This window comes from Rhinatrema bivittatum, chromosome 3 (genome assembly GCF_901001135.1).
Source record: "Rhinatrema bivittatum chromosome 3, aRhiBiv1.1, whole genome shotgun sequence".
Lineage (NCBI taxonomy): Eukaryota > Metazoa > Chordata > Amphibia > Gymnophiona > Rhinatrematidae > Rhinatrema > Rhinatrema bivittatum.
Genome location: NC_042617.1, coordinates 276546159 through 276800097, shown reverse-complemented (window position 1 = coordinate 276800097; position 253939 = coordinate 276546159). Strand labels below are relative to the sequence as shown.

Below are 253939 nucleotides of genomic sequence, written 5' to 3'. Positions count from 1 at the left end.
TAAACCGGGATTTTGGCCTCTGCCTGGGAGGTGAATGGCTTTCCTTTTTGCTTAATCTCCTCTAGGCTACGGGTCCCCAAACTTCCCAAGAGAAATGGGAAATGTCAGATCATCACCTGGAGTGGATGGCCCTCTTGCATGAACTAAATGCCGAGAAGGGGGAAAAAAAAATCGGGTTCCAGGAATGTGGAAAATATGCCAGTAATTTGTAGAATGCCCCAAAATCAATTCTTTAACCCCCCCTCCCCCAGGTGTGTGGTATGCCTCCTTCACTCTTACCCCCCCCCCTTATCATTCATCCTTTCCCTCTCAATAGCACCCTACTCACTCACCCCTGTCCTCATCTCATTTGCCTTAATCTCTTACCCTCCTCTCATGCTGGCCCTCCCTCCCCTCTTTCTCACCCCCATTCTTTTCTTGCCCTACCCCCTCATTTGCTCCTTCCTTTTTTTTTTTTTTTTTCCCCTTCCTACATCCCCCTTCTCTTTTACTCACCCACTGTCCTTCCCATTGGTGGGGCCTGGCCTTCCTGCCAGTTGTCGCTTAATGGTTTGGGCCTGGTGCCTCTTCTCTCTCTGCCAGCTGTGGGTTAAAATAATTCCTCTGCAAGCCTTATGTGGCTGTGTGAAGGAAACATCTTGTGGGCCAGCCAAATGAGCACTGTGGGTTGTAGTTTGGAGACATCTGCTCTAGATCTTTGATAGAGGAATCCCAGTTGGAAGCTCCTGTCTGTCCTGCCTCTGGGTCTCTGTGGTGTTTATCCACGGGTAGCTGACCAGACACCCTGGGGTGCTGAATCTGAACAGCAGTGGCCCTGTGTGAACAATGAAATTGGTGCTCAGCACTGGTGAAAGATAATCATCTTCACTCCTCTGCCTGCAGCCTCGCTCTTACCTTCCATTCCTTCCATTCATCTCCCATCTTTTCCTCCTCTTAGCTTCCATTCCCTATACATACCAGGATCAGTCCAGACTGCTGGGTTATGCCTCTCCTAGCAGCAGGAGACAGAGAAAAGCTGAAAACACCCCCTAGAACCTGGTGTGCCACCTGCGATCCCGCAGTATACTCTGGTTCCAGCAGATGAGGATGGAATAACCTGTGGTCCTGATCCTTATAGATAACTGTTGCTTAATCAGATTTAGTAAGGTTTTTTCCTTATTCCTCTGACTAAATCAACATACTGTAAGTTTAAAAAAAAAAAAAAATTAAACTCCAAGACAGCACCCATTTTCTTCCCAGTTTATGTTCCTGCTACACAAGGCATATTTGGAAGCTGAGTCTGACTGGGAAATGCAGTCTCCTCCTCCGGCTAAGACTTTTTTTTAAGCCAGCGGAGGAACAGGGAAGTGTTGGAATACAGCTTCCTTGTCCAGTTCCTAACCAGGAGTTCCCAACTCCCACCACGCCTCCGGATTCTGCAATCCCGGACCCCTCCTCAGTGGATTTGAGCGATGACGTAGATAGCGCCGCTCCGGTAGAGGGGGATGATCCGCCAGTGCTTCGCTTGTTCCGCAAAGAGGAACTGGATCCATTAATTCTGCGTGTCCTGCAAGAACTAGATATTCCAGCTCCTGAACCAGTGACGGATTCTTCCTCTGGGGATCCCGTTTTTATCTGGCTTGTGATCTCCTCCGCAAACCTTCCCTTTTCATCTGAAACTTTTTCAGATTCTGTCCCGGAAGCCTCTTTACGAGTTAGCAGGGCTATGGAAAAGCTTTATCCGCTGCCAGGTGAGTCCTTGTATCTTCTTAAGATTCCTATGGTGGACTCAGCCATCACGGCCATAGCTAAGCACACAACGATTCCGGTAATGGGAGGGGCAGCTCTCAAGGATCTTCAGGATAGGAAACTGGAAGTTTTACTCAAGCGCTGAAACCTCAAATATTCACTTGGAGTGCGGGCGGCCATCTGTAGCAGCCTGATGCAGAGGGCTACCCTACACTGGGTTCAGCAATTGCTCACATCTCAGGAGCTTCCTCCGGGGGAGGCTGAACAAGCGAACCGCATGGAATCTGCAGTAGCCTATACGGCTGATGCTTTGTACGATCTTCTTCGTACCTTGGCTCGTACTATGTCTTCGGCAGTTTCAGCAAGACGGCTTCTGTGGCTCCGTAATTGGTCGGCTGATGTTTCGTCAAAGTCTCAGCCGGGGTCCTTTCCTTTCAAAGGGAAGCTGTTTGGGGGGCGAGCTGGAACAGTTGGTTAAAAACTTGGGAGAGAACAAGGTTTACAAGCCCAGACAGTCTCGTCCTTTTGGCACGTTCCACAGTCGTAACCTATAGTCCTGATCCTTATAGATAACTGTTGCTTAATCAGTTGTAGTAAAGTTTTTTTTTTTTTGTATACCTCTGACTAGATCAACATACTGTAAGTTTAAAAAAATAAAAATTAAACTCCAAGACTGCAAAAGGGCAGGCACGGCTAGGCAGTGGCCTATGGCCGTTATACCCAGAGATTGGCTCCTTCCTGGTGAGTTGGGGAGATTTACCGGTGGGCCAGTCCCTCTCCCCCCTCCTGTACAGACCCAGAGAAGTTGTAATTCCTCTGGGCTATGGTGGGTACGTATGTCTGTGCACTGAAGGCAGGGAAGCTAATCCCCCCTGCTTGCGTTTTTTGTGTTTGTTTTTTTTGTCAAGCACGGTGCTTTTAAAATTGAATTGGGCATATTTTACCTTTGTTACTCAGCCCTAGCCTGTCGATTTTTCTCCCGGGCCTCCGGAAGGGGTGGATTTCTCCACCCTCCTGCACTGCCATGTTTTCATGCCACGCGGGTCCCGTTGTGATGCTTGTGGAGAGCCTCTGCTCCCGATGTTTCCCGTGGCTTACATAAAAATCAAGGGGGGTACAAAGAGTCAGCCGGTAGCCACAGAGTCCGACAGATTGATGGTATGAGCAGAACACAATCTGGCCCGTCTGGCGGCGTCTCATATAGCCAGGGTGGACCACGTCCAAGCAGATTTTCTCAGTCGACAAAGGCTAGAACCCGGGTGAATGGGAACTGTCGGAGGATGCGATGGGACTCGTGACACACCGGTGGGGTGTCCCACGACTGGACTTGATGGTGGCTCGGTTCTTCAGTCACAGACGAGAACACGGGTCGGAAGGAGTGGCCGCCCTCGTCCTTCTGTGGTCTCCAGACATTCTCCTTTACGTGTTTCTTCCTTGGCCACTGGTGGGAAAGATTCTATGATGAATAGAGTTCCACCCGGGGAACGGTTATTCTAGTGGCTCCAGAGTGACCGCGACGACCGTGGTTCGCAGACCTGATCAACTTGGCGGTGGACGGTCCCTTGTGCCTGGGTCATCTGCCAAATCTACTCCGGCAGGGTCCAGTATTTTTCGATCAGGCAGCTCGCTTCTCTCTAGCGGCTTGGCTTATGAGAGGAGACAGTTAAGGAAGAAGAGCTACCCGGAGGCTGTCATTACCACTCTTCTACGCGCCCGAAAGACATCTACTTCGCTCACCTACATTCGGGTGTGGAAGTTTTTGGTTGTTTTTTTTTTTGAAATTTTTTATTTATTCTTTTCAAAAACAGAAAACGCAACAGACTTTCAGATGAGTAATAGTCAGCAACACACACAGGATTTACACAGCCCTGTATACAATAGTAGAGTGAAAGATCCTCCATTCGATCATAATTGGCTGGTGCACTTGTCATGTAACAAACCGTTTATATAATATCACGTGTTCTGTCATTCTTGGAACATATCAAACATCTTGGTATTAGGCTTCTCAGGTGTGGTGTTGAGAGGCTGGCAGGGGCAGTGCTAAGTCCCTTACGCCATTTACCCAAGCAGTCTTACAGCACTGGATGAGATGGAGGGGACGTCTGGTGGGGGAACAAGAGTATTTACCACCTGACTACCTTTTTAATGCATCCACGATTCCCCCCCCGGGGCAGGATTTCGCTTTTGTCAGGCGATGGCGGCAATTGGGGATCACCACAGCAGGACAATTTTATCAGGGGACCCAGCTGATCTCAGCCATAGACTTGCAAGATACCTATATGTTGTCCCCCATGGATCTGTATTCATACAGGCAAATTATACATTTTTTTATGATCAGAAGGAACGCCTGGTGAATTGTTCAAGGGCAAGTCCTTTGAATCGTTTTGTGAACAGGCTGGGCCCTTATCCAAGCCTCTCTCCTGGCTATATATGCTTATCAATAGTGGCCCCAAACTTAAGATGTGCTATCAGACCCGGTGGGAAGGAGACCTTGGGCAGGCCCTCTCGGACTCAGACTGGGACCAATGTCACATGATTATGGGACGGGGCTCTATCTCTGCCAACATTAGAGAATGGATATAAATTACTGTACAGGTGGTATATGGCACCGGAGAGATTACATTGTATACAACCCCAGCTGAGTGACCGCTGCTGGCGCCAGTGTGGGAGAAGGGTACATTTTTTCATATGTGGTGGAGGGTGTAAAACTGTACAGGGCCTGTGGGCTGAAGTGACCCGGTTTGCCTCCAAGATATTTGGGGTAGTTGTTCCGCTAGACCCCAAGGGTTGCCTACTAGGTCTGGTTGGGGGGACGGGTAGCGACAAACAAAGAAGGTTGACATTGCACATTTTTGTAGCCACACGGTGTGAAATTGCGTTCAGATGGAAGGCTGATAAAGCGCCCACCTTCGCACATGTCCTTTCTAGATTGGATAGAGTCTACCAGTTGGAATATCTTACTGCTGTTCAGCATGATCGAGTTAATAATTTCTTTGCCATATGGGAACCTTACCAAGAGTGGAAAACTAAACAGCATTGATTCTTGCTTGCACATAGTTGGGTTAGTACAGTAAGGGGGGGGAAGGATGGGGGGCAGGACTGGGGGGGGGGAGGGTATGATCAGGGGGGGCTACAGCCTAATACCAAGATGTTTGATATATTCCAAGAATGACAGAACACGTGATATTATATAAACGGTTTATTTGTTACATGACAAGTGCACCAGACAATTATGATCGAATGGGGGATCTTTCACTCTACTATTGTATACAGGGCTGTGTAAATCCTGTGTGTTGCTGACTATTACTCATCTGAAGGTCTGTTGCGTTTTCTGTTTTTGAAAAGAATAAATAAAAAAAATTTCAAAAAAAAATATATTTAATGCATTTTCTCAAGTGAAGTCCATAGGAGCAGTGCCATTGAAAGTCATTCCCTGCCACCAGCAGAACCTCTGTAAGTCTATCTTGGTGTCTGTGGTTGCTGAGATGGGTTGGGAAAAGAGCAGAGACCACGGAGTCTGTGCTCACCTGAGAGAGGTGGCCTGAGGTAGATGCCTGTGAAACGTCGATGGCTTCCAGTCTCCTGCCGTGTCGTACGTGATGGAGCCTTGACTAGGGAGGCAGGTGTGACACTCGATCCTGAAGTGAAGCATTCCCTGAAAGATTTGCTTTTAGCATTTTGACAGGCTGCTAATGGTGGCTATCCAACTTCCCCCAGAGACAAACATGCATGTGCCTGTGCTAAGGATGAGATTAGCAAACTTGAAGTGTCCCCCCCTCCCTCTTTTTAAGAGGTAAATACTTCCACTGCAGGTTTTAAAATCAGCATGTGTTCTAACTACTTGATGCATTCTGGATTGGCTCTAACATTGTGTTGTGCTGCCGTGACCCAGGCGTTGTAAAGAACGCTGAATCTCTGGCCTGCTCACGAGTGTGTGGTGCCTGCTATGAGCACGCTGCCTGTCCTGCTTTTTGATTTGACCTTTCTCCTCTCCTCAGAATTCAGGGAGGCTTTCCAACTCTTTGACAAGACCGGAGATGGCAAAATCCAGCTGAGCCAGTGCGGTGATGTGATGAGGGCCCTGGGTCAGAACCCGACCAACGCTGAAGTTATAAAAGTTCTTGGCAATCCCAAGCCGGAGGGTGAGTGAGCCCTTGCTTGGAGGCTTTTTTTTTTGCGGTGCTGGGCTGTGCCTTTCAATTGAGGAGAAATGCAGAATAAACTCAAAACCCTAACCTCCTTCCCTGCCTCATACTCTTATCACCAACTTTTCCATTGTTTCTGATCTACTTAAAAACAAGTATTGCCCTCAGCAAGGTTTTATACTGATAGAGGACTCTGGAAATCTCACTTGGAGAATGACAGTTGTTAGCATCTTGAGACCTAAAATGTTTTAAAAGAGAAATGTATGACTATTTCATTATGCCTGTGTTCTCCTTTGGTTCAGAGGTTTTGATGCCGTTGGAGGGGCTGGAAATATTCTGGGTGCTGGTTCGGCTGAAAAAAAGATGCCAATGATCGGGAAGAGGGGTGGGTTTAGAGCAGGGAGGAAGAGGTTGGGACAAGAAGGGCCTGAGTAATATCCATGACAAAGGCGACATTCCACAAGAAGAAAAAAAACTTGCATGGAAAATAACAGATGCAAGTTAGCCAAAAATGAAAAGTGACTTTACTTGGCTCCTAAACTTTATTTGCCTGTCTTTCTCAGTTACTAACTTTTTTTTTTTTTTATATTAGACTAAAGAAATATATTTAAGCTCTGTAAAGATCACCTATTTTGGCGTTTGCCAGCTCAATCTTAGTAGCCATAAATATTTTCCCACCCCTTAGAGAAGAGACGGCTGAGGGGGGGATATGATAGAGGTCTTTAAGATCATGAGAGGTCTTGAATGAGTAGATGTGAATCTGTTATTTACACTTTTAGATAATAGACTAGGGGGCATTCCATGAAGTTAGCAGATAGCACATTTAAGACTAATTGGAGAAAATTCTTTTTCACTCAACGCACAATAAAGCTCTGCAATTTGTTGCCAGAGGATGTGGTTAGTGCAGTTGGTGTAGCTGGGTTCAAAAAAGGTTTGGATAAGTTCTTGGAGGAGAGGTCCATTAATGGCTATTAATCAAGTTTACTTGGGGAATAGCCACTGCTATTAATTGCATCAGTAGCATGGGATCTTCTTAGTGTTTGGGTAATTGCCAGGTTCTTGTGGCCTGGTTTTGGCCTCTGTTGGAAACAGGATGCTGGGCTTGATGGACCCTTGGTCTGACCCAGCATGGCAGTTTCTTATGTTCTTGAATTTCTGCATCAGTCACCAGGTAAATATTAGATTTAGAGCTTGTTCTTCACCCTCCCACTCTCCTTCCCCTACCAGGAAGGTACTCAGTCAGCTGGGGACCACAGGCATTAACCAATTGCGGGGCATCTTTCAAAATGCTCCATGATGTCACAAGGTGACGTGACCTCACCGAGTAATTGAGCTGGCTGTTTTCCCTATGGGAAAGAGAACCACCACCACCTCCCTGAGGTTCTAAGTGCTAAGGGTACACGAAAAGTAGAAGCCAAGGGTCACTGGGCACTGACAGATTTGAATGAAAAAGGATGAATGGCTCTGAAGTTAATAGATGCATGAGACCAGTGTTATAGAAAACTAGGCTGAAACTTTTTTTCTTAACTCTCCTACACTTGCCAGAATTAGAACAAATGTCTTTTAATCTAAAAAGAAACAAAACTGTGTGCAAGATATTTTAGCCACCTCAGCAGTTAGTAACAACTACAATGCCTGTATGTATCTCGTCCATAGAGACGTTCATTTTTCATTTAACCAGAATTTTCATTTGTAAATTCCTGGATTTTTTTGCAAAGGTAAAAATTTTGGTTTGAACAGATTTTTCACCCTAATGTGCTTCTTCAGCAGTTGCAGAGGCAGCGTTTCTTGTAGCGCCCCCAAGTCTGTGCAGGCTGAAGAACCTGCTAGAAGTACAGCAGTGAAAAAGGTGCCTCAGCCATGCTCGCCTGCAGGAGCAGGAGAGCTGCCTTGCAGGCTCAGTTCTGTTGGATCTCCTCGCCGGGTGCTGGAAGCCACCTGCTTAGGTGAGAGCTTTTCCGGCACATGGGAGAGGAGGTCAGCAGAACTGAGCCTGCAAGGCGCCTCTTGGATCCTGTAGGAGTGTGGCTGCCATCGGGTCGGGCAGTGCCCGGCTGTGATTCAGTCACCTGCCAGAGCTTCCTGGCAGGATCTCTGCCTTCTGATGTGCAGTGTAGGGAAACGAGCGTGATGCCGAAAACAAGACAGAGGAGGAGCTTGGAGCCACCGGAGCTGGTAAGGATGAATTTATGGTTTTGGGGAGAAGGGGATTCTTGGGTGGGAGGAGAGCGGGGGCAGTTCTTTGAAGGGGGAGAGAGATGGGGGGGGGGGGGGGATGGATTCTTGGGAGAGCAAAAGATTTTGAGGAGAAGGGATTCTGGTGGTGGGAGGTTTTTTGGGAGAACTTCTGGAGGGGGGGGATTTTTGGAAAGGGAGACTGAAAGTGGCAGAAAAGGGGGGAAATGCTGGGGAGGGGAGTAGTAAAGGGGATCAGGATCATTTGAGGGGAGGTTATTTAGGTGGGTGGGAAGGAGACTGAGACGGTGGGCAGCTTCTGTCCACCAAAATTCAGATATTCTCCTGAAAATGCATTTTTTTCCCCTACTGACTCTTCTCATGTTCTTGTCAAAATAAACCCTGATAAAATTTCTGGGAAAAAAATGAAGGTCCCTTCCCTACTTGTGCACACAAGATTTGCCAAGCTGTGTCAGAGCCAGGTCCATTGAGCCCCAGCATCTTGCCTCCAACAATGGTTCGTTTTGGGTTGCGAGTACCTGGTAGATCTCAAGGATATGCTGGCCAGGCTTTCTGTAAACCACTTCTTCAATTTCACCTTACTTTGTACCTCGTCCTGAGTACCCACAGGTGTATTTTTTTCTGGCTTTTTTTTTTTTTTATCCATTGGATACGATGTAGTGGGAAATCTTATGGGATTTCCAGAGTGTGTTTTTGTGCCGCTCGTTTTCATTGGCATCTGCTTTAGTGCAGTTTGTTTGCAGAGGAGAGGGGGCTGCTTTTAGGCTTTAAGTTGCAGATTTGTGACATTGAGAGGAGAAGGCGTGTGCAGGCCCCACTGCAGACCGTTCCTACTCTTTATGTGATGAGGTAAGGGGCTATCTTCGTTCATGGAGGGGCACTGCCTGCAGCAGTGCTTTCCCCCAGGCCCATACGTAGGCTTCTTGGGGCAAGTGTCTCCAAATGGGTTAGCCTTTGCACATACTATGACCGGAATGAACCTCCCTCATTAAGTCAAAGTATGTGGATGTGATCTTTTTAATATTTAGTCTACTACCAATGCCATTAATGCTTGCGTTGTACCAGAGATATACTTTCTGCCATTCATAATATGTAAAGGTGCACCAGGGAAGATACTTAATCAGGCCAGTGGTGCCCAATACAGTTGGGATTTTCTGTACCTTTCTGCTTTGTTTTCTTAATCTGATTGCAGTTCCTTACCAGGTCCAATTCAAAGCCTTATGCATTGCCTTCAAATCGCAAAAGGCCTGTGCCTTTAGAAATCCGCCCATAAGCTGGGATCGGAAACTCTCCAGATTCCCTGCTCCCAAAGACTCTAGGCTGATCTGAACCTGCCTTTAGGCAAGAGCAAGAACTGGCTCTCTGAAACAGCTTTTTTTCCATCTGCCAATGACACTGTGCAGAGTTTTTTGATAATCTTAAACCTGCCCACCAGGATGTGGCTGAGTTGACTTATATCCTTTCTCTGTAATCCCTGTACATAGCTCCTGAATACTGTACATAGAATCTATATTGCTGATAGAGGTAGGGACTCTTAAGGACTTAAACCTCTGAAGAAAGCTGCTAACTACTTCATATGCATATCAATAGGCCTCTGATAGTCCCCCTCACCTTACTTGATACTTTTATAACCTAAGTAACTCTACAAACTTCTGTTTCTAGCATATATTTAAATATTCTTGTATATAACTAAATGACACAAAGCATGTGGCTCCTCTTTTAGATTGACTAATATGCCTCAAATTGGCTAAGTTTATAAGGTGCCACTCACTTGACTTTTTTTGCTACATCAGACCAACACTGTTATCCCTCTGAATATCTATAACTAGGTAAGCTAATGCGGTCTGTTTTAACCATGAATTGCTTCCTTGAACTTCCTGGCTGGAAAGGCACGATATGAATTGATATGTACCTTCTTCCCATGCTTTGGATTTCTCTCAAGAGGCCAGACGTGCCACCAACATTTTAACACTGCATTGTGTGGTAAAACCAGAATCTTCCACACAACCTACCTGCCCGACCCCTGTTGGCAGCACTGCCTCTAGTGTGTTGCATATCTACACCGTAGCTGTGCTCTCTACCTCCATCTTCTGGAACAATTGACTTGTCTGGATTGGTTTAACTGGATTCAAGAGAAGAGAATTAACGGGTAACAATCTCTCTAGATACATTACTAGCACACTGTCAGCCATGCCCTGTGTGTAATTTTTTTTCATCTTTTTAGGTTTTTTGTGGGTTTGCAAATACTGTTGCTATTTCATCAATGATTGTCTTAAGTTTTATAGGATGGAGACAGATTCACTCTCATATTTCAGCACTTTTGAGTATTGGGATCTGTTGAAGCCTATAATATCTCTAAATGTATAATCTTTGGATAAAGCCCATTCAGTTCTTGAAATGTACAATCTTGGCCTTCATGGATTCTTATAGACTGTTTGGGCATGGAGGTCATGTGGGATAGGGCTGGTGTGTGCGGCCCCCAGGTCAGAAAATCCCTGGCCTACTCGGGGTGTCCTTGGGTTCTAATCATGCCCTCTTTTTTTTGTATTGCAGAGTTGAGCACAAAGATGTTGGACTTTGAACGCTTCCTGCCCATGTTAATGGCTGTTAGCAAGAACAGAGAGCAGGGCACTCATGAGGACTATGTGGAGGGGCTGCGGGTCTTTGATAAGGAAGGGAATGGAACGGTGAATGCAGCTGAGCTGCGCCATGTCCTTGTTAGCCTCGGTAAGCTGCATATCAGACTTTCTAAGGTAGGGGTAGGCAGCCTTTTTTTTTTTTTTTTTAAATGGTGTGCTAAAATTTAAATCGGGGGAGGGGTAGATAAGGCCGGCTGGCACTCTGAACCACCAGATTCCTTTCACACAACTCTTGAATATTAATTTAACTTTCAGTTTAAATTAGCTATGTAAAAATCATGTTTTTCTTATGAAAAAAAATTATATAAAAAAAAATCATCTGTCCCTTTTCTCTCCAATACACACCCCCTATTAGGAAAACAGGCCAGGCTGCTATATAGATCCCTATACAAACTACATGCTAGCTAGCTGAATATATAATCTGTCACACATGCAGAACCTCACCAAATCCAGAATAAAGTGACACAAAGTAATATAAATTAGAAACACAAGCAAACTGGAAACTGCAAAACAAAACAAAAAAAAAAAACTCTATGTGCAACAATGGGAAAACATTATTCCCTGTACGTACCCGGATCAGCCCAGACAGTGGGTTGAGCCTCCTGTCCAGCAGAGGGAGACAGAGAAACTGAAAAGGTATCCTATATCAGGACAGTACTCACCCTGCGTCCCTTCAGTATTTCTCTGTCTCCCAGCAGAGGCAGGCAGTTGACCCTGCGGTTCCCTAGCTTTCTCTGTTTTCCACAATGTGGTGGGTTTTTTTTTTTTTTCTTTTTCCTCCTGATTGAGTCATTTTTAAAACAGTAATATGCCTCATAAAACATCAAACACAATTAAGATAAAACAATCCAAATACTAAAATATAAGAATAAATATTTCAAACAGCTGGCAAATGGAATAGCATCCAGTAATTAAACTCGTACACAAATTTTAAAACATTTTTCCAAATACCAATAACATTTCTAAACTGCAGACAAATCAAAACACGCAATAATTTAAAACTTTTAAGGATGATAAAACTGCTCTCTATACCTGGGAGCTTCTGATTTCCAGTCACCCTGAGATGGTCATAAATTATTGGGGTGGGGGAGGGTACACACAGACTTCCTTCTCTAGTCTCCAATCCACACACACTGTCTCCCTTTCCCTGTTTGCAATCTCACGCTTTCTCCCATGGCATTCTCTCCACATGTAAACACCCACTCATTCCAGCTTGCAAAACATACTTGTCTGTGCCTCTTCTCTGCTATCATAGGGTCTCCTGGCAGCCGATGGGTCCTGTGTCTCTTTGGCTGTCACAGGATGTACTCTGCAGTGGCCTATAGGCTCTGAAGTCTTCAGCCACCAGGTCCCTTTTTTGCTGCAGGCTGGCCTCCTATGGCAGCTTGCCTGATCATGGCACGCGCAGCAGTTGCATTTAATCAAACGTCTCCTGCTGCCATTGGGCTGGTCTCGCGATAAGAGCTGTGAGACTGGCTCCGTGGCAGCAGGAGGTGTTTGAACATGACTCCTGCTGCCAAGGGAATGTGAGGGATGTATCTCCATGCTATTGTGATACCTATGCTACACTGGTCTTTTTCTTTATCAGCAGTGACCACTCGGCTGCTATTCAGTGCTGGGCTGCTGCCTCCCTACCAGTGTTTAAAAAAAAAAAAAAAAAAAAAAAAAAAAAAAGCCTCACATTCCATTGATTGCCGACCCCTGTTCTAAGGGTAGGGAAAGTTCTGGTTTCTCCTAGAACAAGCAGGATGATGGTCATCACGCATGGGTGACATCGGATGGAGCCTGGCACAGAAGACATATGTCAGTTTGACTAGGCACACTGAGCATGCCCTAATCCACGCGTCCAGGGTCCCGCTTCAGGTTTGTTTTTATTTTCCACAGGGTTTTGCCTCACTGTTACTGAGCTCACTTTCTTTTTCTCTGAAAGTGTTTGGGGAAAACTTTCCACTTTTCGTTTTCATGCCGTGTACGGGTCCCTCTCAGTTCCCCTGTATCTTAAATCAGGTGATTCTGTAAGCTTTCTGCTTCCATACCCTGTGGGGGCAGTGCCTCTGTGCTTGCCGGCGTCGGTTGCCCCACTGCCTCTGTCGTGTTTCACCCCTTCGTTTCATGTTGTCTTGGCCTAGTTGGTACCCGAGGGCTTGTCTGTCCATGGACCCGCACAATGTGCGCATCCTCTGCCTAGGGGCATCGCACAACTTCTGGGGTTCTGTCTATCGTCCGCCAAGGGTACAGACAACCTATTGGGTGTCCTGCCAAATTCTCCTCAGTACCCGTTTTGGGGGCTGATAGTACATCAGCTCTTAGCCCTCTTAACGGCCAGAGCAGTTGAGCCTGCCCCACGAGGGCAAGGATTCTACTTTCTGATTCAAAAGAACATGGGGATTCTGTCTCACCTTAGACCTTGAGGGCCTTGATCAGATTTCTAAAATAAGAGTTCAGGATGGTTTCCTTGGGCACATTGATTCCCCTCCTGCAAGAAGAGGACTGGCTATGCTCCCTCGATTTAAGACACCTACACTCACATAGATCTTTCCAGGTCACAGGAAGTATCTCAGACTTGAGGTGGGAAAACAGCATGTCTAGTAGTGTTGCCGTTCAGGCTAGCTTCGGAAACCCCCCCCCCCCCCCCCCACCATGTCTTTGAGGTGTCTAGCCGTGGTGTGGGTGCACCTCCGCAGGCTGGGAGTGAGTATTTTCCCTTTATTTGGATGATTGGCTGGTCAAGAGTGCTGCTCAGGCAGGGGAGATTGATCCAGGTGCTGGAGTCACTAGGGTTCATCAATTACCCAAAGTCTCACCTCAGTTGGTAAGTCAACAAGCAGGGAGGCACAGGGTCATACCTCCTCTGTCAGGAAGCAGTCCAGATCTGGTCCTGGGCTTGACCCATGGAATGGTGCTCTGGAGCAGAAAACGTAATAGCGGACAGATTGAGTTGGGCCTTCAGACCCCACAAGTGGTCGCTCGACTAAGGGTAGCAAATCGGATCTTCTGCCTCTGGGGAACCCTAGACATGGACTTGTTCGCATCCCTCTGCAATGGGAAGGTGACTCAGTTCTGTTCCCTTTACAGGTCAGATGGCAAATCAGCCTCCTGATGCCTTTGCTTGTCATTAGGGCAAGGGTCTTCCATATGCATACCCTCCTGAAGCTTTGTGAGGACAGAGGGACTAAAATTCTCATAGCCCCTCATTGGCAGACGGGTCTGGTTTTCCTTCCGGAAACTGATCAGTCTGGGGACTTCCCCCAAATCTAATCATGCAGGATCAGGGCAGGCTGCAGCATCCCAACCTCCAGGCCCATCACTCACAGCCTGGATGTTGAAAGGTTGATGCTGCAGGTCCTGGTAGCTTCTAGAAAGCTTGCTACTAGAAGTCCTACAGGTTGAAGTGAAGGAGGCTTTTCCTTGTGGTGTGAGCAAAAGGCACTAGATCCTTTCTCCTGCCCCACACAAACTTCTTGACTACCTCTTGCACCTATCCGAGGCTGGCCTAAAAACCAACTCCAACTCCATTCAGGTTCATCTAAGTGCAATTGGAACATACCACCAAGGTGTAGATGGTACACCCTCTTTACAGCCCATAGTTGTTCATTTCATGTGGGACATGCTTCAGTTGAAGCCTCCCCTAAAGCCTCTTGAGGTCCCAAGACACAACATGATGCTAGCTCAGTTGATGAAAGCTCCTTTTAAGCCGCTGCACACCTGTGACCTGAAGTACCTGACCTGAAAGGTCATATTTTTGGTGGCAGTCACTTCGGCACACAGCGTCAGCAAGTTTCAGGCCTTAGTGACTTATCCACCTTATACCAAGCTTTATTGTGACAGGGTGGTCTTGTGTACACACCCTAAGTTCCTGCCTAAGGTGGTGACTGACTTCCTTCTTAACCAGTCAGTCATCCTGCCAACATTCTTTCCTAGGCCCCATTCTCGCACCAAGGTGAATGAGCATTGCATAGTTTGGATTGCAAGAGAGCCTTGGCTTTCTACCCGGAGCAGACAGAAGCCCATAGACAGTTTACCCAACTTTCTATTTCTTTTGACAGGAATAGATTGGGAGTTGCTGCTGCCAAACACTATCCAGTTGGCTAGCAGATTGCATCTCCTGTTATACTGAGGCAGGACTGCATCTTGGGGGTCATATCTAGGCTGATTCTGTCAGAGCCATGGCAACATTGGTGGCCACTTGTAAGCAGTTCCCATGGAGATCTGTAAGGCTGCAACATGGAGTTCTCTCCACATATTTGCATCTCGCTACTATCTGCAAAGGGTGATAGTAGGTTCAGCCAGTCTGACCTCTGGAATCTGTTTGAGGTTTAGAACCTCATTCTCTCTGCCTAGAACCCCTCTGTTACCAAAAGCACTGTGGTGGCTGTGCCTGTTGGCACCTTGTTGGTCCCCTCTTGTATGAGGACTACCATCCTGCTTGTCCTATGAGAGAGTTGTTACTGGTGTTCTCCTAGGACAGCCGGATGGTAGTCCTCACAAAACCCACTCACCCACCACCTCATGGAGTTGGGTTTCTCCTATGGTTTATTTTATTTTTATCATAATTCTGTTACAAGACTGAAGGACCCCACATGGATTAGGGCATGCTCAGTGTGCCTAGTCAAAGTTCCAGAAATGTTCAGTAGTTTTTCTGTGCCGGGCTCCACCCGATGTCACCAATGTGTGAGGACTAACATCCTGCTGTCCTAGGAGAACACCTGTTAAGGTAAGCAATTCTGCTTTTTTTGGGACTGCTGTTGGTCTGAAGATAGAAGCTGAATGCAAATCAAATGAAGGGAATATTCTGTAGGTAATGTGGAAGGGGTGAGGATGTATGGATAAGGTATCTCTTTTGTAACTGGGGAAAATACTGAACTTGGGTGACTTTAAGTGGCCTTGATATGCAGACTTGGTGGCCTTGGCCCATAGCTGCTTATGGGACAGTTTTGTGACTCTTGTGATCCTTCCCTTGCAGGTGAAAAGATGTCAGAGGAGGAGGTGGAAGCACTTGTGGCTGGACAGGAGGATTCCAATGGCTGCATAAACTATGAAGGTAAGGTTTGCACCTGTGAGCTAGTTTGTAGTGGGGAAGAGAATGGCAAGGTTTCTTTTGTAACTGAAGTTCTGTAAGGGTCAGGTAACTGCTATTTGGTTTCTAGTTTTCTGTGTTTGGCAGTTGAGGGCGGGAGGGGTCTCTAAATCTTTTGACCAAATCATACTGGTTTAAGGCAGGGATGGTAATCTTCAATCCTCAAGAACCTACAAACGGGCCAGGATTTCTGGATACCCACCATGAATATGCATATACTGCCTCAAACACATCTCGTGCATATTCACTGTGGATATCCAGAAAGCCAAGGCCTGGTTGTGGTTCTTGACGTCTTGAGTTGGTGTGGCGTGTCAGTTTCTGATAGTTGTGTCCATTTCTTCCTTCCTGCAGCGTTTGTCAGGCACATCATGTCTGCGTGAGAGGCTCTCTGGGGTAGGCCTCAGCAACCCTGCTGCTGTTTAAGTTTGGGTCTTAAGTTTTTTCCTTTTTTCTTTTTTTCCTTTAAGTCTCTTTTTTTTTTTTCTTAGCATGCTTCTGCATGGAGCTGACCTAAAGGAAATCCTATGTATCATATTTTTCCATAGCTATAATATGTATTAACAGATTCTGGGCTGAATGAGGCGGCTCTGACATGTGTCTAATTCCTAACCAAAGGAAGAACTTTGCTATGGCAACTTAGTCAAATTGGTCACCCATGTAACGGTTGGGGCCTAAGCAGCTGCGCCTCCTTTTCAAGACTGTTGCCATTTTTATGAAAGCTGGATTTGCTTTTGAGCATGAGAGTAAAGCAAGCTTTAGCCAGTAACCCCTTGTGCATCCCTTTACCAGAAATGAAAAGGTAGGAAACCTCTACCCCCTCTCTCATTTCCTGTTGAAGTGATCAGGGTGGCTGCTGCCTGATGCTGTCCCTTCTTCCTCCTTTTTTTTTTGTTTTTTTTTTTCATTCTGTATTTTATACAGCAATGCTTTGACTGTGCTCCAGTGCGGGGCCCCCATCCATAGGGGGAGGAGGTGGTTGTATCCCTCAGTGTGGGGAGAGGGGCTCTTACTGCAGGGTAAGAAGCATGCTGAACCTCGGCAAAGCACCAAGGGGCCTCATGCGACTTAAGAGTAGCTGTAGGCATAAAGGAGCAGGCCCTGCTCTCCTGTATGAGGGGGGAAACTGTACTTATGGTGGGTCCCAGAGTCTCTTTGTATGTTTGTATTAAAGGACAGCCTCACAGTGGAAGAGTCTGTTATAAGACTTGACATACACCTGTAATATGAGCCCTTCTCTTCTGCTTGTGCTGGCAGTACATGCACCAGATCCTAACGTTCCTCTATTCTCTCCCCAGAGCTGGTCCGAATAGTGATGAGCGGCTGATGCTTCAGAGGATGACCATTTCCGACTTCATTATCATTTTATGTTGAAGTACCTATTTTCTGTGTAACTTCTTAAATTCACTGTAAGACCTACTTAAGCTGCAGCTGTATGTGCACATCCCCCCCCCCCCCCCCCCCCCCCCCCCCCCACTGCACACTTCCTCTGACAGATGGGAAAGGAGCTCCTTGTCCGTGCCTCTGTCAGCATCCAGACCTAAAAGTGTCGAGCAGATGCCCCCTCCATCTGTTTCTGTAGGGAGGAAGGCAAGATCCATGTTCTAATCAAGGATACGGAAAAAAATAAATTATTCTTATGCTGTACTGCAATAAAGAAATCATTTTTAAGATGCTGTGCTGTTGGTTTATTGCAGTCTCCAGGTGTGATTATGGTTTCCCCTTTTTTTTGAGAAGTCTTGCCACTTCATAAACATTTTAATGTGAGCTGCAAGTATCCTTCACGGGGGAGGCTTGTGATGCTCTTCGACAGATGTTTGGTTGCAAAAGCTTCAAGAGGCAAACAGGAGCTGCTTACTAAACGCAGCCCTGGATTTGTCAGTAGGCACCCACTATGTCTCTGCCTAGGGTGGCAAACATTTAGGGGCAGCAGACCGACTAAGAATTGCTGCTTTCCAGCTCTGCAGAGTCTCATTCAGCAAAGAACAGCCCCCTGCTAACCTTAACATATCTGTACGTGGAGGGGGTTTAAAGATATCAAAAGTGCAACGGGGGGTGGCAGAATCCTAAATCTTTCCCTGACTGTACAGACTCTTGACTTTATTTTTTTTTTTTTTTTTTGTTTGTTTGCTGCACACTTAAAAAAAAGCTAAGACAAACTTTTTTTCCTTACTAGGACTAAAACTGTCTTAAAAAAATAATATAGGATGGGTTGGTCTACTCTACCTGCCTCTTGTGCTAGGTGTTGCTCTAGCAGTGCCTGGCGGCTGCAGCCTCTTGCCATGAGGATCCCTTTATATCTGTCACAGGCACGCTTAAATTCTGCCAGTCTTTGGCTGTTACCAATCTTAACCTGTCTTTAAGCAGGTCTGAAATCAGTCACATTGAATTTCAACAGTGGGCAATTGTATCAAGGAGGTGAAGGGGGGGGATGCTTAGCCAGAGGAGCTGCTGTAACTGCTCAGAGGAGGTCACTGCAAATAGACAAAGAAAAAGTGGAAAAATACTGCAGGGAAAAGGAGAGCAATGGGCTGGAAGAATCTAGAGAGACCCTGTAAACTAAGACTCTTTTTTTTTTTTTTTTTTTTTTTCCCTGAAACCTAAATATTTTGGTTGGTGCTCTTCTTTTCTGAAAGATTCTACTTTTTAAGCTTGTCCTCTCTTCCACTTCATATGTGTATAGTGGTGGCAGGCCTCTGCAATAATAGAAATAAACCATCCCTGCTCCTTGGACCTTACATTCTACAATGACCCCTTGACCTTGTCATTCTACAGACAAATATCCTGCTGCTATCTTACATGCTACTTGCTATGTGAATATCATGTTCCTCCCCCCCCCCCTTTTTTTTTTTTTTGAACTAATTTTACTGATCCAACACCACACTTTCACAACAAAAGGATAACCTGTCTCAAAATATATAGCCCCTGTATTATTATCCATAGTAGATTAGGTGGTTGGTACAATCTTTCATGGTTTTTCTCCCCACCCATCCCTCTTGGAAGACAGGCTGTCAAATTTTACTCTCTGGCATAACTCTGAACAGTAGATCAGTTCAATTCAGTTTCCCATCAGTCTGAGTGTTCTCTCACATTTACTTCTGTTGGTGCCAGTGCTCATATGCTTTCCAGATTTCTTCAAAGGACTCTTGCCTTCCCCTCTTGAGGCTGTCGGCTAACTCATAAACTATATACCTCCTTCCAAATGCTTATAGAATCTTCCTACTGGTGGCATTATGGGTTTTCCTCCAGCAATGTGCTAATTCACATCTGCCTGCTCTGGCAATTTGCTGTAATAAGGCTGTCACTGAAGTATCTGGGCCTGAGACTGGCATGTTCAATAACCAACATATCCCTTGATGTCTGCTTCCCTACAATGCTGTACATCAAATTCAATCTTATCTCAATATCTGACCTTAAAAAGGTGCCCTTCACTCTGTCTCCAACAATTTTCCTCCACTTCAGGGTATAAATTGTGGAAGCGCTCTGGGGTCAAATAACCAAAAATACCTTACTTGAGAGCCATTTTCTACTTTGAGTAGATATGGCACGTCCTGCTGAACTAACAGAGGTCCTGCATCTTATTTAAAATCTGCCCTAAATCATGTTCCCATGCCACTGTGTGTCTGGATTTTCTTTTAAATCTCCATTTGGGATACTATAAAAATTCTAAATAAATAAATAACTATATATTCTGGATATTCCTTGTGTCATCTGGTCAGTGTGGTCACAATAACCTTCAAAAATATCTTCCCTTTTAAGAATGCACTATTTCCTAGCACCCAGACATTCAGAACCAGTGGGTTATATGTCTCTACCAGCAGATGGAGTCAGAGCAAAGTTGATATTACAGTATATATACCCCTACAGTGACATCAGCCTGCCAGGATTCTCCATCTCCAGCAGATGGTGGACGTGCATCTCCCTACTGGGGATTGCTTCAAATTTTAGGAGGAGAAATAAAAGGTTTAATTCGCCCTGCTGTCCTGTGGTGATACAAAATGGTCCTGCCTCCACTTGAGAATTCCTGAGGTGATGTCCATGGTCCCTCAGATGAGTGCCTTGGTCTAGTAGCTGGTTTTCTCAGTGGCCGTGGACTTAAGTGTTAAAACAGCGGAAAGGCAGTGGGTGCAGGAAGCTGAGCGCGGCAGTAACGGTGTGTGCCCTCTCCCCCACAGCTGGAGACAGTCTCAGTACTCGGCCAGATAAGGCTGAGCTCAGGTAAGGTTTAAAAAAAAAAAAAAGACACAAGTAGAAGGGTTATTTGTAAGGCTTCCTCCGGGCTCAGCGTGCCTTTCCGACATTTGTTCCTGCTCCCGAGAGATTTGTGCATCAAAAGTCTCTGGCAGATAATATTATCCTGTGCCGCAATATTATTAGAAAAACCAACGTACTCCAAAGGATTTGGTGCGCTGAAAATATTTAATCTCGTAGCGGCATCAACCTCTGTCTATTTCTCTGTCTCCAGCAGATAGTAGAGGTGCATACCAGCAGCTCCTCACTATTTCTCTGTCTCCAGCAGATAGTGATGCATACCTGCAGCTCCTCAGTATTTCTCTGTCTCCAGCAGATAGTAGTGATGCATACCAGCAGCTCCTCAGTATTTCTCTGTCTCCAGCAGATAGTGATGCATACCTGCAGCTCCTCAGTATTTCTCTGTCTCCAGCAGATAGTAGTGATGCATACCTGCAGCTCCTCAGTATTTCTCTGTCTCCAGCAGATAGTAGTGATGCATACCAGCAGCTCCTCAGTATTTCTCTGTCTCCAGCAGATAGTGATGCATACCTGCAGCTCCTCAGTATTTCTCTATCTCCAGCAGATAGTAGTGGTGCATACCTGCAGCTCTTGGCTATGCTATCTGGAGTTACGTTTGCTCCCTGAGATGCCAGGTTCCATTTTTTTGGGCCATCCCTCAGGTGGAACTGGGCGAAAGGGGGGGTTGGATACCCCTGGCAGTGATAGCCTGAGCATCTGGGGACCCCCAATAGCCAGGGGACTGGCTCCCTCGGAAGCCCCGAAGCCTCCCTCTGGCTTCCCTGTTGGATAATCTTTGTTTTTCTATCTTTGATTTCATTAAGTTAAAAAAAAAAAAAAAAGGAGGCTATCCCTTTTATTTATTTTTTTCTGAGCTCAGCGGCACGGCCGGTTATCGGTCTGCTCAGCAATGCTGAGCCCGACAGACCAATAGGTACTGGGGAGTTCCTGGAGGGGGGAGCAGGCTGCGTTTGTGCAGGGCCGTGGGAATTCCCTTCCCCAGCAGGGAGAGGTGTTTCCTTCCCGTGTTCGCTCGGTGGTGCTGAGCTAATTTTAGTGTGAGGGCCATTTTTGTTTCTGCTGCCAGCTTTCCCGCGCATCTGCTCAGAGGCCCAAGTTATTTTTGTTGCGTGCGCAATTTTGGGGAACTGGCTGTTTTTCTCGCACGATCACCGCACCAGCGCTGTTTCTCGGCCCGGAGGTCACTTGGAATTGCACTGTAACTGTTTTAATGGCAGACAAGCCACTTGTGGAGGCCTGCAAGGCCTGTGTCATTTGGTCAGCATATTTGGATTCCCTCTCCTGTGCTCTTCCTATGCTTCAGGGGAAAGGGCTCTTCTGGTAAGGGGTCTAAGCCCAAAAAGGCCATGCATTTGCCCTGCTTCGAGGGCTGGAATCAGGGTCAGAGCTCCTGCTGCCTCCTCTGTGACTTCCAGGAAGGAGTTTCAAGGATGATCCCTCTCCGCTTTCTCCCGCGGTCTGGGAGCCTGTTCAGGGAGACACATGGGACACAGATCTGATTCCAGCTGTGAGGAGACAGGCCCAGGTGGTTTCTCGCCCGAGTTCATACTCCTGATGCATGAGGCCTTTTTGGCTAGGAAGTCAGCAAAACGTAAACTCCTGGATGGGGGTTGGGGCACCCTGAAACGGCCCAGGCTTCGTGATGAATCTTGGGGCTCACGTGCATCCGTGGCCCGTGAAGATTTGGGCGTCTCAGGGGACCTGCAAGGGGAGGAGGTTCCCTCCCCACAGGGCGACACCGTCGCTGACCTGAATGAGACCCTGGTGCTGGATTTGGATACCGGCGGGGATGATCAACTTCTGATGGAGACTGGGTCAGAAGGGGATGACACGTGGTTCTTTTGTTTAAAAAGGATGAGTTGTGGCTGCTTATCCTCCAGGTGTTGGAGGAGTTGGGGGTGAAGCTCACCCAGGAGGAGTCGGATAGAGAGGGTGTTAACCCAGTCTGGACGGTCTCCGGGGCCCTCCCAGCACCTTTCCTATCTCGAAGAAAATCCAGAAGCTTATTAATCGGGAATGGGACTCTCCAGAGGTGGGCCGGGCTATGACAAAGCTGTATCCGGTGCTTTGAAGAACATTTGGAACACCTTAAGACACCTAAGGTGGATGCCGCGGTATCAGCGGTCACTAAGAAGAATACCATCCTGGTGGCAGGGGCCGCTGCTCTGAGGGATGTGCAGGACCTCAAGTTGAACCTTCATTTCAAGCACCTGTGTGAGGTTTCATCTTGGAGTCTTCGAGTGGTGGTCTGTGCGAACATGAAACAACGCGCCTGTTTGTGTTGGATTTAAAAACTTCAGGATCCGTGTTCCTCCGGAGTCATGATCCCTTCCCTAAGCGGCCCGAATGGAGGCGGAATCGCTTATGTAGCAGATGCTTTGTACGATCTGGTACGTACTGCAGCCCAGAGCATGGTTCATCGGTAGCGGGTAGGCAGCTGCTGTGGCTTCGGAATTGGGCGGCGGACATGTCCTCCAAATCTCAGTTATGTAACCTTCCCTTTTGGGGGAAGCTTCTATTTGGAGAGGATCTAGACCAGCTTATGAAGTATCTCGGGGAAACCAAGGGTAACAAGCTGCCCGAAGATGATAAGCCTTTCAGAAAGTCCTTCGCTCTGTGTGCCTGTTTTCGGGATTCTTGAAGATTCAGGTCTGGGAGGAGTGTCCCCTCCTCCAGTTCCTGACAGTCCACAGCTTGACAGCAGTCCTTTCGGGGCTCCAACAGGTCTGCAAGAGGTGGTTCTGGCCAGGGAGCTGGGACCGGTAAGTCTACCCAATGAAATCAGTCCCACCCACTCCTCGTTCATAGTGGTCGGGGGCAGGTTGCCCCATTTTTACGAGGAGAGGGTCAAAATCACCTCCAATCAGTGGTCTTGGAGGTGATAAAGGACAGCTATGCCTTAGAATTTTCTCGCCATCTCAAGGACGCCTTCCTGAAATCGCGCTGCATTTCCAGCAACAAGCGGGCGCGGTGGAGGACACCCTGTAAAGGTTGCTAGATCTGGAGGTGATTGTCCCAGTCCCGCTGGACGAGCAGGGAAGAGGAAGGAACTCCATTTACTTTGTGGTCCCAAAGAAAGAGGGTACACACTCCGTCCCATCCTGGACCTAAAACAGATGAACTCGAGCTTGAGGATTCCGCGTTTTCGAATGGAGACTCTAAGAACGGTCATCAAGGCCGTCCACAAAGGAGAATTCCTCACCTCCTTGGATCTCACCAAGGCCTACCTCCACATAGGAAGAGGAAGAGCCCGGATGTTGGTGGTCGACCGGGTGATGCTGACCCCCATCAGATGGGCAAGGTGTTCCTCACAATGGACAGGATGCGCAAATTACAGCAGCAAGTGCTTCACCTCCTACATCCTCAGAGTTTGGGACTATCTGCAGATTTTGGGCTCCATGGCATCGACGTTGGAGTTAAAATGTGGGTCTTTGCTCACATGCGACTGTTACAGAGAACGTTACTATTCCGATGGAACCCAGGTCCAGCCTGGAGTGGTGGTTGTCGGAGACCAAATTTCAGAAGGGCATGCCCCTTGGTCCTGGATTGGGTGGTCATGTCGACGGATGCAAGCCTCCAGGTCCTGGTCCTGGTCCATCAATCGCCTTGAGACAAGAGCGGTCTGCAGGGCATTGGTGGAATTTCAACCTCAGGCTCGTGGGAGAATGGTTCGCGTCTTCTCGGACACCACCACCACAGTGGCATACCTCAACCGACAGGGAGGAACCAATCTTGGGTATTAATCAATACTGAGAAGCTGCAGCTGGCACACTTGGTATATAGCAATGCCTCAATGTTTTGTTCTCTGCCTCCATCTGCTAGTGGGAGTGCATAACCCAACTGGTCTGGACTGATCTGTGGTATTTCAGGAACGAAAATGAGCAGGTAAGATTCAGTTTTCCTATGGTGGTGGTACAAGTGGATCATCTAAGAGGGAATGTCCCCCAAATCACCAGACTGGTTAGTACTCACGATGGATGCAAGCCTCCAGAGTTGGGGAGCTCACTGTCAGGAACAGAGAGTGCAAAGGCACTGGTCTGCAGAAGAGTCTCTCTGGACATTAATCGACTGGAAGCCTAGGCAGTCTGGTTGGTGTGCTTGCAGTTCAGCAGCAGGTTGCAATCTCAAGTGGTTCAGATAAGGTCAGACAATGCAACGAGAGTGGCTTACATCAATCAGCAGGGAGGAACCAAGAGCGGGCAAGTGTCGACTGGGTGAAGTGCATCTTCAGAAGATCGTGACCTCGCACGTTGCAAGAAAAGACAATCTAAGAGCAGACTTTCTCAACAGGGAGAATCTGGACCCAGGAGAATGGGTATTGTGAGACAAAGCGTTTCAGCTGATAGTGGATCACTGGGGCCTTCCATTTCTAGACTTGTTGGCGACTTCTCACAATGCAGTTTCCTCGATTCTTCATTCACAGAAGAAATCCGCAGTCCTTGGGTATCAATGCTCTCATGCAAGTATGACCAGAAGACGAGCTGCTGTATGCGTTTGCCCCATGGCCCATTTGGGCAAAATGGTTCAGAGGGTCGAGGGTCACAGAGGGATGGTGCTTTTGGTGGCACCGGATTGGCCCAGGAGACCATGGTATGTGGATCTGTGACAGCTCCTGGTAGACTTCCCCCCTCCGGTTTCCAGCGCACAGGATTCTTTATGGCAGGGACCTGTTTTTCACAAAGATCTGACTCTATTTTGTCTTACAGTATGGCCCTTGAAAAGGCTCGGTTACTGAAGCAAGAATATTCTACCGTGGTGATTGCCAACTTGCTAACAGCGAGAAAGTTCTCCACTTCCTTAGCCTATGTGCGGATTTGGCAAGTGTTTGAGACTTGGTGTGAAGATTGAAATGTTCTTCCTTGTTCAGTTAAGATTCCGCTCATTTTGGAATTTTTGCAGGATGGATTGAATAAAGGGTTGGCCCTTAATTCCTTAAAGATGCAAGTAGCGGCTCTTGCCTGTTTCAGGGGTCAGATGAATGGTAAATCCTTATTGGCTCATCCAGATGTGGCCCATTTCTTGAAAGAGGTGAAACATCTTCGTCCTCCCTTGCAGTTACTGGTACCCTTGTGGAGTCTTAATCTGGTGTTGGATTTCTTAGCGGGCCATACATTTAGCCTTTGCTTGGGGTTACTGACCTTGAAAATGGTGTTTCTTGTGGTGATTTGTTCTGCGCATCGAATATCCAAGCTGCAGGCCTTGTTTTGCCACGAGCCATTCCTTCGGGTGACTCCAGAGGTGAACAGCTGCGTACTGTTCCTTCCTTTTTGCCAAAAGTGGTCTCATATTTTCACTTGAATTAGTCCCTTTCCCTGCCACCTCTGGATAGGGAGAGAGAGATGCAGGGGAATATTGCCTGTTACGACCCTTGCATGTCAAGAGACATATCGTGAGGTATCTGGAGGTTTCTAAACCTTTCCGGTAAATAGGGCAAGCCAGCTTTGCGGGCTACAATAGCTCGCTGGATTAAGGAAGTAGTCATGGCCATGTATGTTGATGCTGAAAAGCCGTTACCTAGTCAGGTTAGGGCTCATTCCACCAGGGCTCAGGCGGTTGTTTTGGGCGGAAGTTACATTGTTGTCTCCCTTTGACATTTGCTGAGCTGCGATGTGGTCCTCCTTGGACACCTTTTCCCAGGTATTATCGTTTGGATGTGCAAGCCCGGGAGGATGTAGTCTTTGCACGTGTGGTTTTGACAGGGCCGCAGGCAGCCTCCCGCCTTATTCGGGAGTAGCTTAGGTACATCTCACTGGTTCTGAATTCATCTGTCTGGGCACTAGGAAATGAGAAACTACTACTTGCCTGATAATTTCCTTTTTCTTAGACCAGATAGATGAATTCAGCTTCCCACCCTTGGCTGCCGAATGATTGTATTATGGCCTTCCTGCGTGGCTACGTGTTTCAGAGGTTACTGGTAAGTGTTAGACCAATCTCTAGACCAGTGTTAATTTATTTAATTTTTATTTATTTAAACACGATATTCATTGAAACATCATATCGGTTTACATAGAACTAAACAGTGAAAGTACGTTGAACAGGGAGTTAAGAACTGGGGGGGGGGGGTTATAACTTGTACAGAATTAGCGAAATAAGGTGGGGAGAATATATACATGGGTACAGTATTAATGTATGTGGAACAGGGAGTTAATAACGTGGGGGGGTTTAACTTGTACAGTATTAAAGAGGTAAAGGTGGAGAGAAAAGATACAAGGGTACAGTATTAATATAATTGAGGTGGAGAAAATTTCCGGAAGTATCTACAAAGGTACAGGGATGTTGCAAATAAGGAGGGGAGAATTTACTGAACAATATTATTACAAGTACGGGGGAGATAAATTACTGGAATACATGGGTACAGTATAATGCATTCTTTGTCTGAGCTCAGTGCTTCCTGTTGGCTGAGTACTGAAATGGTTCTCTGTTATTAATCAAGTTTTTTGCTGGTCTGTCCACAGTTGGCTTTTGAAGAGAATACAGGCAGGCTGATGTCACTGTAGGGATATATATACTGTGACATCAGATTTGCTCCGTCTCCATATGCTGGTAAAGGTGCATAACACACTGGTGCTGAATTCATCTGTCTGGTCTAAGGAAAAGGAAATTATCAGGCAAGTAGTAATTTCTCAAACACCTCTCTGTTTCATATAGTGATAAGAACATAAGAAATTGCCATACTGGATCAGACCAAGGATCCATCAAGCCCAGCATCCTGTTTCCAACAGTGGCCAATCCAGGTTATAAGTACCTGGCAAGTACCCAAAAACTAAGGGGTAGATTTTAAAAGGGTGCGCGTGCTACCCGGCGCTCACACATGTACGCCCGATTTTATAACTTGTGCGTGCAAGTTATAAAATCAGGGCGTACATGTGTCCCTTCCCCTATCACCCCCACCCTTTCCCCCCTACCTTTTTCTATTTTTTGATTGCATTTCAAAACTTACTTCAGCCCTGGGGCTGAAGTAAGTTGCGCGCACCGGCGAACTGCCAGTGCGCGATCCCAAGAAGAGCGCAAATGGCCACTGTGCCTGGAGCCTCTGACCCGCCCCTGCCCAGCTCCGGACCGCCCCGCCTTGCCCCCGCCCCACCCCCCTTCCCGCCCCTTTAGTAAAGCCCCAGGACTTACATACGCGTCGCCAGGCCTTTGAAAATCCACCCCTAAGTATATCCCATTCTACAGTTGCTAGTAAAAGCAGTGGCTATTTTCTAAGTCAACTTGCTATTAGGTAATGGACTTCTCCTCCAAGAACTCATCCAAACCTTTTTTAAACCCATCTACACTAAGTACATTAACCACATCTCCTGGCAACAAATTCCAGAGTTTAATTGTGTGTTGAGTGAAAAAGAATTTTCTGCATTTAGTTGTAAATGTGCTACTTGCTAACTTCATGGAGTGCCCCCTAGTCTTTCTACTATCCAAAAGAGTAAATAACCGATTCACATCTACCCGTTCTAGACCTCTCATGATTTTAAACACCTCTATCATGTCCCCCCTCAGCAGTCTCTTCTCCCAGCTGAAAAGTCCTAACCTCTTTAGTCTTTCCTCATAGGGGAGCTGTTTCATTCCCTTTATCATTTTGGTTGCCCTTCTCGTACCTTCTCCATCATAATTATATCTTTTTTGAGATGCGGTGACCAGAATTGTACACAGTATTCAAGGTGCGGTTTCACCAAGGAACGATACAGAGGAATTATGACATTTTCCGTTTTATTCACCATTCCCTTCCTAATAATTCCCAACATTCTGTTTGCTTTTTTGACTGCCGCAGCTCACTGTACCGACGATTTCAATGTGTTATCCACTATGACGCCTAGATCTCTTTCCTGGGTGGTAGCTCCTAATATATGGAACCTAACATCGTGTAACTACAGCATGGGATATACCTGAAGATAAAAAAAATCTTCATCTGGTAGTGCAGATGTTTGCTGTACTTTAGCAAACAGCTGTATACCCTTGCCCTCCCACATTTCTTTTAGTTTTGTGCATCCCTTTTCTTTCCATCTAGCAAAAGCAACCATCATAGTACTCTGCTCAAATTCCCTATTATGATGGCAGGATGTTCTGAAATTATATTTCCTATCACCTACTATAGAAGACCTCCATTTATCCCTTACTTTCATACAGGTCGATACAGTAAAGTGTGCTCCGTCGGAGCGCACTGTCAGCCTGCTCTGGACGCGTGTTTTCCCTTACCCCTTATTCAGTAAAGGGAGGAAAACACGCGGCCCACCCGCGGCACCTAATAGCGCCCTCAACATGCAAATGCATGTTGATGGCCCTATTAGGTATGCGCGCGCGATTCAGTAAGTAAAATGTGCAGCCAAGCCGCACATTTTACTCTAAGAAATTAGCGCCGACCCAAAGGTCGGCGCTAATTTCTTCCAGCGCCAGGAAAGTGCACAGAAAAGCAGTAAAAACTGCTTTTCTGTGCACCCTCCGACTTAATATCATAGTGATATTAAGTCGGAGGTCCCCAAAAGTAAAAAAAAGTAAAAAAAAAAAATAATAATTTTGAATTCGGCCCGCAGCTGTCGGGCCGAAAACCGGACGCTCAATTTTGCCGGCGTCCGGTTTCCGAGCCCGTGGCTGTCAGCGGGCTCGAGAACTGACGCCGGCAAAATTGAGCGTCGGCTGTCAAACCCGCTGACAGCCGCCACTCCAGGCCAAAAGGAGGCGCTAGGGATGCGCTAGTGTCCCTAGCGCCTCCTTTCCCTCGTTTGCACCGCGTCGCCTCATTTAAATACTGAATCGCCCGCACCGGCGAAGGGCCGGTGCGCGCGCCGGGAGAGCGGGCGTTCGTCCGCTCTCCCGCGGTCTTACAGTATCGACCTGATAGTCATTCCTGGAATAGGGGGCATCATAGCTGGTAAGAACCTTGCCTTTTTGGGTAGCCAAGTTAGCACTTCCAGTAGTGATCCACCCATCATAGCCCGATCTGTACAAACCCACTTTTTAATTTCTGTTTTTATGTCAGTCGTAACTGCTTTAAGCTGTAGGCAAAGAACTGCCAATCCCCCCTCTCCTTCGTTTGATACATCACTCTCCCCGCTGCCCTGGTAGGTTTTCTTTTCCCTATGAATCTAAGCAGTTTTCTCTGCCATATTCTAAATGATTCCTCCAGGATGCTTATTGGGAGCGTCTGAAAGAAATAATCTTGGTAATATATTCGTTTTTATAGCTTCAGACCTTCCAAGTGATGGGAGCTTTCCCCTATCCCAGTGTAGTAGATCTTGTGTAATTTCTCTTCATTAGCCCCTCATAATTCAGCTTATATACAGGCCGATACAGTACAGTGCGCTTCGACGGAGCACACTGTTAACCTGCCCTTGGACGCGTGTTTTCCCTTACCCCTTATTCAGTAAGGGGCGGAAAACGCGCGTCCAACCCGTGGCACCTAATAGCGCCCTCAACATGCAAATGCATGTTGATGGCGCTATTAGGTATGCCCGCACAATACAGAAAGTAAAATGTGCAGCCAAGCCGCACATTTTACTTTAAGAAATTAGCGCCTACCCAAAGGTAGGAACTAGTTTCTGCCGGCACCGGGAAAGTGCACAGAAAAGCAGTAAAAACTGCTTTTCTGTGCTCCCTCTGACTTAAAATCATGGCGATATTAAGTCAGAGGTCCCAAAGGGTAAAAAAAAGTTAAACAAAAAAAATTTTTAAATGGGCCGGCGGCTGTCGGGCCGAAAACCGGATGCTCAATTTTGCCGGCGTCTGGTTTCCGAGCCCGTGGCTGTCAGCGGGCTCGAGAACCTACGCCGGCAAAATTGAGCGTCGGCTGTCAAACCCGCTGACAGCCGCCGCTCCTGTCAAAAAGGAGGCGCTAGGGATGCGCTAGTGTCCCCAGCGCCTCCTTTTGCCCATTTCTACTGCACCACCTAATTTAAATACAGAATCGCGGGCATAGGCAAGTGGCCTGTGCGCGCGCCAGGAGAGCGGGCGTTCGTCCGCTCTCCCGTGGACTTTACTGAATCGGCCCGATAATTGGCCTAAATGGGTGCCAGTTCTCACTTCAAGATATTTCAGACCTATTCTTACCACCTTAATTGGGAATCTAGTTTTTATAAATGCTATTTGGTTATCTGAAAATTAAATATTTAGCAGTTCTGACTTCTCTTTGTTGATTTTGTATTCCAAGACCCCGCCAAATCTCACTAGTTCTTTTATTAGAGGTGGAAGCTCTGATTGTGCTATTGTGAATAAAACATCAGCAAATAATGATAATTTATACTCTTCATCTTCTACTCAAAGACCAGGGTGCTGAATTTAAAAAATATGGACTTTGTCGAAATGGGGAAGTAACTGGAGCTACAAATAAAGGACTGGGAGGAAAAGGAGGGGGTAGAACAGCAGTGGGCCAACCTAAAAGGAATAATCAAAAAGGCAACAAATAGATTGGTTAAACAAGTAAGAAAGAGCAAAAGAAAAAAAAACAATCTGATACACTAAGAAAGTGGCTGAGATTATAAGAGCAAAAAAAAACAGCATTCAGAAAATACAAAAGATCCCAAAACGTGGAACACAGGGAAGAATACTGGAGGAAACTGAGAGAAACAAAAATAGTAATCAGGAAAGCAAAAAGTCAGGCAGAGATAAACATTGCCAAAGAGGTTAAAAGAGGTAACAAAACATTTTTCAGATACATCAATGAAAAGAGAAGTCCAAAGAGGTATTCTGAAAGTAAAAGTTGACACAGATCATTGTATGGAGAAAGACAAAGAGATGGCAGAAATATTAAACAAATACTTCAGCTCAGTGTTCACCACAAAAGACCCAGGAGAAGGATCTCTGTTGGTTAAAATATTGTAGAGGGGGGTGAAATAAAAGATATGCCTTTCATGCAAGAAAATGTATGGGAAGAGCTAGGTAAAATGAGACAAAGCCATGGGGGCCGGACGAGATTCACCCTAGGATACTCAAAGAACTCAGGGATGTGCTGGCAGGTCCTCTGTGCATCCTGTTCAATAGATCACTAGATGCGGGGGTTGAGCCTAGAGATTGGAGACGTGCGAGGGTGGTATCGCTACACACGAGTAGGAGTAGGAAAAAGGCTGGAAATTACAGGCCTGTTAGCCTCACCTCGGTGGTTTGCAAATTAATGGAGACACTGTTGAAAGAAAGGATAGCTATTTACAATCTGGAGGGTTGTTTGATCCGAGACAGCATGGATTCACCAAGGGAAGGCCATGTTAGATGAATCTGATAGACTTCTTTGATTGGGTGACTAAGGAACTGGATCAGGGAAATGCACTAGATGTGATCTACTTGGAATTTAGTAAAGCTTTTGATATGGTCCCGCACAGAAGACTCATGAACAAAATGAGAAGTTTAGGGCTGAGTGACAAGATGGTGTTGTGGATTACAAACTGGTTGTCTGATAGAAGACAGCGTGTGATGGTCTATGGAAGCTACTCAGAACAGTGTTGAGTGGTATGATGCAGGGTTTGGTGCTAGGACCGGTCTTGTTTAATATCTTGTGAGGGACAGTGCTGAGGGAATAGAGGACAAAATCTACCTATTCGTGGATGACACAAAGACCTGCAACAGAGTGGACACTCTGGAAGGTGTGGACAGAATGAATAGAGATTTAAAGAAACTAGAGAAGTGGTCTGAAACATGGCAGCTGAAGTTTAATGCCAAGAAGTGCAGAGTCATGCATCTGAGGAGGGGTAACCCAAAAGAGTTATACAAGCTGGGGGGAGAAGGACTGATGTGCACGGAGCAAGAGAGGGACATTGGGCTGATAGTGTCTAGCGATCTGAATATGAAAAAATGTGACAAGGCGATAGCCAAGGCCAGAAGAATGCTGGGCTGCATAGAAAGAGAAGTATCCAGTAAAAAAAAAAAAAAAAGGAAGTGATAATTCCCTTGTACAGGTCCCTGGTGAGACCCCACCTGGAGTACTGTGTACAGTTCTGGAGACCGTACCTCAAAGGGGACAGAGATAGGATGGAGATGGACCAGAGAAAAGCAACCAGAATGGTGGGGGGTCTCCACCAAAAGTCTTATGAGGCGAGGTTGAAGGTCCTCAATATGTACACCCTGGAGGAGAGGAGGAGCAGAGGAGACATGATACAGACCTTCAGATACTTAAAAAGCATAAATGATGCAACTTTAATAACAAACCTCTTTTGTTGGAAAGAAATAAGGAGAACTAGAGGTCATGGAATGAAGCTCCAGGGAGGATGTGTCAGATTGAATGTCAGGAAATATTTCTTCTCAGAGAGGGTGGTGGATGCATGGAACGCCCTACCGGAGGATGTGGTGAGGACTGGGACAGTGAGGGAATTCAAAAGGACATGAGATAAACACTGTAAATCCCTAGAGGCGAGGGAAGTGAAATGAGGAAAGAGGCACAGTCCTTCATACAGTTAAAAATAAATCTGACAGCAAAAGGCGGCAGTCTGGGAAACCAGCAGGCACAGGGGTCATATGCCAGTGCATAATGTAAATCCTATGAGACATGCCAGTGCAAAATGTAAATCAAATAGCACAAGAGGAAGTCTAGGTAGACTAATAACCAAGGGGGGTGACTTATAGATGAGACTCATATTACCCTTAAAGAATTAACCATAACACAGCTGGGGTAATCCCAGCAGTGCTCTCTACCACAATGGCAGAGGACAACAGGAAATTGATTTCAAACAAGTAACCTACAAGGCCCAGACCATCAGTCTGTGAACCAAATAGGATGTGAGCTTGCTGGGCAGACGAGATGGACAATTATGTCCTTTTCTGCTGTTCTTTTCTATGTTTTTATGTTGCTGTAAAATAACATAGTATGGATGGCAGATAAAGACCAATCTGCCCATGGTAGCAACTACCACTTGGTGCAAGTTACCCCCCATATGTTCTGTTAATGGTAGTAATCACTGCTCCATGCAGGTTACCTCCATCTGTTCTATTAAAGGTAGTAGTACCTCCTTGATTCTCAGCTGAACTTCTAATTCTCTCAGTCAAAACTCCCAAATAAAGAGCAAAAAGCAGTGGTGACAAAGGAGAGCCCTGCCTGGTGCCCCTACATACAGGAAATGGGGAATATCTCCCATTATCTTTATGCAAGTAGTTGGCCCTGCATAGAACTTTCTCAGCCAGGTTATGAAATTTCCTTCCCAACCCCATTTTTTCCATAAGCATGAATAAGTATCCCAGTGCACCATATTAAACCTTTTACCGCATCAATTGTTAGAAAGACAGAGGGGATGAATTTAGTATGGTGGACACAACATTGAGACAATGCCCTATGATCATTGACTGAAGCTAGTTTCCCTGGGACAAAACTCTATTTGTAATGTATCAATGAAGAAGCTAGAGCTCCAAATCTCCAGGCCAACACTTTTGCCGAAATCTTTAGATCTACATTAATGAACAAAATGGGCCTATACAACCCACATAATATCTTCTGGTTTTTGCTAGTACCGTAATTCCTGCCATATTTTAATCCACTGCTATGTAATTGTTCATCAATAAATAACTAAACATAGAGACCAGCAGTTTGGTAATAATGGGGCCCATATTTTTATAGAATTTCATGGAGAAGCCATCTGCACCTGGTGCTTTACTCTGTTTAAGGTCCTTGATTGCCTGATCAACTTTGAAAACTATTTCCTTGTTTAGTCCTCCCTTCCCTTTTCACTGTTGACAACTTAACCTACTCTAAGTCTTTGTCTATATCTGCCTTGATATTCTGGTCAGCAGAGTACAAGTCTATAAAATTGGAAGAAGTGGCTACAAATTCCTTCTGTATCATGAATCATTTTTCCCGCTCTTTCTTTGATTTTTTAAATCTGATTTTGTCATTTTCTCCTTTAATTTCTCAGCTAATATTCTGCTAGCTTTGTTGCCCCCTTTGGAGTATTCCTATTTTGGCTTTATTCAATTGAAAGGCAATCTCTCTTAGATCTAAATTCTTCAGCTCTTTCCTAAGGTGTGAAGAAGCATTCCTCTTATGTATACCTTCCAGTTTCTCTATTTTCTGCAAAATGGATAACCTGCTGTTTTCCCTTTCCATCTGCTGTTTTACATATGATGCTCTTGCAATGATTTTCCCCTTAGCCACCACTTTCAGGCAGTCTTATAAGGTAACTGGGGAAACTTCACCATTATTATTATCCAGTAAATATTCCTGCAGATCTGAACTTAGTTTTATCACAAAATTCTTGGTCTAGCAGGCTTTTGTTAAGTTTCCAAAAACATTTTCCTGTGTTCCCACCTGATTATGATAAACATAACTATATGGCTGAAAGGACAGACTTGAGTTATTGGCCCTATCTCTGACTATTATAATTCTTGAATAGACCTTCAAATAGAATGTGTAATTACACTAGGGTGAAACAGTCTCCAGATATCAATTAATCCCCAGTCAGACATCAGTGATTTCAAACTCTTCCTATGAAACCATGAGGATAAACACCCACCTACAGTTATCCAAGAATGTATGCCTTGTCAAATTAAAATCCCTGCCAATTATAACATGTCCCTCAGCCCAGCTTTCAAGGACCTTAGAATGGAATCAAAAAACACTCCTTGAGCTGTATTAGGTGCATAAATACTTACTAAGGTATACATCTCTTTATTCATTCTTATCTTGGCGATAATAGATCGTCCCTCTACATCCCTAATGACTGACTACACATCCACGACCATGTTTTTTGCAAAAAGAATCTCCACTCCACTATATTTGTTTTGCAGAGTAGCCAAAGCAAACTATTGCTGAGGATAGCAATTCAAAGCAACAGATTCTCATTCCTTTTCCTCAAATTAGTTTCTGCAAAATAAATATTAATATTCATCTGCATCACATCTTTTAATAGTCATTTCCTTTTAAATTAAGTATTTAAACCCTTTACATTTAGGGATGCAATTTTCATTCTTGCCATTCATGCACCATCAATGTTAGAATATCCCTGCTATATATCCCTTAATTCCTCTAACAAAGACCTTCTCTTTCTCCACCATCTCTGACACTAGTCTGCACCCATAAGTATTGTTCTCCTTTCGATTTGCATTATCACAGAATAACTTTCCAATGGTACCATTATTGAATCCCCCCTCCCTCCCTCTTTCTCCTTCCCTAATCCACCCTTCCCAATCTTCTCCTCCATTCCTCCTCTTTGCGGAATGATGCCTCCACCACCAGATTCCACCCACAGATATCCCCAGAACCAAACCCGCTCCAGAAAATCTTTGAACAATATTAATATCCTCAACTGTTATTGCAAAATGAACAATCCAAACCAGTGATCCAGTTAAACTGCACACTGTCGCTCCTTACCCCAAAATTATCCACAGACTTGTCCTCTAGGCATGTCTCTAGGAAGCAGGCACAACCAAATGAAAATCAGAGGTTCCTTCTTATCCCATGTCAGGCTCTTTCAAGAAGATGATTCTCTGGACTGTCTCCGCAGCCTCCTGCCACAATGTTGTATCCACTGCCATTTGATGGGACCTTCCTTGCTAGTGGATGGAAGCCCCCTTACTAGCTGGTAATTTCTGTATCAACCCTGCTGCATGCAGAATTTCAGCTGCCTCTTCCACTGTTTTGACCCAAGAGGCCATTCCATTAATTGTAAAGTGTAGGCCGAACAGGAACAATAAGAACATGCCATACTGGGTCAGACCAAGGGTCCATCAAGCCCAGCATCCTGTTTCCAACAGTGGCCAATCCAGGCCATAAGAACCTGGCAAGTACCCAAAAACTAAGTCTATTCCATGTTACCGTTGCTAGTAATAGCAGTGGCTATTTTCTAAGTCAACTTAATTAATAGCAGGTAATGGACTTCTCCTCGAAGAACTTATCCAATCCTTTTTTAAACACAGCTATACTAACTGCACTAACCACCTCCTCTGGTAACAAATTCCAGAGTTTAATTGTGCGTTGAGTAAAAAAGAACTTTCTCCGATTAGTTTTAAATGTGCCACATGCTAACTTGCTAACTTCATGGAGTGCCCCCTAGTCTTTCTATTATCCGAAAGAGTAAATAACCGATTCACATCTACCCATTCTAGAACTCTCATGATTTTAAACACCTCTATCATAACCCCCCTCAGCCGTATCTTCTCCAAGCTGAAAATCCTAACCTCTTTAGTCTTTCCTCATAGGGGAGCTGTTCCATTCCCCTTATCATTTTGGTAGCCCTTCTCTGTACCTTCTCCATCGCAATTATATCTTTTTTGAGATGCGGCGACCAGAATTGAACACAGTATCTTGCGAGTCCCTGCTGTGTGCTGTTCCTGTAGTACCAAGGATCAGTCCAGACCGCTGGGTTAAGCCTCCCTTCCAGCAGATGGAGTGAGAGAAAAGCTGAAAAGCACCCCCCCATATAACCTGGTGTGCCACCTGCGACCCCTTCAGTATAATCAATTATCAAAGCAGAATGAAGTAAATTTAAACAACCAATGACTAGATCAAGAGAATTTAGCTGAACAATAACCTGTGAAAACTATGTATAGGACAAGAGTATGGACTGAAATGCTTCCATGGATAAACTTGCTTAAAAATCTTCAGATTCATCTAAAAACTGCAGAGAAAAAAAAACCAAAACCAACCGAGCGGACTCTCCTTAACACTACATCAACACAATCATTTGTATCTGTAGTTTTCTTTGCAGAGAATATCTCCACCTTATCTCCAGATAATCCATTGTATTTCTCTAATTTTTCTCGCTTGGCTGAGGACTTTTGCCTTAATAGTGGTCTGTTTTGATAAATTTACTATGTCTCTCGCCAGATCTTCCCCTGGGCTGAGCCCTTTCCTGATCTATCTTGGGCATATCTTCTGCCTCCTCGTCATGTCTCAGGATCACCATGCAGATACTCATGGCAACTTGCACACAATCTAAAAAGTGTCTCCCTCCAGGATTCTTCTTATGCAGAGCTTCCCCCTCCGTGACCTATTTTCTAGATCTTTGATGCGATCCTTCAAAATCCTTATTTTTCACTGTCAGTAGATTTACCACCCTGTGATTTTTCTGCCATGCTGCATTATGCTCATCCAAGTGGCCCTCCACTTCCTGCACACACACCCCAGGTCAGTGAAATCTTCCTTGAGATCAGCCACTGTATCAAAGATCTAATTTTTTTTAAAAATAATTTATTCTTTATTGAGATTTTTCAAAATCATTACAACAAAATTTTGCATTATTCATGCATAAATCAGGTAAATTAAATATAACAGCAATATTTCCAAATATCTAAGGGAAACTTTCACTATACAATAACTAAATCACTGCTATATTTAAACTTATAATGTGGGGGCCACATAATGAAAGGCGACTTTCAATCCAAATAATATTTTATCAAAGAGGTAGGAGCAATGACAATTATTTTATTCTGTTTGGCTTAACATAGGTGATACTTTGTTCTCTAGCTTTGCATGAGTTTTATCTCTCAAAAAATTCTCCAAATGTGAAGGTTGAGAAAAAATAATTTTTTTTCCCTGATAATTAATGCAGCATTTGCTGGAGTACTTAAAAAAAAAAGTTGCCCCAGCTCTAATGTTGCATTTTTTAGGGCTAAAAACTGCCTTCTCCTAACCTGTGTTGGTTTAGAGACATCAGGAAAAATGAAAACCTTCTGCCCACAAAACAATATATCTTTATTCTTAAAGAATTTTTCCATAATATTCTCCTTATCTCTTTCTAGAGCAAAGGAAACAAACAAGGTTGTTCTCTTACTTATCAAATCTATTGATTCCTCCAAAAAGGTAGATATACCTGGGGTTTTCTCCTTCTCTCCCAGGTGTATTACCTAATTGGCATGGGAAATAGTACATTTTCGAGATAGCTGGAACCTCTTCACATACTAAGATTTCTCTTACATATTTCGAGAACATCTCTAATGGTGAAAGCAATCTGGTAATTGGAAAATTCACAATACGCAGATTTCTTATACGCATAAAATTTTCCAAATTTTCCACATTTGCATGTAAAATAACATTATCTGCTGTATGTAAATCTTCCATTTTCTTAACATTATCTATTCTATAGATAAGTTAGACACAGTTGTTTCATCCCATTTAACTTTTTCCCCTGTTCCTGTATTAAAATCTTGTTACGATTTACAATTGCTCCAAGAGATAGATTCATAGTTTGCATGTTAGAGTCCAATTTGATCATCATCCTCCATATATCCCCCAATGTCACATTGTTTGTGTCAACAGTATCCAACCTTGCACTCTCAATGTTAAGTATTGGAGAATCCTCAACTATCCCCTGTCTGTCTAATTCAGACTGGGAAGTCCCTGCAACATTTGGTGATTGAGGAACAGTATCCAAATCACTTACTCTTGCTTGCTCTTCCATATTGGATTCTACTCCTGATTTTCCGGGTGGGGGTTGTAGAGGCGTTGGGCCAGTGCCGGGACTCAACGAGACCTCAAGAGAATCTCTAGTGCAGTCCCTTTGCGGCGAAATCCTGCAGACATGAGCGTCCATCGGGCCAGATCTTTGTGCGGTTGGGGAGGAGGTGACAAATTTCGCCTTCCTTATACGCCCCATATACAGCCCAATAATTTCCAAAAGCGATCTAAGTCGATCAAAGTCGATCTAAGTCCCGCACGCCCCTTGGACGTGTGCGGCTTAGACGATGCGCCGGCAGCTACGATGCGCCGCAGTCCCGCGGGCTTTTCAGCTCATGGTCTCTGGCAGATGACTTCAGGGGCAGGAGTCCCACAGCTGCAGGCGATCACAATTCCTCACCACTCCTCTGTACCAGGCAGGTCTGGTCGGCTCCTTCCCTCCACACAGGTCAGGACCCCCAAAGATCTAATTTTTAATAGTTCTTATATTGTGGTGCAGTTCATTAAACCAGCTTTGGAAGTTGGCATGAGTTAGAAGTTCTGAACAGTTTAAATGAGTTGCATCAGGCTTAGCTGCACCATTGTTCTGGTCTACCTCGTCTGCTCCATTTTCCATGCATTTGTCACCTGATGGGCCTTCTTCCATCAGTGCCGCACTGGCGACATATGTGAAATGCTTCAAATTAATCGATTTTTTTGCACGTTGACATCATGCCTGTTTTTGCTACTTAATCTCTATTAAGCAATTGTTGCGGATCGCTGCAATAGCAGACACAGGCGGGAGTTCCAATTTCAGGCACCCATTTGGGTGCATGACCTCACTTCCTTCCCCTTCCTTTCCTTTTTAAGGGGGCCATCTTTAAGTCTTCCGGCCTCTTCGTGTAAGCCATGCACTATTTTGGTGCCTCTTAAGTTTCCTCCACCTAGTCTGTGTCCTTTTGTAGATGTGGTTTTCAGAGCTGGACACAGTACGCAACTGGGGTTCTCATCAGAGACCCATAGAGAGGGAATTTTTCCTCTTTCGACTGGTTATGAGCCTAAACTTACTATTAGCTTTCTCAACTGCTGTAGCTATCTTTGTGGTAATTTGTTATGGTGAACCCCCTCCATTCTCCTCGCTCTCCATGGGTTGCTTTCCTGGTTTTTCCTCTTCCACGATAATAACGGACATCCAGATTTTTACATACTGCATGTACAGTTTCCCATTTTTACGGGATTAAAGTGTAGTCAGCAAACCCTTAACCCATGTTTCCTTTTTTTTTTTTTTTTTTAAATCTTTTATCTTATTTATTCACTCCTCCCCCCAGCTTGGTTGCAGCTAATATGGAAATTTAAGAGTAAACAGGCATGCTTTACTGTCTAACCCTTCCACATATTAGAAAAACATTAGGCTGGATCTTGCTTTCATGCCTTTTGACAGCCACTCGCTCCCACTACTTCAGTCACTTTCCTGTCACAGGTAGACACTGTTTACCAGCAGTGAGTCTGGTTATTTATTTATTTACTTATTTATTTACAATATTTATATTCTGTGCATTCCATAAGATTATGACAGATCACAATAGTACATATATAATCATGATAAAAACATCTAAAAAATAAAACAAAGCATCATAAAACAATTCAAAACTAAAAATGTAACAGCTGAGAACAACAGACACAAATGAAAAGGCATGGTTGCATTAAAATTATCACACAGTTTCAAACCCTATATGACAGCCTGAGATGCATTAGCAAATATTTCAAACCTGTTTTTGCCAAATGTGTTCTTAAATACATTTTTAAACATTGCTGGGTCAGTTGTCATGTGCAATTGTTCTGGAAAGGTGTCCCAGTATGCTGGGCCAGCTACTGAAAAGGCATGCTCATAGAAAGCCACTAAATGTACAGCTCTAGAGGACGGAACTTCAAGAAAAGTTTTCAGCAGAGCACAATGGGAACATAGGTCCATAGAATGGCACCAATGCAAGAGCAATCTCATTATTTATCAGTTTGTAAATCTTGTATTTTATACGCCATTCCACTGGAAGCCAATGAAGGTCACTCGGAACAAAAGTAATATATTGAAAGCACAAGGTGCCTGTGCGTAAATGTGCTGCGAAATTTTGTAAAATTTGTAGGGCTTTAAATGACACTGGCAAAACCAATAAAAGTGAATTAGAATAATCAATGCTATTTAATACTAGCGCCTGTAAAACTGAACAATAATCATTAGCATGCAGCAAAGGCTTGAGCTTCTGCAACATTCTGATTTTGAAAAAGAAATATTTAATAGCTTTAATCTGAGGCTGCATGGAAAGCTCACTATCAAAAATCATACTAAGGTTTCTAACTTCAGATGAGATAGGAATCAAAGTGCTGTAAATAATAGAGGAGAGTCAACTAGAGGTACATGGTTCAAAAGAATTATCTCAGTCTTGCTGTTATTTAATACTAGTCTGTGATGAGACAGCCATTATATAATAGAGGTAATGCAGAGAGTTAGTAGGTTTTGAGTGGCTTGCCATGATGCTTGCTTCGGGAGCATGAACTATAGGTCATCCGCATGCAGCTGATTACTCAACCAACTTCTAATGCAAGGTGATCCGTGATATGACCTCTGCCCTTTCCAAGGAAAAGAGGTGTCCCTTTAAGTGAGAAAGCAGCTTTTGATTTTCTGCTTATTGTGCAATTAATGTAAGAATATGCTATTACTGTCAGACCAGTATGCACCAAATTACTACCACTCTCTGCCTGTATGATCATGCTACAAAACTACCCCACAGATGTTTTGGAGCCTTCACATCGGATATTATGCTCTTATTAGACATATCTGATGTTTCTGTAAACCGCTTAGAATTTTGGATAATGTAGGATATAAATAAACTTTATGGAATGTATTTACTGATACAGGCATTCTGTACATGACCTGCTACTAATTCACATGTATTTGCAGGATCTATTGTGATCGTCCCTTACCTTGTTTGAGGGCTGTTATCACAGTTTCTAAACAATGGAGAGTGAAGTAGCTTAATAGCTAGGGCAGCAGGCTAGGAAGCCAGGGTTCAAGTCCTGCTGATGCTCCTTGTGATGTTGGGTAACTCGCTTCACCCTCCATTGCTTCAGGTACATTCTTTGAAATTATGAGCCCTCTGGAGTAAGGGAAATACCTGAAGTGCCTGAATGTAATCTACTTTGAAGAGGCTGACCAGCTGTGAAATACAAATTTTAAAAAGCACTACAGTACCTAAGGAGAGGTCTAACCAGTAGAAAAGGAAGTGATAATGTTTCAGGGCTAATGTATCCAATTACTAGGTGAAATTCCCCAGAGGCCCTTATCTACTGTCCTTCTCCCCAGGACTCCACCAGCCCTCTCTGACCTGCTCCTCCCCTCCCCTCCCCGAGCCCAGCACACTGACCTCAGTCCTCCCTGGCATGCTCTGACCCCTTTCCCCAGCCCAACCTCAGAGTACTATGACACCCTAGACTAACCCAATGTCAGCCTTTATTCCCCCTTCTCCAGCCTGACCTTGACATCTTCCTCCAGCTGGACCCCCCAACAGTTACTTCCCCCTTCCTCCCCATTCAGACTCCAGCATCAACTGTACCGCCTCCCCCAAGAGCCCAATTCTAGTATCCTCCAACCCCTGCACACTCCCTGTTCCCTCAAAGCCAGCGAAAGTGCTGGATTAGAGAGCAGAATGCTACCTGCTAACTCTTTCATCTGTCACAGCTTCAGTCTTACCCCCATTTTCTGCAGGCTGTTTATGAGGGGAGGAGCTAGAGCAGGAGCAGAGAGATGGGATTGAGGGCAAGCACCCTGTAGTTTTCTTCAAAAGATTGAATTAAGAGGTTGGAAAGCTTCAAGTATGTTGATTCTGTGGCAGGTTGTCAGTTGTGTGACAAGCTGATTAAGCAGGTTCACCCACACCCATACAATTGTAAAAGGGTAGTGGCACTGGCTTTAAGCATCACATCCTTTACAGATGCTCCCCTGATCAGTTCAGAGGGCTTACACAAGGCTCACAGAACCAAATTGAGAATCCAGGCAGAGATAGACTTTCAATTAAAAAGCACAAAACATCTGGGTGAGCTGATAAGAACATCCCCGGAGAGATCCAAGATGGCGTCTGAACAGTAGGCTGTGTGAGAGAAGTGCTCCTGAATTTGATTGAATTTCCCAGAAAGAAATGCCGCACACCAAGAGGAAGGGGAGAATCAGAGTGGAGACCCTGACTACAATGGCTTCTACTTCCTCACAGTTATCAATTGGGAGTTTCTTCTCACCGAGTAACGCTAGAACCCCAGGAGAAGTGCCCAATGTCAGAGTCGATGTGGAGCAAACATTGAACCCGCTGGACTTAAACATCTTGTTAAGCCCCGGGGCTCCCGTGATGCCTCTGCTGCCTTGTCTCGCACAAACCCCAGATTTGGGTTTGAAAGGCTGTCCAGAGTTGTCGGAACTTCCTGACCCCATCGAGGGAAATCTGAGGGAAAAAGGAGCGAGACCTAAGGACAAGGGAGACGGTGGAGATCCTCTGACTTCGACACCGGAGAAGCAGAATGGCTGGGCGGCGGCCCCTATTATGAGGCAGGAACGCCGTCTGAAGGAACAGTGAGTTCAAACACTATCTTGAGCGAATCACAGACACCTATAATAACTCTGGAAAATGTATGGTCTGTTTTAATGGATTTAAAAGTATCCATAGAGAGTATAAATACTTCTCTGTTAGACACACAAAATCGGGTGCTACAGATAGACCCAATTGTGACCGTACATAAAGAGAAATTACAGGGCCTTGAAAATCGGGTCGGCCAGGTGGAAAAAGTTCAGGTTGGACTGATCCAAGGTGAACTAGCGAATAGCAGGAAAATTGAGACTATGGAGAACCAAGCAAGATATAATAACTTAAGAATTCTCAATTTCCCAAGTGTGAAGCTTATATCTCCCTATGAGCAATACAAGAAATATCTGATGGAAATCTTAATGTTAACATTGGAAGATATACCCCCAATTGCAAAGATTTTCTTTGTCTCTTTGGGTAGAACAGAGAATAAGGAGCCTCCTACCACACCCCGGCCACGCCTCTGGCAAACCGCCAAGCCCCCGGCCATGCCCCAGACCGCCCCTTTTTGCGAGCCCCGGGAATCTGAAGTGGATTTAGTTAATGTGAATCAGTTGTGTGTCCCCCCCGTCCCCCACACACACACACAATTCCAGCTATTTTCACTTACCAAGAACTGAGAAAAAAAGGGGGTAGTGTAGTACTGATTTATAAGAACTCCCTTTAGGCTATGCAAAAAAATTTGGTAATCTCTGTTGTGAAGGTTTAGCTGTTATATTTGAAAACTGCACTTTAGGTCTGGTCCACTTTCTTCTTGGATCTAATTATATTATTTACTCTGAATTGTTTGAGGTTATCTCTGAATTATGTTGTTTTTATTTTCCAGCTGTTTGTTTAAACAAGGCACAAGTCAGATACAAATTCACTACCAACATATTGCATACAATCAAATACAGTGCAAGAAGCAATATCCAACTTTTTATCATTACAATGCAGCAAAGATGAATAGTAAAGACTTCAGGAAAAGAAAATGCTGTATTACTAACAAGCATTGACCTCCCCCTCCAGGACAATAGGGAGCTCACACATCCTGGTACATCTGCTTGGTCTCAAATAGTATAGAGGTCAACTTCTCTAACACATATGTATAATGGTCAGTCTAGCAGCATGAAAAAGTTGGTATGACAGTTTCCTTCTTCCCTTCATGAAGAATCTATTATCCCATTATTCCCACACGGAACAGAGCAAGATCAGTGTCCAATTGTTGTCCACATATAATGAAGATGAGATCTATCACCCCAGACCGAAAGATTTGGACCTCCCTGTATTCTCACCACATGTAAATATGAACCCACCTGCCCACATCCCACATCCCCTCCAACAATGCTTACGAGCATTACTACATTTAGCAAAGAGTCCAATACATACAATGTAATCATTTAAACAACAGTTCTTGTCTTTTGCAACAGATCAAAAAACCTCAAGCCTCGCATTTCCTACACCTCACCATTGGGGGAAAAGTACACTGGGACAGTGAAGGGTTTTTAACAAGAGAAGTTATATATGTCCTGATGCCACCCAAGACTCTGATGTTACATTTAACTTGTCTCCAAATTTTCAAAGTGTGTGCTATTACCAAATGGTCATGATCACCATTGTGATCTAGTGATTCTCACCTGGAATGACAGTATATAAAAATCATAAATAAATAAATAAATAAATAAATAAATAAATAAATAAATAAATAAAATCAATCCTAAGTAAGAATCTTCCTGAACACACTAGAAGTGAAAGCTTTTGCAATAAGGATGCCAAACTGTAACCTTTCGTTACCCTCTCTCCAAAGGAAGCCAAGGCTATGAAGGATCAGTCCTAACCATGTATGAAGCCAAACCAAGTATCAGGCCCAGTAATACCATTGAAAGTTGAACAATCCTCCCATCTTTAAGCTTTACCATTGCAACATTTATTTATTTATTTATTTAACAATTTTTATATACCGGCATTCGTAGGACACATCATGTCGGTTCACAATTAACTGAGAAAGGAAATTACAATGAACGAGGATAGAGAGAGTCAACGATATTACAATGAACTAGGAACCAGGATAGAGAGCGTCAACGAGCAGGGATACAACTTTGAAAAACGAACTGGATGATGATTATCCATGTTAAGAGTAGGTATGCATCAGGATGTTAAGGATGCATTTACACTTAAGAAATTAACATATGAACTTATTTACAAAATTAAAATTAAATGCAGGGGCAGGGAGAAGGGGAGAGGGGGAGCGAGGGGGGGAAAGGAGAGGAGGGGGTAGGGGTATAGGAGAACGTTAAGGCAGTGGCACTTTCAAGGAAAGGCTGTTTGTAGGAAAAGAGGGGAGGGGTAGGGGAGAGGCAGCAAGGTGCTGGGGAAGGGTGGGGGGAGGGAGCAGGGGGGGAGGGAGCTGGGGAGGGTGAGGGAGCTAGAATGGTGAGGGAGAAGGGGGGAGCTGGGAAGGTAAGGGAGCGGGGGGAGTTGGGATGGCGAAAGGGAGGTTGAGGAGGGGGTGTGTAGGCTGAGCGGGAGCTGAGTAAGATCGAGACATGACAATGCCTAGGATTGGGAGGAGTTGGGGTATGCCTGTTTAAAGAGCCATGTCTTGATTCCTTTTTTGAAATGGCTCAGGGACGGTTCTAGGCGGAGTTTAGCAGGAAGGGAGTTCCAGAGGGTGGGACCCGCAATGGAGAAGGCTCTGTCCCGGGTAGTGGTAAGGTGCCCAATTTTGAGTGAAGGGGTTTGAAGTGTGCCAGCGAGGGTGTTTCTGGTGGGGCGATTAGTTTGACGGAAATGTGGCATGTCCTCAAGCCAGGGGGAGTTGTTTTTGTATAATGTGTTATGGAGGATAGTAAGTGTTTTGTATTGGGAACGGTAGGAAATAGGGAGCCAGTGGAGATCCTGTAGTATGGGAGTGATGTGGTCAGTTTTCCTGGTGTTTATTAAGATTCTAGCCATAGCATTTTGGAGGATTTGGAGGGGTTTAATAGTGGAGGCAGGGAGACCTATGAGAAGGGAGTTGCAATAGTCGATTTTAGATAGTATGGTGGTTTGCATAACAGTACGGAAGTCGTGGGCGTGGAGGAGGGGCTTCAGTTTTTTGAGGGTTTGAAGTTTAAAGAAGCCCCCTTTTAGCAGTGATTTAATGTGGGATTTGAAGCTTAGCTGATTGTCTAGGGAAACTCCTAAATCTCTGACACAGGGCGGTAGTGTGTGAGCTTGTGAGGTGTTTTGATTCATTTGGTGGATCGAGTCGATTGATTGATTTGTTAGGATAAGGATTTCTGTTTTAGAGGCATTGAGTGCAAGGTGGATATTGGAGAGGAGAGAGTTGATGGATGTCAGGCAAGTTTCCCAATATTGCAGGGTTTCAGTGAGAGATTTCCGAATGGGAATGAGTATTTGTACGTCGTCTGCATATAAGAAAAATTTTAGTCCTAGTTTAGAGAGTAGGTGGCAGAGTGGGAGTAGATATATATTGAAGAGGGTGGACGATAAAGAGGAGCCTTGTGGTACGCCTTGTGTGAGGGGAATGTGAGCGGATTCAAAGTTATCAAGTTTGACTAGGTACTTTCTGTGGTCAAGGTATGAGGAGAACCAGGATAGGGCTGTATTTGAAATGCCTATCTCCGCTAACCGTGATAATAGGATTTGATGGTTCACGGTATCGAAAGCGGCAGAGATATCAAGGAGGGCAAGTATATATGAGTGACCGTGGTCCATACCTTTGAGGACGGTGTCAGTTATTGCAAGCAGGAGTTTTTCGGTGCTTCGGTCTTGACGAAAGCCATATTGAGCGGGATGTAAGATATTGTTTTCTTCTAGGAAATCAGTGAGTTGCATGTTAACCACCTTCTCCATGATTTTGGATATAAAAGGCAGATTGGAGATGGGCCTGTAGTTTGCTGGGTCATTGTGGTCGAGGGTGGGTTTTTTCAGTAGAGGCTTCACGATGGCAAGTTTCAGTGGTTCGGGGACTTTCCCGGTGGTGATGGAGCAGTTTATAATATCTGCTATTGGCTTTGCAATGGCGGAAGGAATGGTGAGGAGAATTTTTGATGGGATGGCATCTGCGATATGTGTGGCTGGTCGCATCTTCTTTAGTATGGATTCAACTTCCTTCGAGGAGGTGAGGTCAAGGGAGCTGAGATTAATTTTATTGTCAATAGGTAGTGGGTCTGTGGGGGCAGGATTGGAGGGGAGCCGAGTAAGAATTTGGGAGATTTTATTTTTAAAGTAATCTGCTAGTTTCTCACATTTCTCTATACTATTTTCTTCTTGGGAGGATGGACAGGGCGATTTTGTGAGATCTGCAACGAAGGAGAATAAAGCGTTAGGATTGAATTTGTAACTGTGGATCTTTGCTGCGTAGAAGTCACGTTTGGCGTGCAGAGTTGCTTGTCGGTATGTATGTAATGTATGTTTGTAGGCCATTTTGTGTGTGGGTGTAGGTTGTTTGCGCCAGGTACGTTCCTTGGCTCTGAGGTCTTGCTTCAGTTTTCTTAATTCATTGGTGTACCATGGCTTTCTCTCGGTACGTGTAGGGGTTATTGTTTTGTGGATGGTGGGGCAAAGGTCATTGCCTATGTTGGAGATGGACTTGTCCCAAGATAGTAGAGCGGTATCTGGGTTAGTTAGGTCGAGGTTTTCGGTTACTTTGTTGAAGGCTAGGGAGAGTTGCTCTGAAGGACATGGTTTACGGAATGATATCTTTTTATTATGTGAGCTTGAGATCGGTGTTTTGGTATTGATGGTGAGATGGGCATTGATGAGAAAGTGGTCGGACCAGGGGATGGGGGTGGAGATGGGTGCATGGGGTGCTGTAATGCTTGTGTTAACAAAAAGGAGGTCAAGTGTGTGACCAGCTTTATGTGTGGGCTCTGAGATTAGTTGACTGAAGCCCAGAGCTTTAAGGGTGACGAGTAGAGTTTCGCAAGCAGGCGTAGTGGGATGGGTGTCTACATGGAGATTGAAATCTCCGAGTATCACTGCGGGTGTATCCGGTTTTATGTTGTCGGTGATGTATTCAATGAGGGGGGAAGGGTCCTGTTCAAGAATGCCGGGGGGGGGGGCATAGACAAGGCAGACCTGCAGGGATTTGGATTTAAAAAGACCAATTTCAAGTCTTGGGGGGGGAGAGATGGTTTGTAGTTTGAGGTTAAGGTGTTTCTTGGTAGCTAGGAGTATACCTCCTCCTCTTTTTTTAGGCCTTGGGATAGAGAAAATGTCGTATGTCTGCGTTGGGAGTTGATTGATGAAAACATGGTCTGAGTTCTTTAGCCAGGATTCTGTGATAGCACAGATATCTGGGTTGGTGTCAGTGAGCAAATCTTGGAGTATGGGGGCTTTCTTTAGGATGGATTGTGCATTAAAAAGGGAAATGGCAAGCGTGGCCAGGCCAAGCAGTTGTGTGATGGGTGAAATCATGATGGGGACTAGGGATTTATGCTGGAAGGAGGGGTGGGGGTGTGCTGGGCGGAGGATCCGCCGGTGGGGGTGGTGTATGATAGATATAGTAGGGAAGCACATTTTGGGAGGAGAGAGACGGGTAATGGGGGTGGGTGGATGTTGGTTGTCCGGTTAGGAGATAGAGTAGGATGTACAGTGAAGGTAGTACAATATGGATTATTTTGCTGGATATACAGTGCAGATTAGACAGAGCATATTTGTACAGATTATACAGAGCAGGTTTCACAGTATCGAGCTGGGAGCAATGCAGGTTAAATAGAGCAAATTTAAAATTGATTATACTGGGAGCAATGCAGGTTATGCAGGTTATGCAGGTTAACGGTGCAGGTAAACAGTGCAGGTAAAACAGAGCAGGTAAAACAGAGCAGGTAAAACAGAGCAATGCAGGTTATGCAGGTTAACAGTGCAGGTAAAACAGATCAGGTTAAACTGGGAGCAATGCAGATTAACCAAAGCGGGTTTAGGGGGAATGTACAGAGCAGGATTCAGAGTGCTGAACTGGGAGCAATAGTGCTGTCGGGCTAGGAGCAATAGTGCAGGGTCATGAATATAGTGCAATACAATGAACAGCTCCAGTAAAGTTAACTGAGAGGATAGAGTACATTGAGGTAAGGGTACTTACAGATGAGTGTAGGAGGGTGACGCGGATGATAAGTGGGATGTTAGGGGTGGGAGAAGGTTGCAGCCCGCTTCCAAGGAGGTATCACTAATATAAATTATGTACGTTAGTTTACTCTTCTTGTAAACCGGTGCGATATGTATTCAGTGTTCTGATGACGTCGTTGATGCTGGGTGGGCCTCAGGAGATGGCGCTTGGTTGGTTTTGGTGTCAGCTGCGGTGGCGTCGCACGGTCGGGTCTCTGCTACAGAGTAAGGCTGAAGGGATGCTGGTGGCGGTAATGGTGAAGAGATCCGGCTTGTTCAAGTTGTGGGTCGGCGACGGTCTCCTGTGCTGGGTTCGTGCTGTTGTTTGTACTTAGTGGCTGCTGTGAGGCAGATGCTGGGGAGTGTTGTAGAGGTTGCAGTAATGTGAAGGGGATCTCTGGCGGCACTTCGGGGCTGCACATTAATGTAATTGGCCTGCCCTTCCATAAAAAAAAAAACTAGATACCAAACCTCTAAGGACCTAGAAAACTGGTGTGGGTTTGTCGCATGGTAAATGTAGAAACAGGTACATAAGCCAAGGAAGAATGAACATCTTGATCAAATTTACATGGATTAGCAAGGAGATGGGAAGAGAAATCCATTTAATCAAGGCTTCTACTTCCTCACAGTTATCAATTGGGAGTTTCTTCTCACCGAGTAACGCTAGAACCCCAGGAGAAGTGCCCAATGTCAGAGTCGATGTGGAGCAAACATTGAACCCGCTGGACTTAAACATCTTGTTAAGCCCCGGGGCTCCCGTGATGCCTCTGCTGCCTTGTCTCGCACAAACCCCAGATTTGGGTTTGAAAGGCTGTCCAGAGTTGTCAGAACTTCCTGACCCCATCGAGGGAAATCTGAGGGAAAAAGGAGCGAGACCTAAGGACAAGGGAGACGGTGGAGATCCTCTGACTTCGACACCGGAGAAGCAGAATGGCTGGGCGGCGGCCCCTATTATGAGGCAGGAACGCCGTCTGAAGGAACAGTGAGTTCAAACACTATCTTGAGCGAATCACAGACACCTATAATAACTCTGGAAAATGTATGGTCTGTTTTAATGGATTTAAAAGTATCCATAGAGAGTATAAATACTTCTCTGTTAGACACACAAAATCGGGTGCTACAGATAGACCCAATTGTGACCGTACATAAAGAGAAATTACAGGGCCTTGAAAATCGGGTCGGCCAGGTGGAAAAAGTTCAGGTTGGACTGATCCAAGGTGAACTAGCGAATAGCAGGAAAATTGAGACTATGGAGAACCAAGCAAGATATAATAACTTAAGAATTCTCAATTTCCCAAGTGTGAAGCTTATATCTCCCTATGAGCAATACAAGAAATATCTGATGGAAATCTTAATGTTAACATTGGAAGATATACCCCCAATTGCAAAGATTTTCTTTGTCTCTTTGGGTAGAACAGAGAATAAGGAGCCTCCTACCACACCCCGGCCTCGCCTCTGGAAAACCGCCAAGCCCCCGGCCATGCCCCAGACCGCCCCTTTTTGCGAGCCCCGGGAATCTGAAGTGGATTTAGTTAATGTGAATCAGTTGTGTGTCCCCCCCGTCCCCCACACACACACACAATTCCAGCTATTTTCACTTACCAAGAACTGAGAAAAAAAGGGGGTAGTGTAGTACTGATTTATAAGAACTCCCTTTAGGCTATGCAAAAACATTTGGTAATCTCTGTTGTGAAGGTTTAGCTGTTATATTTGAAAACTGCACTTTAGGTCTGGTCCACTTTCTTCTTGGATCTAATTATATTATTTACTCTGAATTGTTTGAGGTTATCTCTGAATTATGTTGTTTTTATTTTCCAGCTGTTTGTTTAAACAAGGCACAAGTCAGATACAAATTCACTACCAACATATTGCATACAATCAAATACAGTGCAAGAAGCAATATCCAACTTTTTATCATTACAATGCAGCAAAGATGAATAGTAAAGACTTCAGGAAAAGAAAATGCTGTATTACTAACAAGCATTGATCTCCCCCTCCAGGACAATAGGGAGCTCACACATCCTGGTACATCTGCTTGGTCTCAAATAGTATAGAGGTCAACTTCTCTAACACATATGTATAATGGTCAGTCTAGCAGCATGAAAAAGTTGGTATGACAGTTTCCTTCTTCCCTTCATGAAGAATCTATTATCCCATTATTCCCACACGGAACAGAGCAAGATCAGTGTCCAATTGTTGTCCACATATAATGAAGATGAGATCTATCACCCCAGACCAAAAGATTTGGACCTCCCTGTATTCTCACCACATGTAAATATGAACCCACCTGCCCACATCCCACATCCCCTCCAACAATGCTTACGAGCATTACTACATTTAGCAAAGAGTCCAATACATACAATGTAATCATTTAAACAACAGTTCTTGTCTTTTGCAACAGATCAAAAAACCTCAAGCCTCGCATTTCCTACACCTCACCATTGGGGGAAAAGTACACTGGGACAGTGAAGGGTTTTTAACAAGAGAAGTTATATATGTCCTGATGCCACCCAAGACTCTGATGTTACATTTAACTTGTCTCCAAATTTTCAAAGTGTGTGCTATTACCAAATGGTCATGATCACCATTGTGATCTAGTGATTCTCACCTGGAATGACAGTATATAAAAATCATAAATAAATAAATAAATAAATAAATAAATAAATAAATAAAATCAATCCTAAGTAAGAATCTTCCTGAACACACTAGAAGTGAAAGCTTTTGCAATAAGGATGCCAAACTGTAACCTTTCGTTACCCTCTCTCCAAAGGAAGCCAAGGCTATGAAGGATCAGTCCTAACCATGTATGAAGCCAAACCAAGTATCAGGCCCAGTAATACCATTGAAAGTTGAACAATCCTCCCATCTTTAAGCTTTACCATTGCAACATTTATTTATTTATTTATTTAACAATTTTTATATACCGGCATTCGTAGGACACATCATGTCGGTTCACAATTAACTGAGAAAGGAAATTACAATGAACGAGGATAGAGAGAGTCAACGATATTACAATGAACTAGGAACCAGGATAGAGAGCGTCAACGAGCAGGGATACAACTTTGAAAAACGAACTGGATGATGATTATCCATGTTAAGAGTAGGTATGCATCAGGATGTTAAGGATGCATTTACACTTAAGAAATTAACATATGAACTTATTTACAAAATTAAAATTAAATGCAGGGGCAGGGAGAAGGGGAGAGGGGGAGCGAGGGGGGGAAAGGAGAGGAGGGGGTAGGGGTATAGGAGAACGTTAAGGCAGTGGCACTTTCAAGGAAAGGCTGTTTGTAGGAAAAGAGGGGAGGGGTAGGGGAGAGGCAGCAAGGTGCTGGGGAAGGGTGGGGGGAGGGAGCAGGGGGGGAGGGAGCTGGGGAGGGTGAGGGAGCTAGAATGGTGAGGGAGAAGGGGGGAGCTGGGAAGGTAAGGGAGCGGGGGGAGTTGGGATGGCGAAAGGGAGGTTGAGGAGGGGGTGTGTAGGCTGAGCGGGAGCTGAGTAAGATCGAGACATGACAATGCCTAGGATTGGGAGGAGTTGGGGTATGCCTGTTTAAAGAGCCATGTCTTGATTCCTTTTTTGAAATGGCTCAGGGACGGTTCTAGGCGGAGTTTAGCAGGAAGGGAGTTCCAGAGGGTGGGACCCGCAATGGAGAAGGCTCTGTCCCGGGTAGTGGTAAGGTGCCCAATTTTGAGTGAAGGGGTTTGAAGTGTGCCAGCGAGGGTGTTTCTGGTGGGGCGATTAGTTTGACGGAAATGTGGCATGTCCTCAAGCCAGGGGGAGTTGTTTTTGTATAATGTGTTATGGAGGATAGTAAGTGTTTTGTATTGGGAACGGTAGGAAATAGGGAGCCAGTGGAGATCCTGTAGTATGGGAGTGATGTGGTCAGTTTTCCTGGTGTTTGTTAAGATTCTAGCCATAGCATTTTGGAGGATTTGGAGGGGTTTAATAGTGGAGGCAGGGAGACCTATGAGAAGGGAGTTGCAATAGTCGATTTTAGATAGTATGGTGGTTTGCATAACAGTACGGAAGTCGTGGGCGTGGAGGAGGGGCTTCAGTTTTTTGAGGGTTTGAAGTTTAAAGAAGCCCCCTTTTAGCAGTGATTTAATGTGGGATTTGAAGCTTAGCTGATTGTCTAGGGAAACTCCTAAATCTCTGACACAGGGCGGTAGTAGTGTGTGAGCTTGTGAGGTGTTTTGATTCATTTGGTGGATCGAGTCGATTGATTGATTTGTTAGGATAAGGATTTCTGTTTTAGAGGCATTGAGTGCAAGGTGGATATTGGAGAGGAGAGAGTTGATGGATGTCAGGCAAGTTTCCCAATATTGCAGGGTTTCAGTGAGAGATTTCCGAATGGGAATGAGTATTTGTACGTCGTCTGCATATAAGAAAAATTTTAGTCCTAGTTTAGAGAGTAGGTGGCAGAGTGGGAGTAGATATATATTGAAGAGGGTGGACGATAAAGAGGAGCCTTGTGGTACGCCTTGTGTGAGGGGAATGTGAGCGGATTCAAAGTTATCAAGTTTGACTAGGTACTTTCTGTGGTCAAGGTATGAGGAGAACCAGGATAGGGCTGTATTTGAAATGCCTATCTCCGCTAACCGTGATAATAGGATTTGATGGTTCACGGTATCGAAAGCGGCAGAGATATCAAGGAGGGCAAGTATATATGAGTGACCGTGGTCCATGCCTTTGAGGACGGTGTCAGTTATTGCAAGCAGGAGTTTTTCGGTGCTTCGGTCTTGACGAAAGCCATATTGAGCGGGATGTAAGATATTGTTTTCTTCTAGGAAATCAGTGAGTTGCATGTTAACCACCTTCTCCATGATTTTGGATATAAAAGGCAGATTGGAGATGGGCCTGTAGTTTGCTGGGTCATTGTGGTCGAGGGTGGGTTTTTTCAGTAGAGGCTTCACGATGGCAAGTTTCAGTGGTTCGGGGACTTTCCCGGTGGTGATGGAGCAGTTTATAATATCTGCTATTGGCTTTGCAATGGCGGAAGGAATGGTGAGGAGAATTTTTGATGGGATGGCATCTGCGATATGTGTGGCTGGTCGCATCTTCTTTAGTATGGATTCAACTTCCTTCGAGGAGGTGAGGTCAAGGGAGCTGAGATTAATTTTATTGTCAATAGGTAGTGGGTCTGTGGGGGCAGGATTGGAGGGGAGCCGAGTAAGAATTTGGGAGATTTTATTTTTAAAGTAATCTGCTAGTTTCTCACATTTCTCTATACTATTTTCTTCTTGGGAGGATGGACAGGGCGATTTTGTGAGATCTGCAACGAAGGAGAATAAAGCGTTAGGATTGAATTTGTAACTGTGGATCTTTGCTGCGTAGAAGTCACGTTTGGCGTGCAGAGTTGCTTGTCGGTATGTATGTAATGTATGTTTGTAGGCCATTTTGTGTGTGGGTGTAGGTTGTTTGCGCCAGGTACGTTCCTTGGCTCTGAGGTCTTGCTTCAGTTTTCTTAATTCATTGGTGTACCATGGCTTTCTCTCGGTACGTGTAGGGGTTATTGTTTTGTGGATGGTGGGGCAAAGGTCATTGCCTATGTTGGAGATGGACTTGTCCCAAGATAGTAGAGCGGTATCTGGGTTAGTTAGGTCGAGGTTTTCGGTTACTTTGTTGAAGGCTAGGGAGAGTTGCTCTGAAGGACATGGTTTACGGAATGATATCTTTTTATTATGTGAGCTTGAGATCGGTGTTTTGGTATTGATGGTGAGATGGGCATTGATGAGAAAGTGGTCGGACCAGGGGATGGGGGTGGAGATGGGTGCATGGGGTGCTGTAATGCTTGTGTTAACAAAAAGGAGGTCAAGTGTGTGACCAGCTTTATGTGTGGGCTCTGAGATTAGTTGACTGAAGCCCAGAGCTTTAAGGGTGACGAGTAGAGTTTCGCAAGCAGGCGTAGTGGGATGGGTGTCTACATGGAGATTGAAATCTCCGAGTATCACTGCGGGTGTATCCGGTTTTATGTTGTCGGTGATGTATTCAATGAGGGGGGAAGGGTCCTGTTCAAGAATGCCGGGGGGGGGGCATAGACAAGGCAGACCTGCAGGGATTTGGATTTAAAAAGACCAATTTCAAGTCTTGGGGGGGAGAGATGGTTTGTAGTTTGAGGTTAAGGTGTTTCTTGGTAGCTAGGAGTATACCTCCTCCTCTTTTTTTAGGCCTTGGGATAGAGAAAATGTCGTATGTCTGCGTTGGGAGTTGATTGATGAAAACATGGTCTGAGTTCTTTAGCCAGGATTCTGTGATAGCACAGATATCTGGGTTGGTGTCAGTGAGCAAATCTTGGAGTATGGGGGCTTTCTTTAGGATGGATTGTGCATTAAAAAGGGAAATGGCAAGCGTGGCCAGGCCAAGCAGTTGTGTGATGGGTGAAATCATGATGGGGACTAGGGATTTATGCTGGAAGGAGGGGTGGGGGTGTGCTGGGCGGAGGATCCGCCGGTGGGGGTGGTGTATGATAGATATAGTAGGGAAGCACATTTTGGGAGGAGAGAGACGGGTAATGGGGGTGGGTGGATGTTGGTTGTCCGGTTAGGAGATAGAGTAGGATGTACAGTGAAGGTAGTACAATATGGATTATTTTGCTGGATATACAGTGCAGATTAGACAGAGCATATTTGTACAGATTATACAGAGCAGGTTTCACAGTATCGAGCTGGGAGCAATGCAGGTTAAATTGAGCAAATTTAAAATTGATTATACTGGGAGCAATGCAGGTTATGCAGGTTATGCAGGTTAACGGTGCAGGTAAACAGTGCAGGTAAAACAGAGCAGGTAAAACAGAGCAGGTAAAACAGAGCAATGCAGGTTATGCAGGTTATGCAGGTTAACAGTGCAGGTAAAACAGATCAGGTTAAACTGGGAGCAATGCAGATTAACCAAAGCGGGTTTAGGGGGAATGTACAGAGCAGGATTCAGAGTGCTGAACTGGGAGCAATAGTGCTGTCGGGCTAGGAGCAATAGTGCAGGGTCATGAATATAGTGCAATACAATGAACAGCTCCAGTAAAGTTAACTGAGAGGATAGAGTACATTGAGGTAAGGGTACTTACAGATGAGTGTAGGAGGGTGACGCGGATGATAAGTGGGATGTTAGGGGTGGGAGAAGGTTGCAGCCCGCTTCCAAGGAGGTATCACTAATATAAATTATGTATGTTAGTTTACTCTTCTTGTAAACCGGTGCGATATGTATTCAGTGTTCTGATGACGTCGTCGATGCTGGGTGGGCCTCAGGAGATGGCGCTTGGTTGGTTTTGGTGTCAGCTGCGGTGGCGTCGCACGGTCGGGTCTCTGCTACAGAGTAAGGCTGAAGGGATGCTGGTGGCGGTAATGGTGAAGAGATCCGGCTTGTTCAAGTTGTGGGTCGGCGACGGTCTCCTGTGCTGGGTTCGTGCTGTTGTTTGTACTTAGTGGCTGCTGTGAGGCAGATGCTGGGGAGTGTTGTAGAGGTTGCAGTAATGTGAAGGGGATCTCTGGCGGCACTTCGGGGCTGCACATTAATGTAATTGGCCTGCCCTTCCATAAAAAAAAAAACTAGATACCAAACCTCTAAGGACCTAGAAAACTGGTGTGGGTTTGTCGCATGGTAAATGTAGAAACAGGTACATAAGCCAAGGAAGAATGAACATCTTGATCAAATTTACATGGATTAGCAAGGAGATGGGAAGAGAAATCCATTTAATCAAGGCTATCTTTATTTTGTTAAATATGGGAATGTAATTATCCCTTTGGAGCCTTTGACAGGTCTTTAGGGATCCAGATGCCAAGATATTTAAACCCATTGTTAGCTCTCTCGAACACGTTCATTTCCCGAGGAATACCTCCAGCAGGGCCAACTAACTTAATTTCTGATTTAGAAAAATTGACGTATCCAAATAATGTACTATAACTATCTAAAAGTCCCATTAAAGAAGGAAAAGACCTAGACAAATTGCTAACATCTAAAAAGGGTATTTTTTCTATTAGTATCAATGAAACTGAAACTGTTTATGTTCCGAGAACACCGACTTGCTTGGGCTAGTGGCTCAATTGCAAGATTGAATAATGTTGGGGAAAGAGGACACCCCTGCCTCGTTCCTCTACCAATAGAGAAGGGAATCAGATACCACTCCACTGGACAGTAACCTAGCAATGGAGTTGATGTATAAGGCATGAATCCAAGAAATGAAAGCCACAGTGTTTCAGAGTAGTAAACAGAAGCGGCCAGGATACTTGATCGAATGCCTTATCTGCATTCATTGATAATACTACGTCAGAAAACTCTTTGTTGGTAGCAAGATGTAAAATATTAAATAGTCTAGTATTATTAGTGGAAGAGTGACCCTTAATAAACCTGGTTTGGCCTGGATGGATCAATGTCAGAATGAGATCTTCTATCCAAAATTGCAGGATCTTCACCAAGAGTTTAATGTCATCTTGCAGAGGTAAACTGGGAACACTAAGGGTTCTAAAAAAAGTGACTACTGCCCCTTTGTCAGGCATAGGCAGGGCAATGTATAGCCCCAAGAAGTGGGAAGCAAACAAGCTATTAATGTCAAACAATTAAGTGCCTTGTGCAACCCTGTCCATTTCTGAACTATCAAGTCGTTCTTTAACTGCTCTGGCCAGCAAAGGCCCAACCTCCCCCCCCCCCCCGTGTTCATATTTCTGTTTCCATTTTTCAATATTAGAAATTTGTAACTTCTTTAACTCATTTCTCACCAGATTCAGTCTTTTAACTGCACTAACAGAGCCATCTGTTTCTGTTTTGTGTTTACCCTCCAGCATTCAAATTTGGGCCTCAAACTCTGCCTGTCTAGATGTCCTCTGTTTATTAAGGTGACTGGCATATGAAATAATATCCCCTCTAACCACTGCTTTTAAAGTTTCTCATCTCAAGATCGATTTATAGTCAGTAGCTGGATTATGAATATCAAAGTTCTGAATAGCCTCCTGCTCCTTTTCCTTAAATTCTTTCTTACCAAGTAAAGACACATTCAGCCTCCAGAGTCCTAAAGATCTTGTGAGCAGATAAGATCTAAAAGATATAGTAATTGTGTGATGATCTAATATTGTACTGGATAGAATATCAGCGTTGGTTACCTTTGCAGCCATAAGACATAGAAACATGGCGGCAGAAAAAGATCACAGCCAGACTAGACCTAACCAGAAAACATGCCTTCTTCGTTGCAGGCCCCATATTTTGTGTTACGTGTGCCATCCTCGGCACACGTAACACAAAATACGTGGAGCAGCTCCTGCTGCTCCACGTTGGGCCTCTCTGCATGGCCCGTGGAGAGACGCTGCTACTCGGCGCTGTGCCCTTCCCTAGGCACGCGCACACATCACTGTGACTTAAGTAGGGCCCGCAGCGGGAATCAAGCCGCGGCCCCGGATGATGACGTCAGCGGAGCACTGGTATATAAGGCCAGGCTCCGCTTCCTAGCTTTGCCTTTGCAACAGGTCTCCTCGCTGGTCAAGTACTCATTGCCTCCTGAGAGATTCGCCTCGTTCCAGTGTTCCTAATCCTTGCTGACTCCTGTTCCTGGTTTCCTCGTTCCTGTGTTCCTGTTCTCCAACCTACCCTCAGATTGCCTTCTTGGATCTCGACCTCTGCTTTGCCTGATCACGCTGTTGACTCTCTCCAAGCTCAGACCTCTGCATCGCCTGACTACTCCGTTGCCTCTCTCCAGACCCAGACCTCTACATCGCCTGACTACTCCGTTGCCTCTCTCCAGACCCATAAATTCGCTTATGTACGTTATACTTGTAAACCGCTTAGACCTACAAAAATGTGTATAGGCGGTATAGAAAAGTTTTTAAATAAATAAATCTAGTCTGCCCATCTATCCAATCTCTATAGCCCTTACAATTCCCATCACTCCTTCAGAGTTCTCCTGTATTTAACCCATGCTTTTTTTTAACTTTTTATTTATACATTTAAATCAAATATAAAATATTTGACAAAAAAAGAGGCATTATACATAGTAAGCAAAACATAACAATAAGCAAATAATTAAAAAAAAGAAAAACAAATTGTCCATGATATAAGCCCACCTTAGACCACAATTATAATTCTGGGGGAGAACAGCAAATAGCCATGGGGAAAGGCTAATACAGAAATAAGAAAATTACAAAGAAAGGATGGATACTTCAGAGCAGAACACTACCCAAATCATTAATTATCCACACTAACAGAGGAAGACTGAGATGAAATACCATGCTTAGCATCTATGAACTTTCTCAATTGTGCTGGATCAAAGAAAAGAAAATATGAAGCATCCAAAGTTATCACATATTTGCAGGGATGACAAACAATACAAGTAACTCCTAATGCTAGCATTTCAGACTTCATAGCCCAAAACTTTCTTCTACGCTCCTGCATGACCCTAGCCAAATCTGGAAACATTCAAATTTTCTGGCCCTTGAACAACACATCTTTATGGTGAAAATACAATCTGAAAATATTATTACGATCCTGCATAAAGACAAATGTCACCAGCAGAGTAGCACGACCCACTATGTTATTTTTTTCCACAGTTCTCCTGGAAATTTGAGAGATTAGCAGGAACCTCTGACAAAGCAGCATCAGGAACCCTTTTGGAACCAGGTAAAAGAAAATCTCTATGGGAGGTAATACAGTCTCGGGAATTAGCAAAATGTCCTTCAAGTAGAAGAAAAAAGCTCAATTGGAGAAATCAAAGGAATTTGAGGAAAATGTAGTATTCTCAAATTCAAAAGACCTGAGGGAATTCTCAATATTTGCAATTCTTTGTGAAGATGAAGATAAATCTTTAATTATGTTGGTCTGTATCTCTCGAGTTTCCACTAAGGAAGACTCTACCTCAAATATCTTCTTTTCCATGCTAGATAATCATTGTTCGTGGGTTTGAAATTTGGAGTGCAAGTCTTTAGTTAAAGTATCAAGAGATGAAACAAACTTATTAATAGCCATAATTATTATCCATAAACTTTCCAATGTAATCACAGTAGGTTTTTCAAAGGAAGTTCCCAGTCCAGGATCCAAAGAAGTCAAAGACTGAAGTATCAAGTCTGAAGAACTTACATCTAAAGGCTCAGTCAGCATAGGTAATCGAACATACATTCCCTCTATGCCTCCAAGTGTTTTTCAGCGTTCTTGCAAATCTCTCACCAAGCCCGATCGTGAAATTAGCGTTGGCAAGGCAGGGAAAACGCAGCCAGATGGCAAAGCAGGAACCTCAGCTATTCCAACACCCTCCAAGAAATCATCTGCGAAGGAGGCAGCACTGCTGAGAGGCCATGGTGTAGAACGGCAGTCAGGATTGAGTGAGACTTTAGCCATCGACAAGCTATTATTCTGGTCAAGCTGGCCTCCTCTGCCGTCGTGCGGGTAAGTGCATGTTCCAGCATGGTAGATTGATGAAGAATAGCATTCATTGCAGGTGGTCTTCCCTTCTTTACTGCTCCCTTCCTTTTCTCCATAAGAAAAGTTTTCAGGGAATTTGAAATAAGGAAAAAAGAAAAGTTATGGGAGCGGCTGGAAACATGTCTGCTCAGGAATGGCCATCTTGGGTTCTCCCTCCCATGCATTTTTTTTAATTCAATGTTTTTGTCTCCACCACCTCCACTGGAAGGCTGTTCCATGCATCCACTATCCTCTCTGTAAAGAAATATTTCCTAAGATTACTCCTGAGTCTACCCCCATTCACCCTCCTCCCATGTGATTCCTTGTTCTAGATCCTCCTTTCTGTTGAAAAAGGCTAATCTTCTGTGTATGGAAACCTTTGAGTTATTTAAATATCACAATCACATCTCCCCTATCTTGCCTTTCTTCTAGGGTATACATATTTAGATCTTTAGGTCTATCTCCATGTGTTTTAGAATGAAGACCACTGGTTATTTTAGTAACCATTCTCTGGACAGACTCTAGCTGGACTTATGTCCTTTTGAAGGTGTGGTCTCCAGAATTGTAAACAGTATTCCAAATGAGGTCTCATAAGGGACCTATAGAAGGGCAATATCACCTCCCTTTTTCTGCTGACCATTCCTCTCCCTATTCAGCAAAGCATCTTTCTGGCTTTTGCTGCCACTTTATCCATGTGTTTGGCCACCTTAAGATCATAAGATACAATCACACCTAGGATCCTGCTTTCTTTTGTGCTTAGAAGAATTTCACCTCCAATATCATACCTCTTTCTTGGGTTTTTGCAGCCTAATGCATTACTCTGCATTTTTAAACTGCCAGTCTCTTCTAGACTATTCCTTAAGCTTCACTATATCCCTCTTTATGTTTTCCACATCTTCCTGGCTGTCTACCCTATTGCAGATTTTGGTATTGTCGGCAAAAAGACAAACCTTTCCTGACAATCCTTTCCGCTATGTCGCTCACAAAAATGTTGAAAAGAATTAGTCCCAGGACTGATACTTCTAGCACACCACTAGTAATGCCCCCCTCCTCAGAGTAAAGTCCATTTACCACTACCCTTTTTCATCTCCCACTCGGCCAATTTCTAACGCAGTCAGTCACTCTAAATTCCATACCAAGGATTTATGTCTCCTCTCAAAGGCCTAACTGAAATCGGATTGCATATAAAATATATAAAAATACATTCCACTATGTCAGCTCTCTCCCTGGGGGGTCAGCTGCAGCTGCGTCGCGAACCACAGAAGGAGACACTTGAGAGTGGTCAGTAGCCATGTTTCTTTGCAGTCATGACTTGGATATAAGTACTGTGGCTAATCTGTGCCCGGCTGGTTTAGGTGGCCCTGCGGGGGTACGTGCTAATTACCCTCAAGTTGACAGTTCCAGTTCCCTGAACAGACTCCTGGTTATTGCATTTTGATTACATAGCATTTGGGATGATCTACAATCAGTGCATAAGGTGGTGGACTTTAATAATCCTGGATGGGACTTTATTGCAATTCATTAGTTTTTGTTTTTTTTTTCTTTCTCCCTCCCTCCCTGTGGTGGAAGGGGGATATTAATGCCTAGTCCTGTGCGGATTTATGTTTGCAGACCCTGGGTCCCCCCTTTAGGAGGATCTGGAGAGAGTTGGGGGACAGGGGGGAGGGTGGTTTGGGTCGTGTTGAGGTGATCTCCATCCGCTAACATAGCGGGTATCGTGGGTACAGCTTTTGGAGTGGGATTTTGGGGGGGGGGAGGGGCCGAATAGGAGGGTGGGGTGGGGAAGGTAGGGGACAGGGGGGAGGAGAAGGGGAAGGGGTTAGGTCTGACGGGCAAGGTGTTTTCAGGAGGAGGGGGAGGGGGTTGGGTGGGGGTATTCCTTCAGAGATCTTCTGTGGCTGCGAGGCAGGCCTCTTGTATTCATATCTCACTGCTCAGAGGGGGAGTCCAGCTGGGAGACTTGCCCCTTTTCACACGAATTCTCATTGTTGTTACATGGTAATATGTGATGTGATTGGCGCTGCCAGATGAGCAAGCCCGTCTGACTCACACCAACAGTTGGCAGTCATACCCTGAATGGGACAGGCAGGAACTTCACCTACACAAACCATCTCCCTCGCAGGTTGAGCCCTTGGGTTCTGATGGCCAGGAATTCTTAGGCGGGTCCCTGGGGTAGTAGCCAGGTGAGATTCCAAGTCCAACAAAGATCCAGGAGACAGGAAAAAGGTTGGGGCAGGCAGCAGACAAGCGAATATCTAGGTCAAAGTAGAGGGTCAAGTCCAGAAGGCAATGAAGAGAGTCAGAGAGTAAGCCAAAATCAAACCAGGAAGTCAGGCCAGGGGAAATCAGCAAGACAAGGGGCTGGGACAGACCACAAGACAGAAGAGGACTGGGCAACGAAGAAGGATCAGAACACAGAAGTACAACAGGAGGGAGGACAGAGGAACACAGGCAGTTGGGATAAAGTCAGTCAAGGCAAGGAAAAGCAACGTGCACTGAGAAGATCTGTCAGGAGACCTGTTGCCGAGGCACTAGATGCTCTTCAGAAGGAGCCTTTTATGGAGGAGTCCTGGTGATGTCATCAGGGGGTGCCATGGCTGAGTTCCCACTGTGGACTCTTTAAGAAGCTTACCATTGGGCACACGAGTTCACTTAGAGGAGGATGAGGGAAGTAGTATCCAGCGGTGTTCCATGCTTCGAGCAGCTTTTGTTGGAGGAATAAACATCCTGGTTGCAGGGCCAATTCAGTGGTTTTGGGGGTGGCTTGCAGGATGGTCCTGCGAGCTGCCCATCCTAATAGAGTGCTTCTTCAAAATGCAAAAGAAGAGAAACTTTTGATTGTTTTCCCACAAGGGAATATGGAAGCAAGCTTTCAAGAGATCAAGATAGCAGACAAGGAACCACTGCTTGCAGGAGCTAAAGTTTTTTGATGGTAGCCTGAACTACTACATTTTTGATAGGCAACATGCACGGAGAAACTACAAAGGCATCGGAAACTGGAGTAGCGAATTCTAAGTTGGAGCCATTTTGAATTATATCCAGAATCCACTGATTGGAAGTTATGTGGGTCCACGCTTGGTTAAAAAAAAAAAAAAATGAAAAAAGCTGAAGGTGACCACCCACAGGTATTTGCAAGGAGAGGGCCTGTTGACTTTCATTGCAAAGAATGAGAGTTCCTTGTGGTATCAAATTATCCTTCTCTGATTTTTCTGGCTCACCAATAGGACATATTTCTTCCTTTATATCTGAACAAGTGGGAAGATGACTATTTCCTTGATCTATACTTTCTGGAGTATAAATTGACCACAGCCTCTGTTAGCCTTATAATAAGGTTGAACTGTTTCCTCTCGAAGCCTTTGTGGTTTAACTTCACCAAACTCCTCAATCAGCTTGTCTAGATCATCACTACAACAATTTTCTTTTAAATGGAAGTTTATTCATACAGGCTTTGGATGATGCATCATCCAAGCAATGCTAAAGATACATCAGACCTTGAAGAAATTCTAATCAGATCATATAGTGTATCAGCTAGGAAAGTGGCCTGCAACTCCAAAAATGGGAAACCTCTTGCTTGTCAATGAGCTTCTGCATCCAGTGCAAAAGCACCTGAGCAACATAACCTCCACAGATTGCAATCTGTACTGTAAATGCTGTGGGAGCAAAGGCATGCTTTAAAAAAACTTCAATTGAATGATCTTGAGGATCTTGGAGTGCAGCAGCTCCCTCTATTGAAATAGTTGTGTTTTAGGATACTGCAGAAATCAATGCATGGACTTGTGGCATTTGAAAACTTTTCTGGATTGCATCTGGTGATAGAAGGAATAGTTTATTAAAAGCTTTAATACCTTTGAGACCAGACTCTGGGGATTTCGATTCTGAAAGGATCCCACTGAGGAACTTCCTCCACTTCAGAGTCTGACATCTTAAATCAAGTGACCACCTGATAAATAAGGAAGATGATTTCATGCTTTTAAAACAGACAGATAACTGTATCATCAGTATACTTATAATTCACCATCCTATAGGGAAATAAAGTATCATTTTCAACACTATCTTCTATGTTAGAAAAAGGAGGGACTGCAATATTAGAGATGTTAGGTTCCATATTAGGAGCTACCACCCAGGAAAAAGATCTAGGTATCATAGTGGATAACACATTGAAATCGTCGGTTCAGTGTGCTGCAGCAGTCAAAAAAGCAAACAGAATGTTAGGAATTATTAGGAAGGGAATGGTTAATAGAACGGAAAATGTCATAATGCCTCTGTATCGCTCCATGGTGAGACCACACCTTGAATACTGTGTACAATTCTGGTCGCTGCATCTCAAAAAAGATATAATTGTGATGGAGAAGGTACAGAGAAGGGCTACCAAAATGATAAGGGGAATGGAACAGCTCCCCTATGAGGAAAGACTAAAGAGGTTAGGGCTGTTCAGCTTGGAGAAGAGACGGCTGAGGGGGGATATGATAGAGGTGTTTAAAATCATGAGAGGTCTTGAACGAGTAGATGTGACTCGGTTATTTACACTTTCGAATAATAGAAGGACTAGGGGGCATTCCATGAAGTTAGCAAGTAGTACATTTAAGACTAATCGGAGAAAATTCTTTCACTCAATGCACAATAAAGCTCTGGAATTTGTTGCCAGAGGATGTGGTTAGTGCAGTTAGTGTAGCTGAGTTCAAAAAAGGTTTGGATAAATTCTTGGAGAAGTCCATTAACTGATATTAAGCTGACTTAGGGAATAGCCACTGCTATTAATTGCATCAGTAGCATAGGATCTTCTTAGTGTTTGGGTAATTGCCAGGTTCTTATGGCCTGGATTGGCCACTGTTGGAAACAGGATGCTGGGCTTGATGGACCCTTGGTCTGACCCAGCATGGCAATTTCTTATGTTCTTATGTTATCCAGAACTAAAACAATGCAAAGAAAACCTAGGCTGCTTTGTTGCCACAGGTGCCACCATTGAAACATCTCAGACCAGACACTGACACGCAGGGAAGAGTGACCTCTCCCCTTTCACCAAGTATCCATAAAGCGCAGGAGGACTGGTGTAAACATTTTAAAAAATATAGGAGAAAAATCATGAAAAAGAGGTGATGCCCGAAGGAGTTATCACGTTATTTTGACCCACAGGAGTCAGAAATAGAGGCTCCTTAGTGTGCAGAGTAGGAGAAGAATACAGTAGACAAGAAACGCTGGATTTTAAAATGGCAGCCATTCTCACTGAAATGGCGGCCTGAACAAAAGTAAATTCAGAAAAATTGTCCCGGCGCTCAAGGGCTAAAAATGAGGACTCATCATTGTCATTGCCAGCCAAAACATTTTTGGTTGGCAAGATTTAGCCTTCTCACAAATTAAACAGGAGAGGCTGGAAGCACTGCTGCTAGAGGCACAAGCTGAACAGCACTGATCACAGACAATCCCCCGCGGTGTTTAAAAAAGGCACAGAATAACAAAGCTTGGAGAGGATGTCAAACAGCTCAAAATTGACCCCCGAAAAAAAAAAAATTCTTTCCAGTAGGTTGTCAGCAGTTGCCAATGAATTTGCTCAGCACACTGTTACATTCTCATTTTTGTCTCCCTCCTAAAATTAAAAAAAAAAAAAAAAATAGGCTTGGGGGGGCGAGGAAGAAAAAGGAGGAAAAGCAAGTTTGCTTAATGTAAACGGTGTTTCAGTAGATAGCAGGATGAATTAGCCCTGCTGTCATGGGAACTATCCTTCAGGGCCCAGGAGGCGGAGCTTCCCAAGTAGAGGTTAGAGCTTTGATCTTTGCAGCTGCGCGGGTGTTCCCGCACAGGAAAACAGAATCTCCTCAGTCTGTAATTAAGCATTGTGTGAACCAGTGTAGAAGGTCGACAAACTATTTATTTTATTTAAAAACTTATACTTAAGTGTGATAAAATAAAAATAAAAACACACATATGTTCTCAGGTGACTTTTGCCTGTGTGTATAAGTCCTTTTCTTGTTTCTTAGTACCACCTATTTCCCATTCTCACTTTTAAAAGCCTTTTTGAAAAGCCATGTTTTTAAGCTTTTTTTGAAAAGTTTTTGATCCCTCATTAGTCTTATTTCGGGTGGCATTGAGTTCCATAATATAGGGCCGGCTAATGACAGTGCTCTCTCCCTTACTTGTGTCAGTTTAGCTGTCTTTACAGAGGGTATGGTTAGTAAGGCTTTATTTGCTGATCTGAGATTTCTTTGGGGAACATGTAGTCTTAATGCAGTGTTTAACCAATCAGTATGTTCTTCATTAATTAACTTGTGGATTGTGCAAAGTGTTTTAAATTGTACTCTTTGTTCGATTGGCAGCCAGTGTAATTCGGCAAGAGTTTGAGTGATGTGGTCCCTTCTGCTTTTTCCAGTTAGAATTCTGGCTGCAGAGTTCTGTAATATTTGGAGTGGTCTTAGTGTTGAATGTGGTAATCCAAGGAAGAGTGTGTTACAATAGTCTGTGCTAGCGAAAATAAGTGCTTGAAGAACAGTTCGAAAGTGCGCTTGGGTTAGTAGTGGTTTTAGCCTTCTAAGGACCATTAGTTTCGCGTACCCCTCTCTGACTTTCAATGATATATGTTGTTTGAGGTTGATTTCATTGTCAATTATTACTCCTAGGTTTCGAGTTTTTTCGGTTATTTATTTATTTATTGAATTTTTTTTTATATACCGCGGCACGTTAAAAAACATCACCTTGGTTTACAATGAACAATAAATCAGCAACAGGCTTTACAATTAAATGAAATTAAGAGGAAACATTATAAATACCACATAAAACAAAACTATTAAACCAATGATAATCATATTCTACAGTTGAGGCATGGCTAATAAGGAAGGGAGATCAGAAACAGGTAAAATAAAACTTAGCAACGAGCAATTCATTAATATGGAGTGTGGATATGGATCCGAAAAACAGACTTTACAAAGGGTGGGTGTAGAGTGGACATTTAGATACAATAGATGAGCTGGAGTTATAGCAAGATATTTATTTGAAGGCAGATAAAGTATTTTGAGTGGAACAAGCGATCAGTATTTCTGAAGAGGAGATGATTATTGAGTGTAAGCTTGTTTGAACAGCCAGGTTTTAAGGTTCTGTTTAAATTTCCTATGGCAGGGCTCTAGGCGCAGGTCTGTAGGCATTTTGTTCCAGATGTTGGTTCCGGCGATCGTGAATGAGCGGTCTCTCGTAGCAGCGTGTTTGATGTGTTTAAGTGATGAAGAAACGAGTTTGGCTTGGTGCATTTTTCTTATTGGTCTCTTTGATGTGCGGAATGTAAACTGATCAGAGAACCATTGCATATCTTGGCTATAGATAGACTTATGAATGAGGGTGAGTACTTTGAATAATATCCTAGATGCTACAGGAAGCCAGTGAAGGAATTGGAGAGCTGTGTAATGTGTTCATGGCGGTATTGGTGAGTAAGCGTGCAGCGGCATTTTGTAGCATCTGTAATGGTTGTAGTGAATTTTTAGGGAGACCTAGTAGGATGGAATTGCAGTAGTCCAGTTTGACAATATTGTAGCTTGTAAGACTGTCCGGAAGTCATGTGGATGTAGGAGAGGTTTTATTCTTTTTAGAGTATGTAGCTTAAAGAATCCATTTTTGATGGTGGACTTGGTTAGTTCCACTATCTGATTGTTTCTGAGTTTGATGGGATTCTGGATTAATTCAGTTGTTTTTCGTTCAAGGTGTATGAATTCTGTTTTTTCAATATTAATTACTAGTTCCATTTGGCACAGCAGTTGTTTAATTATGCCTAGGCATAGCATTGCTAGGTTCAACGTTTTTTCAATTGTTTTGTCTACTGGTAAAATTAGCTGGATGTCGTCCGCATATATGTAATATATGATACCTAGACCGGCTAAGCGGTGGCATAGGGGCAGCATGTAAATGTTAAATAGAGTCGCCGAAAGTGCTGATCCCTGGGGGACTCCGGTTTTTAGCTGGATTTTGTCTGAGATAGTGTTTTTTATCTGTACCTGAAAGAATCTATTGTTTAGGTAGGACCTGAACCATTCAATTGTTTTGTTTTGAAGTCCTATTTCTTCAAGCCTAATTAGTAGTATGTTATGATTTACTGTGTCAAATGCTGCTGATAGGTCTAATAATATCATGATGTAGTGTTTTCCACTGTCAAACCCACGTAATACATTGTCTGTTAGAGAGATAAGTAATGTTTCAGTACTATAGTGTTTTCTAAAGCCGTGTTGTGAGGGGTAAAGTATGCTGTTGTTGTCTAGATGTTCGGCTAGTTGTTTTTGTATCGTTTTTTCTATTAATTTAGCGAGCATGGGTAGGTTTGATACAGGTCTATAGTTACTCAAGATGTTTGGGTCGCTGTTTTTTTTCTTCATTATTGGTTTAATTATAGCCCCTTTAAGAGAGTCTGGCATAAGGCCTTCATTAAGCGATAGGTTAATTATTTTAGCTATAGTAGGGGAGGTTATGTCAGCTAGTTTTTTTATATCCATGGTGGGAATGGTGTCAATTTTATGAGGGGCGGGGTTCAAATTTTTTTATCATGGATCCCACTTCAATTTGGGATACTTCGTCAAATTTGGACCATGGTGTCACGTCTCTTTTTTGCATCTTAATTTCTTGCTTTGTTGATATCGGTATCTTAGCTTTGAGGTCAGTTATTTTGTCAGAGAAATACTGTGCGATTTCATTGCATTTAATCTCTTGTGGGGTATGGGGTTCCTCTGTTTTATCCGTAGTCAAATTTTTTACTATGTTAAATAGAGCTCTGGGGTTATTTGTAAATTTTTCAATTTTTGAGCTAAAGAATTGTTTTTTTGCGTCAAGAATTACTTTTTTGTAATAGGTTAGTTGTTTCCTGAATTTGGTTAAACTTTCCTCTGATTTGGTTTTTTTCCACTTTTTTTCTCAGATTTTGTTTGACTTCCTTTATTTTCTCGTTGAACCATGGGTTTTTTTCCCTTAGGCTCCTGTATTTTTATTGTTTTTATGGGGTTAATGTCATCAGCCAATTTACTTATGCTCGTCAGCCATTCTGTAGTTGCGGTTACACAGTCTTTGTGGTCAGAGTGTATTAGTGTTTCTTCTAATTTAATCTTTAAAGTTTCGGTGTTAAATGGTGGACGGTATTAAACTCTAGCGGTTCCTTTTTTATTATTTCCTTTGGCTTTATACACTTAATACTGGACTGAATTAGGAAGTGATCTGACCAAGGAATTTGATTATATTTAGTGCTTAACTGTTCAAAGAAGCTGTGGTTGATGTATTTATTTATTTATTTATTTTTAATTTTTATATACCGATGTTCCTGTAAAGAATACATATCGCACCGGTTTATGTGAGGTCAAGTGAGTGTCCTGCTTTGTGTGTGGGTTTAACTGTGATTAATGTGAATCCTATTGCTGTCATCAAATCGTTTAGGGTCTGGCATGAATTGGATAGTGGATGTGTGTCCATGTGAAGGTTGAAATCTCCAAGAACGATGGTTGGTTTGGAGGGGTTTAGGTTTACTGTTAAATATTCAATTAGCCGGGATATATTTAGCTCAAGTATGCTGGGGGGGGGGCAATAGATAAGGCATATTTGAGTATGTTCGGTGTCAAACATTACAATTTCATGGTTTCGAGGGGGTGTAGTTTGAATTAGTTTACATTTGAATTTTTTTTTCAATAATTAGTACTAAGCCACCACCGCGTTTATTAATCCTGGGGATCGAGAAAAGTCATAAGTTTGATGAGCTATTTGGTTTTTTAGGATGATGTCAGATTTTTTTTAACCAAGATTCAGTGATAGCTATGAAATTTGGTTTGATATCATACAATAGGTCAGTTACTATTGGGAATTTTTTTGTTATTGATTGAGCATTCACTAGGAGAAATGTTAAGGTTAATAGTTTGTCCAGATTTAGCGTGTTATGATTATTAGTCTTTTTTACTTGGATGATGTTAGTGAGGTTTGGGTTCCTATTTACTACTGACTTGTATTGGTTATTTGATTTCTTTGAATATTTGTAGCTGTATTTACCTTTGTTGATGCAGATTTCAATGGGTTGTGTTGCTACTTCATTCCTCTTTTCTACCTCTTCCATCATGCTTTGATTTGGTGCGAGGTGTGGTGTGAGGTTCTCAGATCCTGGTCTTTAGTTGTCCTCTGGGCGTACGAAGGGGCATACAAAGGGCATGCCCCTTTGTCGCGCTCCTTCGGCGTGCGACGCCTCCGGTCTCGGGCTCGTTCCTTTAAACCCCCTCCTGGTGTGTTTCCTCGACATCAGCACGTCGAGGGCGTCAGCCAGGGGGGGGGGCGGGGTCTCCTTCGCTGCTTCCGGGTCCGGGGGTGCTCGGGTACCTGGTGAGACAGAACAAGAGAGAAAGAGAGAAGGGAGCAAGGCACTGCAAAAAAACAAAAAAAAAAAGGTTAGTACAAGTGATTTTAAAGCCTCAGGGTTTTTGTTTGAGGCAGCAGGAAGTCACCCACTAGGGAGGAGGGAGGGTCAGCATGGCTAATTCATCCTGCTATCTATGGAAAAACCATTTACGGTAAGCAAACTTGCTTTTTCCTGTTGAGTCCCAAGCTCCCGATCACGCTACGTCATTTGTACATTTATGTCCACGCGTGATCCGTTCATGGTGGTAGTCGATATGGTTATGAAGATAGAGATTGCATAACTGCTCGCCCTAGTTTGGTGTTGTCAGCTGTCTGCTGATCTAGGCAGTAGTGGGATGTGAATGTGTGAAGGGAGGACCATGTAGCCGCTTTGCAAATGTCCACGGGTTTTATCTGCTTTAGATGTGCTATTGAGGCGGCTACTGCTCTGACTTGATGAGCATTTGGCTGAGAAGTTAGAGGTAATTTTTGTTTTTCATAGCAGAATTGAATACATTGTGCAATCCAGCTTGAGATCGTTCACTTGGCCATCTGAAGGCCCAGTGTGTTTGGGTTGAAAGATACGAACAATTGAGATGAACGGGAATCGGATTGTGTCCTTTCCTTATAGTAGGCTAAAGCTCACTTGCAGTCCAATGTGTGTAATAAGCATTCTCTATCATTGTGATGTGGTTTAGGGAAGAATGTTGGTAGGTCTATTGATTGGTTCAAGTGGAACTGTGAAACTACATTTGGTAGAAAGGCCGGATGAGTCTGGAGAACTGCTTTGTGATGATAAAACTGTAGATATGGACTATAATGGACTAAGGCCTGTAGTTCGCTAACTCTGCGAGTAGAAGTTACTGCTACGAGAGACTACTTTCCACGTGAGGTACTTTATGTGAGCTGAGTCCATTGGTTCAAATGGAACTAGCATGAGTTGTTCCAAGACAAGGTTCAGGTTCCACGGTACCAGTGGCTTGGCGGTTGGAGGTCGAAGGTGGGATAGACCTCTGAGAAACTGAGATATCAAAGGGTGAGTGGAGATCGGTTGACCGCTGTGTGGCCTATGATATGCTGCTATAGCGCTAAGGTGAACCCTGATTGAGGAAATTGCTAAGCCAGACATATATAACGTATGGAGGTAGTCAAGAAGTGACTCAGGTGAACAGTCTAATGGTTGAACTCCTTTTGACATGCACCAGGTGGAGTAACATTTCCATTTAAAATTGTAATTCCTTCGAGTTGATGGTTTTCTGGATTCCAATATGACGTCTTGTGCTTCGATGGAGATGCCCTGTTCCCTCAGGAGAAACCGTTCAATCTCCATGCTGTCAAATGGAGGGATGAGTGCAGGGGGTGAAGAAGGGTTCCCCCTTCCTGCACTAATAGATCTGGTCAATCTGGTAACCGAATTGGATCTTTGATGGAGAGTTGTAACAGGTAGGTGTACCAAGGCTGTCTGGGCCAAGCCAGAGCTATTAGTATCAGTTGAGCTGCATCTGCTATGCACTGCTGTATCGTCCTTGTAATGAGAGGTATGGGTAGAAAAGCATACATTAGGCTCTCTGTCCAAGGAACGAGAAAGGCATCCTGCGCTGTCCATCTCTGACTGGGCCAGACTGAACAGAAACTAGGAACTTGTGCATTTGTCTCCGTAGCAAAGAGGTCCATCGTTGGAACTCCCCACTTGACGAATATTCTTGAGTTACTTGCTGGTTGAGTGACCATTCGAGGGGGTGGAATATTCAGCTTAATCTGTCTGCCCGGGTATTGACAACTCCTGGAAGGTATGTCGCTTGCAGGTGGATCGAATGCCGATGTGCCTAATCGAAGATGAGAAGCGCCTCCCTGCATAGGGACCATGAACCGGACCCGCCTTGTTTGTTTATGTAGAACACTGCTACTTGATTGTCCATGTATACCATGACTCTGCGGCCCTGCAGATGAAGTAGGAGTACTTGTAAGGCGTTTCGTATTGCTCTGAGTTCCAATAAATTGATCTGTAGGTTCTGCTCTTGGCGAGACCACAGTCCTTGTGTTTGCAAGAGGTTCAGATGTGCCCCCAAGCCCTTGCGAGAGGCATCAGTGGTAAGCACTGCGTTGTGCAGGGGGAGACTGAACAATGCCCCTTTGGAAAGTGTCGATTTGCTGAGCCACCAGTCTATATCCCTCGTCATTTCTGAAGTGAGTACTAGATGTGTCGTTAACGGCTTTGAGTGTTGTTTCCATTGCCGTTTCAAACCCCACTGCAGACGACTCATATGCAACCTGGTGTTGGGTACCGTAAAAATGGCTGCTGCCACGTGACCCAATGCTGTTAGGATTTGACGTGCTGAAGGTCTGTGCGTAATTTTGAGGGAGAGCAGTAGTCGATGCATTTCCCATTTCCTGTCCTCCGGTAGGAATGCTCTGCTCTGTGTGGTGTCTAATCGAGCTCCTATGAATTGTAGAACTTGTTTTGGGGTCAAGGTCATCTTCTGGTAGTTGATCACAAGTCCCAAATTGTCCAAACATTCGATCACCTGTTGAAGATGCTCGATGAGTGTTGTGGGAGACGAGGCTACTAGAAGCCAACCATCTAGGTATGGAAAGATTCTCATGCCTCGTTGCCGGAGGTATGCCACCAGCACCCACCATGCACTTGGTGAAAACTCTGGGGGCTGCCGATAGGTCAAATGGAAGAACTTTGTATCGGAAGCACAGGTAGCATCACGACAATGGGTTGATAGGAATGTGGGTGTAGGCATCCTTCAGATCTATTGCACACATCAAGTCGTTGGGTTGAAGGAGTGGTAGAATGGATTTGAGGGATACCATTTTGAATTTCTCCTTGATGAGACACTTGTTCAACTCGTGGAGATCCAGAATTGGACGAAGGCTACTGGATTTCTTGGGAATTAGGAAATATGGTGAGTAGAAGCCTTTGTCCCGGGCAGCAGATGGGATGACTCGAATTGCCCGTTGTTGTCGGAGGGATGATATCTCTTCTCCGAATTGGGGATGTAACACCCTGGTTTTCTTAACTGTGAGGTGAGGAAGTGAGAGCTTGTTCGTAAACTGGAGCTGATAGTCCTTCTGTATAATGTCTAGAACCCAACGATCGGTTGTTACTGCTTCCCATACCGGAAAGTGAGATGTAATCCTTCCCGGGGGCGCTGGTTGTAGTGGTGGCAGCAGTATTTCTAAAAAGACTGGGTTGGTTTGGTGGAGGCTGCCGGTTGTTGGCTCTGCAGCCGTTGGTTTCTCGGTTTGCCTTTCCTGTTCTGTAGTGGTTGCTGTTGTTGTGGCTGCTGATATGGCTGGTATGTTTGAAGTCTATAGGGTTGATAAGATCTAAAGGGTCGGCAGGAAAATTGTTGCCAGCAAGAGGACATGAAGTAGCATCGAGAGTTCGAGTAAGTGGATGGAGCCGTTAGAGATTACACTGCACCGCTTGATCTTCTAATTTGGTAACGGTCTCTTGAAAACGATCTCCAAATAAATTATCACCAGTGCATGGAGATTAGCCAACTTATCGTGCAGGTCTTCCCTTATCACGCTTGCTCGGAGCCACGCCATTCGTCGAGCTGCAATGGCCGCTGCTGAAGCCCTGGAAGAGGTTTCAAAGCCCTCATAGATAGTGCAAAGCAGGTGCCTGGTGCCCTCTTCCATGTCTTGGAGTGACTGTGGAACCGGGTCTGCCGTGGAGGTGAGCATTCCCTTTGTTGCTTGTATACACTTAAGAACATAAGAAAATGCCATACTGGGTCAGACCAAGGGTCCATCAAGCCCAGCATCCTGTTTCCAACAGGGGCCAGTCCAGGCCATAAGAACCTGGCAAGTACCCAAAAACTAAGTTTATTCCATGCTACCATTGCTAATGGCAGTGGCTATATCTAAGTGAACTTAATAGCAGGTAATGGACTTCTCCTCCAAGAACTTATCCAATCCTTTTTTAAACACAGCTATACTAACTGCACTAACCACATCCTCTGGCAACAAATTCCAGAGTTTAATTGTGCGTTGAGTAAAAAAGAACTTTCTCCGATTAGTTTTAAATGTGCCCCATGCTAACTTCATGGAGTGCCCCCTAGTCTTTCTACTATCTGAAAGAGTAAATAACCGATTCACATCTACCCGTTCTTGACCTCTCATAATTTTAAACATCTCTATCATATCCCCCCTCAGCGGTCTCTTCTCCAAGCTGAAAAGTCCTAACCTCTTTAGTCTTTCCTCATAGGGGAGCTGTTCCATTCCCCTTATCATTTTGGTAGCCCTTCTCTGTACCTTCTCCATCACAATTATATCTTTTTTGAGATGCGGCGACCAGAATTGTACACAGTATTCAAGGTGTGGGCTCACCATGGAGCGATACAGAAGCATTATGACATTTTCCGTTTTATTCACCATTCCCTTTCTAATAATTCCCAACATTCTGTTTGCTTTTTTGACTGCTGCAGCACACTGAACCGACGATTTCAATATGTTATCCACTATGACGCCTAGATCTCTTTCTTGGGTTGTAGCCCCTAATATGGAACCCAACATTGTATAATTATAGCATGGGTTATTTTTCCCTATATGCATCACCTTGCACTTATCCACATTAAATTTCATCTGCTATTTGGATGCTCAATTTTCCACTCATACAGGTATTGCACCATGTAAAATTGATGATGCTGTATGTGAGCGGCAAGCATAGCATTTTGGTATGTTTGTTTTGCAAACTCATCCAAATAGCGATTGTCTCATCCAGGTGGGGTAGAGGCATGCAGTTTTGCTTTTTTAGCACGTTCATTAGCAGATTCTACCACTATCGACACGTGCGGTAACTGTGGCAGGGAGTAGTAAGATGATTTGCACATTCTGAACTTCAAATCAGTCTTTCTAGAGACAGGTGGAAGTGCGAAAGGAGTTTCCCAGGATTTCTCTAGTACTTTGTTCAGTACTTCCTGAGGAGGTAGGGAGGTGGGTTCACCGGGAACATCAAAAATTTTTAATAACCCTAATGACTCTGCTCTTGGATCAGGTAGTTTCTGAATATTCAAGTGCAGTATGGATCCCATTTTGTCCAAGAATCTTGGATAGGACAAATCCTCAGGTGGTGAGTATGGTTCCAGTGACTCTTCTGGTGTATCCAACGGATACCCTGTCGAAGAACGCGGTGAGGATTGAGATGAGTCTGGATCCTGGGGTGAAGGAGGCTGGGAGCCGGTGATGTAGTCAGGAGCAGCTGAGGTGATCCTGCAAGTTCTGGTGATAGTTTTCTTGTGGGTTGTGGCGTTCCCAGAGAACTAGAAGAAGATGCGTGAGGTAAAGTAAATGTGGATTGAAGGGTTTCGAAAAACCTTGACAGTGCTTCGGACAAGTGAGAGAACACCGCTGGGTCTGTGGTGGCATCTGAGGGCGACTCGGTCTCAGTGGTGGCACTGCTGCCAATAATATGTCAGAGTCCGGGGTGACAGACTGTTTTTCCTTCCCCGTGACTTTCCTCCTCTTCGGTAAGGATTCTGGTGGAACACAGCCAACGGCACAAGGTTTGGGTACCGACGACATGTCAGAAAATCCTGTGAGGAGGTTGAGGAAGAGGAAAAGGTTACATGCACCCACTCTTCTTCGGAACAAGAAGTGGCCCTCAGAGTCCGTTTCCCATATGAAGAACTGGACTGATGAGAGAGATGAGGGCTTGACATTGATTGGGCTTTGTCACCAGATTCATCTCTATGCCTTTTGTGGCCTGTATGTCGGTGTTGTCCTTCCACAGCGATAGTACTGTGCTTCGTAGGTAGGCTGGTCCCAGCCTCCAGTGACAGTCGTCGACGTCTATGAGTTCTTTCAGCACCCTGTGACGATATGGGTGCTGGCGGCTGAGAATGCACCGGCGTTAACCCCTCCGGCATCGAATGCGCCGAGGCCTTCGTTTGTGACGTCTTCTGCGCCGAGTGCTCCATCTTCTGCACCGAGTGCGCCGTCTGTGCCGATTGTGTCACTTTTGGCGCCGGCTGCATCGTCTTCGGTGCTGAATGCGTCGACATCGGTGTGGTCTGTCTACTATGTCGGTGCTTCGACAGCGACGTGGGTTTATGGTCTCTGCTGTGCGCCATATCTCTCAGGTGCGATACCCGCCCCGCTGTTGATTTTTCCCGATGAGTCTTTTTAGACCTGTGAGGGTCTCAGCCCTTACGGGTACCTGAGGATCCTGCGTTGTCTCCAGGCCTGGAGAACTTCAGATCCAGTGAGGACTCTCTTTTAACTTTTGGGGCCTGCTGTTTGGATGGGCCCAGTGAAGAATGCGACTCAGATGGAGGGGCATACGAACCTCCAACGACGGTTTTGAGGCCTTCAATTTTCTGGGCGCGTTGTCTCTGGGCCCTTGGCGACATGCGGCCGCAGTGCTCACATGCGCCCTGATCGTGGTCAGGTCCCAGGCAGCGGTAACACATATCATGTCCATCAGTAATAGACATGATTTTACTGCAACGGCAGGGTTTGAACCCCGATGGTTGTACAGTTTTTTTAGACATTTTCTCGTCAAAGACAAAAAAACGAGCTGAGGAGACTGAAGCTCCATGTGCGTTCCTGTGTGCGGAAAAAACAGATTGAGGAAATTCTGTTTTCCAGAGAGCAAAACTCTAACCTCTACTTGGGAAGCTCCGCCTCCTGGGCCCTGAATGACAGTTCCCATGACAGCATGGCTAATTCAGCCCTGCTATCAATGGGAAACATTTTTTTCTTCACAGAGGATCCTTTAAAAGGTATAAAGAGATACTTCATCCTCTCAACTCTACCAATTCCCCTCTGGCAATCTCCTGGAGGTGCTTGATGAACTAACAAATGTCATCAGTCTGGGCTACACAACAGTATAAAAAAAAAGGCTCTAAATAACTCAGCCAGAAAAGAATAAACCCAAACCTGGGAGACAAATATCCTGCTGCACCAAAACAATATGTGTTGCCATCTGCTGGAAACAGAGAATACTGGCTTTTGCTGGAGCTGCATGATGACAACAAGCAGTGATGATGTCTCAGAAAATGGTGTGTCCTGTGTTTCCATCTGGTAGTAGTAGCAGTAAACCCACTTGTATAGCAGGATGATAAGGAAAATAGAAGTTTATATGGTTATTTACCCTTTCAAATAGTACTAGGCAGGTAGCACGGAGAAAGTATTTTCATTCAATGCACAATTAAGCTGTGAAATTTGTTGCTGGCTGATGTGGTAAGGCATCTAGCATAGCTGGGCTTAAAAAGAGGTTTGGACAAGTTCCTAGAGGAAAAGTCCATAAACAATTACCAGCTAAGTGGGCTTGGGGAAATTTGCCATCTATCCCTACAAATAAACAAGAAATTGGATTTGCTCGCTAATGATTTGGACTGTGCAATGTCCGAGACAGGATGCTGGGCTTGATGAACTTGGGCTGACCCAGCATGGCACATCTCAAGTTCTTATTCAGCAACTCCTTTCTGTGCTCTGGTGACTTTTGTTGGAATTGAACCCCTCTGCTGCTTTACTAAAACGCTTCAGTGCCTCAGCACTCCCCTCCTCCTGCCCTGTACAACAGTACTTCAGTAAAACCCAATGCCCATGTGTGGTATGAGGAGCTGAAGGCACAGATCTTGTCAGGAATTTACACACCAGGGTTGGAGTTCCAGCCTAATAAGGGCAGCTGAGCTAGTCCATAGCATAGCAGCATCAAACAAATTCTCTGTAGGCTGGGGCCCAGCCTACGGTATACAACATAAGTAGACCGTAGAAGAGTTTGTTGAGAAAAGCCTTGAAAGATGTACTTCTAAGCTCTGGCTGTAGCTGCTCTGCCATGTCAAGCTTATACAGTGGATAAAAGTACTTTAAAATGCACTAAACAGTTTAAAAAAAACCCAACAATACAAAAACATCTTAGAATAAGCGCTTTCTGGACCTTGCAGACAACAGATCAGCTGGAGATGATAGACACACATAGAGTTCATTCTGGTCATGCAGCATTTTCATGGATTAAGAAGTGATTCTGTTCAGTGGCTGCGTGACACGGCAGGTGTGGGACTAGGGATCCTCTCTCCAGGGACAGAGAGACAATGCTGGCAAAACTTTAAAAAACCCCACTTTTGCAATTATTTTTGTGGGCTTAATCTAATACACCCACAGAAATTGTCTTCAGCACGTTACTGAAATCTGAAAACCTTGCAATGCTGAATATTTATTTAAAAGGAAGAAAAGACCTTGGAACCTGGCATGCGCTGTTTTGCATTTGAAAGAACAGTGCATGTATATAGATCTTGTTTTCTTTCTCAGCACCGTTATTGTTATTGTGTTATTGTATTATATGCTATATGGTTGTAGGGTTTGTTTTGTAAAGTTATATTTAAGTACTTCAATATATTATTTATATGTTAAATACTAATAGATAGTCCACGGTCTGTACAGCCTGTTTTCCGTCAATCCTGTTAATTGTAATTTTTTTCTAATTAATAACTGCTAAGAATGTCAATTGTAAAGCCTGTTGCTAAGTTACTGTTAAATGTAAACCGCGGTGATGTATATCTTTACGTACTGCGGTATATAAAAAAAAAATCCTTAAATAAATAAATAAATAAATGCTCAAGGCATGTTACAGTTCATGTACAGTGAGTATTTTCATGCGCCAGAGGGTTTACAATAAGCTTGCATCTGAAGCAATGGAGGGTGAAGTGACCTGGGAGAAGGCGTAAGGAGTGTCACAGTGGGAGAAGCAGGATTTGAATCTTGGCTTCCCTGGTCCTCAGCCCACTGTTCTAAACCACAAGTCCACTCCTCCACATACCTGCCTGCACAGCCTTAAGTTTGCAGAACAAAAAGCAGACACCAGGAAGATAAGAGACTCTGTGGTCCCAGAAAAGGGAGTTAATCCGAACCAGGGCAAGCATCAATCGGGTTCCTCTCACTAATGTGAATCAAATCCTCTTACATCTGTAACAATGCCTCACTGCAAATCCTATCATTACATCCCCTGCAAACAGAAACAGCCAATTCCTTCCCTTTCTAACAGACATATAGGAGGGACTCCTGCATGCAATTCCTAGCATCAGACTGCATTCCAGGTAGGAGGCACACAAAGATTGTCTCCCCCTCCCGCCCAGCTTCAGAACTCTTCTATGGCTAAGTTTCATTTAAGATTGGAAAGAGAAGCTCCAAGACCTTTTACAGCTCCCCTCAAGCTGTGCTCAGAACCTCCCTCACAGAATCCTGTCACACAATGCAGGAAGAGTGCAAAATGCCTTTGTGGCTGCCAGACAGGGCTGGTGGGAAAGCATTCTTTCCCTTTTAAGGTCTTTAAATTTTATCACACATGGGCCCCTCCCTCTCCCTGTGTGTGTGATCTCAGCACAGGCCACCTCCCTCTCTAAATTTAACTCCTAATGTCCTTGGCACGGGGTAGAACCAACCAAATTTCAGTCCTGCAACAGCTTTTGAAAGTTTGTCATAATAAAGCAACCAACAGCAGAATTACAAGTAAGAGAATCCCCTCCCTGAGTATTTCCAACACCCTCAGGCAAACAGAAAATACATTCACTGAACGGTCAGGGAGCATCCTAGTGTCCCAGGGCTGAACACAAGCCATCCCAAGTACCAGAGAACAAAATGTCAGAATATTATAACTATATATTTTCTGAACCAAATATACCAGTGCTGAAGCTCTCTGGTCCCAGCCCCAAAGTGAATCTAAATTTTACGGCATGCTGTAAACAAAACTTCACAGAGGAAAAAAGGAATAGCAGAGTTGCTTACCTGTAACAGGTGTTCTCACAGGACAGCAGGATGTTAGTCCTCACATATGGGTGACATCATCAGGATGGAGCCCAATCACGGAAAACTTCTGTCAAAGTTTCCAGAACTTTGACTGGCACCTACTGGGCATGCCCAGCATAGCACCAACCCTGCATCCAGCAGGGGTCCCCCTTCAGTCTCGTAATATAGCAAAAGCAAGAGCAAAAATAAATTAAGAAAACGTAAACGAACCCAACTCCGTGGGGCGGCGGGCGGGTTTCGTGAGGACTAACAGCCTGCTGTCCTGTGAGAACACCTGTTACAGGTAAACAACTCTGCTTTCTCACAGGATAAGCAGGATGGCAGTCCTCACATATGGGTGAGTAGCGAGCTGAGGATGCCCGAGCAATGCACCAAATGCACCCAAAGACATGTAACAGGCACAACAACAGGGATGGAATTTGGTTAGGAGGGCATCCTGAACCCTAACGGGTCAGTGGAAGGATGTTGGTAAGTCAAACTGAAAATAAGTTGCGTAGAACAGACTGGCCGAAGATGGAATCTTGTCTGCCAGCCTTATCTAAGCAATAATAGGCTGTGAATGTATGGATAGAACTCCAGGTAGCAGCCTTGCATATGTCAGGAAGCGGCACCGAAGGAAGGTGCGCTACTGATGTCGCCATGGCCCTTATAGGGTGTGCTTTCACATGGTGTTGGAGTGGAATGCCTGCTTGCTGGTAGCAAAAAGAGATACAGTCCGCCAGCCAGGAGGAGAGGGTCCGCTTTCCCACAGGATTTCCAAGTTTGATGGTGTCAAACGAAACAAACAATTGAGTGGATTTTCTGTGGGCTGACGTGCGATCCAGATAGAAGGCTAGAGCACGCTTGCAGTCTAAGGAATGCAGAGCCTGTTCTCCTCGATTGGAATGGGGCCTGGGAAAAAAGGTAGGTAGGATAATGGATTGATTAATGTAAAAGTCCGATACTACCTTTGGTAAAAATTTAGGGTGGGTGCGGAGTACCACCCTGTCATGCAGAATTTTAGTGTAAGGCGGATAAGGTAACTAATAGGGATGTGAATCGTTTTTTGACGATTTAAAATATCGTCCGATATATTTTAAATCGTCAAAAAATCGTTAGGGCCACGATACAATACCAATTCCCCCGATTTATCGTTAAAAAATCGTAAATCGGGGGAAGGGGGAGGGCAGGAAAACCGGCACACTAAAACCCCCTAAAACCCACCCCCGACCCTTTAAATTAAATCCCCCACCCTCCCGAACCCCCCCCAATGCTTTAAATTACCTGGGGATCCGGCGGTGGTCCAGAACGGCGGCGGTCTGGAATGGCCCCCTCAATAGAATCGTGTTGTCTTCAGCCGGCGCCATTTTTCAAAATGGCCGCCGCAAAATGGCGGCGGCCATAGACAAAAACGATTCGACGGAGGAGGTCGTTCCGGACCCCCGCTGGACTTTTGGCAAGTCTTGTGGGGGTCAGAAGGCCCCCCAAGCTGGCCAAAAGTTTCCTGGGAGTCCAGCGGGGTTCCGGGAGCGATTTCTTGCCGCGAATCGTATGGGAAATGGCGCCGGCAGGAGATCGAGTGTAGGAGGTCGTTCAGCGGCGGTCCGGAACCCCCGCTGAACGACCTCCTGCAGTCGATCTCCTGCCGGCGCCATTTTCCGTACGAAAACGATTCGTGGCAAGAAATCGCTCCCGGAACCCCGCTGGACTCCCAGGAAACTTTTGGCCAGCTTGGGGGGGCCTCCTGACCCCCACAAGACTTGCCAAAAGTCCAGCGGGGGTCCGGAACGACCTCCTCCGTCGAATCGTTTTTGTCTATGGCCGCCGCCATTTTGCGGTGGCCATTTTGAAAAATGGCGCCGGCTGAAGACAACACGATTCTATTGAGGGGACCGTTCCGGACCGCCGCCGTTCTGGACCACTGCCGGATCCCCAGGTAATTTAAAGCATTTGGGGGGGGTTCGGGAGGGTGGGGGATTTAATTTAAAGGGTCGGGGTGGGTTTTAGGGGGGTTTAGTGTGCCGGCTCACGATTTTAACGATTTTTCACGATAGTTTACACACCCAAACGGCAACAATACGATTCCCTCCCCTCCCAGCCGAAATCGATCGTTAAGACGATCGAGGACACGATTCACATCTCTAGTAACTAATGCCTGTAATTCACTAACTCTGCGAGCGGATGTGTTCGCGAGAAGAAAAACTACGTTCCAGGTGAGATAACGGAGATCACAGGAGTGGAGAGGCTCAGACAGAGGTTGCATAAGCCGTCCCAATACTACGTTAAGGTCCCAAGCAGGGGCCGGAGGGCGCAGTGGAGGTTTTAAATGGAGCAAGCCTCTCATGAAGCGTGATACTAAGGGTTGTGTCGAAATGGAGACATTTCCTATACCCTTATGGTATGCAGACACTGCACTGACATGAACCCTGATAGAGGAAGTTTTCAGGCCTAACTCTGGCAGGTGCCAGAGATAGTCCAGGAACCTCGCAGTGGAACAAGTGAATGGGTCTATGGACATGGAAGTGCACCAGACCGAAAACTCTTCCATTTAGAGCGATAAGACCTTCTCGTTGAAGGCTTTCGTGAAGCCACCAGGACTCGGCATACAGACTCTGAAAGGTTAAGAGGTTGGAGTATTAACCTTTCAACATCCAGGCCGTCAGAGACAGAGCCTGGAGATTGGGGTGGCGCAGGTATCCGTCATTCTGAGTTATCAGAAGGGGATTCTTCCCTAGGGGAATGTGCCGGCGTATTGATAGATCCTGGAGGATTGGAAACCACACCTGGCTTGGCCAGTGGGGAGCTATCAGAATCATTAAGCCCTTGTCCTGCCTGAGCTTCATGAGAGTCTTTGAAAAGAGAGGAAATGGAGGGTACGCATAAAGGAGACCGCTGGTCCAGGAGAGGGCGAAAGCATCTCTTGGTTGCGAGTGGTGACTGCGAATGAGAGAGCAGAAGTTATCTACTTTGTGCTTGTGGACTGAAGCAAAAAGGTCTATGCGAGGGTAGCCCAACGTTGGAATATCGAGTCCGCTACCGTGGGATTGAGAGACCACTCGTGCAGATGGAAAGTTCAACTCAGCTTGTCCGCCAAGAGATTGTCCACTCCTAGCACGTAGGTTGCTTTGAGGCACATCGAGCGGGAAAGGGCCCATGCCCATATCTGTGCAGCTTCCTGACAGAGGAGGAAGGAGCCCATTCTCCCTTGTTTGTTGATGTACCACATCGCAACCTGATTGTCAGTTTGAATTAGGATGGCTTTGTTTGACAGGCAGTCCTAAAAGGCCTTGAGGGCATATCTGATCGCCCGTAGCTCCAGGAAATTTATCTGGTGTCTGACTTCCTCTGGTGACCAGGTTCCTTGAGTCTGCAGGTCGTCCACATGTGCACCCCACCCTAGGTTGGATGTGTCTGTTGTTAAGATAATTTGAGGTTCTGGAGCTTGAAATGGAAGGCCTTGAATGAGATTGGAGTGGTGCATCCACCAAGCTAGAGACAGACAGAGCTGTTTGGTAATCTGGACAATGCTGGACATTGGCTGACAAGCTTGAATCCACTGTGATTTTAGGGTCCACTGCATGACCCTCATGGCAAGGCGAGCCATTGGAGTGACATGCACAGAGGAGGCCATATGACCCAGCATTATGAGGAAATGACGAGCAGTTGAAGATGCTCGAGTTTGCATGTGATGCACCAGAGAGGTTATGATGAAAGCGCGATCCTGGGGAAGGAAGGCTTTCACCTGTAGTGTGTTTAGGTCGACCCTATAAAGGAAAGGATTTGGGATGGAACTATCTTGGATTTGGGATAGTTGATTAGAAACCCTAAGGAGATCAGGGTATGGATAGTGAGTCGCAGGGAGGCTAATGCATCCTGCTGAGTCAGAGCCTTTATCAACCAATCCTCGAGATAAGGGTAGACATGCACTCCCTGATTCCTGAGAAAGGCTGCAACCACCACCAGGCACTTGGTGAATACTCGTGGAGCAGACGCTAGGCTGAATGGTAGTACACGGTACTGGAAGTGATGAGGACCGACCAGGAATCGCAGGAATTTGCGATGAGAAGGAGTTATGGAAATGTGTGTGTAAGCGTCTTGGAGATCTAGAGAGCATAGCCAATCTCCTCTTTGTAGAAGAGGAAGTAGAGAGCCCATGGTTACCATTTTAAATTTTTCTTTCTGTAAAAATTTGTTTAGGGCGCGGAGGTCCAGTATCGGACGTACACCACCTGACTTTTTTGGTATCAGAAAATACTGGGAGTAGAACCCTTGCCCCTGTTGGGAGAGGGGCACTGGTTCTATTGCTCGGATTCTGAGGAGGATTGAGACCTCCTGTTCGAGCAAGAGAGAGTGGTCGGAAATCCCCCATATGTCAGCCGAGGTGGGGAGTCCGATGGAACAGTCAGGAAATTTAGAGGGTAACCCTGAGTGACTACCGCAAGCACTCACTGGTCTGTGGTGACTGTTTGCCAAATGTTGTTGAAGTGGCAGAGCCGACCGCCGACCGGTATGGATGGAAGAGGAATTTGGCTTACACTCTCTAGGAAGAAGTCTCACAAGGTCTTCCTGCAATTTATCATAATCTGCTTGTGATTTAACTACTCTGAAGAATTTTGTGTCCTCTGCAAATTTGATTATCTCACTCGTATTTCTTTCCAGATCATTTATAAATATATTGAAAAGTAAGGGTCCCAATACAGATCCCTGAGGCACTCCACTGTCCACTCCCTTCCACTGAGAAAATTGTCCATTTAATCCTACTCTCTGTTTCCTGTCTTTTAGCCAGTTTGCAATCAATGAAAGGACATCGCCACCTATCCCATGACTTTTTACTTTTCCTAGAAGCCTTTCATGAGGAACTTTGTCAAACGCCTTCTGAAAATCCAAGTATACTACATCTACCGGTTCACCTTTATCCACATGTTTATTAACGCCTTCAAAAAAGTGAAGCAGATTTGTGAGGCAAGACTTGCCATGGGTAAAGCCATGCTGACTTTGTTCCATTAAACCATGTCTTTCTATATGTTCTGTGATTTTGATGTTTAGAACACTTTACACTATTTTTCCTGGCACTGAAGTCAGGCTAACCGGTCTGTAGTTTCCTGGATCGCCCCTGGAGCCCTTTTTAAATATTGTGGTTACATTTGCTATCCTCCAGTCTTCAGGTACAATGGATGATTTTAATGATAGGTTACAAATTTTTACTAATAGGTCTGAAATTTCATTTTTTAGTTCCTTCAGAACTCTGGGGTGTATACCATCCGGTCCAGGTGATTTACTACTCTTCAGTTTGTCAATCAGGTCTACCACATCTTCTAGGTTCACCGTGACTTGATTTAGTCCATCTGAATCATTACCCATGAAAACCTTCTCCATTATGGGTACCTCCCCAACATCCTCTTCAGTAAACACCGAAGCAAAGAAATCATTTAATCTTTCTGCGATGGCCTTATCTTCTCTAAGTGCCCCTTTAACTCCTCGATCATCTAATGGTCCAACTGACTCCCTCAAGGCTTTCTGCTTCGGATATATTTTAAAAAGTTTTTACTGTGAGTTTTTGCCTCTACAGCCAACTTCTTTTCAAATTCTCTCTTAGCCTGTCTTATCAATGTCTTACATTTAACTTGCCAACGTTTATGCTTTATCCTATTTTCTTCTGTTGGATCCTTCTTCCAATTTTTGAATGAAGATCTTTGGCTAAAATAGTTTCTTTCACCTCCCCTCTTAACCATGCCGGTAATCGCTTTGCCTTCTTTCCACCTTTCTTAATGTGTGGAATACATCTGGACTGTGCTTCAGCGAACGGTTAGTGCGTTCCATCTGTCCATTGCTTTGTGGATGGAAGGCAGTGGTGAGATCTAACTGAATTCCAAACATTTTACACAAAGCTCTCCAATATTGTGCAGTAAACTATGGACCTCTATCCAACACGATATATGACGGCAGGCCATGTGCTCGGAAGACGTGTTGTACGAAGAGCTGTGCCAGTTCTGCAGCTGATGGCAATTTGGGCAAAGCGACAAAGTGGGCCATCTTAGAGAATCGGTCCACCGTCACCCAGATCACAGTCTTCCCCTCGGACAGAGGAAGATCCACTACGAAGTCCATGGCAATGTGTGTCCAGGGTTCCACAGGAATAGGCAGCGGTTGAAGCAAACCCCACGGACGACCCATTAGTGGTTTCTGCCTGGCACAGGTGGGACAGGAACCGACATAAAGATTGACATCTTGTCTCATGCAGGGCCACCAGTAGTATCATGTTAAGAGATTCAAAGTTCGAGCTCTACCGGCATGCCCGGCCGTGAGTGAATCATGAACCCATGCTAATACTTTTCTTCTAAGACGATGAGGTACCACTGTCCTGTCTCCTGGTAAGACCATGGTGCTGGTTATACTGACCCTTGCAGGGTCAAGAATGTATTTGCCTAAAAGCATTTATGTTAAATAGAACCTCCCTCTACTTGGGCAAAAAATTTGGATATATCCAGATGTGGCCAAAGAAACACAAGCAAGACGGAAAAGATTTATAACCTTAGCTAATATAGCAAGAACATATGGTATTCAAATAGTGATAAGATTTCCTTGCAAATGTGTTATGCGTATCGATGGATTGAGGTATGTGTACTATGATCCAGATCAGCTAGAAAAGTTCTTGGAAGAATGTAGGAACCGAAGGGAGGAGAGTGGTACTTAATCCATATATAATTGGGAATAAAATTTATATCTGCTGACTTCTGTATATATAGTATATTTTTTCTTTATAGTTTAATTTGCTCAGAGTGCTCCCACCCTAGTTTGGTATCAGGGAAACAGGTAATTCACATGTGGTAAATGTTATTTTTTGGGTTATCTTGAAATATTATAAAACCTGTTTTCCTAAAGAATATTCAATGAAAATTGGATAATGTAACATTGAGTTATTTACTTGATTGTAAATTAAAAATTCATAAATAATTAAAAAAAAAAAAAAAGAATGTATTTGGGAGAATTGTCCTGCTCTTTCAGTTCGGTGATGCGAGATAGCGCATCCGCTCGTACATTCTTAGTAGCTGGCCGGTACTGCAGGGAGAAATTAAAGCGACTGAAAAACAGAGACCATCGGGCTTGTCCAGGGTTCAGGTGCTGGGTTTTACACAAGAACTCCAGATTCTTGTGATCTGTGTAAACTGTTATTGGATGTTGAGCGCCCTTCAACCACTGCCTCCATTCCTCGAAGGCCAATTTGATGGCCAACAGTTCCTTGTCGCCAATTCCATAGTTCCTCTCCGCGTCAGAGAATTTATGAGAGAAGTACAAACACGGAATCAACCCTCCGTTCCTAGAGGTTTGGCTGAGAACTGCTCCCACGGCAATATCAGAAGCATCCACCTCTACGATGAACAGCCTTAGAGGATCTGGGTGATGTAAGCAAACATCCTCCAAGAACGTCTCCTTTAACTCCATAAAGGCTTGACATGCTTCTAGGGGCCAATTCTTTGCATCCATTTTCCTTTCCTTGTAAGCCACTTTACGAGAATAGTGAGGGATGAACAGTCTATAGAAGCCACTTTATGAGAATAGTGAGGGATGAACTGTCTATAGAAATTTGCGAATCCCAAGAATCTTTGGAGTGCCTTCACTCCTACCAGTCGAAGCCAATCTCGGATGGAGGAAACCTTTTCTGGGTTCATCCTGAACCCCGTGGCTGAAACAATGTAACCCAAGAAAGGGAGTGATTCTTGCTCAAAGAGACATTTCTCGAACTTCACGAACAGCTTATTCTCCCTCAGAATCTGTAAAACTTGTCGCACGTGTTGACGATGCGTTGTCAGATCCTTGGAATATATCAGTACATCATCCAGGTAGACAATGACAGATAAATGAAGCATCTCTCTCAGTACTTTGTTCATGAGGTGTTGGAATACTGCAGGAGCGTTACAAAGACCGAACCGCATTACCAAGTACTCGTAGTATCCGTCCCGGGTGTTGAAAGCCGTCTTCCATTCATCCCCAGGACGGATGGGCACCAGGTTATATGCTCCGTGAAGATCGAGTTTGATAAACACCTTTGCTCCTTGCAGGCGGTCCAGAAGCTCAGGGATCAGCGGTAGTGGGTACCGGTTGCGTCTGGTAATGGCGTTTAGCCCTCTGTAGTCGATGCATGGGCGCAGGGACCCATCCTTTTTCCCTACAAAGAAGCCTGCTCCAGCCAGGGACTTAGAAGGGCGAATGAACCCCCGAGCCAAGTTCTCCGAAATGTATTTAGACATGGCCTGTGTCTCTGGAAGAGAGCGGATACAGCCTTCCACGAGGTGGTGTGGTACCAGGCAGTAAGTTAATGGCGCAGTCAAACGGATGATGTTGGGGTAACAACTCTGCCTGTTCCTTAGAAAAGACATCCGCAAAGTCCTCATACTGGGAGGGTATGGCTAGGGATGCTGCCATTAGAGGGAGGCTGGGTTGCGGGCAAGCAGACAGGCAAGTGTTAAAGCAGTCCTGGCCCCAAGCTGCCACTTGAAGCATGTCCCAATGAATGAGTGGAGAGTGCCTCTGGAGCCACGGCAGCCCTAGCACTATGGGGTGAACCGACCTCTCCAATACCAAGAAGGATATTTGTTCCATGTGCATAACACCCGTTCAAAGTGTCAGCGGCTCGGTGGTAGACGCGATGCATCCAGGAATTACCGTACCTCAGATAGATGTAATCCGGAGCCGAGGGTCTCGATTACATACAGGAAGCTGGAGCTGTTGTACCAAATCCCAGTGGATAAAGTTCCCTCCTGCCCCCGAATCAATGAAGGCAGTAGTGGCAAAGGTTCCTCCGGGATATTCCAGGGTTACCGGAACCGTAAATTGAGAAGCAGAAGCTACACAACCTAGAGACAGCTCCCCTGTGGCGCCTAGGCTTTGGCGTTTTCCAACCGTTCTTTGTACTGGGCCAAGAACTGTCCCTTCCTCCACAGTACAGAGTCCCATAGTTCTGCGTCTCCTTCTCTCCTCTGGGGTTAGAGTGCTGCATCCCAGCTGCATTGGCTCCTCCCCAGACGACTCCACCTGCGGTTTTGCCACTGCGGCTGAAGATACTAGAGGTTTCGAGAATGCGGGAGCCAGCGAGACCTGCCTCTTAGCCGGATGGAACTCCCGGAAGCGTTGCTGTACCCGATGGTCGATTCTTCCTGCTAGATCAATCAAGTTATTCAAGTCCTCAGGGAGGTCCCTAGCAGCTAGTTCGTCTTTTATCCTAGAAGCCAGGCCCTCCAAAAACAAACCTCTTAAGCTGTCCTCCTGCCAGCCTACTTCAGAAGCCAGTGTTTGAAACTCAATGGCATAGTCTGTCAGAGAGCGGGACCCTTGGCGCAACTGTAATAGCTCCGAAGTTGTAGTGGAGTGGCATGCTGGTTCATTAAAGATTTGTTTGAAGTTGAGGATGAACTGTTGGAAGCTACCCAACATGGAATCGTTGCGCTCCCACAACGGCGATGCCCAGGCTAGGGCCTTCCCCTCCAGCAAGGAGAGAATGTATGCAACCTTCACTGAGTCCGTAGGAAACTGTTTGGGTAGTAATGCAAACCTTATGTAGCATTGGTTCCAGAATCCACGACAGAATTTGGCCTCGCCAGCGTAGCGTGGCGGTACTGGCAGGTGTGGAGGAACTACAGAGTCTGTAGGGAGCCACTGGAAGAATGGGTGGGGTCTCGGCAGGCTGGGAATCCAGGCAGTTAGCAAGTCGTTCCACAGTTGCTGCCAGGACATCTAGGCAATGGTGCTGTTGTGGCAAACGTTGTGCAATTCCTGGAATGGCCCATAGACCCGAAATGTCCTCCGGGTCCATGGCCTTGCAAACTGTTATGACTGAGATAGTGGACCCTTGGGCCGGCCATGCGGAGTGACGTCAGCACATGAGAATTACTCCGCAGAGGTGGAAAGGCCGGGAGGCGGTACCAAGCTGGGAGACCAGGCGGTAGCTTCACCCTGGAAGCCCGAGTTCCCACGGGAGGAGCCCGTGAGGACCCGGACCGCTGGGACTTAGGAGGTTTCCCCAGAGGGCAATCTCAGTAGCCAAAAGGCAGACACAGTTCAGGGTTGGCGGCAGACAGGAAAGTAGCAGGTACGAACCAGGGTCAAAAGCCAGGCAGACAATCCGAAGGCAAATTGGAAAGCGTAGGAGCGGAGCTGGAACAAGGTCAGAGGCTGGATCAGGAGCAGAACCTGCAGCAAGAACAAGCTGGCACAGGAACTGAAGCAGGAACAGGCTGGAACGTGAACTAAAGCAGGAACAAGAACTGAAGCAGGAATAAGCTGGAATGTGAACTGAAGCAGGAACAGGCTAGAACGTGAACTGAAGCAGGAACAAGCTGGAACGAGAACTGAAGCTGGAACAAGCTGGAACAAGTACGAGACGGCAACTAGATACTCACAAGAGTGACCTCGTTGCAAGGCGATTCTCTGGAGCAGGAACCGGGTTTAAATCCCCTGCCAGCGTCTGACGTCATTCCGGGGGCCAGCCGAGATCTCCCGCCCCTGCAGCTTCAAGAGCTGCCTCCTTGCGCGCGTGCGTATACTGAGGGCGGGGCCAAGCAGGAAAGCTCGACAGCGTCTCCCTCGTGGAGGCGCCGCGGCGAGGAAAGGCCTGTACAGGCCTTGCGCTGGATCGGAGAGACCTGTCCGTGCCCGGGGACAGCCATGGAGGTAAGAGTCCGGTTGTGGGTGTCGCGACCGGGATCGCAACATTGGTAGTGCAGTAAATAATGGGAGATTTGAATTACACCAATATTGACTGGGTAAATGTATCATCGGGACATGCTAGAGAGATAAAGTTCCTGGATGGAATAAATGACAACTTTATGGAGCAATTGGTTCAGGAACAATTTTAGATCTAATTCTCAGTGGAGCACAGGATTTGATGAGAGAGGTAACGGTGGTGGGGCTGCTTGGCAATAGTGATCATAATTTGATCAAATTTGAATTAATGACTGGAAGGGAGACAGTAAGCAAATCCACGGCTCTCGTGCTAAACTTTCAAAAGGGAAACTTTGAGAAAATGAGAAAAATAGTTAGAAAAAAACTGAAAGGAGCAGCTACAAAAGTAAAAAGTGTGCAAGAGGTGTGGTCATTGTTAAAAAATACCATCCTAGAAGCACAGTCCAGATGTATTCCACACATTACGAAAGGTGGAAAGAAGGCAAAAAGATCACCGGCATGGTTAAAAGGGGAGGTGAAAGAAGCTATTTTAGCCAAAAGATCTTCATTCAAAAATTAGAAGGATCCAACAGAAGAAAATAGGATAATGCATAAGTGTTGGCAAGTTAAATGTAAGACATTGATAAGACAGGCTAAGAGAGAATTTGAAAAGAAGTTGGCTGTAGAGGCAAAAACTCACAGTAAAAACTTTAAAAAATATATCTGAAGCAGAAAGCCTGTGAGGGAGTCAGTTGGACCATTAGATGATCGAGGGGTTAAAGGGGCAATTAGAGAAGATAAGGCCTTCGCAGAAAGATTAAATTATTTTTTGTTTCAGTGTTTACTGAAGAGGATGTTGGGGAGATACCCGTATCAGAGAAGGTTTCCATGGGTAATGATTCAGATGGACTGAACCAAATCACAGTGAACCTAGAAGATGTGGAAGGTCTGATTGACAAACTGAAGAGTAGTAAATCACCTGGACCAGATGGTATACCCCCAAGGTTCTGAAGCAGGGGTGGGCAAGTCCTGTCCTCGAGGGCTGCAAACCAGTCGGGTTTTCAGGATACCCCTAATGAATATGCATGAAATAGATTTGCATACAACTGAGGCAGTGTGTATGCAGGTCTCTCTCATGCATATTCATTAAGGATATCCTGAAAACCCGACTGGTTTGCAGCCCTCGAGGACCGGAATTGCCCACCCCTGTTCTGAAGGAACTAAAAAATGAAATTTCAGACCTATTAGTAAAAATTTGTAACCTATCATTAAAATCATCCATTGTACCTGAAGAATGGAGGGGTGGCTAAGGAAATCCCAATACTTAAAAAGGGCTCCAGGGGCGATCCGGGAAACTACAGACCGGTTAGCCTAACTTCAGTGCCAGGAAAAATATTGGAAAGTGTTCTAAATATCAAAATCACAGAACATACAGAAAGATATGGTTTAATGGAACAAAGTCAGCATGGCTTTACCCAAAGCAAGTCTTGCCTCACAAATCTGCTTCACATTTTTGAAGGAGTTAATAAACATGTAGATAAAGGTGAACCAGTAGATGTAGTATATTTGGAATTTCAGAAGGCGATTGACAAGGTTCCTCATGAGAGGCTTCTAGGAAAAGTAAATAGTTATGGGATAGGTGGCAATGTCCTTTCGTGGATTACAAACTGGCTAAATGACAGGAAACAGAGAGTAGGATTAAATGGACAATTTTCTCAGTGGAAGGGAGTGGGTAGTGGAGTGCCTCAGGGATCTGTATTGGGACCTGTGTTTTTCAATATATTTATAAATGATCTGGAAAGAAATACGACAAGTGAGGTAATCAAATTTGCAGATGATACAAAATTGTTCAGAGTAGTTAAATCACAAGCAGATTGTGATAAATTGCAGGAAGACCTTCTGAGACTGGAAAATTGGGCATTCAAATGGCAGATGAAATTTAATGTGGATAAGTGCAAGGTGATGCATATAGGGAAAAATAACCCATGCTATAGTTACACAATGTTAGGTTCAATATTAGGAGTTACCACCCAAGAAAGAGATCTAGGTGCAATAGTGGATAACACATTGAAATCATTGGTTCATTGTGCTGCAGAAGTAAAAAAAGCAAACAGAATGTTGGGAATTATTAGAGAGGGAATGGTGAATAAAATGGAAAATGTCATAATGCCTCTGTATCGCTCCATAGTGAGACCACACCTTGAATACTGTGTAGAATTCTGGTTGCCGCATCTCGAAAAAGATATAGTTGCGATGGAGAAGGTACAGAGAAGGGCTACCAAAATGATAAGGGGAATGGAACAGATCCCCTATGAGGAAAGATTAAAGAGGTTAGCACTTTTCAGCTTGGAGAAGAGATGGCTGAGGGGGGATATGACAGAGGTGTTTAAAATCATGAGAGGTCTAAAACGGGTTAATGTAAATCAGTTATTTATTCTTTCGGATAATAGAAAGACTAGGGGGCACGCCATGAAGTTAGCATGGGGCACATTTAAAACTAATCGGAGAAAGTTCTTTTTTACTCAATGCACAATTAAACTCTGGAATTTGTTGCCAGAGGATGTGGTTAGTGCAGTTAGTATAGCTGTGTTTAAAAAAGGATTGGATAAGTTCTTGGAGGAGAAATCCATTACCTGCTATTAATTAAGTTGACTTAGGGGTAGATTTTATAAATTTATGCGCGCGCGAACAAAAGTACGCTGGATTTTATAAGATACGCGCGTTGCCACGCGTATCTTATAAAATCCGGGGTCGGCGTGCGCAAGGGGGAAATCGGAGCGGCCTCGGAGGGAACTTTCTTTCTACCCCCCCGCACCTTCCCTTCCCTTGCCTAACCCACCCCCCCGGCCCTATCTAGACCCCCCCCCCCCCACCTTTATCGGAAAAGTTACTACTGCCTCCAGGCAGTAGTAACTTACGCGCGCCGGCGCGGCAGGCCCCGACACAGGCCGCTGTGTCAGGGCACTCGGCCATGTCCCCGGACCGCCCACACGCCCCCGATCCCAAACCACGCCCCTGGCCACGCCCCCGACCACCCCTTTTTGCAAGCACCGGGACTTGCGCGCGCCACCGAGCCTATGCAAAATAGGCTCAGCGCGCGCGCGCGGGGGGGGGGGGGGGGTTTGGGGTAGGCTTTCAGGGGGTATGCGAGTATCCCTTTGAAAATCTACCCCTTAGAAAATAGCCACTGCTATTATTAGCAACAGTAGCATGGAATAGATTTAGTTTTTGGGTACTTGCCAGGTTCTTATGGCCTGGATTGGCCACTGTTGGAAACAGGATGCTGGGCTTGATGGACCCTTGGTCTGACCCAGTATGGCATGTTCTTATGTTCTTATAGTTGTCTTCTTAGTGATGGCGGACACAGCTGTGTCCACCTTCGGTATCTTGAGAAGATCCAGCGCCTCATCCGGAAGCAGGTATAACTTGTCCATGGCCCTGCTCACCTTCAAACCGGCATCTGGAGTGTCCCACTCTCTGAAGAGCAGGGCACGACTGACATATGAAAGGGGAAAGCCGCGATGGGACCCCTAAGCCTCAACATTACTGGATCTATGGCCCCTGGTATCGTGCTCTCTTGCAGGGCCTCAATACCTTGCTCCTCAAGTATGGCAGGAATTAGGGGGCCTAGTTCTTCTGTGCGAAACGAACACATCACCCTGTGGTCATCTTCTGCAAGCCCTGGTGCATCCGGGTGAGATGGGTCTGGGTCCTGGTCTCCCCCATCGGGAGACCCCCCCTGGGGGATCCAATGCCTGAGCGGTAGCGGGGGAGGAATCCTCAGCTGGGAGAAGGCTCCTGATTGTACTGGCCGAGCCCCCTCCGAGGCCCCGGCCTTGTGTGAGCCACTGGGGCCACTTCTTCCTGCCGCGGGTGCTTGGTCCTCTGGCCCCGGGAAATCCCTTTATGGCTGCGGCGCCTGGATGAGCACCCTGCTTTAAACACTCTGCTTAGAAAGCGCACAAATTTGGCAGAAACAGAGGAGTTAGAGCCCTCCTCTTCACCTTCCTCCAAGGAGAAATCTCCGGCTGCCTAGACGTGGCTTCCTCCAGAGCCCTGAGGCTGTGGCGATGAGGGGGGGGGGGGGAATCCCCCTCCCCCTCCATGGGCCACGCGAACGCAGCCAAAATGGACTCCGTTCCCGCACTAAGCGGGAACGGGTCTCCCGAGGGATTTCGTGCCGTGAGCCTACCAGGCTCCCGGCACAAAGAAGGCATTCCCCCTAACAGCTGCTCCAGAGGTTCCTTCCCCACTGGGGAGGCACTCCAAGCAAAGGCTGTCGCGCAAAAGTCACGCATACGCGGCCCTGCAAGCACATCATCGCACCATGCGGCAGGGTCAGCAAACCCAGACTGAAAAAGGCAGCACCGAACAAACGGCAGACAGCAGGGGAGCCGCAGGAAGCAAGAGCCGGGATGCACTGAACCTACCTGCAAACCGGCGAAAACAAAATCTTTTTTTTTTTTTTCAAAACACTTTATCGAGTGCCCAGCTGCAGGTTCCTACTGTCCCCTGACAGGGTGAGTGAACCTGGCTTCCCGGTGTCAACCCTGGCAGCTGCTTTAATGGGGGCGAGCGATAAGGTCTCCGACCCTCTGCCCGGATGCCTCAACTACCAGGGGGGATGGTACCCCTGGGACCTAGCAACCCCCGAGAGGCTGAAGAGACTTCAAAGTCCAAGATCTTCCTACTACTTTTTTTTTTTTTTTTTTGGAAACTCAGACTGCTGGGATTTTTCACCTCCACCATCTGCTGGAGACAGAGAAATAGTGGCAGGCTGCAGGTGGCACCTCAACTTAACTGGTAGGGTCAGTCAAAAACTTCTCTGTCTCCATCTGCTGGACTGATCCGGGTACGTTCAGGGAACTCGTCTTTGACCTTAGAAGCTGTCCTCTTAACAATTCCTCTTCAACCAACCTAACCAGGACTTAACTCACAACACAGAATGCTCGCCAACCATCTGCTGGAGACACAGAATACTGGCAGGCTGACTTCAGCATAGATGCCTATATAAAGGAGTGGTGTCAGCGAACCTGTTGATTTCTGTTTCCATCTGTCGGTCCGTTGGCAAAACCCCATTCGTCTGGATGGTTCTGACTGAATGAAGAGGAATTTTTTTTTTTTGTAGTGCCTGTAATAAAGAAACCGTGTGCTGAATTTCAATGAACAGTCTTGATGCAAGGCTTATTACATTGGCCGCAAAGGGAATCTGTCCTGCCCTCTGTCTCAATGGAAGAAAAAAAAAAACCAACACAGGCTCTGAAAGAGGGCTTTAGGATTTTATTTCTCTCAGCGCCTCACTGGGGCTGAGGCAGAGCTGCAGGATACATGAACACAGATCTACAAGCATGTAATCAACACACAGGTGGGAGTCTCTCCCCAGCAGTACAAAAAGCAAACAGATCTTAGACGGGGCTCAGGAGGGACAGGCCTAGAAGCACACCCTCTCTCCTCCTCCTCCCAGATGTAGTCCTGACTGTGGCTCTGGATCCACTCACCAAATCCCCACCACTGGGCTTGGGTCCATGATAGAGTTTTGCACAAGCATATCATAAGAGAAAATCTCAGCTAGTTTAGGTCTCATACACTCATGGCTGTTTGCTGAAAATCCTTCGCTTTTTAAAGTGCAAGAAACTTTTACTCCCTCCATTCTCCCTCTTCTAAACAGATATAACAGTCTTTAAAAGTTTGGCTTTTCAGCACATTAAACTGCTCTGTTTGCAAACCCCATGGAGAGGCCGAGACCTGGAGGGGGTGGAAGCACAGCCTGCCACAGACTCATCTTACACTCCCTGAGGGCAAATCCTTTATCGCGGGAGTCCTTGGAGGCGAGGAAGGCAGCAAGTAGGGGGTCAGATGTGCTCTCGCTCTTGATCAAAGTCCCCCATGGAAAACTGAGAGCAGATATGTTCCGGGGAGGATAGACCCAAAAGAAAAGAAGCCAGCAGAGCAAGCATCAGAGGAAGACCATGGAAAATCACTTGTCTTGCTTCTGAGCAATGCCCCCAACACCCCCAGGGGTTTATCTTACCAGAGGTCACACACACCCCCCCCCCCCCCAAGCCTGATCACAGCAAAACCACCACACAGAGCACTCAACAAGCCATTCATTTAAAAAAAAAAAAATTCATTTATAAAAGAGCAAAATGTACAGTAACTTTAGACATAACACCTCTTGTAAGCCCTATTCCAGGTGTAGCACCTCTGAAGCCACGCGTGAGCCTTGGTACTCTGCAACACTGCAGTCACTGCAGGCCTGCGCAGAAACATACAGGGAGGGCTCTAGGCCCCATTCCCCAGTGACACAAGCACAGAACACACGAGGGGGCTCAGAGCCCAGCAGCACGCAGTAGTCTTTCTAATATACACGTTACACAATTTCTAACAGCAGGAATACTGAAGATGACCAGGCTCCGAGGGCCCCATGAAGCTACAGGAGCACAAGGCAGCTACAGCCTGGAGCTGTGTGCCAGTGAATTGTGGCACAGTGTCCTGCTTCCACATCAGTATGGTGGGCTGCTTCTGAGACATTCCAGCTTCGTGCACTCTCATACCCGCAGTCCCATAGCCGAATAAGGCAGGACTACAAGTCCCAGAATGCCCTGGGAGATGGAAGAACAACATTCACTGGACGTTCCTTTATTTACATAGAGACTCCTACGTTAACAGACTGCTTAATGTGCTTCTTACCAGCTGCAACAGAAAACTGAAGGTCCCATAGACATAAGAAACTTATACCCACCCCCTAAAAGAAGTGCTATACTTAGCGCTAGCCTGTGAGGAGAAGATCAGAAGGATTCCACCCATGGGAGACTTAACTAAGGCTTGCCAACTCTCTACAGCTCCATGGGGCTTGCAATGAAGTGACCTGTTACATGATTCTCTCATATAAGGGTGCCCTAGGTTGACACAGTAACTAATTCCACATTAATCTATGATATTGCATCCTGGCACGGGCTCCTCTGCACTGGAAGAGTTAAACCAGCATGAGGTGCACGGAGTCAGAAAGCACAGAAAGGAGTGTGATTCCAAGTACTGAGTGTGCAACCACACCAGAGCTGCAGGAGGGAGCTTCCAGCAGCTGCCCCAGAAGTCACAGTGTGGCCAAGAATGCACAACTTCCCGAGAAATGCAAAGAGTTCTCCAAGAGGAAGGGGGCAGTGCAGGTCCAGCACAGAGATACCCCCTCCCCCACCAGCTTCAGTACTGGTCTGGCGACTGAACAATCACTGGGGCAATGTGTCACAGAATGCTCAGACCTTGACAGCCTGCGATGAACAGAACATACACATTCTCTTCTCTCTTTCCATAAATAATGGTGCAGTGTCTCTTCTTCAGGCCACGGGAGAACTTGAAAAGCCCCCCCCCCCCATCCCTTCACCATGGAAACAAAACACCTGTAACAGTGACAGTCTCAGTGTTTCAGCATGTTACATGTGCTATGCAGAGAGTTAAGGACCTCAGCACTGCAATCCCAGCTGCAGCAATTATTTCACACAATTTTTCTTCAGCAGTGAAATGTGTTTTTTTTTTTTTTTAAACTTTCAGTTGTCAGCCCCTTTTCTCTTTGCTTGGAGGCATGTGGAATGCAAAGGTGGGAGTCACCGGGGGCTCTCTTCCTGGCTCTGTCCTCACTGTGGGGGCGGCACTGGCATTGCCACACTGGCAGCGGGTGGGAAAGAGTCTGGTGGAAGCGGAGGTCCTGAGTCTGAGAAAAGCAAATCAGATATTAGTGGCGCCAAAATGAAAGTCAGCTAACCTGCTTCATCCCATCTATTCATTGATGATTGACACACATCCTACACCCTCTTGTTAGGCTTAGAGTAACACCACCAGTACCAGCAGCCTAATCAGAGTGGGAGTTATCTCACATGCATGCAACCATCTCTGGGAGTGAGGAGACCTGGCATCCAGGCTGCACAAAACAGTTCGAGGAGGAGACAGAAAGAATAATGTAGGCCTTTCATATCGCCTGAGATAAGCCAGGATTCCTCCTTGACCGCTCTCTGAATAATGCAGATCAGTAGATATGTTACTGCTGCAAAAGCGTAAAATTATTTCTTGCTCCCAAGGTCACTGTGATCTCACTCGGGATCTGCCACTTCACAAAGCCCAGAACAATTTTCTAGAGTTGTGCTAAGAGAACTCTCTTTCCATTAAAACTCTTAACACATTATACTTCAAACTCAAGGAAAAGCCCCCTTTCACCATACTGGTCTGCAAATCTAACCTGGTGGCTGTCTGGATAATTCTATAAATTCATGTGCAGTGGCAGTAAAGCAGAGATGCTTACCTGTAACAGGTGTTCTCCTTGGACAGTAGGATGTTAGTCTCAAACATGGGTGATATCATCAGATGTAGCCCAGTACAGAAAACTTATGTCAAAGTTTCTAGAAACTTTGACTGGCACACTGAGCATGTCCAGCATGCCACTGTCCACGAGAGGTCCCTCTCCAGTCTTGTAACATAGAATTATGAAAAAATAAATAAATAAATAAACATGAAGAAATCCAATTCCACAGGGTGGCAGGTGGTTTTCGAGAGGACTAACATTCTGCTATCCTAGGAGAACACCTGTTACAGGTAAGCAATTCTGCTTTCTCCAAAGTCAAGCAGGATGGTAGTCCTACGCATGGGTGAATCCCTATCTACAGGCTGCTCCCTAGCACAAAAGGGGACCAACAGACACTCAACCAGGTGCCAACAGGCACAACAACCGAGGTGCTGTTGGAAACAGAGAGAAGCAGTCTGAACCCAAAAAAAGGGGCGTAGGTAGGAAGAGTTGAGTTTTACAGCTGAAAGAAATTCCGGAGAGCAGACTAGGTGAAGCTGCTATCGTGTTGGCCATCCCTGTCCAAACAGTAGTGGGTGGAAAAAGAGTGGAGAGAACTCCATGTTGCAGCCTTGCAGATTTCAGCCACAGGGACTGCTCTCAAGTGGGCCACCAAAGCTGCCACGGCTCTGACAGAGTGCGCCTTGACATGGCCCTCAAGCTGCAGTCCCACTTGCACATAGCAGAAGGAACTGCAATCTGCCAGCCAGTTAGACAAGGTCTGCTTTGCAACTGCAAATCCTAATCTATTTTTATCAAACAAGATGAAGCGTTGCATAGACTGCCTGTGGCCTGCTGTCTACTCCAAGTAGAAGGCCAAAGCTCTCTTGAAATCTAGACTGTGCAGAACCTGGTGCGAATGAGGTTTGGGAAAAAAGGTGGGTAGGACGATGGACTGGTTAAGATAAAATTCTGTCACCACTTTAGGCAGGCATTTAGGGTGCATACGCAGAACCACCCTATCATGAAAGAACTTTGTGTATGGAGGATACGTCACCTAAGCCTGAAGCTCACTGACTTTGCGTGCTGAAGTTACCACGACCAAAAACATGACCTTCCATGTCAGATATTTCAGGTCACAGGTCACAGGTACACAGGGGCTAGAAAGGAGCAGTCATGAACTGAACCAACACCACATTGAAGTCACAGGACATAGCAGGAGGCCGCAGAGGAAGCTTCAAATGAAGTAGACCCCACATAAAACGCACCACTATGGGATGCAGAGATAGGTGAACCATCCACACCCTGGTGGTAGGCACCGATGGCACTCAGGTGTACTTGGATGGAGCTGGTCTTCAAGCCAAAATTCGAAAGGTGTAGTAGGTGGAGCAGGAGAACCTCCTGCACTTCAGGCCATAAGACTTCCTGGTGGAAGGCTTCCTCGAAGCCACAAGGACCTGAGACACATTGTCCGACAGGTGAAAAGGCTGCAGAATTAGCCTCTCAACATCCAGGCAGTCACCCTGAGTTTGGGATGGAGCAGTCTTATCTGATCCTGCAAGATGAGGTCGGGGGAAGTCCCCAGACTGATCGGTTCTCAGACAGAGAGATCCCACAGGAGCGGGAACCAGATCTGCCTCGGCCAATAAGAGGCTATGAGGATCATGGTCCTCCTGCCGGAGCTTCAGGAGAGTCTTTATCACCAGAGAAAGCGGAGGATATGCATACAGAAGGCCCTTGCCCCAATGGCAGGCAAAGGTGTCCGAGGCTCATTTGTATAGGAAGCAGAACTGTTTCACCTTGCTGTTGCAAGGAGAGGTGAAGAGATCCACATCCGAGGTTCCCCAGAGGCAGAAGTTCCGATCTGCTACTTCTTGATTCAGGGACCACTTGTGGGGCCGGAAAGCTCAACTCAGCCAGTCTGCCACCACATTGTCCGTCCCGGCAAGAATCATGGCTCGGAGAAGCATGAACAAATCTGAACTGCCTCCTGGCACAAGAGGAACGATCTTGTAACTCCCTGCTCGTTGATCTGGATAAGGACTGCTTTGTTGGATAGGCGATCCCTGAACACCTAAAGGAAAAATGGTTCTTACCTGCTAATTTTCATTCCTGTAGTACCACGGATCAGTCCAGACTCCTGGTTTTGCCTCCCCTCCAGCAGATGGAGACAGAGAGGTTTTGAATGACACTGTACTATACCATGAGGTGCCACCTGCAGTCGGTCAATATTGAACTGTACCCAAGCCAGATGAACAAAATATCTAGCAAACACTAAGTATAACTAATTAAGATGGACTGAACCAAATCACGGTGAACCTAGAAGATGTGGTAGACCTGACTGACAAACTGAAGAGTAGTAAATCACCTGGACTGGATAGTATACACCCCAGGGTTATGAAGGAACTCAAAAATGAAATTTCAGACCTATTAGTAAAAATTTGTAACCTATCATTAAAATCATCCATTGTACCTGAATACTGGAGGGTGGCTAATGTAACCCCAATATTTAAAAAGGGCTCCAGGGGCGATCCGGGAAACTACAGACCAGTTAGCCTGACTTCAGTGCCAGGAAAAATAGTGGAAAGTGTTCTAAATATCAAAATCACAGAACATATAGAAAGACATGGTTTAATGGAACAAAGTCAGCATGGCTTTACCAAAGGCAAGCCTTGACTCACAAATTTGCTTCAACGTTTTTGAAGGAGTTAATAAACATGTAGATAAAGGTGAACCGGTAGATGTAGTGTATTTGGATTTTCAGAAGGTGTTTGACAAAGTTCCTCATGAGAAGCTTCTAGGAAAAGTAGAAAGTCATGGGATAGGTAGCGATGTCCTTTCATGGATTACAAACTGGCTAAAAGACAGGAAACAGAGAGTAGGATTAAATGGACAATTTTCTCATTGGAAGGGAGTGGGCAGTGGAGTGCCTCAGGGATCTGTATTGGGACCCTCATTTCTCAATATATTTATAAATGATCTGGAAAGAAATACGACGAGTGAGGTAATCAAATTTGCAGATGATACAAAATTATTCAGAGTAGTTAAATCACAAGCAGATTGTGATAAATTGGAGGAAGACCTTGTGAGACTGGAAAATTGGGCATCGAAATGGCAGATGAAATTTAACGTGGATAAGTGCAAGGTGATGAATATAGGGAAAAATAACCTATGCTATAGTTACTCAATGTTAGGTTCCATATTAGGAGCTACCACCCAAGCAAGAGATCTAGGTGTCATAGTGGATAACACATTGAAATTGTTGGTTTAGTGTGCTGTGGCAGTCAAAAAAGCAAACAGAATGTTGGGATTTATTAGAAAGGGAATGGTGAATAAAACGGAAAATGTCATAATGCCTCTATATCGCTCCATGGTGAGACCGCACCTTGAATATTGTGTACAATTCTGGTCGCAGCATCTCGAAAAAGATATAGTTGCGATGGAGAAGGTATAGAGAAGGGTGACCAAAATGATAAAGGGGATGGAACAGCTCCCCTATGAGGAAAGACTAAAGAAGTTAGGACTTTTCAGCTTGGAGAAGAGACGGCTGAGGGGGGATATGATAGAAGTGTTTAAAATCATGAGGTCTAGAATGGATAAATGTGAATCGGTTATTTACTCTTTCAGATAATAGAAGGACTAGAGGGCAGTCCATGAAGTTAGCGTGTGGCACATTTAAAACTAATCGGAGAAAGTTCTTATTCACTCAACGCACAATTAAACTCTGGAATTTGTTGCCAGTGGATGTGGTTAGTGCAATTAGTGTAGCTAGGTTTAACAAAGGATTGGATAAGTTCTTGGAGGAGAAGTCCATTACCTGCTATTAATTAAGTTGACTTTGAAAATAGCCACTGCTATTACTAGCAAAAGTAACATGGGATAGACTTAGTTTTAGGGAACTTGCCAGGTTCTTATGGCCTGGATTGTTGGAGACAGGATGCTGGGCTTGATGGACCCTTAGTCTGACCCAGCATGGCATGTTCTTATGTTCTTAATTTTGTCACCCAGACAAGAAGAGGGATGTAGAAACAATGCAAACTTAAAGTCCTGTCCACCCTAGGTGGGACCGGAAAACAGAGCTTTTCCTCAGAGCAAACCTAATAACTGATCGAGCGGACTCTCTCCTTTCCTCTTTCCTGAACTGGGCGGGACTCTGGTCTGATCCATGGTACTACAGGAACGAAAATTAGCAGGTAAGAACCAATTTTCCTTTCCCTGTATGTACCCGGATCAGTCCAGACTCCTGGGATGTACCAAAGCTTCCCTATCCAGGGTGGGACCTCGAGAGTCCCACTCGAAGCACACTTTCTCCAAAACCCCCAGAACCTGGGCCTGGACATCCAAACGATAGTGACTGGCTAAAGTGTGTAAGTCTTCCAAGTAGCCGCTCTACAAATCTCCTGTGGCGAAATTTGCTGACACTCAGCCCACAAGACCGCTGAATGCGCCACCGACCGGAATCAGATGACCCTGAGCAACGTATGCCGAGCCAATCGCCTCCTTCAACCAATGTGCGATAGTGGCCCTAGAGGCCGTGTGCCCACTTCTGGGGCCACTCCACAACACGAAAAGATGATCCAAAAGGCGGAAACTGTTCGTAACTTCCAGGTAACGCAACAGAGCCCATCTCATGTTCAATCTCCGTAAGTCTTTAGCCTGATGAGAGGAGGAATCCAAAGCCAGAAAGGATGGGAATTCCAACGACTAATTCAAAGGAAAAGAGGATACCACTTTTGGAAGAAAGGAAGGAACCATTCTGAAGGACACACCTGTAACCGTGATCCATAAGAAGGGCTCCCTACATGACAAGGCCTGAAATTCTGACACCCATTGAGCAGAAGATATAGCCACCAGGAAGATCATCTTTAAGGTAAGGTCCTTAAGCGTCGCCCACTTCAAGGGCTCACACAGGGGCGCACACGTAGCCCTCAGGATCACATTAAGGCTCCATGAAGGGCAGGGATTCCGAAACCGCACTACGTCCGAATTAGCTGCCAAGGCAACTCCTCGCACCTTACTGAAAACAACCTAGAGCCGCTACCTGAACTCAAAGGGAATTAAAGGATCAACCTTTAACGAGACCATCCTGCAAAAAGGCCAAAACATCCTCCACGGAGGCATGAGTAGGCTCCACCTTGGGCACCAAACACCAAGGCTCGAAAACTCAGCCTACACCAGGGAAGTAGAGGTTTTTCTGGACTGCAGGAGAGTAGTGACTACCGCATCCGAATAAGCCTTATTCTTTAAAACACTCCCTCTCAAAAGCCAGGCTGCTAGACAAAAGTGATCTGCCCCTTCCAAACAAACAGAGCCTTGACACAGCAGATTTGGCAATAGATGAACCACTCCGGAGGGAGCAGATTTGGCAGTAGATGAACCACTCCGGAGGGCTGCTGCTACCACTACCATCACCTTGGAAAAGGTTCTGGGCGCTGACACTAGGCCGAAAAGGCAGGGCGCAAAACTGAAAATGTTCTCCCAGAATCATGAACCTCAGGAACCATGGTGGTTGGGACGAATTCCTATGTGCAAGTAATCCTCTGACAAGTCCTTGTGAACCGCTGCAATTACTGACCGCAAGGTCTCCATGTGGAAATGCGGTACCTGGAGAGCGCCTTCTTCACCTCTTCCAAATCGAGAATGGGCCGGAAGGAGCCTTTCTTTTCTGGCACTACAAAGTAGATGGGATATCGGTCTGCCTTTCGCTCTGCAGGAGGCATCGGCTCGATGGCCCCCAACTCGCTGAGGCAATGGACGGTGTCTCACACTGCCAACTTCTTTTGTTCGCACGGGGAGATGAGAAAAACGATCCCTGAGGGACCAAGCAAATTCTGAAGCATAGCCTTGCCTTGTTATGTTTGAGACCCACTGGTCGGATGTGATTTTGGCCCACTCCTTGTAAAAAAGAGCCAGCCGGCCCCCTATCAATGGAACAGAGGAGTGGGCCAGCCTTGCCTCATTGGGAAGATTTTGCTCCTCCCGTTGCTTGGGACGATTTGTCTCTGCTAGGCCGACAGCCGCGAAAGGGCTGCCACCATGACTAATGACTGCCCAAAATTTACCTTGAGGAAAAACCCGATGCACCTTATTCTCGCCAAGGGATTTATTCATTTCCTCCAAATCCTTGCCAACTAGCAACTTTCCCTTAAAGGGCAAAGACCCCAGCAGCGCTTTGGAGGAGGCATCCGCCGACCAATTCCTCAACTAGAGGAGCCTGCAAGGGGAAACAACCAACATAATGGTCCTAGCTGAGGTTCGAAGTAGATTGTACAATGCATCTGCACTGTTGCCTGCCACGGCTTCCAGCCGATTCGCCTGAAGGGAGTCCGAAGCCGCCAAGGACTTATCCCCTTGCAATTTCTCCACCCAGCGAAGGCCTGCTCTTATCATAAAGCTGCTACACATAGCCGCCCTAGCTCCTAGAACAGAAACCTCAAATATCTTCTTGAGATGGCGCTCAAGCTTTCTATCCAGAAGGTCCTTAAGTGCTGCAGCGTCAGACACTGGGATGGTAGTCTTCCTAGTAAGCGCTGAGACCACAGCATCCAGCTTAGGGACCCTGAGAAGGTCAAGCACCTCTTCTGGGAGAGGGTATAACTTGTCCATCCCCGATGAACCTTGAGCACTGTGTCTGGAGTATCCCACTCTCTATGGAGCAATGGGCCCCAACTGAGCGCCCTCCTGGGGAGCCTCGATACCCAGTTCCTCCAGAACTTCAGGAATAAGAGGGACCAAGTCCTCCTTGTGGAACAAGGAGATCACTCTGGGGACATCCTCTTCAGCATCTCCGCCAACACCCATTCAGGGTCCTGGTCTGCATCCGGGTCTACTCCTTGAGGATCCTTGGCGAGCGGGTCATCCTGGGCTGAAGCTGCAGAAGAGGAATCTGCTGTGGGCTGGGCTACTGAGGCTCAATGGAGATCTTTCAATCTCGTGGCCCCCCCCCTGCTTTGAGGCACTAAGTTTCTTGGCAGCTGAGGCCCCTGTCTTCTTAGGGGCTTTGGGCTTCTTAACCGCCCTGAAGGGAGCCCCCTTTTTCCCCATGTCTCTTAGTAGATCTTCTGGCCTTAAAGGCCTTTTGCAGCAGGAGAATAAAAATAGAGGAGGAGGAAGAATCCAAACCCTCCCCGAGATGTCAATCGAAAAAAAAATCCTGCTCCCCCGCGATTCGGCCCCCTCTGGAGGCACCAGCCTGCGGAGATAAGGGAGGAGGGAAAGCCCCCTCCCCTCCTGTGATCTGCATGGGAGAAGCAAAAGAAGCCAAAATGGCCTCCATTCCCGCACTAAACGGGAACGGGCCCACCGGGGGCTGCTGCATTGAGGAAAGGCTCCCGGTGCGATGATTGTTTCCCCCCCCTCCCCCTGAACGGCTTCCCGATGTGCCCTCCCCACCGGGGAGGCACCTGGAACAGACGCTGCCATGCGAAAGCCTTGCGTGCACATTCCCAGAAGTGGAGCAGGCCGAACCACTAAGAAATTGCCATGCTGGGTCAGACCAAGGGTCCATCAAGCCCAGCATCCTGTTTACAACAGAGGCCAAACCAGGCCACAAGAACCTGGCAATTACCCAAACACCAAGAAGATCCCATGCTACTGATTCAATTAATAGCAGTGGCTATTCCCTAAGTAAACTTGATTAATAGCAGTTAATGAACTTCTCCTCCAAGAACTTATCCAAACCTTTTTTGAACCCAGCTACAGTAACTGCACTAAAGACATCCTCTGGCAACAAATTCCAGAGCTTAATTGTGCGTGAGTGAAAAAGAATTTTCTCCGATTAGTCTTAAATGTGGTACTTCATGGAATGCCCCCTAGTCATTCTACTATCTGAAAGTGTAAATAACCGATTCACATCTACTCGTTCAAGACCTCTATCATATCCCCCCTCAGCACTCTCTTCTCCAAGCTGAACAGCCCTAACCTCTTCAGCTTTTCCTCATAGGGGAGTAGTTCCATCCCCTTTATCATTTTGGTTGCCCTTCTCTGTACCTTCTCCATCGCAACTATATCTTTTTTGACATGCGGCGACCAGAATTGTACACAGTATTCAAGGTGCGGTCTCATCATGGAGCAATACAGAGGCATTATGACATTTTCCTGCTGCAGCAGTCAAAAAAGCAACATTCTGTTTGCTTTTTTGACTGCTGCAGCTCACTGAGCCGATGATTTTAAAGTATTATCCACTATGATGCTAGATCTTTTTCCTGGGTGGTAGTTCCTAATATGGAACCTAACATCATGTAACTACAGCAAGGGTTATTTTTCCCTATGTGTAACACCTTGCACTTATCCACATTAAATTTCATCTGCCATTTGGATGCCCAATCTTCCAGTCTTGCAAGGTCCAATCCGCTTGTGATTTAACTACACTGAATAATTTTGTATCGTCCGCAAATTTGATAACCTCACTCGTCGTATTCCTTTCCAGATCATGTATATATATATTGAAAAGCACCGGTCCAAGTACAGATCCCTGAGGCACTCCACTGTTTACCCTTTTCCACTGAGAAAATTGACCATTTAAACCTACTCTCTGTTTCCTGTCTTTTAACCAATGCAGCCATCACTCCCGCAAGGACGCCAGTGCAAGCGCCTGATTGTGAGGCTCTGGGCTGAGATTTGTCCAGTCGGGCGCCGATAAAGCTCAGCTAAGGCGACGGAGTAAGATGGGACTTTGAGTAGTTGATGACAAATCCAAGGGACTCCAACACCTGGTCAAGAACAGGGACCAAAGCGCTCCTTCCTGGGTAGCACTCTTGACCAGCCAATCGTCAAAGTAGGGGAACACCTACATCCTCAGATGGCGGAGGTATGTACCCACTACCGTCAGACACTTGGTGAAGACACGGGGGGGCCAAGGCGAGGCCTTGGCCCCCCCGTGTAAGTGGCTTTTGCCCACAATGAACTGAAGATATTTCCTGTGATCGGGGAAGATCTCGATATGGGTGTATAAATCTTTCAGATTGAGGGAGCAAAGCCAGTCCCCTCTTTGCAGGAGGGGAGTCAGGGTGCTCAGAGAGACCATTTTGAACTTTTCTTAAAAATTTGTTTAAGGCTCTCAGGTCTAAAATTGGACGCAGTCCCCCTGTTCTCTTTGGAATCAGGAAATAGCGAGAGTAGAATCTCCACCCTTGCTGCTGCAGCAGAACAGTTTTGACTGCTCTGGCTGTTACAAAGACAGACAGCTCCATCAAAAGTATTTCCTGATGCGAGGACGGACCCCAAGAGGGGCATGGATGAGAGTTCGAGGGGACACCCAGGAAATTCAGCCAATACCCTCGACGAACGATGGACAGGACGCACCGGTCTGAGGTGACACTGGGCCAGAGGTCCACAAAGAACTGTAGCCGGCCTCCGACTGAAAGGCCAGGCATTGAGGGTATGGGTGATTGGCTTATGCTCCCCCTCAGCCAGTCAAAACGAGGCTAGGCTGGGGCACCGGCTGAGGCCTGGGGGTCCGCTGCTCTCTGGGGTGGTCCCTAGAGCCTGCACGCTGGGAACGGGCTTGAGAGGCAGGAGGATAATACTTCCTCTGGTATTAAAAGAACCTCCTTGGGCCCTGCCACAAAGAATTCCTGGCAGAGGACAGCGGGTACGATGTACTGGCAGAGATGTTGAAGGGTCTCATGGTGATCCTTCAACTGAGCCACAGCATCCCTCACCTTATCACCAAAGAGATTCTCACCAGTACACGGCAGGTCCGCAAGCTTCTCATGGATCTCCGGCCGGAGATCGGAGGCTCGGAGCCAAGCCATCCTGCAGGCACCAATACCCGCTGCTGCTACCTTAGCTGCTGTTTCAAACATTTCATAGGTGGACCGCACCTCGTGTTTGCCACATTACAGGCCCTGCTGGACGACTGCCATCAAAGCATCCTGCTGCTATTGGGGCAGGCGCTCGTAGAACTCCTGTACCTGCTTCCAAAGGTTCCTAGAGTACTGCGTCATATACAGCTGGTAGGATGCAATCGGGGCGATTAACATGGCGCCCTGAAACATCTTCCTATCCAGTGCCCTGTGCTCCCGACTCGGAGGGTCGAAGGCATGGGTATGGGAACACTTGGTCTTTTTTAGCGCAGACTCCACTATGACTGACTGATGAGGGAGGTGACGCCTCTCAAACCCCAAGGTATGCTGTACTAAATAAACAGCAACCACCTTCCGATTCACCAGAGGAATGGAGATGGGATGTTCCCAGATCCTGAGAAGTAACTCCCTGAAAATCTCATGGACGGGAACAGCTACCATGTCCTTTGGGGCATCGACAAACTGGAGAACCTCCAACATCTTATGCCTGGCATCTTCTTCTGTCAGAAGCTGATATTGGAATGGTTTCTGCCATGGCCCGGACAAATCACGCAAAGGTCAGGTCCTCTGGTAGAGACTGACACCGCTCCTCCAGCAGAGATGGGATCGAGGGAAGATCCCCTGAGTTACCAGATGAAGACTCAGAGGTATCGTCCCCCCCACGGGACATAGGGAGTGTCTTCTTCACTGAGATCACCCGGAGACACCAGTGGAAGACCCCTCAGCTTAGGCACCGAGGGCATCGAGGCCCCCTAAGGACCCAGGACTAGACCGGGCAACGCCAGCCCTGGCACCAACAGCCTCGGTGCTGTGGGCAGCAATGGGCCTTCCTCCTCCTCGGAACTCACAACGGGGATCGCATCAGACAGAGGAGGCAATGGTGGCCGTCGGGGTATTGATGGACCCCCGGGCACCGACAGCAGCTGCATGGGGAGGATGCCAAAAAGGACATCAAGGTGCTCCAGCAGTGGTGCCCTCATTGAGGGTGTAGGCTCGGAAACCAGTGGAAGCATCGGTGGGGCCAGTGGCTCGTTGCCCTGCAGGGCTCAGATCACCACCGGTTGCACCCTGCGATCCAACTCCTCCTAGAAATCCGCCAAAGACAGGATGGATGGAGAAGGGGGAGGCATCACCAGATCTCCCTCGGAGCCCTGAGGGGACTCAGTGCCCAGCACCGATGGGGAATGCTTGGGACTCCTGGGTTCAATAGAGGGTGATGCCTCCTCTCCACAGGGTCGCTTCGGGGGCATCACAACAGGCACCGGTGCCGACCTGAGACCAGTACCGTGCACAGACGGAGACCAGTGGTGATATTTCCTGGATTTCCCATGGTGCTTGGCCCAGTCTTTACCCAGTGCCGAGGAGGAAGGAGACGATCCTGACGTCCTGGAACGTGAAGACACCGAAGACGGCCGATCTCTGGCAACTCTCTCCATCGAGGACCCCTGTGGAGGGGTGGACAGCGAAGGCTCGGTGTCCATCAGTTCCCCTTGGCCTTTTGGCCTCGATGCCCCTGATGCCAGAGTCGAAGGTTCTGACTTCTTCAAACCGAAGAGCTTCTCCATTTTATCCAGATGGGAGCGCCGGCCTTTGGGGGGTCATCTGGTTGCAAAAACGACATCCCCGAACATCGTGCAATGCCCCTAGGCACAGGATACATACTTCATGCGAATCCGTGAGGGACATGGTCTAAGGGCACTGACGAAAACCTGACAATGCCATAACAAAAAAGCCTGGCAAGCGGTCGATGAACCTTGGGTACCGAAGGCAATACCACCAGGAATTGACCGCACAGGAGAAAAACTTACTGTGTCGCCCAACTAGCTAAGCCGGGAGAATGGAGGGACCAGGCGCAGGCAAATTGACAAATCGACCGGTGAAAAAGCTTTCCAAACCAAAAAAGAGCATGAGCTACACTACTGCCAGACGACAGCTCTGCGGAAAAGAAGAGACTGGAGAGGGACCCTACATGGACAGTGGCATGCTGGGCATGCTCACAGTCTAGAAACTTTGACATGTTTTCCATGCCGTGCTCCATCTGATGTCATCCTACTTGTCCTAGAATGTGTACATCCTGTCTTATGGTCCTTTTTCTGGGGCCACAGAGTAAACAAAACCACCCAGCCTCACTGTGTCTGCCGGTTAACAGCACTATCCGCTAAATGAAACAAAGAAAACCCCCAAACATGCATTATCAAAAAAATCCCAGAAAGAAAACCCAGAAGCCCCATCACCCTCACCATAGATATCTTTCCATTCCCTAAATCAGCTGACTGGTTAGGTGTGCCTCCAGGAGAAGATTGGGAAACCCTGGCCCAACTACATCCCAGGAAATTCCCACTTACAATAATTTCTTTATAATTACTATTTTTGTATCCTTCATCTTTGATGCCAGCCTTCTGGAGGCTCATCCAACCTAATTTCCTTCTTTTTCCAAAACCTAGAGGAAAATTAGTTCTTACCTGATAATTTTTGTTCCTGTAGTACCATGGATCAGTCCAGACAGTGGGTTGAGCCTCCTGTCCAGCAGATGGAGCCAGAGAAAAACTGAAACGGTATCCTATATCAGGACAGTGCTCACCCAGCGTCCCTTCAGTATAAGCGTTAACAAAGCGGAGAAAACATAACCAGAATAAGATCAAGCAAGTAAGAACGGTAACCTTGAAATTGGAATTTTTAACATTCGAAAATCGAACCATTCAGGAACTGCTCTCATAGGAACTGCTCTTATATACATATATCTGAAGTAGATACTTCCGGTGCCATAAGGCGTGGATGGTCTCCAACCTGTGAATGAAAAAACTTTGAGCGGAAATATAAGATATAGATACAGACAGGGCGGGAGTCTGGACTGATCCGTGGTACTACAGGAATGAAAATTATCAGGTAAGAACTAATTTTCCTTTCCCTGTACATACCCGAATCAGTCCAGACAGTGGGATGTACCAAAGCTTCCCTAAGTAGGGTGGGACTGAGATAGTCCCGCTTGAAACATCTGTCTGCTGAAGGAACCAAAAACTGGCGCCTGTACATCGAGGTGGTAATGACGAGCAAAGGTATGCAGAGATTTCCAAGTAGCTGCTCTGCAAATTTCTTACGGAGAAACCGACTGGCTCTCCGCCCAAGAGGCAGCCTGAGAACGCAAAGAATGGGCCTTTAATTCCTCGGGAACCGAGGAACCCAATAGATATATGCCGACACAATTGCATCTTTGAGCCAGCGAGCAATGGTAGTTTTAGAAGCCCGTTTCCCTTTGTTTGGCCCGCTCCATAAAACAAAGAGATGATCAGAGACCCGAAACTCATTAGTAACCTGTAAGTACTGGAGGAGAACCCAACATCCAGCCGCCGAAGGTCTCCGCCAGGTGTGCTCGCAATGTCCTCTGGAGAAAAAGCAGGAAGCTCCACTGACAATTACGTAGAAGGACGACACAACCTTTGATAGGAAAGATGGAACCGTCTTGTATGTGTATGAAAAATATGGTTTTAAGATTCCTGTGATATATTCAGTGACCATGTACTTCAGAGAGCCTAGTTCTGGCTAAGTCAACCCACTGCTGGCAACGTACGAAAGGAGCAGACACCCTAGAAGCTGGATCTGATTGGACTAACAAGTGACGAATCATATTGATAACCGGAAGAAGAAAGCACGCCCAGGAAGCTTGTCAATGCATTGTTATTGGACATTATGAAAAGTTTAAAAACGCTGTACACAGAGCGAGGGGCTGAGTAGCTCAGAGCGGACACTGTTGCTGTACTGTCTGCTACTCCAGGGAACAAATTACTTCCTCATTTCTTTGTTCCTCTTTTTCCTTTTCTGTCCTTTCATTAATAAAACTTGCTTTTAGATTGCCAACTGACTGAGACTGCATTACTGAAATCTACATTTGGTAGCAGAGGATGGTTCTGGTTCCATGACTCAGACCCCAGCACCGCATCGGAAGTACCTCCTGGCTGAACAAACTGATCGGACGACATACCACATCGGAGCTCGGACGCGAGTGGAAATCCGTGTGGATCCCCAGAAAGAGAACTCAGATGAGAGGTCATCGCGAGAATAAGTATTAAACCCTTGGATACGATTGCCCAAGGGGCGTCATCGCGAAGGGTAAGCTGCCAGGGGTAGCTACACTGTTTTTTTATTTTGAGCAGATAACCGTCGGAGGCAAGGAGACCACGAGGCATCCCTCCAACCCCATAGTTGCCATCTTCTACGGAAGGGCACTGCGCGCCGGAAACGCAGTTCGGTGAGAAACACGTCCAGGTAAGACTACGCTCTCTTTCTCATAAGGGAGAGCTGCCAAATTTTATTATTATTATGTCGAAGTTTTGGTTGCGATGTTAAGAGGTTCTAAGACAGCGGTTGAGGTTAGTCAGTCATGCCCTTTGAATTGTGTCATCTCTCTGCATAAGCCCAATGAGAAGTTAATTTGCTCATGTCAAGCCAAGTAGGTAGCATGGGCAGCGAAGGACGCGTTTCTTGCATGGCCAGCAGGAGGCTCCTTTGACCCGCCTATGCGTATGCAGCTCATAACCTTCCTGGAAAACAGATATAGCAAGTCCAATGCAAAAGACATGAAGAAGTTAGCTAACCACGTCCAAGTTCATACTTGGTTCATTATGACACGGAGGTTTTTAGATAAGGAGGTGAATGGCAAACAGATACCGCCCCCATATTGTGCAACGGACAGTTCACAAACTGCCCGGAGATGCTTAGTCCAGAGTACCACACCGTTGCCCCTGGAGGAGGTAGTAACCGCAGTGGGTTATTCACATTTGATTCCCACCGCACCTCCTCCCGAAAAGGGACCCCGAAAGGACCCCATGATACCCGCGGGCACGCCCCTCTCTGGGACTGTTAAGGTTGAAGGAACCTTACATTGTGTCCCCGTAGGTGAGGACGTTGTCCCCCCATCGGGGGTGGCTTGCCCTGACACCAGTGCTCGCCCCATGTCTAGCACAGATCAGAGGGTTCCACCCACTGTGCTGAGATGTACCCAGACCTAAGCCCACACCACTCACACCGAAGCCCAGTTTCACCACACCACTTGCACAAGTGACAGAGCCCATATACATAACAGCCCTGACACCCCTGTTTTTAATACCGAACTAATTGAACATGTGAAGCGAAGGCGTCAACGCCTCGCTCCTGATGTTGAGGGCGAGGAAACAGTAGGAGCGTTAACAGTCTCCGCTGCTACCCTCACACCAGCACAATATGTTGCAAAAATGGAACAGTCAGACTTTTATGTCACCATTTGGGTGGACATTTTACATGTGTGGACCCTCGCCTTAAGCCCACAAATGAGAGTTTATCCCCTGACAACAGAAGATCTGAACATAGCCCGTTAAGGACAACCTCGACTGCTGTTGGTCCACAAAGGAGTTAGGATATATGACCAAAGGCTTGTTAGTGTGGGAGAAGTATGAGGGACAGTATGTGCCCCCCCCCCCCCCCTTATTGCACCTGCCACAGCAAAGAACACAGTACACGCCTTGCCTATAGTCACCAAAACCACCACAGATGGTATCCCACGCCCAGTGTATGTCCCTTGGACGTTCACTGATCTGCATACGATACTTTCTAAATTGCCACCTCTTTCCCGAGAAGCAGGTGGCTGGATCCAGGCTCTAGAAAAACACATTATGGGAATGAAATTGGCCATTGGGGATATGAAAGCACTATTTGCTCAGACCCCTGGGTTAGAACAGTCTGCTGTGTGGCTCCGAGCTAACCAACAGCAGGTTATGCAGTCACAGGTTTATGACGGGGATGCCTTTAACCCACACCCGGAAGAAGAAAGCACGCCCAGGAAGCTCGTCAATGCATTGTTATTGGACATTATGAAAAGTTTAAAAATGCTGTACACAGTGCGAGGAGCTGAGTAGCTCAGAGCGGATACTGTTGCTATACTGTCTGCTACTCTGGGGAACAAATTACTTCCTCATTTCTTTGTTCCTCTTTTTCCTTTTCTGTCCTTTCATTAATAAAACTTGCTTTTAGATTGCCAACTGACTGAGACTGCATTACTGAAATCTACAGTCTTTAGGGAAACCCCTGAATCAGAAAAATGAAGAAAGGGCTCCCTACAAGATAAGGCCTGAAGCTTGGAGACTCTCCTGGCCGAGCAAATAGAGACTAGAAATACTGTTTAAAGAATCAGATCCTTAAGTGTGGCCCGCTGGAGGGGTTTGAAAGGTGCCCTACAAAGGACACAAAGTACCAGATTAAGACTCCACGACGGACAAGTAGCCCGGATGAGCGGGTTCAAATGTTTAGCCCCTTTAAGGAATCGAACGACATCCAGATGGGTCGCCACAGTGTAACCATCCACCCGTCCTATGAGGGAACTGAGAGCCGAAACCTGCACTCGCAAGGAATTGAAAGACAAACCTTTGGAGAGGCCATTCTGTAGGAAGGAGAGAACCTGGGACACCGGGGTCTTGCGTGCTGGTACGCCGTACTTGGTACACATATTCTCAAATACTCTCCATACTCGAATGTATGTGAGAGAGGAAGAAGTCTTATGGGCCCGCAACAGCGTGGATATAAATTCCTTCTTGTAACCTTTCTTCCTCAGTCGCCAGCGCTCAAAAACCAGGCCGCTAGACAAAAGCGATCCGCCTGATCGAAAAATACGGGACCCTGACGAAGCAAGTTTGGAAGGTGACCGAGACGAAGGGGACCATCTGTCGCGAGGTTCACCAGGTCTGCAAACCATGGCCTCCAGGGCCACAAGGATGACCGGCCCCTTGTGAAGTTCTATTCTTCTGAGTACTTTTCCCACCAGGGGCCATGGTGGGAACTCGTAGAGGAGGATGTCGTGTGGCCAGGGTAGAACTAGGGCATCCACTCCTTTTGAACAGTGCTCCTGCCTTTGACTGAAGAATCTGGGAGCCTTCATGTTTCTCATGGTAGCCATCAGATTTAAGTGGGGAACTCTCCACCTGCGCACGACAAGATCCATTGCCTCTTTGGACAACTCCCACTCTCTGGGGTCTAGATGTTGCCGACTTAGGAAGTCGGCTTCAGTATTCTCGTTCCCCGCAATGTGGGAGGCAGCCAGTCGATTCAGATGAAGCTCCGCCCAAGAGAACAGCTTGCTGGCTTCCAGGGCCACCAGATGACTCCTGGTGCCTCCCTGGAGATTGATGTAAGCTACTGTGGTGGCGTTGTCAGAGAGGACTCGCACAGCTTTGCAACGAGCAAGGGCAGGAAAGTCTTGAGGGCCAGATGTACCACTCGAGCCTCCAGGCGATTGATGTGCCACCGGGCCTGGATTGGGGACCATTGTCCCTGGGTAGACTGATTCTGACATACCGCTCCCCTGCCTGAAAGACTGGCCTCCGACGTAACAATGATCCACTGGGGCGTCTCCAGTGGCATCCCCTTTGACAGGTGAGCGAGAGAGAGCCATCACTGCATGCTGGCGATGGTAGAGTTGGAGAGCGGTAGAGGAGTGTGAAATTTCTCTGAGACTGGCTTCCAGTGACAGCAACGCTTTCTGCAAAGGACGCATATGCGCATAAATCCAAGGAACCAAATCTATAGTGGAAGCCATAGATCCCAGAACCTGGAGGTAATCCCAGGCCATGGGCATCAAAAGAGATAACAGGAGTTGAACTTGATTCATAAGCTTGAGCGCCCGGGCCTCGGGGAGCAAACCTTGCCCACGCTGGTGTCGAAGCATGCTCTAAGAATCCCAGGACCTGCGAGGGTTTGAGGTTGCTCTTGGGGAAATTGATGATCCACCCAAGGGAAGTGAGGACCGACAAGACTCTGTTGACCGCCAGCTTGCAGTTTCTCCGATTTCGCCCAAATGAGCCAGTCGTCTAGGTAAGGATGGACAAGGACTCCCTCCCGATGGAGGAATGCCACCACTACCACCATGACCTTGGTAAATGTGCGGGGAGCGGTGGCAAGACTGAACGGGAGTGCTTGAAACTGGAATTGGCGTCTCAGGATGTTGAAGCGAAGATACTTCTGATGTTCCAGGTGGATTGGTATATGAAAGTAGGCCTCCGTCAAATCAAGAGAGGCCAGGAATTTGCCCGAGCGAACCGCAGGGTCTCCATTCGAAAATGGGGAACTTTGAGCGCCTTGTTGACTCTCTTGAGGTCCAGGATCGGTCGAAAGGAGCTGTCCTTTTTGGGAACGACGAAGTAGATGGAATATTGGCCGGACTCTTGTTCCTCCAGGGGGACCGGAACTATGGCCCTGAGCTCCTGTAACCTGTCGAGAGTTTGGCACACTGCTGGACACTTCCGACTCCCGCAAGGAGAGATTAAATAGCGGTCTGGGAGATCCTGAGCAAATTCTAAAGCGTAGCCTTTTTCGATCACCTCGAGGACCCACTGATCTGACATAATTTTGACCCATTCCTCGAGAAAGAGGGACAGACGTCCACCTAAGTTGGGAACGGAGGAATGGGCTGGCTGCATCTCATTGGGCGGACTTTGTGGAGGATCCTGGAGGGTGACCATCTCGGAATGGACGTCGGCCACAAAAGGAATGAGACCATGCTTGAGATCTAGTGGAGGGTAGTTCTTTGGGCAGGCCCCCTTGGCCTGTTGTACCTGCACTGCCCTCTGAAATGAGAGCGCGAAGGAAAGAAGGACGTAGACTGTCTAGGGCGGTCCTCAGGCAGCTTGTGAATCTTATTTTCCCCTAAGGATTTAATAAGCTGTTCCAGGTCCTCACCGAAAAGCAACACCCTTGAACGGGAGAGTGCCCAATTGTGATTTAGAAGAGGAATCCACAGCCCAATTTCGAAGCCAGAGGAGACATCTGGCTGACACCACTGAAACCATGGCTCTGGAGTGCACCTGCAGAAGATCATAGAGGGCATCAGCCCCATATGCGACCGCAGGTTCAAGCCGTTCTGCCTGTTCCGCCTCTGTGGTGCTGAGTAGTTGTTGAACCCACCTAAGGCTTGCCCGCTGCATGAGACTGCCACAGACTGTCGCCTGGACCCCGAGCACCAACACTTCAAATATTCGTTTAAGATAAACCTCCAACTTGCAGTCCTGAAGGTCCTTCAAGGCGGTCGCTCCCACTACCGGAATAAGAACATAAGAACATAAGAAAATGCCATACTGGGTCAGACCAAGGGTCCATCAAGCCCAGCATCCTGTTTCCAACAGTGGCCAATCCAGGCCATAAGAACCTGGCAAGTACCCAAAAACTAAGTCTATTCCATGTTACCATTGCTAATGGCAGTGGCTATTCTCTAAGGGGCGGATTTTCAGAGCCCTGCTCGCCTAAATCCGCCCAAAACCGGGCGGATTTAGGCGAGCAGGGCCCTGCGCGCCGGTGAGCCTATTTTACATAGGCCTACTGGCGCGCGCAGAGCCCCGGGACTCGCGTAAGTCCCGGGGTTCTCCGAGGGGGGCGTGTCGGGGGCGGGCCCGGTCGTCGCGGCGTTTCGGGGGCGTGTCGGCAGCGTTTTGGGGGCGGGTACGGGGGCGTGGCTACGGCCCAGGGCGGTCCAGGGGCGTGGCCGCGCCCTCCGTACCCGCGGCCTGGCGCGCAGGAGGCCCGCTCGCGCGCGGGGATTTACTTCTCCCTCCGGGAGGGGTAAATCCCCGGAGAAAGGTAAGGGGGGGGTGTAGACAGGGCCGGGCGGGTGGGTTAGGTAGAGGAAGGGAGGGGAAGGTGAGGGGAGGGCGTTGGAGGGAACGGGGGTAGGCTGCGCGGCTCGGCGCACGCCGGCTATACAAAATCGATAGCCTTGCGCGCGCCGATCCAGGTTTTTAGCAGATACGTGCGGCTCCGCGCGTATCTACTAAAATCCAGCGTACTTTTGTTTGCGCCTGGAGCGCAAACAAAAGTAGGCCTATTCGCGGAGTCTGAAAATCCGCCCCTAAGTGAACTTAATAGCAGGTAATGGACTTCTCCTCCAAGAACTTATCCAATCCTTTTTTAAGCACAGCTATACTAACTGCACTAACCACATCCTCTGGCAACAAATTCCAGAGTTTAATTGTGCATTGAGTAAAAAAGAACTTTCTCCGATTAGTTTTAAATGTGCCCCATGCTAACTTCATGGAGTGCCCCCTAGTCTTTCTACTATCCGAAAGAGTAAATAACCGATTCACATCTACCCGTTCTAGACCTCTCATGATTTTAAACACCTCTATCATATCCCCCCTCAGTCGTCTCTTCTCCAAGCTGAAAAGTCCTAACCTCTTTAGTCTTTCCTCATAGGGGAGTTGTTCCATTCCCCTTATCATTTTGGTAGCCCTTCTCTGTACCTTCTCCATCGCAATTATATCTTTTTTGAGATGCGGCGACCAGAAGAATGGTAGTCCTCTTCGTAACAGCGGAAACGGAGGCATCAACTTTAGGGATCTTAAGCATATCTAGACACAGATCGGGGATGGGGCAGAGCTTATCCACAGCCCTGCCCACGTGAAAGCCGGCTTCCGGCGCTTCCCATTCCCATAGCAGGAGCTGCATGAGCATCGGATGAAAAGGAAAGGTGTGTGGAGGCGCTCTCAGTCCAGCCAGGACGGGGTCTACGTTACTAGAAGTCGAGGCACTCGTGCTGTCCTTCTGAGGGGCCTCGAGGCCCAGCTCGGCCAAAACAAAGGGTATAAGAGGATCCAGTTCCTCCCACCTGGAAGAGGCGCAGCACTCGAGGATCGTCACCGTCCACTGGCGGGTGCAGGGTGCCTTGAGAGTGACTATCCAAAATGTCCACATCTGGATCCAGGTCCGGTCACTGAGGTGGCAGAGGAAGAGGATCCGGAACTCCCGGTACAATCCGGACCTGATTTGCTCCTTGAGGAACAGGGATTTTGGGTCCCTGATCCGCCGATGCCTTAGGGACCTTCGCTGGAGGAAGGCCTATAGGCACCCTTGCAGGAGAGGGGTCTAAAGGGGGATCATCCTCCTGTAAGAAGCTGGCAACATATGCTTTGTGCATCAGCAGAACAAACCCCACTGAAAAATGCCCAGGAGCTTTCCCTGGGATCAGAGGAGGGGGTTCATCAGGCTGAGGGTCAGAGCTGACGTCCGGGAGGTGCACTGGGTTTAAATCAGGCGGGGTTCGCGGGAAAATCGGGTCCCCTCCCCCATCCGGCACAGATTCAGCATCGCGGTGTGAGGACAAAAAGGCCACCGTTCCCGCAGTCTGCAGGAATGGGGCCGGCCGTGCAGCGTGCTTGCCGAGCCGAGGACGATCAGCTGACTTCTCCGGCACGGAGGAACCTTCCCTGCCGGGTAAACAGCGAGAGTAGACTCCCTCGCAGGAGAGCCTAGAGGCCGGCTCCCCGCACGCAATGCACAGCATCGAACGAAGCATTGGGGGGGGGGGGGGCAGTACTGCCAACTGAGAACGTGCCTGTACCTGGCTGCGAGGGGTGAGGAGAAAATCAGATACCTGCTCCTTCCTACGAAGCTGTCAGCTGTCCTGCTGCTTGCAGGTTGACCTCTTTTTTTTTTTTTTAATTGAAAGAAGACAGAGGAATTAGCCTTCTCTGTCAGCAGACCCGAGGCATGCAACTTCTCAGAGGTCTGAATGCGGGAGGGATTTGGCCACCAGTGTCACCCCAAGCCAGGCAGGTCACCGGGAAGGGTCCTAGACTGATAAAATCGAGGGGCAAAGCCCCTCTAGGCCCAGATAAGAGCAAGGAGCAGCAAGCTGCCCCTTAAGAGCAATACAGGAATGAAGCTGCCAAGACATCTCTTTCTTTCTTTTTTTTTTTTTTTTTTTTTTTTAAACTTTATAGATGAGAAATACTTGCTTGATCCTCTAAAGACAGAAGGAAGGAAAAGAACTTTCCCAAAGTGGAAAACTATCTAGAGAAGGGGAACCGCAGGTTCTGCTATCCGCATCTGCTGGAGACAGAGAAATACTGAAGGGATGCAGGGTGAGCACTGTCCTGATGTAGGATACCCTTTCAGTTTTTCTCTGTCTCCATCTGCTGGACAGGAGGCTCAACCCACTGTCTGGACTGATCCGGGTACGTAGAGGGAATGGCTGTGATGTACTCTTTTTACTCTTAAGAAGCCTGAGGTAGGGGATCCTTTGCGCGCCTCACGCCACTCACACTGCACCTTTAACATACTCTTAACCAAGCAGCGCTAGCTCTCACTAACCCCCACCCCTTTCACAACACACATCCTCGTTAAGTTTCGTACCATCTCTGCGGGACTCTCACCTGGTAATGGGCTGCTGTTTGGCATCAGATTTCCCTGCATTGCGGCAACAATGGCAGGGTTGTGGGCGGCTGCAGACCCCTGCCCTGACAGTAGAGGCATGGTAGGTGAGATGGCAGTTGTTGGTATGGTAGGATATGGAGAAGACACATTGACAGGCAGGTTAGGAGGCATGAGAATACCCCCGGGCATGCTGCAGGGGGGGTTACCATGCACTGGCAGGGCGGGGAGGTTAGCAGGCAGGTTAATATTCATGGAGTCCGTTACATTGCTAGCCAAACTAAACGGGATGGATGAAGGCATTCCGCAGGGCATACCATTACCGGGCGCAGCAGAGGGCATGCTGGCAGGCATGGGCGCAGACTTCAGCGGGGCAGCAGGCTGCTGGCTGGGGAACAGGGATGGGCCTGTTGGCAAAGGAGGGAGAATTAGCATGTCACATCTGCAGGATGGTACAAACACTAAAGCAGGGCACTTGGTGCAGTCAAGCTGGTCGACACCAGGCTATGCTGCAGTAATTATAATCCTCTCACCATGTGGTGCCGAAGCCTGCGCCTGGCTCAGCTGCGTTGCTACTGGCGGCTGAGGACTGCTCTGCGGTGGGGGTGGGGGTGGTGGCTGCTGATTCACCGCTGGCAGGGGCTGTCCGGTTTGCTCCCCTGCAGTCTGGCCTGCAGAACTGACGCAGGCTGGTGTGCCAGGAGGCTGTGAGGCTACCGTGGCATGGGTTGTGGGTGGTATGGTTTGGGAGACAGGCTGCTGCTGTTGCATTTGCTGGAAGTGCTGCTGCCGGGCTCTCATCTCGGCATACTTGAGCTGTTCCATGTGGAAGGCCTGTCTGTCTGCCAACAGCTGCTGCCTCTGGTACTCCAGCTGCAAAGAAGGATGAGAAATTTAGTGACCGCTCACAACAGTCTCATCCACCATAAGCTCTTTAGGGAATCTTTTCAGGAGCATTGAAGATAAATTTGTGCCACATAACAAGGCGCACACTGACTCCGGTAAACACAGCTTCCATTCCCAGGTTGCCTCTCTCTATGCCCAAAGGATGCCCGACAATACTTTCAGTTCTTGAATGTAACCTGCTCTGAAGTGGCTAAAAGGTGGAATATAAATCAAATCAAATCAATAAATAAATATTGTCTCACCGCCTCCCTTTCACGGTCCATGATGGTCTCCAATTCCTCAAAGTGTCTCAGTTTAATCTCCAATTTCTTCATCTGAGTTTCCACCAGTAGTGCCACCAAAGACTTAATTTTCCGCTCCTCCACTGCAGCTAGGTGCTATGTAAGCATTAGAAACAGGCAAGAGCGCAAAGAAGGCATCAAAGACACTATAACAAGAACTGAAACAAATACAGGGCTGCATGACTCTCTGCAACTTACTCAAGACCTGCACCTAACCCCCTCCCCCCTTCAAGTAATCCTCGACCTGCGCAACCTGTTGACACCTAACCCCTGATCTGTACAACCCTCTGGCACATCACTCGCAACCTGCATGACCCCTTCACCTTAACCACAAACTGCATGATCCTCTGCATCTAACCCTTGACCTGCAAGACTTTCTGGCACCCAACCGCCAACCTGAATATTCTGTTATCTAATCCCTGGCCTACATGAGTCCCTGCAACTTATCCATGGACCCAAAGCATCCCAAGCATCTAACCCACAATATGTATGACCTTCTGCGCATTATCTGTATTTTGCAGTAACCCCCTGCCCTGCAAAACCCTCTAACCCACAGCAGTCTCTGCCCCATAGTACCCCCCCCCCCACCCAGCATTCCCCTGCCATGCCAACTGGGGCTTTCGATACCAGAGCGGCTAGGGAACCGCAGGTTCAACTGCCTGCCTCTGCTGGGAGACAGAGAAATACTGAAGGGACGCAGGGTGAGCACTATCCTGATATAGGATACCCTTTCAGTTTTTCTCTGTCTCCCTCTGCTGGACAGGAGGCTCAAGCCACTGTCTGGACTGATCCGGGTACGTACAGGGAACGGGCGATTATCTTGTGAGCTGGTGGCTGAGTTGCACCCGCCTGCATCTTGCACTCTTGCAGCAGTAGCTGACATGCACTTCTTACCTTGGCCTTCACAGCAGCTGCAGCAAGGGCAGCGGCTGCAGCAGTGGAAAGGTTTCCTTCCCCGATTTCTCTCTCCACTTTGGTTTTCCTCTCTCCTTCTGAGTCTCCACCCTCCTTCCCCTCATCCTCCTGACCTTCTCTCTGGTCTCTGTCCTTCTCCATGTCAGCTGCATAAGGAAACAAACAAACGGGGGAAAAAAAAAAAAAACCCAGCAGATGTCAATCTTGTGCCCTGAGTCTTGGTTCACTCCTGGACAGAGGCTCCTAAGGGCCAAAGAGACACCTGAAAGCACTCTCTAGGAGCACCGAAATGTCAGGAAGGGCTCCCAGCACATCCATCTCTTTTTTTTCGCTTGAGGATTACTCCCAGCTGGCAGATGAGGGATGGCTCCAGGTCTAGAAAATGTTTCTGTACCCATGTCTGCGTCGCTCTTCTCCATCTCCCGCTCTGGGTCCCCTTCTTTCCCTTTATCCTCTTCTTTCTTGGTGGTTTCACTCAGTTTCTCCTTTCCGTCCTCCTCAGCATCTCCATCCCTCAGAATCTCCTGCACAAGATAGGGAAAAACAAACAAACCAGAAGCTGTTAGTGCGAGACCAGGAAAGAGTTCTCCAATGCATGGAATAAACAGGCAGAGCCCCCTGGAGAGGACAACTGTGCACCTCAACTGCAGCAGGCAGGAGGGTGGGGGCTACATGTTACCTTGGCCTCTCTTTTCTCTTCCAGGGGCTGTGTCTCCACCCGACCCTCATCACTACTGCCATCTTCTGGGAAAAGAAAGCAAAGAATCAACATAGGAAAAAAAAATAAATGGCAGCTCTGCTCCCTCTCTTCTTTCCCTGCTTTCATCCCTGCTAACCACTCCATCAACCCCCCCGCCCCCCTTCTCTTCTTCGCTCCCCCATTCTCCCTGTCCTTACCTATCCTCTCCACTGGCTCGTCCAGCGCGGTCCCAGCGATTCCACTGCTCTCCAGTCCAAAGCTAGGATCGGCTTTTCCAGTCACCTTGGCAGCCTCTTCCACTTTTCTGACGTGGGCTTCCACTAGCGCCGTGGGAACCTCCTCCTTCATCTTTGAAAACTCATCTGCAGAGAATTCAAGTTGGGGGGGGGGGGAAATCCGGTGATTGCCCTGATGGTGATGCCCTTCAGCCATGGAATGCGTCTCACGCACCATGGCCAATATAGGCACATCAAGGATTACACGACACCAACACCTAAACATCCCAGTGAGGACCAGCACAGCCTCCCCCAACCCAGAGGTCTCCCTAAAAAAAAAATTCAGTTGCTAACATGTCTTCAGACCACACTGCTTCCTCTGTCTCGCAACACATGGAAGGACACGGTGTATACAGCAAGTCCAGAATCTCGTACTGCAAGCCCCCCGGCGTGTCTGACTGGGACACTGGCCGCTGAAACGTGGAAGATTCCTGCATATTCCGCTTTATCTGCTATGCTCCCCGGTGTAGTTTATACACATGAATCTTTGCTACCATGCACGCCACACTTGCACCATGCACTACACATCACAGTATGCCAGAACCTGCCCCGTTCCCCGTAGCGCGTCACACATTTGCCTTGATACCTAGAGCTGATTTGGCTGCTGCAGACGCCACCCTGGGGTCTACAACAGATGCCAGGAAGGCCACGGTGCTCATGACAGGATTGCCGGATTGGCTGAAAGGGATGGGCTGGTAAGCCAGTGGCCCTAGCGAGGCCTCCGAGTCCTCCAGGTAGGGATCCTCGATGGGCAGGCGCAAGAAGTGGAGGATGCACTCATCCTGGGTCCGACTGCCCACGTGCTCTGACACTTTGTTCCAGTCATCTTTGTACATCTCCAGCGCCTGCAGGGATGGACAGAGCACGGCTCCATGTTTAGGGGTTACCTGCTATTACCTTTGTTTCTCCAATTCTACAAAAGCCACTGGACTGGGACAGGCAGGATTCATGTGAGTGTCAGCACAGCTTTTCAGAGCCTCTATAAAGGTTCTGTAAAAGTCCTCCATCTCCAGGACCTGTATCCCATTAGTACACTTATCAAACCCTTTCTGGCTCTAGTCATTCTCCAGAAGTCAGATATTTCCTGTGTCTACTCGTCCTTTTCACTAAAGCTACAAGTTTTCCCATGGCAGGGAATGCCTTTACTATTCACAGTGAATCCCTTGTACAATACCTGCTTTATCACTGCTGCGTATCTCAGTGTTCCCTAGCTTGCATGAAAATCCTTGCTGTGCTCCATCCCCATCTCTCCCACACTGCTTTCTGCCCCACACCATTTCCCCTTCCTTCTCATCATGTCCTTCCCCTCCTGTGTTTTTGAGCATTTCTCACCTCCAGCAACAGCAAGGTCTCCTGTTCCGTCCATTCCCGGGTGGCACTAGCTGCAGCTTTGCTCTAAGGGGGGAAAGAACACAGCATTAGTGAGAGATGCACGCATGATAGTGGCTGTGACTCCAGCTCCCCGTGAGAGCCGTTACTGTACCTTGGAGGGGGCGTTCTTTTTGGTGTACATGTCTGTTCGAAGGCCAAAGTTTTGCAGATCGTTTGGCTTTTCTTTGCCTTTATCTGGGAAGTTTAGCATCTGTTGGGAAGCCGGTGTTTGCTGCAAGAAATCAGAAGCACAGTGTCTACTCCAAGCATGAAATCCTCATGACCCCTCTAAGCATCTATCATAGTAACATACAGTAATATAGTAGATGAGAGCAAAAAAGACCAACCAAGCCCATTCAGTCTGCCCAGTTATACCTGCCCACACTGCTAAGCCATACACAGTGTAACTGACATTCAAATACCTGAAAGGGATTACTACTAAACAAGAAGTAACATAGTGTTGTCAGCAGAAAAAGACCAAATGGTCCATCCAGTCCGCCCAGCAAGATTCTAATGGCAGCAATTGCCGCTCCATGCAGGTTACCACCATGCCTTATGTAAAGAACAGTAATACATACAAGCAAGACCAAGCAATTATCAAAGCCCTAACAAAATTACTGCAACATTTTTACATGGTGAGCAGCTTTCCTGACAATTCAGACAATGCTGCTTTAATGTTCTTTGCTTTTGGGCTTGGCCACAGCTCTAAGCCCAATGTCAGCATATCAGATTGTAAAAATCGGGGCCCAGTGTTGGCTGTCTTCAGAATCCAAAACTTTTTTCCCTTTCTTCAGTGGGAGAGGAAACTGTAGAACTATTCTATTTTTGTGCTTATATATTGCCTTTCCTCCCCCCCAAAAAATGACCCAAAGTGGTTTATTGTCAACTAGGAGTCATGATATGAAGCACCAAGGGGACAGACTCTGGAATGTCAGGAGGTGTTTTTTCACAAAAAGGGTGGTGGATAACTGGAAATGCCCTCCCAGAATGGATGGAAGAAGTGTCATCTGAGTAAAATGGTAACAGACTTCAAAATATTTTGGGATAAACTGAGAGGATCCTTATCTGTAAAAAGCTAAACAATAGCAGAAGCACGATCTAGTGGCACCACAAGCCGCAGGGGCCACCTACAGATAACCTGCACAAAGTGGTGGTTATGAGTGGTACAACTGCATCAGGTTTCCAAGAAGGCAATGGGGTAACCTGCAAGGATCGGCAGTTACCACCCTAACGGCAGTGGTACAGCTGCATCAGGCTTCCAGGAGGGCACTGAAGTAACTTGCATGGAATGACCATGATTAAAACCCCAAATTTAATGAACATGGGGAGGTCGGATGTTTAGGACAGGTGTTTCGCTAGTTTTAATAGCTCTATGTTTTATTAGAAAACTTAGTAACAAGACATTGAAGGGAATCAAACAGTGGTTTGTTTTTTTTTGGGTTTTTTTTTTAACAAATAATTATTTTTATAACTGAAGTGCTGACAATTTTGAAAAAAAATTTTGTTATTTCATTGCTTTTCAGTTTTTATTTTTGAAAAAAAGTATTTTTTTTTATACATTGATTTTCTGTTTGCTAGTTTAGTATTGCTGCTTAATTTATAGAGAGGAACTTTACAAGGGAAGAGACTGCTTTGGTGGTTTGACATTGCTTTTTTTTCTACCTTTAGGTCTCCCTCTCCCAACCACTCCACTTTCTATTCTTACTATCTAGACTAACCTATTAGTTAGGGGGCTGGATTATAGAGAGTAACTTGATATTGGCTGACAGAGAAACATAAGGAACTAATTTAGTCACGTGCGAAAATAAAGCACTTAAGTAAAGTTTGAGGGAGCTTAGTAAGTAATATCATAGTAGATCCTTCAGATAATTCATTTTAGTTGGTTTGACCTTTTTACCTAAAGTAACACGATTCTTTATAGACTGCACAGCAGATAGATATACAGTAGTAGTTTGTAAAAATACATTTTACAAACTAAAAGATAAGATATATTACTCCTTTTCTAGTGTGTAGCAGATGGACTCAGGACCAATGGGTATAGTGTACTCCTGTTAGCAGTTGGAGACAGATCAGATTTCAATCTGATGTCAGCCCCTAGTACATATACCCCTGCAGGAAGTGCAGCTCTTCAGTATTTTCCGTCTCCATAGCAGTTAGGGACTACCTGCACGCTCTCGCAGCGTTTGAACCAAATCCAAAGAAGAAAACCAAAATTAAAGGGGAAAGCCTACCTGAAGACGAGCCCCGCTCTCCTGCGGTGATACCCTCGGGTCCCTCCCCCAGTTGAGATTCCCGAGGTGATTTCCGTGGTCCCTCGGAGGTGAGCCTCGGTCCGGCGGCCGAATCGCAGCGAGGACCTAGCCCCCGATCCTCGGGCGCGGCTGAGAGGCAGCGGGTGCACCCCTCGAGCGCGGCGGTGAAGGTATTTGCCCTCTCCCCCCGCAGCCGGAGACCGCCTGGGACGAAACCGGGAAGCGCCGAAGACAAGGTAAGGTAGAAATCTTCTGCTTGAATCCGGTCTCAGAGGATCGAGGAGGAGCACAGGTCACCGGCGGGGACCAGTGCCACCGGGTTGATCCGCTCTAGCAGGGCCAGACCCCGGCTATTTCCAAGGGTCTGAACACGTGGAGACCCTCTGAGGAGATTGCCATATTACCCGCATGCTCGCCGTCGCCATCTTGGCCCTATTCGCCAAGCGGCCCGCCGTTCAATCCGAGTGCACAAATCGAGCTAAGCGCACAAAAATCCTTGTGCGCATAAACTTACGCGCACATAAAACCTTGCGCGCATAAGTTGCACGCACAGAGCCGGGCGCATATCTACGGCTAGGCGCATATCTGCGTGCACATCTCAGGCGCACTGGAGCGCACAAGAGCTTACGTGTCCACAGATATGGCACCTCCAGAAACAGGAATAAAAGCTCAAGGCCTCTGCCCTGCATGCCACATCAGAGCCGCACACTGTGAGGAGGCCCTGGGAGATCCAGGTCAGGGCCAGTCCCACCCAGGGCCCGGTGCTAGCTCCTCAGGGGGTACCTCGGACCTAGCAGACCCCAGTGGGTCCACCCCACAGACGGGGACCCCCAGAGAACCTACTTCACAATTATATGAGAGAAAGTAGACATCCTCAGGATACCCTTTAAGAACATAAGAACATAAGAAATTGCTATGCTAGGTCAGACCAAGGGACCATCAAGCCCAGCATCCTGTTTCCAACAGAGGCCAAAACCAGGCCACAAGAACCTGGCAATTACCCAAACACTAAGAAGATCCTATGCTAGATCTTTTTCCTGGGTGGTAGCTCCTAATATGGAACCTAACATCTTGTAACTACAGCAAGGGTTATTTTTCCCTGTATGCAACACCTTGCACTTGTCTACATTAAATTTCATCTGCCATTTGGATGCCCAAGCTTCCAGTCTTGCAAGGTCCTCCTGTAATGTATCAAAATCCGCTTGTGATTTAACTACTCTGAATAATTTTGTATCATCTGCAAATTTGATAACCTCACTCGTCGTATTCCTTTCCAGATCATTTATATATATTGAAAAGCACCGGTCCAAGTACAGATCCCTGAGGTACTCCACTGTTTACCCTTTTCCACTGAGAAAATTGGCCATTTAATTCTACTCTCTGTTTCCTATCTTTTAACCAGTTTGTAATCCACAAAAGGACATCGCCTCCTATCCCATGACTTTTTAGTTTTCTTAGAAGCCTCTCATGAGGGACTTTGTCAAACGCCTTCTGAAAAACCAAATACACTACATCTACCGGTTCACCTTTAGCCACATGTTTATTAACCCCTTCAAAAAAATGAAGCAGATTTGTTAGACAAGACTTCCCTTGGGTAAATCCATGTTGACTGTGTTCCACTAAAGCATGTCTTTCTATATGCTCTTTGATTTTGATCTTGAGAGTAGTTTCCACTATTTTTCCCGGCAATGAAGTCAGGCTCACTGGTCTATAGTTACCCGGATCACCCCTGGAGCCTTTTTTAAATAGTGGGGTTACATTGGCCACCCTCCAGTCTTCAGGTACAATGGATGATTTTAATGATAGGTTACAAATTTTAACTTTCTTCCTCAATTGCCTCCTCTCATAAGCCAGGCCACTAGACAAAAGCGATCTGCCTGATCTAAAAATACCAGACCCTGACGCAGCAGGTTTGGAAGATGACTTAGGCATAGAGGATCGTCTACAGCCAGGTTGACTAGGTCCACAAACCATGGTCTCCGGGGCCACTCCGGAGCTATGAGAATAACCGTCCCTGGGTGATTTTCTATTCTTCTCAGAATCTTGCCTAAGAGGGGCCACGGAGGAAACACTAAGAGACGGATTTTTAAAGGGTTATGAGCATAAGGTACGTGCGTAACCCTTTTAAAACCCCCCTGCGCGCGCCGAGCCTATTTTGCATAGGCTCAGCGGCGCGTGCAAGCCCCGGGACGCGCGTAAGTCCCGGGGCTTGCAAAAAGGGGCGGTCAGGAGCGTGGCTAGGGGGCGTGGCATCGGTTCGGGGGTGTGTGGTGGTCCGGAGGCGTGGCTGAGTGCCCCGACACAGCAGCCTGTGTCGGGGCCTGCCGCGCCAGAAGACAGCCGGCGCGCGTAAGTTACTACAGGCCAGAGGGTCCAACCGGCGAAGGGTCTGACTTACTATTTGTTTCTTCACCGGCGATCCACAAGGAGATATCAGAAACAGGTCTCGAAGAGGCCGAGCAAATTCTAAAGCATAACAGTGTTCTATGATGTTTAGAACCATTGGTCCGACGTTACTTTGACCCATTCCTCATAATACAGGGAGAGCCATCCCCCTATGAATGGAATGGAGGAATGGGTCGGCGTTTTCTCATTGTGAGGACTTGGATCCTGAAGACCCCTGATTGACTCCATCGCGGTTAGGCCTGCGCCCATGAAAGGAGTGAGCCCAAGCTTGAGATCTCCCCTTTGGTTGTCTTTGTCCAAAGGAAGGTGCTCTGCTCTGACGAAATCTTCTCTGACCCTGAAAACAAGAGCGGGGAGGAAAGAAAGTCCTGGGGCCCCTAGGCTTGTCTTCAGGGAGCTTAAGCATCTTATTCTCTCCCAAGGATTTTATCAGCTGTTCCAAATCCTCTCCAAACAGGACTTGAAAGGGAGTGCCCCCAACTGAGACTTTGAGGAGACATCGGCTGACCAGTTACGAAGCCACAAGAGCCTCCTGGCCAAGACCGCTGACACCATGGTCCGGGAAGAGGTAAGGAGGAGATCATATAAAGCATCCGCACCATACGTCCCTGCCGTTCTGCCTGCTCAGCTTCATGAGGAAAGAGATCCCTAGTGCTGAGGAGCTGTTGAACCCACCTCAGGCTCGCTCGTTGCTTAAGTCTTCTGCAGACAGCCGCCGTGACACCGAATGCTGACACCTCGAAGATTCGTTTTAGATGGACTTCGAGCTTCTGGTCCTGGAGATCTTTAAGAGCCATGCTCCTGCCACCGGAATAGTCGTCCTTTTGGTGACAGCCAACACCAAAGCATCGACCTTCGGAACCTTGAGGAGTTCCAAGGAGTCTTCAGGCAGCGGATAGAGCTTGTCCATCGCTCGCCCTACTTGCAAGTTCACATCAGGAGTATCCCACTCCTGGATCATAAGTTGCAGAACATAAGAACATGCCATACTGGGTCAGACCAAGGATCCATCAAGCCCAGCATCCTATCTCCAACAGTGGCCAATCCAGGCCATAAGGAGCATTGGATAAAAAGGAAAAGTCCTGGATGGACCATGCAAGCCTGCCAGGACAGGGTCCACTGTGTCATGGCCCGGAATCTCCTGAGAAAGCGCTATTCCCAGCTCAGTTAGGACATGCGGAATCAGCAGATCCAATTCAACCTTTTGGAACAAACGAACCACCCACGGGTCATCACCTTCCACCGGAACGGGGCTCTCTGATTCTTTGTCCAGATCCATCCCAATGAAGGGAGAAGGAACCGGGGGAAGGTCTAAAGCTGGGGATCCCAGCTGGTCCGAGTCCCCCAAGGGAGGACCCTCCTGATCCCTCCGAGGCGAGAGACTCCAGATTTTCCAAATTCTAACAGCCCCCTGTGGGTCCAACTGCCTAGGGACTTTCTGAGGTGGTGGCTCCTCAGATACTGTATGCATCCCTGTCTCGCCTTGCTGGGACATGCTAGCCATATAGGCTTTGTGCATTAGAAGCACAAAGTCTGTAGTAAAAGTATGTGGACCTTTAAAATCCCCCCCCCCCCCCGGGGGAACCACAAAATGCTCAGGGGAATCTGACAATGAGCCCTGAGGATGCCCAGGCTCAAATCAGGCGAAAGCGGGGGCGGGAGGTCGCCTCCCCCTGCTGCTCCAGTTGTTGTGGCAGAAAAGGATTCCAAAATGGTCGCCATTCCTGCGCTCCGCGGGAAAGGGTTAGCCAGATTCCCCTGATCTGCCAGCTGCTTTCCTGCACCGCGGGACCTGACTAGAGCTCTTCCCGACACACTCGATGTACTCTCCCCACCGGGGAGGCATCGAGAGCAGAGTCCTTTGCGGGAGAATCACGTCGCTAGCTCTCCACAGGCCGTGCATCGGGACGCACGCGGCATGGCCGGCGAGGGGAGAGGAGCATGGATGACAGAAAACAAGCAGTAAATGTCGCTAGAGCTGGGAGAATTGACGCGGCGGGAAAGCGACTGCCACGGAACTTGCAGGCCAACCTCTTTTTTTTAACAAGTAACGCGCGCTGCCAGAGGAATGAAGCCTCCCTGGAGACAGAAGCCACAAGGGGGAGGGACCGGACCACCGGTACTCACCCCAGGAATCTCACCGGGACATGGAGCTAATCGGGCCTTCAACCCTAGCTCTGGTCTGCCTGCAACCAGGGGGGATAGTCCCACCAGGACCTGCCTAACCCCGGGAGGAAAAGCACTCCTTTTGCCTTCTTCTTCTATTTCTTTTCTTTTTTTTTCTGTTGTCCTGCTTGATCAAACATTAGATAAAATAGTTAAAATAGCTACACTGACAACTTTTTTTTTTTGCTTTAGCAAAGTTGGAACAGGACCGCAGGTTCTGCCACCTCCCTGGAGACAGAAATACTGAAGGGGCGCAGGTAGCACACCGTACTATTTATTTATTATTTTATTTTATTTAAGAACTTTTAATATACTGACGTTCGTGGAACACATCACGCCGGTTTACAATTAACTCAAAGCAGGAGGAATTACATTGAACGAGGTGCAGAGAGTGGGAACAGGCAAGAAAAGGGGGGAGGGGGACGAGGAAAGAGAGAAGGGGGAAGAAGGTAGAAATAAAAACGTAGCGAGAGGAGCAACCATGACAACTAAAATCAGTTCGATTGAAAATGACTTCAACAGGGGAGGAGTAAATAGGAAGAGGTATAAAGACATGTGCGGCTGCTGGAAACTACATAAGCATAAATAATAAAAACATGTTAATTCCTTGGGTGCCACCTGTGCTGCGATCCCAGGGATGTACTAAGAGGGAGTGCCCTTCAAGTTCCCTGTACGTACCCGGATCAGTCCAGACCGCTGGGTTAAGCCTCCCTTCCAGCAGATGGAGACAGAGAAAAACTTCTGAGGTACCCCCCCTCTTAACCTGGTGTGCCACCTGCGATCCTTCGGTATTTCTCTGTCTCCAGCAGATGAAGGTGGCTGAACCTGCGGTCCTGATCCTTTAAAAAAAACCAAAAAAACCCAAATATAGTAGACAAAAGGATGTTGTGCCTTTACTTTGTTGCCTCTGGCTGCATCAAGCTAGTTGTAAAAAAAAAAAAAAAAAAAAGTAACCAGGGAGTTAGAGTTTTTTTTCTGGAGGTGAGCAGTTTAAGTCCTCCCAGACTATTTCCTTTGGTTGAGGCACGGCTGGAGTTGGAAACCACACAAGCTGACTTACCCAGAGCTGATTCTCTTGACCGGTGAGTAGGGATTTACCGTTGGGCCGATCCCTCCCCCTAGCACCCAGAGACATGTTAATTCCTTGGGTGCCACCTGTGCTGCGGTCCCAGGGATGTCTTTCTCCTGGTTGAGTGAGACTTTTTATTTTTTTTAAATGTATTTATTTATTTAAAAACTTTTCTATGCCATCGTTAAGATATATATACCATCACAACGGTTTACATATAGGCACATAAAATAAGGTAAGTGAATGTGTACTATAGTACATTCTAACAGGTGCTAAACTGACTACTGCAATGCACTTTTACTAGGACTCCCGAATTCAACATTAAGACCACTTTAAATATTACAAAACACAGCAGCTAGAATACTGACCGGAAAAAGAAAAAGGGACCACATAACTGAAACATTGGCAAAATTACATTGGATACCCATTGAATACAGAATTAAATACAAAGCCCTATGTACCATACATAAACTAATACATGATAAAGAAGCAGACTGGCTAAACACAGCATTACGAGTACACGTCCCACAAAGAAACCTTCGCTCAGCAAATAAAGCACTTCTAACCATTCCCTCAGTAAGGACAGCAAAATGATCACAAGTAAGAGAAAGGGCCTTATCATTAGCAGGCCCCATATTATGGAACACAATGCCTCCTGAGATCAGACAACAAAGCGATCTCAAAACCTTTAAGAAAAACTTAAAAACATGGCTCTTTAAACAAGCTTTTCTACAGAGACCGGAGAATAGAGAACATACAGGAACATGCAAAAAAAAAACACAAGCACACAGCAATAATTTCACAACATACATGACATTACTTTATTAACGCTCATAACAAACATAAATATTACCGATGTACAGTACCGATGGTACACCTAGACAAAACTTACACTATCCAACTATTGTGCCCGTTTTATGATATACTGTAACCGAACCGTTTGGCACCTGTTAGAATGTACTATAGTACACATTCACTTACCTTATTTTATGTGCCTATATGTAAACTGTTGTGATGGTATATATCTTAGCGACGGTATAGAAAAGTTTTTAAATAAATAAATAAATAGACTAAAAAAAAAAAAGAAAAGAAAAAGAAAGTGGCCAGGTTTCCTGGGACTCCGGAGGGATGTTTTCGATGCGTTTTTGAAATTTTTCTATCGCAGCACCGTGAGAGAATGCCGCGGGGGATCATCGTGTTCGGCATGCAGGGAGCCGGCGGTACGGCTCTCCCGCAATGGCCTTTGCTCAAGATGCCTTCTGGACAATGAAGGCCCGTTGAGAAGCAGCATCGGAATGTCTGTCTCGAAGTCCCGAGATGCAGGAAAGAATCTGCACACTCAGAGGCCCCGGGCTGCCCAGTCCCCAGCCAGCGCGGGAATGGCGAACATTTTGGCTCCACCACGCACTGAGCCAGGAGGGGGAGGGGACTTTTCTCCTCCGCTTTCCCCACCGAATCTGAGCCCTGTCAGGCCTCCGCACTCGGGCCCTGATTCCTCCCCTAATTCGGACTGCCCCTCGGGGGGGGGGCCTTAAAGAGACAGCATCCATTTTCTTCACAATTTGTGCTGTTAATGCACAAGGCATATTTGGAAGCTGAGGCTGATTTACAGGTGTCGGAGCCTCCACCAGCAAAGGTGGCCAAGCCTTCTGAGGGTCAAGATTCCTCCCGGGGGCGGACGACCTGTGCAGCTGCGGACCCTCTCATTGGGGATACGGATGGGAATGTTGATGGATCCACCCCAGTGGAGGGAGACGATCCGCGGGTCCTCAGATTGTTTAGGAGAGAAGAGCTTGATCCCTTGATTGCTAACGGAGCTCGGGATTGAGGCTCCGCAGCCGAGTTCAGAGCATTCCACTGTGGATCCAGTCCTCTTTGGCCTGCGGGCACCTCCTAAGACTTTTCCTTTTCACCCGATGCTACTGCAGCTTATGACCCGGGAGTGGGAGCCGGAGGCCGGTCTTCAGGTAGGGCGCGCTATGAAAAACTCTACCCGCTGCCGGAGGAGTCTTTAGACATCCTCAAGGTTCCTAAGGTGGACGCAGCCGTTTCAGTCATCACTAAGAGGACGGCTATTCCGGTGGCAGGGGCTGCCACGCTTAAGGACCTTCAGGATCGGAAGCTGGAGGTCCTTCTTAAATGGATTTTTGAGGTTTTGGTGCTTTGTGTCCAGGTGACAGTCTGCAGCAGTCTCATGCAAATGGCGACCCTCAGATGGGTACAACAGTTGCTCACTGCGCAGGAGCTTCCTCCTGCGGAGGTGGAGCAGGCGGATCGGGTGGAGGCTGCCATCGCGTACACTGCAGATGCCTTATATGACCTTCTTCGGGCTTCTTCGCACACGATGGCTTCGGCAATTTCGGCTAGGAGACTCCTGTGGCTCCGCAACTGGTCCACTGATGTTTCCTCCAAGTCCCAGTTGGGCAATCTCCCCTTTAAAGGAAAATCCTTGTTCGGGGATGATCTGGAGGCTCTTATTAAATCCCTAAGAGACAACAAGGTGTACAAGTTACCAGAGGATAAGCCTAGACCCTCCAGGGCCTTCAGTTCGACTCGTCCTCGGTTTCAGGGACAGTGCCATTTTCGGTAGGACAGGGTCACTTCCTTTACTCCACGTCAGCTGTCGGCAAGGTCCCAGGCTTGGGCTCATTCCTTTCGCGGTCGCAGGCCTTCCCGGGACAGAGATCCTCAGGGATCTTCCGGAATCAAGTCTTCCCAATGAAGGTGTGCTGACCCACTCCTCTGTTCCGGTGATCGGCGGTCGCCTTTCTCTGTTCTTCGAGGAATGGGTCAAGATATATCCGACCGGTGGGTTCTAAACATCATCGAACACGGCTACGCTTTGGATTTTGCTCGTCCTCTCTGAGACCTGTTCATGGGGTCTCCCTGCAGGTCCTGCGCAAAACAGACGGTGGTGATCCAAACACTGTCATGGTTGAAAGCCCTGGGAGTCATTGTCCCGGTTCCTCCGACGGAGCACAGGACAGGCAGATACTCCATATATTTCGTGGTTCCCAAGAAGGAAGGCTCCTTCCGTCCAAAACTGGATCTAAAGAAGAGGAACAGGACACTTCATGTGCCATATTTTCGAATGGAAACTCTGCGATCAGTCATTGTGGCTGTCCACTCCGGTGAATATTTGGCTTCGTTAGATCTGATGGAGGCATATCTTCACATAGGGATCCACGAGCGGCATCAGCGGTTTCTAAGGTTTATGATCCTGGGCGAACATTATCAGTTCCAAGCACTGCCGTTCGGATTAGCGACGGTGCCCGCATCTTCACCAAGGTGAAGGTGGTCGTAGCAGCAGCTCTCGGGCGGGAGGGGATTTTGGTTCATCCTTACTTGGACGATTGGCTCATCTGAGCGAAGTCGGAGGAGCTTTGCAAGCTAGCGGTTCGGTCGGTTTTGAACCGTCTTCACTCTCTCAGATGGATCGTCAATTTTGCCAAGAGCCAGTTAGTCCCGTCCCAGGTCCTTAATTTTTTGGGGGCTCGGTTTGACACCTCAGCCGGCAAGGTCTTTCTCATGCAGGAATGGGTTGACAAGCTAACAGCGCAGATTCGGCGTCTGTTGTCCCTGCCATTGCCCCGAGTTTGGGATTACTTACAGGTGCTTGGTTCTATGGCATCTACTCTGGAGTTAGTCCCCTGGGCCTTCGTTCATATGAGACCTTTGCAGATGGCATTGCTTTCTTGCTGGTATCCCAAGTCACAAGAATTCCAGGTTCCATTACTGCTCCTGGAACCCGCCAGGTCCAGTCTCAGCTGGTGGCTGGTCACAGCCCACCTGCGGTGCAGGATGGACCTGGAGGAGCCTCAGTGGGCGATTGTAATGAGGGATGCCAGCCTCTCCGGTTGGGGGACGATTTGCCAATCGCAGTCAGCACAAGGACAATGGACAGCTCAGGAGGCGAAATGGTCCATAAATTGCTTGGAGACCAGAGCAGGACACCTGGCGGTACTCAATTTTCTCCCTCTTGTGCGTCATCGCTCGGTGCAAATTTTGTCCAACAATGCGACGACAGTGGCTTACATCAATCGTCAAGGGGGAACAAGAAGTCGTCCAGTGGCCGTGGAGGCAGTCAAGCTCATGGTCTGGGCAGAACGCCATCTCGTCCGCCTGGCGGCCTCTCACATAGCTGGCGTCGACAACATTCAGGCAGATTTCCTCAGTCGCCAGCAGATAGATCCCGGGGAGTGGAAGCTCTCTCGAGGAGGCGATGCATCTCTTGACTCGGTGGGATGGTGTCTCATCTGGACTTGATGGTGACTCAGCATAATGCAAAGGTGGCTTGGTTCTTCAGTCGCAGACGGGAGCACGGGGCGGAAGGAGTAGATGCTCTGGTTCTTCTGTGGCCCTGTGACATTCTGCTTTATGTCTTTCCTCCCTGGCCGTTGGTGGGCAAGGTCTTGAGAAGAATAGAGTCTCACTCAGGGTCAGTCATTCTTGTTGCTCCAGAGTGGCCACGAAGGCCATGGTTTGCAGATCTGATCAACTTAGTGGTGGGCGGCCCTCTCCAGCTCAGTCATCTTCCGAATCTTCTTCGACAAGGTCCAGTATTTTTCGATCAAGCGGCTCGCTTTTGTCTAGCGGCCTGGCTTATGAGAGGAGGCAGTTGAGGAAGAATAGGTATCCTGATTCGGTCATTTCCACCCTCCTACAGGCCCGGAAGACCTCTAATTCGCTCACATATGTTCGCGTCTGGAAGGTTTTCTATTCCTGGTGTAGCGAGGTGAAGGTGTCCCCACGTCGCGCCTCCATTGTTCATATTCTGGTGTTCTTGCAGGAAGGTTTGAAGAAAGTCTTGGCATGTAGTTCTCTCAAGATTCAGGTGGCGGCCTTAGGATGTTTAAGGGGGGGGTAAGATTGATGGGATATTTCTTGCAGCTCATCCTGATGTGGCGCGTTTCTTGAAAGGTGCTAAGCATTTGAACCCCCCAGTTCGGCCAGTGTGTCCTTCTTGGAATCTGAATCTGGTTCTCAGTGGTTTGTGCAGCCTTCCTTTCGAGCCTATCAAATGGGCCACTTTGAAAGATCTCTCGCTCAAGGCAGTTTTCCTGGTTGCTATCACTTCGGCAAGACGTATATCTGAGCTTCAGGCGTTGTCCTGTAGGGAACCTTTTCTGCGGATTTTGGATTCAGGGGAGTCCCTTAGGACGGTGCCCTCCTTTCTACCGAAGGTCATTTCGGGGTTTCGCCTCAATCAGACCGTGGAGTTGCCGGCTTTCACGGACTTGGATTGGGATTCCCCTTAGGCTCGTGATTTGTGAAGATTGGTTGACTGGAGGTTATCAATGGTTTTAGGTTGTCTAACCACCTTTTTGTCTTATGGAGTGGTCCTAAGAAAGGTAATAAGGCATCTAAAGCTACTATTGCCCAATGGTTGAAGGACACCATAGCTTCGGCATATATATGTCACGGACGCGCAGTACCGGAGGGTTTAAAGGCGCATTCAATCAGATCTCAGGTGGCATCTTGGGCTGAGAGTCAGTTTATTTCACCAAAGGAGATTTGTAGAGCGGTTACCTGGAAATCTCTACACACTTTTGCTAAACATTACTGTTTAGACGTCCGGGCTCTGGATGTCGACTGTTTTGGCAGTAGTGTTCTTCGAGCAGGACTCTCCAGATCCCACCCCATTTAGGGCAGCTTGGGTACATCCCAGTGGTCTGGACTGATCCGGGTTTATACAGGGAAAGGAAAATTGGTTCTTACCTGCTAATTTTTGTTCCTGTAGTACCACGGATCAGTCCACACACCCGCCCTGGGTATTCTGTTCTGGAGAGTCCGTTCGGTATTTGTCCTTTTATTCTGCAGAACCTTTTGAAGAGGAGGACAGGATTATAGTTTGATTATAAAAGTACTCCCTCCTTGACAATAGTTTACACATTGTTCGTTAAGCTACTGTTTGATATAGCCATTGGTTATTAAGATTGGTTTTCTAATTTCATTCATTCTGCTATGGTATGGATTATACAGAAGGATCGCAGTGGCACACCAGGTTAAGAGGGGGAGCCTCAGAAGTTTTTCTCTGTCTCCATCTGCTGGAAGGGAGGCATAACCCAGCGGTCTGGACTGATCCGTGGTACTACAGGAATGAAAATTAGCAGGTAAGAACCAATTTTCCTTTTTTCTCTGTCTCCATCTGCTGGAAGGGAGGCAAAACCCAGCTGTCTGGACTGATCCGGGTACGTACAGGAAAAGGAAGGAGTTGGCACATTATATATAAAAAAATATATTAACAAGAACTGCAAGGTTTATGAGGTAAGGAGGTGGCATTATAGGTTGGACAGAGAGGGTGGAACATCCATTTCTATTGGTGTGATTATACAGGCATCCCTCAGAAGCAGAAGAAACAAATTTAAAGGAGGATATTCACAAAATGGCTATGAAGAAAGATGCTAGGTGACTGGCACATCCTGTCTGCAGTGTCTTCTAGAAGCAAAAAAATCCTGGATTCTTTTCAGGGAGAACTATTCCGTTGACTGGTGGAAGCCACATGGGAAAGGGCGATACTGAACATGGGGAGAGTGTTTCTGATGTTGTACTGGATGACACCTGGGATTCCGCAATCACCCAATGGTTCAGTATTAGAGCGCAGGCAGTTATGGTTCATTCTATGGTGAGGGTTCTAGACTTCAGGAAAATTAATTTTGTTAAAATAGAAGAGTACCTCAAGGAGTCGTTAGCTGGATGAGAAAATCTGGGGGAAATAGAAGAGCAGTGAGCAAAACTAAAACTAAATGGAGAAATCATATGGGCAACTAATCTTTTTGTTAGGAAAGTAAATAAAGGTAAAAGGAAAAAGAGGCTTCTACGGTTTTCTAAAGTAGCTGAAAAAGTAAGGCAAAAAGGTTGCAAGAGATCACAGAGAGGAAGACATGCAACAATAACTGGAAAAGCTAAGAGAGGCTGGGAAAGTGGACAGGAATGGAAAGATGAAAATGGAAGAAAAATTAGAAAATGAGAGGGCAAGACCTTTTGGTTTTTTTTTTGTTTTTTAGATATGTTAGTGATAGGGGAAAGTGCAAAAGTGTCATTGTGAGACTCAGAAGTGAAGGGGATGAATAAGTAGAGGCTGACGAAAAAAATTGCTTAACACATTTTTCTGTTCAGTGTTAACTGAGGAAGGGCCACAAACAGAATTAGAAGTGAGGTGAAACTAATTTTCAGAGGTCCTTGGCTGGTTCCTTTCAAAATTTTCATAAATGATATATTTTTGCAGATAATACCAAAATCTGCAACAGGGTAGACATACAGAAAGATGTGGAAATTATGAAGTTGGATCTAGCGAAGCTTGAAGATTAGAATGGTCTAGAGTCTGGCAGCTAATATTTAAGTCTAAAAAAAATGCAGTCATGCATTTGGCCTGCAAGGGAGTGAGTGATGCAGTACAGAGATGAAATTCTTCTAGGCACAAAAGCAGAATCTGGGGGTGATCAAAGTTGATGATCTCAAGATGGTCAAACACTTGGATAAGGTGATGGCAAAAGCCAGGAAGACTGCATTGTACAAATCTACTCCTTTAGTTGGTACCTTTCATTGATTCAAATGATAGAAATTAGTCATATCAAATTTGCAGTTAATTACTGTGACTGTGTATATAAACCCCACCGGCGCAGAGTTGAAAGTGTCCCCTCTTACAGAGGTACATATATAGCATGTCATATTGATTCTATACATAGTCTCTCTCTCTATCTCTCTCTCCCTCCCCCTCCCATGCAATAAAAACATTTTCCCCAGCAAGGCTAATGCGGGTAGAACACACAGAAAAAAGGTGTAGTTATTTCTGATGTTAAATCCCGCATTAGTGTGCGTTACTAAGAACATAAGGACATGCCATACTGGGTCAGACCAAAGGTCCATCAAGCCCAGCATCCTGTTTCCAACAGTGGCTAATACAGGCCATAAGAACCTGGCAATTCTGTGCTAGCAGATCCTCATTTCCAATAACTCCTCCCACTTGCATACTAAATGTAAAATTTGCATACTAACGTGCGTTACGATATTTATAAGAAAATTATTCCTTATCTGCTAATTTTCGTTCCTGTAGTACCATGGAATAGTCCAGACAGTGGGTTGTGTCCCCTTTCCAGCAGATGGAGTCAGAGAAAAACTCGAAGGGCACCTCTCATAAGCTGGTGCACCCTCTGCGTCCCTTCAGTATTAAGAATATCAAAGCATGAAGAAAACCCGCTGGATCAAGGAAACCAAACTTCAAACTGTAACCATGTACTTGATGTACGAACACTTTTTTTTTTTTAAAAGAAAAAACTTGCACAATGAACCATTAGACAGCCACAGAGGGTCCTGAAGCACTCAATCATGTGAGCTGAAAGTCAATCCCAATCTCATAAATCTTTAGGGAGGGCGTCTGGACTGATCCGTGGTACTACAAGGAACGAAAATTAGCAGGTAAGGAATAATTTTCTTTTTCCTGTACGTACCTGGATCAGTCCAGACAGTGGGATGTACCAAAGCTTCCCTACGTAGGGTGGGCCCCGGATAGTCCTGCTCGAATGACCTGATCGCCAAAGGAGCCAAAAACCGGAGGTTGAAGATTTAAACGATAGTGCCATGCAAAGGTGTGCAACGATTTCCAGGTAGCTGCTCGACATATCTCCTGCAGCGAGGAAGCTGCTTGAGCTCGGAGCAAATGAGCCTTAATGCCCTCTGGAGGTTGTCGACCGGCACCGATATACGCTGAAGAGATTGCTTCCTTTAACCAGCGAGCAATTGTGGTTTTTGAAGACTTGGTCCCCTTCTTGGGACCGCTCCACAGGACAAAAAGATGGTCCAACAAGCGGAAGTCATTAGTCACTTCCAAATATCGAATGAAGATGCGCTTGACATCGAGCCGGCAAAGGTCTCTGGAATCCTCCTTAGGGAAGGACGGGAGTTCCACCGTTTGATTCACAAGAAAAGCCGAGACCACCTTTGGCAGGAAAGATGGTACTGTACGCAAGGACACTCCCGAATCCGTGAAACGGAGATAGGGCTCTCTGCACGATAGAGCTTGGAGTTCCGAAATCCTGCGGGCGGAACAAATAGCACCAGGAAGACTGTCTTGAGAGTGAGGTCCTTGAGGGTAGCCTTCCACAGCATCTCAAAAGGTGGGCTGCCCAGAATCCGAAGAACTAAATTTAGCTTCCAAGAGGGGCACAGGGTGTGGACCGGTGGCTTCACGTGCTTGATGCCTCTCAAAAACCGGACAATATCAGGATGAGACGAAAGAGGAGCACCATCCAGGTGACGGATAAGGGAGCCAAGGGCTGCCACCTGCACCTTCAGGGAATTGTAGGCCATTCCCTTCTCCAGACCCGCTGTAAGAAGGATAGTATTTGGGCTACTGAAGCATGATGTGGAGAGACACCTATGGATGCACACCAGACATCAAAAACTTTCCAGACCTGGACATAAGAGATGGATGTGGAAGTCTTTCTAGCCTTGAGGAGGGTCGAAATAACATCATCCGGGTAACCTCGTCTTCTCAGCCTGCGCCTCTCAAAAGCCAGGTCGCAAGACAGAAGTGATCTGCCTGGTCGAAAAATGCTGGATCCTGATGCAGCAGGTTCGGCAGATGTCCCAGGCAAAGAGGGCCGTCCACCGCGAGGTTGACCAAGTCCGCAAACCACGGTCTTTGTGGCCATTCCGGCGCCACTAGGATTACTGGCCCTTGGCGGATTTCTACTCTCCAAAGTACCTTTCCCACCAGAGGCCATGGTGGGAACACGATGAGAAGGAGATTTTGCGGCCATGGAAGGATTAGCGCATCCACTCCTTCCGCACCAAGTTCCCTTCTGCGACTGAAGAAGCGCGGAGCCTTTGCGTTCCTTTGAGTGGCCATGAGGTCCAGATGGGGGGTCTCCCACTGATTGAAGAGGAGTGCCACTGCTTCTTCTGAGAGTTCCCACTCCCCAGGATCTATGTGTTGACGGCTTAAGAAATCTGCTTGAACGTTGTCCACCCCTCCTATGTGGGATGCCGCTAGACGGGAGAGGTGGAATTCCGCCCATGTCATCAACTTGTCCATCTTCCGAGACACATGTCGGCTCTTCGTTCCCCCTTGATGATTGATATACGCTACCATAGTTGCGTTGTTGGAGAGTATCCTCACGGCTTGACGATGCACCAGGGGGAGGAAACACTTCAACGCAAGACAAACCGCTCTGGTTTCCAGCCGATTGATCGGCCAGGTTGCTTGCACTGACATCCATCGCCCCTGAGCTGATTTCGTTTGACACACCGCTCCCCAGCCGGAGAGACTGGCATCCGTGGTGATGATCACCTACTGTGGGATCTCCAATACACTCTCTGCAGCAAGTGATCCAGACTGAGCCACCAGTCCAAGCTGTCCTTGGCCACATCCAACAGCGGAAGGAGGGCTTGAAACTCCCAAGACACTGGCTTCCAACGGGAGAGTAAGGCTCTCTGCAAAGGACGCATATGCGCAAAGGCCCAAGGAATTAACCACTAACATAAGAGAAATTATACAGTTCTAAGAGAACTATACATGTAAAGAAAACTGATACATGTATAAAAGGACAAGATTTATTGCATTCAAGTAGCCTTTATTATGATATTATGTAACCAGACCTTAATGGCACTTTATAAACGTATTACCAAATACAATTCCTGACATTACTATTTGTGCCTTTCTGTAAACCATTGTGATGGTATAGAAAAGATTTTAAATAAATAAATAAAATAGTTGAAGCCATAGAGCCCAGATCCTGGAGATAGTCCCATGCCGTGGAGGCAACGGAAGCGCTGTACTTGAGATATAAAAGCCTGAGCCCAGTCCGGACGAAGGAAGACTTTGCCCACAGTGGTATCGAAGCGTGCTCCCAAGAAGTCTAGCGACTGAGAGGGAGTAAGGCTGCTCTTGGCGAAATTGACGACCCATCTGAGAGATTGGAGAAGCTGCAAGACTCTGTCGACCGCCCACTGACAAAGGTCCAGGGACTTCGCCTGAATGAGCCAGTCTTCCAGGTAGGGATGGACTAGAATCCCCTCCCTCCATAGAGCTGCTGTGACCACTACCATTACCTTGGTGAAGGTGCGGGGAGTGGTCGCCAGGCTGAAAGACAGGGCCTGAAATTGAAAGTGCTGACCGAGAATCTTGAAGTGAATAAAGTGTTGTTGTGCCTAGAGGATGGGAATGTGAAGATAAGCCTCCGTCAAGTCCAAGGAGGCTAGAAATTCTCCGCGGTGTACCGCCGCTATTACGGAGCATAATGTTTCCATCCTGAAGTGTGGAATCTTGAGAGCCCTGTTGATCATCTTGAGATCTAGGATCGGACGGAAGGAGTCTTCCTTCTTGGGAACCACGAAGTAGATGGAATAATGGCCTGACCCTTGTTCCGTCGGGGGCACCGGGAGAATGGCCCCTAAGTCCAAGAGTCGGTCGAGCGTCTGACGCACTATGCGTTGCTTCTTCACTGGGCCTCAGGGAGAGAAGAGAAACCTGTCTTTTAGGGGTCGAGCAAATTCTAAAGCGTAGTCGTACTATAGAATATCTAGAACTCATTGATCCAAGGTAATTTTGACCCACTCCTTGTAGAAGAGGGAGAGATGTCCCCCTATCCTGGGGGTCGAAGAGTGGGCTGGCAAGCCTTCATTGGGAAGATTTGGAAGGTGCCACCTGAGATAGGCTATCTCAAGCTGGCCTCTGGTCCAGAAAGGAATGAGACCAGGACTGGGAACAAGAAGAAGGCGGTCTCTGAGAGGCCGGTCTTGACTGGCGAAAATGCCGAAGACGCCTGAAACGGCTTCTGGTAGAGCTGAACATCCTGGAACTCCGTGGACGATCCTCCGGCAACTTATGCACCTTATTCTCTCCAAGGGATTTAATGATCTGCTCTAGATCTTCTCGAAAAAGCAATTTTCCCTTGAAGGGCAGATACCTCAACTGAGTCTTGGAAGAAGAATCAGCCGACCAGTTACAAAGCCAGAGAAGGCGTCCAGCAGATACTGCTGAAACCACTGATCTGGCCAGCACCCGGAGGTGGTCATATAGAGCATCTGCTCCAAAAGCTATCACGGCTTCCAGACGTTCTGCCTGTTGCGCTTCCTCCGGAGGCAGCTCTTGAGTACTGAGCAGTTGTTGAACCCACTGGAGACCTGTCCATTGTGTGAGGGAGCTACAGACAGCAGCTTTGACCCCCAAAGCAGATACCTCGAAGACTCTTTTGAGGTATACTTCTAGCTTTCGGTCCTGTAGGTTTCGCAAATTGGCTCCACCAGTTACTGGAATAGTAGTCCTTTTTGTAACTGCCAACACGGACGCGTCCACCTTAGGGACCTTGAGGAGATCTAGGAATTCGTCCGGAAGAGGGTACAGTTTGTCCATAGCTCTGCTATCCTCAGAGATGCCTCAGGGGAATTCCATTCTCTGGACAACAATTGAAGAAGCATAGGATGAAAAGGAAAAGTTTTCGCTGGTGGCCATAGGCTGGCCAGGACAGGGTCCCCCCTTCTTTGTCGCCATACTAGGCCCTGGGGGATCCTGTGGAGCCTCAATATCCAACTCCGTCAGGACATGGGTGATGAGAGGGTCTAACTCATCTCTCTGAGATAGGTGTAAAACTCTAGGGTCATCTCCTTCCATTTGTACATATGGAGAGGGATCATCCAGGTCTGGATCAGGAAGAGGACCCTGAGGAAGAGAATCAGGGGTAACTGGATGAGGGACCACCCGTATCCTGGAAGATCCTTGAGGAACCCCTGCTCCTTGAGGGACCCCTGTAGTACCTAGGGGATCTGTCATCCTGCTCACCTTAGGGGGAGGGTGCCCTGATGCTGGATCCTGTTGCTGGCCTAATCTGGCTAAATAGGCATTATGAAGTAAAAGTACAAAGTCCGTAGAAAAGAGCCCCGGAGGAGGTCCCGAGGAAGGAACAGCAGGGAGTCCCCCGAAGGTGGCTCTGGGTCTGGAGGGTTAACGGGAGTGAGAATTGGCGGCGAAGGAGAAATTCCGGGGTCTGAATCGCCATCTGGCTGCGTTGGAGTCGACCTCTTAACAGTGAGTCGCGCTTGTGAGCGCAAAGCAGGACACCCAGCCGACCTCCTCGAGGGACTCTCCCCACCAGGGAGGCACCTCACACAGATGCCTTAACGAGAGAGCCGCGATCCAGGCTCTCCACAGGCACTGCACCTCATGGAACACGGAATGGGGGCGGGAGTCAAACAGCGAACAGAAAACAGGCTCGGAGGCTGCCAGAAGCGGGTAAGAGAAACAAACCTCCGCTCAGCCACAGCACGACTCTCTTTTTTTTTTCTTTCTTTCTACACAGAGGAATGCCGCGTCTCTGTGAGCGCTGCCCCAAGGAAATCGGCCTCTCAGGGCAGCAGGTCGATGTAGTGGGGGAGAGGTTGGACCACCAACATTTACCCCTGAGAGTCAGCAAACCTAAAGCTGCGAAAAAAGAAAGATACAAAAACTTACCCCAAAACGTGCACAGGATAAAGTAACACTATTAACAGTCCTGCCTGCAAGTTTCAGAATGCCTGAAGCTAGAGTAAAATTAAACACTGTACCCTTCCTTTTTTTTTTTTTCTGTTTAAACTCGATCCATCCAAATACTGGGGAACTGGAGGTTCTATCACCTTCATCTGCTGGAGTCAGAGAAATTCTGAAGGGACGCAGAGGGTGCCCTTCGAGTTTTTCTCTGACTCTATCTGCTGGAAGGGGGACACAACCCACTGTCTGGACTCATCCGGGTACGTACAGGGAACGCATGTGTTAGGGCCTTATTGCATGCATTAGGGCCCTAACACAAATTGAAAAATGACTCTGCATGTTTTTAACCTGGGTGTTACATTTAGTATTGGTCTTGTATGAATCATAGAAGATGACAAAACCTGAAATGGCCTATGTTTGGATATGGCAGAGCCAGTACTTTTTGTTTAAATATTTTGATTACATATGCAACAATGCAGCATGGTACTTATCTTTCATACATTCCATATTGATACAATGGTGCACACAGTTTACATTTATTACCCCCCCCCCCCCTATCCTCACCCTCCCCAAACCAGCCCTAGTCTTTGACAGAGCCACTCCCCCAACCAGAATATAACATTAATTATTTAATTGATTTATAGCCCGCTCAATTCAAAGTACTTGGTGGGTTACAATAAACATACACAATAAACAAACAACTGTATAAAAACACAAATAATAACTAATACAATCTAAAACGCTAAATAAAAACAAATTACGTACGTAAAAAAAAAAATTAAAAACTAAGCAAATCCAAAGAGTATGTCATAACAACTGTGATCCAGATAATAAACATCTGAGAGGCCATAATCACTGTGAGCTCTATTATATGTGCAAATGCCTGCGTAATATAAAATCCCTTCACCTGTTTTCTGAATGTGGAGTAACACTGGATCATATGAATTTCGTCAGACAAATTATTCCAGAGTGTGGGACCTACTGCATAGAATATCCTTTCCCTAGTTTCATTAAGCGTGCAAGACGGAAAGATGGAACATTCAACAGATTATATCTGCCAATCTTAATGCCAGTTATGTCTTGTAAATTTTGAGAAGAGTGCTAACACACAATGGCAGATCATTGCTAAGGGTGCGATGAACTAATGAAACAATCTTGAAATGCCTTCTACGTTGTATAGGGAGCACAATGAGCACAAAAAGGGAGTAATATGATCTGATAATTTGGCACCTACAATAAGTCTAGCTGCTGAACTGTGACAGCTTGTAAACATTTTAACATATATGCTAGAAGCCCCACATGGAGCGCATTGCAAAAATCAAGTTTAGATATGGCAAATGATTGAATTATGGTCAAAAATCCTTGGCAGTTAAAAAAAGGCTTATGAGCAAGCAGTGCACAAAGTTTATTAAATACACTAGATGCAACACTTTTTATCTGCTCTCTTAATGACAAGTTAGATTCTAACTGTATTATTAAGTTACTTACTGAAGATTAATTTTTTAATGGTCAACCTCAAATTGAAATGATATTGGAAAATCTTCAGATGAAAAACTACTTAGAATTATTAAGTTGGTTTTACCAATATTAAGAGCTAATTTGTTGGTGTACATGCATTCACTAAAGGAACTTAAAAAAAACCACCTACAAAATTTAGAAGGCTGGATAGAGACATTTTAACAGGTACAAAAAAATTGTATGCCATCTGTGCAAAGTCTGTAGCCCACTCCCAAATTGGCAAGTAGGTTACAGACTGGGAAGAGATGAATGTTAAATAAAAGGGCAGAAAGTTGCATCCCTTGAGGGACTCTCGTGGTCATCTTGTACCATTCTGAATTTTGGGTACTTTCACTGGACAGAAACACTTAGCAAGAAATGATTCAAGCCATCTTAATATACAACCTGAAATCCTTTAAATGAGAGAGTAATAACTGGTTTAAAGTGTCAAACACAGTCAAGATGTCCAATAAGACAAGAATCTAGTTTCTGGTTATTTCCTGTCCACAAGGGCTCCAAATTCCAAGCTAAGTTTCTCTATCAAATCAAATGAGCAAAATGAAGACTATCCAATGGAGCCTTTATCTTGAGGCAAATCATCTGGAAACTTAGGGCGTGCCCCATTTGTTCAGAACTCTCTTCCATGAAAAAGGAGTTGGCTCACCTTAAAGCTAAATTAGCTGCAATAAAGAAAGTATCAGCAACCACCAAGAAATCCTCACTCACTTTACAGTATTCAGGAATCATTCTCCCGTTACCATAGAAAATTCAAAAGACCAGAAAAAAGTGGTTTACAGTGGGCTCAGGTAGGATAAGACCTGTGATGCAGACACACACACTCGCTCAAGTGACACGAGTACAAAATGCCTTCTTTGTATTAGATAATGATGAAGCTCTAGCGCCAAGATGAAGATGTGAACAAGTGTTTTAAAGGAATTTCAATCTGCCTATCCCGAGGATCCTCGAGAGAAGTGCTACCCTCCACCAGGATAGTAGTACGCCTGGTTACAGCTGAAGCCACACATCTAGTCGAAGAGTCTGAAGCAAATGCTGAACCACATCTGAAGGAAGCAGATACAAAACTCTTCACCCCCTTGAGACCACACTTCGGGGCTTGCCATTCCTCTAGCACCATATCCTCCAACCTCAGAACGGAGAAAGAAAGCTATGGTGGATTTGTGGACTCCCTTGACAACAGACTCTCAAATCGGAGTTTCCTTAACCTTGGAATCCACTATCCTGAGGCAAGACACCACTTGATCAATCAGGTCCACAATTTCATCTCTATAAAATAAGAGGATAACAGAATTGTAACATGCTGCCTACTGCAGGGTGCTGCACAGTGGTCGGCATCCTATACCTCAAGGTCCTGAATTCAACAATGTCCCCAGCAATCTGATCCTCTGATGTATCCTGCAATTCTGTCTAGAGCTCTCAACAACGCTACTTTTATAGACTCAGTGCACAGAATCGCCTGTGGGCATGCCCTGATGACATCATCACTACACTCCTATAAAAGGAAGTTCAGTCCTCGGAGCCAATGCCTGAGGAATAAGTTTTGGTTCCGTATGTTCCGGTGTGTTGCTATTCCTTTGCTGTTTTTCTCCTGTGACTAAACATGATTCCTGATTCTGCCTTGTCTGCTGCCTGCCCCGACCTGTTGCTTGCCTTTTGACCATGCTTACCTGCCCTGACCTTGGCCTACCTCCTGATGTTGCACAAACTCTGACTGTCTTGACCTTGCCTGTCTAACTATGCTTCTGCCTCCTGATTCTGCTCTGGTGCCTTGGTCCTGACTGTCAGCTGCAGTGAGTCCACCTTCTAGTCTGTGACAGTTAATCTCTCTATCTGATGATACCTCCTCTTCTTCTATGGATGCATAGCTGGCTGAGTTCAGTTGATCCTCAGGTTCCTCCGGCACCACTGCCAAATCTGGGGAAGGAGGATACGCTGTCTTCTTCAGCTACTTATAAGGAACCGGGTCCTCAAGGAAGGATCTACTAGTCCTAGTAAAGAACTTAAGCTTCCCCTTAGGCTTCCGTATGGCACAGAAAGCCTGATACAGGAAACAAAAAAATATCTGGGGAAAAATCCCCCAAATCCCTAGGTGAACCCAGTTTTGAAGACCCTTCATGGATGCAATATCAGGGGATTGCCAACTCCAGTGAAGAGTCTATGCTGCTGAACGCAAAAGGCCCTTGCGGGAGCTTGACCCAAAATGGCAGATGCTTCCGTCAAAACCACCACTCTAGAGACCTCAGCCAGCATGAGTTCTGACTGCAGATTTTCCAGAGGATTCTTCTCCTATGAAAGGGAAACTATAGTTGAACCATTAGAGGCATTAGAGCACTCCCCCATAATTTCTCTGGCGCGCACGCAGAGAGATCCCATGGTTGACACAACTCTTCTACAGCGATATGCACCATGTTCTAATTTTTCCATGCTGTCCCCCTAAATCCCCCAGTGCAGCTCCAAATTGAAACAGAGGCGCCTAGCCTCTACTCTGGTCACTTATCCCACTGGACCAGGGAAGAAGTAGGTCAGCTTCTCAGCCTGATACGTCTCTGGCCTGGTTCTAGGCCTTCTGTGACTTTTTTTTTTTTTTTTAATGGGCTGACTGAAGAGGGAAGGGAGGGGATGAGCAGAGAGGAAGATTCTCTCAACGCCACTGCAGCCAAATTGCACAGGTTCTCTCTTTTGTTTTTGTTAATACAAGAACACACCCTCCTCCTCCCTCGCTCTATCAAGCCCCCTTTCAGATCGGAAAACCCTACTAAACAGGCTTGCTCTCCTGGAAGCACCAAGGGCCTGTCCCTATGCAGCTTCAGTGCCTTCTAAGAAATTCTGCTACATCAACAGGAAGTCCTACCATCTGCTGGAGGCAAAATATATTGGGTTGTGAAGCTAGAGGCTTAGACTTAACATAGCAGTATGAAAACAGATATTCAAGTGGAAAGAATTTGTTTCTTAGCTGCTAGACCTTGATTCACCAGCTTAAAGGAAATGAATAGATGAAGTGATTTTTTGTATGATTTATATCTCTCCTGCAGACCACCTCTGTTGGTATAGTTTTTTGGAAAGAACATTGGTAGAACTATGGATTGATTTAAATAAAATTGGGAAATCACTTTAGCCAAAAACTTTGGATGATTCCTTAATACCATCCTATTCTTAAAATCTTAAGTATAGGGAGCATGTACTACAAAAGTTTGGAGCTCACTCACCCTACATGTCAAGGTTATTGCTATTAAAAATAATATGCTCCAGGAAAGAAATTTTAGAACCGCTGATGCTAACGGTTCAAATGAAGGATTCATTAGTTGAAAAAGTATAATGTTCAAATCTCACTCTATAGGAGGACGTAGATGACAAAGGCCTTTAATGATTCTTGCCACTATAAGATGTTGAGAAATAGGAAGGCCTTCCAAATTGTGATAATACGCTACAATATGCATATTATATAATTATATAATATTATATAATTATATAATTATATATTATATAATTATTATATAATTGTAGCGTATTATATAATACGCTACAATATGCATTGACCCTTAGTTTACCGTCCTCTTCCTTCCCTTACCTCCCTTTACCACCCTCCCACATACTGCCCGTATTTCCAGCATTTCAAAGCACGCCCATGTAAGTATGCTATTATCATGTATAAAGTTCCTGATCTAAACATCTGTTCAAGATTTTCCTGTTAAAATGTAACCAGTTTTTACCCTGTTTGATGTAAACTGTTGTTATCACTGTAAACCGTTGTGAAGGCTTGCTCCAAACAACGGTATATAAAAACCAACAAATAAATAAAATACAATGGTTCTGAGGTAGATTCTGACCAAATTAGTTTTCAAACCAGATTTAGAGGGACTAAGCAGACAATGAAGCAAAGTTGATGTTGAACAAATGAACAGATCCTTTTTATGAGATTTACACCAAATGGAGATCTTCTCCATTTCAACTGGTAAGAATGACTGGTGGAAGGCTTTACTGCTGCTAGAATGGCTTTTTCAACTTCGAAACTGAAGAGACCTAGCATGCACTAATCTGCTTTCAATATCCATGCCATGAGTGCTAAAGACTAAAGGTTGGGATGAAGAAGAGTTCTGATGCAGTGCGTTAGGAGATTTGGGAATATTTGTAATTGTACTGGTTAAGCAACAACTAGGCATTGAAGCCATGAAAACCACATCCAACGTGGCTAAAAAGGTGCAATTCATATCATTCCCCCTTTGCCCTTTGTTGAGAAGCATTTTGGATATGAGCAGTATTGGTAGAAAAACAGACATTATTTCTTGATTCCGTTTGATGGAGATTGCATCTGATACCAGAGAACCTGGTGCCAGTCTCTTTGAACACTAAAGAGGGAACTTGTGATTGAAAGAGCTGCAAAGAGGTATGCTCATGGAATGCCCCAGAAACAAAAAAGAAAATGAGTTGTGCTGATTTCCAGAGACGATTTGTGAGGGTGAAGGCAATTACTCAAGGAGTTTACTAAGATATTGCCCTTGCCTGGGAGATAAATAACATTGAGACTGTCCAAATCCATATCCTATGTGCTTCTTTGTATAGCTTTGAGGACCCTATTCCCCCTTTTTTGTTGATGTAGTATATTGCTACTTGACTGTCCATCAGGACTTGTACTACGGATCCCCTGAATCATGGTTCGAAAACTTGAACAGTCTTGCAGATTGCTCTCAGCTCCATAAGGTTTACGTGAAGCTTTTGTTCTTGGGAAGTCCAAGTCCTTTGAGAACAAATAATGATGAGAAGCACTCCCCATCCTTGAATGAGGGTATCCGTGGTTAATATCTGTTGAATTTATGGAGGATGAAAGATTTGTCCACACAAGAGATTTGCAGGTTGGATCTACTACCTCAAGGAGCACGTGCAGAGCTTGGAGAGATGTCTCTTGTGCAAGGGTTGGTTCCATGCAGCTTTAATTGCATTTAAACGTGTCTTATATGAAGTTGCGTAAGAGTCTGATGTGATGTTGCCATATGGCCCAACATCTCCATGAAAATTCTGACTGATACCGAAGTTTGGCTTGACAGCAGATATACAATCCAGATTAAGGTATTTATTCTCTGATTCTTCTTCAGTAGTGTCAAGATATGTTCCTATGAAGTTAAGTTGGTGTCAGAGTGCACTTTTTGAAGTTGACAATGAAACTGAGCAAGTGAAGGTTTTGGTGCAAGAAGGAAGTGGACATTTTTGCTTCCTGCATTGACCTACTTGATATTAGCCAATCATCTAAATAGGCAAGAACCTAAAATTGCTGTGGTAAAACAGGAGACTGACTGTTAAAATTATTACTTGTTTGACCCATGAAACTCCTTTTATTTGAGAGCATTTTTCTTTTCCTGGAAAACTTGAACTGAACAGCACATGGCAGTGTTCCAAGTCACCAGCAAGCTGAAATTGATGGGGTTAACCTCAGACAGAACCAGTTGATGATGCTACTCTTTTGCCAAGACTCAAGAGAGAGACAGTTTAAAAAAAAAACTATTTTGTGAAAGTGACAGTTGGAAGCAGCTGAGACACACACATAGACCTGTTGCAGCTGGGACATGCAGCTGAGGTTGGACTGCCAAACATCAATCAGGATTGTCACTGTTGACAAAGACAGGGGCAGTGTTCAATGCTACAATTAGATTCTGTAATTAGTTTTACTGCGTAATCCCTTTTATTTTTCCTCCACGTGCTATAGTACAATTTTATGTTGAATCTTTCACATTCATTGTTTAGATTATGTAATAATAAACATTTTAGTTTATTAGCACTGTGTTTACGACTTGTTGTATTCCAGGTAAGTGAAAAGCTGAGTGATTCCAGTGTTTTGGATTGTGGTCTGTGAGCACTTTTCTAAGAAACCTTAGCTTTGTGGAGTCACAATGTACCCAGAAAACCCCTATGGGCAGAGTACTTGCTCAAAGGCAATATAATAGAAGTTATCTGTGTACTGATAACTGAGACTAGTTTGAAGGCCACAAGCCAAATTCTCAGTGAACTCATATTTACTGCTTTGCACTGTGAAATGCAAAAAAAAAAAAAATGCTTATGAAAGTCTCAGAAAAGAAACTGGGAACTGTAGTTTGTGCCAGCAGGTCCAAGGTGGGAAAGTAAGCAATTACGTGGCACCAGAGTCTGAGAGAGGGAGAATTTACAGGAGGACACAGATGTGTTTTGAACTAATAACAACACTGAGAAGGAGGGGACATTGCTACTATTCCAAGCAATTACCAGTGTTTAGTATATAAAAGTGAAAAAGCTAGAGGGAGGGAGACTGATTCCTTGGAAACGTAAGCTTTACTATACATATTTAGGTATTCTTTATAGTAGTAGTAATTATTTGCAATTAACTTTTCTGTATTATTTGATTTTATTTATTCTCAGTTCTATCCTATTATTGCTTATATAAACTAAACTACAATATATCAAATCAGAGTGTGTGTGTATGTGTGTTTACACTGGGCAAACTCCTGAGGTAATCCTATTTGCAGGTGAGCCCCTCAGGTAGTTCCATCTCTGACCAGGTCAATGTTTTTACATTGTCTGAGACCACTGGTGTTGAAGTTCTCCAGGTAAAAGTCCAGTGTTTGTGGTCTGAATCCAGAACAGGCAAGGAAAACCCTGGCTGGTGGGTAGAAGATTGCCAAGAGAGAGGCACATGTGCGGTTGCAGTTGAGACCTATGTAGTACCTGCTGGGATAATCAAGCAACCATTGGTTCAACCTCTGATGGGTGTTAGAGGTAGTGTGAAGACATTTTGTGACAACTACTTTTCCTCATATAGGCAGTCACAACCACCACACACTTAGTAAATATTCTTGGAGCTTCCAACCTGACCAAACAGGAAGTCCTTGAAGAAGTCAATTAGAGTGTTATATGATTGAGGGGTTAAAGGGGCACTCAGGGAAGATAAGGCTATAGCAGAAAGACTAAATTAATTCTTTGCTTCGGTGTTTACTGAAGAGGATGTTGGGGAGATACCTGTGCTGGAAACGTAATTGATGGCGATGATTTGGAAGAACTGAAACAAATCATGGTGAACCTGGATGATGTAATAGAGCATACTGACAAACTAAAGAGTAGCAAATTTCCTGGACCAGATGGTTTAACACCTTAGAGTTCTGAAAGAACTAAAAAATGAAACTGCAGATCTATTAATTTGTAGCCTATCATTGAAATTGTCTATTTTACCTGAAGATTTGAGGGTAGCCAATATGATGCCAATCTTTAAAAAGGGCTCCAGAATTAGGTAGTGAGTGAATTTGGCCCTCTTTTACTATTATCAGTTTAGATATGAATACAAGGAGGGATGAGGTTTGGAGTAGGGATACAGTAGTTGGGAAATTGCAGGATACAGAAGTTTAGATGTACAAGAACAAGACATCTGAACCATTTGCATTTGATTGTTGCTATAGGTTGAGTTGGTAGTGGGAAGAGGGGAGAAAAATTTAACTAAAGAAGAATCTGATCGTTTACTCTGTATTGGAAGTTGAATTAATGACCATGCAGGTTGTTTTTCATATACTATGTCTAATGTTATTTGATTACAATAATAAAGATGTTTAAACATAAAAAAGGCTCCAGGGGTGAATAAATAAATTATAGACTACAGAGCCTGAAATCAATGCTGGGAAAAATTATTGAAACTAGTCTAAAGAATAAAATTACAGAACATATCAAAGGCATGGTTTAATGGGACACAACCAATATAGATTTATACAAGGGAAACCTTGCCTCACCAATCTGCAATATTTTTTAAAGGGATTAATAAACACGTGGATAATGGTGAGCCAGTGGATATAGTGTATTTGGATTTTCAAAAGGCATTTGACAAAGACCCACATGAGAGACTCCTGAGAAAAATAAAAAGATATGGGATAGGAGGCAATGCCCTATTGTGGCTTGCAAACTAGTTAAAAGTTAGGAAACAGAGAGAACGAAGCAATGGTCAGTTTCTCAGTGGAGAAAGGTAAATAGTGGTGTGCCTCAGGGATCTGTACTAGGATTGGTAATTTTTATTGTTCAAATTATTTTTAAGAATTGTAAAGCAAACAGTGGCAAATCTTTATGGATGACTGGTGCATAACTAACATATGGAGAGATAGACACCCTACGTCTCGCTCATACACCTTTTTTTCTAACTCACATAGCACTTACACTAGAATCGACCATTTCTTTATATCCACATCCCTGCAAAATTTGGTCCAAAAAGCAGACACTGATAGTATAACGTGGTCAGATCACGCCCCGATCTGGGTGGAATGCTACTTTAAGGATACAAAAATGGGATATCGCCCATCGAGTCTTAATGACAGTTTGCATAAAGATCCTACCTTTGTTAACCAAGACTCTCTTAAAGGAATATTTTAAAGAAAACCAAACAGAAGGTATGACCCCTTTAACAATTTGGGAGTGCTCCAAAGTGGTTGCAAGGGGTGAATGTATTGCCCGGGCTGCCCACTACAATAAAGAACGGGAGACCCGGCGCAAAGAAACATAGAAGTGACGGCAGAAGAAGACCAACAGCCCATCCAGTCTGCCCAGCAAGCTACGCAGTTTATCCATTTTTTTTCCCCCTTTTTTCTCCCTCCCACCCGTCTCTATTGGCTTCCAGCACCCTCCGGCCCCAATTCCCTTCCACCCCTCCACTAATGCAGAGAGCAGCGCCATCCTAGTGAACATCCATCTCAATCAGGGGTAGCAACCGCCGCAACCAGCAGGCCACACCCCTGCCCCTTACCCACCCCTGTTTTGTTTGCTTGGTTTTTTTTTGTTTTTTTTTTTGAGATGGCAGCCCTCCATCCTTCTGCTCCGTGAAGGTGGAACACCAACCACTGGCCACTGGCATCCCGCTCCGTGAATGCCTCAGTGGCTACTGCTGCTCCGTGCAGTGTTTGCTGCCTCCTCTCTATTTATGCCCACTAGACTTGATGGATCCACAGTGTTTATCCCACGCCCCTTTGAAGTCCTTCACAGTTTTAGACTTCATCACTTCCTCTGGAAGGGCATTCCAGGCATCCACCACCCTTTCCGTGAAGAAATACTTCCTGACATTGGTTCTTAGTCTTCCTCCCCGGAGCCTCAGCTCGTGACCTCTGGTTCTGCTGATTTTTTTCCTATGGAAAAGGTTTGTCGTTGTCTTTGGATCATTAAAGTTTTTCAAGTATCTGAAAGTCTGAATCATATCACCCCTGCTCCTCCTTTCCTCCAGGGTGTACATATTTAGATTCTTCAATCTCTCCTCGTACGTCATCCGATGAAGATCCTCCACCTTCCTGGTCGCCCTTCTCTGTACCGCTTCCATCTTGTCTTTGTCTCTTTGTAGATACGGTCTCCAGAACTGAACACAGTACTCCAGGTGAGGCCTCACCAAGGACCTGTACAAGGGGATAATCACTTCCCTTTTCTTACTCAATATTCCTCTCTCTATGCAGCCCAGCATTCTTCTGGCTTTTGCTATCGCCTTGTCGCATTGTTTCGCAGACTTCATATCATTAGACACTATCACCCCAAGGTCCCTCTCCTGCTCCGTGCACATCAGCCTTTCCCCCCCCATCAAATACAGTTCATTCGGATTTCCACTCCCCATATGCATGACTTTGCACTTCTTGGCATTGAATCTCAGCTGCCATATCTTCGACCACTCTTCCAGTTTCCTTAAATCCCGTCTCATTCTCTCCACTCCTTCCGGCGTGTCCACTCTGTTGCAGATCTTAGTGTCATGTCGCTCACAAAGATATTGAACAGGACCGGTCCCAACACCGATCCTTGCGGTACACCACTTAAAACCGCAATCTCTTCAGAGAAAGTACCATTTACCATCACACATTGTCTTCTGTCCGTCAACCAATTTGCAATCCAGGTCACCACCTCGGCACTCACTCCTAAGCTTCTCGTTTTATTCACCAGTCTCCTGTGCAGAACCGTATCAAAAGCTTTGCTGAAATCCAAGTAGATGACATCGAGTGCCCTTCCTTGATCCAATTCCTTGGTTACCCAGTCAAAAAAGTCAATCAGATTTGTCTGACAGGATCTTCCCCTGGTGAATCCATGTTGCCTCTGGTCCATCAATTCTCCGGACTGTAGATATTTCACTATTCTCTCTTTCAGCAGTGACTCCATTACTTTTCCCACCACTGAAGTGAGGCTAACCGGTTTATAGTTACCAGCCTCCTCTCTGTTCCCACTCTTGTGAAGCGGGACCACCACCGCTCTTCTCCAATCTCTTGGTACCACTCCCGTTTCTAGGGATCTATTGAACAGGTCACACAGCGGACCCACCAGAACATCTCTTGAGCTCCCTCAGTATCCTTGGATGAATCCCATCAGGCCCCATGGCTTTGTCCACTTTCAGATTCTTTAGCTCTTCCCATACATTTTCTACTGTAAAAGGATTTTCATCTATTCCACTTCCCTCCAGTTTTTTGTTGTGTAGAGATGGTCCTTCTCCAGGGTCTTCTTTAGTGAACACAGAACTGAAGTATTCATTTAATATTTCTGCCATATCTTCGTCTCTCTCCACACATTGATCATTACCACCTTTTAATTTCACAATACCACTATGGACTTTTCTCTTTTCGCTGATGTATCTGAAAAATGTTTTGTCACCATTTTTTATCTCCTTGGCAATCCTCTCTTCTGCTTGACTTTTTGCCAACTTGATTAATTTCTTTGTCTCCCTCAGTTGGTTATTAGAACTGTCGGCATTAACGCAATCACATAGCCGTACCAACTCGGGGGCAACATACCAAAATATTTTAAGGGTTAAGGATCAACTACGGTCCCTAGATGATGCTGCTATTAGTCACCATTTCATGTTATTGAAGCAACAATTCTTTGAGGAGGGTAATAAGGCGGGAAAATACTTAGCCAGACAACTTAGAGCAGCCCAAGCCCAAACGGTGGTAGCTAAAATTAAAGACACTCAGGGGCAGATAATTACTACATTGGAGGGAATTTGAAACTCTTTCAGACTTTTAATCACAGCTGTATTCCATGGATTCATTTATTAAAGAAGGGGAAATTGATAACTACTTCCAGTCGGTACACTTATTAACACTAAATGCAGCACAGAAAGAATTTTTGGACAAGCCTATAGAACCAGATGAAGTGCTAGCTGCCATTAAAAAATTAAAAACGGGGAAAGCTCCCGGTCTGGACGGGTATACCGGTACTTACTACCGTAAGTTTGCATTAGCATTGGTGAGTCCTTTGACTGCAGCATTTAACTCCTTATTGGGGGGGCGCCTCCTTCACTAAAGAGTCCGACACAGCGGGTATCACAATCTTGGCCAAGCCTGGCCAAGACCCCACTAAATGCAGGTCCTACCCCGATTTCATTAATAAACTTGGACTTGAAAATATTGGCTAGAATCTTAGCAGCTAGGCTGAATGGGGTCCTTCCAGGCTTGATACACTGCGATCAGATAGGCTTTGTACCTGGACGTCTAGCAGCGGATAATGTCCGTAGAATAGTAGACATTATCGATTTAGTCCACCAGGATAAAATACCGGCAGTGTTACTTGCATTGGATGTTGAAAAAGCGTTCGATTTAGTTCATTGGGAATTTCTCTTTAAGACATTACAGACCATGGGTTTTGGAGAGCCCTTTCTAGCTTGGATTCGGAAGCTTTATGAACGACCCTTTGCCAGAGTAAAAGCCAACAGTAGTTATGGGTCTCCTTTTGCAATTCAAAGGGGGACTAGGCAGGGTTGCCCACTGTCCCTGCTATTATTCGCTTTATTTTTAGAACCCTTTTCCTCTAGAATTAGGGGGGCTGCAGACATTAGAGGTATATCTGGAGGATCGACCCAATCCAAAATTTCCCTTTTCACCTACGATGTTATGCTTACCCTCACGGAACCAAAGTTATCCCTGCAGGGGGTGATGGAGGAGTTGAGAAGATTCTCTGCTGTTTCTGGCATGAAGGTTAATTTTGACAAGTCGGAATTACTTAGCCTCACATTACCACCCATGGAGGTACAGGCATCACGATATCTCTTCCCATTCAAGTGGGCCACCTCCTCTCTTAAGTACTTGGGGTTCAGCTAGGGTCTCATACAAATCAATTGTTTGACTTAAATTACAGACCATTACTGGCATCCATTCAAGAAAATTTAGGAAAGTGGTTGAGACACACTTATTCATGGCTAGGGAGGTTGGCTATAATTAAAATGAATGTTCTCCCCCGATTTCTATACTTTTTTACTACCATCCCCATTAGCATTCCCACTACTATACTTAAAAAATGGCAGCAAATTATATGTGGCTTCATTTGGCGCAAAAGGCTACCTAGAGTTGCAAGGACCATTCTATTCCAACCTAAAATCAGGGGTGGTCTACAACTACCTAATTTAACGTGGTACTATTGTGCAGCTCAACTTCGGGCACTGATAGCCCTTCATCGCACGCATGATATCCCTCAATGGATACGATTAGAACAAGATTTACTGGGCACATTCCCAATTTTAGCTATGCCATGGCAACCCCGTTTATCATGGGGGGGCTATCAAACACTTTCCATATGCATTGCGCACCACACTTTAGGTTTGGCACAGGTGGAAATCGATTTTGGTGGGGTCTACGTATTATTCCTTGATGTCTCATTTATTTACTAATACGGTAACGCCTATGACTGACAGTTCTATTGCAACCAAACGATGGCTTGCAGCTGGAATTCAGCGAATGAGACAGTAATACAGCAGGGAGCTATGTTATCTAGGACACAGCTTAGTGACTTGTACTCATGTGGTGATATAGATTTTTTACTGTATGCTAAGGTATATCATTTTCTTCATAAGGGCACTCGGATGAAGTCAGTGCGGACAAATAACACTTTGTTTGAAACCTTTTGCCAGCATGCTTCCTCCATTAAGGGTGTAATATCCAAAATCTATGCTATACTCAATGGTAAAAAGGATGGCATGAATAAATACAGGACACTTTGGGAACTAAACTTCCAGACGAAACTGGAAGATCATGATTGGGATATTGTTTATTCCCTGGCACATAAATGTTCTGTCTCTGCTGGGTTGCAAGAAAATTACTATAAGTTAATTTACCGATGGCACTATACACCTGTAGCACTTCATAAATGTTTCCCAACCATATCAGACCATTGTTGGAGGGACTGTGGAGCCCTGGGCACCTATTATCATATCTGGTGGACTTGCCCTAAAATTCAAAATTTCTGGCAAGGAGTTTTTCAGTGGCTTTCACAATTACTTCACGTGCCTATAACCGCAAAACCTTGGCATGTGCTTTTGGGTCTTCCCCCACCAGAATATAAGACGGTCACGCAAAGGCTGGTTTTGCAAGTTTTTATTGCCGCCAGAGCAGAGATAGCATCACATTGGAAACAAGTGAGCACGCCAACCATGGCTAATATCCAACACCACATATACTCTTATTATCAACTGAGTAGGCTAACTGCTATCCATCAGGATCGCCTGGTGACGTTTCAGAGCACATGGGAACCCTATAAGCCTTGGCTAGCTACACAAACTCAGCAATGATGGTTATGACCATTCCATTTGATATCCTCTCATTTGCTGTAAGTCCAGCATATCTTTTTATCTTCTATTACCGAAATAACTACGTTTTCCTAGTATTGCTTATAACACTGCTAGCAAGTACTCAATAGTGCACTCACATATACACCATTTTCTTTCTTTAATTAATTACTTGTTTATCCGCTTGCTTGTTTACCTGGTCTTATGCTTATTTGTTTTACCTGTGTACCAGATTTTTACTCAACAGATTGTTGTCTCAACTGTTCCATGAGGATCTGTTATGCTTATTAGTCTCCTATAATTCGCTTACACCACGTGTTAATCCAGATGTGTTGGGAGGGAAGTGGGGGGGGAGTAGGATGCTAGATTGTCATGTTGCTATGCCTTTGATTTTGTACCATTGTCTTGATACCATTGGTCAGCCACTATGTCTTTGCGCTAACATCTATACTGACGCATAGAATTTGATTGGAATGTGTACTGTTTTCTTCACTGTACTTTTGGTTTAACAATAAAAAAAAATTACACACAAAAAAACCCCCAAAAACCTCTTGCTGGATCTGCTTCGATGCCTCAGCAACAGATCCACCTACTCCAGAGTAGAGCGTGTTGCTCCAGTGTCCTAACTTCAGTTCCAGCCTTGTCTTCAGTCTTCATCCTGCCTCGGCCCAAGGGTCCACAGATACAACAGGTTGCTGAGGCCATGGATACGGCAGACTTGACTTCCTTGCAGGCCATTCCAAGTCTAGTCCACAGGTTGCATTGATCAGCAGAGAACCCTGGAATTTCTGGCCGCCTCAATGGATCAGCTATCCACTCACCTGGATGCCTTGACAACTTCTAAGGTCCCACCTACACTTGCACCAGCACTACTACCTTCCATGGCTTCCAGCTGTCCCATATCACAATTCCCAGCTCCACCCCAGTATGCAGGGGACTTCAAGCAATGTTGTGGATTTTTTAACCAGTGCCCCATGCATTTTCAATTACAGGCACCACTATTCCCTAACGACCAGATGAAAACTACATACATTCTATCTCTGTTGGATGGAACAGCCCTAGCTTTGACCTCTCTTCTCTGGGAATGAGGAAATTCCCTCTTGCTCAACTTGCAATGTTCACTGAATAGTTTCAATTGTCTTCGAAACACACTCCTCCTGAGTCTTGCCCTGGATGAGCCAATCGTCGAGGTATGGGTGCACCAGCACCCTTCCTTAAGGCTGCCGCTACCACTACCATCACTTTGGTGAAGGTTCACGGAGCTGTGGCGAGTCCGAATGGAAGCGCCTGGAACTGGAAGTGCTGCCCAAGCTCCTTGAACCGCAGAAACCTCTGTTGACCCTACCATATGGGGATGTGCAAGTAGGCCTCAGTGAGATCCGATGCCAGAAATTCCCCCTTGCGGACTGCCGCAATCACCGTGCTCAGTGTCTCCATCCGGAAATGGGGGACCTTCAAGCTCCTGTTCACCTTCTGGAGATCCAAGATGGGACAGAAGGTTCCCTTCTTCTTCGGAACCACGAAGTAGACAAGTACTGTCCTTGACCTTGCTCATTCTTTGGCACTGGGAGAATAGCCTCCAGGCTTAACAATCTCTGCAGGGTTCATTCCACTGTCTCTTGCATGCTGAGGGAAACACAGCACAATTCCAGAAAAGCATCGTTGAGCGGTCAAGAAAACTCTAAGGCGCAGCCGTCCCTGATCATCTCGAGAACCCACTGATCGGATGTAATCTTCACCCACTCCTCATAAAAACAGGACAAGCAGCCCCAACCACTACTGGAGAGGAGTGGGTGAGCCGGATCTCATTGGATTGGTTTACTACCTCTGACCCCCTGGCCGGAGCCGCCCCTAGAGGGTTGTCCGGAAGATCGAAAGGACTGCTGGCGGCCGGCCAGCTGCATAGATCCCAAGGAAGCCGCTCCTCTTCCGGAACAAAAACGCCTCAACTCCCGAAAACGAGAGCGGCCAGAGAAAGATTTCTTAACATTCTTCCTGTCTTCCGGCAATTTATTGCCCTTTGTTTCTCCTAAGGACTTCATAAGCTGATCCAGATCCTCCCCGAAGAGAAGCTTCCCCTTAAAAGGAAGGTGACATAACTGGGACTTGGACCACAAAAGGCACCTTGCTGCCACCGCTGAAACCATACTGCAAGCACTTTGCGCACCAAATCATACAAAGCATCTGCCACATAGGCCACCCCTGCCTCCAGACGGGCTGCCTGAACAGGGAAGAGTACTCCTGAAGCTGCTGGTTCCTGAGGCTTCTGAAACAAACATAGGCAGGCGCACTGCATCATACTAGCGCAAACAGCAGCGCAGAGACCCAACGCAGAGACCTCGAACATCCGCTTGAGTTGAATCTCCAGCTTGCGATCCTGCGCATCCTTCAGAGCGGCAGCCCCTGCTACTGGAATCGTGGTTTTCTTGGTCACTGCCGAAACAGCGGCATCCACCTTTGGAGTCTTAAGGCGGTCCAAATGCTCCTTCAACAGTGGGTAGAGCTTCATCATCACCCTCCCCACTTTCAATCCCGCCTCCGGGGTATCCCACTCCCGGCTAATCAGCTTTTGAATCTTTTTTGGAATAGGGAAAGCGCTCGGAGGGCCTCTTAGACCATCCAGGACCGGATTAACTCCTTCGCTATCTGACTCTTCCTGAGCCAGCTTTACTCCCAATTCCTCCAAAACCTGGGGGATAAAAGGTCTCAGCTCCTCCCTCTTAAATAGGCAGACCACCTGGGGGTCGCCCCATCAGGCCCGGCACCTTCAAGGAGGGTCTGATAGTCTTTATTGGCATCCGGACTGGGGGCAAGATCTCTGTCTGGCTCATCCGGGTCCACTACCAGAGAGGAGTCCCCCTCTCCCTTCTGAGTCCAACCCGTCCTCCCTGTTCACTTCCGGACGTCCAGGACGAAGCTCCTGCATCTTTGGAGAGACCACCGAGGAGCAAGAGGCCTCTTAGAGGAACCTAAGCCTGTCTCCCTGGGTCTACGCTTGGCTGCCTTCTTAGCCAAGAAGGCCTCATGTAGAAGGACGATGAATTCGGGCAAAAACCCCCAGGGCCCAGAGGCATGTCCCAGAATCACTGGAGGGTCGAGCTAGGGCCTACATCATCCCCCAGCTTGACACCCTGGAATGCAGGAGAGAGTGGGGGAGGGCCATCGGCCGAAGCCCCGTCGGTGTGGTTCACAGCCCCTTCGGAGGTCTCAGACACAGAGACCCTCACCTTGGGCTCTGCCACAGTCCCTGAGGACCGAGAAGCATTCCTGGGCTTCTGAGGCTTAGAGGAGGATCCCTCTTCCCCCAAAGCACAAGAAATAGAAATAGAACAAAATATAATTAATCTCCAACTTCTTGATAGCGAGATTGCCACTAGCACTTGGTTACAGTTTGTTAACAATATAGCAGATAAATTAACTCCTCAGAAAACAATCACAATTAATAACACTAATAAAAACCATAAACCATGGTACACCAATGGAATTAGAGATACCAAAAAACACTTAAGAAAAAAGGAAAAGGAGTGGAGGAAAAATCCCACAACATCCAATTTAGCATCCAATAGAAGTCTCCTGGCTCAGTATAAAAACTCATTAACAATACAAAAAAAGATTTCTTCACTAGGAAAATCCAGAATTTTCTACATAATCCTAAGACTTTTCTCTACAATACAGAAACTTACAAAAGATTTGAATGAGGTTAATTGTTCTCCTTCTGAATTAAAATGTAGAGATCTTGCAAATTTTTTCAAAAACAAGATAACAGACTTATTAATAGGAATTGAATCTGAAAAAATTCAAACAATTAAATTGACCATGAAAGAATACTCCAAATAGGCAACATTTGATGAGATCTCTCCATCTGAAGTTGAAAAATTGATTAAAAACATGAATCCCGCAACACATCCTTTAGATAATATACCAATCCCTGTTTTAAAAGCAACAGCCCATCTAATCTTTACAAATGTATCAAAAATTATAAATTTATCACTAGAGGAAGGACATTTTCCCCAAATACTTAAAACTGCTATTATCAAACCAATATTAAAGAAATCATCGCTCAATCCGGATCTACCAATTAATTATCGTCCAATCTCTAACCTATCATTTCTCGCAAAAATGATAAAGAAGGTAGTTCAGATCCAATTAACAAAACATTTAGAAATGAACAATATTCTGTTCCCCTCGCAACATGATTTTAGAAAGTATCAAAGCACAGAAACTCTCTTGCTTGCTCTTACTGACACTATACTAAGAGGCTTTGACAATGGACAAAGCTCCCTACTAAATTTGTTGTATCTGTCAGCAGCTTTTGACACGGTGGATCCTGCCATGGATGTCTAACAGCTGTTCTGGACTCTGACTCGGGTACCCGCTCCTTGGGGGCCTGCTTGCGCTTCCACTGGGAGACCTGGTCTCCAGGCTTCCCCTCTCCTTGGGGTAGCTCCTGCGCTCCTCATCAGAGTTCCTGCCTGCTCGCTTCTCTGCTCCTCGGGGTTGCCTCAAGCCCTGCCTATCAGAGATCCCATCTCTACGCCTCCCCGCTCCTCGGGGTATTCCCTACCTTACCACACCGGAGACTTGGACTCTACGCTTCCCTGTTCCATGGGGCAGCCTACGTCACTACATCAGAGACTTTACTCTATGCTTTCCCGCTCCTCGGGGCAGCCCTTATGTCATTACACCAGAAACTCTGTTGCCACGCTGTCCCGCCCCTTGGGATAGTCTCTGCATCACTCCTCCAGGAAAGCCTGTCTCCGCACTCCCTGTTCCTCGGGGCCTGCCTAGCGCTCCTCTGTCTTGGAAGTTCCTGCTCTGACACTTGTAACTCTTGTCCTGCCTCAGTACTGTGACTCCTCTGTATGTTACCGCTTCGCCCCGCTCCTCGGGACTCCTCACAGTAATTCTCAGTGCAGGTATCTGCAATCACGTGGCAGTGACACAGGACATTCTCACTCTACTGAACTACAGTCGTGTCCCCTGCTGCAGCTGACCTTGCCTCCTGATGGTGAGGACCTGTGGGGCTCCACCCTTCAGGAAGTATCAACCTCCACCTCAGGCCAAGGGTCCACAAAACCCACGAATCCTAACAAATTCTAAGGCGTAACAGTCCTTTACCACGTCCAGCAACTAGCAATCTGAAATGATCTTGGCCCACTCCTCGTAAAAATGGGACAACCTGTCCCCGATCGTCCCACACGAGGAGTGGGCGGGCCTGACTTCATTGGGCAGGTTTACCGGCTCCAGCCTCCTGCCCGAAGCCTCTTCTTGCAGACCGGCCAGCACTGCGAAAGGACTGTGGGTGAGAAGTGGACTGCCTGGCACCAGAGGAGGGAACACCCTTCCACCATCTGGTTCTTTGGGAGTCCCGAAACTGGATCAGTGGAACGAAGGACTTCTTAAAGGGCTTCCTATCTTCCGGCAACTTATTGCCCTTGGATTCTCCCAGAGATTTCATCAGCTGGTCCAAATCCTCTCTGAAAAGTAATTTCCCCCAAAAGGGAAGATTACACAATTGCGACTTAGAGGAAGCATCCGCCACCCAATTGGGGAGCCACAGAAGCCGTTGAGCTGCTACCGAAGACACCATGGTCCGGGCAGATGCACGTAACCAGGTCATATAAGGCATCCACCACTTAAGCAACCGCCGCCTCCAGGCAGGCCGCCTGAGACGTGGACAGGACACCCGAGGACGTCGCTTCCTGCGGTTTCTGAATCCAACATAAACACGCCCGCTGCATCATGCTCGCGCACACCGCCGCCCGAAGGCCCAATGAGGAGACTTCGAACAAGCGTTTCACAGCTGCAATTCCAGCTTGTGGTCTTGCACATCTTGAAGTGCTGCAACCCCCGCCACTGGGATGGTAGTTTTCCTAGTGACTGCCGATACCGTCTCATCCACCTTAGGGACCTTAAGGCATCCCAAAAGCTCATCAAGTAGTGGATATAACTTTTGCATTGCCCGGCCAACCTTAAGACCTGCGTCTGGGGACTCTCATTCACGACTGATGAGCTTCTGAATTTTCTTCGGGATGGGGAAAGCGCTAGGCGGCCCGCGGAGGCCATCCAGGACCGGGTTCACGCTGTCGGATTCTTCCAGAGAGAGTTTCCCTCCAGTTCCTCAAGCACCTGGGGAATAACGCAGCTTCTCCTTCTTGAACAACTGGACTACGTGGGGATTGTCGCCTTCCGAGTCAGGATCCCCCTGATACTGGTCGCCATTGCCCGCATCCAAGTCCAGGGGGACCTCCCCCTGATCGTCAGTGGTGTCACCCGGGGGAGGGGGAACCTCTTCCCCCAACGGGTCATCCGAGCCATCCAAATCTTCCCGCACCAAGGCAGCGCAGGAAGTACGATTGTCCGCTCGGAGATGAGGATGCTTCGGGGCCCCCACACTCCCCTCCAGGGATCTGCACTTCGCAAACGTCCATTCCAGCGAAAAACCACCCGGGCCAGCATCATCATCACTGGAATCTGACTCTGCGGCCCTCAAGTCCTCCGGCCTCAGTTCCCGCACCGCGTGAGACAGCAGCAGTCATCCTGGGAATCTTTTCCCATAGGGGGAGAAGTGGACGCCGACGCCCTACCTTTGGACCCAGTGCCGGCGCCCGATTTGCGTGCGTCCTTCCAAGGCTTAGACCCCTTAACTGAGGACCCCTCCCAGAGCACAAATAGTGCAAAGTGAGAGTGTGTTCAAATAGATAGACCATACCCCACAAGCCTTGCAGGGTTCCACCAGTGGCTTCTCTGCCATTGTAGCGCTCCAAAAGTGACCCAAGGGCACTCCCCCCGGGAGGAATCAAGTGCTGCCTTAGAGAACTGATATTTCCCAAAAAAATCGCTGGCAAAAATCTGTCCCAGCACCTTCAGGGACCCTCGTGGAAGCTGAAAAAGAAAAAACAAAATGGCCGCTGCACCAAAAATAGACCCAGGATCGCTGTGGAGACACTGCTAGGAGGCCCTACACCACCCGGGGAAGGCTCCACTAAAGGCTGCAAGCTCTCCCCTCTTCAGGAAATCGAAATCGGGATCTCTCTGGCCTAGCCCCACTGAGCAGACTGATTCACCCAGGGAGTTGCGGAACAGAAGGAAAAAAGGCACTCCCCCCCCCCCCCCCCCCAACAAAACAAAGCAGAAAAAATTAACTTTCCCCAACGGGGATACTTCCCTGAACCCACGGTCATGGAGAGGGAGCCTTAGGGCCGCTGAGGGAGCAAGTCCCCTGGCTATCAGGAATCCCGGCTCTAACTCTAACTCGAGGAATGGTCCAGAAAACTGACCTGGCACCACAAGGAGCAAGAAATCCAAACTCAGCTCAGAGCTGCAGGTATGCACCACCTTCTGCTGGAGACAGAGAAATACGGAGGAGCTGCAGGTGGCACACTTTGATACAGCAGTGCCTCAAAGTTTTGTTCTCTGCCTCCGTCTGCTGGTGGGAGTGCAAAACCCAGTGGTCTGGACTGATCTGGGTATGTACAGGAACACAACATATAAACTGCACGACATATATACCAACTATGGAGAGGACTGTTGGAGACAATGTGGAAGCATGGGGATGTTTTACCAGGTAGCAGATTCTTGGAAATGGATTGCTGGGATGGTTATAAGATATTGGGCCTGATACTGAAAGTGTATTCAGCACTTTATTTAGCCAGATAAATGGAAATTATGCAGCTAAGTAACAGCCACTAAATATGCGCCTACATTCAGCAGCCGCCACTTAACCATCTATGTCCCTGCTAAATGTTACACGCACAAAAAGTAGGCGCGTACTTGATGGATCAGGGGCGGAACAAATTAGATGTATAACTTATACTGCTAAATACTGATAATTGGAGTTAACCACATAAGCATACATGTAAGTTTAGACACCCCATAAAGCAGGTCTAAACTTAGCCAGGTAGACTTATCCGGCTAAGTATGTGTATTTACACACATACATATACATAAACACACATAAATATACACAAACACATATATATATATACACAAATACATACACATACATATATATATATATATATTTGTGTGTGTCTGTGTATACTCAGCAGCTTCACCATGCTGCTGATTATACATCGTAACTTATTTTATTTATTTTTATTTAAAATCTTTTCTATACGTCGCTAAGTAATATACCATCGCAACGGTTTACAAGTAGGCACATAAATTAATGTAGGTGGGTGCATACTATCGTACATTCTAACAGGTGCCACAAAAGGTTCAGTTACAATAAATCGTTCAAGACAATCACTTGTTTAGTGAAGTAGGTCATGACCAAGTGTACCTGTAAGGTACTGTTCATGGGTAAAAATCATATATATAGTGTTTACAATTACGTTTATTGTGAGGTAGGGTTCATAGATTATTAAAATGCACATTCTTAGAATAATGCTGTGTGTTGGTGCTCTTCTGCCTATTCCTGTATATTTTCATTTCTCCAGTCGCTTTATAAAATGCTTGTTTAAAAAGCCATGTTTTTAAACTTTTCTTAAAGGTTTTGAGATCTCTTTGCAATCTGATCTCTAGGGTCATTGTGTTCCAAAGTGTGGGGCCTTTCTCTCACGTGGGTTAGTCTTGCTGTTTTTACTGAAAGAATGGTTAAGAGTGCTTTATTTGCCGATTGAAGGTTTCTGTGTGGGACGTGCATTCGTAATGCTGTGTTTAGCCAGTCCGATTTTTCATCATGTATTAGTTTATGTATGGTACATAGGGCTTTGTATTTAATTCTGTGTTCAATAGGTAGCCAATGTAATTCTGCCAGGGTTTCAGTTATATGGTCCCTCCTCCTTTTTCCTGTTAGTATTCTAGCTGCTGTGTTTTGAAGTATTTGAAGCGGCCTTAATGTTGTATTCGGGATTCCTAGTAAAAGGGCATTACAGTAGTCCGTGCTGGAGAAAACTAGTGCCTGAAGAACTGTTCTGAAATCAGTTATTGTTAGTAATGGTTTTAGTTTTCTGAGTACCATGAGTTTTCCATAGCCTTCTTTTACTTTTAGCGATATGTGTTGTTTTAGATTGATTTCTGGGTCCATTACTATTCCAAGGTTTCAAACTTTTTCTGCTAGTTCAATTTTCTGGTTGTCTTTGAGGATTATTGGAGTTTGGATGATTTCAATATTTTTCCGTTCTAAGTGTAGAAATTCTGTTTTTTCAATATTAATCACAAGTTACATTTGGTTTAGCAGTTGTTTTATAATGTCTAAGTACATGTTAGCTAAGGTTAACGTTTTCTCTAGTGTTTCCTCGACTGGTAAAATTAGTTGAATATCGTCTGCATAGATGTAATGTATGATTCCTAGACCTGCTAGCAGATAACATAGGGGCAGCATGTATATGTTAAAGAGGATTGCAGACAGGGCTGATCCCTCCTGTTTTGAGATTGACTTTTTCAGATAATACGTTGTTGATCTGAACTTGAAAGAACCTATTATTTAGATATGAACTGAACCATTTTATTGTTTTGCTGTGTAATCCGATTTCTTCTAGTATTTTTAGTAGTATTTTATGGTTTACTGTGTTGAAGGCTGCTGCTAAGTCTAGCATTATTAGAATGTAATGTTTACCGCTATCGAAACCTCTTAGAATGTTACCTGTTAGTGAGAGAAGTAGTGTCTCGGTGCTGTAGTGCTTTCAAAATCCATGTTGTGACGGATACAGTATGTTATTGTTATCTAGGTGTTCGGCTAGCTGTTTCTGTACTGTTTTTTCTATTAGTTTAGCTATTAGTTTAGCTATTAGGGGAAGATTTGAGACTGGGCGGTAGTTGTTCAGGATCATGGGGGGTCACTGTTTTTTTTCTTTACGATTGGTTTTATAATTGCCCCTTTCAGTATATCTGGCATAGTTCCTTTATGATCTTAGCTAATGTAGGGGAGACTGTGTTAGCTATTTTCTTAAGTTCAAATGTTGGTATTGAGTCAATTTTGTGTGGAGCCGGGTTTATGTTTTTTAGCATGTCTTCCACTTCCATCTCGAATATCTCAATAAATGACGACCATTGGTTCACGTCTCTTTTTTGCATTTTAATTTCTTGATTGTTAGTGTTTGGAAATTTATTTCTTAAGTTAATAATTTTGTCACTGAAAAATTTGGCAATTTCATTACATTTTGATTCTGGTAGGTTTTGTGGTGATTCTTTTTGTCATTGGTGAGATTTGATACTATTGAGAATAAGGTTCTTGGATTGTTAATAAATTTTTCTATTTTATTGCTGTAGTATTCTTTCTTAAAATTAAGGATTAGTTGTTTGTAGAAAGCTAGATGTTTTCTGTATTTGGTTAGGGTATCAGTTGTTTTGTGGGTTTTTTTCCATCTTTTTTCCATTGATCCGAGAGTCCTTTTTGCATCTTTTACTTTTTCGTTATGCCAGGGATTATTATGTATAGCTTCTTTTTTACGTATTGATTTGATGGGATTTATTTCATCAGCTATTTTTTTGGTTGAAACTAACCATGTTGCTGTAGCAGAACTGCAGTTGTTGTAGTCAAAATCTGTTAGTTTTTCCTCTAGTTTCCTCTAGTTTGTCGCTTAGCCACATAAGTTCCTACTGGCTAAGTTACTTACACGGCCAGCTGTGAATACCAATCCCATGTTATCTCTGATGATTTCTTGGGATCCCAAGGTTTTTCTGTTGACCAGCCTTCTGAGTATATGGTCCATTTGTGGGCTTCACTTCCAGATACTTATTTCAACACTGGTTTATGTTTTCAACATGTATCACTTGATCCAGTGGCATTAATGTAGTATCTATCCATCTCCAGCAGCACCAAGGTCAAAGATGAAGTCCATGACACACAGCGCCACATGGCTGGAGAGCAGAAACTTCATTCACTTCCAGATTTCTTGGGATCACCGACCACCGGCATCAAATACCCAAGTCCCTTGCAATGTTTAACTGCTACAGCAGAGACAGCCAGACTTACCTGAGGGGTTTTGGGCTGTAGTGGTACCAGTCCAGAGGGAGTGTCGGCCAAGACATGGAAGTGGGAGGTCGGTGGGGGTCCCATAGGAGTTGGTCGGCTTTCAGCATCTACCTGATAATTGATGAGCCCCCACTGCTCCAGAAACGCATGGACCCTGAGAGGGAGGGAGAAGCAAAACGGGAAATCTACACTAAGAATCAATAAACAAAACTACACCAGAAAAGTTTTGCGAGCCATAATGTACCTCGATCCTGCCCTGTATAACTCCTGCTATTCAAGTACTGAAAGTCACCCTCTCCCAACAGCTGCACTGATGCACCTCACTTCTGCCCTGGAGCACCCCCCCTACTATTCCAGTACCGAGACCCTCATTCAAAGCTCTGTCAATGCACCTCAGCCCTGCCTGTAGCTCCCCTTTGCTATTCCAGTACTGAGACCATGCAGAGCAGAAACAGAGACCGAGGCTGGGTAATTCCTTCCCTGCTTGGCCGCACACCTCATGATAGCGCAGACATCTCCAGCCAGGTTGCGACGGCATGCTGTAGAGGTCAGATATTCCTGTGGGTTCAGCCGATACGTGTCAATCATGAAATTACGGTAGGCGAGGTAACTGCATGGTTAAAAGAACAGAACATTTTAGCAAAGAGAAAGTTTTTCATGCTCAGTTTCAGCGTGTTCATGTGTTAGCACTTGGCAGACACTCTGTGTAAGTGATGGTGTGGCAACAAACAGGCGTTTTATATGCACTGCGTTGTCTTGTTTTTTTTTCCCCCCAGAGAGCTCATTTCCTTTGAGCTGGCCTGCAGGTGGTGTTTGACCTTTACACTGTAGTTCAAGCTGAAGCTTGGGGATGCTTGCTCTACTCAGAGTGCAGATTGAAAGAAAAGTTGCTTACCTGCAACAGGTGTTCTCTATGGACAGCAGGACAAACACCCACACATAGCATACAAGGCCCCTTCCCGTGTGAACGCCGCTGCGTGACCCTCAGTCTAATGCCCAGCTTGCACCCACTTTCTGGGGAGGAGGGAGGGATTGTGTGGCTCTTTGTCCTGCTGTCCACAGAGAACACCGGTTACAGGTAAGCAACTTTTCTCTCTTTATGGACAAGCCAGACAACACAACCATACAACTGGGGACTCCCTAATCTCCAAGTTGTGGAATTCTCTTCCACAGATTTTGCACCTCGCCACTTGTACAAAAACTTTTAAAGCAATGTTAAAAACTAATTTATTTGAGCTGGCTTTTTAACTGACTCATAGCATTATGTTATGATCTCTTTTAATTGATAATACCAGATTGTCTCCAGTTCTTTTATATTTATTAAGTATGTTTTTATTATATTATGTATGTTTTCCTTTCTGAACTTCCCTGGGCTATGGTACATGGTGGTATACAAATACAAATAAAGATAAAGAGTGTGTGTAAATGTATCATTTGATTTCTTCATACCTACAACCTCCCCTCTTGTTTTTTTGGTTTTGTTCATCAGAAACACTGACTGAAGCTATTGTTTGTTCCTGATTGTCGAAAACAGCAGCGGCTGGTACGTAAGTGTCAGGGTCTGATTCAGGCAACAAACTCCAAGGGTTGCTTTATCAACAGGTTTAATAAGAAATAAAGTTCACAACATAACATGGGTTCCTGACACTTTCTTCAGGAGGGAAACAAACAAGCAAACCAGCCAAGCAGGCTTTCCTTACCGGGCAATTGAAAAAATGAGATCCCAGCAGCTCAATAAACTCCAGAACAGCCTTGGTCAGACCCAGCCCTACAAGTTAGGATGAACATTGTGCCAGCAGAGAACTCTCGGCTGGTTAACACTTAAAACAGGTGTGTTAGAAGGAAGGGTTTACTTCCGGGTCAACGAGCTGCTGGCTGGGTATGGCACAGCCCACAACACCTGAACAATAACAGTACTACTGCTTCCCATCTTTCAGGAGAGCTCCAGCCACTGCACCCACGAACAGTGAGGCGAAAACTGTCCAACTGGGATAAGCCTTAATACCTGGTGGATGAGCCTGACAAACTAATATATAAAAAAAAATGAGCTGTAAACTGAGCGATCTATTGCGATAGGGTTTGCTGTTGAACTGGACTAGTGTTCTTAAAAGGGTAAGACCTAAAATAAAAGCCCGATAATTTTGCACATGGCTAGCACCTAAGTAAAACAAGGTCACTCTTCCATAGTTTAACGGATAGCACATAGACTGTGCAGAGGACGGAATTAAGAGGAACTGAGATAACGGTTTAGGTAGTATCCTCCCTTGATTTTATGTTCAAATTTGTTTACTGAAAATGACACATTAAACTACAATAAAGGAGAGCCTTAAGCAGGCACAAAATTCCTGCCTCAGACTCATGACAACAAACATGTTTTCATATAATAACCTTATGTCACCTGCTGAATTCAGTACATTCCTCATCAAAACAGTTATGTAATACACATCCCCTGTACATACCCAGATCAGTCCAGAGACAGAGAAAAGCCTCGCTGACACTGCTTGATAAGCCCTGGCGCCACCTGCAGTAGCTCAGTATTTCTCTGTCTCCAGCAGATGGTGGTTGGTGCATAAACCTGCAGTCTCTTTTTTACTTTTTTTGGGTGAGCCTCCCTCCCAGGGGTTAGGTTCCTGTGAGGAACCTTTCCCTGCTCAGTTGAGGTGGATGAGCTGACGGTCAGTGCTCACTCCAAGTTGATCCGTGGGGTGTAAATCTGGTGGTCCGGATCCCTTCCCCTCACGAGGCTGTTCTGGTGGCTTTCTGCTCCTTTTTTCTTCTTCAGGGGTTTTTTTGTTTCTCTCCTTGCTTGCCTGTGGCTGAACGGAGCTGGACAGCTCCCTTCAGCCTTAGGAGAGGGACTCCCGTGTTATTTTTTGTAAAGCTATTGTTTAAAAAAAGAAAAGAAAAGAAGAAGCACAGGAACAGCTGGGGCGGGCTTCTCCTCCTCCCCCCCTCCATTTGCCGTTTTCGGGCCAGTTTTTTTCTTTCGGCTATTTTTGTTTTTCTTCGGTCCCAGGGGGAATGGTTCACGGCTCGGCTTGCCACGCGTGCAGTGCGGTCCCGGCGCTTCTTGGCAGGGCAAGTCTCTGTTCGGCATGCGTTTCGGGAGGGGAAGGGCCCTCCCTCCTCCCAATGCCTCTGAAACAGAGGAGGATGCAGAGGCACGCGTCAGTCGCGGTCAGGTCCAATTTTGATGCCGCCGAGAGTGCCGGGTCTGCCGGCCACCGCATGGCAAGAGCGACGGCCATTTTGTCCTCTGACTCGTGCGCGTCGCCATCTTTGGAGGAGGAGGGTGACCTCCCTCTGCGGCTCTCCCCGGTCCACCCGTGTCCCTTACAAGGGCAGGGAGTTTCAGTGGGGGAAAATAGGCAGGAGAATTTGCTGCTGGGGCCTGGGGAAGAGCAGGTCCCTACCTTGCCTGCGGCTGTGCAAACCTTTTCCCCAGGTTTTATCCTCCTGCTTCACCAGGCTTATCTGGCTCAACAGGAGGGTATGGGTGCCCCTCAGACAGCTCGGGGTCAGCAGGAGAATATGGGTACCCCTCAGTTCCCTCAGACAGCTTGGGGTCCACGCCTTCCGTCTTTGGGGGTGGGGCCCAATCGGTCGAGAGAATTCAGTCCCTCGGGGGTTCCGTGTTCGTTGCGCCCGGGAGGGCTGGAGGAGGAATTAGGGAGTTTGGACCCTCCAAGAGGTTCGGCGGCAGCGGTGCTGGTCGAGGATCCGGGGTCACTGGACATTGATCTCGGAGATGGCATGGGGGCCCCTTTGGTTCCGGAGGGGGATGACCCCAAGATTCTCCGCTTGTTCCGGAGGAAGGAGTTGGAGCCTCTGCTCCCTCAGGTTCTCGAGGAGCTAGGGTTAAAAGCTCCTCAGGAGGTTCCGGAGATAGATGGGGGCGGATCCAGTCCTCGATAGTCTCAGGGCTCCTCCTTCTGCTTTTCCCTATCATAGGTCTGTTCGACAGTTGGTGGAGCGTGAGTGGAATTCCCCGTATTCGGGGTTGGTAGAGCGATGTCGAAACTATATCCCTTACTGGAGCTTTTTGCGCTTCCGCAGGTGGATGCAGCGGTTTCTGCGGTCACAAAAAAGACCACTATTCCGGTGGTGGGCGCTGCAGCCTTAAGGATGTTGGAGCTTCATCTTAAACGGATTTTTGAGGGGGCAGCCTTGGGGCTGCGGGCCGCCATTTGCTCCAGCTTTATGCAAAGGGCATGTCTCCGCTGGGTTCAGCGTTTTCAGGCAGACAAACGGAACCAGGGGCTGAAGCGTCTGATGCGGATCGCGTGGAGGCATTGGTCGCATATGCAGCAGATGGCCTTTATAATTTGGTGTGTTCATTATCTCAGATTATGGGTTCCACAGTAGTGGCCAGGCGCTTGCTATGGCTCTGTCATTGGTCCACGGATGTGTCTTCTAAAGCCAAGTTGGGTTTGTTACCCTTCAAGGGTCGCCTCTTGTTTGGGGATGAGTTGGAGCGGCTGATAAAGCAGTTGAGTGAGACGAATTTGCATAAGTTGCCAGAGGACAAGCCTCAGAATCGGCAGGCCTTTCATTCCCGAGGGATGGTAGAAGATCTCGTCCTTCTAAAGGTCCCGCAATGTCACAGAAGCCTTTTCAACCTAGAGCCCCGGCTTGGGGTCAGTCCTTTCGGTGCAGCTAAAGGCCTTTCCAGGCTCTCACTGGTGGGGGAGCTACAGGGGCCAAGGCCTCCCAATGAAGCGAAGCCGGTTCACTCCGCCGTTCCCTATATAGGGGGCCGTCTGGCAAGTTTTTACGGGGAGTGGACCAAGGTTACGCAGGATCAGTGGGTCCTCACGGCGATAAGGGAAGGCTACGCGTTAGAGTTTGCTCGTCCCGTTCCTGATCTGTTCTTCTTTGAAAACCCGCATAGTTCAGGAGACTGCGCATGTTGAGCAACTTGGAGGCAGTAATCCCAGTCCCTCCGCATGAATTGGGCATGGGTCGGTACTCCATCTACTTTGTGGTGCCAAAGAAAAAGGGCACCTTTTGACCCATTCTGGATCTCAAGCGAGTAAATGCGGCGTTGAAGGTCCCACGGTTTCACATGGAGACTTTACGCTCAGTCAATGCGCCGGTGCACTCTCAGGAGTTCCTGGCTTCCCTGGATCTGACGGAGGCGTATCTTCATGTCCCCATTTGCAAAGATCACCAGCGCTTTCTGAGGTTTGCAATGCTGGGTCAACATTTCCAGTTGCGGGCTCTCCCTTTTGGGCTGGCCACGGCTCCCCACACAATCACCAAGGTTATGGTGGTGGTGGCAGCAGCCCTTTGACGCGAAGAAGTACTGGTGCTCCCTTATCTCGACGATTGGATGATTCGGGAGAAATCATTAGATGGGTGCTGATCATCAGTGCGAAAAGTTATTCATCTGCTAGAGTCTCTCGGCTGGGTGGTCAATTGGGAGAAGAGTCGTTTGGAGCCATCTCAGACACTCGACTACCTCGGGGCTCGGTTTGACACCAGGCAGGGCAAGGTGTTTCTCATGGAGGAGAGAATGAACAAGTTACAGTCCCAAGTTCACCATTTGTTGGCATTGAGGGTACCCTGAGCCTGGGATTTTCTACAGGTTCTAGAATCAATGGCCTCCACGCTGGAATTAGTGCTGTGGGCCTTCGTCCATATGCGCCCACTTCAGAGGGTACTGTTGGAGAGATGGAATTCTCTGTCACAGACCTTTCATCAATCGGTCTTGCTGGATGCATCAGCAAGGAGCAGCCTCTCGTGGTGGCTACAGTCCTCCAATCTGCAGCATGGTGTCAATCTTGAAGTTCTGGATTGGGTGGTTCTTACTACTGATGCCAGTCTCTCTGGTTGGGGGCGTTCTGTGAGCGGCAGTCAGCCCAGGGCACTTGGTCTTCAGAAGAAGTCTCTTGGCCTATCAATTGGTTGGAGACCAGTGCAGTACGGCTGGCACTCCAGTCTTTCCTTCCTCTTGCTCAGGGTCGCTCAGTCAGGGTTCTGTCAGACAATGCAACAACGGTAGCTTACATCAATCATCAGGGCAGCACCAAGAATCAGGGGGTAGCTCTAGAGGCTCAAGAACTGTTTCTCTGGGTGGAACAGTACTTGCTTCAGTTAGCTGCGCCTCATATTGCAGGCGTCGACAACATCCAGGCCGATTTTCTCAGTCGCAAGAGCTTAGATCCAGGCAAGTGGGAAATGGCAGATTCAGCAATGCAGCTCATCCAGAAGCAGTGTGGTTGTCTTCATATCGATCTGATGGCAACTCGGCTCAATGCGAAAGCACCTCAGTTTTTCAGTCGCAGGAGGGAGTACAGGGTGAGGGGGGTCGATGCTTTAGTGATACCCTGGCCTTGGGAGATCTTGCTCTATGTTTTCCCTCCGTGGCCTCTAGTGGGCAAGGTATTGCGTCGCATAGAAAAGCATCCGGGGAATGTGGTACTGGTAGCCCTGGAGTGGCCACATCACCCGTGGTTCGCAGATCTCGTCAATCTAGCAGTGGACAGTCTGCTGCGCCTCAGTCATCTTCTGGGTCTTCTCCTTCAGGGACCCATATTTTCCGTCCAGGCAAATCGATTTTGTCTAGTGGCATTGAGAGGCGGCGTTTGAGGCAGAGAGGATAGCCAGAGCCGGTGATCTCCACGCTTTTGCAGGCTAGGCGGAAGTCTACTTCCCTCTTGTATGTTTTGAGGCTTGGTGTACAGACAAAGGGACACAGGCGGTTCGGGCCTCAATATCCCACGTTTTGTCTTTCCTACAAGAAGGTTTAGCAAATGGCCTTGCTTTTAACTCTCTTAAGGTACAGGTAGCGGCCCTGACCTGCTTGCAGGGAAGGGTTGAAGGTTACACCTTATCTTCCCATCCGGATGTGCGGAGGTTCCTTCGGGGAGTTAAGAATTTGCGTCCTCCATTGCGAAAGATCTATCCCCCCTGGAACCTTAATCTAGTTCTGCGAGTGTTGTGTGATGCTCCCTTTGAGCCGATTCGGAGAGCGACTCATAAAGACTTGACTCTCAAGGTCATTTTCTTAGTGGCCATCTGTTCCGCCAGGAGGATTTCGGAGTTGCAGGCATTGTCGTGCAGGGACCCTTTCCTTCAATTATGGGATTCAAGAGTCTCGTTGCATACAGTTCCTTCTTTTGTTCCGAAGGTAGTCTCTGATTTTCATGTTAATCAGGTGGTCGAGCTTCCAGCTTTCCCAGAATTGGATGCTTCTGTGCCGTATGCTCAAGAGCTTAGGTTATTGGATGTCCGCAGGGCCTTGCTTCAGTATCTCAAGTTACTAATGATTTCAGAAGGTCTGATCATCTTTTCGTTTTATGGAGCAGACCAAAGAAAGGTACCCATGCCTCCAAAACAACCATTGCAAGGTGGCTTAAGGAGGCTATTGGGTCAGCGTATATTATTAAGTGCCGTCAGGGTTTACGGGCCCACTCAATTCAAGCTCAGGCAACTTCATGGGCGGAGGCTCAGCTGGTGTCTCCACAGGAGATTTGCAGAGCGGCAACTTGGAAATCGCTGCAAACATTTGCGAGGCATTACCAATTGGATTTGGGAGATCAAACTAGCTCCCGGTCCTTTGGTGAAAGTGTCTTGCGAGCGGGACTAGGAAGCTTTGGTACATCTTGCATAGGCTCGGCGGCGCGCACAAGCCCCGGGACACGCGTATGTCCCGGGGCTTGCAAAAAGGGGCGGGGCTGGGCTGTCCGGGGCGCGCCCAGGGCTGGGCCTAAGCTTCCAGGCACAGCGGCCATTTGCCGCTGTGCCCGGGATCGTGGGCTGGCGGCTGGCCGGCGCGTGTAACTTCTTCAACAAAGGTAAGGGGGGAGTTCTAGGTAGGGCTCGGGGGGTGGGTTAGATAAGGGAAGGGAGGGGAAGGTGAGGGGGGGGGGGCGGAAGGAAAGTTCCCTCTGAGGCCGCTCTGATTTTGGAGCGGTCTTGGAGGGAATGGAGGCAGGCTGCGCGGCTCTGTGTGCGCAAGTTGCACAATTGTGCACCCCCTTGCGCGCGTCGACCCTGGATTTTATAACATGCCCGCAGTTGCACGCGCATGTTATAAAATCGGGCGTAGATTTGTTCGCGCCAGGTTGCGCGAACAAATCTGCGCCAGCGCGCAGGTTTTAAAATCTGCCCCAATGTTTTTGGCTTGGGTACAGATTAATACTGAGCTACTGCACTAGAGCCCTGGATTTACTTACTGACCCCTTTTTGCAAGGATTAGAAGGGTCGAAGTCAGTAAAGGAAGGGAGTTCCACCAACTGATTCAAATGAAAAGAGGATACCACCTTTGGAAGAAAGGAGGGGACTGTCCTCAAGGAGACTCAGGTATCCGTAATCCTTAAGAAGGGCTCCGTACGAGACAGGGCCTGAAGTTCCGACACCCGCCGAGCTGTAGAAATAGCTACGAGGAAAATAACCTTCAAGGTAAGAGATCCTTTAATGTCACCCGCTTTAAAGGCTCAAAAGGCAATGACACAGGGCTCTGAGTACCAAATTCAAGCTCCACAAAGGACAAGGACTTTGGACCGAAGGGCACAAATGTTTTGCCCCCCACAGAAAACGCACCACGTCCGGATGCGCTGCCAAAGCAACTCCCCGTACTTTTCCACGGAAAGAACCTAAAGCCACTACCTGGACCCTTAGGGAACTAAAGGACAAACCCTTAGCCAGGCCCGCTTGTAAGAAGGCTAAAACATCCCCAATCGGGGCCCGGGTAGGCTCTACCTTGTGGTCCATGCACCAGGACTCAAAAACCCCCATACCCTGACGTAAGCCAAGGAGGTAGAGGTTTTTCGAGATTGTAAAAGGATAGTAATCACTCATCCGAATAACCCTTATTCTTCAACCGCCTCCTCTCAAAAGCCATGCTGCTAGACAAAAGTGATCTGCCCCTTCCAAACAAAACGGACCCCTGGTGCAGGAGATTTGGCAACAGGCGAAACCTCAGAGGGCCGTTCACCAGTAGGTTGACCAGATCAGAAAACCACGGACACCGTAGCCATTCCGGCACTACCAGAACCACTTCACCCGGATGAGCTTCTACGCGACGACCTTGTCGACCAAACAGCCAAGGCGGAAACACATACAACAGGACGTCCCTCGGCCAGGGAAGGACTAGAGCATCTATTCCCTCTGCTCCTGGTTCCCAGCATCAACTGAAGAACCACGGGGCTTTGGCATGGGGAACATCGCCATCAAGACCATGCTCGGCCTGGTCCACGTGTCGCATATGAGGCAAAAGGCATCGTCGGAGAGCTCCCACTCCCCGGGATCCAGTTGGTGGCGGCTGAGGAAATCGGCTTGAACTTTGCTACACCGGCAATATGAGAGGCTGCTATCCTGTTGTCCAGGTGCCGCTCCGCCCAGCTGATCAACTCCCAGGCTTCCAATGCCACTAGTCGACTCTTGGTTCCCCCTTGGCGATTTATGTAGGCTACTGCTGTTACACTGTCTGACATAATTCTGACCGATCTCCCCCACACCAAAGGAAGTAGGGCCTGCAGAGCCAATCAAACAGCCCTGGTTTCTAATGGGTTGATCGACCACAAGGACTCCCTCACTGACCTCTGGCCCTGCACTGCTCTCCCCTGACAAACCTCTCCCCAACCGGAGAGGCTGGCTTCAGTGGTGAGGGGCTTTCCAGGGCTACACCCTGGCGCAAGTTGTCTGGGAAGAGCCACCAAACAAGGCTGGAACGCGCAGATTCCGTAAGAGGAAGTGGAAGCTGAAAATGTTCGGAAACCGGATACCAAGGGGAGAGTAATGCTGACTGAAGAGGTCTCATATGAGCAAAGGCCCACGGGACTAGTTTGAGAGTGGAAGCCATCGAACCGAGAACCTGCAAATAATCCCAGACCCTGGGACGATGCTTGGTCAACAACACACGCACTTGAGCCTGCAGCTTGGGGATCTGCTCCTCGGTGAGGGAAATCTTGCCCAACCATGTGTCGAACAGAGCCCTCAAAAACTCCAAGGACTGGGAGGGAACCAGATGACTCTTGGCCAGATTGATTATCCAACCCAACGACCTCAAGAGCTGCAGTACTCGCTGCACTGCCATCTGACAGAGGGCCTCCAACTTCGCTTGAATCAGCCAGTCATCCAAGTAAGGATGAACCAAAAAATCCTCTTTCCGGAGAGCTGCAGCCACGACAACCATCACCTTGGTGAATAACCTAGGTGCTGTCGCAAGCCCGAAAGGCAGAGCGCAGAATTTAAAATGATCGCCTAGAATTGCGAACCTCAGGAACTTCTGGTGGTCGGGATGGATGGCTATGTGCAAGTACACCTCGGTCAGGTCCAGCATAGCTAGGAACTCCCCCTTGTGGACCGACGCAATCACCGACCAAAGAGTTTCCATTCAGAAGCGAGGCACCCGGAGAGACCGGTTGACTTTCTTCAAGTTGAGGATGGGTTGGAACATGCCTTCCTTCTTTGGCACTACAAAGTAAATGGAATTGCGGCCTCTTCTTTGTTCTTCTGGGGGCACTGGCATGATGGTGCCTAACTCCCTGAGACGCCTCACAGTGTCCTCACAGTGTCCCGCATAGCTAGACGTATGTGTTCGTAAGAGCACAGGAAAATCTAAAGCATAGTCATGTTTTATGATATTGAGGACCCACTGGTCCGAAGTTAATTTGGCCCACTCCTGGAGAAAAAGAGACAACCTGCCTCCTATTACCAGAATGGAGGAGTGAACCGGCATCACCTCATTGGGAGGACTTGACCCCTCCCACACCCTGGGCAGCTCCGTCTTTGCCAAGTCGCCGGCCCCAAAAAGGCTGGTTCCTAGAATGCTGCCTGCCCGAGTCCTGTCGAGAAGAGGAGCTGATCTGCAGGCCCGAAACTTCTGATTTCCTTGGAATCGAGAGCGATGGGGAAAGGAGCCCCTCGCCTTGGGCTTATTCTCCAGCAGTTTATGGACACTGTTCTCCCCCAGAGATTTAATGGAAAAATTACTTACCAAATAATTTCGTTTTCCTTAGTGAAGACAGATGGACTCTCAGGACCAGTGGGTATTGTGCTCTTCTGCTAGCAGATGGGAGACGAAGTCAGATTTGAATGTGTGTATGTGATTTTTATGTATGAGTGTGAATTGCGATGTTTTTAGGGAATGATATATCATATATAAGTTTAAGGTATTATGTAATTCAAGTCTCAGGTGATTAAATGTATTTGTATATAAGTACATTGTTAAAAGGAAAATTGGTTCTTACCTGCTAATTTTCATTCCTCTAGTACCACAGATCAGTGCAGACTCCCGGGTTTTGCCTCCCTTCCAGCAGATAAGAACATAAGAACATGCCATATTGGGTCAGACCAAGGGTCCATCAAGACCAGCATCCTGTTTCCAACAGTGGCCAATCCAGGCCATAAGAACCTGGCAAGTACCCAAACACAAAGTCTATTCCATGTTACCGTTGCTAGTAATATCAGTGGCTATTTTCTAAGTCAACTTAATTAATAACAGGTAATGAACTTCTCCAAAAACTTATCCAATCCATTTTTAAACACAGCTACACATCCTCTGGCAACAAATTCCAGAATTTAATTGTGCGCTGAGTGAAAAAGAACTTTCTCCGATTAGTTTTAAATGTGCCACATGCTAACTTCATGGAGTGCCCCCTAGTCTTTCTATTATCCGAAAGAGTAAATAACTGTTTCACATTAACCCGTTCTAGACCTCTCATGATTTTAAACAGCTCTATCATATCCCCCCCCTCAGCCGTCTCTTCTCCAAGCTGAAAAGTCCTAACCTCTTTAGTCTTTCCTCATAGGGGAGCTGTTCCATTCCCTTTATCATTTTGGTCGCCCTTCTCTGTACCTTCTCCATCGCAACTATATCTTTTTTGAGATGCGGCGACCAGAATTATACACAGTAATCAAGGTGCGGTCTCACCATGGAGCGATACAGATGCATTATGACATTTTCCGTTTTATTCACTATTCCCTTTCTAAGTATTCCCAACATTTTGTTGCTTTCTTGACTTCTGCAGCACACTGAACCGATGATTTCAATGTGTTATTCACTATGATGCCCAGATCTCTTTCTTGGGTGGTAGCTCCTAATATGGAACCCAACATTGTGTAACTATAGCATGGGTTATTTTTCCCTATATGCATCACCTTGCACTTATCCACATTAAATTACATCTGCCATTTGGATGCCCAATTTTCCAGTCTCAGAAGGTCTTCTTGCAATTTATCACAATCTGCTTGTGATTTAACTACTCTGAACAGTTTTGTATTATCTGCAAATCTGATTACCTCACTCGTCGTATTTCTTTCCAGATCATTTATAAATATATTGAAAAGTACAGGTCCCAATACAGATCCCTGAGGCACTCCACTGCCCACTCCCTTCCACTGAGAAAATTGCCCATTTAATCCTACTCTCTGTTTCCTGTCTTTTAGCCAGTTTGTAATCCACGAAAGGACATCGCCACCTATCCCATGACTCTTTACTTTTCCTAGAAGCCTCTCATGAGGAACTTTGTCAAACGCCTTCTGAAAATCCAAATATACCACATCTACTGGTTCACCTTTATCCATATGTTTATTAACTCCTTCAAAAAAGTGAAGCAGATTTGTGAGGCAAGACTTGCCTAGGGTAAAGCCATGCTGACTTTGTTCCATTAAACCATGTCTTTCTATATGTTCTGTGATTTGATATTTAGAACACTTTCCACTATTTTTCCTGGCACTGAAGTCAGGCTAACCAGTCTGTAGTTTCCCAGATCGCCCCTGGAGCCCTTTTTAAATATTGGGGTTACATTAGCCATGCTCCAGTCTTCAGGTACAATGGATGATTTTAATGATAGGTTACAAATTTTTACTAATAGGTCTGAAATTTCATTTTTTAGTTCCTTCAGAACTCTGGGGTATATACCATCCAGTCCAGGTGATTTACTACTCTTCAGTTTGTCAATCAGGCCTACTACATTTTCTATCTTCACCGTCATTAGGTTCATCCATCTGAATCATTACCCATGAAAACTTTCTCCAATACAGGTATCTCCCCAACATCCTCTTCAGTAAACACTGAAGCAAAAAAATCATTTAATATTTCCACGATGGCCTTATCGTCTCTAATTGGCCCTTTAACCCCTCGATCATCTAACGGTCCAACTGACTCCCTCACAGGCTTTCTGCTTTGGATAGATTTTAAAAAGTTTTTACTGTGGGTTTTTGCCTCTATGGCCAACTTCTTTTCAAATTCTCTCTTAGCCTGCTTATCAATGTCTTACATTTAACTTGCCAACGTTTATGCATTATCCTATTTTCTTCTGTTGGATCCTTCTTCCAATTTTTGAATGAAGATCTTTGGGCTAAAATAGCTTCTTTCACCTCCCCTTTTAACCATGCTGGTAATCGTTTTGCCTTCTTTCCATCTTTCTTAATGTGTGGAATACATCTGGACTGTGCTTCTTGGATGGTATTTTTTTTAACAATGACTACGCCTCTTGCACACTTTTTACTTTTGTAGCTGCTCCTTTCAGTTTTTTTCTAACAATTTTTCTCATTTTATCAAGTTTCCCTTTTGAAAGTTTAGCACAAGAGCTGTGGATTTACTTACTGTCTCCCTTCCAGCCATTAATTCAAATTTGATCATATTATGATCACTATTGCCAAGCGGCCCCACCACTGTAACCTCTCTCACCAAATCCTGACCTCCACTGAGAATTAGATCTAAAATTGCTCCCTCTCTTGTCGGTTCCTCCATAAAACTGTCATTTATTCCATCCAGGAACTTTATCTCTCTAGCATGTACCGATGATACATTTACCCAGTCAATATTGGGTAACTGAAATTTCCCATTATTACCGCACTACCAATTTGGTTAGCTTCCCTAATTTCTCTTAGCATTTTACTGTCACTCTCACCGTCTTGACCAGGTAGACGGTAGTATACTCCTATCACTATAGGTTTCCCCAACACACAAGGGATTTCTACCCATAAAGATTCAATTTTGTATTTAGTCATATGCAGGATGTTTATCCTGTTGGACTCCATGCCATCCCGGACATAAAGCACCACACCGTCTCCCGGGTGCTCCTCTCTTTCATTGCGATATAATTTTTACCCCGGTATAGCACTGTCCCATTGGTTGTCCTCTTTCCACCATGTCTCTGAGATGCCAATTAAGTCTATGTCATCATTCACTGCTGTACATTCTAATTCTCCCATCTTACTTCTTAGACTTCTGGCATTAGCATACAAACATTTCAAAGTTTGTTTTTTGTTTGTATTTTCATTCTGCTTTTTAATTGATAGGAATAAGTTAGAATTTTTTAGCTCAGGTGAGTTTTTAGTTACAGGCACTTGGACTACTTTTCTTATTATTGGAACCTCACAGTCTGGATGCTCTAATTCTAAAGCATCATTAGTATCCTTTGAAAATACTTCCCTCCAAACCATGAACTGCTGAGCGACTGTCGGCTTTCCCCTTTGTTCTAGTTTAAAAGCTGCTCTATCTCCTTTTTAAAGGTTAGCGCCAGCAGTCTGGTTCCACCCTGGTTAAGGTGGAACCCATCCCTTCGGAAGAGACTCCCCCTTCCCCAAAAGGTTCCCCAGTTCCTTACAAAACTGAATCCCTCTTCCTTGCACCATCGTCTCATCCACGCATTGAGACTCCGGAGCTCTGCCTGCTTCTGGGGACCTGTGCGTGGAACAGGGAGCATTTCAGAGATATGCAGACAGAGAAAGTTTTACTAATACTACTAATTAACACATGTGCCACCTGCAGTTCCTCAGTATTATTTATTTATTTATTTATTTATTTTGGTATACCTCAAACCACGGTAACAAGAGCATAGTTAAGAGAGTGAAATAGTTACAATAAAACAGGGAAATAAATAACTAGGATCTGGAAAAGAAAAAGGGGGGAGATAACTGAGCAGTAAAATATTTACAGTGTAGTAAAATCAATTCCAATGTCATATTTACAGGGTAGCCGAAACGATTCCAACATAGTATAACTGTATAGCAAGTGACATTAATAGCACAGTAATGGAGATGACGTATAAGTTAGTGGTTTCTTGTTTAAATCCATTTTTTATAAAGTGATTGTGATGTTGGGTGAGGATTTCAATCAAGGTTTGGAAAGGTTTTTTTAAAAAGTCTGCACCCAAGCCAAAAGAAAACCTATGCAACCAAAAAAATCTATCCAAAACTTTAAAAACTCTCAACTAATTAACTTTATTTAAACAATCTTGTACTTCATATTATACAAACAGATTGAACAGACGACTCTCCCTCTCTACCAAATGGGTGGTTTCTGGATTGATCTGTGGTACTACAGGAACGAAAATTAGCAAGTAAAAACCAATTTTCCTTTCCCTGTACGTACACAGATCAGTCCAGATGTACCAAAGCTCCCTACTCAGGGTGGGACCTGGAGAGTCCCGCTTGCAGAACATTTTCACCAAAAGATGGGGCACCCATGTCCCCCACATCCAGCTGATAGTGCCTTGCAAAAGTTTGCACTATCGGCTGGATGTGGGGGGACACTTCCAAATTGCCGCTCTCCAAATCTCTTGCGGAGAAACTAGTTCAGCCTCCACCCACGAAGCCGCCTGAGAACATGCAGAATGAACACACAAGCTCTCAAGAATTGGACAACCCTTGGGTCTTAAGCGCGGCCTCGAGAGGCATCGCGCGCCTAAGGAGCACGACAAAGGGGCTCTCCCCTTTGTGCACCCCTTAGTGTCACCCCCTTATGACTCTGTGTATATATTGACTCTTGTAATCTTTTGAATCATGTCATCTAATGAACCATCTTTTATTCCAGTATGCCTCTACCATGGGACTTACTCTAACAACCGATATGCCAGATCAATGACGAGATCTCCATATTCAAGTACAGTAAGAAAAGTTCCTTCTAGTAACCTTGTGCCTATATCACTAAAATCTACTTTAATGGATTACCTTGTTCTATCATTCTTTTTAATTAACATTCAAGCACTTAATAAAAAATCTGCAATTGTTTCTGATTTACTGGTAGACTATAATCCGTACTTTTTTGCTATAACTGAATCCTGATTAAAATCTACAGATAAAGGAAAATTAGTTTCTTACCTGATAATTTTCGTTCCTGTAGTACCACAGATCAGTCCAGACACCTGGGTGTTGCCTCCCCTCCAGCAGATGGAGACAGAGAAGTTTTTCAAAACAACCCTGGCATATATACCAAGGTGCCACCCACAGTCCCTCAGTCTTACATAATGTCAAAGCAGAATGGAATAAAACCCAATTCAACAGCTAACTAACTTAAGGTTCATTGAAAGCCCCAACTGGGAACAGAACTGGCAGAACCAATAGAACAGGTGAGAATGCATGGTAAATAAGCAAACAGAAACAAACTTTATACGAGCAGACTCTCCATTACTTAAGTGCACACAGCTATAGGGCGGGCTCTGGTCTGATCCGTGGTACTACAGGAAGGAAAATTATCAGGTAAGAAACTAATTTTCCTTTCCCTGTACGTACCCAGATCAGTCCAGCCACCTGGGATGTACCAGAGCCAACTCACTGAGGGTGGGAGCCGGAGAGGTCCGCACGGAGCACCCCTTCTCCAAATCCCCCAGCCTCCGAAGCTCGCACATCCAATCTGTAATGCCTTGCAAAAGTATGCAAAGATTTCCAAGTAGCCGCCTTCAAATCTCCTGGGGTGAAACCTGGTGACATTCCACCCAAGAAGCGGCCTGGGAACGCGAAGAAAGAGCGCGAAGCCCCTCCGGTACCGTCTTACCATGCAGTAAATACGCGGAACTGATGGCCTCCTTCAGCCAACGAGCTATCGTAGTCTTGGAGGCCATCTCACCTTTATGTGGACCATTCCACAAAATAAAGAGATGGTCTGATACCTGAAAAGGATTCGTAACCTCCAGATACTGGAGCAGAGCCCTGAGGACATCCAGCTTCCGTAAATCCTTGGCCATCGGATCTGAGCAATCCACATCGGAGAAGGAGGGAGGTTCGATCAATTGATTCAAGTGAAAGGAAGACCCCACCTTTGGGAGAAAGGAGGGAACCGTTCGTAAGGACACCCCTGAATCAGAAATCCGCAAGAAGGGTTCCCGGCACGACAACGCCTGCAATTCGGACACCCGACGTGCCGAAGAAATCACCACCAAAAATACCACTTTCAGCGTAAGATCCTTTAGCGTTGTCCGCTTTATAGGCTCAAAAGGTTGCGCACACAAGGACGAAAGTACCAAATTGAGGTTCCAGGAAGGACACGGGTGGTGAAACGGAGGGTGTAAGTGCTTAGCCCCCCTTAGGAAACGTGCCACATCCGGGTGCAAGGCCAACGCAAACCCCTGGACCTTCCCTCAGAGACAACCGAGGGCCACAATCTGTACACGGAGAGAACTACAGGAAAGACCTTTAGAAAGACTGGCTTGCAGGAAAGCTAGGATGTCAGAGACCGACGCCCTCGTAGGATCCACCTCGCGATCCGAACACCAAGCTTCGAAAACTTTCCAGACTCTAACATAAGCCAGGGAAGTAGACAGTTTTCTTGACCTCAGCAGTGTGGCCACCACGTGGTACCCAAAGACATCGGTTGACTCTCTTGAGATCTAAGATTGGGCGGAACGTTCCTTCCTTTTTCGGGACTATGAAGTAAATAGAGTAGCGTCCCCTGCGTTGATCTGCAGAAGGAACCAGCGTTATAGCCCCCAAGGCCAGCAGGCACTGGAGTGTTCCTTGAACCGCCTCCCATTTTTCTCGGTATCCGCAGGGAGAGATCAGGAACTTGTCCAGAGGACGCCGTATAAAATCTAAAGCGGACCCACTGGTCTGATGTTAATTTGGTCTATTCCTCGAAGAAGAGCGAGAGTCTGGCTCCCACGTTTGGCACATGGTGAACAATGGGTACCGAGGAATGGACCGGCAGAATCTCATTGTGAGGCCTTAGTCCCCGCTGCCGACGGGGGATTACCTGGTCTGCCGAAATGCCGGCCTCGAAAGGACTGATTCCACGACTGATGTCTGGTGGAACCGGGACGAAAGGAGGACCCTGATGACCACGCCGGTCGAGGCCTCTAATTACCACGGAACCGAGACTGAGCTGTAAAAGATCCCCTGGACCGGGGCTTATCCTCCGGTAGTTTATGAACCTTGTTCTCACCCAGAGATTGTATCATATCCTCCAATTCCTTCCAGAACAACAATTTGCCTTTAAAAGGAAGGGAACAGAGGTGAGCCTTAGACGAAGTATCTGCAGCCCAATGCCATAACCAGAGTAGCCGAAGCGCGGACACAGCCGACACCATCGATCTGGCCGACTTGCATACAAGGTCGTGGAGAGCATCCGCGCTATATGCAATGACCGCCTCCAGCCGGTTTGCCTGGCTAGCCTCCCCCTCAGAGAGGTCCGACCTGGCGTGGAGTTGCTGGGCCCAGCGAAGACCCGCACACAGTGCGAAATTACTGCACATTGCTGCGCGGATACCTCAAACACCTTCTTGAGCTGCAATTCCAACTTTCTGTCCTGCAAGTCCTTGAGGGCGGTCGCTCCCGTAACCGGTATAGTGGACCTCTTGGTGACCGCAGACACCGCTGCATCCATCTTTGGAACTCGCAGCAGATCCAAAGCTTCCTCCAGCAGAGGATATAGCTTGTCCATTGCCTTACTGACTTTCAACCCCAAATCTGGAGTGTCCCACCCCCTAAAGAGAAGGTCCGTGGCCGAGAAATGAAAAGGGAAAGAAACCTTGGGACCCCTGAGACTCAGTAATACCGGATCCATCGCCCCCCAACCGCGACTCCGCCGGCGGAGCTTCCAAACCTAACTCCCCCAGAATGACCGGGATAAGCAGGCTCAACTCCTCTTTCTTAAAGGGGCGAACCACCTTTGGATCATCTCCTTCCAGTACTAGACCACCCTGGATTAAATTAGGCTGGGAGTCAGGGTCTCCGTCCGCTCCCCCCATGAGCTGGGAATGAGGATCCGGAGTCCCTGGCGGAGAAGAGTCCGTGTCCGTTCTTTTACACTGAGGTGGCTCCGCCTCCCTTTTGGATCCGGAGCACTGTCGGGACCTCTTGTGGGACAGTGGGAACAAAAGCTTTTCTGCAGCTTGCCGTCTCCCAGTCTTCTTGGCTTTAAAAGCCTTGTGCATCAGAAGCACAAATTCAGACTGCGCAGGGGGTAAAATCTCCTCCCCCCCCCCCCCCCCCCGCGTTCCACACTATTGCCTGCAGCGATCCTAAAATGGCCACCGTTCCCGCACTAATCGGGAACGGCGCAGCTGACTCGGGCCGACCCATCGTGGACCGCGTGGTTGGCGGCGGAGTGCGAATATGGTCTTCCCGCGGAGGAACGGAGGGTCCTTCACCGCCCTGCGAGCAGGGAGCGCAGAGGCCTTCACGCGAGAGACGGCTGCGCGAGGAGCCGCATGCGCAGCAAGTCAAGCCTCGGGGCGTGATTGAGCCCGGAAAAATGAAGGGCACAACTCGCCTCAAACAACGCGGAAAAAAAAAGAAAAGATGGTGACGCAGGTCGGAAGGGGGGTACCGGAGAGTCGGCGCGGCAAAGATTCACAAATTAAATTATTTATTTATTTATTTTTGTAAACGCAAGCCTGCCCCCCATGCTGTCCTTGGTTCTGGACAGCTCCGGCTCCTGCTTCTGCTGGGGTGAGTGAGCCGGGCTCCCCGGTATCACCCCAGTGCTGCTACTTCACCAAGACAGGGCCCTCGACCCTCTTGAGCAGCTGCCTTGACCAGGGAGGATGGTCCCCTCAGGACCTGCCAACTCCCTGGGAGACGGACAGGCCTTCTTCCTCTTCTTGTCTTCTTTTTTTTTTTTTGAAAACAATTAAAAGAACAGAAGCCCCTAATTAGCTAACTATTCCTAACTTTAACTTTTTTTTTTTTTTTTTAAATCAGAAGAGACTGTGGGTTTTGCACCTCTGCCATCTGCTGGAGACAGAGTAAGACTGAGGGACTATGGATGGCACCTTGGTATATATGCCAGGGTTGTTTTGAAAAACTTTTCTGTCTCCATCTGCTGGAGGGGAGGCAAAACCCAGGTGTTTGGAGTGATCCGGGTATGTACGGGGAATGTCATTATTAATCAATTAGCGGACAATAAGTATGATTTTTCTTGTTCAATTATTGTCCAATTTTTGTTCATATTGTTTGCTGTAATTTCCAATTGTTGGTTCTCTGTAAACCGAAGCGTTATGTACTTGTACATGATCTTCGGTATAAAAAAGTTTTAAATAAAATAAATAAATAAATAAATGATATATTTTCTGTTCCTAGGAAAGAAAAAAGAGGGGGAGAATTGTACTTATCAAGAAATCCCTGTAATTTAAAATAGTAGCGGTGGGCCTTCCTCAGCAATATGAAGTACCTCTTTTTGATTCCCCTAAATTTCAGATTTGTTTGTTATACTGTCCACCGGGACTTTTAGATCATAATATTTCTCCATTAATTGAATGTTTTGCTACAAAGTTAAATTTTTAAAAACCTGTGATCATTTTAGGTGATTTTAATTTGCACATGAATGTCACTCCACTTTCAACAACCTGTCAAATTCTAATAGACGCAATGAATGTTCTAGGCTTCTCTCTTCTAACAAATCAACTGACTCACAAAGCAGGTCATATGTTAGATATGATCTTTTCAAATCAAGCCTTTGTGAATAATTCCACAATAAAATACCAAAAGGTACCTTGGTCTGACCATTCATTATTACAAGCAGATGTTATATTTGAGAATAAAATTAAGACCAAAACTACAGAAGAGAAAACTTTCTCTTTTCGCCCTCCATTTATCATAGATGACCTACAGAAAGAATTAGAGATTCAACTAGCTAGAAGTAATAATTTAGACTGTAAGAATGCCCTTGAAGAATGGATTAAAATTACTACTGAAACTGCTAATAAGATTAACCCGGAAAAAACTAAGGTTATTTCAAATAAAAATAAAAAATCTAATGCTTGGTTCAATAATGAGTTAAAAGAAGCTAAAATCAAGCTACGCAAAAAAGAAAGAATATGGAGAAGAAACAAACATCAGAATCTTTAACATTTTATAGAAAACATTTAGCTTTCTATAAAAACTTAATCAATAGAACAAAAAAAGACTATTATAGCAAGAAAATCATTGGCTATGCAAATAATCCAAAAACCCTTTTTCAGATTGTTAAACAGTTAACAAATGATCCTTCAGTTACAACTAATATGAATAATAAAGAGCTTAGCCAACAACTGGCGATATTTTTTAAAAGTAAAATAGATAAAATTCAGTTTGAACTCGATAATACCCCCACTCAAGAAATCAAATTAATACCGAAAGATACAGTCTGGTCTTGCTTCGAGGATGTATTCTCACTTGAAATTGAAACATTAATCAACAAATTTAATCCTGACAATCATCCAAATGATTCAATTCCCATTCTATCTCTGAAACAAATATCTGATTAATAGCTCCGTATATAGCTGATATAGCTAATAAATCCCTGCATCTTACCTGATCAACTCAAACAGGCTATTATTAAACCTATTCTTAAAAAGAATAACCTAGACCCAGAGGTTTTGAATAACTATCGGCCAATTTCCAATCTTTCATTTATAGCTAAAGTAATAGAAAAAGTGGTATTAAAACAATTTAATGAGCATACAGAAACGAACGACATATTATACCTGACAGTTCGGATTTCGAAAAAATTTTAGCACTGAAACTCTTCTTTTATCTTTATCTGATACAATATTAAAAGGTTTTGATCAAGGACAACGTTATTTATTAATTCTTCTCGACTTGTCAGCAGCATATGACACAGTAAACCATAACATCTTGCTAAATAGACTGTCAGAAATTGGCATTAAGGATAAAACATTAGAATGGTTCTCCTCATATCTAACTAATAGATCATACCAGGTTTTTATCAACAATGCATACTCTAAAACTTATCCACTCGAAATAGGAGTACCCCAGGGCTCCGCCCTATCGGCTTCATTATTCAATGTATACATGTTGCCTCTTTGTCAACTACTTTCGGGTCTACAGCTCAACTATTATATCTATGCAGATGATATACAAATCATTATACCAATAAATAACGCTATTGAAAAAACCTTCAAAATTGCTAATATTTATCTAAATATCATTAGACAATTACTAAAACAAATGAAACTATCTCAATTGTGAAAAAACAGAAATTATGTTGTTAGAACGTAAACTCCATCTGATCAATGTAAAGTTTTCAACATGGAAAATGTTACCATTTCCTTAGGGCAGAGCTTTCCAAAGTGTGTGTCGCGACACTTTACTGTGTCGCCTGAGGTGTGCCGGTGTGTCGCGCAAGCCCGGTGCACGTGACACACCGGCAAGTGCAGGGGCCGGGAACCCATGGCTCCGAGCCAGATATGGCTCTTTTGAGGGCTGCATCTGGCTCGCAGACAAGTATCGCCACACTTTCCCGCTGACCCAGCTGCTCCCCGGTCCTCCTCCGCCCGGGCGGAACGCGGCAGGACAGCTGGAGTCAGCGGCACCGGCGTGCTCTCTTCTTCCCGCCCCCCCCCCGCGGCCCGGAAGAGGAAGTGGAGAGTATCGGGTGAGTGCGCGGCAAGAAGAGGCCACGCTAGTGCGCTCGGCATCGGCCCGAAGAAAAGAAGACTGCAGCGTGCGCGGCTCGGAGGAAAATGAAGAGCTTCAACCGCGGCCGATGGGACTCCGCCTCCGCGAGGGCTGAAAATGAAGAGGTTAGCGTTGGGAGGAGGCTGCTGCTGCCGCGAGTTCCCGGGGTGCGGGTGGGGGAGAGAGAGTGAGTGAATTGCTCGCTCATTCACTCTCTCTCTCTCCCCCACCCGCACCCCGGGAACTCGCGGCAGCAGCAGCCTCCTCCCAACGCTAACCTCTTCATTTTCAGCCCTCGCGGAGGCGGAGTCCCATCGGCCGCGGTTGAAGCTCTTCATTTCCCTCCGAGCCGCGCACGCTGCAGTCTTCTTTTCTTCGGGCCGATGCCGAGCGCACTAGCGTGGCCTCTTCTTGCCGCGCACTCACCCGATACTCTCCACTTCCTCTTCCGGGCCGCGGGGCCCTGTGTGTGTGTATGAGAGAGTGAGAGATTGCATGTATGTGAATGATTGAGAGCCTGTACATGTGAAAGAGAGTATGTCTGTGATTGAGAGCCTGCCTGTGAGAGAGAGAGAGAGCATGAATGTAAGTTTACCATTGGGAACCTGTATGTGTAAGTTTGTGATTGAAAACCTGTTTGTGTGAAAGAGTATGTGTGTATGATTGAAATCCTTTGTGTGTGAGAGAAATCATGTGTATGTATGATTAAGAGCCTGTGTTTAAATGAGAGAGAGAGACCATGTGTGTCTGTGTGTGATTGAGAGCTGGTTTAGGTGATGGAGCATGTGCGTATGTGATTGAGAGCCTGTGTTTAAATGAGAGAGAGAGACCATGTGTGTCTGTGTGTGATTGAGAGCTGGTTCAGGTGATGGAGCATGTGAGTATGTCATTGAGAGCCTGTGTGTAACTGAGAGAAAGAGAGGACATGTTTGTAAGCATGTGAATGAGAGTCTGTGTGTGAGAGAAAAAGACAGCATGTATGTGTGTGATTGAAAGCCTGTGTGTGTGTAAGCGTGAAAAGATAGACAGCATGTGTGTAAATGTGTAATTAAGAGCCTATATAAGTGAGAGAGAAAAAACATGTGTATATGTGTGTATAGGTGTGTCATTGAGAGCCAGTGTGAGAGAGAGCGCTGGTATGTGACTGAGAGGAGAAAGTTCCAAGCAAACCACCCCTCCTCCTGCTAATTCAGAACAATCTCAGGAGACCTGGATATCAAACGTTCCCAGGTATGCAGAGCAAAAAAATGTTTGTATCCTTATTATTTTTCATTACTGGGTCTTTGTGTCTGCTATTTTGAAATATTTTGTTGGTATCTGGAAATGTTTTATATGAGTTTTTAATTATTGGATATTCCACTCATCAGCTGTTTCGAAATATGTTCTTTTTGTTAGTACAGTTTTACTGCTGATGATTTTATATTTCTTGATTTGTTTTATAAGGATGGGTGATGTTTCTTTTTTCCTTTGTTACACTGCATACAACCTCTGGTTTGCTAGTAGACTGAATTACTGTGTCCTGAAATTATGTTTGTCTAAAAAGTGTGTCACCAACATGAAAAGTTTGGAAAGCTCTGCCTTAGGGAATAAAATTAGAGACTTAGGCATGTGGCTTGACCCTGAATTTACACTAAAAAAAACACATTTCTACAAAGATAGAGGAAGGATACCATAAATTGTTAATTCTTAGGCGCTTAAAACCCTTATTGAATCATGACAAATTTAGAACTGTTCTTCAAGCTTTGCTATTTACCAATATAGATTATTGCAATTCCTTATTCCTTGGTCTACCACAGTCATCACTTAGACCATTGCAAGTTTTACAGCATTCCGCTGCTAGGCTCCTCTCCGGTACTAACAAAAGAGATCACATTACCTCTGTTCTTTCTGCATTACATTGGCTACCAAATGAGTATAGAATTAAATTTAAAACTTTATGTTTGACACATAAAGCAATCTATGCAGAACAAGTAGACTGGATGAATGCAGTTATATGCATTCACATACCTCAACGAAATCTGCGTTCAGCAGGTAAAGGTCTTCTTACAATTCCTACTATTGCTAGTGTTAAACTTACCTCTGTAAGGGAAAGAGCAGTTTCATTAGCCAGTCCAGGTCTATGGAATATGTTACCCGTAGAATTAAGGCTCCAGAAAGATTTAAAAGAATTTAAGAAAGCACTAAAAACATGGCCTTTTGTACAAGCATTCCAAGTAGAAGTCAGCCAGTAATTCTTAATGTTTTACATTTTCTGATGCTTTTTTAAAATTATTTTATGTTAATGGGCATATTTAATGTGATTATTTAATTTTAAGTTTATCATTTTATTTTGATTTATTTCTTTTATATTAAGTTAAGAATGATTCTGATGTATAGTTACTTGCTTGATTGGTTTAAAATTTTTATTGTATTTTATGACTTTTAGTTACGAAACATTGTAAACCGGTGTGAAGGTAAATACCAACATCGGTATAGAAAATTAGGTAAATAAATAAAATAAATAAATAAGTGGATCCAATAGCTTCCTTAAGCCATCGTACAGTAGTAGTAGTCTTAGATGCCTTCAAACCTCTTTTCGGCCCACTCCACAGAACAAAGAGATGATCCAAACATCTGAAGTCATTAGTCACCTTGCGATATCTCAACAACGCTCTCCTCACATCTAATAACTTGAGCTCCCTCACATGAGGAGAGGAGGCCTTCACCTCAGAAAAATCTGGAAGCTCCACTGTCTGATTTACATGAAATGTGGACACTACCTTAGGTAAAAAGGAAGGTACTGTGGGCAACAACACCTCAGAGTCTGAACTCTGAAGGAATGGATCCCAGCAAGATAAGGCCAGCAACTCAGAAATTCTTTGAGCCAAACATATAGCCACCAAAAAAACCACATTAAGAGTCAAGTCCTTAAGGGTAGCTCTTCTAATCGGTTCAAAAAGAGCCTCACAGAACCCTCTAAGGGCCAGATTAAGATTCCAAGATGGACAAACTTTCTGCACTGGTGGACAAAAATTCTTCGTCCACTGAAGGAACCGGACCACATCTGGATGAGCTGATGAAGTAGAGCCCTCCATTTTGCCCCGAAGACAACCCACAACTGCCATCTGGACCTTAAGCGAGCTCAGAGATAAGCCTTTGACCAAGCCTTCTTTCAGAACAGATAAAATGTCAGACACTGAAGATATGAGAGGCTAAACCGTCTTTAGGGTTTTAGGTAGGAAGCTGAAATCCAGAACCTCCAGGGTGGCATTCTCTGAAATGCTTCCTGTTCCACGTGCAGGTCCCCAGAGGCAGGCAGAGCTCCAGAGTTTCAATGCGTGGATGAGACGATGGTGCAGGGAAGAGGGATTCAGTTTTGTAAGGAACTGGGGAAACTTTTGGGGAAAGGGGAGACTTTTCCGAAAGTATGGGCTCCACCTTAACCAAAGTGGAACCAAGCTGCTGGCACTAACTTTCAAAAAGGAGATAGAGCAGCTTTTAAACTAGAACAAGGGGGAAAGCCGACAGTCACTCAACAGTGCATGGTTCGGAGAACTATATCCTTGAAGGATACTAATGAAACAGGAGAGTTAGGGCATCCCAACAGAGAGGTTCCATTAAAAGCAAACATATTCCATATGCCTATATATAAAAAATCACCGAAGCTAATGATTTCTGAATTATCCCAGTCAACTGAAAAGCAGGTTGTTAATACAAACAAAAAACACATTTTGAAATGTCTGTATGCCAATGCCAGAAGTCTAAGAAGTAAGATGGGAGAGTTAGAGTGTATAGCAGCAAATGATGAGCTTGACATAATTGGCATCACAGAGACTTGGTGGAAGGAGGATAACCAATGGGACAGTGCTATATCAGGGTACAAATTATATCGCAATGATAGGGAGGATCAACTTGGTGGGGGTGTGGCACTTTATACCCGGGAGGGTATAGAATCCAACAGGATAAAGATCATATGAGAGACTAAATGCTCAGTAGAATCTATATGGGTAGAAATCCCATGTGCGTTGGGTAAGAATATAGTGATAGGAGTATACTACCATCCATCTGGACAAAATGGTCAGACAGACGATGAAATGCTAAGAGAAATCAGGGAAGCAAACCAATTTGGCAGTGCAATAATAATGGGAGATTTCAATTACCCCAATATTGACTGGGTAAATGTAACATCACGACTTGGTAGAGACAAAATTCCTGGATGTAATAAATGATTGCTTCATGGAGCAATTGGTTCAGGAACCAACAAGAGAGGAAGCTATTTTAGATTTAATTCTTAGTGGAACGCAGGATTTGGTGAGAGAGGTTACTTGGCAACAGTGATCATAACATGATCAAATTTAAACTAATAACTGGAAGGGGGAACAATAAGTAAATCTGCAGCTCTAACACTAAACTTTCAAAAGGGAAACTTTGATAAAATGAGGAAAATAGTTAGAAAAAAACTGAAAGGTGTAGCTGCAAAGGTTAAAAGTGTTCAACAGGCTTGGACATTGTTTAAAAATACAATCCTAGAGGCGCAGTCCACATGTATACCACACATAAAGAAGGCAAAACGATTACCATCATGGTTAAAAGGTGAGGTGAAAGAGGCTATTTTAGCCAAAAAAACATCCTTCAAAAACTGGAAGAAGGATCCATCTGAAGAAAATAGAATAAAACATAAGCATTGTCAAGTTAAGTGTAAAACATTGATAAGACCAGCGAAGAGAGAATTTGAAATGAAGTTGGCCACAGAGGCAAAAACTCCTAATAAAAACTTTTTAAAATATATCCGAAGCAAGAAACCTATGAGGGAGTTGGTTGGACCATTAGATGACAGAGGGGTTAAAGGGGCTCTTAGGGAAGATAAGGCCATTGCAGAAAGACTAAATGAATTCTTTGCTTCCGTGTTTACTAATGAGGATGTTGAGGAAATACCAGCTCCGGAGATGGTTTTCAGGGGTGGTGAGTCAGATGAACTGAATGAAATCACTGTGAACCTGGAAGATGTAGTAGGCCAGATTGACAAACTAAAGAGTAACAAATCACCTGGACCGGATGGTATGCATCCTAAGGTACTGAAGGAACTAAAAAATGAAATTTCTGATCTATTAGTTACAATTTGTAACCTTTCATTAAAATCATCCATTGTACCTGAAGACTGGAGGGTGGCCAATGTAACCCCAATATTTAAAAAAGGCTCCAGGGGCGATCCGGGTAACTATAGACCAGTAACCCTGACTTCACTGCCGGGAAAAATAGTGGAAACTGTTCTCAAGATCAAAATCGTAGAGCATATAGAAAGACATGGTTTAATGGAACACAGTCAACATGGATTTACCCAAGGGAAGTCTTGCCTAACAAATCTGCTTCATTTTTTTGAAGGGGTTAATAAACATGTGGATAAAGGTGAACCAGTAGATGTGGTGTATTTTTATTTTCAGAAGGCGTTTGACAAAGTCCCTCATGAGAGGCTTCTACGAAAACTAAAAAGGCATGGGATAGGAGGCGATGTCCTTTCGTGGATTACAAACTAGCTAAATGACAGGAAACAGAGAGTAGGATTAAATGGTCAATTTTCTCAGTGGAAAAGGGTAAACAGTGGAGTGCCTCAGGGAATCTGTACTTGGACCGGTGCTTTTCAATATATATATAAATGATTTAGAAAGGAATACGACGAGTGAGGTTATTAAATTTGCGGATGATACAAAATTATTCAGAGTAGTTAAATCACAAGCGGACCGTGATACATTACAGGAGGACCTTGCAAGACTGGATAATTGGGCAAGTGCAAGGTGTTGCATATAGGGAAAAATAACCCTTGCTGTAATTACATATCAGGTTCCATACCCAGGAAAAAGATCTAGGCATCATAGTGGATAATACTTTAAAATCGTCGGCTCAGTGTGCTGCAGCAGTCAAAAAAGCAAACAGAATGTTAGGAATTATTAGGAAGAGAATGGTTAATAAAACGGAAATTGTAATAATGCCTCTAAATCGCTCCATGGTGAGACCGCACCTTGAATACTGTGTACAATTCTGGTCGCCGCATCTCAAGATATAGTTGCGATGGAGAAGGTACAGAGAAGGGCAACCAAAATGATAAAGGGGATGGAACAGCTCCCCTATGAGGAAAGGCTGAAGAGGTTAGGGCTGGTCAGCTTGGAGAAGAGATGGCTGAGGGGGGATATGATAGAGGTCTTTAAGATCATGAAAGGTCTTGAACGAGTAGATGTGACTCGGTTATTTACACTTTCAAATAATAGAAGGACTAGAGGGCATTCCATGAAGTTAGCAAGTAGCACATTTAAGACTAATCAGAGAAAATTCTTTTTCACTCAATGCACAATAAAGCTCTGGAATTTGTTGCCAGAGGATGTGGTTAGTGCAGTTAGTGTAGCTGAGTTCAAAAAAGGTTTGGATAAGTTCTTAGAGGAGAAGTCCATTAACGGCTATTAATCACGTTTACTTAGGGAATAGCCACTGCTATTAATTGCATCAGTAGCATGGAATCTTCTTAGTGTTTGGGAAATTGCCAGGTTCTTGTGGCCTGGTTTGGCCTCTGTTGGAAACAGGATGCTGGGCTTGATGGACCCTTGGTCTGACCCAGCATGGCAATTTCTTATGATCTTATGTTCTTAGAGTAATACCAGGACTCAAAAGCCTTCCATACCCGCACATATGAAAGATTAGTGGATGTTCTCGTAAATTGTAACAACGCAGAAATCACTGAATCGGGATAACCTTTACGTCTCAAATGCCTCTCAAAAACCATGCCATTGGACAAAAGCAAACGGCCTAGCCTGAAAATATGGGTCCCTGATGAAGAAGACCTGCTAGATGACCGAATTGGATCGGGCTGTCCACTGCCAAGTTGATCAGATCCGCGAACCTCGGGCAACATGGCCACTCTGGAGCCACCAACACCACCTTGCCTTGATACCTCTCTATGCTTCGCAACACTTTGTCCACAAGTGGCCAAGGAGAAAAAACATAAAGCAGAACCTCCCAAGGCCAAGGCACTAAAGGAGCACTGACAACCCTGGCCCCATGCTCTCTTCTCCAACTGAAAAACCGAAACACCTTGGCATTTTGACGAGTTGCTATTAGATCCATATAAGGGGAGCCCCACCTTTTGCGAATGAGCTGCATCACCAACTGCGACAACTCCCACTCGCCTGGATTCAATATCCTGCCACTCAAATAATCCACTTGAACGTTTTCGGCCCCAGCGATGTGTGACGCCGCTAACCTCTCTAGGTGTTGTTCTGTCCAAAGAATCAACTCCTGCGCCTCCTGGGCTACTGCTCAACTCTTGGTTCCACCCTGCCAATTTATGTAAGCTACCGTTGTTGCACTGTCAGACAGGACCCGCATTGAACAACCTTTCACCAATGACAGAAAAGTCTATAAGGCTAAGCGGACCGCTCTGGGCTCTAACCGATTGATAGACCATGCAGATGCTGACAAACTGCTCCCCAACTAGAGAGACTGACATCTGTAGTAACTTGTTAGGAAGCGCTAGGAGAGTGATTCCACTTTCCAGGGGATAGTGTGTTCTTGGACCACGGCTCAACCCCAGAGGAACTCCGAAGAGGTGCCGAGGCAGACGAGGCATGCCCGAGCATGGGCTGGACAGGAGCAAGGCTGGACTGAAGACAAGGATGACTGAAGGCATTGACCCCTCCACCGGACCTGCACGCTCCGGGAAGACCAACAATGCAATAGGGGTCTTTGAACAGTCCTCCGACCATTCCAAGCCCTTTCAGACCTGCTGCTGGGTAACAGCAAGAAGCGGCAGGCCGGACGGAGGCCAGGGGCAAACGAAGGCCTTGGAACATGAAAGGCTCAGACAAAGACTCAGGCGAAGACACTAGGACGAGGATTCAGGAGCAAGGTGCTGAAGACGAGGATTCAGGAGCAAGGTACTGAAGACGAGGATTCAGGATCAAAGTGCTGGGTTGAGACTGCAACGCAGCGTGCCCTACACAGCCCACCCACGGGGCTGGTAGCGGACCATGCTGGACTTGAGGCAGACTTTAGACGAGATATTGGAGCGAATGAGAAAAACATGTCCCAGAGACTGTAGAGGCCTGCACTGGAGCGCGCCCTACACAGCCACCAGTGGCTGGTCACGGACCACACTGGAGCTGCATTCGTTCAAGCAGAGACTGTAACACGGATGGAGCAGACGCAAGGAACTCTATAGACCAGGAACAAGACTTCAGGCGGAAGTCTCCCGGAGGTTTGCGCTGCAGCTGTGAGGAAGGCCTTGTACCACGAGGTGCCCTACTCAGCCCGCCCGTGGGGCTGGTCGCGGACCACGACATGGCACGCCAGGAAAGGTGGCAACGAGGAACCAGGGCTTCAGGACATCTGGACTGGATCACGGACATCAGGAACGGAAGACGAACATCTGGAATGGATCACGGACATCAGGAACAGAAGACAGACATCTGGACTGGATCACGGACTACAGGAACTGGAAGACAGACATCAAGACTGACTGTGGACATCAGGAACGGAAGACGAACATCTGGACTGGATCATGGACATCAGGACAAGACAAGGAGCTCCAACGAAGAACACAGGACCTTGAAGAAGCGATGGAACAGTGAGGACTCCTGGAGCGAAGGACAGGAACATCCAGGAGCGTCTACCTCCTTGCGAAGGCAAAGCTGGACTGAAACAGGGCCCCCTTTATAGGGCTGAAGCAAATCAGATGGAAGTCATCAGTGATGAGGGCCATGGGACCTTTTCCCGCTGCTGGCCCTATAAAAGTCAAGGAGAGGCGCGCGCCCGGACCTAGGGGAATCCAGGAGAAGAGCAGAGATGCTGGTGGCGTCCCCAGCCACTTGGAGGAACCAGCACAGATTGACTCCCTGCTGCGAAGATAGCAGGAAGAGCAGGGAGGCTGCAGGCACCGGCAGGGTGCAGCTTCTCTGCAGAGTGAGAACCCCGGGAGTGGCTCCCGCCGAGAAGAGGAAGCAGTCAGTAGCGCAGGAGCAGCAGCGGCGGCATGCGAACCCGGCAGCGCTGCTGAAACAGAAGTGGGAACCCTCCATGTCTTTTTTGCTTGCCCTCCCTGCCCACCAAACAGCCAGGGCACAAACCGCTCCTATTAAGGCGCAAACATGCCAAGCCCACACTCAGCATGATGACCCCCGGCCCATCACTAAAAGCAGGTAAGCTACCTCAAAGCAGGAGACTAACGTGCTCTAAAAACCCCAGCCAAATAGCCAAGCCATCAGAGAGAAAAGGAGAAAGTCGCTCACACAGAGCTGTGCTGCTGCCTAAGATTCTTTTTTTATTTTTCCCCCCAACTTTATTGAAAATTCATCTAAGGCTGGAAAAGACAGTCAAAAACAAAGGAACCAAAAATAGGTTCCCTCACCTAAGCACCTTGTGAAGGGGAGAGATCCGGACCACCAGATTTACAACCCATGGGCGCAAGGAGCGAGCATACTAAAGGGTCACCAACCCCCAGCTCGTCCAAATCAACCAGACAGAGAAAGACCCACCAGGATCCAAAAACCCCTGGGAGGAAGGCTCAAAAAAACAAAAAATTGTCCAGACTGCACAACTGCATGTTTTGCACTGTCTAACATCTATTGCAGAGAAAGAAATACTGAGGAACTGCACGTGGCACATGTAGTTAAGTAGCACTATCAGTAAAACTCTGTGTCTCCATCTGCTGGAAGGGAGGCAAAACCCAGGAGTCTGGACTGATCTGGGTACGTACAGGGAAAGGAAAATTGGTTCTTACCTGCTAATTTTTGTTCCTGTAGTACCACGGATCAGTTCAGACCGCTGGGTTGTGTCTCCCTTCCAGCAGATGGAATCAGTGAAAAAACTGAAAAGGCACCTCCTCTTAATCTGGTGTGCCACCTGCGATCCTTCAGTACCCAGAACCATAGCAGAATGAAAAAATATCATAAACCTCAAACTTAAGAACCAAGGGCTATATCAAACTGCCTAATGAAAACTGTATAACTTATGTACATGGAGGGAGTACATCCATATGCAACTTGAATGCTGTCCACTTTAAAGTATCCTGCAGACTGAATAAACAAAACCAAACAGACTCTCCAGGCTCCAAGGGCGGGCATCTGGACTGATCCGTGGTACTACAGGAACGAAAATTAGCAGGTAAGAACCAATTTTCCTTTCCTTTCCCAGACCACTGGGATGTACCCAAGCTACCCTAAATGGTGTGGGACCTGGAGAGTCCCGCTCGAAGAACACTGCTGCCGAAGCAGTCGACATTCGGATCACAGATGTCCAAACGGTAATGCTTAGCAAAAGTGTGTAAAGATTTCCAGGTAGCCGCTCTGCAAATCTCCTGCGGCGAAACAAACTGACTCTGCCATAAAAGATGCCACCTGAGATCTGATTGAATGTGCTTTCAAACCATCTGGTACTGCGCACCCAAGACATATATATGTCGAAGATATGGCTTCCTTCAACCATCGGGCAATAGTGGCCTTGGTTGCCTTCTGTCCTTTCATAGGACCACTCCATAAGACAAACAAATGGTCAGACAATCAAAAAACATTGGTCACTTCCAAATAGCGAAGCAGAATCCGCCGCACATCTAATCTTCACAAGTTGCGAGACTGAGGAGAATCACGATCTAAATCAATGAAAGCAGGCAACGCCACGGTCTGATTCAAGTGAAACCCCAAGACAACCTTCGGTAGGAAAGAGGGAACCATTCTAAGGGACACACCTGAGTCCGAAATCCAGAGAAAGGGTTCCCCCTACAGGACAATGCTTGAAGCTCCGATATTTGCCTCGCCGAAGTGATAGCCACCAGGAAAATAGCCTTGAGAGTCAGGTCTTTCAAAGTGGCTCGTTTGAGAGGCTCAAAGGGAAGACCGCACAATCCACGGAGAATCCACGGAGAACCAGATTCAAACTCCAAGAAGGACACACTGGTCTAACCGGAGGGTTTAAATGTTTAGCGCCCTTCAGGAAACGGGACACATCCAGATGAGCTGCAAGAGATATCCCGTCAATCTTTCCCTGAAAACATCCCAGGGCCACTACTTGCACCTTGAGAGAACTGCATGCCAAGCCTTTCTTCAGACCTTCTTGTAAGAACACCAGGATATGACTCTAACTACCCTATTCTCTGTACATAGTCTGTATATAGCCTGAACACCTTCTACCTCTCTGTTTATTGTCTGTATATAGCTTGAACTCCTTCTACCTCTACATGTAAGTTAGCACTCTATCGCCCCCCCTCAGGCCCTTTTTCTATCTTTATTTTTAGGTTGTACGAATTATCCAGTTCTCTGTAAAGCATTTTTAAGCTTAGTTTATGTTTAATGTAAACCGATGTGATAGTCCCAATGAAAGTCAGTATATAAAACCGTTAAATAAATAAATAAATAAATAAATAAATAAATAAACAAACAATAGAGGCGCGACACGGGGACACATTCAATCCGCTACACCAGGCATCAAAAACCTTCCATACGCGAACATATGCAAGCGAAGTAGACGGCTTTCGAGCCTGTAGGAGGGTGGAAATATCCGAATCAGGATAGCCTTTCTTCCTTAACTGCCTCCTCTCATAAGCCAGGCCGCTAGACAAAAGTGATCCACTCGATCAAAAAATACTGGACCTTGACGAAGAAGATTCAGTAGATGACTGAGCCGGACTGGACCGTCCACCGCTAGGTTGATCAGATCTGCGAACCACGGCCTTCGTGGCCACGAGAATGACTGACCCTGTGTGAGCCTCTATCCTTTGCAAGACCTTGCCCACCAACGGCCAGGGAGGAAAGACATAAAGCAGAATGTCGCGAGGCCACGGGAGGACCAGAGCATCCACCCCTTCCGCCCCGTGCTTCCTCCTGCGACTGAAGAACCGAGCCGCCTTCTAATTTTTCTGAGTCACCATCAAGTCCAGGCGAGGCACGCCCCTCCAACGAGTCACGAGATGCATCGCCTCCTTGGAAAGTTCCCACTCTCCGGGATCTAGGTGCTGACTGAGAAAATCCGCCTGAATGTTGTCGACCCCGGCTGTGTGAGAAGCTGCCAGGCGGACTAGGTAGTACTCCACCCAGACCATTAGCCGGTCGGCCTCTGAGACCACTGGACGACTTCTGGTTCCTCCTTGACGAACGATGTAAGCCACCGTTGTCGCACTGTCGGACAAAACTCGCACCGAACGATGGCTCACCAGAGGGAGAAAACTGCGCAATGCCAGATGTACTGCCCTGGTTTCCAAGCAATTTATGGACCATCTCGCCTGATGAGCTGTCCAGCATCCCTGTGCTGCCCGCGATTGGCAAACCACTCCCCAGCCAGAGAGGCTGGCGTCTGTCGTCACAATCACCCACTGAGGCTCCTCCAGGTCCATAACGCACTGCAAGTGGGCCGGAATCAACCACCAATTGAGACTGGACCTGGTGGGTTTCAAGAATGGTAATCGGATTTGGAACTCTTCCGACTTCGGTTCCCAACGAGAAAGCAACACCCTCTGCAAAGGTCTCATATGAGCGAAGGCCCAAGGGACTAACTCCAGAGTAGATGCCATAGAACCAAACACCTGCAAGTAATCCCACACCCGGTGTAGCGGTAGCAACAACAGTTGCTGAATCTGTGCCATTAATTTGTTGATTTGCTCCTGCGTGAAAAAGACTTTGCCGATAGACATGTCGAACCAAGTGCCTAAGAAGTTCAGAACTTGGGACGGGACCAACTGGCTCTTGGCGAAATTGACAACCCATCCGAGAGATTGAAGACGGTGCAATACTGAGTGAACCGCTGCCTTGCAAAGCTCCTCTGACTTTGCATGGATGAGCCAAAATCCCTCCCGCCTGAGGGCCGCTGCCACAACCACCATTATCTTGGTGAATACTCGGGGAGCCGTCGCCAATCCGAACGGAAGCGCTTGGAACTGATAATGCTCGCCCAAAATCATGAACCTGAGAAACCATAGATACCGCTCGCAGATCCCCTATATGGAGATATGCCTCAGTCAGGTCTAAAGAAGCCAAATATTCGCTGGAGTGGATGGCCGCAATGATTGAGCGGAGACTTTCCATGCGAAAACGAGGTACCCGAAGCGCCCTGTTGACCTTTAGGTCCAAAATCGGGCAGAAGAAACTCTCCTTCTTGGGAACCACGAAATATATGGAGTATCTGCCTGTTGTACTCCTCCGGAGGGACCGGGACATTGGCTTCCAGAGCTTTCAACCGACCCAGGGTTTGACTTATTGCTGTCCGTTTTGCGTGCAACCCTCAGGGTGACATCAAAAATAGATCCCGCAATGGGCGAACAAAATCCAAAGTATAACCGTGTTCGATGATGCTTAGAACCCACTGGTCCGACGTAATCTTGACCCATTCCTCGAAGAACCGAGAAAGGCGGCTGCCTATCACCGGAACAGAGGTCAGCATACCTTCATTGGGTAGACTTGCCCCCGGAAGATCCCTGAGGACCCCCGTTGCGGAGAGGCCTGCGGCCACAAAAGGAATTAGGCCAAGACTGAGACCTCGGAGACAGCTGACGGGGCGTAAAGGAAGGAGCCCTGCTGGAACATGCGCTGACCCCGGAACCGAGGGCGAGCCGAACCAAAAGCCCTAGAGGTTCTAGGTTTATCCTCCGGCAACTTGTACACCTTGTTGTCCCCTAGGGATTTGATAAGGGCTTCCAGATCATCCCCGAACAAGAATTTTCCTTTAAAGGGAAGATTACCCAACTGGGCTTTGGAGGAAACATCAGCCGACAAGTTACGTAACCATAGAAGTCTCCTGGCCGAGACTGCCGAAGCCATTGTGCGCGAGGAGGCATGAAGAAGATCATATAAGGCATCCGCGGTGTAAGCAACAGCAACCTCCACTCGATCTGCCTGCTCTGCTTCCGCCGGAGACAACTCCTGCACTGTGAGTAACTGTTGCACCCATCGAAAGGTCGCCTGCTGCATGAGGCTTCTACACACCACTGCCCGAACGCAAAGTGCCAAGACCTCAAAGATCCGTTTAAGAAGGACCTCAAGCCTACAATCCTGCAAGTCCTAAGGGCGGCAGCCCCTGCCACCGGAATAGTTGTCCGCTTAGTGATAGCTGAGATAGCCGGGTCCACCTTTGGGACCTTCAGGACGTCCTAGGACTCGTCAGGGAGCGGGTAAAGCTTTTCCATAGCCCGTCCCACCTGAAGGCTGGCCTCGGGAGCCTCCCACTCTCAGGTCATGAGCTACAGTAGCATCGGGTGAAAAGGAAAAGTTCTAGGGGGGGGGCCTGAAGCCCCGAGAGGACAGAATCCACCGTGGTAGGCTCTGAGCTCGGTTGCGGAGCCTCAATACCTAGTTCCGTCAAAACATGAGGAATCAAAGGGTCAAGCTCTTCCCTCCGAAATAGTCTGAGAACCCGCGGATCGTCCACCTCCACCAGGGTGGACCCATCAACATCCCCGTCTAAATTCCCTAGGAGAGGGTCCTCTGAAGGAGGATCCAGAGGATTGGAAGCTGGGGTCCCTGACTAGTCCGACGGTGCACGGCCTGTCCTCCCTCTGGAGGCATCTGACCACTCCGAGAGTCTAGCCACCTTTGCTGGCGGAGGATCCTGAGCCTGCAACTCTGCCTCAGCTTCCAAGAAAGCCTTGTGCATTAAAAGTACACATCTTGATGAAAAAGGAGGCTGTCCCTTTAAGGCCCCCCTGGGGGGGGGTGTCAGAACTGGGAGGGGAAGCGAGCACAGGGATCCGTGGCCTGACCGGGCTTAAATTCAGCAGGGAAAGTGGAGGAGGGATCTCCCCTCCCCCCGCATCCAGCCCTACACTGGAGCGTGGTGCAGGCAAAATGGCCACTGTTCCCGTGCTAGACGGGGACGGGGCAGCCCGAGGCTGGCAAGAGTGCGATTTCTTGCCTGCACCCCGAGAGCGCTCTGGAACTGCTCCGCTGTTACTCCCCGACGGTCCTTCACCACTGAGGAGACACCTGGCACAAAGGCCATCGCGGGAGAGCCGCACCACCAGATCCTCGCATGCCGAACAGACTGAGCCCACGCGATGGTGAGCCTGTATGATCCAAAAACCAGCACAAATTACCCCTCCGGAGTCCCAGGACACCTATGCACGGTAATAATTAAATTATGCTCTAAAAGGCAGACAATCGCGGCACAGGAAGAGGCACCCGAGGAATTATCTCGTCTCAGGGTGAGAGGGGGAGGGACCGGCCCACCGGTTAATTCCCCTACTCACCGGGATAAGCAGTAGCTCTGAGAAGTCGGCTATCGGGGCGTCCAACCTCAACCGTGCTTCAACCAAGGCAGGAGCCTCGGGAGGACTTACTGCTCACCTCCGAAAACAAAACTAAAAATAACTTTTTTTTTTTCAATTAGCTTGATTCAGCCAAAGGCAAAATGATTGAGGCTCAACACCTCAATGAAAGACTCCTTGTCTTTGAGGCAATTAAAAATTTATTTATTTTTTTTAAAAAGATCAGGGTGCAGATTCTGTCACCCTCATCTGCTGGAGTCAGAGAAATACTGGAGGATCGCAGGTGGCACACCAGGTTAAGAGGGGGTGCCTTTTCAGTTTTTTCTCTGACTCCATCTGCTGAAAGGGAGACACAACCCAGCGGTCTGGACTGATCCTGGTACGTACAGGGAATGTGCATTGTAATAAAGTTGCTAAATTGTTCCCTTTTTCATTTTGTTACTATTGTATTATCTTAAGGATTACATTTGTATACCTTCTATTATTGTATAACCAGCTATAATATCTGAGCCATCTTTCAATGCTGATTTAGCATTCTAAGCTCTGTCGATGCCCATATAGTTTGGTGCTATAACATCTATTATTGAACGCTCTTGGCTCACATGAAATCAGCAGCAATACCGACTCTCCAGCTTGCCTTTTTGTCATGGGTTTTAAGAAGAAAACAAGTTCTTGTCTGTCAACCGCCAAGTTGATTTCAGGTCTCTTTAAGAATGGGCAGAGGGAAACAACTCTCACATGAGCCCTTTGGTTTGTTTTTTTTGGCACTAGACTGCTGAGGCACAGATTATGTTGGTCAATGAGAGCCTGCAACATTTTTATCCTCATAATATTTATTATTTCTTCTATAAAACTAGTGGTTAACCTACTGTAAAGCTAAATTGCAACTGAAAACTAAAATAAAAGAAACTAAATTTCTGTGGTGATGTCCGCGCAGTGGACATATTGAGACTGAGGAGGGTCCCACGGTAGCAATGATGTGGGAAGGAACCACACATGCTCAAGAGGATTCTAACAAAGTCCTGAGCAAGGAGAGAGCAGTACCGAATCAGTGCCATTGGATGACATCACCCCAATTGCATGGCTGTGTTGTCTGGCTTGTCCAGGGAGAACGGCATAATCTTTCAGTATTCTTGAGGAAGTTGTAAGACTAACATCCTGCAGTGTCACTGGTCAGAAAACCATTGGTCAAAAAGCTATTGTTATTAATTTGTGCCCTGACTGGCCCCTCAGCAGAGAAATAGTTCTGAAGGTGCTAGAATTCTATGGCCTCGGTTGGGAATACAGAGAGCAGATTTCTAATCTCTGCTCCAATTCCAGAGGGCAGCACATTTACAGAAGTGCTATAGACACTAAGTACAATGAAACGTATTTAGCTAACTTCTACTATTTAATCCTTGTTAGTTTACCTGTTACAGGTTGCAATCTTTTTTTTCCATTCACTGTTTCTTTTTGTTAATAAACTCTTCAGTGTATTAGCTCTGTCCTGAGATAGCCTCATGATCCCAGTATTTTTTTGTATTTAGTCTGTAGGTGCATTTCTAGGAACTGCATGACCCCTGGATTTTGTGGGTCAGTGCCCCTGGAAATCACCAGAGGGTAGCCTGAGGATGGGGACTTGCCCACATGCAATTAGGACCCAGTTGGTGTGTGGGAGGCTGCCAGTGTAAGGGTGCTTGGCAGAACCCCTCCAATTGGTCATGGGATTAATCCTGAGTGGATATTAGACATTATAAAACAGATGGGTGTATCAGTGTGTGTGCATATCTGGGATCTGTGCATTGGTGTATGCAAGCATGGGTGTGTAAGCACAGGAGTTATGTGGGTCTGTGTTAAGGCGCATGTAGGCATACGGATATCTTTGATGTAGAGAGGTGTGTGCAAATATTGGGGAAGGGTGGGAAGAAGGGTTGGCCGTAAGGATTGGGGAAGTAGCCTAATGGTTAGAGCAATGGACTAAGAACCAGAGGGAATCCTGCCAATGTTCCTCGTCACCTTGGCAAGTCGTTTCGCCCTCCATTGCCTCAGGTACAAACTTACTGAGAGTTTTCTCCCAGTTTGTGTCTACGGGAAAAATTACTTCGCAAACAGGGCCCTTAGATTGTAAAGGAATACTTAATCTACCTGAATCTAAAACTTGCCATGCACTACCAATGAAAAGTTGCAAACTAAATCTAAATAAGCAAGCACGGGGTGTGTGCATGTGCGTGTGCACAAGCATAGGGCGAGTGGTACAAGGTGCAATATTCCTGCACACTGCAAAAGGACTTAGATGTACTAGTTATGAATGGCTGCTGCTGACATGCACTGCATTCTATCCCAAGTTGTGGCATCATCTTACATTTCCGGGGTCTTGGATTTGTTCTTGCCATTGAAGAATTCTGGTAGCGCTCTTCGTTCTATAGCATGGACGCTGCAAGACAGACAAGTGGGACGTGCATTAAATAACCAAAGGTGGAGCAGAACCGAATTAAAAAAAAAAACAAAAACAAGGCAAGAGGTTGTGGAGGTGTTCAAGAACCACAGAATCGGGCACCTGATCCCCAGCCATTGGACAGGTCCAGCTGTTTCCATCTGTGAGTTGGTGGTCTAGTGGGGCAGGTAAGCCTAGGGATGGATTGGGAAGCCAACCTACTGCAGGAGACTGGCCTATGGGCATGGCCCCTGGTCCGGAGGCAGCAGCTCATGACCTCACTAAATCTCTTGCATTACCTGTTGTAGTCAAACCAGGCCGCATAGCTGGGGATGATAATGTGGTGTGTTTGCTCGGTCACGTTATCTTCATGGAGTTCTGCATTCTTCACCTGCTCCCCTTTGCTTCCCGCAGAGCTCTCCTCCTCGTCCTGACAAATGCAGAGGGCACACATCAGCTCTCAGAAGCACTGAAAAGACAGCTCTAGGCAGCCCAAAACATGCTTCCAATCTATAGGACCCCTAAGCTCCAGCCAAAAACACAGTCTCAATACAGAGACTCTTCCTGAAACAGTCCCCACCACAGACGCTGCCTTTTCCTGCCAGTGTGGTCAATTGCATCTTACTGTACTCATCATGGGAGTTGGGGTATGGACTAGCAAACTATCCCCAGGTCATGTCATTCATGTATCTCTGGCCCTGGCTCATGCCACACTGCTCTCCCAGTCTGTGGCTCCAAGACATGCTTGCCCCCTACCTCTGGATCATGCCACTCCCTTTCCTGTGTCATGATAAGCTGCTCCCCTAACCTCGGAGCCAGGTTATACCACTCCCCGGCCCCAGCCCCAAGTTAAGCTGCAGTCCTGGCCCCAAGTTCTCACCTTGCCTGCTGTCTCCACACTCTCATCCTCCTGCTCATCTGTAAAGTAAAGAGAAGCAGAAGGTTACAAAACAGGGGTTTTGTGATGTAAATCAGAAACCAGCAGAGTGGAGCAGCAGCTCTCACCGAGGTCTGTCATAGTGCCTCCTTTCACCGGTGCAGACTCCGAATCCTTCTTTGTGTTTACTGCACCAAAAGGAAAGAGAGAGACACGCGATCAGCAAGCAGACAGGCTTCAGACCACAAGAATTATAGGGATCTGTGCTCATCCAGCCTCTCCCAGCAGGAGGCACTGTAGGGAACGGGACCGGCGACCATATGCAATGACTCGTCTGGGTCCAGCAGTGCTCAAGTTGAAATATGCGGCAGTACCTGTTTTGGGCAGCGTGACTTCCTCTACGTTTGGGACTGGGGATGGCTCGTCCATATCTTTGGTCAGGTCTTCCTGCTCCTCCTCACGATGCCCGCGTTTAGACTTTGTGTACGGAGTTGAAGGGCTGTAAGAATACACCCGCATTAATGAACCCTGCGCGCACCACGCAACCACCCTTCCAAGCAAGCGGCACAGCTCCATGGACTTCAAAATTCATCAGCAGCCAGCGCGCAGAGAAGGATCCCCCCCCCCGCCCGCCCCAGAATGGCGCCACGAAACTTCCCAGGGTACAGGGCGCGCGCACCCGGCCTGGAGAACAAACACTTCTGGGAGAGAAGCTGAATCCCTGTCTCTCACCCCTTCTTGCTGTTCTTCTTCTTGGCTTCTGAGGTCGGGGAAGGAGAGGGAGAGCGTTTCCTTTTCTTGTAATTCCCACCTTTTTTGTCTTTGCGGTCCGAATCCGGACTGTTCACCTTTGAGAACGAGAAACAAGAGGGCCTCGGTGCCATAATTGGCAGGACTGCCTCAGAGAGAGAGAGAGAGAGAGAGAGAGAGAGAGAAAGAAGCAAGACAGCTAGAGGAGAGAGAGAAGAGACGGACACAGCCAGGGATGGTGAGGAAGGGGTAAGAGAGACAGACAGCTGGGGGGGGGCAGGGGGGAGGAGAATAGAAGAAAGAGAACTGAAGGGACAGATGAGAGCAGACCTGGGAGTGAGGAGATGGGAAGGGTTCCGAGGGAAGAGACATTTTCCCGCTTAAGTCTCTCAGCTCTGTCAGAGCACAGGCACCAGAGAGGAGGAAGGCTCTTACTTCATCGGTTAGTGTCTTGGCCGATATCTTCTTCCTGCGAGATACAGGACTCTTCTCGTCGTTCACCTCATAATCCTCCTCGTTCATCCACTCATTAAAGGTGTCGGTGTCCAGAATCCACTTTGCATGGACCTGAAACACAAAGACACGTCAGCCTGAGCCCCGCATCCAGAGCCCTCCCTCCCCCCTGCAGACCTTATCCTGTGGCCCCGTTCCAGCATTTGTCCTTAGTTCCCTGGTTCAATACTCTTTACTGAATGAGGAATGAAATTATGAAACATTTTTCCACCTGACACAAAGGAGAAAGATATTCCTGGATGCGATAATGTAGTGAAATTCCAGGGACAGGAGCTGATGCAGGGGCGTTGATCACCATCTGTGGGGTCGGGAAGGAATTTTCTTCACTGCTGCAGAATTGGCTACAGATACAGAGTTTTGTCTTTCCTTCTCTTGGAGAGCTGTTAGGCCATCAGAAGGTCAGACTCAATGCATCTCTAGTTGTATTTCAGCCTAACTAGCGATGTAATAATTGTCAATGAATTTTAAATCCAAAGAGAAAAAAGGAAAATTGTTTCTTACCTGCTAATTTTCGTTCCTGTAGTACCATGGATCAGTCCAAACTCCTGGGTTTTGTCTCCCTTCCAGCAGATGGAGACAGAGAAAGTTTTGCAGGCACCGCCTCTTAACCCAGTGTGCCACCTGCATCTCCTCAGTATTAATCAGTACCCAAGCAGAAAATACTTAACAAAACTAACTTCTAACCAATTAACTACACTATATCCCCCAGAACGAGCAGAGGACAAGGAAAAAGTATTGTACAAATTATAACCTTTCATGAAAGGTCCAATGGGAAACCTGTGCCATTCTTCAGACATAAGTAAGAAATAGTAAAGACAGATCAAGCAGACTCTCTACAAACCCACAGGGCAGAACTCTGGACTGATCCGTGGTACTACAGGAACAAAAATTAGCAGGTAAGAACCAATTTTCCTTTCCTTGTACGTACCCGAACCAGTCCAGACTCCTGGAATGTACCAAAGCTTCCCTAACCGGTGTGGGACTGAGAGAGTCCTGCTCGGAGAACACTCTCTCCAAAATTGCTGTCGTCCGGGGCCTAGATGTCCAACCGATAACGTGTGGTGAAGGTATGTAAAGACTTCCAAGTAGCCGCTCTGCAAATGTCTTGCGGTGACACAAGCTGACATTCTGCCCAGGAAGCAGCCTGGGAACGAATAGAATGAGCTCTTAACCCCTACATAACAGGGCAACCGCGACAGATATACGTGGTAGCAATAGCCTCCTTCAGCCAACGTGCAATCGTGGCCTTCGATGCTTCTGGCCCTTTTTTGCACCACTCCATGGTATATATAAGTGATCTGACTGCCTGAAACTGTTGGTGACCTTCAGGTACCTCAACAACGCCCTCCTGACATCTAAGCATCTCAATTCTTTGGCATGACGCGTTTCAGTCTGTAAATCTGGAAAGGACAGAAGCTCCACCGTCTGACTTAAGTGGATGGCTGAAACCACCTTTGGCAGAAAAGACGGAACTGTCCGCAGGGAAACTCTGTAATCTGAAATCCGCAAAAAGGGCTCCCTACAGGACAAGGCTTGAAGTTCAGAAACCCTTCTAGAGGAACAAATGGTGACTAAGAACACCACCTGCAGCGTAAAGTCCTTCACCGTGGCTATCTTGAGAGGTCTGAATGGAGCTTCACACATGCTCTTAAGAAATAAGTTGAGACTCCATGAAGGACACACCTTGTGGACAGGGGGACACAAATGCTTTACTCCGCAGAGAAATTGGACTACATCTGGATGCGCTGCTAAGGTTGCACCACATACCTTGCCCCGCAAGCAACCGAGGGCCGACACCTGCACTCTGAGAGAGCTGAAAGACAAACCCTTCACTACGCCCTCCTGTAAGAAAGATAGAATCTGTGCCACAGAGGCTTGTTGAGGATGGATCCCCTGCTCCACACACTAAGCCTCAAAGACTTTCAAGACCCGGACATATGCCATGGAGGTAGAGGTCTTACGGGTTCGCAGCAGAGTAGAAATAACATCCTCCGGATAATATTTCTTCCTCAACTGCTGCCTTTCAAAAGCCAAGCTGCTAGACAGAAGCGATCTGCTTGATTGGAAAATACAGGGCCTTGTCATAGAAGATTCTGCAGATGGCCCAGCCACAGGGGACTGTCCACTGCTAGACAGATCAGATCCGCAAACCATGGCCACCATGGCCATTCAGGAGCTATGAGAATCACTGTTCCTTGGTGGACCTCTATCCTTCTTAGGACCTTGCCCACTAATGGTCAGGGAGGGAATACGTACAGGAGAATGTCCCGCAGCCAAGGCATCACTAGTGCATCGACCCCGTCCACGCCGTACTCTCTCCTGCAGCTGAAGAAATGCTCCCATTCTCCTGGATCTAATTACTGACGGCTGAGAAAATCTGCTTGCATATTATCGGTTCCCGCAATGTGCAACACCACTATCAAGGACAAATGCTGTTCTGCCCCGGCCATCAGCAACTCCGTTTCCAGAGGAACCGCTTGACTCTTGGTGCCTCCTTGGCGGTTGATGTAAGCCAACGCTGTTGCATTGTCTGAGAAAATGCGGACTGCCCGGTTATGCAGAAGGGGTAGAAAGGCCTTGAGAGCCAGTCACACCACCCTGGTCTCCAGGTGATTGATGGACCAGGTCACTTCTTCCGCCGACCACTGACCCTGCACTGAGTGGGACTGACATACAGCTCCCCAACTGGTGAGACTGGCGTCGGTAGTGACTACCATCCACTAAGGCAGCTCGAGGTCCACCCCGCGGCATAACTTGTCTCGGGTAAGCCACCACGAAAGAATGGATCTGGCGAACTCTACAAGTGGCAACAGAAGATGAAACTGCTCGGACATCGGATCACAACAGGACAATAATACTTTCTGTAGAGGTCTCATATGAGCAAATGCTCATGGACCAACTCCAAGGTCGAAGCCATGGAGCCGAGAACTTGCAAGTAATCCCATTTGCATCTCTAACAGATGCCGCACTTGTGCTTGTAGCTTAGGAATCCGCTGCTCCGTGAGAAAAACCTTGCCCACAGAGTAGCGAAGCGTGCCCCCAAGAAATCCAGAACCTGAGAAGGGGATAGGTCGTTCTTGGCTAGGTTCACGACCCAACCCAAGGATCGCAAGCGGTGTAACACCACTTCCATCGCCTGTCTACAAAGGTCCTCTGAATTCGCTTGAATGAGCCAATTGTCCAGATATGGGTGCACCAGAACCCCCTCTTTCCTGAGGGCTGCCACTACAACCGCCATCACCTTGGTGAAAGTTTTCTGAGCTATGGCAATACTGAACGGAAGAGCGCAAACTGATAATGTTTTCCGAGAATCATGAATCTGAGATATCTTTGATGATCTCGGCATATCCCGATGTGTAAATACGCTTCCGTGAGATCCAAGGAAGCCAGAAACTCTCCGCTTCGCACCACTGCTATGACAGAACTGAGAGTTTCCATCCTGAAATGGGGGTCCTTGAGGGCCACATTCACATTCTTCAAGTCCAGGATTGGACGAAATATCCCTTCCTTCTTCGGCACCATAAAATAAATGGAGTACCATCCTGTCTTCCACTCGTCCCGAGGAATGGGAACGACAGCTCCTAGCATTCTTAGCCTTTGGATAGTTTGCTGGACGACAAGCTTCTTTGCTGGAGAGGCACAAGGGGATATCATGAACAGGCTTCTTAGTGGCCAAGCAAATTCTAAAGCGTAACCTTGTTCTAGGACATTTAGAACCCATTGGTCCGACGTGATCTTGGCCCACTCCTTGTAAAAAAGGGTCAACCGACCCCCGATAATCGGAACTGAGGAGCGGGTCGGCCTCGCTTCATTGTGCGGATTTGGCCCTGCCAAGTCCTTGGCCGGAGCCGTCCCAGTTCGATCTGTGGCCATGAAAGGACTGGGACCAGGTCTGGAACCTCCCGAGGATTGCTTCTGGCCAGCACCTGGAGCTCTGCTCAGATAGAAATAACTGTATCCTTGGAAATGAGAACGAACCAGGAGAAATCTCTTCGGACCTTTAGGTTTGCCCTCTGGCACCTTATTATCCCCGAGCTTTTATCAATTGCTCCAAGTCCTCTCCAAAAAGGAGCTTGCCCTTAAAGGGGAGTGTGCTGAGCTGAGCCTTTGACAAAATGTCTGCTGAACAATTCCGCAACCACAAGAGCCTTCTAACGGAAACCGCAGAGACGATGGTCCTAGAAAAGGTGCAAATAAGATCATATAAAGCATCGACCCCCTAGGCTGCCACTGCTCCCAAATGCTCCACTCGTTCGGAGTCCTGGGGTGAGAGATCCCTGGCACCCTGCAGCTGTTGCTCCCACTGTTGCACGAAGCATAAAACTGCTGCATACTGTCACACTGATGCCCAGAGCAGAGACTTTGAATATCTTTTTAAGGTGCACCTCGAGCTTTTTGTCCTGCAGATCTTTCAGTGCTGCTGTTCCAGCAACTGGAATGGTGGTTCTCTTGGTAACCGCCAACATCGAAGCATCCACCTTCGGCACTTTCAAAAGCTCCAGGGTCTCCTCAGACAAAGGATAAAGCTTATCCATAGCCCTGCCAACCTTTAGTCCGGACTCCGGAGTATCCCAGTCTCTGATCATCAACTGTTTAACCATTCTGTAAAAGGGAAAGGTTCTAACCGGGCCCCTCAAACCAGCCATGACCAGATCCACCGTGTCCTGATCAGTCTCCTCCTGCTGATCCTCTATTCCCAGCTCCGCCAGGACATGAGGAATCAGAGGACAGAGTTCCTCCTCTTTGGAAAAGGCGCACGACCTTCGGATCATCACCCTCCACAGCAGAAACCTTGCCAGGTTTCTCCTCCTGATCCAAGAAAGGGTGGGGGGAGGAGGGTCAACAAGGGGCAAATCCCCAGAGGGAAGCCCCTGATCAGAGTCATCGGAAGAGAGATCATCGGGCGCTAAATGTGTCACTGGGCCCTTGATTGTATGAACCCTGGTAGACCCTGATGACCTGGGTAATATATTGGTCGAGTTCCCCGGGGACCTGCCATTGACAGAGGCACACCACTTGCCTTTACTGGCCATGTATGCCTCATGCAATAAAAGAATAAAATCCAGGGGGAAATGTGTAGGCCCACAGAAATCCCTTCCCAGGGGATCAGGGTTCCCTCTGGGCCTCCTCTGGGCTCGAATCGGCCGGCGTTAGCATTGGAGGGCAGCCACGAAAGTTTCCAAGATTGCTGCTCAGTCGGCTAACTACTGTGAGGATGCCATCCGAGAGGCCCGTGACGAGCCCTCCCCTCCAGGGAGGCAGCAGGAACATCGGTCGAGACAAGAGAGCCACGCATTGTGCTCCCCATATTTGGAGCAGCAGCTTACACGTGGCATGACCGGCATGAGTGTTGCGTCCATCGCTGCTCGACGCCCTCACTCCGCCCTCTTACCTCTGTGGCGACTCCCTTTGGGCCTGATGGACGGCTTGCTGCCGCGGCGTCTTCCTCCGGCGTCCCCAGAGCGGCACGACGCTGTGGATCCACCATGTTCCTGATGACGTAAGGGCGCGCGCTCCGAGATATGTACCAGCAAGGGCGCGAACCTCGGGGGCGTCCCCCTGAACTGACGTCATCCGCTTCCAATATAAAAGGTCTCAGAAATTGCTAACAGATCGAGTTAGCAAAGGGGTTTTACTACCTAAGCTACTCTGCCTCCTCTGACTTACCAGGGGTACCCGCTCCTCGGGGGCCGTGCTCTCTTTTCTCTATTTCAGACTGACAATGGGAACCGGTACTCGCTCCTCGAGGGCCCATGTTCCTGAACACTCTGAAGAATCTCTTCTGCTTGGACGCTATCGCAGATACAGACATTTGTGAGTTATCTTTATTCAGACTGCCAATAGGAACCAGTACTCGCTCCTCGAGGGCCCATGTTCCTGAACACTCTGAAGAATCTCTTCTGCTTGGACGCTATCGCAGATACAGACATTTGTGAGTTATCTTTATTCAGATTGCCAATAGGAACCAGTACTCGCTCCTCGAGGGCCCATGTTCCTGAACACTCTGAAGAATCTCTTCTGCTTGGACGCTATCGCAGATACAGACATTTGTGAGTTATCTTTATTCAGACTGCCAATAGGAACCAGTACTCGCTCCTCGAGGGCCCATGTTCCTGAACACTCTGAAGATTCTCTACTGCCTGGAAGCTATCACAGATACACACAATTGTGAGTTAACAGCGCTCTCTCAGAGCTTTCCCTGGAACCAGGTACTCGCTCCTCGAGGACCTAACCCTTTCCAGCTACTGAGCTTTCTAAAGACCTTATGTGAGATCTGTCATCCATTTCTGACTATGAACATAGTATATTCTGTCTATTCACTATCTATAGTTTCTCTACAGCTCAGCAACCCTGAGATTGTGGTTCCAGTACCTGAGGGACTTCAGCCCTCCCGGGCATAGCAGCTCATTACTGCCACCTCTGGTGGTTCTACTAAACTGTCTAATAAAAGAATTGTCTGTGTCTGTCTCCATATTCAAGCCTAGCCGGTGGTCCTTCTCAGGATAGCCTCCTGGGGGCGCAGTCATCTGCCATCGGCCCAAGGATTCACGTATCTACATTCCTCTACAGCTGAGTATCCTCTCCAAGCACTCCACTGGTAACAGATAGCTACTTCTTTCCTACCAGGAGTCTTCAGCAACAGATTCATTAACAGCTTGTTACTACTCCCTCTACAGGAGCTGAGCATATCACTTCACTACTTCGCCTTCCATAGGAGCAGAAGCATAATAGATTGCTAACTCTGTATGGAGATTCATAACAGCTTGCTGCTACTCCTCCTTCTGGAGCCAGTACACATCAAGACTGCTAACTCCTCTCCTTCATAGGAGTTCACCATAACAGATTGCTAGCTCCTCCCTCCTGAGAAGCCAGTTCCATAACAGACTGCTAACTCCGCAGTCTAACTCATAACAGCGAGAGAGTGCTAGGGACGCCGAACGAACAAGGGGATCGGGAACCAAGGAACTAGAAAAAGCACCTTAGATAGCCAGCCTCCACTCGCTCCCAGCGACAGAAGGGAGCTAGCAAGCACCAGCCAACATTGCAAGGTGCCGCATCTGAAAGCCGTTCACTTTTTTTTTTTTAAAGGGAACATGTCAATTAAAGAAAAAACAAGGGTACTTTCCTTGAACAAAGATGGCAAAGGCTTCCCACAATCCTTAATGAAGGGGAGGGAGCTGGACCACCAGCCGTCACTCCCAGCATCACAGGGAGCAAATTGCGGTTCCCAACCCCTGCTTGTTCGAAACCTGCTACCAGAAGGAATGGTCCCACCGGGACCTGGCAATCTCCTGGGAGGAAAATCTCAACTTCTTTGCTCTTCTTTCCTTTTTCTTTTGTTTGGTATGCTCAGATACAGAACTGCAGATTTTGCACCACCTCCATCTGCTGGAGACAGAGAAATAATAAGGAGATGCAGGTGGCACACCGGGTTAAGAGGCGGTGCCTGCAAAACTTTCTCTGTCTACATCTGCTGGAAGGGAGGCAAAACTCAGAAGTCTGGACTGATCTGGGTTCGTAAAGGGAATGGGATATAAACCCCTCGCACTCTTCTAAGACCAGAATTTAGCCTGAAGCACACAGTCACTCTTGTCATGCACACTTCTCCTACTGCAGGACATGAATAAATCTCCAGCTATTAAGGGCTATCCAAACTTCCAGCACCCTGCTACAGAGAATGGCTGACTAATGAATAGAGAAGAGCATAAGAGAGTTTTTCTTCTGTGAAGTGGCATACAGGATCAGGGCTATGCGACTGGAGCAGCTGAATTACCTTTCGGGGTTTTTCCTGGGTTGGTGCATCCTCCACTGGAGCTTCTACCTCACTTGCTGGAATCCAGGTGTCATAACTTGGCAAAAAAACATTAAATACAGGAAATAAGCAAGGCTTCTGGGCTCCCACTCCTCCGTACATATATCTGTTATCCCTGCTTCTATCCGCCCCTGCAGTAGGTAGTACTTGGTCCCAGCACTGTCCTGCAGGGTCTGTAGATATCAGTGCAAAGTGTAACCCTCTGCAAAGAAAGTCTGTCTCAACTTTTGTTCGAGTGTGTACATTTTATCCCATTGTCTTTATCTTTATTATTATTTATATACCGTTCTTTGCAACAGCTCAGAGTGGTTCACATTCTGATATATTCATAATTATAATACATTAAAAACGGACAGAAACAAAACTAAAAACACATATCCATGAGCTCAGCAGGCTCTTAATATGCAATGCAACTTTTTATAAAATATTAGAATACAGGACTAAATATAAAAGGAATGGAAAATTAGTTCTTACCTAATTTTCGTTCCTGTAATACCACAGATCAGTCCAGACAAGTGGGTTTATTCATCCCTACTAGCAGATGGAGGCAGAGAACAAACCTTTGAGGCACTGCTACTTATCTGAGAGTGCCACCTGTACTCAAGCCAAAGATTAAACTCAAAACCCCCTTCAGGGCAAAGTAAAACAGGGCTGATACCCCTTGCGCCGGAGCCTCTATCACCTCCCGACATCCAAAAACAAAAACAAATGTACAACTGGAGAGAACTCTTTGAAAATTTTTACATCGACTATCAGGAAAACAGTCTTTCGGCAGTGAAGGGAAGGGTCACTGGACTGATCGGTGGTACTACAGGAACAAACATTAGCAGGTAAAACCCAATTTTCCTTTCCTGTTCATACCCAGATAAGCTCAGACAAGAGGGATGTACCCAAGCACCCCTACATTGGACGGGAACCTGAAGGACCGGGAAGAAGAACACTTATCAAAGGACTCATCCGCCTACGCCCACACATCCAAACGGTAATGCCTGGTGAAAGCATGAAGTGAGGACCACACCACTGCTCTACAAATCTCCTAGGGAGATAGTAACTGACACTCTGCCCAACAAGCCGCCTGTGCCCTTGGAGAATGAGCTTTTAGCCCCACTGGAATCCTGTGACCCTTACAAATATATGCAGAGCAAATGGCCTCCTTTAGCCATCGCAAAATTGTGGCCTTAGAAGCTTTATCACCTTTCTTTGTGCCCCTGAACAGCACAAAAGGTGATCAAGACTGCCAAAAAGAATTAGTGACCTCCAGATATCGCAACAGAATCCAACACACATCCAAAAGATGCAGTGCGGATGCAGGGCCAATGCCTCTGACCTGGAAAAATTTATGTGAAGGCCCGCTATGTCTCGGAACTGAGTGACGATTGGGGCTACCGATTCGCCGCGGTTTGAGGCGAAACCTAGCGCTCTGGGGTCCGATATGCGCCAGAGATCGGTGCGGCTCTCAGCATAAAAACCACAGTGTGGCCAAGATGGCGGCCGCGACCGCGGGAGACAGTGTAGCTCCGGTAGCAGAGGTCTCGGAGGCGGCCCTGCTAAAAATATCTGCCAGGGTCGCTGAAGTTTTGGATGCCAGGCTTCTAAAAATTCAATCTTCAATGGAGGATATAAACAATGTTGTAGACAGGCAGGCTAAAAGTCTGGATGAGGCGGAGCACAGATTGTCTGATCAAGAAGACCAGCTGCATATTGTGGAAAGGCAAGTACAAGCACTATCAATGCCAAATTCCTCGCTGCTGGACCGCCTAGATGATCAAGAGAATAGGAACCGGTGCAACAATATTAAAATAATAGGCCTTCCGGAATCTGTGCCAGAACAGGAACTGTATGATCTTATTAAAACCTGGCTGCCGACTCATTCGGGTCTGACTTTAACCTCTGGTTGCTTGCGCCGCGAAAGAGTTCACAAAATGGGGCCGCCCAGGGAAGCAGCTAGCAAACTCCAGCCCGTGATGGCCAGAATTTTAAACTGGTCACACAAAATTCAGCTCATGCGAGCCTTTCGGCAGCACTCTGGCGTGGAATACCAGGGCCACCGGATCATGCTGTTCCACGATTTCTCCGCAGCAGTCTCAGCACAGCGCAAAGCCCTGTCTCCTGCATGCACAGAGCTACACAAAAGGGGGGATACAGTTTGCGCTACTTTTTCCTGCGAAGCTCAGATTGCAGCATAACGTCCTCTATCACCTCCGACCAAAAAAAAAAAAAATGGCTGAAAAAGGAGTTAGGGAGGATGGTGGCCGATTAGGAAGGAGAAGGCCCAGAGCTGACTCACTTGTGCGGCTGGGTAAGTCACGCCAATCTTGAGCTCATTGCAGGTTCCAGAGTGCTCGATTTCGCCCAAAACTGCGGCGAAACAGTAGCCCCAATGTCCTCCACAGCCAAAAAGAGGTAGCTAAAAAAATTTGAGGGGGGGGGGGGGTGGCGGCCGATTCGGGGGGGAGAGGGCCCGGAGCTGGCTCACAATGCTGCCGACCCCAGTGACGTCATCCCGGAAGTCCGGGGGCAAAAATTCTAAAGCATAATCTTCTCATACTACCTCCAGAACCCAACTGTCTGAGATAATCATGGCCCACTCATCATAAAAGCTGGACAACCTGCCCCCTACCACTTCTACGAAGGAATGGGTGATGCTGGCTTCATTGTGATTTTCCACCACAGGCCCCTTAACCCCCAACTCCTGCAACACTTAAGAAATAAGAGGATGTAATTCCTTCTTCTTAAACAATTGGACCACCCTAGGGTCGTCTCCTTCAGACCCCGGAAACTCGTCCAGATCCGGATCATCCTTACTTGCATCCGGGTCTGCATACGGGGCTGTTTCCACATCCGCAACTGTATCTACGCCATGCAAGCCTGGAGGGTCCTCCTGTATATCATCCGAGTCACCCAGATCCCTGGGATCAGCCTCCGAACCTGTGCGACCCAGACCCAGGTGTCGCAGCAGGTCTCCGGACCCTCCAGCAGGCGCCACTTTAGGACTCTTAGAAGGAGCAACACAAACTCTGGCGAGAAATCTTCCAGATCAGTTGTCCCTGGCTCTGGCAGACTGTCCTCTGACTCTGTCCCCCCCACCCCCCACGCACCACAGGAGACAAAGGAGGAGGAGAAACCCTAGCATCTCCAGCAGCCATGGGCCCCTGTCCACGATCTCCTGCAGGAATGGAAGCTCTCCGCAGCCCCCAACGACCGGAGGGCCCTCTTTTCCACAGGTGTCCCCGACAAGGTCCCTTCGTCTCCTGCAGTGCAGGCAGAGCACAGGGACCTACTACTGAGAAGTGTGGACCAAACACCGCAGGCCTTACAGGCTGCTCGACGCGGCTTTGGCACCATTTTGCTGAGCATGGCGTGCTCAAAATGACTGCAGGCTGCACACGCGGCTGACAACGGAGGGACACGCCGAAAAGGGAAGGCCCAGGCGGCGGGTGGAAAAAAGCGCGAAACGCTGCCTCCGAGTCAGGCAGCCCCTGGTCGCCGGCAGCCTAAGCAGCACACAAGACCCCTCAAATTGCCCTCACGGTAAAAGAAGCCGTGTCACCAAGGATCGAATCGGCGCGCTCGAGCCCTCCCTGCAAAAGCACGAGACCCAGGAAGAAGGGAGAAGGCAAGCCCACGGACACTTCCCCTCCTGAAAGCGCCGACAGCTCCCGCAGCTCGCAGCACACTCACCGCTGTGCTCCGACTGCTCCCTCAGCCACTGCAAAAAAACCCAAACTTCCACTTTTTTGTTTTAAACCAGCTTAAAGACACAAACCAAGGTACTTCCCTGACAATGCAGTGAAAACGTCAGACGGAGACCTCGGGAGTCCTGAGGGAGCCAGTCCCCTGGCTATCGGGATCCGACCAGCCAAGGATGAGCACCTGCCAGGGATTTCCCACCCCCCGGTCACCCTGCCCTACCTGAGGGATGGTCCACGAAGGAGCCTAACACCTCAGGGAGCCAAACTTCTGCGAACTGTCTCTCTTTTCTATTTCTTTTCTTCAGACTGCAGGTATGCACCTCTACCATCTGCTGGAGACAGAGAAATACTGAGGGACTGCAGGTGGTACTCTCGGATAAGTAGCAGTGCCTCAAAGTTTTGTTCTCTGCCTCCATCTTCTGGTAGGGATGCAAAACCCACTTTTCTGGACTGATCTGGGTATGAACAGGAAGGTAATTTGTCTGAAACAATCTACAATTCAAATGTTTTGAGTTCTTGACTAAGGTGGGGGAGGGGGATATTGACTACTTGGATGTTTAAGGTTGTTGGATGTATCAAATTGTATTTGTGATACTTTAATAAAAAGAAAATTACAAAAAAGTGTAACCCTCTGCAAAACCCCAGCCACACCCAACTCTCCCTTCTCCCCATCTCCCTGCACAGCAACTCTCATCCTGTCTCCCACCCTGAAACTTTCCCTCTCCTCATTTCTCAGTACAACCCTCCCCTCGCCCCCTCTTTCACTCTGTAACTTTTTCCTCTCCCGCCCAGCAACTCTCCTCATACTCCACCCTGTAATTCTCTCCTCTCCCCATCCCCCATCCCCTCTCTCCATTCCCTGCAGCCCGCCCCATGCCCCTACCATGTAATCCCCCTTAAGCCCCAACCTTGGAGCCCTCCCATCCTTGCTTCTGTAATCCTGAGACAGTTGCATGTGTGTAGCTAACTCTGACAGCTGAGTGCTGCAAGGGAGTGCTCTGTGCTCTCACCTGTCGGGATAATAGCCCCAGTGGAGGAGAACTTGTTTATCTCTCTTCAAGATTGGTCGCACCCACTCTTCTGAGAAAGAGAGAGAGAGAGAGAGAGAGAGAGAGAGAGAGAGTAAATATTAAATGGGATCAGTAAATAATACCTAATCTAACCTGGCAGGCTGGTAAAGGAAAATTGGTTCTTACCTGCTAATTTTCGTTCCTGTAGTACCATGGATCAGTCCAGACCCTGGATTATGTCACCAATCCAGCAGAGGGAGACAGAGAATGATTCTACTGACTCTGGCGTATACCCTGGGGTGCCACCTGCAGTCCGTCAGTATTGAACAATATCAAAGCAGAAATCTAACCAATAAAACTAACTGGCTAACTAAACTCTATAGAATACTTCCTACTCACAAATCCTAAGTGGAAGCAGAATCCCGAGGAACCGTCAAAATAAACAAGCAAACATTGAAAAAATAGACAGCATGAAATGCGGTTTAAACACCAAAACAGTGAACGAGCAGACTCTCTGAAAAATAATTGCTATACACAGACATAAAGGGCGGGCCTCTAGACTGATCCATGGTACTACGGGAATGAAAATTAGCAGGTAAGAACCAATTTTCCTTTCCCTGTACGTACTTGGATCAGTCCAGACCCTGGGATGTACCAGAGCTGTTTTACTTGGAGTGGGACCCAGAGAGTCCCACTCGGAGAACACTCTCTCTGAAGGCTACCGAACTCGGAGCCTGAACATCTAAATGGTAATGACGAGCAAAAGTGCGCAGCGACTTCCAGGTCGCTGCCTTACAAATCTCCTGAGGAGAAATCTGTTGACACTCCACCCATGACATAGCTTGCGACCTAGTGGAATGAGCCCTCAAACCTTCCAGAAGATCACGACGAGCCAGAAGATAAGCTGACCGTATAGTCTCCTTTAACCAACGAGCAATCTTAGCCCTGGAAACTTTATGACCCTTACGAGGACCACTCCACAGAACAAACAAATGATCTGACATTCGAAAACTGTTGGTAACTTCAAGATAACGCCGTTTCTTGAGATCCTTAGAGGAAGGATCCGTACGATCTAAACACGGAAAAGCCAGAAGCTCTACCGACTGATTTAGATGAAAAGAAGAAACAACTTTGGGTAAAAAAGGCACAGTTCGCAAGGAAACTCCCATATCAGAAATCCTAAGAAAAGCCTGTAACTCCGAAATTCTACGAGCTGAGGAAATGGCCACAAGAAAAACCACCTTCAACGTAAGATCTTTCAAAGTTGTATGTTTGAGGGGCTCAAAAGGTACCATACACAGAGCCCTGAGAACCAAATTCAAACTCCATGCAGGACAAGGGTTCCGGAATGGAGGACGAAGATGCTTTGCGCCTCGGAGAAAACGCGCCACATCCGGATGTGCCGCCAAAGATACTCCACGTACCTTACCCCGAAAGCATCCAAGGGCTGCAACTTGGACTCGTAAGGAACTGCAGGACAAACCTTTCGCTAAACCAGCTTGTAAAAAAGACAAAACATCCGATATGGAAGCATGCGTCGGATCTAATTGGTGCTCCACACACCAAGTTTCAAAAACTCTCCACACTCTCACATACATCAATGATGTGGAAGGCTTACGAGAACGCAATAAAGTAGCCACCATAGCATCAGAATAACCTTTGTTCTTTAACCGGCGCCTCTCAAAAGCCATGCCGCTAGACAGAAGCGTTCAACCTCTTCCAAACAAACAGGACCCTGAGACAAGAGGCACGGTAGATCCCGAAATCGTAGAGGACTGTCTAGTGCCAGGCTGATCAAATCCACGAACCATGGACGGCGCGGCCACTCCGGTGCCACTAAAACAACATCGACTAGTTGAACCTCTATCCGACGCAGGACCTTGCCAATCAGAGGCCAGGGTGGAAACACATAGAGAAGAACGTCCTGTGGCCAAGGAATGACTAGAGCGTCTACTCCTTCCGCTCCTCGTTCCCTCCTGCGGATGAAGAACCGAGGGGCTTTGGAATTCTGAAATGTTGCCATGAAATCCATTGCCGGTCTGGACCACCTGTTGATTATCATCTGAAAGGCTTCTTCGCACAGTTCCCACTCCCCCGGGTCGAGATGATGACGACTGAGGAAGTCGGCTTGTACGTTGTCCACTCCGGCGATGTGAGAAGCTGCGATGCTGAGCAGATGTTGTTCCGCCCAGGTGATCGGCTATCGCGCTTCCCACACCACGAGATGGCTTTGAGTTCCTCCCTAGCGGTTGATGTATGCTACCGTGGTCACATTGTCGGAGAGAATCCGCACCAACTTCCTGCAAAGGAAAGGTTGAAGAGCCTGCAACGCCAATCGTACCGCTCTGGTCTCTAACCGATTGATCAACCACCACGCTTCTTCGCTGGACCACTGTCCCTGAACAGATGTTTTCTGACATACCGCTCCCCAGCCTGAAAGACTGGCGTCTGTGGTGACTAAAGTCCACTCCGGAATCTCTAGAGGAACTCCCCGCCGCAGATTTTCCGCCTGTAACCACCAATCCAGACTGGATCGAGCCTTCTCTGTAAGGGGAGGGGGAAGGCGGTATTGTTCCAAAACCGAATTCAAGCGGGAAAGCAATGCAAACTATAGTGGTCTCATACGCGCAAAGGCCCAGGGAATCAACTCCAGAGTGGATGTCATTGAACCGAGGACTCTTAAAAAATCCCATACACATGGTATAGGAATGGACAATAAGTATCGGATTTGCGCTTGCAGCTTGAGAAGGCAATGTTCTGGTAGGAACACTCTCCCGCGAAGAGTATCAAACAATGCACCCAGAAATTCCAGCGACTGCAAAGGAACTAGGTGGCTCTTGTCCTTGTTGATCACCCAACTTAGGGATTGCAAGAAGTCGATGACTCTGCTGAGTTGAGCGACAAAGAGACTCTGACTTCACCCGAATTAACCAGTCGTCCAGGTACAGATGGACCAAAAGACCTTCCTTCCTGAGTTGTGCTGCCCCCACAACCATTACCTTGGTAAATGTTCTGAGAGCTGTGGCTAACCCGAATGGGAGAGCCCTGAATTGCTGTCCTAGAATGCAAAATCTGAAAAACGTCTGATAATCGGAGCGAATGCCAATATGAAGATAAGCCTCGGTGAGGTCCAGAGACGCCAGAAACTGACCTGAGAGTTTCCATTCGAAACTTGGGAATCCGTAGACAACAGTTGACTCTTTGAGGTCGAGAATGGGATGAAAAATCCCCTCCTTTTTTGGAACGACATCTCCGTTGTTCTGGTTGAGGAACTGGAACGATAGCTCCGAGATCGCTCAAACGCTGCAGAGTGTCCTTTACTGCCCGACGTTTTTCCAGGTAAGAACATGGTGAAACCAGAAACCGGTTGCAAAGCCGCCGCCGAACAAAATCTAAAGCGTAACCTTGACTTATCACCATGAGAACCCACTGATCTGACGTCCATCTGGTCCATTCTCTGTAAAACAGAGACAGCCTGCCTCCTATAACAGGAACCGGGGAATAGACTGGTCTTATCTCATTGGGCAGATTTTGCTCCACCTGCAGCTTGGGTATTTCCTGGTCTTCCGAAACGGCGGCCACGAAAGGATTGAGGTCAATACTGTTGCCTGCCCGAAGCCTGCTTTGCAGGTGGAGCTGATGGATGAGAAGAACGGAATCTTCGACCAGACCGAAAACGAGAGCGGGATGAGAAGGAACTTCGAGCTTTAGGACGATCTTCCGGTAATTTGTGAATCTTATTCTCTCCTAAGGACAATATCATATCTTCCAAGTCCTTCCCAAAGAGTAATTTTCCCTTAAAGGGCAAAGCTCCCAACTGAGCCCTTGAGGATGCGTCCGCCGACCAATTCCTCAACCAGAGGAGCCTGCGTGTGGACACTGATGACACCATAGAGCGAGCCAAATTCCTGAGAAGATCATATAAAGCATCTGCACTGTAGGCAACAGTACAATCGACCAGCTTGTGCTATCTCCTCGTCAGAGAGGGAAGAATTGTTTTGCAATGACTGTACCTAACGCAGCCTTGCTTGCAAAGCCAAGGTGCTACACATAGCCACCTGCACACCAAGTGCAGAAACCTCAAAAATTCGCTTGAGCTGTACCTCCAGTTTACGATCCTGAAGATCTTTAAGGGCCGTAGCTCCAGTCACTGGGATAGTTGTCCTCTTAGTGACTGCTGACACTGCGGCATCTACCTTGGGAAGCTTCAAAACCTCCAAGGCCTCCTCCGGTAATGGATATAGCTTATCCATGGCCTGTCCTACCTTAAGACCTAATTCAGGAGTGTCCCACTCCCGGTACAAGAGGTCAGTGAGAGAAAGATGGAAAGGAAAAGATGTCGTCAGACCCCTAAGGCCCAACGACACTGGATCGATATCACCCATCCGAGAGTCCTTCGGAGCCTCAAGACCCAATTCCAGTAAAATCGCCGGAATCAAAGGACTAAGTTCCTCCCTCCTAAAAACCACTTTGGGATCATCCCTGTCCACTATGTGAGGGGCAGAACTATTGCCCTGACCAGGATCCCCTCCGAGATCCACATCCAGCAGGGTCTTGTCCGGGATATCTAATGGGTCCTGTTCGGCGTCATCTGAAGTATAAATAGCCGATTCACATCATTTGTAGATGTGAATCGGCTATTTACTCTTTCGGATAATAGAAGTAGATGTGAATCGGCTATTTACTCTTTCGGATAATAGAAAGACTAGGGGGCACTCCATGAAGTTAGCATGGGGCACATTTAAAACTAATCGGAGGAAGTTCTTTTTTACGCAACGCACAATTAAACTCTGGAATTTGTTGCCAGAGGATGTGGTTAGTGCAGTTAGTATAGCTGTGTTTAAAAAAGGATTGGATAAGTTCTTGGAGGAGAAGTCCATTACCTGCTATTAAGTTCACTTAGAGAATAGCCACTGCCATTAGCAATGGTTACATGGAATAGACTTAGTTTTTGGGTACTTGCCAGGTTCTTATGGCCTGGATTGGCCACTGTTGGAAACAGGATGCTGGGCTTGATGGACCCTTGGTCTGACCCAGTATGGCATGTTCTTATGAAGTAGAAATCGTGGAATGAGCTGGCCCTGAGCGAAGAGGATGCTTTGGAGCTGCATCAGAACCAAAACCGCTTGATCTCGTTTGGAGGAGCAGACCTTCGGACCCTGCCCAGAGGAGCTCTCTCTGCACTTCCTTCGCTCCTTCTTGGACTTGTAGGCCTTATGGAGAAACCTGATAAAATCCCCTGAAAAGGAGGAAGAGGAATTTGAGGCCTCCTCGAGGCCCTCCTCATCTAAGCCTGCTGCATCTTCGTGTGGCTTGTCCCCACCGGGAACTGCCAGCTGCGGTGACAAGGGAGGCGGATCCGATGCTCCCTGCATGGTCTGCTGTGTCGCCGCTCGCATGGTACTCAGCAAAGCTTCTGTACCTGCACTGCAGCAAAACGGGTCCAGAGTAGGGGAGCAGCCATGCCGAGGCTTCGGGGCCGTGCGAGCCGGTCGACTGCCATCCTTCGCGGCCGAAATAGACGGGCCTTCCCCACCGGGGAGGCAAGCAGAGCAGAGCCTCTCCCTTGAGGGCCGCGCGGCATCGAGAGAAAAATTGAAAAATGGCACGAAGAAAAAAGAAAAGAATAAAATACACCCTGACGTGAAAAGGAAAACACACGGCGCCGCCGAGCACTGAATGAGCGAAACAAACCACAAAAAAAAAGCTGCCGGCAGAAAGAAATATAAATATTATTTTTTATTTTACCTGACCAAATGCCGTGGACCCCAGGAGCTGCTCCAAATAGGGTGAGTGAGCCGGGCCCCCCGGTATCACCCTGACCAGGAGTGGTTGCTGGGTAAATAACCTCCCCAATTCCGGTGACCTCAGAACCAGGAGGGATAGTCCCCTCAGGACCTCCCCACCTCCTGGGAGGCAGTGAAGCGGCTGCTAATGAAAGCTAGATCGCTGAACTTCCTTTAAGATTAAAAAAAAAAAAAAAAAAAAGTAACAGTCTCAAAAAAAAAGACCTAGCAACCTCACTAAAAAGAATTCCTAAACAAACTGACAAGAAAAAAACTACCACAGACTGCAGGGTTAGGCACGTCCACCTCTGCTGGGAGACAGAGAAATACTGACGGACTGCAGGTGGCACTCCAGGGTATACGTCAGTCAGTAGAATCTTTCTCTGTCTCCCTCTGCTGGATTGGTGACATAACCCAGGGTCTGGACTGATCCAGGTACGTACAAGGAACAGGACAATGTAACAGGAGAAAACTGAAGCAGGAGAGAGAGAGCAGGATGGAGATGGAGGTCTCACCTTCTTCCAAGGTGCTGGGAGCAGGGAAGACAACATGAGATGCGTTACTCTTATCCTCTGTTAACGTTCCCTAAAACAAAATAAATCCGACTTAGATGCCCGACACCAGAGACAAGAGAAGCAACATCGGTGGCAGCTGCTGAAGGACAGACAATACACACCCACTGAATGAGATGCTCTACCTCCTCCAGGAGTGACAGATGGACAGACAAGATGGACAGTGACGAGTACGTACACACAGAATGAAAGATACAGAGTTGTAAAGTAGCGAATGTTCACAAACGTTTGGGTGTTTGAGAGATGCGGGGGTGCCATACCTGATGGCGCTTCACAATGTCCTTCAGTTTACTGAGCAGCTTGGCCTCAATCTCCGACTGAAGGTAAATGTTGGGCCGCGACAGGCAGTTATTCTGCAGTGATAAAAACAGATGCAATGATAACCTGTTCTCACTCCTGCCATGCAGAGAGGTGGTGGTGGTGGGGGGGGGGGGGGAGATGAGAGAAAAGAGCGCAGTTACCTGCACCAGGGACTTCTCGATGGTCATGAACATCTCTACGTTCCGGTCCATGCGCGAGGGATTCTGGAAATCAAACCGCCGCCTTCAGCAAAGAAAAAGAAAACGTGAAATCATTGCTCTCAGCTCATGATCTACGTGGGGGGGGGGGGGGGGAGGAGAGGGATCTCAGTACTGGAATAGCAAGGGCTGCTGCAGGGCACGATGTGGGGGCATTAGCAAAGCTGTTGAGGAGAGGTGAAGAAATGTCCTCAGTACTGGAATAGCAATCCCAAGCATGATTTCCCCATCTCCAAATCTGGTTTTTCCAAACAATGAGTGAGTAAAAGCCCTTTAATCATTTCCCTCCCCCATCTCCCCATGACTCACCATCCTTGGTCACTTTTGAACTTGTAGGCGGCTGCCAGAATGTGGCACAGGGCTCCGCCTGCCTTGAAGTCCAGGAAGCACTTAATCTACAAATAGATTTGAATAGATGGCAGGGAGATGTGAGCAGAGGAAAAATACTCTACACTTCCTGACATCCCACCTACCCCAACCTGAAAAGAGAACATCCATACCCTCCCCCCTCCCCCCCCCCATCTCCACTCTGATCTCTTACCACAACTTTCAGTACCATCTTTATGCCAAGGACACCCACATCTACCTTTCTGCACCCAAAATTTCAACCAGAACCAAGTCCCAAATAGGAAAATTGGTTCTTACTGGCTAATTTTCATTTCTGTAGTACCACGGATCAGTCCAGACTGCTGGATTTTGCCTTCCATCCAGCAGATGGAGACAGAGAAAAACTTGAAGAGCACCCCCTCTTAACCTGGTGAGCCTTCTGCATCACTTCAGTATTAACCTTACCAAAGCAAAACACAATAAGAAGACATAGTGTAAATCAAGCAGAGGACAAGAAGAAAACCTACAAAATTAACCATAAACTTGTGAAAACTGAACACAGGATAAGAAGAAACCTGTAGCCTTCTTCAGTGCTTGGAACAATCAGAGCAGACTCTCAAGAAACTGACTGATCAACCACCCAATGTGAGGACGTCTGGAACGATCCATGAAAGTACAGGAATGAAAATTAGCAGGTAAGAACCAATATTCCTTTCCCTGTACGTACCCGGATCAGTCCAGACTGCTGGGATGTTCCAAAGCTTCCCTATCTAGGTTGGGACCTTGAAAATCTCGCTCGAATGACACTGCTCCCAAAACTGCTGACGTCCGGTGTCTGGACATCCAAGTGGTAGGACCTGGCAAAAGTATGTAGAGACTTCCATGTTGCTACCCTGCAAATTTCTTGTGGCAAGACCAACTGGCACTCTGCCCAGGAAGCAGCCTGAGATCGAATCAAATACACTTTTAAACCATCAGGTACAGGCCGTCCACGGCAAATGTAAGCGGAAGCAATGGCCTCTTTCAACAAACAGGCTATGGTTGCCTTTGATGCTTTATGACCCTTCTTAGCACTGCTCCACAAAATGAACAAATGATCCAAAACTTGGAAGACCTTTGTGACCTCAAGATAAAGCAACAGAACCCTTCTGACATCTAGACGCCCCAACTCTCTAGCATGAGGCGCATCCGTCTCAACATTTGGAAAGGCCAGAAGTTCTACAGATTGATTCAAGTAGAAGGCTGAGACAACTTTTGCAAAAAAGATGGAACCGTTCTGAGAAAGACTCCGGATTCGGAAATTCGCAAAAAGGTTTCTCTGCAAGAAAGGGTTTGGAGCTCAGACACCCTCCTAGCTGAGCAGATCGCCACCAAAAATACCGCCTTCAATGTTAGATCCTTTAAGGTGGCCTTCTTAAGAAGTTCAAAAGGAGCTTCACACAAGACCCTGAGGACTAAATTAAGGCTCCAGGATGGACATATTGGACGGACTGGGGGATTCAAATGCTTTGCCTCCCAGAGGAAACGCACCACATCCGGATGCGCCTCTAGTGCCACACCAAGAACCTTGCCTCTGAGGCAACCCAAGGCCGCCACCTGGACCCAGAGGGAATTAAAGGATACTCCTTTGCTTAAGCCTTTCTGTAAGAATCTCGCCACCAAGGACTGACGAGGGAGAACCCCCTGCTTGCGACACCATGATTCAAAGACCTTCCACACCCTGACGTAAGTCAAAGAGATAGATGTCTTCCGTGACTGAAGTAGCGTGGTAATCACGTCCTCTGCATAACCCTTCTTCAACTGCTGCTTTCAAAAGCCAGGCTGCTAGACAAAAGCGATCTGCCTGATCAAAAAATATAGGGCCTTGATGAAGCAGATTTGGAAGATGACTCAGCCTCAGGGGACTGTCCACTGTGAGGTTGTTCAGGTCCATGAACCAGGGCCGTATGGGCCATTTCGGGGCCACCAAGATTACCGTTCCGGGGTGAACTTCTATCCTCCAGAGAATCTTGCCTATCAGAGGCTACGGAGGGAATACATACAGCAAAACGTTGTTCAGCCATGAGAGCACCAAGACGTCGACCCCTTCCACTCTGTGTTCTCTTCTGTGACTGAAAAAGCGTGGAGCCTTGGCATTCCTTTGAGTCACCATCAAATCCAGATGGGGGACCCCATCTGCGAAAGAAGAGGACCATCACTTCCGTCTGAAAGCTCCCATTCTCCAGAATCTTAAGAACATAAGAAAATGCCATACTGTGTCAGACCAAGGGTCCATCAAGCCCAGCATCCTGCTTCCAACAGTGGCCAATCCAGGCCACAAGAACCTGGCAAGTACCCAAAAACTAAGTCTATTCCATGTTACCATTGCTAATGGCAGTGGCTATTCTCCAGGTGAACTTAATAGCAGGTAATGGACTTCTCCTCCAAGTACTTATCCAATCCTTTTTTAAACACAGCTATACTAACTGCACTAACCACATCCTCTGGCAACAAATTCCAGAGTTTAATTGTGCGTTGAGTAAAAAAGAACTTTCTCCGATTAGTTTTAAATGTGCCCCATGCTAATTTCATGGAGTGCCCCCTAGTCTTTCTACTATCCGAAAGAGTAAATAACCGATTCACATCTACCCATTCTAGACCTCTCATGATTTTAAACACCTCTATCATACCCCCCTCAGTCGTCTCTTCTCCAAGCTGAAAAGTCCTAACCTCTTTAGTCTTTCCTCATAGGGGAGTTGTTCCATTCCCCTTATCATTTTGGTAGCCCTTTTCTGTACCTTCTCCATTACAATTATATCTTTTTTGAGATGCGGCGACCAGAATTGTACACAGTATTCAAGGTGCGGTCTCACCATGGAGCGATACAGAGGCATTATGACATTTTCCGTTTTATTCACCATTCCCTTTCTAATAATTCCCAAATCTTGCCACTGCTGGTTCAGAAAGACTGCTTGTACTTTGTCAATCCCCGGAAATGCATTCTGAAGAACATGAATCAAAGACATTTCTGGTGATCCTTGTGGATACCGACATGTGAGTAAGCTTCTGCCAGATCCAGGGAAGCCAAGAACTCCCTGCCTGACCACCGCAAAGACCAAGTGTAGGGTCTCCATCTGAAAATGCGGCACTTTGAGGGCCTTGTTCACCTTTTTCAGGTCCAGGATCAGACAGAAAGAACCTTCCTTCTTCAGTACCATGAAATAGATGGAATAACGCTCCATCTTCCACTCTCCCTGTGGAATGGGAACAATGGCTCCAAGGCACTCCACCCTATGAAGGGTTTGCCGAACAATCTGTCTTTTCATAGGGGATCTGCATGGAGAGATCATGAACAGGACTCGGAGAGGCCGAGCAAATTCTAACAGGTAGCCGTGTTCTATGATGCTCAGAACCCACTGGTTGGACCTTTCCTCGAAAAACAGGGACAGCCATCCGCCAACAACCGGAATGAAGGAATGGGCCAGCCACATCTCATTGGGAGGACTTGGGCCCCAGGGACCCCTGTATGCCTTCTCGAGTCACTCTATGGCCGCAAAAGGAATGAGACCAGAATCGAGACCTCCCCGAGGCTTGTCGCTGGCCCGGAGCAGGAGCCCTGCTCTGCCAGAAGTGTCTCTGTCCCGAAGACGACAGCGGGTCAGAGGAAAACCTTCAGATGCCTTAGGTTTGTCCTGCGGAAGCTTATTGTTGCCTAGAGACTTAATCAGCTGCTCCAAGTCTTCACCAAAAAGGAATTAGCCCTTAAGCTAAGCTGAGCCTTAGAGGAGACATCAGCAGACCAGTTGCGTAACCATAAGAGCCTCCTCACTGAGACTGCGGAGACCATCATCCTGGAGGAGGTACAAAGGAGGTCATATAAGGCATCTGCCCCATACGCAACAGCTGCCTCCAAACACTCTGCGTGTGCTGAGTCCTGAGGCGGTAGATCCCTGGTAGTCAGCACCTGCTGCACTCAGCTCAGGCTCGCCCGAAGCATGAAACTGCTACAGACGGCAGCCCGAATGCCAAGGGCCAAGACTTTGAATATTCGTTTGAGATGTATTTCGAGCTTCTGTCCTGGAGGTCTTTAAGGGCCATCACACCTGTTACCGGAATAGTAGGGGGGGGGGGGGGTTTGTGATGGCCGACATGGAGGCATCCACCTTTGGAATTTTCAAAAGCTCTACATTCTCCTCAGGAAAAGGGTAAAGTTTGTCCATAGCTCAGCCCATTCTCAGATCCGACTCCGGAGTATTCCACTCCAGGACCATAATTTGCTGAACCATATGATGGAACAGGAAAGTCTTGGCTGGACCTCGCAAACCAGTCAGGACTGGATCCACTGGATCCTGTGCCGAGACATCAGGAGGGAGTGCAATTCCTAGCTCTGCTAAGACATGTGGAATGAGAGGTTCCAACTCCTCCCTCTGAAATAGGCGAATGACCTTTGGGTCGTCTCCCTCCAGATGTAAAGCCTTCTCCGGCTCCTCATCCAGGTTGACTCCAAAAAGGAGCGGAGGGTCCAAGGGAGGATCAGGATGTCTGCCATGGTCCAAAGTGCCCCGAGTAGGGCTCAAGTGTCCCGGAAGTGAGGGGCCCCAAATCTTTTGGACCTTGAGAGATCTCTGTGGCTCCAGCCGCTTGGGGACCTTCCTTGGAGACCCCTCTATCTGCCCAAATGGTGAACCACAGCTTTGCTGCAACTGACTAGCTAGGTAAACTTTATGCATTAACAGCACAAAGTCTGAAGTAAAAACAGCTGGGCCTGCCACACCCCCCTCCAGGGGATCGGGATAGACATCAGAGAGGTTGGGCAGCGAGTCTTGAGGGCCCTCAGGACTCGATTGAGCAGGAGATCCCCTCCCCCAGCCGCCTTAGCTTGAGCTGCAGAAAAAGTTTTCAAGATGGCCGCCATTCCCGTGTTCAGCGGGAACAGGTCGGCCTGATCCGCCTGCATAGTCATAATCGATTCTGAACTAAATTTTAAAAAACACATTTCAACCAAAACAAAGGAAGGGTACAGCAAAATTCAGATTTTAAAACAATTGAAACCATTACTAAATCCCTCTGACTTCAGATTAGTACTCCAACTTCTAATTTTTGCTAACATTGACTACTGCAATTCTCTTCTACTGGGCTTATCATCCTCCACCATACGTCCTCTCCAAATTCTACAGAACACTGCAGCCAGAATTCTAACAGGAACCAAGAAACATGACCATATAACACCAATCCTAATATCCTTACACTGGTTAAATATTGAATCGAATACAAAGTCTTAGGCATTCTTCACAAAATCATATATATGGTGAACATAATTGACTGGCTTAATGCCACCATTAAGATTCACACGCCACAATGCAATCTCCGTTCTGCTAATAAAGGTCCCCTAAATATTCCCTCTGTCCGTTCAGCACACCTCTCTCAAGTAAGAGATAGGGATTTATCATTGGCAGGACCCAAGTGCTGGAATTCCCTTCAACCAGATCTAAAAGTATTCAGAAAGGAAGTAAAGACATGGCTTTTTACAAAGGCCTATCAGGATCCAACATGATTCTTTTTATAACCTGTTTAAAGAGCTTTTCTGTTTCAGTCCTGACTTTATGACTATGTTATCCGTTCACACTTTTACTGAATACAGCTGCCTCTAGTATTTTATTATCTTTTATTTTATTCTATTAATCATGTATTTTTTATTCTCCATTGTATTTGTTATTATTACATTTTGCTATCTTTACTATTTATTGTAAAATTCTGTAAACTGTTGTGATGGTTCCCGGACGGTATATAAAAGTTATTAAATAAATAGCAGGCCATTTGCCTGCACCGCAGGACTTCGCCGCTGATCCTGACACGGCCCCCGAAGATCTCTCCCCGTTGGGGAGGCAACAAGCGCACAGGCCTGTGCGAGAGAGCTGCGAAGCTGCTTCCCTGCAGGGTCGAGCAGCGCACAGAGCATGGCATGGTCGCTGAGGGAGTGTTCAGGGAAGGCGCCGCTGCGAAAGAAAATCAGAGAAGGGATTCGGGGACCAGACGGGCAGCCGCAGCCACCGCCACAGCCTCGGATCACGAAAGTGGAAAAAACTGCTGCGCAGCTAAACAGTAACAGAGCTGTGCATAATTTTTTTTTTGTAGACGTTCAGAGAGTAACAAAGAAAAAAGGTTACTGACAAGGCATACAGGCTGCTCCGGATCTAGGCTGGGGGAGGGAACGGACCACCAATGATCACCCCAGGCACCTCACTAGAGTGGGGAGCAACCAGGACCTGCCGACCCCCTGGGAGGAATCTCCACTTCTTGTTGTCCTGCTTGATCAAAAGGGATCTTCTTTTGCTTTTTTTTTTTTTTTTATAGAATCTTGAAATTGGTTCAAGACCGCAGGTTTTGATTCACCTCCATCAGATGGAGACAGAAATACTGAAGAGATGCAGGTGGCACACAGGAAAATTGGTTCTTGCCTGCTAATTTTCGTTCCTGTAGTACCACAGATCAGCACAAAGACAGGGCGGAGTATACGGCTCACACATATAGAGGAAATACAATAGACAATAATGTGTGCAAGCAATATACTGATCAATATTCATTAATGAAAAATATTTTATTTGTAAGAACATACACATAAAGTGGTGCGTAATTTCAAACATAAACAATTGAGCCAAAACAGGACAAATGAGGGTCCATATTTTCGGATCAAACGCATCGCTTTTGTCTAGTGGCATGGCTTTTGAGAGGTGTCGTCTGAGAAAAAAGGGTTTCTCAGAGGCGGTAATCACAATTCTCTTGCAGTCTAGAAAGACATAAGAACATGCCATACTGGGTCAGACCAAGGGTCCATCAAGCCCAGCATCCTGTTTCCAACAGTGGCCATTCCAGGCCATAAGAACCTGGCAAGTACCCAAAACTAAGTCTATTCCATGTTACTGTTGCTAGTAATAGCAGTGGCTATTTTCTAAGTCAACTTAATTAATAGCAGGTAATGGACTTCTCCTCCAAGAACTTATCCAATTCTAACTGCCCTAACCACATCCTCTGGCAACAAATTCCAGAGTTTAAATGTGCACCGAGTGAAAATGAACTTTCTCCGTTTAGTTTTAAATGTGCCACATGCTAACTTCATGGAGTGCCCCCTAGTCTTTCTATTATCTGAAAGAGTAAACAACCAATTCACATCTACCCGTTCTAGACCTCTCATGATTTTAAACACCTCTATCATATCCCCCCCTCAGCCGTCTCTTCTCCAAGCTGAAAAGTCCTAACCTCTTTAGTCTTTCCTCATAGGGGAGCTGTTCCATTCCCTTATCATTTTGGTAGCCCTTCTCTGTACCTTCTCCATCACAACTATATCTTTTTTGAGATGTGGCGACCAGAATTGTACACAGTATTCAAGATGCGGTCTCACCATGGAGCGATACAGAGGCATTACGACATTTTCCGTTTTATTCACCATTCCCTTTCTAATAATTCCCAACATTCTGTTTGCTTTTTTGACTGCCACAACACACTGAACCGATTTCAATGTGTTATCCACCATGACGCCTAGATCTCTTTCTTGGGTGGTAGCACCTAATATGGAACCTAACATTGTGTAACTATAGCATGGGTTATTTTTCCCTATATGCATCACCTTGCACTTATCCACATTAAATTTCAGCTGCCATTTCGATGCCCAATTTTCCAGTCTCTCATAAGGTCTTCTTGCAATTTATCACAATCTGCTTGTGATTTAACTACTCTGAACAATTTTGTATCATCTGCAAATTTGATTACCTCACTCGTTGTATTTCTTTCCAGATCATTTATAAATATATTGAAAAGTAAGGGTCCCAATACAGATCCCTGAGGCACTCCACTGCCCACTCCCTTCCACTGAGAAAATTGTCCATTTAATCCTACTCTCTGTTTCCTGTCTTTTAGCCAGTTTGTAATCCACGAAAGGACATCGCCATCTATCCCATGACTTTTTATTTTTCCTAGAAGCCTTTCATGAGGAACTTTGTCAAACGCCTTCTGAAAATCCAAGTACACTACATCTACCGGTTCACCTTTACCCACATATTTATTAACTCCTTCAAAAAAGTGAAGCAGATTTGTGAGGCAAGACTTGCCTTGGGTAAAGCCATGCTGACTTTGTTCCATTAAACCATGTCTTTCTATATGTTCTGTGATTTTGATATTTAGAACACTTTCAACTATTTTTCCTTGCACTGAAGTCAGGCTAACCAGTCTGTAGTTTTCCGGATCGCTGTTGTGTCCGTCGGTGCCCGACGCCCTCTCTCCGCCCTCCTTACCTCTTTGGTGCCTCCCTCTCCGGCCATGGGAAGATTGGCTGCCACGGCGTTCTTCTGCCGCAAGTCTTCGGGCGTTCCCGGACCGGCTCGATGCTATCTGCCATGTTCCTGGAGGCCTAGGGGTGCACGCGCGGCGCAGCCCCAACTGAAGTACCGGCAATGGCGCGAACCTCGGGGGTGTCCCCCTAAGATGACGTCACCCGCGACAGATATTTAAGGTCTCAGTATTTGCTAACACATCGAGTTAGCAAAGATTGACAAAGGATTGACATCGGATTGACTACGGACTCGCTTTATCTTTCTGAGCAACTCTGCCTCCTTGGACTTACCAGAGGTACCCGCTCCTCGGGGGCTTCGCTCTCTCCTTTGTTTTTCAGGTGACAGTCTAGAACCGGTACTCGCACCTCGAGGGCCCTTGTTCTCAGACTTGCTTCATATACTCTTCTGCCTGGAAGTCATCACTACCAACTATATCAGCTACATCAGTGAGTTACCATCGTTCTCTCTGAGCTTTCCCTGGAACCAGGTACTCGCTCCTCGAGGGCCTACACATGCCAGCTCCTGGGCTTTATTGGGACATTGTGTGAGTGTTACCATCTGCATACACTGCCTACTCACTATATTTCATTTTCTCTACAGCTCAGCCTCCAGGGATCGCTGTTCCAGTATCTGAGGGACTACAGCCCAGCCGGGCTTTCCAGCTCACTACTGCCACCTCTGGTGGTTCAGTATACTGTCTAATAAAAGATCTAGTGTGTGTCTGTCTCCATACTCTGAGCCTGACCGGTGGTCCCTCTCGGGATCCACCCCGGGGGGCGTGGTCATCTGCCACCGGCCCAAGGATCCACCCACAACTCTCCCAAACAATAACAATCGCCCCTGGAGACCTTTTTAAATATTGGGGTTACATTAGCTATCCTCCAGTCTTCAGATATAATGTATGGTCCACTCCTCGTAAAACAGGGACAACCAGCCTCCTACGGTTGGCACCGAGGAGCGAACCAGCCAGGCATCACTGGGAAGATTTGGAGCTGCCTTGGTAATTATTATTATTATTTATTATTATTATACCGACATTCGTTTAGTAACATCACATCGGTTCACAATCAACAATGCTTAGCAACAGTGCTATATAAATTAACGACTAGCAGCAGTGCTTTACAATTGAATATTTTAACTTAATAGAGTAATGATAATGCTATACCATTGAAAAATTTAACTTAATAGAATTTAACTTAATAGAAATTAAGGAATTTAACTTAATAGAATTTAACTTAATAGAAATTGGGAGACCATCTCTCCCAATTCTTCTTCCGCAAAAGGACTGGGTCCATGATGGCTGCTTCCCAGCCTCATGGCTGTCGCTGGGAATTACTAGAGGTCGTTGCAGGGTGAAAACGCCTGTTCCTTCCCGCCAGAAAGCGGGCCAGGAAGGAGCTTTTCCCTTTGGGCTTATCTTCAGGCAATTTATGCACCTTGTTCTCGCCGAGAAGTTTAATCATCTCCTCCAAATCTTGCCGAATATCAAGTTTCCCTTAAAGGACAAAGCACCCAGCTGAGCCTTAGAGGAGATGTCGGCCGACCAATTCCTCAACCAGAGGAGCCTGCGAGCCAAGACTAGAGTTCTGGATGACATCCTGAGAAGATCACATAAGGCATCAGCGCCATAGGCCACCACGGCTTCCAGCCGCTCCGCTTCCTGGGTCTCAGAATCCGACAAGGACTTGTCAGCTTGTAAGCAGTGCACCTAGCGCAAGCCCGCTCCGAGCATGAAGCTGCTACATACAGCTGCTCGAATGCCAAGCACCGAAACCTCAAAAATCTTCTTGAGGTACGCTTCCAAATTTCAGTCCTGAAGGTGCTTTAGAGCCTTGGCACCAGCCACCGGATTGGTGGTCTTCTTTGTGACCGCCAAAACCGAAGCATCCACCTTGGTAGCTTTAGGATCTCGGGAAGTTCAAGGCCTCTTGGCCTGTCCTGTGGATCCATGCACCTTTCTGGTTTTCCTGGCTTTTGTAAGCTTTATGAAGCAGGAGCACAAAATCGAATAAAAAAAATCTGACGAAGGATCCGAGTCATCTTGAGAGTTCATTATCAGTCGAGCCAAGATTCCCTGCCCTAATTCGGCCTCCTCCGAAGGTACCAGGCTCAGGGGACAATAAGGGAGAGAAATCCTCCTCCCCTTCCGCATGCTGTGAGGCAGCCGAAAAGGTAGACAAGATGACCGCCATTCCCGCACTCAGCGAGAACGGGTCGTCTACACGCTGCCTCGGTAAGATGAGCCCGCCAGATTCGTGGCGCCCGCGGGAACAAGACGCGTCTTTCCCCAATGAAGGCTCTCCCCCAGAGAGGCATCGAGCGCGTCGGCTGTCCCAGGAGAGGCGCGCGTGTGTATCTCCACAAACCGAGCAGGAGGAACCACGCGGCATCCCGAAGTAGAGAGCCGCCACAACAAGGCACCAGAAAACAAGAACACTGAAGTGCAGGGAGGGGGCGGGGGCCCGCTCCGCGAATGCCCGACCTGCCGCTCCCCAAAGCCTACTATCAAAAAGAAAAAAAAAATCACTTTTTTTTTTTTAAAGCATCAAAAAGAAAAAGGACGCTTCCCTTAAAGAGTGGCAGCAGCTCTGGTCCTCCCCACAGGGTGCAGACGCTGGAACCTCCAGTATTCACCCTGAGTAGTGCCAAGGTAGAGAGCAATCAGGGTTCCCAACCCCCTGTCCGTACGCCTCACCAACCAGGGGGGGGGGGGTCCCACCAGGACCTAGCAACCCCTTGGGAGGCTCAGAAGATTCAAAATCCTTTTTTTTTTTTTTCTTCAGACTGCAGACCGCAGGTTTTGCACCTCCACCATCTGCTGGAGACAGAGAAGTACTGAGAAATTGCAGGTGCCACCTCAAGTTAAGTGGCAGTGTCAGTAAAACTTTCTCTGTCTCCATCTGCTGGAAGGGAGGCAAAACCCAGCAGTCTGGACTGATCCGGGTTTGCTCATCCAACATTGCCACCACCTGGTCGTGGCATTGATACATTAAACTTAATTTTGCCTAGACAGAACTATGCTCTATGTTCCATTACATTTATAAGAGAAAAAAGCGTGCAGGGAAAGTTTTGTTCAAAAATGCAAAGCAATATAAAAATTTTAAAAAACGGGACATCTGTAGAAGGATCCATAATGTAAATAACCAGAGGTATTTAAGAAAACTCAGAACATCAGTAATGTTCCTACATTATAAACATTTCTTTTTGAGATATTTTTCTTTAAAAATTCCCTCCCCCTTTTGACTGGCCATTTGTTGCCATGTGAACTTTTTTGCACCATGTGTGTGGGATTTAGCTTCCTCTTTGTGCAAGCTGCCGTCGTGTATTTAATGAAACGGTGTGCTTATGTTCTTGCTCCAACTTGGCTGAACCAAATACGGCTGCTGCTTTACTTCTCTGTGAGGTCTTAACTTTTATGAGCGTTTATTATGGTCACCGCTTGTTTCTATTACTTCTTGACATGTTTCTTTTTTCCTACTGCTGTACAGTAATTGCTTAGAGATTTCATTCTTTATGTATTTTTAATATACTGTACCACAATTAACCTCAAATTTCTATTTTGTTATAGGTATGTCCCTCCTGTAAGGAGAAACACGGCCGTGTCAGGATATTTAACCCTTTTGCTATTTACAACTGGATTGATGTTGGATTAATGGACGATTAAAAATTGGATTGGGACTACTGAACCCTTGTTGTGCACTTTTCAACAAAGCTTTCCCTGCTCACTTTTTTTGTCTTGTTTCTATTTAAGTATGGGGATATTATAGCATACACTCTGTCTTCATTTACATTTATAATATACATAATCAATCCAGAAAGATTGTCCTGACAGGCTTACAACTACTTATCTTTCCTCCAAAACCAACATCATCCCTTTATCTGCCTCTGTGGATAATTTGGTCATTCTCTCAGCCTGCCGTCTTGGGAGTCTTTTTCAGCTCCTTCCCCTCCTCTGCAGACATTCAAAAAGTGTTATTTCTTTCTCTGTATCACCATCAAAATCCATCCCATCCTTTCTGAACACACTATCAAAACCCTGATCCATTCTCTCACCTCCTCCCGCTCAGATTACTGAAACCTGCTTCTCACAGGTCTCTCGTTGGGTCATCTCTCTCCACTATAATCTGTTTAAAATTCCGCTCCAATGTTATCACCACGGGACCCATCTTCTCAAGTCACCGCATTGGCTCCCCATCCGCTTCCACGCAGATTCAAGCTTCGCCTGCTCACCCTACGAGAGCCTTCACTCTGCAGCTCCTCCTCCTCCCTCCCCTCCCCCCCCCCACCTACCTCACAACCTTCATTTTTTTAAATTTATTTAAATTCTGATTTTCCACGCTTCAAAGTGGATTACATTCACGGCGCGCTACTCTTAACTGTGCCCCCATTTCCTCCATCACCAGAGCCAGGCACTTTCCGCCTTTTTTTTGGCGAATGCCTGGAACAGCCTTCCTGAGCTGGTGCGTCATGCTGTCTTCTCTGGCCCTAGTCAAATCCCGCCTAAAATCTCACCTTTCCCCCCGCCCCCCAACTTTGTTTTTATGGAAGCATTTTTAACATATGCACAATATAACAGCATATACAGAAAATGAGATCCCATACAAATTACAGCAATTATGTTACCATTCTATATCTTTCAAAACTCAAAGTGTCAAGTTAGCTTATAACAAACCAAATAAGATGATCACTGGATCAAATTATCTTTCCTGATGTATATGCGTATCTATATACACAGTATGTACTATATTTTAATAAATCCAAGCCATATTTCTGAAATACTAACTATACATTTTTACAACCAATAAAATTCACAACTTCCGAAAACAAGGACTAAAGTGTGATAATTCCGACAGCAGCCATTGTGTAACTGAGGACCAACTGGATATAAATAGCTCGCATTTCTCCTTCAGGTTCATAGCTGACTTCTCATATTACCTTATCTCCCTCACTTTAGAACCCCATTCCACATAAACTTGAACCCATACTGGCTTTCCAGTTCCTAGCTATTACAATTCTTGCAGCTAAAAGCAATTACAATATAAGGTGTGTATGCTTCCCTAAAGTTTTTCTCTGCCTCCAAGAATCCCAAAACAGACAATGTAGGATCCATATCCATTACTAGACCTGCAATTTCCTTTATCTCGTATTTTCCCTCAGAAATCTTGAATTTCCACACACTCCAATACATATGGAACAAACTGCCAATAGTAATTACTTCTTCTCTAACACAGTGCAGAATCCGTTATCCCCATATATTTGCTAGGGGTGGGACAAGATGTAGCCTAGAAATGATCTTAGATTGTGACCTTCTATACAACTCAGAAAATGAACATCTGGAAGCCAAGCTACGCACAACTTTGCAGTGCACAGAAGCTAAAGGTGCATCTAGCCAGGTATTCCAGACAGCTGTGTGCAGATGTTCCTTATTGCTCCATGCATCATGTAATAGTTTATATATTTTAGACAACAAAGCTTCATATGAAGCATTACTAAACAAACATCTTTCCTTGGAATGGGTTTCTTAATATCTGCATTGATTTCCCGGGCCTAACAGCAAAAAAACCTCAACTGGAAGTAATGAAAGAAGAGAATTCTAATTTTAATTTTAGCTTCCAACTGTTGTAAAGATGAGAACGTGTCACAATTTAAAGCTGTATCGCACAACAGAAATCTTTTTTTTTTGTTTCGTTTATCACTCCAGCTTACAAACCTGCATTAGAAAAACAACTTATTTTCCATACATGGAGAAGGGGGGGGGGGGGAACGTAAAGGGGGACACAGCAATGAAGCAGAGAAAATTATTTATAAGCTAACATACTGTGGGTGAGGTGAAAAACTGAGCCTTGTGAGGCTATTTTTAAATCTTGAACCTGGCTATCCCTAATCATAGCCTTATTGATTTTAAACATGCTTTCTATAATAAATACACCTCCTAAAGTCTCTTACATCTGTGTATCTTGATTAGACTGTAAGGCTCAATGAGCAGGGATCATCTCTGATGTGTATCTGTACAGTGCTGCATATGTCAAGTATTAGTAATGTATGGGTGTAAAAGGGTATATAGTTAAGAGGGACATAGCGGAGGGGATATGCAGGGACGGATTTAAGATGATGGCACCTGTAGGCAGGTAATTTAGGGCACAGGAGTTCCCTCCTTCCCCTCCCCGGAAAGCAAAGAGCAGCATGGGAGGTCCCAGTTTCCTATGCCTAATCTGGCCCTGGGGATATGGGTGTACGGAGCAAGCACATTCAGGCCGATAACAGTAAAAAAAAATGTGGGAGAGCCGGTGCTCCGTGTTGAGCGCCCGCTCTCCCGGGCACGCGATTCTCTATTTCAATGAGGTGGTGCGCTAATAAGGAGGCGCTAGGGACAATAGCGCGCCCCTAGCGCCTCCTTATTAGCAAAGAGGTGGCTGTCAGTGGGTCCCGACAACTGACGCTCTATTTTACCGGCATCGGCTTCCGAACCCGCTGACAGCCACGGATTAGGAAAACAGACGCCGCACCGGTAAAACTGAGTTTCTGTTTTTCTAACCCGTCAACTGGCGGGCAGATTTTTAAAAAATATTTATTTTCATTTTTTGTTCCTCCGATTTAATATCGCTAGGATATTAAGTCGTAGGGTGTACAGAAAAGCAGTATTTTGGGCTTTTCTGTACTTTTCCAGGTTGCTTAGAACTTAAACGCCTGCCCAGTATCCCAAGCGACTAACTAATAGGCTCATCAACATGCATTTGCATGTGATGAGCACTATTAGTTTTCGAGGGAGGGGGGGGGGGGGTTGGCCGCGCGTTTTCGATGCACTATTACCCCTTACAGTATAAGGGGTAACAGACGTGGGTCAGAAACACAAGGCAAATAGCGTGATGAATGGTGCACTGGGTCGAGCGCACCATTCTGTATCAGCCTGATTGTGAGGGAGTACTGGTGTCTAATAGGAGGGGGCACACTGTGAAAAGTATAGTAGGAGGAGCACACATATTGAGGTGGTGTGGGGGTGTAGGAGGTACCACACTGGAAACAGGGCATGGGAGTTTAGTGGAAACTAAGGGCAAAGGGAGAAATATGGGTGCACAGTAGAAGGTGGGGCAACACTGACACTTACCGGCAGTTTGGTGAGTGGTGCATTGCTGACATGTTTCCCAAACACTTCCTCCTGGAACTGCAGCAACTGCAGCACCAAGCTGGAGAGGGATTTGTTGGTAGGTGGCTCTGCCTGGATGTACTGGAGAGAAGGGGAAAACAGAAGATTAGTATCAAAGGGTTAAAAAAAAACCGGCAAGGAGCAGTTTCACTGAGTGGAATAAAGGCAGACCAAAAGAACAGCTGCCCTGTCAGACACCACAGTCAGCAGTGATCAGCTCTCAGGGAGCAGAGCCCACGTGGCAGCACCAACACTCACACTGCTGACATGTGATCTGGAAGGAGGATTCTGATCACTAACGAGCTCAGCACAGGTACATCCATTGCCTGAGCTGTGCAGAACTAATCTCAGGTAAAGAGAATACAGCAGTGGATGTACTCGTTGGGTAGATTTTTCTCCTACTTTCTTACTATCCCAGGATCTCCAGCACCACATGACCCTGGGCCCATGAAACTAAGACTTGTCACTCTGGAACCAATTATGATGTCACAAGCAAAGGAATCTTTTACCCACAGCTGGACAAAGATGACCCTTGACCCGTCACTAATGCACAGACCGCCAGTGTCAATCTGAACTTCGGTAAAGGTTGGCTAAGAGGAAGCAAGGCGATGAGGCAAACAAAAAGATACCTCCGGCTGTCTGCTTGCTGAATACACGGGGTCAAAGATAAGTGCAGTCTGGGAGCACCAGTGCAGGAGGAGGTCATCTGTACCCACTGCACAGCACTGCTCCCCAGCCCGGCTGTCAGCAGTGAGCATAGCTTTCATTTCTAAGGCAGGGGATCTGCCACTGTCAACCCCACTCTGGGATAAGCAGATCGAGGGGCATGGGTCGTATTGGAGGGACTTGGTTGTATTAAAAGGGAGTAATGGAAGTACTGGGGGAGGGCGATGGCGGATGATGGGACCCCCTCGGGAGAGAATGTCCAGTTGCAGCCAGATGTATGAGGCACCCCCCAATACTCCTATAGTGATCCTCTCCCCCGCCGCCGGCGGCTCTCTTCCGGGGGGGGGGGGGAGCCCGGCCCCGCTCCGCTCCTCCCCCCTTTGTTCCCGGACTGAGGTTGGCGGAGCGGCGGCCTCCTCCCCCTGGTCTCACTACCTTCTTGTAGTTCTTCCCTAGCCACAGCCGCACGTTGTCGAACTGCGAGACGGTGTCGGAGGCCTCGTAAAATTTCACGTTCGGGCCTCCGTCCTTCTTCCGCACCGCCATCTTCCGAGCACCACGGCGGGGTCAGAGCGCCGCCTGCCGGCCGCAGCCGCAATCGAAACGGCGGGGTCAGAGCGCCACCTGCCGGGGGAACGGGGACACACGTGATGCTTTTGGTGGATTTTATTTGGCGAGTCATCGCTGTTTTAGTTGCATGGATAACTGCAAGGCAGATTTACTTTCATTCCTTCCAGGAAGAGAGCCCCCGCCTCTCAATCAATAAGAAGAAAAGTCTAAGGAAAAGAACAAACTACCCAATACTAGGGGTGTTGGCATTGTTACGTCACAGGCGCCAGTAAGAACTACACTCACGAGCTCGCCCTCGCCTGCCTGTGTGTGTCGCGCTCTGTCAGGGAGCTGCGCGCGCAGCTGCCCGGGAGTCACGGTGGCCGAGTGGTTAAGGCGTTGGACTCGAAATCCAATGGGGTTTCCCCGCACAGGTTCGAATCCTGTTCGTGACGAACGGGTTATATTTTGCTGTTTCGATTTTTTTTTCTTCTCCACCCTTTTCCGGATGTATTGCTTTTTTTTTTTTTTTTTGCCCCGCTTTTGCCCAAATTTTGCCTTTCAGTAAGGAAATGAAAAGGCGGGACTGGGCAAAGCCGCTGCCGATTCTGCACCGAGCAGGGTGACCGGCTTTGGTGGTATGGTTGCCGTGCTTGTCTACTTTTATGGTGATGACCTGCTCGAATACGAAATCTTGTAAAGAAATATAGTATTCATCCAATAAAAAGCGAGCACCTTGTATTTGTTTCTGGATTGACCCTTATTTCCACATTTTTTAAAGAAATTGTCCTGTCCTGCTTAATTAAATATGATTTATTAACTGCCTTTCTGAAAGTAAACTTCACCAAGATGGTGTACAATGGTATAAGCTACTGGTACATTTATCATAAATAGGTTACACATTAAAATAAATAACATTAGTACTTTTAAATTGACAGATTGTGTAGGATGCACATGAGAGTAAATAATAACTGGTACAGTTAACTTGACATTATAAAGGAGGACATTACACACAAGGTTGGGGATAGTGATGCATATGAATAGCACATTAGGCAATAGCTATTGATTGACAGATAGACTTGGTACAGCAGGTCATAGCATGAAGATGTCAGTAACTGACATTATATGATGGGCCTTAATATCTGACATTGATAAATACAGACTCATTGTAGACAGTGATAGAATAAGTAGAATCTGCTTGAGAATTAGGGGTTTTTTGTGCACAATTATCCTGTTTTTTTCAATCTGGCCATTCATGGAAATCAAATTCAATTGAATGGTGTAAACCACCCAGAACATGTCTATAAATGGGCAGTAATTACAATTATTTATTTATATATTTATTTGCATTAAGTTCATGCATAATGCACTTATGGGCCAATGCAACAGCAGATGCTTAGGCCAGGGCACCGGTTAACTCTGGATTGGACGCGCTAAACTAACGTCCGATGCAATAATGGGATTAGCGCGACCAAACCGCCTGTCTAATCGAGTAGGTAGCTAATAGTGCTCATCCTATGTAAATTGATGTAGATGAGGCTATTAGCCATTACCGCAGGATGCAAAAAAAAATGACCACACACCCAAATCACTCTGTTTTAACGTGGAAAATTTAACGCCAGCCCCAGCACTGTTCTCCTGTCAGCAGGGCAGGGGCAGGAAGGGCAGGTAAGAATGAGGAGGGGAGACTGGAAAGAGAGGTGAGAGCAGGGATGAAAGGAGGGGGGGGGTGGCAAGGATGATAGGAGGAGGGCAGGAACAGAAAGTATGAGGAGAGCAAGAATGGAAAGGGGGGGGCAAGAACAAGGAGGTGAGGATGGAAGGAGGTGGCAGGTACAGCAGTTAAGAGCAAGGCGGGAAGGGTGGAAGGTAAGAGTGAGGCTACAGGTGGTAGCATGAGTGAAGCTGGTATTTTTCATTGGTGATAGTAGCAGGGGTGTCAAATAGTTTTCTCACCAGATGCCGGTTAGCCTAGAGCTGGCCCTGACCAATCTCATCTTCCCTTCTGCTCTTTCATCCCCCCCTCCAAGTTCATCTCTATTCCCCTGATCTCTCCATCTCCCATCCCCCTCA

General features: G+C 46.6%; 2 protein-coding genes and 1 non-coding gene across 13 annotated transcripts; 2 read left to right on the top strand and 1 right to left on the bottom strand.

Moving 5' to 3' along the window:
• Positions 1–5337: 5337 nt before the first annotated feature.
• Positions 5338–17456, top strand: LOC115087483 (myosin light polypeptide 6-like). Of its 2 annotated transcripts, XM_029594728.1 has the most exons (5): positions 5338–5870; positions 10623–10796; positions 15672–15749; positions 16137–16178; positions 17081–17456. In XM_029594728.1, exons 1-4 carry the CDS (start codon positions 5675–5677, stop codon positions 16163–16165), a joined length of 477 nt encoding a protein of 158 aa, XP_029450588.1. In that variant the 5' UTR covers positions 5338–5674; the 3' UTR covers positions 16166–16178; positions 17081–17456. The 2 variants fall into 2 exon arrangements, with proteins under 2 accessions (XP_029450588.1, XP_029450587.1); XM_029594727.1 differs by lacking the exon at positions 16137–16178 and having other exon boundaries at positions 5349–5870.
• Positions 17457–98625: 81169 nt separating this feature from the next.
• On the bottom strand, positions 98626–251909 carry SMARCC2 (SWI/SNF related, matrix associated, actin dependent regulator of chromatin subfamily c member 2). 10 transcript variants are annotated; one of them, XM_029594719.1, is made up of 28 exons: positions 251753–251909; positions 250613–250732; positions 235184–235269; positions 234818–234899; positions 234617–234709; positions 234300–234369; positions 227999–228068; positions 223258–223333; positions 215406–215537; positions 214953–215068; positions 214595–214719; positions 214349–214408; positions 214224–214261; positions 213643–213773; positions 213272–213343; positions 173647–173760; positions 173151–173304; positions 125956–126075; positions 125805–125867; positions 125059–125317; positions 124395–124559; positions 124177–124241; positions 123892–124021; positions 123477–123643; positions 122544–122678; positions 121929–122268; positions 121398–121802; positions 98626–98863 (listed from the first exon to the last, which is right to left on the bottom strand). In XM_029594719.1, exons 1-28 carry the CDS (start codon positions 251861–251863, stop codon positions 98787–98789), a joined length of 3576 nt encoding a protein of 1191 aa, XP_029450579.1. In that variant the 5' UTR covers positions 251864–251909; the 3' UTR covers positions 98626–98786. The 10 variants fall into 10 exon arrangements, with proteins under 10 accessions (XP_029450579.1, XP_029450577.1, XP_029450578.1 ...); XM_029594717.1 differs by lacking the exon at positions 251753–251909 and adding an exon at positions 251281–251641 and having other exon boundaries at positions 215301–215537; XM_029594718.1 differs by lacking the exon at positions 251753–251909 and adding an exon at positions 251281–251641 and having other exon boundaries at positions 124177–124238; positions 215301–215537.
• A 330-nt stretch (positions 251910–252239) lies between these two features.
• Positions 252240–252321, top strand: TRNAS-CGA. The gene has a single exon. It is a non-coding gene; the product is annotated as a tRNA-Ser (tRNA).
• The last annotated feature ends 1618 nt before the right edge of the window (positions 252322–253939 follow it).

Bases quoted from the DNA above. Each gene is read 5' to 3' on its own strand.
- SMARCC2 (XM_029594716.1), bottom strand. From the start codon at position 251,863: ATGGCGGTGCGGAAGAAGGACGGAGGCCCGAACGTGAAATTTTACGAG. The intron at 173,305-173,646 runs GTGTGCGGCCAA...CCTCCCTCTCAG, and splicing joins GATGTCTGCGCTATCATGAG to GGTCCATGCGTTTCTGGAGC. The intron at 98,864-121,397 runs GTGAGAGTCCCG...TGCTTTTCTCAG, and splicing joins AAACAGCAGCCCATTACCAG to ACTCAGGACCTCCGCTTCCA.
- LOC115087483 (XM_029594728.1), top strand. From the start codon at position 5,675: ATGAGCACGCTGCCTGTCCTGCTTTTTGATTTGACCTTTCTCCTCTCC. The intron at 5,871-10,622 runs GTGAGTGAGCCC...TTTGTATTGCAG, and splicing joins TGGCAATCCCAAGCCGGAGG to AGTTGAGCACAAAGATGTTG. The intron at 15,750-16,136 runs GTAAGGTTTGCA...TCCTTCCTGCAG, and splicing joins TGGCTGCATAAACTATGAAG to CGTTTGTCAGGCACATCATG.